General features: G+C 37.7%; 20 protein-coding genes, 1 long non-coding RNA gene and 3 other non-coding genes across 43 annotated transcripts in view; 11 read left to right on the forward strand and 13 right to left on the reverse strand.

The window, feature by feature from the left end:
• Positions 1 to 967: 967 nt before the first annotated feature.
• Positions 968 to 8,369, reverse strand: asb14b (ankyrin repeat and SOCS box containing 14b). Its single transcript, XM_073875136.1, has 10 exons — positions 8,216 to 8,369; positions 6,915 to 7,097; positions 6,761 to 6,813; positions 6,116 to 6,247; positions 5,875 to 6,037; positions 4,328 to 4,569; positions 2,369 to 2,546; positions 1,749 to 2,292; positions 1,491 to 1,644; positions 968 to 1,367 (listed from the first exon to the last, which is right to left on the reverse strand). Exons 2-10 carry the CDS (start codon positions 7,022 to 7,024, stop codon positions 1,189 to 1,191), a joined length of 1,755 nt encoding a protein of 584 aa, XP_073731237.1. The 5' UTR covers positions 7,025 to 7,097; positions 8,216 to 8,369; the 3' UTR covers positions 968 to 1,188.
• A 3,388-nt stretch (positions 8,370 to 11,757) lies between these two features.
• Positions 11,758 to 14,516, forward strand: LOC129430682 (uncharacterized). The gene is made up of 4 exons (XR_012372888.1): positions 11,758 to 11,824; positions 11,974 to 12,123; positions 12,391 to 12,483; positions 13,885 to 14,516. It is a non-coding gene; the product is annotated as an uncharacterized lncRNA (long non-coding RNA).
• Positions 14,517 to 14,916: 400 nt separating this feature from the next.
• dnah12 (dynein, axonemal, heavy chain 12) lies at positions 14,917 to 53,932 on the reverse strand. The gene is given in 75 exon segments (XM_055188111.2): positions 14,917 to 16,878; positions 16,973 to 17,040; positions 18,780 to 18,871; positions 18,946 to 19,083; positions 20,442 to 20,646; positions 22,473 to 22,576; positions 22,692 to 22,880; positions 22,952 to 23,185; positions 23,643 to 23,780; positions 23,855 to 23,995; positions 24,101 to 24,354; positions 24,772 to 24,922; positions 25,023 to 25,167; positions 25,268 to 25,426; positions 25,543 to 25,683; positions 25,778 to 25,950; positions 26,038 to 26,230; positions 27,615 to 27,807; positions 28,108 to 28,322; positions 28,400 to 28,545; positions 28,617 to 28,764; positions 28,846 to 29,087; positions 29,199 to 29,339; positions 29,424 to 29,513; positions 29,593 to 29,724; positions 30,941 to 31,117; positions 31,233 to 31,313; positions 31,485 to 31,647; positions 31,929 to 32,062; positions 32,251 to 32,445; positions 32,542 to 32,703; positions 32,783 to 32,975; positions 33,059 to 33,237; positions 33,322 to 33,621; positions 33,724 to 33,979; positions 34,059 to 34,225; positions 35,511 to 35,649; positions 35,781 to 35,932; positions 36,013 to 36,041; positions 36,044 to 36,200; positions 36,280 to 36,399; positions 36,536 to 36,724; positions 37,264 to 37,347; positions 37,425 to 37,565; positions 37,667 to 37,850; positions 37,973 to 38,082; positions 38,180 to 38,299; positions 38,377 to 38,622; positions 38,706 to 38,945; positions 39,969 to 40,121; positions 40,274 to 40,446; positions 41,679 to 41,835; positions 41,922 to 42,041; positions 42,118 to 42,400; positions 44,092 to 44,213; positions 44,371 to 44,565; positions 44,674 to 44,874; positions 44,975 to 45,160; positions 45,380 to 45,620; positions 45,734 to 45,927; positions 47,526 to 47,660; positions 48,057 to 48,182; positions 48,272 to 48,407; positions 48,495 to 48,673; positions 48,780 to 48,871; positions 48,997 to 49,150; positions 49,291 to 49,479; positions 51,197 to 51,392; positions 51,544 to 51,702; positions 51,810 to 51,879; positions 52,046 to 52,235; positions 52,357 to 52,383; positions 52,991 to 53,072; positions 53,439 to 53,655; positions 53,826 to 53,932. Coding segments are annotated over 74 exon segments (11,904 nt in total). The 5' UTR covers positions 53,639 to 53,655; positions 53,826 to 53,932; the 3' UTR covers positions 14,917 to 16,684.
• atp6ap1lb (ATPase H+ transporting accessory protein 1 like b) lies at positions 53,500 to 65,817 on the forward strand. Of its 2 annotated transcripts, none has more exons than XM_073875137.1 (7): positions 53,500 to 53,630; positions 58,994 to 59,034; positions 61,816 to 61,901; positions 62,086 to 62,327; positions 62,786 to 62,836; positions 62,936 to 63,179; positions 64,319 to 65,817. In XM_073875137.1, the coding sequence occupies exons 1-7, from the start codon at positions 53,626 to 53,628 to the stop codon at positions 64,553 to 64,555; spliced, it is 906 nt and encodes a 301-aa protein (XP_073731238.1). In that variant the 5' UTR covers positions 53,500 to 53,625; the 3' UTR covers positions 64,556 to 65,817. The 2 variants fall into 2 exon arrangements, with proteins under 2 accessions (XP_073731238.1, XP_055044098.1); XM_055188123.2 differs by lacking the exon at positions 53,500 to 53,630 and adding an exon at positions 56,435 to 56,665.
• Positions 65,818 to 69,542: 3,725 nt separating this feature from the next.
• Positions 69,543 to 80,903, forward strand: slmapb (sarcolemma associated protein b). Of its 3 annotated transcripts, none has more exons than XM_055187479.2 (10): positions 69,543 to 69,808; positions 70,150 to 70,213; positions 71,516 to 71,641; positions 73,254 to 73,328; positions 73,428 to 73,733; positions 74,266 to 74,461; positions 78,820 to 78,991; positions 79,197 to 79,331; positions 79,691 to 79,778; positions 80,155 to 80,903. In XM_055187479.2, exons 2-9 carry the CDS (start codon positions 70,162 to 70,164, stop codon positions 79,772 to 79,774), a joined length of 1,146 nt encoding a protein of 381 aa, XP_055043454.2. In that variant the 5' UTR covers positions 69,543 to 69,808; positions 70,150 to 70,161; the 3' UTR covers positions 79,775 to 79,778; positions 80,155 to 80,903. The 3 variants fall into 3 exon arrangements, with proteins under 3 accessions (XP_055043454.2, XP_055043453.2, XP_055043451.2); XM_055187478.2 differs by having other exon boundaries at positions 69,545 to 69,808; positions 70,123 to 70,213; XM_055187476.2 differs by lacking the exon at positions 79,691 to 79,778 and having other exon boundaries at positions 69,546 to 69,808; positions 70,123 to 70,213.
• A 5,042-nt stretch (positions 80,904 to 85,945) lies between these two features.
• Positions 85,946 to 90,400, forward strand: abhd6b (abhydrolase domain containing 6, acylglycerol lipase b). The gene is made up of 9 exons (XM_073875138.1): positions 85,946 to 86,928; positions 87,240 to 87,387; positions 87,703 to 87,859; positions 87,942 to 88,055; positions 88,168 to 88,300; positions 88,537 to 88,694; positions 88,780 to 88,834; positions 88,951 to 89,051; positions 89,136 to 90,400. Exons 2-9 carry the CDS (start codon positions 87,269 to 87,271, stop codon positions 89,316 to 89,318), a joined length of 1,020 nt encoding a protein of 339 aa, XP_073731239.1. The 5' UTR covers positions 85,946 to 86,928; positions 87,240 to 87,268; the 3' UTR covers positions 89,319 to 90,400.
• Positions 90,401 to 91,637: 1,237 nt separating this feature from the next.
• Positions 91,638 to 94,078, forward strand: kctd6b (potassium channel tetramerization domain containing 6b). Of its 2 annotated transcripts, none has more exons than XM_055187482.2 (3): positions 91,638 to 91,769; positions 92,268 to 92,355; positions 92,956 to 94,078. In XM_055187482.2, exons 2-3 carry the CDS (start codon positions 92,329 to 92,331, stop codon positions 93,640 to 93,642), a joined length of 714 nt encoding a protein of 237 aa, XP_055043457.1. In that variant the 5' UTR covers positions 91,638 to 91,769; positions 92,268 to 92,328; the 3' UTR covers positions 93,643 to 94,078. The 2 variants fall into 2 exon arrangements, with proteins under 2 accessions (XP_055043457.1, XP_055043456.1); XM_055187481.2 differs by having other exon boundaries at positions 91,667 to 91,814.
• Positions 94,079 to 94,747: 669 nt separating this feature from the next.
• uqcc5 (ubiquinol-cytochrome c reductase complex assembly factor 5) lies at positions 94,748 to 96,333 on the forward strand. Its single transcript, XM_055187489.2, has 2 exons — positions 94,748 to 95,057; positions 95,324 to 96,333. Exons 1-2 carry the CDS (start codon positions 94,904 to 94,906, stop codon positions 95,413 to 95,415), a joined length of 246 nt encoding a protein of 81 aa, XP_055043464.1. The 5' UTR covers positions 94,748 to 94,903; the 3' UTR covers positions 95,416 to 96,333.
• ognb (osteoglycin, paralog b) lies at positions 95,572 to 99,379 on the reverse strand. Its single transcript, XM_055187483.2, has 6 exons — positions 98,977 to 99,379; positions 97,411 to 97,507; positions 97,166 to 97,330; positions 96,360 to 96,562; positions 96,186 to 96,278; positions 95,572 to 96,093 (listed from the first exon to the last, which is right to left on the reverse strand). Exons 1-6 carry the CDS (start codon positions 99,259 to 99,261, stop codon positions 95,923 to 95,925), a joined length of 1,014 nt encoding a protein of 337 aa, XP_055043458.2. The 5' UTR covers positions 99,262 to 99,379; the 3' UTR covers positions 95,572 to 95,922.
• Positions 99,380 to 100,300: 921 nt separating this feature from the next.
• On the reverse strand, positions 100,301 to 101,893 carry LOC129430348 (uncharacterized). Its single transcript, XR_012372889.1, has 2 exons — positions 101,210 to 101,893; positions 100,301 to 100,923 (listed from the first exon to the last, which is right to left on the reverse strand). It is a non-coding gene; the product is annotated as an uncharacterized protein (transcript).
• Positions 101,894 to 102,020: 127 nt separating this feature from the next.
• Positions 102,021 to 107,865, forward strand: dnase1l1 (deoxyribonuclease I-like 1). Of its 2 annotated transcripts, none has more exons than XM_073875139.1 (9): positions 102,021 to 102,169; positions 103,337 to 103,537; positions 104,213 to 104,301; positions 104,407 to 104,496; positions 104,660 to 104,768; positions 104,856 to 104,972; positions 105,059 to 105,216; positions 106,902 to 106,998; positions 107,510 to 107,865. In XM_073875139.1, exons 2-9 carry the CDS (start codon positions 103,388 to 103,390, stop codon positions 107,651 to 107,653), a joined length of 954 nt encoding a protein of 317 aa, XP_073731240.1. In that variant the 5' UTR covers positions 102,021 to 102,169; positions 103,337 to 103,387; the 3' UTR covers positions 107,654 to 107,865. The 2 variants fall into 2 exon arrangements, with proteins under 2 accessions (XP_073731240.1, XP_073731241.1); XM_073875140.1 differs by having other exon boundaries at positions 102,082 to 102,163; positions 103,335 to 103,537.
• Positions 107,866 to 109,483: 1,618 nt separating this feature from the next.
• Positions 109,484 to 111,555, reverse strand: rpl10 (ribosomal protein L10). The gene is made up of 6 exons (XM_055187487.2): positions 111,453 to 111,555; positions 110,966 to 111,024; positions 110,530 to 110,637; positions 110,182 to 110,320; positions 109,796 to 109,958; positions 109,484 to 109,713 (listed from the first exon to the last, which is right to left on the reverse strand). The coding sequence occupies exons 1-6, from the start codon at positions 111,473 to 111,475 to the stop codon at positions 109,558 to 109,560; spliced, it is 648 nt and encodes a 215-aa protein (XP_055043462.1). The 5' UTR covers positions 111,476 to 111,555; the 3' UTR covers positions 109,484 to 109,557.
• On the reverse strand, positions 110,018 to 110,151 carry LOC129431554 (small nucleolar RNA SNORA70). Its single transcript, XR_008639878.1, has one exon. It is a non-coding gene; the product is annotated as a small nucleolar RNA SNORA70 (small nucleolar RNA).
• Positions 110,765 to 110,898, reverse strand: LOC129431553 (small nucleolar RNA SNORA70). The gene has a single exon (XR_008639877.2). It is a non-coding gene; the product is annotated as a small nucleolar RNA SNORA70 (small nucleolar RNA).
• Positions 111,556 to 130,071: 18,516 nt separating the features above from the next.
• On the forward strand, positions 130,072 to 167,060 carry flna (filamin A, alpha (actin binding protein 280)). Its single transcript, XM_073875141.1, has 47 exons — positions 130,072 to 130,267; positions 133,181 to 133,649; positions 144,656 to 144,909; positions 145,010 to 145,107; positions 145,922 to 146,069; positions 147,122 to 147,318; positions 147,424 to 147,586; positions 147,680 to 147,880; positions 148,785 to 148,922; positions 149,040 to 149,166; positions 149,347 to 149,483; positions 149,564 to 149,760; positions 150,516 to 150,629; positions 150,713 to 150,856; positions 150,951 to 151,074; positions 151,256 to 151,416; positions 151,490 to 151,580; positions 151,910 to 152,079; positions 152,194 to 152,311; positions 152,395 to 152,657; positions 152,864 to 153,182; positions 153,273 to 153,446; positions 153,528 to 153,690; positions 153,782 to 153,942; positions 154,025 to 154,192; positions 154,273 to 154,396; positions 154,663 to 154,819; positions 154,974 to 155,163; positions 155,629 to 155,652; positions 156,704 to 156,951; positions 158,333 to 158,419; positions 160,341 to 160,440; positions 160,518 to 160,658; positions 161,150 to 161,278; positions 161,384 to 161,557; positions 161,639 to 161,800; positions 161,885 to 162,088; positions 162,164 to 162,316; positions 162,408 to 162,530; positions 162,608 to 162,874; positions 162,951 to 163,088; positions 163,169 to 163,284; positions 163,928 to 164,060; positions 164,167 to 164,343; positions 164,427 to 164,645; positions 165,750 to 165,953; positions 166,049 to 167,060. The coding sequence occupies exons 2-47, from the start codon at positions 133,270 to 133,272 to the stop codon at positions 166,231 to 166,233; spliced, it is 7,665 nt and encodes a 2,554-aa protein (XP_073731242.1). The 5' UTR covers positions 130,072 to 130,267; positions 133,181 to 133,269; the 3' UTR covers positions 166,234 to 167,060.
• Positions 167,061 to 169,777: 2,717 nt separating this feature from the next.
• emd (emerin) lies at positions 169,778 to 174,500 on the forward strand. Of its 4 annotated transcripts, none has more exons than XM_055188779.2 (8): positions 169,778 to 169,889; positions 170,515 to 170,598; positions 170,692 to 170,787; positions 170,881 to 170,912; positions 171,012 to 171,049; positions 172,000 to 172,041; positions 173,400 to 173,453; positions 173,564 to 174,500. In XM_055188779.2, the coding sequence occupies exons 2-8, from the start codon at positions 170,517 to 170,519 to the stop codon at positions 173,784 to 173,786; spliced, it is 567 nt and encodes a 188-aa protein (XP_055044754.2). In that variant the 5' UTR covers positions 169,778 to 169,889; positions 170,515 to 170,516; the 3' UTR covers positions 173,787 to 174,500. The 4 variants fall into 4 exon arrangements, with proteins under 4 accessions (XP_055044754.2, XP_055044755.2, XP_055044756.2 ...); XM_055188780.2 differs by having other exon boundaries at positions 171,015 to 171,049; XM_055188781.2 differs by lacking the exon at positions 172,000 to 172,041.
• Positions 174,501 to 174,614: 114 nt separating this feature from the next.
• Positions 174,615 to 176,176, reverse strand: LOC129431255 (ninjurin-1). The gene is made up of 3 exons (XM_055189059.2): positions 175,958 to 176,176; positions 175,435 to 175,564; positions 174,615 to 175,043 (listed from the first exon to the last, which is right to left on the reverse strand). Exons 1-3 carry the CDS (start codon positions 176,148 to 176,150, stop codon positions 174,986 to 174,988), a joined length of 381 nt encoding a protein of 126 aa, XP_055045034.2. The 5' UTR covers positions 176,151 to 176,176; the 3' UTR covers positions 174,615 to 174,985.
• A 1,246-nt stretch (positions 176,177 to 177,422) lies between these two features.
• On the reverse strand, positions 177,423 to 183,567 carry haus7 (HAUS augmin-like complex, subunit 7). Of its 2 annotated transcripts, none has more exons than XM_055189272.2 (10): positions 183,425 to 183,567; positions 182,839 to 182,954; positions 182,358 to 182,419; positions 182,138 to 182,199; positions 180,366 to 180,448; positions 179,796 to 179,984; positions 179,459 to 179,543; positions 179,132 to 179,347; positions 178,907 to 179,018; positions 177,423 to 177,795 (listed from the first exon to the last, which is right to left on the reverse strand). In XM_055189272.2, exons 1-10 carry the CDS (start codon positions 183,506 to 183,508, stop codon positions 177,734 to 177,736), a joined length of 1,071 nt encoding a protein of 356 aa, XP_055045247.2. In that variant the 5' UTR covers positions 183,509 to 183,567; the 3' UTR covers positions 177,423 to 177,733. The 2 variants fall into 2 exon arrangements, with proteins under 2 accessions (XP_055045247.2, XP_055045245.2); XM_055189270.2 differs by having other exon boundaries at positions 179,459 to 179,570.
• A 2,762-nt stretch (positions 183,568 to 186,329) lies between these two features.
• atp2b3b (ATPase plasma membrane Ca2+ transporting 3b) lies at positions 186,330 to 250,204 on the reverse strand. 4 transcript variants are annotated; one of them, XM_073875143.1, is made up of 21 exons: positions 249,745 to 250,204; positions 240,154 to 240,809; positions 227,131 to 227,328; positions 226,467 to 226,724; positions 225,631 to 225,756; positions 221,306 to 221,431; positions 217,808 to 217,972; positions 217,422 to 217,636; positions 216,486 to 216,728; positions 216,104 to 216,345; positions 213,938 to 214,172; positions 212,461 to 212,640; positions 212,004 to 212,091; positions 211,691 to 211,797; positions 211,039 to 211,230; positions 210,239 to 210,452; positions 209,487 to 209,698; positions 209,171 to 209,278; positions 203,347 to 203,529; positions 199,542 to 199,628; positions 186,330 to 190,184 (listed from the first exon to the last, which is right to left on the reverse strand). In XM_073875143.1, exons 2-21 carry the CDS (start codon positions 240,380 to 240,382, stop codon positions 189,771 to 189,773), a joined length of 3,822 nt encoding a protein of 1,273 aa, XP_073731244.1. In that variant the 5' UTR covers positions 240,383 to 240,809; positions 249,745 to 250,204; the 3' UTR covers positions 186,330 to 189,770. The 4 variants fall into 4 exon arrangements, with proteins under 4 accessions (XP_073731244.1, XP_055045240.1, XP_055045243.1 ...); XM_055189268.2 differs by having other exon boundaries at positions 190,008 to 190,184; positions 199,475 to 199,628; positions 249,745 to 250,203; XM_073875142.1 differs by lacking the exon at positions 186,330 to 190,184 and adding an exon at positions 192,285 to 193,132 and having other exon boundaries at positions 199,475 to 199,628; positions 249,745 to 250,203.
• Positions 250,205 to 253,374: 3,170 nt separating this feature from the next.
• On the reverse strand, positions 253,375 to 258,318 carry ccnq (cyclin Q). Its single transcript, XM_055189275.2, has 5 exons — positions 257,983 to 258,318; positions 257,648 to 257,831; positions 257,418 to 257,550; positions 257,059 to 257,277; positions 253,375 to 254,153 (listed from the first exon to the last, which is right to left on the reverse strand). Exons 1-5 carry the CDS (start codon positions 258,086 to 258,088, stop codon positions 254,064 to 254,066), a joined length of 732 nt encoding a protein of 243 aa, XP_055045250.2. The 5' UTR covers positions 258,089 to 258,318; the 3' UTR covers positions 253,375 to 254,063.
• Positions 258,319 to 258,418: 100 nt separating this feature from the next.
• On the forward strand, positions 258,419 to 260,432 carry cfap126 (cilia and flagella associated protein 126). 2 transcript variants are annotated; one of them, XM_055189281.2, is made up of 5 exons: positions 258,419 to 258,598; positions 258,705 to 258,767; positions 259,419 to 259,514; positions 259,614 to 259,802; positions 259,890 to 260,432. In XM_055189281.2, the coding sequence occupies exons 1-5, from the start codon at positions 258,572 to 258,574 to the stop codon at positions 260,133 to 260,135; spliced, it is 621 nt and encodes a 206-aa protein (XP_055045256.2). In that variant the 5' UTR covers positions 258,419 to 258,571; the 3' UTR covers positions 260,136 to 260,432. The 2 variants fall into 2 exon arrangements, with proteins under 2 accessions (XP_055045256.2, XP_055045257.2); XM_055189282.2 differs by having other exon boundaries at positions 259,419 to 259,496.
• Positions 260,433 to 260,486: 54 nt separating this feature from the next.
• b4galt3 (UDP-Gal:betaGlcNAc beta 1,4- galactosyltransferase, polypeptide 3) lies at positions 260,487 to 270,668 on the reverse strand. Of its 2 annotated transcripts, none has more exons than XM_055189274.2 (8): positions 270,408 to 270,668; positions 270,041 to 270,125; positions 269,271 to 269,722; positions 268,668 to 268,873; positions 268,055 to 268,245; positions 264,821 to 264,943; positions 262,760 to 262,864; positions 260,487 to 262,673 (listed from the first exon to the last, which is right to left on the reverse strand). In XM_055189274.2, exons 3-8 carry the CDS (start codon positions 269,560 to 269,562, stop codon positions 262,349 to 262,351), a joined length of 1,242 nt encoding a protein of 413 aa, XP_055045249.2. In that variant the 5' UTR covers positions 269,563 to 269,722; positions 270,041 to 270,125; positions 270,408 to 270,668; the 3' UTR covers positions 260,487 to 262,348. The 2 variants fall into 2 exon arrangements, with proteins under 2 accessions (XP_055045249.2, XP_055045248.2); XM_055189273.2 differs by having other exon boundaries at positions 268,638 to 268,873; positions 270,408 to 270,663.
• A 500-nt stretch (positions 270,669 to 271,168) lies between these two features.
• LOC129431400 (uncharacterized) lies at positions 271,169 to 280,366 on the forward strand. 6 transcript variants are annotated; one of them, XM_073875144.1, is made up of 11 exons: positions 271,169 to 271,739; positions 272,416 to 272,509; positions 272,650 to 272,839; positions 272,944 to 275,964; positions 276,388 to 276,562; positions 277,165 to 277,241; positions 277,338 to 277,516; positions 278,341 to 278,404; positions 278,503 to 278,700; positions 278,793 to 278,964; positions 279,049 to 280,366. In XM_073875144.1, the coding sequence occupies exons 7-11, from the start codon at positions 277,442 to 277,444 to the stop codon at positions 279,224 to 279,226; spliced, it is 687 nt and encodes a 228-aa protein (XP_073731245.1). In that variant the 5' UTR covers positions 271,169 to 271,739; positions 272,416 to 272,509; positions 272,650 to 272,839; positions 272,944 to 275,964; positions 276,388 to 276,562; positions 277,165 to 277,241; positions 277,338 to 277,441; the 3' UTR covers positions 279,227 to 280,366. The 6 variants fall into 6 exon arrangements, 2 of the variants coding, with proteins under 2 accessions (XP_073731245.1, XP_073731246.1); XM_073875145.1 differs by lacking the exon at positions 278,341 to 278,404 and having other exon boundaries at positions 271,196 to 271,739; positions 278,452 to 278,700; XR_012372893.1 differs by lacking the exons at positions 278,341 to 278,404; positions 278,503 to 278,700; positions 278,793 to 278,964; positions 279,049 to 280,366 and having other exon boundaries at positions 271,223 to 271,739; positions 272,944 to 275,548; positions 275,802 to 275,964.
• A 1,026-nt stretch (positions 280,367 to 281,392) lies between these two features.
• The window catches only part of bgnb (biglycan b), a 24,437-nt gene continuing 20,391 nt past the window's right edge, over positions 281,393 to 285,438 (reverse strand). Inside the window, exons 4-8 of the mRNA XM_055187808.2 lie at positions 285,068 to 285,281; positions 284,832 to 284,942; positions 284,522 to 284,615; positions 282,514 to 282,652; positions 281,393 to 282,430 (exon numbers count right to left, since the gene is read on the reverse strand). Coding sequence (XP_055043783.2) covers positions 282,233 to 282,430; positions 282,514 to 282,652; positions 284,522 to 284,615; positions 284,832 to 284,942; positions 285,068 to 285,281 — 756 coding nt within the window. The 3' untranslated portion in view covers positions 281,393 to 282,232. The remainder of the gene's footprint in view (positions 282,431 to 282,513; positions 282,653 to 284,521; positions 284,616 to 284,831; positions 284,943 to 285,067; positions 285,282 to 285,438) is intronic.

The raw sequence follows: 285,438 nt of genomic DNA on the forward strand, positions 1-285,438 counted from the left end.
ATAATAGCAAGATTGTTCTAAAAATATGTTCTTAAAAAAATAATTTATTTAATTAGGACATAATTAAAAGTGTATTCTGTGATTTTTAGTTTTATTTATGGCAAACAAATCATTAAAACAAACTCCCTTTTTAATAATGTACATTTTTGTCATTAAATTTGTCTATAAACAAAAAGTAGACAAAATGGTAGTGTTATTAGTCAGAAGGATGAATGTTTTATGAACTTTTATAATAAAACTCACCCGAGTTCATCTACACTGGTCATTTGTGATCAACTCCCCCTAGTGGTGAATTGTCTAATTTTCGAAACGTTTCGAAACAGTTATGACGTAATGAAGCCTTGTTTGCTAAAATCACATGACTTTGGCCAGTTTGAAACAAGCTTCGACCTCAGCACGCAGTAACATCATCACTCCTGAATACTCCCCCCTCGCTCAAACAACCGCCAATATTACTGCGTGCTGAGGTTGAAGTGCTGCAAGCTAAGCTCTTCCGCCCTACAATATAGGTCTAATTTTTTATCCGCTAAAAAATGGTCACCTTTTATTTTATGACACCATATTTACTCGTTTAACTACTCATGTAACAGTCTTTAAATAGGGAAAACATGGAAGTGTTTGGTGGCTTCTAAATTCATCCCTGTTTGGATCCCAAGGAACGAATGGGGCTAGGCTAAATGCCAACACATTCACGATGCGCCGCACAAAGATCAAGTGCACGCCCTGCAAAAAGAGAGGCATGCATCCATTCGTCCAAGTTGAGGCAAGAACACAGCAAAACACTGAAAAACGGTGGTGTTTTCCTTCAAATGGCAAATGACACCCTATATAATTATACATTGTGTAAGGCACATAGTCACCTGGGTGGCTGGGGGATATAAACCCCCAATAATCAAAAATAGCCATTTTAAGACCCCCGAATATTTATACAACGATTAACTCCATGTTCAAACCAAAACTACACTCCTGTATTCTGTATACTTATTTATAAGTGAACAAGATATACAAATCTTCTATTTACGTCACATCATATATCTTTTTCAACACACTGTATCTGTACATGGAACAAAACCAATACTTTATAATGTTGTTTGGCCTTTTTCCAAATACCAAATGCAAATTATATCAAATAATAAATATCCATGAAGTTCTCAGCAGCTTGTAATGTATAGAAGTATCCATCTGATTTTACTCTTCCCCTGAAATACTTCCTCTACTGTAAATATCATACTCTTTATAGCGAATATAGTCTTTGAGACTGGCAGGTAAAGGAAGGAAACTGATAAAAACAGGAGCCCTCAGACGCAAGCGACCCAAACATTCACGGATCTTCAGTCTGCAGAGGTGCTTTAGGCTTCGTGCATTTTCTAAAGAGAACAGAGAACACTCAGATGTGTGCTATAAAAAAAGGCTAAACAATACCAAATGTGAGATCTAGTGGATCTCACTAAAGAAGTCAGTGTTTGAATATGATGTGACAAACGACTCACCTTGTATTTTACATATTTCCGCCCACTGTTGTTGGTCAACCAGAACGCTCTTCAGTTTGGAGCAGAGCGTCACATGATCAACATAATCCAGCATAATTCGCACTACTTGAGCTGAGATGTGCTTGAGCCAGTACACTGTGATCACCTCACAAAACTATATCATAAATCATAATTCATTTAGTGTAGGTAAATTTACCAAATGATCTCCTATACTGATCCATCATTATTTTTATGATATCAAGCAATAGAAGTACTTACCACTACATCCTTTATGACAGAGGCACTCCAGCCTTCATAGTCTGCAGGCACGTGCGAGGCCTGTCCATACGGACAGTCGAAGCACCGTCGCACGTCATAGCCGTTATTAAGCAGCATTCGCAGCATCACCTCATCCTTCAGTGCATACTGCAGGGCAGAAGGGAAGTGGGTGGTGTTGACCCGGGAGTAGTAATTTACGTTGGCACCGTAACGCAGCAGGGTGTTTATAAGTTCGTAGTTGCCCAGCCGCATGGCCACTTGCAGGCAGCTTATGGGGTCCTGATTTACCATGGCCCCGGCCTCCAGGAGCACCCGGGCAGATTGGACGTCGTTATTCGATACGGCAAAAAATAGCGTCGACCTGCGTTCATCATCGTAGTTTCTGCGCACTCTCGGGTGTAGCATGAAGTTAGGATCGAACCCTGAACTCAGGAGCAGCTCCAGACACTGCGGGTGACCTCCAGCAGCAGCGGAGTGTAAGGGGCTCATGCCACTTTCCTTAATTGCATCCTTTCTAGTCACCGGGATGAGTTGCTCCAGGGCTCTATTTACAAGACATAGAATCAGGGGTGTATCAATATCAAACACTGTATTGAACTCAATAGGGGTACATTACTCACAGCAGATGCCCACGGTAGGCCACACGGTGGATGGGGAGATGACCGGTGTTGGTTGGCATGTTGGGATCGGCTCCGTATTCCAGCAGCAGTGAAATGATGTCAGGGTTTCCAGAAGCGGCTGCGTCGAACAAAACTGATGCTGAAGTTGGAGAGTTGGGCTTGGACCAAACACTGGCACCTGGAAATTAATAAAAATATGATTAAAGCTCCATAATAAATAGTAGAGTCCAGTCTCATAATCTAATTACGACACTAGGAGCTTCAAGGTTTAATTTCACTTATTGATTTCAATCTTTGACATGGCCTTTACTCTGCCAATATTAAAGATATCAAGGTTATATTTTCACAAAATGTTTTTTTACATTATTTGGGAGGATTTTATGTAAAAAACGGTAAATCACAAAAAAAGGACTTTTAGCTGGGTTTTAGACTGGGACACATTTTATTATATTGTTAAACACCTGATCATTAAAGGTGCAGTGTGTAAATTTTAGCGGCACCTAGTGGTAAAGTTGCAAATTGCAACCAACAGCTCAGTCCACTGCCCAACCCTCGCTTTTAAAATGCATAAAGAAGCTACGATAGCCACCACCGGACAAACATTTCATCGTCGGAGACAACTTAGTTAAAAAGTTTGTCCGTTAAAGGAATATTCCATTGTCTTAAAAGAAAAATCCAGATAATTTACTCAACACCATGTCATCCAAAATGTTGATGTCTTTCTTTGTTCAGTTGAGGGGAAGATATGTTTTTTGGGGAAAGCATTGCGGGGTTTTTCTCATTTTAATGGACTTTGGTGGACACCAACACTTAACACTTAACTCAACACGTAACAGTTTTTTCAACAGAGTTTCAAAGGACTATAAACGATCCCAAACGAGGCATAAGGGTCTTATCTAGCAAAACGATTGTCATTTTTGACAATAAAAATAACAAATATACACTTTTAAACCACAACTTCTCGTCTAGATCCGGTCGTGATGCGCCAGCGTGACCCCACGCAATACATCATGACGTCAAGAGGTCACAGAGGACGAACGCGAAACTCCGCCCCAGTGTTTACAAGTGTGTTGAAAGAGGACCGTTCCTACATTGTTGTATGTCAACTGATACTAATTAACTCTTTCCCCGCCATTGACGAGATATCTCGTCAATCAAGAGAAAACGCTTCCCCGCCAATGACGAGTATTTCCGTCTTTCCGCAATACCGCTATTATCCACTAGGCGCTGGCTGGCAACTTTTTAAAAAAAACCGCTGGCGGTGAAAGAGTTAATGTCTTTGTGTCAGTTTATTGTTTACAACGGTCCGCAAATTTGCGTTTTATATATGTAACACGTGACCTCCCTACGTCACTACGCATTTACGTTAGGTCGGGCTGGACCGGACCTAGACGAAAAGTTGTGGTTTAAAAGAGTATATTTTTTATTTTTATTGTCAAAATGACAATCGTTTCACTAGATAAGACCCTTATGCCTCGTTTGGGATCGTTTATAGTCCTTTGAAACTCCGTTGAAAAAAACTGTTACATGTTGAGTTAAGTGTTAAGTGTTGGTGTCCATTAAAGTCCATTAAAATGAGAAAAATCCTGCAATGTTTTCCTCAAAAAACATAATTTCTTCTCGACTGAACAAAGAAAGACATCAACATTTTGGATTACATGGTGGTGAGTAAATTATCTGGATTTTTCTTTTAAGAAAATGGAATATTCCTTTAAGGGCTTCTGTAGAAACATGGTGGCACAAAATCGTGACTTCCATGTAAGGGGACCCTCGGTGTATGTAGATAAAAACGTCTCATTCTAAGGTTATAAAAACATAACGTTCAGGTCTTTATACACAACTGATAATATAGTTTTGTATATTATTTTGCACTTCTTTCAAGAGATCCTTCTAAAAATTACACACTGCACCTTTAAGACATACAGTATTTCTTTCCACAAACACACATGTAAAAATCACCTTTCTGAAGCAGAACCTCCACAACGTTAAGATGTCCAGCTTGTGCAGCAAGTCCTAAAGGTGTATGTTCACACGCGTCAATGGCGTTTGGATCGGCACCTGACTGTAGAAGCAGGTATGCGAAGTTATCTAAGCCAAGCACAGATGCTTCATGCAGAGCAGTTCTTTGGATGCTTCCCTTTTGGTCCACTTTGGCATTGTAGCGTAACAGAAGAAGAGCCAGGTCATATTGGTCATTCTTTACAGCTGTTTGCAAAAAATAAATAAATGAATTAATCATTTGCTTTAGCAGGATTCTTTGCCAAATGCAGTCTACCGTCTCACTGAGGTATATAGTAAATACTAAAGGATCACACTTAAAGGGATAGTTCACTAAAAAAAAAGAAAATTCTGTCATCATTTACTCACCTCCATGTTGACCTGTGTTAATTTTGTTGTTCTGCTGAACACAAAGATATTTTGAGCAATGTTTTCACCAAACTGTTTTTGAGCACCATTCACTTTTATAGTAGTATTTTTCCTTCTATGGAAGTCAATGGTGCTTCTGTTTCCTGCTTGATTACAATTATTTTCCTTTGTGTTCAACAGAACAAAGAAATTTATTCAGGTTTGTAACAACAACATAGGGGTGAGTAAATGACAGCATTTTCATTTTTGGGTGAACTATCCCTTTAAAGAGACACTCCACTTTTTTTGAAAATATGCTCATTTTCCAGCTCCCCTAGAGTTAAAATTTTTATTTTTACTATTTTGGAATCCATTCAGTCGATCTCCGAGTCTGGCGGTACCACTTTTAGCATAGCTTAGAATAATCAATTTAATCAAATTAGACCATTAGCATCGCGCTCAAAAATAACCAAAGAGTTTCGATATTTTTCCTCTTTAAAACTTAACTCTTGTGTAGTTACATCCCCTTGGTAATTTTCAATAGCAATGGACTATTTTCAGGCATTGCGTAATATCATTGCGCCTCCTGCAGCCATGTTACGGCAGCAAAGTCCTTGATTATTACCCGGAATGAGAGTATAGTTCCTAGCCATATCTGCCTAGAAAATTGCAACTTTTAATTTTCAGTCAGTCTTAGTACACGATGTAACTACAGAAGAATCAAGTTTTAAACAGGAAAAATATCAAAACTCTTTGTTATTTTTTAGCACGACACTAATGGTCTAATCAGATTCAATGGATTATGCTAAGCTATGCTAAAAGTGGTACCGCCAGACCCGAAGATCGGCTGAATGGATTCCAAAACGGTACAAATTAAATGTTTAACTATAGGGAAGCTGGAAAATTAGCCTATTTTCAAAAAAAGTGGAGTGTCCCTTTAATAAAGATGCATCATTGAATAAAGAGTTTCTTATATGTTTCTATATATGTTTCTTTTTACTATGGTACACAAAAGAAGATATTTTGAGAAATGTCTCAGTTGTTTTGTGCCCATACAATGAAAGTCAATACCCGTGTTGTAGGCATATCAATGTTCTTCAAAATGTCTACTTTTGTGTTTTGCAGATAAAAGTCATGCTGTCAAAATAGTCCTTTGCTTCACAGCTGCAATCAATGCAGAGTCCTCATCCTCATTTTTGCAGTTCGGGTCAGAGCCGTTTTGAAGCAGGAATGTGGCATTGTCTCTTTGGCCGTGCACAACGGCAAGAAACAACGGAGTCTCTCCTTTCAAAGTACGCCATTGGGGCGACCCCTGAGGAGAAGCTGAACATGAAATAATGAATTAATGAAATATCTTTTTAATTTAGTGAGGTAAACACAAAATAAAGATAATTCCTATACCTCCATATATGATCTCCAAAATGCTCCTCTTTTGTTGTATGGCGGCTTCATGCAAAGGGATCCAGCCCCTGCCGTCTGCATTAGACAGAGCCTCCTTACGCTGAACCATGATCTTCAGAGCATCCTCATTACCTGACATCACACATGGAAATTATTTTTTTTATACTTTTAATACACTGTGAATAAAGATGGTTAAACTAAATTAAGCAAGCTACCTGGTTGCCCTAAAAATTTAAAGCAACACTATGTAGTTTCCATGTAAAAATGACTTACAGCTCCCCCATGTGGTTGAAAAGCGCAACAGTGGCTGGTATCAGACACTCTTCTGCAGGCAGGGGGAGGGGCGGGGCTGTGTTTCCTACCCTCCACCGCCACTTTCAGAGTGTGCTTGTAGCAGCTAGGAGGCTGCTCAGGTTGCAGCAACAGTACAATTTGTCCATTTAAAAGTTGTTCTATTTCTAAAATAATTTTATAGACATTATTTAAAGGTAAAAAAACTTCATTGTGTTGCTTTAAAAATAAACTTTAGTTGACACAACAATTTTTCTCAAACTTTTTTGAGTCAACTAATATTTTACTAGCCTTAGTAAAGGCTATTTTAAGGCAATCAGGTAACTTACCAGTTCTGTATAGCAGTGTTCTTACCAGCCTGTATAGCCGTGAATATTTCCTCATGGTCTATGCAGTCTAATGGATCACTATAATGGACGTCAGAACGAAGTGTTTGATCATGTAGTTAACCACAGGGAAAGGCATATGGGTCAGTCCATGCATCAAATGGGATGGGGTGCAGCTGTACCTGGCAGTTGAATCAGCATGTTTGTTGTGCTCCAGTAAACTTTGTTCAATCATGTACTGAGTGGCCTCATCTTCATCCCAGTCATCCTCAGCATCATACACTTCCTCCATGCTCCTCTAATAAACTCTCCTCAGAAGGTAAAAATGTGCTTTTTATCTGCTACTTGGGTTCTTAAATGAAATAGTATTTTGGGGATTTGTCGAAAAAGTGCTTTAGCTTATTAATATCTTTTTTACTCAAAATATAACGCTTATTTATATTTCATACACTTTGAGATAAAAGGTACAAAAGGTGGTGCATAATAAAATAATATGTATCATTTTGGTACAGATATGTACAGTACTGCGCAAAAGTCAACACCACCAGACTTGTTGTTTTAGAAGTTTTAATGTCCATCCATATTTATTTTTCACTCTTTTATTAAGATACAAACAGAAAATACAGGAAATATGTATAAAAAAAAATTAATTTTCAGGACTAAATGTCTTCTTTAGGCATCGTCGCTGTTTAGTGTGACCTCTCTTGGCACTAAACACATCTTGAGGGTTTTTGAGCAGAATGAAGTAAAAAGACTCATTTCTTTCAAGTTAGAAATCAGGATTTAATTTTATTTATGTTTAAGAGATTCTGCAGTTTCCTGCTATTGCTCAAGTGGAAAGGGAGTTTACCCTAAAAACTTGACACATCAGTTTACATTTTTATACACTTTTTAATACTATATACACATTTTTTGTATTTTCTGGGTGTATTCTATTGAAGAGACTGAGCAACAATTATATATGATCACTATAACATTGCAAAAACAAACAATTCTAATTCTGGCATGGTGGCCTAAGACTTTAGCACAGTACTGTACCTTTGAGGTACAAATATGCACCTTTATTTTTTGAGGGACCAAAAATGGTTCTTCTAGCACCTTTATTTTGAGTGTATGGTGAAAAACAGTGCATGCTTGAAAGGTAATTTGACCACTTAGATTATTAAAAAGGTTCAAAATAATGGACTCTTTGTACATGGATTCAATAGTTTACATTAATTGTGTGTTGTTAAAGCTGAAAATATCTGCTATAGTTTCTATGGCACCGTTTTACAAGAGAATGCTCATGTAGTAAAACTAAAGCCTAAACAAAGCATTGAAAGACTAGATCATCAACATAGCCGGTTAAAAAATAAAGTCAAACGGTTAGCTCTGATATCTTAAACACATGCAGCACTGCATCTCATGCACAGTTCCAGGAATAGAAATCCATTTACATACAGTAGGCTACGCTTAAATAAATAAAACCCTCTACAGTATTTACCTTGAGGCAACAGGAAATGCTGTTGTTTTTGTGGCAGTTGTATCCGTACCGTGTTTTTGATCGCTTTACACTCACATGACTATTTATATCCATGCACAGTTAAAAATATGCACTCATGAGGCATGGGGCAACCAACCAACTCCTAGCATTGACCCACTGCATGACACTCCGTCCTGCAATACTACCCAACCGGACAGCTGACATGGGAATTAATGATCTTACCATGTTGTTGTCTTAGAAAAGAACATGCTGTATGCAAATGAAACATTTTTGTACTTTACTCTCCTTATTTGATCTATTGAAAGTCACAAATGACTTACTTTAGAAAAACAGAAGCAGTGCATTGATTAAATAAAAGCATTATCCAAGGATGTCATGTTTTCATTGTTAAAATGTTTTGTAGTACTGCTTTATATGCCGGGACAGCAATTAGAAAGCCAGTAGTACACTGATGGCTTGAAAATTGTAAACACTGTGACACTTTCAAAGCATTGAATAGCACTACATAAAAATACCTGCTCAACCAATCACACGAGTTTGCAGATGGTGGGAGTGTTCAGAAAAACCTGTTCAAAAAGTCTGTATAAAGAATTTTCAAATTGCAGAGATATTATTTTTAATGATAATGGTTCAAAGATGGAATATTATAAAGCCACATGTGAGAATAATGTAGTAAACACTCAAAAAAATGAACAAGGAAGGTTGTGGACTTTACATTATATATTTATATTCAGTTTACTTATAATAATTATATTTGTTGACTTGAAAAGTTTTTTTCTATTAAGGTCTACGTAATTATGTCTTATAACTTTACAAAATCCTAAGGCGTTGTCTAAACACAAACTATTTATGTTAACTTCAAAATTCTTACATCCAGAGGGTGGCAGTATAGTGCGACGCGAACTGCCATAACCTCAAATAAGAAGAAGAAGAGCATGACTTGCCAGACTACACATGCACAAAGATAATTCACTGCAATTCTCTAAACTTGCTTGACCCTTGCAAAGCTTTTCCTCGATTGGTTTTGACAGAACGTCTTACCTTTTCAACGGCTGGTAAAGGTAGGAGGATATTTGTTTTTCCACCAGTTTCGATCTTTTTGTTTTTAATAAGATATATTTTCTTTATATTTTTTATCTGTGGCTCGTTACATAAACTGCTTAAAGTCTTACAAAGTCAGTCATCTAATTTTTTTCAAGACATGAAGAAAAAAATCACAACCTTAATTTTAATTTGGTCTAACGTTAATTTGAAGCAGAAAAGTTAGACTGTTCTAACACAGTCTTAAGAACAAGTGGGATTTATCATAAGGATTACTTACTGATGTGCGTACGAACCACGTGCGCACGTTTGATAAATCCCGATTTTTTCTAGGGATGCACCGATACCACTTTTTCCATCTCCGATCCGATTCCGATACCCGAATTCTGAGTATCGGCCGATTCCGATACCTGCCGATCCGATACTACTATATTTTTCTTGAGCAATTTAAATTATACACAGACACACACACAGACACACACACACACACACACACACACACACACAGACACACACACACACACACACACACACACACACACACACACACACACACACACACACACACACAGACATACACTATATAAATGTCTAAATCTAGCATAATATAATTATATTATATATAATTATACTTTTAAATTAAAAACCAATAATTTAAAATAATTTACAAGTTACAAGAACATGAGTAATTATTAACCATGGCAGTGTTTAGGAGAACATAAAATAGGCACGTTTGATCAAATAAGTATGCTAAATATATTTTCCTTAATTGCGCAAAAAGTCACACAGTAAAAAAGCTTTAGTGTGCAGATGGTTATTTTGGGAATTATGCACTTAACCGGACCTTATATGCACATTTCGGGTGCAGAATTGATGCGCCTAAATCATATTGAGTGCGCATTCTGCGCAATACTGTGCAGCATTGATGCTCTAGAAGCGTCCTCACACTCGCATGGGAATCCTCGCTCCGCAATGGAAAGCTAAGTTCATAACTATTAAAACACAAAAAGATTTGATGCATCGTGTGCTCAGCACATACTGAATTGCATCCATCCAACAACTTACTGAGACTTTATAAAATCAGATCTTTAAAACAGCCTACAGTTATTGAGTGTTCGTGTGTTGAATGACGCGTTTCATCCGTCCGCTTCACCTGTGAATCCTCAGCACATAGTGAATTGCATCCATCCAACAGCTTACTGAGACTTTATGAAATCAGATCTTTAATAAAGCCTAACGTTACAGTTATTGTGTGTGTGCCTGTGTTGGATGACGCGTTTTTATCCGTCCGCTTCTCATCAGTGGATTAACTCAGTTTGCAAGTAAGTTATAGTTTTTCTGTGAACATGAATATTTTTAAATGTGCGTTTGTTCCTTCACATGAAGCTATTGAGTGTAAGATTACTTTGATTATAGTGCATAAAAACGTTTATGGTGCTTTTATAATACTTTGACGTTTTAATCGCTTGTCAGTGACAACCATGGGTAATGCGCAGTATCGGAATTGGATCGGTCCTGTTAGTCCGATATCCGATCCAGCAAAAAATGCCGGATCGGCCCCGATACCGATCCAGAATATCGGATCGGTGCATCCCTAATTTTTTCGTACTCACGCACATACTAAATTTCATTCGTAGGTAGAAATATAGAACATTTTCAAAGCAATGTTAATAAATGAGGCCCCTGAACTCAACGTTTTTGACTCTACTAAACCATAAAAATACACGGGGTGGTTTCCTGGACAGGGATTATCTAAAGCCAGGACTAGGATTTAATTGATAATATAACTAGTGTTAGTAACATACCTTACTAAAAACATTACTTGTGTCAATTTTGAGGCAAAACAAAGGGCACTGATGTATTTTAAGATATGTCAGTGCAAGTTGTTTTCAGTTTGGACAGCGCTTGCATATATTATTATTATTATATGATATGATATAGCCTAGAACTAGTCTAATCCCTGTCTGGGAAACCGACCCTATATGTTTTGCAGATATATTTAAGAAATATACGAAGTTAACATATTTGTTAATTTAAAAACACTGCTACAGACATTCTCATCTTGAAACTGCAATACTAAGTTCATCCATCTGACTAAAACTAAACTAAAATCTGCTGTCAAAATAAACAGTGGTTAATACAAATTGGTTTGAAACCCTTTTTACTTTAAAAATAACAAAGCATGATTATTTTATTGTTAATTCAATTTCACAACGTCTTTATTTTAATTTCTTTGTTTGTTTATCCTTTGCAATTTTCCAGGTCCTTAATAAAAGGTGTGTTTTGTGTTCCTGCCAAGGTGCTTCACTCATAATAGGTAAGATCTGCAATCTAAATACTGAAAAAAAGTAAATATTGTTTCTTGCGTGACCTTTTCATTTTGTCTTTCGGTTTGTATCCGGTTTGTTAAAGTATCAGTAGCAATTGATAATTTCAGTTTTTAAAAGATTATCGAATGTTTATTGAATTATTGAACAAGACTATTGAACAAGACCTTTGCTAGACGGGAGGTAGTCAGAGACCAACCCATGATAGACCAGATGGCCAGGACTGTTCACTGTGCCTGAGGTATAAACTGCTTCTTAAAACATCAATGAACAATGTTGTATAATGCATTAAATGACCATGTGAAGAATTAAAGAATACAGTAACACAGGGTCTTTCATTAAAATTGTAGTATACACCAATAACATTTTGTTTGTGGACATTATTCAAAGGTGGAAGCAGAATTTCTGCAGTTTACCACTGTTCCCCTCGTCACAAAATTTTTTGCACAACTTGACCACCACGCTGATCAGCTCATCAGATTGCTGAAGAGTGGATCTAAAGGAAGGCAAATTGACCTGATCTTTGCACCGACTGCACGGGTATAGTTTACTCTTTTGTAGAAAACATTAAGGAATAAGTACATTTTGTCTAGTTTGTGCTGTCATTTGTCTGAAACCAATAACATCTGGAAATGCACCTATATGTTTTTTTCAAAGATTTTTGAGATTTACATGATTTTTCCCCCATTTAAAAAAATGCTATTTCTTTTTTACACTACACACTATGGATAAATGGCCAGAATTTTGAGGAAACTGATATACTGATGTAATATGTGTAGTATATTGATGCTTTTTTTCCTGATTTAGAATGAAACCGCTCAAAAGAAGAGGTAGTGTCTCCTCACGGCACTTTGTATCTATCTAAATGAAAATCCGAGCAGTCTCTTCAAAGAGTATATGGTAGGTAATGCTAACAATTACTGCAGCAGTAACGGTGTTCTAGGGCTTTTAAGAATATCACATTATCCATTTAACATTGAGTGCGTTTTCATGCACAGAATAAGCAGATAAGTATAAAAAATCTGTTTATTATAGAAACCTGTTTTCTTGCATTAACATGCTATGCAGAAAACTGCTTTTACATTTGAAGATTCGTCAGGTTTCTCGCAGTCCATATTGTCACTGCCTAAAAGCTGACGGGAAATCTGTCTTAAAGGGATAGTTCGGCCAAAAATGATATTAAACCCATGATTTACTCCCCCCGAAGCCATCCGAGATGCATATGTCCATAATTTTTCAGACGATGACATTTTCAGTTATTTTAGAAAATGTTTTAGATCTTTCAGTTAATCAAATGTGAAGTTATAGGGTCCACGACCTTCAAGTCCAAAAAGTGTGCATCCATCCTTCACAAAATAAATCCAAACGGCTCCACGATGATAAACAAAGTCCTTCTGAGGGTAATCCGCGCAGTTTCGTTGTAGAAATATCCACATTTAAAACTTTATAAACCAAAATAACTTGCATCCGGTAATGCCGCCAAACTGTCATATCTCTTCTCATATCTACACTTGTAAATGTAACATGAGCTTTTATTTCCACAGTTTCTCTGTCAATTGCTTAAGTTGAGCGCAGACTTTTGTGTTACTTGGCGCTTTTTACGTGTGACGTTTATCTTTCACACGCGGAGACATGCACACGTGAACCAAACTGCGCGAAAGCTGGTTAAGGTGTTTACTTGCAATGCAAAATTGGGGTAATGAGCAAAAAAGTTACCTGTGCCGATCAGTTTTTGCTTGTGCAACTTATAAGCTTTTCCCTATAAAGAAAACCGTTTTATGCGTTTACATGCCCTGCTGAAAAACAGCATAGACCAGCATCATTCCCATGCTGGTTGGGTGCTGGTGGTCACCAGCATACCAGCACTAAAACACAACATATGCTGGTCTTGCTGGTATATCCAGCAGGGTGACCCCACATGTTATCAGTTTATTAAGCATAATCTGCGTAAGACTTTGCATGTAAACACACTCATTGTGGGATATGGCTTTTAGGAAAGGCAATTTTGGTCTAGACTAAATCATGTTTATGATCATTTAATCTTAAAATTTGTAAGAACTATAATCTTATAAAAGTAGAACTTATGGCAGAGCTTATAAAAGATGGCTTCAGATCATACAGGTGTACTAACTAAGGTGGCCAGCAAGTGTACAAATTGCGAGTAATCAGTTTGGATATAAAGTTAGTAATCAAGCACTATTTTTAAACATTTATTTAGAAAACTGCAATGCAAATGAGCTCTTTGGAATTTTATAATTGGCTGGTGACTTCATTGTTGTCCTTTTTTTGTGTGTTGGAAAGTATTCAGATGGCTGAGCTGCCCAGAGGGAGCTTGATGAACTTGTCTTTGGCATCTACAGCATTAATGCTGAGGGAGGTGATGCCACCAGCACTCCATTTGATGTTGGAATAGGAATTGAGGGTGTTGAAGTGCTTCATGACTTGGAAGACATAGCTTCTGCATGTGCATATGCAATGAACCTCAGCTATCCTCAGGAACTGAAAATGTTCTTTGAGGTGCTTCAGAAAATCTTCCTCCAGCTGGATGCTTCCAGACTCTCACCCAAGGTACAGATGCTTAAAAACAAACTTTATGAGTGAACCAACACTGAAAGTTTGGCGTTTTACATGAAGGACTGATTTGCACTTGAAACCCTTTAATTGAAAAACTTAAGCTTATAACACTTTTTTTTTTTTTTTTGTGAGGTGCACCACTGTTCAGGGTGACATGTTTCTTTGTCATGTAAAGCGTGTCAAGAATTTTTTTCACAGCATTAATGCTGAGGGAGGTCATGCTGCCACCACTCCAGTTTACAGTGTTAAAAAAGTGATAGAGAGTGTTGATGTGCATCACGACTTGAAAGTTCATTTACCTTTTTATATTTTATTGTGTGTGTGTGTGTGTGTGTGTGTGTGTGTGTGTGTGTGTGTGTGTGTGTGTGTGTGTGTGTGTGTAGCACACACCAGTGTTCTGGGTGACATGTTTCTCTGTCATGTATGTACTTAAAGCAACACTATGTAGTTTCCATGTAAAATGACTTACAGCTCCCCCATGTGGTTGAAAAGCGCAACAGTGCCTGGTATCAGACACTCTTCTGCAGGCAGGGGGGGGGGCGGGGCTGTGTGCTCTACCCTCCACCGCCACTTAGAGTGTGCTTTTAGCAGCTAGGAGGTTGCTCAGGTTGCAGCAACAGTACAATTTGTCCAGTTAAAAGTTGTTCCATCACTGAAATAATTTTAGAGACATTATTTAAATGTAAAAAAACTACATAGTGTTGCTTTAAACAATGAGTGAACCAACATTGAGCACTTAAAAGTTTGTGGCGTTTAACATAAAGGCCTGCTTTACACTTAAAACCATTTAATAGAAAAACACTTGACAGATTGTATTCTATTTATCTTTATTTGTCTGCAACTTCTAAACAAATTTTGTTAGTCTATAGAACATAACTGATTTTAGGTAATTGAACTTAAATGTCTTTTGTTGGGTGAAAATTAGTGATAATAGTTGGCTAAACTTAAAGAAATTACTTGTCCCTAAAACAACCCTATTACATTGAACAACCTTACAATATTTGTTTTCAACTTAATTAAATTATGTGGAACCTGTTGACAAGAAAAAATAAATTAAAGTCAACGTTTTATGAAGTAATTTGTCAATCATCGAGTTGACAGAGTAAAGCACGCCCCTTTTGATCCAGTGCTGAGGCGGCTTGCTGGTACTTAAGTAAGGCTGAACCCTGACCTCCCGCCGTCAACCTTTATGCTTGGGATAGGAGGTAAAGCTTCGTACCTCTTCAGAGCATCTGCCCCATGAGGTTTAAAAGCCTCCGATGAGGTGGGCATTTTGAATGACGACTGGAAGAAATTATTCAGATAGATATATTACACTGTGCGTCAAAATCGAGCCTATGTAGGCTCAATGTTTATGTTGGCACGCAAATGGGTAACAAACTCCGAGCCAAATATGTTTGTTCATACCAAAATAGGTTTTGACGAGTTGTTACAAACGAGGTTGCATTGTTACCTGTTCTCGTAGCTGTTAATTTGCTCTATATGACATCTGTTACCGCGAGAGAAATTTGCAGTTTTGCATTTTCTGAAAACACTTTGGTTTCCATAGAAGCACGTGGTATGAAATTCACTGTGACGCTTTCAAAGCATTGAATAGCACTACATAAAAGTACCTGCTCAACCAATCACACGAGTTTGCGGATGGTGGGAGTGTTCAGAAAAACATGTTCAAAAAGTCTGTATAAAGAATTTTCAAATTGCAGTGATATTATTGGTTCAAAGATGGAATATTATAAAGCCACATTTGAGAATAATGTAGTAAATGAAGTGCTTTGTCAATCATCCAGTTGACAGAGTAAAGTCACGCCCCTTTTGATCCAGTGCTGAGGCGGCTTGCTGGTAGGGAGCGTCATGCTGATGACAAAATTTGTTGAATGGCCGGTGGTGGACAGTGTCCCCTTTCGTTGTAGAGAGGACACTCATAGATGTTGTTGGGCTTTTCCACCTCTCTCTTGTCAACTAAAAACAGATTTGGAAAAAGCAGGGGACAACAAAAGTATGAAGATACTGATTTATTCCCTCACTTGGTTTGATCCAGATGATGGGAACTGCATCAAATAGAATTTTGGGATACTGTTCATCCAAAACTCCGCTGTAAGGAAGAATGGGTTTGAGACTTCCGGTTTGGCTAACTTGTGAAAGCAGTGTTGTCTCAAGCTCCCGTAGCAGTAATTTCGTAAACTACTGCTGCGGGAATTCTGGGAGGGAGCCATGGAGGTTGTTAACCTCGTCATCCAGATGCGCTAGTTTGTCACTAACACAATTTAAAGTCTTCCACAGATTACATTATAGTAAAGACAAACTATCAAAGCTCTTTCCAGACAAATTTGATGAGAAGTGTAGTATATGCTCCCAGACTCCATGCAATCTTACCCACATGTTTTGGGCATGGCCCAAGTTGTCTGAATTCTGGCGACTATTTTTTAAAACAATTTTGGATATATTAGGCATAATTGTAACTAAAAGCGGGGAACAACAAAAGACAGTGTCCCCTTACGTTCACTGGTCTTGTAGAGGAAGTGCTTTGTCAATCATCGAGTTGACAGAGTAAAGCCACGCCCCTTTTGATCCAGTGCTGAGGCGGCTTGCTGGTAGGGAGCGTCATGCTGATGACAAAATTTGTTGAATGGCCGGTGGTGGACAGTGTCCCCTTTCGTTCACTGGTCTTGTAGAGAGGACACTCATAGATGTTGTTGGGCTTTTCCACCTCCCTCTTATCAACTAAAAACAGATTTGGAAAAAGCAGGGAACAACAAAAGTATGAAGTGACAAAAATAAAAAGGAGGCTTAAAATGATACTGATTTATTCTCTCACTTGGTTTGATCCAGATGATGGGAACTGCATCAAATAGAATTTTGGGATACTGTTCAGCCAAAACTCCACTGTAGGGAAGAATGGGTTTAATGAAAAATCAATGGGTCAAAAATGTCAAAAGCTATTTCTAGGGATGTCCCGATCACATTTTTTGGGACCCCGATCCGAGTCATTAAATATTAAGTATCTGCCGATACCAAGTCCCGATCCGATACTTCAAGTATATCAAGGTTATTAAAATTAAATCCAGTATACACATACATTGAATATATATATATATGAATTTGGAAAAAATCCAAGTTGTTTTTTTAAGTTGATTTTATTGTAAACATTTTTTTATTATTATTTTAATAATTTGACTTAGTGCAGAATTAAAGTAGAACTTGTACAGTGTGCAAAACATGAACAACAGAAATCTTAATTGCACGTAAATGTTAAGTCACAACTTAACTTAAGCTGTTACTTTTGTTTAATATTTAACTTGAATATAAAAACTTATTAGAGTAGCAGCTTTACAGTAAAACCTAACAAAAATAAAATCACTTTTTTATGAAGGGCTCCATTTTTAAAGTGCTTTAGTTAAAACTGCTACAGGAGGTTTTCCTCCCTTTCATTAAATTATCTTCACTCTCACTTTGATGTGATATGTAGATTCTTCTTGAGAAAAAACAGCATCTCAACTGTGTTAGCAGACAGCCGGTTCCTCGTTTCCATCAATAACATTTGAGACTGCACTAAAGAGTCTCTCCCTGTCCACGCTTGTGCAGGGGGCACAGAGGAACTTAGCTGCAGTAGCCGCCAGGGAGGGAAACTGTGATACTTCATCGCCATCGTCTCTGTGATGCTGCGTTGAGAAAGTAGACCCTCGTGTACAGCAAGCTGAAGCGTGTGCGCGACGCAGCCCATGCTCGGTACCCCCATATCCTTCATAGCTTTTTTCATATTTCTGGCATTGTCTCGCAAAATTACATGGACCCGTTGCTTGTCTATTTCCCAAGTGCTTAGCATCTCCTCGATTGCCTGTTTTATATGTTCTGCTGTATGAGACCCGCGAAACTGACGACAATGCAATAATGCGCACTTTGAATCAAAATTTGTATCAATCCAGTGCGCAGTTAGGCTGAGCAATGACATCGGGCAAACATCAGAACTCCAGATGTCTGTGGTAAAGGCAATAGCAGTCACATCTGATAAAAGGCCTTGTAGGTTGTCACGAACTGTTTTATAAAGCTTTGGTATAGCGGTTTCTGATATGTAGTGTCGAGAGGGCAGCACGTACCGTGGCTCCACGGCGATAACCTGTGAATTCAACTAGTTTCTCTGTCACTTTTGCAGCCTTGTCGGACTCGAGAGGAAACTTCTCTCTCCTTTTGAAAGTCTCCTCCAGCGTGTTGTTTCAGGGCAGCCTTTGCCTGTGTTGCCTGAGAAAACTGGCTGTATTCCACCGAGTGTTTAAGTTTAAGGTGCCTTATCAAATTGGTAGTATTAAACGCAGCTCATTCAACACCGCCTCGCGAAACGCTCACATTGCAAATAGTACAAGTGGCTTTTGGACTGCTTTCATTTTCCACTTTAAAAATTTTCCACACTGCAGACATTTTTAAGATGCAGTACGATCAAGCGCGTGCTTTGTTTGCTTTGCGACACCTGTGTTACGTTACGTAAAGATCAATATTGCGATCGGATTTTGCCAGCCGATCTCGGTTTTCTAAAAATATGCTTGATCGGGCCCGATCCCGATACTAGAAATCGGATCGGGACATCCCTATAGCTATTTCATATTATTTTCAGTGAATTCTACACTTGCCTTTTTTTGTCCCAACGAGCTCCGTCCAGGAAGAGGCCATGAATGTAAACTCCATTTTCAGGAGGTGAGTCTGCAGTGTCAAACGGCAAAACCTAAAGTAATAAAAAGCTCCAATCAGCTCTTAATTTCTTCTTATATAAGTAAGAGTCTTGATGCACAAAGATACCTCATAATTAAAGCCAAGCAGGTCAATGGGGATTCTGTATTTCCTGGCATAGTTCTGCAAGGCACCTGTTATGAAAGCCTGAGTAAAGAAAAATCCAGACAACCAGAACACATCTGGCTTCTGTGTGTCGTACCAGTCCTGTAACAGCATAAGAAAAAGCAGGTAGACATTTTAATAAAGGTGAATATTTCTCCATTAGTAGCAACGCCAAAGAATATCCCAATCTGCCATTTAAGCTGTCCGCTGAGTCCTTTACATATCTGGGGGTAAAAGTGACCAAATCCTATTACAATTATTTAAAAGTAACATCACTCCCCTGTTGGAACAATGCAAACAGGATATTAAAAGATGGTCCATTTTGCCACTATCTCTCGTTATCGTTAATCAGTTTAAAAGATGTCTTGGTATTCAGAGTATTTCTATTCATTCACCATAAATACATAACCATCTTTTTCAACCATCGCTAATGGACAATGGCTTCAAAATTTGGTATGACAAGGGCATTCATAGTATTGAGGACCTGTATGTTAATGATACTTTTGCTAGCTTTAAACAATTATACAAAAAATTCGTTCTGACCAATAACCATTTTTGGCGATACTTGCAAGTTAGAGATTTTACTTGTAAAAACTTTGCTAACTTTCCAGCACTTCCCCCTCCTTCCTGTTTGGATTCCCTATTAAGGGTTAACAGGCTGAACAAGAGTAGAATATCATTTATTTATTCCCAAATCATGGATGGCTGCAACCTCTCCATTTCATGTATTCAAGAACAGTGTGAACATGATCTGGGGGCACAGCTATCTGATGAGGAGTGGGATATGGCCCTTACTAGAGTCAATTTTTCTTCCATATGTTCCAGACATTCTTTAATACAGTTTAAAGTGCTGCACAGGTTGCACTTCTCTAAAGCCAAATTCGCAAGAATATTTCCGAACGTAGACCCAGTATGCGATAGATGTAAACAGATGCCAGCTACTTCTTATCATATGTTTTGGTCCTGTCCGAAACTTGTTCCTTTCTGGTCATCCTTTTTTGAAGTCATCTCTAATGCTTATGATTATAATATCTCACCTTCTCTCTTGGTTGCTGTTTTTGGCTGTTTTTCTGATACAACGGGACCTGTTCCCCTCTGATAACCTATGTGAACAAATTACCTAGTCTAGAACTAGAACTGTGAGTGTATATACTTGCCCTCGTTCAATCCTATAGTAATAATTGTTAGGTGCACCTGTTGTGTTTGCTTTTTTTGTCTGTTGTCTATGATATGTCTGTCAGGTCCGTTTTGGGTTTGGTTTGTTTCTGTCTTTCGTTTTGTTGTGATTGTTTTTCTGTGGTTAATTTGTAATATAATGAATACAACTGTATATGTGTTATTTGGAAAATGTACAAATAAAGTGGTTAATTTTTTTTTAAAGATGTTCTGAAAACAATTTAATTTGAGAATATATTCATTATTGGTATTCTTTGAAGCCAAACACAGGCAAGGTCACTGACCTGCAGAAATTTAAGTCTGGCTAGGAAGTCAGTGACATAGCTGCCCAGTGGCTTGAGACTGGGATAGGAGCATTTTGCCCATTTCTCCGGTACTTTTCCCACCAGCAGACTGCCAGCCACAGCCTCCAGCTCTGTATCCATCACTACCAGACCCTTAATGGCCTTTATTAGATTCTGCAGACTCACACGTATAGTGCTGCTCAAACTGAGGGGACAGAACACAGAGAAAAGTGTAAAATATAATATAAAAACTATATGTGATCCAGTCTGTGAAAACCCAGCTTAAGTCATTTCTTCTTGATTTACTGTTTTCAACATTCTGTCAAAATATAACCTTGATATCTTTAATATTTACTAAGACCATGTCAAAGATTGAAATTGAAGTGAAATCAAACATTGATGCTCTTAATTTCCTAGTTACATTAGATTATGAGACTTTAGACTGGATTTCAGAGATAGGGTCAGAATATTTTTTCAGAATAACTTCAGACCTTAGTTTTTTTGCTCCTATTCACATTTTTGACCCTGGACCACAAAACCAGTCATAAAGGTCTTTTTTTATTGAGATCAACTGGAAGCTAAATAAATAAGCTTTGAAAAATCTAAATCGGCTTTAAAATTGTCTAAAAGAGGTCCTTAGCAACACACACTATTGATAAATATATATATTTATGGTAGGACATTTACAACCTATCTTCATGAAACATGATCTCTACTAAATATCCTAATATTTTTTGGCATAAAAAATCGAAAATTTTGACCCATACAATGTATTTTTGGCTATTAATGACTGTTTTTTTGGTCCAGGGTCACAAATGTGGATTGTATCTAAACTGAACTCCAAAACCAATGCCGCTCGTAATAAGGATCCAATTTTTTGTTTTTATTTAATTATATTAGCATAACAATTTGAATGAAAAGTATAGCAGAAATATTAACTACTTAAAATTTAAATGTCATTTAATATCTTTTCCAGTTCACTGGTAGATCCCCTAAAAATAGTGCAGAATTTTTTTTTTGTTCTTTGTTTTGATCCTTTTAATTTCTTATTGTTTTAGATGAAGATTTGATTTTAAAGAGACACTCCACTTTTTTAAATATGCAAATTTTTCAGCTCCCCTAGAGTTAAACATTTGATTTTTACCATTTTGGAATCCATTCAGCTGATCTTCGGGTCTGGCACTACAACCTTTAGCAAAGCTTAGCAAAATCCATTTAATCTGATTAGACCATTAGCAACTTTGCCGTCATAACATGGTTGCAGAAGGCGCTGTGATATTACACAGCGCCTGAAAGTAGTCCCCTTGGTAACTTTCAATAGCAGGGGACTATTTTCAGGCACTGCGTAATATTATTGCACCTCCTGCAGCCATGTTACAGCAGCAAAGTCCTTGATTATTACGCTGGAATGACAGTATAGTTCCTAGCAATATCTGCCTAGAAAATCACAAATTAAAATTTTCCATCGGTCTTAGTACAAGATGTAACTACAGAAGAGTCAAGTTTTAAAGGAACAGTATGTAGGATTGTGGCCAAAAGTGGTATTGCAATCACAAAACTTGTGGCTGAACCTGGTACTGCAATCACACAACTGGTGGCCAATACACAAAATGACAACATAAACATCAGTTGAGGGCTGCAACTCCACTTTTTAAATGACAATATCCTGGCCAGACCACTGTTGTCAGTGATATAAGTATTTGAAATGAATATAATTTCTTATTGTCTAGTGACATATAAGAGCCATTTTATGATTAATTGATATAAATTTCTTACATACTGTTCCTTTAAATAGGAAAAGTATCGAAACTCTTTGGATTATGCTAAGCTATGCTAAAAGTGGTACTGCCAGACCCAGAGATCGTCTGAATGGTTTCCAAAACAGTAAAAATTTAACGTGTAACTCTGGGGGAGCTGGAAAATGAGCATATTTTTTAAATAAAGTGGAGTGTCTCTTTAAATACCAGATCTCAGACTTCAGGAACCTAATATAAATATTCTCACAATCTGATCTGAATTTTAGGAACTCACTTGTTGTACCGCTGCATCTCCTGCACAAGTACCGTGTTCATGCTCTCATCATAACGTACAGGGAACTTAATGAGAGCAGACTCGATGTCGAAGTTACCTGGAAGCTAAAGCACATGACCCACAGCAGAATTGTAATAAATCACTGACACTTGCAAAATCGTATATCTTATAATACAAGCAATGAACCATTTAAAATGTAATTAATAATGAGCTAGTTACTTTAAACAGTATGTCATTAGCTATATCCAGTAGAGTACTATCTCCTCCAGAGCTGCCCCCTCCTTTTGATCCACCACCCTGAGTCAGGATCAGCGAATCGAACAGTATTTTAGTCTGTTGAAGATCTTTAGAGATGTCCACATTCTCATGCATACCAAACACTTCCGGATGCTGGTTAGACGGCAGGTTCTGTGGAGCATACACAATTCATTGCATTTACTTGTGTTAAAACTATAAATTTCTTGACAGTAAAGTCCTACCTTGATAAATTCCACATAGTCCTCATAGATTGATTTTGGAGGAGCGTAATAAATGCCGCTGGGGGAAAAGGAGTAGCGTTGGTTGTCGATTATATCTTTATTGTAAAAGTCAGCGAGGATTGTCATGAGCAGGCGACGATCCCAGTCATCTGTTACACGCCCTCCATAGTTACACTCTCCAGTCAGATACGTGATGGCCTCAAAAGGAACCTCTTCATATTCGTTCACAAAGAGCTGGGGCACAAAAAGATCAAACAGGATTAATAGGCTCGCATTTACTAATAATGCAATTCCTGCTTTAAAAATGCTATGGTCATGGGTTCGATGCCCAGAGTATACAAAAACTGATAAAATGCATAGCTTTGGAAAGTCGCTTTGAAAGTGTAAAATATACCTCTCACTTAAAATGTAATGACCAAATGACATACACATGTAGTATGCACATAAATTTGTTCAAACACATTCCGTGTTTTATAGGCAAGTACTTTCCATGTGGTTTGAGTTATTCAAATTTTGGAAAAAATTTAGGTGCAAAGTCAATAACAAGTCAGGATTTCTCTGAATACATTCACAAAGGTTCAAAGCACAAAATCAATAATGAAACTGTTCAAAATTGATGTTTTGTCTGATTTTTGTTCAAGCGCTTCCTGAGTGCTGTATGGTGTTATTGAATCCACACACAGTCCATTACCTGCAGTTGTCTGATGCTAATGCGCAAATCTGACTCGTTAAATCCATAAGGAATGTTCCATCCCAGTGGGCCAAACTTTTTCCTTTCCTGGACAAGAGCATGAAAAAAGCAAACCCCGTACAGCAGCTTCTCCCAGACCTTAACAACAAAAGTTAATGGTTATTTACTGCTACATCCGTAACATGAAAACCAAACAAATTGAGTCTACTCACAAGCTCTTTGTTAGGACATGCACTGAAGAACTCAGCGTCAGAGACTGGGTCAGACAGATAAGATTGCAACAGGTTTAACCTCAAGCCAGTAGGAGGCTCATTGGTCATCTTCACTCCATTCTGCAGGATGGTCACTGGAAACTGACAGAGCAAAGGGATCACCATCAATTCAAGGATATAATTTCTGATCACAGACAGGCTTTTATCTATTATTGTTTGTAAAATAAGGCTTTTCAAGAGTAGTACCATGGGTGAAGGGTAGCTGGTGAGCCAAAGACGAAATTCTGGATGGCATGATTCTGGGCTGAGGTCTTCACAGATCTTCTCCAGAGTGGACATCCAGGACACGGCCAAGTGACAGTTCTGCAAGCACACCCATGTGCCCTCCTTCATGGCTGAGCGGATCATCTTTACGGCTATGGGACCCTGACCCTGTCCCAGAGAGATGGATTTAAACTGGGAGCCTCCCATGTTTCTATCATTGGCAAATTTCAGCAAACCTGAAAAGAAAACAAGGTGTTTCAATTAAAAGACACATATAAACTTTTACAAGGTGTTTGGATATAAATGTGTGTTGGCAGTGTGTGAACACAACCACCCTAAAATAAAGAAAAAAAAACATTCAAATTTTTTTAATCCCATTAAACCAAGCAGTCTCATTAGACATGTGTTCTCTTGTTAATGTGATGTCACACTGATAAAGCCCCGCCCACAACCACTGACTGCCTGGTTAATTTTACCTAAAAGCTTTTCTAAATGTGTTATATTTTAAACAAAACTTTGCATAGAGAAAGAGGTGAAAAAGGCTTTAAGGTGACAAGATGCAGTAAAAAAAACACTATTGTTGACTCATTGCATTTTACCAGCCTACATTTCTGGCTTTAGAGGTGCGTAAATAAAGTGAAAAAAGCACTTACTAGCCATAGGGTCTGCTCCAGGTGACAGTATAAAAACCAGTGGAATAGTTGAGTTAGAGTCAACGTAGCTCTTGCTCAGATCAAATGGAGGAGGTTCAACAAATTTCTTTCCCAGTTGATCAGTTACAAATTTGCTGATTGCAGGCTCAATCTATAAAGAATAAAAATATTAGAAATTTACAAAATAACAATAATGGATTATTTGATGGATTATGATAAGCAAATGACATTTTAAACATGATGCTACTCACTTTATCAGGTCTAAGGCATCTGTAAATGATCATTCTCTGAAGATCATTCAGTTTATTACACCAGGGCTTTGGCAGAGCAATGTTGTATGGCTCCTTGCTATTATAAATAGGCAGGAAACTCTCATGACTCTTAATGAAACTCTCCCTATATTTAGGCAAGGGAAAAAGGAAAGTTATTATTGTATATTAACAATTACACAGGATTTGCCATTCAAAGATTCAGGCGATAGGGAGAGACTTCATACTTAAGGCCCTGTAGTCCAGGGAGATCACTGGCACGGCAGATCTCATCCCAACTCTTGTCTGGAAGCCAGCTTGGGTCAGGATTAGGGATGTTGTTTTGTAGTCCCACACCTCCCGTGAGCAGAAACATCAAGTCAGAGTACTCTATCTCCTTCCTAGCCCTTAATAAATGGGAGACCGTGTTATTATACACAGAAGGTATTCTATAACAGCTATGACTGAGACAACTGACAAGCAACAGGACACTTTTCGTAAAACTATATATGTTAAAACTTACAGCAGCAGGTTACAGCAAAGAAGAAAGGAAAAGAGGAGTTTGTCCTTCTCGAAGAGTGAACGGCACACATTGCAGTAGAGATTGTAGGTGAAGTGACCAATCAGGTATCTGAGCCTCTTCTCTAGAATCTTAGATTTGTTGCTGGAAACCAAACACACATGTACGTTAAGTGTAAATATTTGGTAAAACAGTAAACGCAGGGTTTTTAAACACATGTCCGTTACTTATTTCTCACCTGTCTTGTATAGAGTTGACATAGAGGTTGACAAACCAGTTAAGGGAGTATTGATACATAGGGTCAATGTTGGCCAGATCTGCAATACTGAAGAAGAGGATGGAGGAGTGCTTTGCAATGTCTCTGTAACCTTCCCTCGATTCAGCTATTTTAATCTCAGTCTTCTCCGCAATCTGAAAGTTCACAGAAGGGCACGGAGGTCAAACTAAACTTATTTTTTTAAATATTGTCATCTAAACTAGCTCTTCAAATCATTATACCTGCTGTTTCTTAGTGATCTCATTAGACATGATTTTGGCTGCATCAAGGATCTGGATAGCACTCTCATCCTCTAGGATGTTGCCCTCTGAGGACTGCAGAGTCTCCAGGATTTGGTCCTCAATTTCCTTAAGCTGTTTCTTATTGGCTGCGGACTGAAGGATCAGGGCGTTCCTCTTCTCCTCTAATTCAGGCCTGAAAAAAAGGCATAATGTGTCTTTTCCCCACTTAAGGTTGCTAAACAAAAACAACGGCCACAGCCAGATAGGTTTGGGTACGGTTCACATTTTAATTCGGGGCCTGTACTCAACGGTACCTTTTTTCAGTACTTTAATCTCTGTGTAATGACAAGAACAATTAGTTCTGTGAAAAAATAAGTCCAAACATTTTAACATTTTGCAATGAATTTTTTTAATGTTCATGTTTTTCAGGTTGGTCTCCAATTTTCTATAATTTTAGGTAAATAAAAAGCTAAATAAACTGTAAAATAATACTGCATAGTATTTACTGCATAATACAAATATAGATTAACTCTCTTATTATGTTACAAAAAGTTAATCAGTCAAGACAAGTGAATAATTTTTTATTTGTCAATTTTTTTTTATTTAAGTCGCAATGAAATTGAAAAATTGGAATATTGTGATATTATTTTTTACAAATGACTTATCTGTGAGCTTCGTTTTTTTTTTTATTCATGTGCCCTCATAATCTTTAATCAAAAACTAGTGCTGGGCAAAGATCAATCGCGATCAATCGCACACAAAACAAAAGTGACTTTCTGCACCATACACGTGCGTGTACTGTGTCCAATTACCGTGTACATTTAACCACACACACATTCATATATTCATTTCAGAATTGTTTTACTTATATATAATTTTTTAAAATGTATTTTTAATATAGAATATATAAAAATATAAATAAATATATATAAACATGTAAATGTTTCTTAAATACATACATGAATGTGTGTGTATTTATTTATACATAATAATTACACACAGCACATTCTCATATATTATGCCAAAAATCACTTTTATTTTGTATGCGATTAATCGCTATTAATCTTTGCCCAGCACTATCAAAAACGCAAAGACCCAAGTTCAAACCATCCAATCAGTTCTCGATGGATGAATTCCCTACATTTTTTTAATGTCAGAAGCCATTTCACTCGGATATAAGTCACCACGGGTAAAATAAGCCAATCGCTACTTCCGTTTCATGGCGACTTAACCATTAGAAACAGAGAGCATCATGTAGTGTCCCTTTAAGACTCCTCAACATAATTCAGTCAGTGCTATAAAAATGCCGGGTTCGGTACCCAACCCTACAGCTTGATGACATTCTTAAAGAGCATTTTTATAGACATTACCACTTCTGCATTTTGCATACTTCCGAATACAAACTACTATTACAACGCAGACCGATTGGCTTATCAAACAAAAATCGCAAGAATTATTCGATAGCATGCGATAGTTTGTTTGATACACTTGCGATAGTTTGATGTCATACGCCGATTAATCTGCGCAGTACCACATGAAATCAGATATGCACAGTTTGCAAGGGTGCATATTTTTACCTTTCTTTTGCGACCACAATGCCAAGCAACTGGTCTTCAAGACCCTCTGGAGTGATCATGAAGTTAAGCAGACAAACTTTGGTGGCCAACTCAGGCAAATAATGAGGATTCCTCAGCTTAGTGGTGATGTAAAAGCGGAAGTCATATGAGTACTCAATCACACTTTCGCCCAATCTGATACAGTCCACCCCACCTACAAAGAGGAAAATAGTCTGATTTTCAACATCTTAATTTACATTTACTAATCATTAAAACATTTAGGGGCGGATTCCGGACAAGGCTTATCCTAAAATGCATGTTTGAGCTGCTTTCATTTTTAAAAATTTGTCCCGTTTCATTTTAACATATTTCGTTGACATTGTTTTGTCTTAAGATGCATACCTGTAGTGTTTTTTGTTAATATTAAATGACCTAATATTAATAAGGCCTAGTCCTGGATTAACCTAAACCCTGTCCGGGAAACAGCCCTTAGACTTTCATTTATGTGGGATACCTTGTTTGAAAACTTGTTTGAGCAGAAGTGGCTCCAAGGATGGATCAAGCTCTTCTCCTACATTCTCCAGCAATAGTGGAGTACCAAACTGGATGCAGTTCTCAAGCGTTCTCATGTAATCTGTATCAGTTAGCTTAATCACACTCAAATTATTCTCCCGTTCAGAGTTTTTCACCCATTTGTTGGCCTGACCCTGTGGATCAATCATCAGAGGCCTGGCAAAAAAACAACAACAGAAGATCTTAGGCATTTTAAAATAAACAGACATTGTTGTTTTAGTCAGAACACTTACCATCTTCTGGAGTTGCTCACTATAACACCATTATCAATAGAGAAGCTGTCTGTGGGCAGGCCGGCGATATTCCAGGTCCTGATCTTGATCGGATCACCAAGTGTCTTACTCAGAGAGAAGTCATCAGAGGATGGGATCTTCTTGGACTGAGCAGAAAAATAACACTGAAGAAAAAACTCCATTTGGAAAGATTAAGTTTACCAGAGAAGATCAGTACCTTGCAGAGCATGGCCCACATTCTGGTACATTCATGGCGGAAACTGGCAGTAAAAGTTCCAAGGTAGGCAATAACTCCAGCAGATATTAGCACATCACCTGTCAGGTTATCATAGGTGCACTGAAGCTCATTGGCTGCCTGCAACCACCTGTGCAAAAATACAGGATCATCTAATATAGGAACATCTTTTAAACGCAACAACTTTTTTTTGTTTAGAGTAAATTGAAACCTTGATTTCTCTCCTCCTAAACCTCCAATAAGCTTCTCTGCTCTCTCCAGCTTGCGAGCACAGAGGTCCACTTGGTACTCCAGCTGAGCTTTTTCTTCAGTCTTCTCCTCAAAAGTCTTCTGCAGTGATGCCAGGCGATCCTCAACCTCCTTTAGCTCCGCCCTCTTCTGGTTCAACAGGGCCATGGTGGTGGCCAGTGACTCCTGGGCCACAATAAGGTTAGCCTTCTTAGGGGCCACCACCTGACAGTAGACAAAAAATGATGATTTTAAGTAAAATGAATTCTTTATAAAAATAAAAGACAACACATAACAGTAAATAATAGATTTTTTAACTTAAGTGAGTTTGCCCACCTTGGCAACTCTGTCATAAACCTCCATAGCTGTAATCCATTTGCAAAGCCCCTCGGCTGCAGAAGAGGCCTTGGCCACTTTATTGGGGTCAAAGTCCGGGTTGGTCATGTACTCACTACGGATTTTTGACATCACTTGAGGCTGTCACAAAACAACAGCATTAAAATACATCAGCCACAGTAACTGTAACAAACCTAAAAAGCCTAATTTCCCTATAGGACTCACAGGAATGTTGTCTTTGTCATATTCCTTTAGCTCTTTGAGGAAATTCATTTCCCCCAGCAGCTTCTTGCTTGGACCCCAGTAGTCAAGAATCTATATACAGATAACAAGCTGTCAGAAATCATTCAGATAATACAAGATCAAATTGTGCTTTCTGGATTTTGCTTATGACCTTCTGTCCGGTTCCTGCAGGATCATTGATTCTCTCTGGTCTGATGTCCTTCATCACACACACTGCTGCCATAACCAGCTTCACTCCTGACGGAGGGTTCTTCATTGTTTTTACAATCGCCACATCAGCTGGCTGAAATTACACATCAACCCACATGCTTCATAAACATCTTTAACCTTTATATAAGGTGTGTTTAAATTTTACACATAAAGTATTACTACAATCTGGGTCCTATTGGGTGTCCTGTATGTCATATTTCACCCCAAAAACAAGAGGAAAAAATAATATTACATATCATAAGGAAATCTGTCTAAACACAATGGTATTTTACATGAAAAATAAAAATAAATTGAATTTAGTTTAACATATACTACCATGATGTAAACTGCAGTACTTATCAAATAAGTGACACATCTTTTGGATTATTATGATTTGCAAAATATTTGTGACCCTAAACCACAAAAGTTTACCAGTCATAAGGGTAAATTTCTTTAAATTGAGAGTTATACATCATCTGAAAGCTAAATGAATAAGCTTTCCATTGATGTATAATTTGCTAAAATCAGTCAATATTTGGTGAGATTTAATAATCTGGAATCTAAGGTTGCAAACCCCCCCCCCGAAATATTAAGAAAATCGCCTTTAAAGTTATCCAAATTAAGTCCTTAGCAACACATATTATTAATGATAAATACATTTTTTATATATTCACAGTAGGAAATTTACAAATTTTGGCATTAATAAATCGATAATTTTGAGCCATGTAATGTATTGTTGGCTATTGCTACAAATATACCCGTGCGACTTATGACTGGTTTAGGTCAAATTTCAGAGATGCATTTTACAATAAAGTAGACCAAGGACAATTTAGATGCTTAAATGTCAATTGTAAAAAAAAGTTAATTCAATACAATTACAATGGTCATTTAAGGAAAACACCACTGTTTTTTAATATTTTACTATGTTCTTACCTCAACTTCAACAATTAATACATACCTATCTTTATTCAATGTGTGCACTTAATCTTTGTACAGTGTGTCGTGAATGTGTTAGCATTTAGCCTAGCCCCATTCATTCCTTAGGATCCAAGCAGGAATGAATTTAGAAGCCACTTCCATGTTTTCCCTATTTAAAGACTGTTACATGAAGAGTTACACAAGTAAGTATGGTGGCACTTAGTTTGCAGCACTCAACTTAGTTTGCAACACAATCACGACGCGCTGTACAAAGATTACGTGTACGCATTGAAAAAAGCTAGGTATGTATTAATTCGTCTAAGTTGAGATAAGAACATAGTAAAATATAGAAAAACTTTGATGTTTTCCTTTAAATTAATGTTTTTAGTGACCTTAAGTGTGTTCAGGGCAGACAGCGCAGCCTCAAGTGCAGGAATGGCCTCCGCCAAATCACTTTCACATTCGTTTTTCAAAGCCTGGGCTTCATTAGCTTTAAGAGTAGCTGCTTCCTCATCCACACGGACAAGCTTGCTTTTAGCCTCAACCTCCACTGACTCAACTTCTATTACCTACAGAAGAAAAAAATTGAACCAGATGCCCAAAAGATTACAAAATAACCAACAGAAACATAATAAATCACTAGTAGCACACATAAAGTGTGATAAGGACGTTTCTATTTCTTACTTTCATAATTTTGGTGTTGTCAATCTTAGCTTGCTCCAGTTTAGGCTGTAGATCTACAAGCTCCTTCTTCATTTCACCAACCTAGACCAGCATAAATACAAAATCAAACAATACAACCATTAACTTGAAAGGCTGAGGTTAAGAAAATACTGTTAATAATATTGAATAAAAATAAAGTTCATATTGTTTACACAATTGAGAGGACAATTATCACATTTATGTCTTTTTTAGCATTATTTCTAAGTATGTCACCTGAGATTCTGCAAATGCCAGTTTGTCCAGTCCATTAGTATATCTGTTTTTAGCATTCATGACTGCGTTTCGTTTTTGACTGAGAAGAAGTCTGAAGGCAGCTATAAGCTCCAAGTAAGAGGTAGGAGTCACATAGTTATGGCGACCCAACTCTGACAAAAACCTGCAAAAAATAAGTAAGATCGAGTTTTAGTAACAGCACTTTCAGAACAAATGGTTAAAAAATGGTCTCCAGCTATCACTGGTTACTAGACATGCCCCTAACTGCTGATTGGCTACAAGTGGGTTTTGTTACTCGGCCCGACTCCATTTTCCAAAGTGTTTTTTTTAATCATGCACCCCCGCCATTAAAGGCTAATGCCCAAGTGAGAGCTTGGGACCATTTTTTGACCATTTCTCTGATTGTGTGGTACCAGCATATTAGGTTTTATTGAAACATCATACTTGTGAGATAGGTTAATAGCAGAAGTATGGAAGGTCTTGCAGATGGGCACAACTTCCTGCCGCTCAAGATCACTTAGTTCCAATGTCTCCAAGAACTTATTAGCCACTCGCTCCAAAGCTTCCTCAGGCCATGGCTGTGGAGGTCAGAAACAGAGCTATAACTTCACTTTCAAATAAGGTTTTCTATTCGAAACTGATCAAATCAATTTGCATTTATATTTAGATGCTTTTATCCAAACCAATTTCAAATTACAAGCATTTATCATACAAAAGCCAAGATCCAGTAATGCGAGCATCTACTCCGTAACTTTATCAGTCTCACCTGAAACCAGTCTATGGTGCAGCAGTTAATGAGGGAGGGAAACTGTCTGAGGCGGTTTCTGAAGGCATCTCCTATTGGACTGAAGGCCACCACTACATGTAGGTTCTCTCTGCAGCGATTCACAAAATAAGCAAATAGAGCCAAAGGGCTGAACTCCAAATTTTTATCCCCAGCCTGAGCAATGGGCCGTACAGCCTGACGTAAAGAGACGAAAAGAGGTAAATACAATTAGCACATTTACAACATAATTCACTACACATTAAGCTTTGTGGTTTCTTTGAAGTATCTTACCTCCATGATTTCTTGCTTCTCATCCACAGCGAAGATGTTTGGTACCTCTCCTGTGTTTAAAATGCTGTCCACATCTTCTAAGAAAGCTTCGTCCTTTATCTGAGCATCGGTAAGCAGCAATACCATTTTCTGGCCTTGAACTCCAGCGTTCTTCATCAGCCTCTGGGCATCACAAAATCCAACAAGAGGTTAAAAAATAGGATTTAAAGTTTTGACAAACTGTTCCCGACCTATACAATACCTTCAGATCATCTCTCCATTCATTCATGCCATAGCTTTTGGAGATCTCAGGTTGAAACACAGTCATATTAGCCATAAAAGTTGCAAGTCTGGTGATGGATTGACGACCACTGCCCCCAACCCCAACCAGCAAAGCATTTCCCCCGGGTTGTTTTAACACACGACTGATCCTGGATAGATGCTCCAACACATAACTACATAAAACAAGGATGATAATTGAGGATTCTGCTGAAATGTAGTGTATTATCTTACATGCGATCAATATTTGAAGGGTTACCGGAATATGACTAAGTTCATGCGGTTCTTGTGGGTTTGGTTGTACTCTCCTAGACAGGCTTCCACAACCTCACTAAAGCGCTCCATTGAGGGAACCTCAGCATACAGTCGCTCATTTTCATCCACATCAGGGGTCATATAATCTCCAAATAAAAGGTTCCTCATGTTTTCCTCGCAAACCTGAGAAGATCAAAAGTGTATTCTCATTTTTCAAATGCATTACTTATATGACAAACTTTATTTGAGCCTTTATTTTTTACGTACAGGTTTGTTACCATCCCTTAGATGTTCAAAGACTGTGTCAAAGTTCTCCTTGAAGTGCTGTTTCACGAGATCTCTTATAAGAGCGAAGAGCCACGCCTGGTCCTTGTCGTCCACAAGGCGATCGTAAAAGACGCGATATAGTTCGTGCACAAAAAGACGAATCATTGTTCGCTTGTTCCCAAGCGATTCTTTCTTCAGCAGCAGGCAGCCCTGCACCACTCGTGAGAAATCTCTCAGGTTGAAAGTGTAATGAGACTTGGCGGGGGTAGGAAGAAGATTTTCTATGGCCTTTTTATAAACCTATTTCACATCACGACAACAAACAGAGAACATTAATAAAATCCGATTAGTGAAACAAACCAACAAACAGATATTACATTTTTTATGAAACAGACAACTCACGTCAAGTGTTGCAGTGACTATCTGATTCCCTAGCGTAAAGCAATCAGGTGGGAAATCATTGGTCCGGAGGTAAAAAGACACAACATTAGAGAAAATCCGAACCAGGGTCTCATCACTAAATGAATTGATGCTGCAGATGTTGAAATGGCGAAGGAACCGCGGAGTAACTGCATTCCTCCCACCACCAGGGGGACCCATTGCAGAGATCAGTTGTATGTCCATCAATGTGATTTTTGAGGTGTCCTTGAGGTCATACCTGGAACACAAACATGCTGTTTTAATAGCTAAACAGGCATCAAAGGATCAGTAAATGCTGTGGATTTTGTGCTCTTTACCAGTTTCCATGATCAAAATATTGACGAAGTAACTCGATTGGAGGTTGAGCACCAAACACCTCCTTTGCCGGCATATTCATGTCATCCACAAAAATGATGCATTTCTTTCCCATGGGAGGTCCATATACTCCCTTCCTCCTCTTGTCGAGTCTGGACATAATAATGTTCTACAAGATAAAATGAAGAGATGCTAGTTATGTGTTTCTTCTCTGTTGGTAGAGCATTGCATGAGTAATGCAAAGGTTGTGGGTTCAATTCCCAGGGAAAACACATACTGGTAAAATATGAGGAGCTTAGATGCAAAACACTCCAAGTGCGTCTGACATGTTTTCTTGTTATTGAGCATTTTTTATCAGGCTCTTATGTTCAGTAATTTCACTTTAATGCCAATGAATTGGTATTTAACAAATTTGACTCTGAATAATCAAACACAGTATCCTAACTACAAGCACGCGACACGCGATAAAAGGGTTTTTTAATGTTAATTTGAATTTTTGTCCTATAAAGCCACAACGCAATACCACGACGAGCAACAGTGAAATCTATTATAGAAATGATTCAATGCGATGTCGCTGCTGACAGCTCCACCAACGCAGAGATCTCATTCAATGAAAAGTTGTGTCAAAGATGTATCTCTGTAAGTGTTTGCACTCCCCAGCTGAAGTACAAGCATTTACTTACGTGTGTTGCCAGATCTTGTACATAAAAAACAGCGAACAAAAAAATAAACCGATATAAATCCAGAAGTTTTAACTGAAAGGCCAAAATATTAGGCCTGGCCCCTTTCTACTTTAATAAAAACAAAAACCTGATCGCCTCATGATTCCACAACGGTATGTAAGACCAAAAAAAGAAGTGGACATGGCAACACTGCAAGACAGTGCTCTGTGAAGCCACCTTACAAATGCGTACAACACACAAAGCCAAGACGGAGGTTTCTTAAAATTGCAAAACTGAAATCTCTAAGATAACGTTTGAGATAACGTAGGGACGAAATTCGCTCTGTAAAACAGTTTGTCGTTAAGGGCTACTGTAGAAACAAGATGTCGACTTTCATGTAAGGGGACCCGCCGTGTATGGAAAGTCATAAAAACAATCCAGTTCATTATGTAATGCCTTTATACACCACTAATAATATTGTTATGTATATTATATTGCTTTTCTGTCAAGAGATCCTTCTAAAAGTTACACAATGCACCTTTTAGTATTTCATGAACGTATAATACGTGGCAAGTGCATTTGGTCAATATTATTTTCAATTTTTTTGATGGAGGTATCATTTAGCGGCCTTTGCATCTGAGCTCTTCATACTCTATAAAACTGTACACCTTGACTGAATTGTAAGACAAGATAAAGCACATGCCAAATGCATTTATTTAAATGTAATTGCTTTTACAGTATCCATTACAGTAACTTACAGTGTTGTCAACGGATAGTTATCGGGTTCCTTACCTGGGTCTGATTGGCACTGGTGCGAGCTGAGAAGTTGACGAAGAAAGGAAGGTAAAGATCTTTGTCCAGATTGTTCATTAGTTTTTCTTTAACATAAACAGATTTGCCAGTGCCAGTGGGGCCAACAAGCAGAAGAGGCCTAAGTATACATAAAAAATTGATTGAATTTGAAAAAATACCAAATGATATCATGTGCATATTTTTGGGGAACTACATTAAATGATCAAGTTTAAAAGTCTATGTTGTAAAACATCCATCAAACATACTTACATCCCATACTGAATGCAGAGATCCATAAGGTAAGTGTAGCGCACAGTGTCAATTGTGGGGACAATGATATCTTGAACTTTGGTATTCTTGTCCCCTATTGTTACATTTCTGATCGACTCATTCCAGTGGACCCAACGTCCTTTTCCTTTAAACTTAATTGGAAAGTAAAATTGTATAATCTTCAGTAATCACTCTTTAACATCGACAGATTATTGTGCTACTGTACACCAACCTCGTAACTGTAATCATACACGAGACCTTCTCATCAAACAGACATTCCCATCTCGACACAGCAGGCGGTACTGGATGTTTTTCTGCTTTCCCTGAGACAATTTCCCTCAGAAACTGATCAAATCGACTTTGGCTGTCCGTATCACAGCAACCACCAACGGACCACACCAAAGCAAAGGCAAAAGCAGCCTGTGTAGTACACAAAAATCAAATGTTTCCAACTGAATTGTGATAAATTAATTCTTGTATCTTTTATACAAATATATACCATTATCCACGTGCGTATGTTTTTATTCCCTGGATCTTCATTTAAAGGCTCAGCCAGAAGTATTTCAAACAGCCGGGTGAGAGACACAACTGTGTTACTGTTGCTGGTGGGAATAACCTCCTGGAATACAAGATGGTTAGCCAATGAGCTCAGGCTAATGTGTAAATTGTAGTTGTAAGTGAAAGCAGACAAAATCTCAAACCGATCAAAGGTAATCAAATGTGTTTCAACATTAATGAAATAGAAATGCATTTACCCGACAGTGTTTTCGTAACAGGTTAAGTGCTGGAGGAAGCAGCCACTCAAAGAGCTGTTGCAGTAGCAAGGAATTATCTGGTGTCTGAAGGGGATCAGGAAGCGTTTTCATCCATGACTGAACCAGAGGACTCCATCCCAACTGAGACGGCTCCATGTAGATAATTCCACAGCGACTTACTGTGGCTGGCTATGTGAGCAAATCGGTCATTTTTAATATTCTATATTAAATAAAAGCTGGAAACAACTCAAGTTGAGTATTAAAGGGCACCTATTATGTAAAATCCACTTTTGTGTGTTAGCAGTGTGTTAACGCAACCACCCGTCAATAAAAAAATCCACCCTCTCATTTTTTAATCCTCATTAAACCAAAGCAGTCTCATTAAACATGCGTTTTGATTCTATGTTTTGTTAATTTGACATCACACTGATAAAGCCCCGCCCACGGTCACTGACTGACAGTCCTGCATTACCATAATTTCCATCCTCAGTGAGTTGCACGATGTCCACCATATGTCAATAGTGTGATACTTTAAATATTTTAACTAAAAGCACTCACTGTCTGTTACAGGTACAGACATTTTTGCTCCCACCCAAATTGGGGCATTTTGGACATGCTATAATAAATTATCTGTGGGGTATTTTGAGCTGAAACTTTAGAGACACATGAGACTTGCATCTTGTAAAAATGGGCATAATAGGTGTAAATAAATAGTAAGAATGACTCACAGAGGCTTGTGACAGATCCATGGCCTCAAAAATCAGACTCATTTGATTGGACATTTGGATAATCTCTCCACTCATGAGGCACAGCTAAAGAAACAAATGTATTATCAACTGTATATTTCCATTTAATACGTAAAAAAGTTCTTTCCAACAGTTTCGCTTGCCTTTTTGTTGTCATCCAGCACAGTGTTCATGCTCTCAATCCACAGTGTGTCTATGGGTCCATCAAACACCACCCACTTCCTGTCTGGGGTCTCACTTGAGGCGAATTCTCGAAAGGTGTTTGCCACAATCCCGTCAGTCCACTGATAAAACAAAAATAAATAAACACATTTATTTGGCACACAACAAATAAATAATCATTTACAGAATAGAAATCTGTCACATATAAAAGCAGAGATCTCACCTCGTGGGATACAGGGTCAAATTGCCCGAACAGCTGACCCATTGTAATAGATTTAGGGTTGACGGTTTGATACACAACTTTTGCTTCTTCATTATAGCCCCTTTCATGCATCAGACTTAAAGTGTCTGCGAGAACATGAAGAACTTTGGTTTTCCCTGCAAATGGTTCTCCGACAAGCATGAACCTATGGAATATAAGAACAGATTGTTTATACATTCATTCCTTCCAGCATGGATGTTGGTAAGGAAACCGTTAATATATCATGATTTTACATTATCTGCAGAAGGTGTGAAATCATAAACGTACCCGTGACGGACTATCATCATCTCATATGTCTGAATTATTTTGTCCATGAAAACCTTGACAGGCTGAACATTGTGATTTCTGCAGCACTCCTGAGCACATTCCAGGAACAGCTAGTAGATATAAACAAGGATATTAATGGAATTCCTCACGAGGAGGAATTTAAATGAAAAACTAAACAAATGTCAATTAGCACTGTAACTAGAATACCTTATAATCCGCCACAGGCAGAGAAATTCCTGGGAATAGATCACTGGTGATTCCATTGAAAAGAGGGATGTCATGAGAGAGAAACTTGGGCTCATTAACATCCTTAATAGACCGGAGGAGCTAAGAACAAGACGTAGATCATCTATGAGATATCAACCAATTTGTAATATAACAACTATGCCATTTAATTGACTTACAAGTATATCCTCGTTTTCATCCGGAAATTTAAGTTTGAGGTTCCCAGCAGCCACCAGCACTGCTTTAACTGCTCTCATGCCATAGTCATAATGAAACTGAGAAGACAGCTGCTCGGAGCACAGCCTGTAGGTCATCACAATTTTCACTGAGAGAGGTTTGGCGTTGAGGAAGCCATAAGAGTACAAGGAGATCTCAGCTATCAGTGCATAGTTGGGCACCATCATTGCCACGGTTCTAAATAAGACCTGAAGAATAGAAACATAATTAGTGTTGTGCTAATTAAATAATCATAACACAAATGCACGAGGTGAAGAAGTCACCACCTCACCTTGAGGTTATCAGGCAGTTCAGACCTGCCGGCATATCCAGGGTTCATGGTGATGGCCACAAAGCAGTTGGGGTTGAGGCGCAATTCTGTCCCTTCAAAGTCAAAATACTCAAGCCTCAACTCAATGGCTCTCTGAATACACAAGATCTGCTGAGCCACCACCGACAGCACTTCCAACTCGATCCGGTTAAATTCATCAAAGCATGCCCAGGCCCCAGAAGATGCCAGTCCCTTGAAGAACTATAAAATGGCAGTAAGAAAACTTTGACTTAAAGGAATAGTCTACTCATTTTCAATATTAAAATATGTTATTACCTTAACTAAGAACTGTTGAATCATCCCTCTTTCATCTGTGTGCGTGCACGTAAGCGCTGGAGCATGCTGAATCGCTTCGATAGCATTTAGCTTAGCCCCATTCATTCAATGGTACCATTTAGAGATAAAGTTAGAAGTGACCAAACACATCAACGTTTTTCCTATTTAAGACGAGTAGTTATACGAGCAAGTTTAGTGGTACAAAATTAAACGTAGCGCTTTTCTAAGCGGATTTAAAAGAGGAGCTACATTTTATGGCGTAATAGCACTTTTGGGAGTACTTCGACTCGCCTGAAAAGTCCGCTGCCCTTCTCCCTCTCATAATGGGAGAGGGAGGGTGTTACTGCGCCGATTCGAAGTACTCCCAAAAGTGCTATTACGTCATAAAATGTAGCTCCTCTTTTAAATCCGCTTAGAAAAGCGCTACGTTTTATTTTGTACCACCAAACTTGCTCGTATAACTACTCGTCTTAAATAGCAAAAACGTTGATGTGTTTGGTCACTTCTAACTTTATCTCTAAATGGTACCATTGAATGAATGGGGCTAAACTAAATGCTATCGAAGCGTCGCAGCGCGCTCCAGCGCTTACGTGCACGCACACAGATGATAGAGGGATGTATCAACAATTCTTAGTTAAGGTAATAAAATATTTTAATATTGAAAATGAGTAGACTATTCCTTTAAAAAGAGTCCTTATATAAAGTACATATCAAATGTTTATGAATACTAACATCTGCTTAAAACAGCTTATACTGGTTTAACATGGTTAGCTGGTGGTCTCCCAGCCTGGCCAAGTTGATTTGTTTAGTTGGCTTTTCAGCAGGTCAGACTGGAAGACCAGCTACACCACCTTAAACCAGCAAACCACTATAAAGTTTTTTCAGTAGTGTCTACATTAAAAAGTTATCTATTCGGTTATTTTTATATACACAAGGTCATCATCTCACCTTCCCCATGGCCAGAAAGTCCAGCCCATCAGAGCAGTTAAACACCACACACTGCACAGCGAGAGCTTTGGCCAGGTCTTTAGTGGTTTCGGTTTTACCTGTGCCAGCAGGACCCTCAGGAGCTCCTCCCAAATTCAAGTAAAATGCTCCGATCTGTGCAGAAATAACATTTCAAAACATAAAAATATTTATCTGTGACAAAAATTGGTTATTTTATTGTTAATCATTCAATTTATACATTTAACAGCTCAGTATTTTATATATTATAGCATAATAAACAGCATAAAATGAGTTATTTAATATACCAAAGTTCGGTAACATCTGTCTGTAAGGGGTGTAATGACCAGGCGAGGAGAGTTTCCCAGGTATTCATAAGCATACTTCACATCGCAGTTTATAATGCGCACACGGACGTTGTCGTTGGCCCAGTAGTAACGTAGTTGGGCAAGCCACTGGAAATCTGTCTCACTAGAAACTCCTAAATGGACAATAGGTAAAAGCACAGTTAGGTCCATTTAATATTGTCCATTAAATCTAAGGTTATTTTCTGCATCACTAGCATCAAAGAAAAGAAATGCAAATTCAATGACTGTGTTTAAAACAGGTCTCCTTCACAGGAATATTCCATTTTCTTAAAAAAAGAAAAATCCAGATAATTTACTCACCACCATGTCATCCAAAATGTTGATGTCTTTCTTTGTGCAGTCGAGAAGAAATTATGTTTTTTGAGGAAAACATTGCAGGATTTTTCTCATTTTAATGGACTTTAGTAGACACCAACAATTAACACTTAACTCAACACGTAACAGTTTTTTTTCAATGGAGTTTCAAAGAACTATAAACAATCCCAAACGAGGCATAAGGGTCTTATCTAGCAAAACGATTTTTATTTCTGACAAGAAAAATAACAAATATCCACTTTTAAAGCACAACTTCTCGTCTAGATCCGGTCATGATGCGCAAGCGTGACCCCACGCAATACATCATGACGTCAAAAGGGTAACAGAAGACGAACGCGAAACTCCGCCCCAGTGTTTACAAGTGTGTTGAAAAAGGACCGTTCCTACGTTGTTGTATGTCAACTGATACTAATTAATGTCTTTGTGTCAGTTTATTGTTTACAATGGTCCGCAAATGTGCGTTTTATATATGTAACACGTGACCTCGCTACGTTACTGCGCATTAACGTTAGGTCGCGCTGAACCGGATCTAGATGAGAAGTTGTGCTTTAAAAGTGGATATTTTTTATTGTCAAAAATGACAATCGTTTTGCTAGATAAGACCCTTATGCCTCGTTTGGGATCATTTATAGTCCTTTGAAACTTTGAAAAAAACTGTTAAGTGTTGAGTTAAGTGTTAATTGTTGGTGTCTATTAAAGTCCATTAAAATGAGACAAATCCTGCAATGTTTTCCTCAAAAAACATAATTTCTTCTCGACTGAACAAAGAAAGACATCAACATTTTGGATGACAATGTGGTGAGTTAAATTATCTGGATTTTTCTTTTAAGGAAATGGAATATTCCTTTAACACTCTTGTAGAAACACATAGTCCTGCCCCAAACTCAAGCACTATTGGTTAGGCCAATGTTACCAAGTTCTGAGGGGTTGAATGTGAAAAGGACAAGTGTTTGATAGTGCCACAATGAATGAACTACAGGAATATATACCATACTAATGCTATAATACAAATGAATCTGAGCATAAGAACCTTTCTCAATCATTTCCATGACAACATCTCTGGCATGCACATCTATAGTCACTAGAGCTCCCAGTGTGGTGCGTGTCTGTTTGGACAGCTTTCCTCTCACCAGCTCCACAATATCATTCAGTTGATTCTGTAGCTGATCATAGTAGTTCTTTAGACCCTGTGAATCAGATAGCATCAGCATCTCATGTACAGTACAGTACAGAAAAAGCATACAATCTGCTGATTCACGGAAGAGTTTCTCACATTAGCTCCACCTCTGATGGCCTCATGGACCTCCAGTGTCCAGTACATCTGAGAAGTACAAAGAACCACCTGGCCAGGCCACTCACGTACCCACTGACTCCTCTCAGTCTCTGGATAAGCCTGAACAAAACATCACATTATAAATACTTATATTTCTTACTAAAACAATAAGGGCTAAAGGGGACATCAGTCTCACCAGCCTGGAGCGATTGATCACATCTCTCACACTTTTCAACATTATGTCTTCCACCTGCACCAACCACTTTTCCACAGCTCCTCGCGCTTCAGATGTGGAGATGCGCTGGATGAGCTCTACGCGCTCCCCTTCACTGCTGTACATAGCTTGGATGTCCAGGGTAGGTAGGAAGTCTAATTTGGCGATCCCCTCAAAACATTTCTTAAGGTGGGGCTGTACTCGCAATGGATCTTTGGTTTCAGAGAGGATCTCCAGCATTTCATCATTTGACAGAAAGAAGAATCTACCAAGGGTAAAAATTATAAAATTATTATATACAATTCAGTGTTTCCCACAGGATTTTGAGAGACTGTGGTGGTGATGACGTCACCCGTTAATTAGCATATATGTGACGTCATCATGTCGTGTTGGCGTTTGATCTAGTGTTGGCACCTGAAATATGTTTCACTTCTACTCTTTGATCTGTATCTGTATTTGATCTGTATTATGTATCAAATTATATTTTAAGCCGAATTAAGCTGTTTTAAGCAGTGAAATAAAAATGTAAATGGGAATCATGAAAATTCTATTTGTGGGGGCCAGTGTTGATTCTGTGGTGGGCCACCACAAATAAATCAATGTATGGGAAACACTGCAATTTGTCTAAGTTAAGATAAGAACATAGTAAAATATTGAAAAACGTGGTGTTTTCCTTTAATCTAGGATGATTATATGTTGAAAACAGTTAATCACAAAAAATAACTTTAGCTTGGCCAAGGGCCATCCAAGAGTCCATATGACTGACACATAAAGCAACCAATAATATTTCGCATTGTGCCGTGTCATGTTTACGGGCATAGAGATGTCTTCACATAACAGACCAATGTGTGTAATGCATCATTCACAAACATCTCTAAAGTTTATAACAAAATGGCAAACACATGCAGGGTCACATTTATGAATGGCCCACAGTCTCTGCATTTTAAAGGAATATTCCATTTTCTTAAAAAAAATCCAGATAATTTACTCACCACCATGTCATCCAAAATGTTGATGTCTTTCTTTGTTCAGTCGAGAAGAAATTATGTTTTTTGAGGAAAACATTGCAGGACCTTTCTCATTTCAATGGACCCCAATAGAGCCCAACATTTAATACTCAACTCAACACTCAACAGTTTTTTTCGACAGAGTTTCAAAGGACTATAATTGATCCCAAACGAGGCATAAAGGTTCTTATCTAGAGAAACGATTGTCATTTTTGACAAGAAAAATAAAAAATATGCACTTTTAAACCACAACTTCTCGTCTAGATCCGGTCGTGATGCACCAGCGTGACCCCACGCAATACGTCATGATGTCAAGAGGTCACAGAAGACGAACGCGAAACTCCGCCCCAGTGTTTGTTTACAAGTGTTGAGAAAGAGGATCGTTCCTACATTGTTCTATGTGGAATGATACTAATTAATGTCTTTGTGTCAGTTTATTGTTTAAAATGGTCCGCAAATGTGCGTTTCATTATGTAACACGTGACCTCTCTACGTCACTATGCATTTACATTAGGTCACGCAGGAACGGACCTAGACAAGAAGTTGTGTTTTAAAAGTACATATTTTTTAATTTTCTTGTCAAAAATGACAATCGTTTGGCTAGATAAGACCCTTATGCCTCGTTTGGGATCGTTTATAGTCCTTTGAAACTGAAAAAAAAAACTGTTAAGTGTTCAGTTAAGTATTAAATGTTGGGCTCTATTTGTTGGGCTCTATTTAAGTCCATTAAAATGAGAAAAATCCTGCAATGTTTTCCTCAAAAAACATAATTTCTTCTCAACTGAACAAAGAAAGACATCAACATTTTGGATGACATGGTGTTGAGTAAATTATCTGGATTTTATTTTAAGAAAATGGAATATTCCTTTAAGCTAGAATAGGAAATATTTAGCAAAAAATGACACACTTCACCTTTAAACACACATATTTTGAATCAGAGATAAATTACCGTGGAAAAAACAATCTTTTCTTCTCAAGGTAAGCGTTCAGGCCTTTCATTATGTTTTCGAGAAGGAGGAAAGACTCTTGCAGTTTTTCAAACAAGCCAGGAAGAGAGGTTGCAGGTAAAATCTAGGCAAAATTGAGTTTTTATTGGCATTATTTTCCAAACACAAAATAAAACAGATCAATAAGCTTTACTCTATCACGTGTGCCAGTCTCATCTCTGTAACAAGGCTTTTTCTAAATCTGCAATTCTTAAAATGTTTGTATTTGGTATTTGTGGCACCTTTGGGTGTTTCACACAGTGTTTCATGACCTCCTTCCAGTGCTTGTTTACAGTTTGGAACAGACGACCCTCTTCAGGCATCTGCTTCATTATATCCTCGGAGCTGAAGATGGGCTCCAGGTACAGCCACTGATGTTGCACCTTCAGCCACTCGTCTATAGTATCTTGGATATGGATCAAACGCTCCTCCCAGGCCTGAGTATAACAAAGTATTTCTTCTTTATGAAACTCTTATAATCTTGGTCATAAGATCTTCAATGTTTCATAATGATATTGAATAATATGCATACAATCTCACAGTACCTTAATTTCTTTCTCAAAGGGCTTGATGAATGGAGAACCTCTCATTGTTTGAGTTTTCACAATCTGGTCGTCCAGCATGGTTTGGATCTCTTCCACAGATGAGAGGATAGACACCCCAGTGTCTCTGTAGGGATGATGATGGAATGACACAGAGTCCCAGACCTCAACCATAGTCTGCATGGCCCTCTCCAGAGCAAATTCCTGAATGTGTACAAAATGATGTCAGACACCTAGGTTTCATATTTAAAAATAATATCACAGTTTGACAAAATAATGTCAATTTGAAATCAAGTGTTCTTACTTTGCTGGCTCCTACACTGATGCCCTCAAATAGCTCCAGGTACGGAGTTAGGTTCTGTTTGAGGACCTTGCGCAGAGTTGTGCCTGAGTCAGGCGTCAAATCATAGCTCACAATTTCTGACATTTGCTCCCAGTGTCGAGGCCTGATGCCGGGATTGCACAGGATGGACACCATTGGAATGTACTCCTGATGATTAAAAATAAAAATCAGCAATAGATCCCCTAGTAAATACAATAATAAAAGAATAGTTTAGCCTAATATAATTCTGCAAACATGCTCTCTCGCTCATATACTTTGTATGATAATAAGCTGCAACAACATTTCCATTTGCGTTTCACAGAAGAAATTCTGAAACAACCTAAGCAAGGTACTAACCTGGTCTGTAGGATGGGGTGGAGAACTTACCTTAAACTCTTTGACTTGATCCAAAACACTGGAGCAAATAAGAATAGTGGCATCTTCCTGTTTTTCTTCCTCTTGTTCTTTGGGCCTCTTCTTCACTCCTGCTATTCTTTCTCTCTCCTGCTCAGCCTTCTTCTGTTTCTGCTGGAAGAACTTTAGCATCTTGTATATCTCTCTGAGGTATTCCTCAATCTCCTGCTCAATACTGTCACCATTCAAATCCAAGAAAGATCCATCCATCCATCTAAACTCGCAAGACAAAAACTGATTAAGTTTCTTCTTGGACAAAAAATACATTGAACATCATCCGTCTGATATTAAAGAAAGTGACTCTCAGTGACTGATGATTCCACATACCTCTTCTTTGTCCGCTGCCATTTCAAAACCACATTGAAGAGCTTCTGATAGGGTTCAATAGTTTCCTTCATAACCTCCAGCTCTGGGTAAGCAGTTTTGTCCCATTTGTATAGTTCTTCTTCTTTATTGATGAACGCAATTGATTCCTCAATATGCTGAATTATTTTCTGCACAGTTCTGACATCAGAAACATACTGGCAGGAAAAGAGAAAAGTTTACACAAAGCAAAATAAATTAGAGTCTTTCTGAAGTGTAACAACCGTTAAAATGTTCACCAATGTTCTTGTTGTTTACTCGTGCAAAAACACTAAAAAGAGATGCTAGGCACAAAAAACGCACATCATCCAGGTTTCTGTTTACCATAGCAAAAGTGGCAAAAGGACAAAAAAGCACCATAAATATAATTTAAAGAGATCAAAAATCTCATTCATGCTTCTGTTTCATTAAATAAGGTTTGACACCACTGGCCTGAGTGCTATTCATAGGCGATTGTAATGCTGCGTTTACACCAGCCGTGGTAGAGGCGTCAAGCGCGAGCGATTTCAATGTTAAATCAATGTGAAGATGCGTTGACACGCGTCTGAAGGTCTCGCGGTGCGAATGAGGTGTTTGGCGTGGCGCGGTAGACGCAATTCCCCCTCATCAATTGCGTGAATTGAGTGTATAGCGCGGGACGCGTGAATGGTGCTTTTTGTGCATTTTGCACACATTTTACGCAAATTTGCGGCTGATGCCCGAGTTGAAATATTTGAACTTTGGTGGATTTTCGTGCTGCGTTAACCAATCAAGAGCCTGCTTGCTGCTGTGGCGGAGTCACTCATTCAGCATGAAGGCTTGATATTGCCCGTGAGCAGAGCTATACGACACAAGTTCTTATTTCTGGAGACAGGAATAAAAAGGACCACGCTTGGAAGAGTGTCCGTGAGGACATTGGGCAACCTGGTAAGTTGTAAATACACATTTCACTTTTGAGTCATGTGACGTTTATCGACCCGTGCTGTTTATTTTCCCCCATAGTAAGATGACCAAATACAAACCTGTAACTCTCTCGATATAAATGCACAATCAACATCAGCTATCCTGCAAACAGACAACCGCATAGCACTTGCCCCTCCCACAAGAAGCAGATTTTGCTCTGAGGCGTGTCAAATGGTTGCTTTTTCCGCGCGTCTACTTCGCTCTAGACGTGCGAATGCAACTGTTCAAGCGGCAAACTAGGCGCGGTAGACGCGTTTTTGACCCCTGAAACGCGGTTGGTGTAAACGCAGCATTACACTTCAAGAAAGGTGGTTAGGGGGCAGGGGGGCTCTGCCCCCACCGACCAGAGCCAATTTGGATTTTGTCTGAGCTATTAATGAAATAGAAATACGAGAATTCATATTTTATTTGTCTAATCTTATTATTTTAAAGGTTAGACTGAGTAACTTAAGGCTAAATAGTTCATTAGAAAATAGTTAATAGAAAATAGTTCAATAATTCATTTAAACCATAATTAAAAACCATAAAGCCGCACTCTCTCGCTACTTTTAAAGCATGCAGTACCCTTTTTGACGGTAGGTGTCCCACCAAGCATAAACACGAAACTTCACATAGGGTGCCATGTTACATAACAGAAATCACCATCCAATTTGTGAAATTATATGAAAAATAGAGCTTGGAACAGCTTGGACACTTGAAACTTAAAGAATCCATGATAGTAAATACTAAAAAAATTCATTTTTGATTGAACAGTTTTTTTAACTGGACAGATAATTCAAGCCTGACATATAATTGATAATATTTTGTTATGTACCTGTTGCATCATATCGAGTTCAGAGCACTCAGCAAATTCGTCTATTCTGCGGCCTACTTTCTCCAATTCTAGCAATAGGTTCTCTCTTCGACCCAGAAGTTCTTGCTGACCTTTCTGCTTGGCGTCTTCCATCACCTGCAATATTAGATTGTGTAATGCAGTGGTTCTCAAACTTTTTCCGAATGAGGCCCCCCTTGTGTATGGTGCATTCCTTCGTGGCCCCCCCAAAGAAAATTTATGACAAAAACTGTTCTAAAATTTATTTTTTAATTAAACAAAACATTTTAAGTTATACAAAGTAGTGCTGTTGGTAAGTAGTCTTATTTTTATTAGGTTTAATTACACAGAATTCATGATTAATGAATGTATTTTAAATGCCATAAAACTGGGGCCCCCCAGGCACCATCTCGTGGCCCCCCTGGGGGCCCCGGACCCCAGTTTGAGAACCACTGGTGTAATGTACTAAAGAAAAGCTTATATTTTGTTTTATTATTTAATGTCCTTTAAAATCTCTAAATATGAAAAAATCACCTTGTCACTTTGTTCAAAAATCGTGTAAAGGTTTTCTGGCCAGAGCTGTACTGTGGCGTTCAATTCAAGATGCTCTGCATCAAAAAAATGAACATCCAACAAATAATTCAGCTTGTGTTGTGCTTCCTAGAAGAAGTATAAACAGTTATCATTTAAATTATTATTCGCAGAAGAACACAGAAATAAGCATGTGCATGTGATCCTGCGATACCCACTATTATCCTGTTGTTAAGCTCCTTTATTTCTTTGGTTTTTACATGGTCAATGTAAGCTATCATCGCTGTCATATCCTCCGTTGTCTCAGGGACTTTCACAGCCTTGTCTTTAATGATCTCAAACTCTTTACAGATCCTAGAAAATACAAAATCATGCTTAAACATACCACAGATCTAATAAAAGCGGTGGAAATATTGACAAAGGAACTCTAGCATATCTCACTGAAGACTGGATTGATGTAGCGAGTTGACAAGCTTCCCCACGAGAACTTCGCAAAGGGTGTCAGCTTTCTTTGTGAGGCCTTGCTTGAGCTCCTTACAGTCTAGTCGTACCATGTCAAAATGCATCAAAGAGGGAAGACCAGATATCTCCTGTGACAATGACCTAAAACGGTCCACTTGCTGAAATACAGCCAAAGGATAAAACAAACATGTAGCATAAAATAGATTATACACAGACACACTGCTATATAATGAATAAATGGCATAGATATATGAGCAGGTGTACCTTAGTGTACTCCTCAAAAGAATGCTCTTCTTTCATTAACATTTCCACTTGTTCCTGTGCGGTTCCATTGACTAACCAGTCATATGAATTAACTAAAAAAACATAAATTGAAAGAAACAAGTTTACTGTTCAGGTTTGTTTTTACCACTAACCATATTAGCAAGAGTAATAGTAATGTTTGCTTTATTCCCAATATTCATAAAGCTGAGATACTCACCATAGCTCTGGAAGTGTTTGGCAGGTCCTTCCAAGTTTTTCCTCACAGCTTTTCTAAGTGTGTTCTGTGCCCACATCTGAACATGATCTGGAAGCTTGGCATCCACGACAGGATCGTTGACCTCTTCTAGCCATGACTGGGCCGTCTGTACTTTCTATATAACAGGTTAGAGATATGTTTCTAACAAAGATAAGCATGTAGATTGTATCTGATTCATAGATTAGTTAGAATCTTATTAGAGTAACCCATATTTCAGGTGATTTAGAGTAATCATTCACTTGTCCATCATAATACCTGCATGGTATTGCTGATGAGGTTTAAAATTTCCAGCACAGCCTCCTCTAGATCATGAAAGCTGGGGTAAAAATCCATCTTTTCGTCATCAAATATCAAGTCCATCTTAAATAGCGGGAGCTTGCTGATATTAAGAGGATCAAATAGGCTGACAAATTCCACCACACTCCTCTCAATTAGTGTCTTCAGCTAGAAATAAAACAGAAAACCAAACCACATCAATTAGTTTTTTATTTATCCATAATCAATAAGAATACAGATAGCTTGTCAAAAGTCTTGTTAAAGGGACAATATGTAGGATTATACCACCAGAGGTTGCATTTTTACAACAATTATGCTGGGTACACACCAAAAGATAATCAGGCTGATTTTCAGCCAAATCCCCCCCTTCGAACTATGTCCCGATTATCTTTATGGTTCTGCAGATTATTTTATCAGATTTTCCCTTGGTGTGAGGTGTGTTTAGAGTGTCCGAACCTGATCGGAAGAACGTCGTAGCCGCCCTGATCGCAATTCAGATCAGAAATCCTGATCTGTGGGGGGAACCCCGAGGACAAATGTAGGCACGCCCTTGAGATTATCAAGTGAAACCAAACAATATCCAATCAGAAAGCGAGACGATGGAAGACGGAAGCAGTCATGGCGCAGCACAAAGTGAAGTTGATGCAAAGTGAACTTGTACAGACCATGTTCTTTACCTACACCCCCTTTCTTTTTTCCTCAAATTTTCTGTGAAAATCATTCCAAACACTATTATTGAAATTTCTTCCTGCATATCGTCAGCCATGCTTATTCTGAAGTCTCGCGAGATTTTGTGAGATTTCCTGCGTTCACAGTCGAGACTCTAGTTGAAAATCTGTTTGTGTGTGGTGTGCTGTCTTTGACACATCATGGCACACCACACATTATAGGAGCAAAACGGTTAAGATTTTTTATCCTCATGTTTGTGGTCTCACATTTTGAAAATCTTATGTTAAGGTGTAAAAACTTTTTTTTTGGTGTGTACCCAGCATAAATGACCTTATAAATGAGAGTGGAAATATAGGAGATGTTGTTTTCATCATCCAGAGACGTATGGGATTCACTAATCATGTTAATGGATGAGGAAATTATTATTATTATTTAAAATAAGATTTTCTCTGGATTTGCAAATCCTTGTGAACGTTTGAGATTATGTAAGTACATAACTGCATGAAATATATCACAATGTGCAAGTGGTTTTGGACATTTTATTACAAAAATCGTACATATTGTGGCTTTAAAGAATTCAGGTCATCAGTTACTGGGAATATGGTTCTTCAATTGTTTAAAATCGTCACTAGGACAAACACAATTATGAACGCCTTGTTGAAAGAGACGGGTGACACACAGCAACAGCCGCTGGCGGTGTGCACTTAGCAATTACAGTTACCTTAAAATGTATTATACTTAGGTTCTATGTCCACCAAGGCATTTAAACGTGGGTGACAAAAGTGCCAGTTGGTTGGTGTGGTATTTGTCACGCCCCTGCTTCACTTTGATTTGACGACTTAGTGAAAAGTGACATTAATGATCCCAGCGTTTTTTTTTTACAGTTTTCAACTCTCTGCGACTAGAACAAATGATCATAAAAAAAATGCAGTGCTTCCATATCATGTTTTTTCAAATCCTTTGGTGGACATGGGCCTTAAAGCAGGATTTCCGAACACATGGGCTACATTTATGGTGTTTTTGATAATTTTGGAGCTTGACAGCCTCTGGTCCCCATTCACTTTTATTGTATGGAAAAGAACCAAAACTGTGCAGAATGTCATTAGTCGTTGTTTTTACTCCAAGTTACTTTTTTGTAAAACTAAAAAGATATCACATTATGATATTATTAATACCAGCAAATCTGAAACATTATCAAAGATAAGACTCGATTTACCTGATTAGATATCAGTGTTGAGGCACAGTTGTGAAAGGAGTCAACCCTTCTGGGTTTCACCCTCTGCAGGGTGGCTTTGCTGGTGAGAAGGTGAATGACTTTGGGGAACCAGGATTTCATAAGCGCCTTCTCGACTCTCTCACACTCCACAGCCACTTTGTTGCTCAGGCTCTCACAGTCTACAGGCCCTGTAGACCTTTATGAAAGGTGTCAAGATGAGATTTAAACATATGGGCATTTAACACTGGTGATTATTTATTACTCCACCACTATCAGTTGTTATTCTACAGCATGGATTATCAAGGATTGTCTTTAAACATTATATAATTGTTAGAAACACACAGTACCTGCAGTTTGAGAGATCAATGAGGAGCAGATTGGAGAATGTGCTGTAACAAATATCGAGGACGCTTTTCATGCCTGGATGTAATATGTGTAGATTCTTCTTTATCTCCTTTCGACTCTGAACATAACTGTCATGCCATGGACAGGAGAAATCTAGAATCCTGACAAAGCAAAACCAAAATCTTATGTATTGCTCTGTTTGGTCATCACAAATTATTATAATTCGACAAATGTAATAAACCTTGTCTGTAGGAACCCACACACTTACTCTGCAGATGCATTACTTTCTTCAGCAAGATCTGCGTCTGGTGACCGTGGATCTTTTAGTGTAGTATTTACTATGAAAAACATTAATAACCACAAAATTGAAATTATTTAACTAAAGTTGAATACATTTTCATCACAATTTTTAAATAACGCGTCTGGAAAATGTCCCTTGTATTTAAAAGATTAAAAAGTATAATTTAAAAAAAAATAAGCAAACCCGGAGTGGTTTTGACTCACCTCTGTGCTTGATCATGACTCTGAGATAGCTCTCACTGACCTCCCTGCATATCTCTTCCAGTAGCTCTAGTTTGCCGGGTCCCTGGCGGAGCTGAGGGGATACTCGGGCCAACATGGCATCCAGCCACTTTTGTTGAAAGGGTGCGACAGGACTTCGCTCAACGCATTCTTTCAGACGTAAGTAGTTCATCTACAGGCGGAAAGTGGGAGGTGTAAAGATATAAAAAATATTAGTATGAGAGATGAAATATATATTTAACCATAATAAAAAAATAATAATTAAAGCTAAGGTAAAAACAGAAAAAACATACATATTGTTTCCTCTCTTCGCTGATCATCTACAAAAAAATATAAACTTCATTAACAAATACAGTTCGACATCCCATGTGTATATGACTTCCTTTCTTCAGTTGAACACAAAGTTATGTTTTATACAAATATGCGTTACTTTATGCACAAATATAGTTCCTAAAATGATCTGAAAAGGACATGAACCCATCCTAATAATAAGTCCAGTGGTTTAAACATGTTATTAATGAAAACATATTTACAGATGACACTTTAATCCCCTAATAGTAAAACCAAATCTATGGCCTTGACTTGAAATAGTCACAAGACACACGAGAACTTATAGGATTTAAAAAAGATTTTTTTTTAATAATAATTTTGCCAAATAAGTGCAAAATATGAAATGTTTTCTCTCACACACATATCGTTTCACTTTAAAACATATTTATTAACCCAATGGACTTGTTTAGATTATTTTGATGGATTTTTATTTATATGCCTTTTAAGAATAAAATAAAACATATTGTGTTTAAATGAAGAAAGAAATCTGTGTCCTTGATTAGGAGACATTTTTCATTATTTTGTGAATTATAGCTTAAAAATTAAATGCTGAGGTACTGTACAACCATGTAAAATGATCAAGTAAAGGTTTCATACTGTTGAGGGAAGCTCTGGTTCAGGGGATGAAACTGGTCCAGCATCCTTTGCCTTTTTGTAAGCTTTCATTGCCCTGTCAAATCTAATTACAGATATCACCATTACAGTGTGTCCTCTTTATAATACACAGCATGTTAATATGATATTTGAAGCAGAAACCACAGTGTTCAGCAGTATGGTGTGCTATTAGGCAATATCTTGTGACAAAGGCAAGACTCGCATTTATTAACCCAAATGTTTAGTTTCCTAAAAGTAGTGTAAACAGAATTATTTTAATTCTTTTTTTAAAAGTATTATTTATGCATTTTTCCACATAGGAAACAAAATAAATATTTGTAGTTGAAAACGCGGCATTTAAAGTGATAAATAACGTATACGTTACATGAAATAATAGAGAGTCAACAGAAATAATATCAACAATTAAACTTAAAAACAATAAAGTTCTCACATCATTCTTTGGATCTCTTGCTGTTGCACTTTGCTCCTCCTGTGGTGCAGGAGTTTTCTCCTCACGGTCTGTCTGTGCTCGGGAAGGCTAAACCCTGACCTCCCACCGTCGACCTCTATGCTTGGGATAGGAGGTAAAGCTTTGTACCTCTTCAGAGCATCCGCCCCATGAGGTTTAAAAGCCTCCGATGAGGTAGGCATTTTGAATGACGAGTCGACTGGAAGAAATTATTCGGTTAGATATATTACACTGTGCTTCAAAATCGAGCCTATGTAGGCTCAATGTTTATGTTGGCACGCAAATGGGTAACAAACTCCGAGCCAAATATGTTTGTTCATACCAAAAAAAGGTTTTGACGAGTTGTTACAAACGAGGTTGCATTGTTACCTGTTCTCGTAGCTGTTAATTTGCTCTATACGACATCTGTTAGCGCGAGAGAAATTTGCAGTTTTGCATTTTCCGTAAACACTTTGGTTTCCATAGAAGCGCGTGGTATTAAAGTCACTTGTTTGACTGTATTTATTGCCGCAAAAACCGACAGGCGGATGGCATCACAGTACCGCGAGAGCGATTCGACAGCAGACTCCTTCGTATGATTTCTCGAATAGCTCTCGCGGTATTTTGATGTCATCCGCTTGTCGGTTCTTGCGGCGTCACATGAAGTCGAACAAGCCTACTGCAAATCACTAAGAAAATACAAAATGTATTACTCATATAAAATAGACACACTTCATTTATTGTATTTGTTTCTTTAAGTACTTGATTTAATTTAAAAACATATTACTTGCATTGTATGGTCATTGTTTATTTGATAAAAAAAAAATGGGCAGAATGCTGTAGTATGCATTAGCAAAGTGTTGTATTTCCTTTAATATATTACAGTATGCTAAAATGTACTAAAAAGTGTAAAAATTATATTAGATGATGAGCTATAAGATGAGTAAATAAATGCAGGTGTGTACAGTATGAATGCTGTACACCACTAGGGGGAAGCAATTCACCAACAACGCTGTTTTGGGGCGTTCACGAGCCAATAAAAAACTTAATTGTTTCTATTACAAACAATATTATAAACCATATTATCTGTTTACCATTACCATTTTTTTCTTCTTTTTTTATTTATTTTTGTCCCCTAAGGGCAATTGATTTTACAGCAAGACCAGCACATAATAAGACAATTTGCAATGCATTTCATTTCATGTAGGGTGTTTTAGGTCTTATTCCAGTAGGATTTAATGGTGTTTTATTAGTTCCTAGATAACATGCCATCAATAGGATTCAACACATTACCTGTAGAGAGTAAAGACCCATACGGCAAAAAAATAAAAATAAATAAATAATAAATAAATATATATTTAAATATAATTTTTAATATATTTCAAAATAAAAAATGGCCAAAAAATATATGTACTGAAATATATTTTGAAATATATTTACAAAAATGTATTTTTCACCAATATATTTTTTGCCCATGTTTGTATTTTGAAATATTTTGTAAAAATAAATTTATTTTAAAGCATTTATATTTACGTTGCATTGGAAGAAAAACGTTGCATGTTACAAACCTCTAAATATTGAAAAGATTAAAATTAAATATATTTTTAACTGCAAAAATATACTTATAATTTTATATTTTACACATTATTATACATTTTATACTGATATTTTATAAATTTTATACTTTATATTTTGGCCAGGAAACATATATTTTTTGCCATATGGGTTGTAAAATAAGAAATGCATTTGTTGCCCCAAAATACATTTTGAAATATATGTTAATATATGAAGATTAAAACTACATATATTTTCAAATTCAAAAAATATATATTCAATTAAGCTTTACTTTCTACAAAATGTAGTTTGCATATATTTAAAACATATTTTTGGCCAAATATTTTTTTGCAATATGGGGACCTACAGAGGCCATTATAGTTGTCATAAAACTAAAATTCCCACTGTAACCATTAAATGCATTACAATTTATTTATCTATTGTTTTTTTAAATGGGTTGGATGAAGATCAGTTAAATGAATAGTCTTTCCAGTGCTATCATAATAGATCGTATACATCTTGTATTTAATAGTTTCCAATGTACCTGTATAAAAATAAACTTTTATTTTCAATTAAAAAACTGTAATCTTGTGAACTGTAAAGTAAACAATGATGTCACCCTATGCCCTCAACATTTTGTCCTCACTGCATTTCACAGACCAAAGTAAATGTTAAAACAGGTCTGTCTTATCCAATAAAGATTAGATTGACAGTTGTCACTTTGCTCTTCTATTACACCGTAAGCACATTTTAGACGGGCAAAATGACCCACTTGTCTTACATTTAGCGTTGCCATTTGTTTTTTAAATCTAAATAAGACTTTGTCTATAGACATGGTATGTTGGCTTCAGTTTAGTCTGTGTTTATAAAGGCACAAATCATTCATTCCTGCTTTTGTAATGTGTGCCAACCTGCTGAATGCCTCAACCAGACAACTGAACTAAATTATTCAAAACATCCAAATCTAAATCATCAAAGAATGCAACCATAAAATGTCAGTTGTGACAGTGCAAGATCACAGTCTACATTGTCAACATTTTTGTTTACCCACTGCTTTAAATTAATTTTGTGTGTTATGCAATGCACTACTGTATAAGGTCGGTGAAGCATTTGGGGTGTTTGTATTTGATCTCATTTATCAACGTCACTATATGTAAATCTAGCTCATGTCACCTCTTATTCTGCTTTGAAAACCCAACTTCAACTAAATTACAACCTTGCCAGATTTCAAGTGCTTATAAAACTGGGTTCGTTGGACAGGAGTTGAAACACATAAATCCTTTTGCTCCAGGCTGGCAAGCAGCTACTGTATGTTTGTATGTGAGAGGGAGTATGCAGAGGAGAAATAGAGATAGGGGAGGGGTAGAGGAGTGAGTGAGTGAGCAAGAGAGAGAGAGGGTGTGGAGAAAGGCTGCAAGAATGAAGCATGTGAGGCGAGTGACGCACGATTGTCTTCCCTCTGCGTCCTGATTGGCTGCCCGGGCTGCCCGTCACAGAGCTCAGGTTTTAGGGATGTGCTTTCAGAGCAGATTATGAAGCAGACCTCATCCCTGGCAGTCTCGTCAGATTGTCTCAATGGCTAAACACAAGCTTTTCCTGCTTTTTTCGTTGTTACTGTGTGTGTTTGTCTCTCTGTGTTTGCCCTTCGATCAAGTGCCTGCGATCCTGGACAGGAGGTAAGAGCTGCGCTTTCTGCTCTGGCATGAGGAGGGGGAATGGGCCAGTGATGCTGTGCAGCTGATGCACTGATGTCTCAGTCTATTACAGTGGGCAGAGACACCTAGAAATTGTGCTTTAATAAGATAATGTTTAAGATTGAATTTGGGGAACTCGTGAATTAATTTTCTACATGTGAGCTATAGATTTTGTATATCTTATTGTTTTGGTGCAGTTTTTCTTTTAAGTCTGAGACATTTAGACATGGCTGTGACAATGGGACAGCATGCAGAACACTTCCAGTGTTTTGTCTGTAGGAGTCAGTTTACTGATGCTGCTCCATTGTAAGAATGAGATAAAATGAGATTCCTATATGGGCATCTTTAAATATAGTGAATACAAAAGTATTGTTCACTTTTTCAGTGCCTATTTCTTTGCCAGAGCACATATGAAATAGAATAAACGCTTCGATGCATGTATTTATTTATGTATATGTGTGTCATTAGATTGGCTCAGTGTTGACATCTGATATCACTGTATGGAAAACTAGTTATGAGTAACTAGTTGTGAGGACGATGTTTCTTGTGCTGACCACACAAAATACAGTTCATTTTTAAAGTTTAAAATTCACAAATACATTACAAATGTATCTTACTCTATTTTATTATTCTAGCATATATTTTTGTATAGTAAATGTAAAAGTGGAATTTTTTCCATTCACAGTGTTTGTTTTAAGAACATCAGCAAACTTGCACATTTTAATGGATTTATTTATTTATTATATATTTTTTATTACTTTATGATAGATTTTGATGTTTGGATACAAAATGATTCGAAAATATTGCTTTTTTTATATTATCAAAAGTTATAATAACATTTCAAGAAGCAAGTGCAGTTACCTGTGTTTTATTACTTATCCATAAGAACGTTCAGTTCTGTAAACTGCAGTGATGGTAAACAGCCCATGCAACTAACCCTCCCTAAACAGATCTAAATCTTACAATTCGTTCTGTAAGGTATAAATGCAGCATTGCAGTCTGTTGAAACATTATGGCTCTGGCTAGTCCAGAAATGTATCTTAGGAGTAAAAAGGTTCGGTGGTTTACAACCCTTCTCAAGTTTCTCAGGCTCAGTACAAAAACAGACGCTCCAGAAAGGAAGCAAGTGGAAGTAAACCGAAGGCTGTAATCTCATTAAAGACGATTGCACAAATCTATTTATAAGAATTGTTGTGTTTTTAGAGTACTGTGTTGGTGTATCACAAATCTCTTATATCAAAACATTTAAATCTATAATCTATACTGTAAAAGAGATGACAGCAGTAATGCGTGAGCTCTGCTTTTCATTACACGAATGCTCATTTCATCACTAAGGCTACTGTGTCTGTCCAAAACCAATGACAGTAGCGCAGTCCCCAGCTGCTGACCTCGGTAAACTGGCATTAGAACAAAGGCGAGACTCATGCATTCACACACATGCACTCCTCAGCAGGGCTATGAAGACCAGATTTGCTTGGCTTTTATTTATTTTCCTAGCAGAGCTACCAAAAAGTGACGTGAGAAATGAAATGTTTATGGAGGTAGCTGTGAAAGGCTTTATATGTCCTTTTTGCATCTTTTCATGCCTACATTTGCCACCTCAATTGGATTACAGTGTTTTTGAGTCAAAACTGTATGTCCTCCAGATGGTGATGCAATGTTTATATTGCTAAAGAACTAAATGAACTTAAATGCTCCATGTGGTAATCTGTTTATTTTTCCTACGAGTCTGCATGTTGTGCTGAATTTTTTAATCTCTTCATCATAAAGCTTCAAGCATAGACAAATTACACACTACTGTATTTGCAGGGATGTGACTATAGCTGTATTCAAGAAGTATTAATGAAAGGGGTGAAGAAGAGCATTATGTCAGGCCCTCTGAATTTTTACCTGCTGTCTTGCCAGATAGGGCAACAACAGATTTCTAAAAAGGTTTATGGGATCGTCTGCCAAGCCTATTACCTTTGTGATTAGACATATAAACGGTTCATCTTAGGATAATCCTAAAGTTTTCAATGCGGTCACCGAGGGCCAAGAGACACGCAACTCAAAGTGCCATTAAAGCCGTTTTTACGGTCTTAACTTTGTTGATGGACTTGAGGTGCTAAGCACGTTTCAAGAATCATGACATTTGACTAAATGTCTTGTCTACTGAGACACTAATCTGGACTGAAGATGTCAGACGTGTGGTCATGCATCACTGCTGCATCAGCCTGAGTGGATCTATGGGAAATCTGTCTAAGACGTTAATAAGTAGGCCACGGTGTGACACAAAGAGTTCAACCCCTTATTTTGTTTTCTTTTACACAGCTCGGAGGTCCCACCATATCAAGCTGTGAGAATTAGAACAGGTCAGTATTTATTTTTGTACAATAGATTGTTTTTTTAGTTTTGCTTGCATTACTTTTTCTGATTTATATTTATTTCTGGCTTAATTGTAATATAATTTCATTTTCTTAAACAGTTCTTCTGCTCATGATTTGTGTAATTTCTCTTACCTGTGCATTATAGGATAAGATAATACTTTTGAGGACAGTTTACATGGTTTAGATTAATCCAGGACTAGGCCTTAGGAAAATAAAGTAGTTTTTACAAAAATACCTTACAAAAAACAATACTGGTGCACATCTTGAGACAAAACAATGGCACTGATAAGATATGTCAGTGTATGATGTTTTTAAATTAAGGCAGCTGAAACATCCATTTAGTCTGTAAAAAGTTGTGAGACTTTAGTCTTAGACTATGTAAGCCCTGTCTAGTAAACCAACCCTTCATGTTTAATTATTTTCATTGTTTAAGCCACAGCAATGCAGCAAGTACAAGTCAACAAAGAATTCAGTTTAGTCAGTGGAGAATAAGTTTTATACTTTTTACATACACAGCAAAGAATGACTTTCTTACTCAGTATTTTTGTCTCGTCTTCAGTTCAAATATCAAAAGATTCTTAAATCAAGAAGAGTTTTCTTTATGAGCAGAGTGACCTAAGAGAATAAGTCTGGTTTTTAGGCAAAAAGTTAATATGTGCTTAAAACAAGCAACAAATTCTGCCAATGGGGTAAGACATTTTTTATTTGATTTTTCTTTAATTAAGTGTTTAAGAAAAAAGTTATTCTTACCCCATTGGCAGATTTTTTTTGCTTGTTTTAAGCACAAATTAATTTATGTTTTTTTCTAAAAACAAAACTTATTTTCTTTGGTCATTTCATATAACACTACTGTCCCAATTCTTATGGATGGCACTGTATAAAACAAAATTGCTCTGTTTGCTGTCAAGACAAGAAATGTGTAAGATGAATATGAGGCAAAAGTACAGAATGTTAAAATTTATTAGCATTTGATTAGGTTTCAACACCTACATGCTTTACCAACAAAGAAAAACAACCTTTTATCCTCACTTATGTATGTGTTGTCACCAAATGCAAGACTTAAACTGAGGAAGCAATGGATCAAACTGACACATTTTCTGCACTCTAAAAATGGCTGGGTCATTTTTGACCTATAATTGGTAAATATTGGACAGAACACATGCTGGGTTAAAAATTCACCCAATTGCTGGGTTATTATACCCCATGGATGCATAATAACAACCCAACATTGGGTCATTTTTAACCCAGCACAGGGTCATTTTTAACCCAGCACGTGTTCTGTCCAATATTTGCCCATGTGGGTCGGGAGTAACCCAACCATTTTTAGAGTGTGCTTTTCATGTGTGAACAATTAATGCATCTGGACACAGTTTATCACTTAACACTCGTGAGACAATTGTATCAATATGCTCATATTTGATTATATTAGAAGTATTAAAATTCAAACGTGTTGCTCTGTTGAGTTGGTAAATTAAAGCAACACTATGTAGTTTCTATGTAAAAATGACTTACAGCTCCCCCATGTGGTTGAAAAGCACCTGGTATCAGACACTCTTCTGCAGGCAGGGGGAAGGGCGGGGCTGTGTGCTCTACCCTCCACCGCCACTTTCAGAGTGTGCTTGTAGCAGCTAGGAGGCTGCTCAGGTTGCAGCAACAGTACAATTTGTCCAGTTAAAAGTTGCTCTATCACTGAAATAATTTTAGAGACATTATTTAAAGGTAAAAAAAACTACATAGTGTTGCTTTAAAAAAGGGGAAAATAAAATGTGACATTCTGTACTTTTATCTCATATTCACCTTTTAAATGGATAGTTCACCCAAAAGTGAAAATTCTGTCATTATTTACTTACTCTTATGTTGTTACAAACCTGTATACATTTCTTTGTTTTGATAAACACCAAGGAAGCTATTTTTAGGAATGTTTGTAACCAAACCGTTCCTGAGCCATATTCACTTCCATAGTATTCTTTTTTCCTATTGTCCCAATACCTATGGAGTGAACTGTATTATGTATCCATAATACTTTCATGTCTACATCACTGGGTTATTTTCAACCCAGCGTTGGGTCAAAAAGGGACAAACTCAAATGTTGGCTTATATCAACCCAGAAAATGTTTATATTTGACCCAACAATAGGTTAAATCACAGTGACGGCCGTCATGTGTGTGGTTCATAATTTCAAAATATGTGTTCTGCGTGTCGAGATATCTTGTGTGCATCATGTGTCTTGTCAAAGTGGGAGCCTGCTGCGGGCGCGTCTAAAGGGTTTATGATAAAAGAGTTTGCCAGATACTCGCATAATCTAATGCGTAATCAGAGTTTACTGTTAAGGGAGTGTCTTGCATGTATTTTGTGAACGTGAGCATCTCTTTTATCATAAACGCTTTTGATGCGTGTGCAGTTGGCACTTGTTTTGACAAAACACGTAATGCACATGGTTCACATGAGTCAACAAACACATATTTTGAAAACACGAGCAACACACATGACACTCCAAACACATATTTTGAATTTGCACCCCTCGGAAGAGCACTCACGAGCCGCGACTGTTAAATTACAACATACGTGATGGGGTCGTCCTTTTTGACCCAATGATGGTCTGAAAATAACCCAGATTTTATTATCTTTTCTATTCTACCTTTTCTATAACACAAAAATAAATAAAAAACTATGTTTCTTGCATGTTCCTAAAAATAAAACAGTGAGTCACTGAAAACACATCATGCCATCACCCCTATTGTCCTACTTTAACATTTTGTGATGCAGAAAGAGAACAAGTTGAGAGTCCAAGTGCCTCACACGAGGAGAGCTATTCGCCTGCAGCTGAAAATCCACTCCGAAGAATACTGCAGGTATTGCATTTTCTCTGATAGTCAATGTGACCTTGGCTTCTATAAGCAACATCTCTTAATTCACCCAGCATCCTACAAGACTCATAACACAGGTTTAGATTTAGAAATGGTGTAAAAGGAGTAAAAAAAATCTTTTAGAAATATTTGCACATAAATAATGCACATGTCCTGTTATTATTTTTAGCCTTACGGGTGGCATCTGCATGCCCAGCCCAGAACCAAGCGGAAGTTACTTCAGTCTACCAGCTCGGGACCTTATTCCCCACTCACAGTGGCTTACAATGGAAAGATATGCATCCTTTTCAAAGCTAAGAGACTGGCTATTCGATACAGGAACAACACTTTCCTGGACCTCACAGAGAGAGTGTTTGGACCCAATGCACTAGTTGACACCAAAGGCTCCGTCTGTACCAAGGAGAAGGCCACGTATGTTTACGTAAAAACTTACATTTCAATTGTACAAGTATATTCAGTCTGTCAAATTCCAGCTAAAGTCTTTTTTTTACTGTTTTTAACATAAAATCATTCTGCACAATGTAAAGAACATTCTGTGAAAATATAATCTTGATATATTTAATATTGAAGTAGATAAGGCCACATCAAAGATTAAAATGAGAGAGAAATCAATGACAGAAATTAAACTTTGATGCTTTTTAATTTTATTATTGGATTATGAGCCATTAGCCTGAATTACACAGATGTAAAATTTTTATATTTATATAGATATTATTAATAATCATAGTGGCAAAAGCACATTTTTAAATACAAAAACATTTTAATTAACACTGGTTGTCAAATTTTGTGAAACATGTCTACAGTTAATGTGATGAACTGCTAAATATGAATAGATATTGTAATTGTGAATACTGATGACATTCTTCTAGGTTATCTTTGCGTTTGGGCGATGTGGAGGACATCAAGGGACTTATAATCAGGTGAACTCTCTTTCACTCTTCTTTACGCAAGCAAAATTTCACAGGCTGATAGTACCTGGTCAATAATTGAGTTATTTTTGTCTGTGTTCTGCGCTAAAGGCTTCAGATGTCCAACACGTTTTATGAATCGGTAAACCAAAACTGGTTCACTCTGGACAGCGTTCATATCCACTACAACTGGACTCACGAGGCCACGTTCAATGCAACAGAGGTCTATGCCCCCGCCACCTATTCTTACCACTGCCAGCATGTCAGCAGCTTACAGAAATATGACACCCTACTGGTGCCCAGCTCGCACACTGACAGCTCGGCAAACTGGCACATCACTTTCACTGATTTTCAGGTAGCTGCCATAAAACATGCTTTACTGTTCCTCTATCTCATTTGCGTTAACGGTTGTAGGTTCAATACCCAGAAAACACACGTACTGATGAAAATGTATTAACTTGAATGCACTGTAAGTCGCTTTGGATATGCATAAATGTAAATGTACTGTCAAGAGTTTTGATATTTCTAAAACACTGTACTTCTAGGTTTACATACATATTACTTTTAAAAGAGAAAAAATATCCCAGTACAGTATAATGTTTTGTTAAACCAGGTTGGTTTAGCTCACACAAAAACTCCAAAACCACTCTTAAACAAGACCAGACTAATCAGGTTGGGAGACCAGTTAAGACCAGTTTAGGATGTTGTTTTGCAGGGTGGACCGAAATGCCACCAGTTTGATACCACTTTAAAGGGACACTCCACTTTTTTTTAAAATAGGCTCATTTTTCAGCTTCCCTAGAGTTAAACATCTGAGTTTTACCGTTTTGAAATCCATTCAGGCAATCTCCGGGTCTGGCAGTACCACTTTTAGCATAGCTTAGCATAATCCATTGAATCTGATTAAACCATTAGCATCGCACTAAAATGTCCAAAGATTTTCTATATTTTTTTCTATATAAAACTTGACTCTTCTTGAAGCAATGATATTACGCAGCGCCCGAAAATAGTCCCCTTGGTAACTTTCAATAGCAGGGGACTATTTTCGGGCACTACGTAATATCATTGCTCCTCCTGCAGCTATGGTATGGCAGCAAAGTCCTTGATTATTACACCAGTTCCTCGCTACCTTTAAATTTCTGTTGTTCTTAGTACACGATGTAACTACAGAAGAGTCAAGTTTTAAATAGGAAAAATATCGAAACTCTTTGGTTAATTTTAGCGTGATGCTAATGGTCTAATCAGATTCAATGGATTATGGTAAGCTATGCTAAAAGTGGTACCACCAGACCCAGATATGAATGCAGCTGAATGCATTCCAAATGGTAACCTATGGTTTACCTCTAGGGGAGCTGGAAAATGAGCCTATTTTCAAAAAAAGTGGATAGTCCCGTTAAGCTGCATTGTCCAGCATTGACCTGCTCTACAATACAGTACACTGTCATAAAGAATTCGATTTTCAATCATCTTATTTACTGTGCGCTTTCTTTTCAGATCCAAGCCTTTAACGTCCAGTCCAACAAATTTGCTTCAGCTAGCGACTGTGCGACCTTCTTCACTCCAGCTATCTTAATGGGCCTGATCACCTCTCTGATTCTGCTGCTGGTGTTGGCCTACGCCCTGCACATGGTTGTCCATCTCAAGCACATTGACCGCTATGAAGAGCACAAGACCACCGTCTACTTCCCCCGCACCCCCGAAGCTGAGCTCCCGGACAAGAACAGCGTGTAACCGGTGTCACGCTGTTAAACCAGCTGCGGGTCAGTCTTGCAAAAAACTGGTGTGGACTAGCGACAGAAGGATTGCTATTTCTGATTCTGGTCTGCCGCATTGTCTTCTTGGTCTTTCTCCTGCCTGGTACTCTCAATGAACGTCTTAACGTGCTGTAACTTCTTACGGTGGATAGAATGAGGTCACCTGATGGTCAGGTCTTTAAACCCAGGCCGGATCCAAAACTGTGGCACATCACGGCTATCCAGGACCAGGACTGGGAAACCTATGGAATGAGGTTGTGAGATTGCCTTTTAATAGACCACCATTCTGGAGGACTTTTCAAAGCACTTCAATGGTTGGATACTGAAGTACTGTGGTTAGAAATATTGAATTGACTCAAAGATGACAGAAATGACTGTGGTCTGAATATGAAAGTCTTTTTTTACAGTACTTCAAAAATCACCATATCATTCATCTGTAATGGAGTTGTTGGAGTCTATGGGGATCTGCCAATTACTAGAACTGTTTTATGACTGCCAAAGTGGTGCAAAACTATTTGTGAGCCTTGTCGCATAACTGACAGTAATAATGTGAATACGAAAAGTACAACGCAAACCGTAAAGTGTACAGTGCTGAAAATTCTGCTGTATTAAATTGAAGTGTTCCAGGACTATTCGACGTAGATTCAAGAACTCGATAATTATACTCATTGGCTTAAAATGATCGTCTAGATATTCATATAGATCTGCTGTTTTAGTAATTACCAAACTTTCAGTATAATGCACCTTTGAAAGCTCTAAATATTAAAAAGCGCGTATAATATTTAGCAAGTAAAGAAACTTTTTTTAAGCTTCAGGAGTATGTGATATATTGCACAGAAAGTTTTTATATGAACTCATAATTGCTAGATCTATATACAGTCCCTTTTCAGGTGGAACATATTAGGATGGATAGATAAATTTAGCACCACTTGAGAATTTATAGTACAGACAGTATAGTGATGCTGAAAGAATGCTGTACAATTATTCATATAAATGTTAAATACCCTCAGTATCATAATCGGTATACTGTACCTCTGTATTTACAATAATAACATCAGTTACTCATTATCACAATAACCTGCAGCATGTCTAGAGAAAAAAACCTCTACCATGGCACGCTTGATACTGGAGGTAAATGTGTGTTTTCATTTGGATTGAATGATGATGGTGTTCACACTGAATTGCACAAGAAGGTTTCCTGAGTTAGTTGTCTGAACAATAAACAGTGTCAGATCAAAACAGTGTGTCCACACCTTTATATCTTTAAAAAGCAATAGTGATTGCATGCATTTGTTGTTGTTAGAGCCGGCCCAAGCCTTTATGGGGCCCTAGGCAGAGTTTTTTTGCGGGGGCCCCTTGGTGCCACCAATACGATTGATTGACTTGTATAATAATATATTATTATATTATATAATTACCACAATGGTTCACTGCTGACATTCATATAAAAAAACTAATAATAATTAAATTAAATATCAAAATGTCATTTCGTGTGCTCTTGGAGGCCCCCTGGTGGCTTGGGGGCCCTAAGCAATTGCTTAGTTCGCTTATGCCTTGGTCCGGCTCTGGATGTTGTAATGTTGTTGTATGAAAAGATTGGCCATATACATATTGATAAAACACAAGCTGGTCTCCAGACTGGTCAGGCTCCTCTATTAGCTGTTTATAGAGATATTTTGGGCACCTGTCAGTTCGTCAGGCTAAGAAACCAGCCGGTTGACCAGCAAAGTCTAGCTTGAAAACCTAAACCAACTAAAACCATCAAACCAGATTTAGCTATTTTTAAAATTGTGAAAACTAAACAACCGCTCCTTAGTAGGGGACACCGCTGTTGTTCTAACCCACTTCACAAGGACTGTCTGCTACAGCCTGGGCTATTGTGGTAAAAAGCAGCAAGTTCATTGTGTCTCCGATTATTTTCTGCCCTTTCTGCCATCTGTTCTCCTCTCACACTTCACAGCAGGAGCCTACGTCGCTGCCCTTTTACCGGGACAGTTTACCTGTTTGCCTTCGAATTTTACTCACACATACACCTATTCTCTGGGACTCTCATGGCACCGAGTGTTTTCCTGCAGGCTCTTAACAGTCTCAAAGCTGGCTTTAGTCTGGCTTTGTGATGCAGATTCAATGTCATGTCACTTTAAAGGGTCGGTCGTGGCATAGTGTTGCTAAATAATTTTTCTGTCATTCAATGTTAAGTTATTTACATTTTTTGACTGTTGTGCTATTATTTAAATGCAAGCATAGCTTTCGTCTTCATTTGTGCCAGACTGTTACATGAGTAGTTACACGAGTAAGTAAAACGTGTCGATTTTTTAAGAGGATAAAAATTAGAACTATATTGTATGGCGGAAGAGCACTTAGTTTGAAGCACTTCGATCTTCCAGTAACATCATTTGAAACACATAGATAAGCTACAGTAGCCGCCACCCGACAAACATGTCATCGTTGGAGACACCTTAGTAAAAAAACTGTCCGTCAAGGGCTTCTGTAGAAAAATGGCAGCATAAAAAGGCGACTTCCATGTAAGGGGACCCTCGGTGTAGATTAAAAGGTCTCGTTCTAAGGTAATAAACACATAACGGTTCATTATGAAAGGTCTTTATACACCCCTTATAATATAGTTTTGTATATTATTTTGCATTTCTGTCAAAAGATCCTACTAAAAATTACACACTGCAACTTTAATTAATCCCTGTTTGGATCCTAAAGAATGAATGGGGTTAGGCTAAATGCTAACACATTCACGTCGTGCTGTACAAAGATTAAGTGCACGCATTGAAAAAAGAAAGTTATGTATTCATTCGTCTAAGTTGAGGTAAGAACATAGTAAAATATTGAAAAATGGTGGTGTTTTCCTTTAAATTAAAATTCTGTCATCATTTACTCACCCTTTTGTTGTTCTAAACCTGTATGAGTATGATTTCAAGTAAGATTTCAAGGTCAAAATGAAATGAAGCCATATTCATCTAATCTGGATTTCATAGGGGCTTTAACTGTATCAGAGATAATACAAACTGAAGAAGCTGAGTAAGAAAGAAACAAAAAAGGAGTGAGACAGAGGAACATACTTCTAATATAAAAACACTGAATTATTTCAGAAGCGGAAATACGGAAGAAAAGCTTTGTTTCTGTTGTCATTGAATAAAAGCTCCAGATGCTTATGTTACATGGATTTATTAGCATGACTCATCCCTTTCAAGGATATATTGATGGGAAGCAGGGAACAAGGTCATTTTAAGCTGTGCGATCCTCTCCTCTGGTTATTGGGTCTGATGTTTCTATGTCTGAGCCACTGTCTATCTTGGTCAGCATTTACGTGGGAAGGATCTACTACAAATGAGACAGGTTTGCCCTGTCACCATGACAACAGGAAAGATCCATATAAATCATCACAAAACTATTTTTTAGCAAAGCAAAATCTCCCTTATAGATAAACAATAAAGGATTATACATCTTTCACATGTGATCACATGACAAACGTGGTTTCATGAAGAGACTTAAAAGGGACATATCACAACAATTTGACTTTTTCCATGTTTAAGTGCTGTACTTGTGTCCTCAGTGCTTCTATTGACCTAGAAAATGTGATAAAGAACAACCCAGTAACTGTTTTGGTAAACCATTCTCTGCAAGCATGAAAAAAAGGAATTGAAATTTGGCTCCCCTTGTGATGTCAAAAGGGGATAGTATCGCACCTTAATCTATCCAACCACGGCACTGCCATTTAGTGCAGAGACCAGCTTATTCGCATTTAAAGGGTCACAGCCAAAAACGGCACATTTTGCTCACACCTAAAAAGTTGCAATTTTAACATGATATAATAAACTTCAATAGAACTTCACATATGTACTCTGAGGACACCAAAATCCATGGCCCCTTAACTTTTTAAAGGGGACATTTCTCAAGACTTTTTTAAGATGTCAAATACAGCTCTGGTGTCCCCAGAGCGCATATGTGAAGTTTTTGCTCAAAATACCATATCAATAATTTATTATAGCATGTTAAAGTTGCCACTTTGTAGGTGTGTGCAAAAATGTCCCGTTTTGGGTGTGTCCTTTGGAATGCAAATGAGCTGATGAAATTCAAACACTGATCACAATGATGGTGGTTTGTTGCAATTAAAACTCAATTATGCTTTTCTCTGCACTGGATGGCAGTGCTGTGGTTGGGTGGTGCAGATTGAGGGGTGGTATTATTATAATAAGAGCTCTTTATGACATCATAAGGAGAACAAATTTCAACGACCTATTTTTTCACATGCTTGTAGAGAATGGTTTACCAAAACTAAGTTACTGGGTTGATCTTTTTCACATTTTCTAGGTTGATAAAAGCACTGGGGACCCAATCATAGCACTTAAACATGGAAAAAGTCAGATTTTCATGCCATGGCCCCTTTAAAAACGTCTTGTGAAATGTCCCCTTTAAAAAGTTAACGAATGGCTGTATGTGATGTCTGATGTGATATTAGCAAAATATACAATCCACAAAGATTTGCTCAGATAAATTAAGCGAACCACAATACTGCCCAGACTCTTATAAACCTACAACATGCTTACATGTAAATTAATGCATAAATGTTGGACTTTGGACAACTGGGTATTGTATTCATACAAAACATAATCTTGTTTTGTTTAGGCTATTAAGCATTTTCCTGTCAATGGCATCTAATAAATAACCTTCACAAACTTTTGAGCATTGTTGATTACTGATGTAATTACTGTCATCTTGACATTCAACTAATATTATAATTGATGAAAATGACAGTGCTTTGGTTGGCATTGGTACAAACACAAATTAACACTATTGTTAACTGTTTTTACATAACAGGCGCACTAACAAATAAAACAATGGGCCCGAGTGTATTGAGATACGCAGCTGCAGCCTCTTTTTATGCCTCAGGACTCTCGCATGCCCATGTGAGCAAACCGAGACCTTCAGACCATAACCAGCGGGGGTGTTACATGACAACGCATTAGTATATATTTTCAAAATAACAACGGATATTCCAGTCCAATGTTAATTAGCACGTTACGATTAAATTATTGTTTTACATCGGAACAGTTTTCTGTATTGTTCTCTTAACTAAACGTTCAGATTTTACCTTTATAGCGGTTGCTGATCTCCCTCCGCTTCAGAATGGATTATTCCAGTTCTCATCACCGGAGCGAATCAATCGTTAAGCAGAATCTGTTTCAGCACCGACTGAAGTGATATCACGAGTCTTCAGGTAACATCATTTGTTTTCAATGCTAAGACTGAGGTAAAGACGATAAGGTCTTCTTAATAACCAATACAGTGGAGTTACGATATATTACATAACTGGTATTACGTTATGTCTTTGTGACCAAAAAATTTGACGTTTCAAACGGAAAAATATGACAGGCAACTTCTTGTTAATCAATGTAACTTTAATCTCGATATGGTGATTAGCTAACATTAATTAGCAAGCTAAGCTAGCTCAGAATTAACATCACCTGCATCTTTTGCTCAGTATCAATGTCAATCTAATAAAATCAAGTAAATATAAGTGGTATTTTGCAGAACTATTTATTTTATCGACTGTCACAGTGGGGGAAAATTATGGAGGACCAGAAACTGGAAGATCCACTTAATAAAGTGTCTCTGATCAAAGGTAAAAACACACTACTTTTGTTTAAAGGAGTTTATGTAGTTGTTTGTCAAAGGTTTGAACTGATTTATTGTGCAAATAGACGTTTACATTAAAATGTGGTCATTGTATTTTTTTAACCAAATTATTTCAATAAAGTTTGAATTGATAGCTGTGTCCTGTCAGTAAAATTATTTGTGACTAACCTAACTAAACTTGACTGTATGTTGCTGCTCATAAGCTGTTGTAGTGCAGTAAAATAAACTCGTAACAAATATAATTTTGCTAAATTGAATCATGCACGGCAGAGTTTTGTCATTATTCATTGTTCGTTGAAATTTTGTAATATCATTGAGCCCTTGCTAACACTTTCAACACGTTCTTGCCTCCATTAGCTATATTGTCCATTTTCCTGTCTGCTTATCTGTCTTCCTCTTTGTCACTCTGTTTCTCTTTTTCACTTTTTCTCACTCACACACATTCACTTATAAATGAGGCCATAGCATTTCTGTGTGTCCCTGTGCTCTGTTGAGAGACTGCGTTTTGATGCAGCATGGCACGAAGAGTGTTCCCACATCAAGACCTCATGAAACCTTAATGCCTTCATCCTTAGATGCTTGTGTATGTTTGGCTTCAACATTTTGGGTGGCTGTTTTTCAGCTTAGTCATCCATGGCATGACATTCAAGGTTCAGTGGAAATACATTACTGATTGTGCTTAATATGGCCATTTATGGTGCACATCCTTGAGTTTATAAGATGAGGTCACACTTGATAAAATGCCCCAGATTTCAGCAACCCATATTTAGAAGAAAAGTAGCACATTTGCCTCCAAGTTAAATGTACAAGAGTGTTTGAATGAATCTACCATTAGTGCAATCAGTCTATTTATCTGACTGTAGACTGAAATGGTATTGGATAAAATTAGCACTTGAAGTCATTTAATAATATGACAGCTGTATAAATGCCTGGCCGTTCTTTTTGGAGCTGAGGATCCTGCCTGGTTAAAGCTATAATGATGATGACATGTTTTTAGGATAGATCTATTCTGAGTCGGGTTATTAATTCATGGAATAAGCCCATTTTCTTACCTCAAGGGAAATTATTCGTATTTAATTAACCTTTGGAGACGGGGTTTGAACTTTGCAGTCGGGAAGTTGAAATGCTACTGATGCTGATGCAGAGATGGGGACACTGATCGCCTATTAACTGTTGATGAAAGAGTGATTCTCTGATAGCACAGCCTCATAATGGTGTCTAATTATGCATGTAATGGTTCTCATCATTGGATGTCATCAGTGGTGAATGTGTCATCTTTTATTTCCAGATGAGCTGAGCAGGAGCACTGTAGAGGCCAGTGAGTCAGAGAAGATCATCCAGCGGCTGAACCAGGAACTGCAGGAGGCTCATGAGCAGGCCAACACGAGCAAACACAAGTGTGTCGAGCTCCAAGGTAAAGCCCATATAGATGATTCGCAATTTGATTTCATTTAGGTCAGATGGAACTAAGATATTGTAAAATGTAGCACTCTCACCTTTACTTGACACATATTTATATATATTTTAATTGATAGATTGGATACTTGGATTAAACCTGCGTGTACTTTAAAATTTAAGCCATTTAAATGCATGGCACTAGCAATGCTGAGGTCATAGGTTTAATTCCCATAATGCACTATGGCTGTGTCCGAAATAGCCCTGCTGTTGATAGTTTTCAGTCACGTGATTTAAATCACCTCTCAACAGAAAAATATTAAGAGATGAACACAAACTTCAAGTTTTTGGCCCAGTTCCGAATGTTATAGTCACTAAAACCGCCAGATTTCTACCAGACCTCCACTTTGGCAATGTTTACATCTATTTCGTGGAAAATTCCTCCTATAATATTAAAGGATTAGTCTATTTTCTTAAAAAAATCCAGATAATTTACTCACCACCGTGTCATCCAAAATTTTGATGTCTTTTTTTGTTCAGTCGAAAAGAAATTATGTTTTTTGAGGAAAACATTCCAGGATTTTTCTCACTTTAATGGCCCGTAACAGTTTTAGTGAAGTTTAAAATTGCAGTTTCAAAGGACTCTAAACGATCTCAAACGAGACATAAGGGTCTTATCTAGCGAAACGATTGTCATTTTTGACAAGAAAAATAAAAAATATGCACTTTTAAACAATAACTTATTGTATATTTCCAGTCATATGACGCGCCAGCGCGACCTCGCGCAATACGTCATCACGTCAAGAGGTCACAAAGGATGTATGCGAAACTACGCCCCAGTGTTTACAAGTTTGAAGAAAGAGGATCGTTCCGACGTTGTTGTATGTCGTCACAAATGTGCGTTTCATATATGTAACGTGACCTTTTCACTGCATTACGCAATTACGTGAGGTTGCGCTGGCGCGTCCCAGGACCAGAGATTGACGATTGAGTTGTGGTTTAAAAGTGCATATATTTTAGTTTTCTTGTCAAAAATGACAATCGTTTCGCTAGATAAGACCCTTATGCCTTTTTTGGGATCGTTTAGAGTCCCTTGAAACTGCAATTTTAAACTGCATTAAAACTGTTATGTGTTGGTGTCCATTAAAGTCCATAAAAATCCGAACAAAAACATAATTTCTTCTCGATTGAGCAAAGAAAGACATCAACATTTTGGATGACATGGTGGTGAGTAAATTATCTGTTTTTTTTTAAATGGACTAATCCTTTAATACTTTTATTTACCTATTCTCTACATTAGTTTACTAATATAGTCCATTTGAATAACATCATTCATTTATTATTAATTTCAGACATCAATACAATATGCCTGTCCCCTCAAATAGTGCACTATTAAGGGTATGTTGTGCTCCTGTATAGCACAGTGGTAGAGGAGACTTTATAACGACACAAAAGGTCATGGGTTCGAACCCAAGGAACACACAGACTTATAAAAATGTATACTTTGTCATGCACTGTATGTTGCTTTGGATAAAGCATCTGCAAATGCATACATGTAAATTAAAATGAAATGTTTTTAAATAGATGTTGTGCTCACCATGCCCCCTGTTGGCTAATGGTGTGCATTACAGGTTTCTTAGAAGAGGAGAAGAGAGCGAACAAGCACCAAGCAGAGGAGTCAGCAAAACAGATGAAGGTCTTACAGAGTAAGTGATGGAGGGTGTGTCTCATATTTAGCGTGTGCGTACTTTGCAAACATTTTATAATGACCAATGGTCTTTGTGTGTGTGTGCATGGGCATCCAGCTCAGCTCCAGAAGATGCAGGAAGAAATGGAGAACCTCAGGGATCAGAAGGAGAGTGAGGTATTCGGCATGCGACAGGAATTGCACGCAGCTCAGGAGGAAGTGCAGGTGTTGCGCCGGACTATGGAGAAAATGGCAGCCGAGCAAAAGCACGAGGTCGGCGCGCTGAAGGGGAACCTTGCAACGCTCACCTCCGAGCTGGAGAAATGGCAGTTGGCCGCCAACAAGTATGAATGGGAACTTGACAGTGTACAGGCCACTCACCAGCAGCTAAACCAGCAGAGAGACAAAGCTGCCAAACAACAAGGTACCTACAGCCCCAACTTACTGCTGATAGGCCTGCAATGTTTAGGCATAGATCTTACTTATACTTATTGAAGTTGATGTCCTGTAACCTTTAGTAGATCTTTTATGACACACAAACTTGATGTCTCATCATATTTTTGTCCAGTCAGATGCTCTCAAGGATGGTGATGTCACTCTCCTCAATACCACGTGCAACTGACTAGCAAAAAGCAAATCATGGTTTAGGGCTGTGACTTTACCAATGCTACACTAATGAAAGTGTGGTTAGTATGAAGTTAGTTTTGTACTTGTTATCTGTTATGCCACCTTACCAAATTCAGCCATATGGCGTCAATATGACCCCTATTCTTGACCTAATGAGTATGAATGAGAAGCATAATGGGTTTGTGGTAGTGCAGGTTACAAGTCAAGCCCCGGGTCCATAAAACAGCCACAGCAGTAACTTGACATACATGATTCACTTTTCTTACATCACGTTCACTGTTATGTAACTCAGTAGTGTTGTGAGTTATGTTATGTGCTGTATATATCAGCCAGTGAGTTGGAGGGTCTGCAGAAGGACTGTGAGAGCCTGCGGAGAGACTGTGCGTCCCTGAGATCAGAGAGAGATCAGCTGGCTGAAAAACAGCAGAAAGAGAAGATAAGCCTGCAGAATGAGAACAGCAGCCTGCGCTCGGAGAAAGAGCAGCTACTGAAGAAACAGCAGCAATTGGAGAAAGAGCTTGATAGGTTTATATTTCACTAAAGCAGATATATTGAAGGTGAAGTGTGTCATTTTTCATGCACAGAGGTGGAAAAAGTAATAAAATATTGTACTCAAGTAAAAGTAAAGTTACTTTAATAATATTTTACTTAAGTAAAAGTAAAGTTACTTGTCTAAAAATCTACTCAAGTAAAAGTAAAATAAGTCATTTTAACTTTACTCACAGTAAAAGTTACTTTTTTTTACAGCGGGGAGAGGTGGAGGATTCTAGTATAGTTCAAAAACGACAAGGGAATATACATCTCAAACTAGTTGTTTTTAATTGTAGGAACATCTTTACAATTAAAGTGCAATAACATGAAAAGCTTTTATAAAGTAAGAAACATTTATGGAATTGTTTAATGATTTTTACATGTGAGTTATGCACTTTTGAAGGTGGTCAGCAGCTAGCTTGTAAACAGTGCCGGGCAGTAGCTTCACTACAAGTAGCGAAGCTAGTAGTTTAACTACATTTTTCAGTAGCTTGGCGGTAGCTTAGCTGCTTTCTAAATCAAATAGCTTTTCAGTAGCTATACTCTTTTTTTGACCAAGTAGTGAGGTAGCTTCCACACAAGCTACAATTTTCCAAACATTTCTGAAGTCGTCCTGAATTTGAGAATAAGCGCGTCATTTGAATCGACACAGGACGTTGTTTGTTCCGTATTTTCGAGTTGTGCAGCCTTCATTCATACAAAACATTACCACTCGCATTCTGTGAAGACTCGTGCTCTACCTCTGACTGGGTTATGTCACCAAGCCAAGCTAATATAAAAACATGTAATAAATATTACAATTGAAACTATTAATAGAATGTGCTTTGGCGGGCACCTCACAGACTCTGTGCAGGCTACCTGCTGCCTGCGGGCCCACGTTGGAGACCCTTGTGTTAAGATATGTCAGGGCCAGGTGTTTTTGAATAAAGACAGCTCAAACATGCATTTTATTCTGGGAGTAGGATAAGTCCAGCAAACAGCCCCAAAATGTGAAGTACCTAGGCCTACATTATGCTTGTATTGCCTATAATTACCAAAATGATAAATTGAAACTGAATAAATAATTACATAATAAAAACTGGTTAAAAATAAAAAAGTAGCTTGGATGTAGCAAGCTACTATTGATGTAGCTTAGCTTGCTACATTTCCCAGGGGGGTAGCTTCAGTGTAGTGAAGCTTCATTTAATGTGAAGTAACTGGTAGCTTAGCTCACTACATTTTCCAAGTAGCTTGCCCAGCACTGCTTGTAAATACAATCACTATAGTAAGGTTGTAATTGATGTATTGCTGGTAACATACATTATTTTATTAAACTATATATAGTTTAAATGAGCATATAATGAGATGAGTGCCATGTCTATATATACATTTGACACGTTTATTATCTTCTTACTTCCCTGACCTGGGGACCTGATGACCTTTATTCCTCTCTCTCTCTCTCTCTCTCTCTCTCTCTCTCTCTCTCTCTCTCTAATGTGTAATGAACAGCGCAATCTCGAGGATGTTTTGAAGTTGTGTGTGACTTGACGCGAAGCTGATAGACTTCGGAAGATAATGCGCATGGTATTAAAAACGCGTCGTGCAATTTTGACTTAAGAGCATGAATCCTACCTTTTATAGAAATTAAACACTCGCTTCGCGTCAGTGGAAAGTGGTCGCTTAAATATGACCAGGGGTTTCTTTCATAAGATTTGAACTGAGGCGGGTCTGCATTAGCGCGCGCCTGTCTCGTCCGTCTCCATGGTTCTTTTTGCGCGTTCCCCCGGGCCCCGCCCATTTACATCCGTTGCGCGTCTTTATCACCTTGCTTTTTAAAATCTTTTTTTACTCAGTAACGGATATGATTTAATATGTAGCGAAGTACAATACTTTAAATAAAACATACTTAAGTAAAAGTAAAAGTACAGATTTTAAAAACTACTCAAAAAAGTAAAAATACACTAAAAAACTACTCAATTACAGTAACGTGAGTAAATGTAATTCGTTACTTTCCACCTCTGTTCATGCACCACCAGATTGAAAATTTAGACTTCTGAATAACTATTTATTGCCAAAGATTTATTTAGTGGAATTTTTCTTGGTGAGCTCATCCACAAAAGTGTGAAACATTTAAATACATTGAAATACATTGTTATATACATATACAACTGTATATTTCCGCACAGTTATAAGGAATGAAATACAGATGCAGAAGAGTTGAGTGGATGAACAATCCTACAATAAGTACTATTTAACTGTTTAACTTTTCTTTGTCGTGTTGGACACGCCCACTTCCTGGAGATGGCCACTTCCTGTCACCAACGGTCGCTGTCCCTCGTGGTGCCGGAGGTCGCCGGGCTTCTATTGAAATTAATGAGATCACATCTCTATGCTACTGCTGGTCACTCAAAGTCAGTCTATACAGGAAGTTAATCTTCTTACGAAGGCTTTGTGTAACAAAATACCGTTTACCCCCCTAAGCTAGGGGTTTTCAGACTTTTTTGTCAGTCAAACAATACATAAATAGTGTTGTTATTATTATTACCTTCATCTGGTAATTTTTGTTTTATTGGAACTTTTTTATCTTAAAGGGGACATTTCACAAGACTTTTTTAAAGATGTAAAATAAATATTTAGTGTCCCCGGAGTACATATTTGAAGTTCTAGCTCAAAATATCATATAGATAATTTATTATAGCATGTTAAAATTTCCACTTTGTAGGTGTGAGCCATTTTTGGGTGTGTCCTTTAACATGCAAATGAGCTGATCTCTGCACTAAATGGCAGTGCCATGGTTGGATGGTGCAGATTAAGGGCTGGTATTATCCCCATCTGACATCACAATGGGAGCCAAATTTCAATGACCTATTTTTTCACATGCTTGCAGAGAATAGGTTACCAAAACGAAGTTACTGGGTTGATCTGTTTCACATTTTCTAGGTTATTAAAGCACTGGGGACCCAATTATAGCACTTAAAGATGGAAACGTCATGATTTTCATGATATGTCCCCTTTAAAATGATTAATTTTTCATCTACTTGTGACCCCCCTGCAATTTTCTCGCAAACCACCAGGAACCAGTCTGGGAACCCTGCGCTAAGCCAATGTTATGCAATGGACTACAAAAGTTATATAATGTACAAAAAACGCTGAAAGTCGTCTGAGCCGATGGTGTAGTGGGCAGCGCACCGACATGTGGTGCTTTCGCACTTTCGGCGACCCGAGTTCGATTCCCGGCTCGTGGTAATTTGCCGATCCCGTACCCCTCTCTCCTGTCCTCTCCTCAATCACTCAAGGTTCCCATGGGTCCTTGAAATCCTTGAAAGTTTGTGAATCTGGGGGGGGATTCAAGGTCCTGGGAAGTTTTTGAAAATATACATACATAGATACAGGTCATTAAAGGGCTTAAATCTATTTTCTGGGAAAAAATCGTCTCCCTTGCCATACTTCCTGTGTCCCTGTAATGCCGTCTTTGGCAATATTTCAGATAGCGATATACTTCCTGGCTCCCACATCACCCTGTCTTTGTCGTTAAGCCTCACCATTGGTTGAATTTGATATACACATTCAGACGCACTTACCCTTGGAGTTGTCCCCAAAGCGTCACCGCAGTGACGCAGCACGAGTTCCCTCGAAAGGGAAATGTAACAATGTATCTTAAAAGGTAACACAATGTAACCTTGCTCTTACTTGAAATGTGTCCCACATTTAGTCCTTGAATTTGAGGGTATTGGACCTGGAAAGTCCTTAATACGTCCTAGAATTTGAAGTTGACTAAGGTGTGGGAACCCTGATCACTGTCAAAAAAAATCGCCAAAAAATAGCTTAAAAACAGCTGAAAGTCATTAATCCCCCAAAAAATGGGGTTCCTGTGTGTCTTGTGGTCAAACATCCTTCAAAAGTTTCCTATTGTGTTCCAATGAAAATAATAACAAAATTCAGGTTTGAACCATCATGAGGGCAATTTTTTTATGTTGTTCATTTAACTAGGAATGACTTAATATTTGATTTTGCACATTAAACTGGTAGGTGAAAGTATTTAAACTCATTTAAACTCAGTTCCGTTTAACCTCCTAAGACCTGAGATTTGGTTTGTCTTTTTTCAGATTTCTACCAGCTATTTTGGGGTTAGAAAGAACCAATAAATATAATAACTAAATATTTTTCATTGAACATGAAGCACTGTAATTTTCCATGTTTGTGTACAACAGGTCCCAGAATTAAATATTATGATGCAAACAACAACAACAAAATTGATGTCCATGTATGTGGACATCCAGGTCTTAGGAGGTTAAATAAAAGAGATGCTGTCATGGCAAAGATATGCTGTGATGATGTCATCTCAAACTAAACCTGCATCTGACTCTTCACAGCTTCAAAAAACAAAACGCAAGCCTAAGCAGCACAGTCACGACCCTGGAGAAGACGCAGACAGACTTAGAGAAACGTCTGAGAGCCCTGCAAGAGGAACACCAAAAAGACACCGGCCAGTTCAATAGCCAGCTGGAGCAAAGCAACAGCAGGATCAAGGAACTGCAGAAAGAGGTTATTCCCATAGTGCTTGAGAAAGAGAGCGGGAAAGTAGAGCCGACACTCATTAACAGTCACGTCACAAAAGAGCGTTGCACCTAAAAAAAGGAAGTTGCCCCTAGACACAGAAGTGTGTGTGTGTGTGTGTGTGTGTGTGTGTTACTGACTGGGTTTGGTGTCTTTTTGAAAGGTTTTGACTCTCTCTCTTTTTCTCTCTCAGTACGAGGACATCCAGGCAGAGCTGTCGGGCCTGAGGGAGAAGCATGAGAATGCAGAGGAGGAGAAACGTTCAATCAGTCTGGAGCTACAGCACAGCCAAGAGCGCCTCAGGCTACAGCAGGACAAAGAAAACCATGTGAGTGTCCACTTAATGCTAACGCTAAACAACAGGGGCACTGACAATAGGGACAGTTCAAGAGGAGAGTGCACAGATTGCATTGATTTTGCCCTTGAACTCAAAGTTGTAAGACAATGATGAACAATGCAATGTTTAGATTTTGTCAGATTGTGTAGATATTCAGACAGATGTGTAAATATAAGCCGTCCATGCCACCCCACGTGTGAGCAGGACAGGTAGTCAATTTGCGCTACACACTTAACCTCAAATAGTCGTGATGATTATGAACTTTTCAAGTCTGATGATAGCCCACACAAAGCACTCATTCACCATCCCAGATAATGTTCTCTGTAATATTCCTCCCTTCCCTCTTTTAGCTGTCTTTATTGCAGCCCATCCTAGCCGTAGCCATCGGCCTTGTCCTGGCTTTGCTGTATTGGTGCTTGGGCCCATTGTGGTAGAAAGGTACACAGTGCTCAATCTCATTCCTCAGCTTAAGCATCCATTGCCTTTAGATTTATGCATGAACGCTAAACAGTTTCTCTGCTTAAGCTATGAAACGCCATCATTCGTTTCCCTACTACTACAGGTCGGCATTGTATTTTAAGACGCACACTAACCAGGGTTACCTAACGAAAAAACTCAGTTTGTAGGTTGTAGTTTACCAGCGTACCGCTCTCTGTTCATTTCCTGTCGTCCATGTCCTCCTCTTACCTCTGTGTGGTGTCTGTGCTTATGGCTTTCGACCTCGTCTCGCCTCGTGCATCCCTGATTGTTAACGTGGACTTATTAAGTCATGCTGACAGATGATGTCATTACTGTGTCATGTTTGTTCTCGCAGGGTAAATGGATCAAGTGGATGCCTGTCGCCGCCACTGTAACTGTTGCTGTGACGTCGTATTTGCTTTTAAAGACCTCAAAATGATGAACCAGTAGCAAGCACCCATCGTGGTATACATACACACCTTTCTCATTGTACCCTTGTAGTCTGTGTGGTGTTACGGGTAACAAATGCAAATTGTTACTCAAATATTGAAGGCCTTAGAATATTAATAATTGTGCAAAATACCCTCATGTGCACCTATATTTTAAATGATAGATTCTGTATGCATAGCTTTTTTTGAAGTATCTGGTTAATACAGGTATTTTATTGAACACTGTTGCTTTGCTGAACAAACACTTGGTGAATTGCCTTATGAAACATAACCAGATAATAAAATGTTTATTCCTCCCTAAAAAAAATAAAAATAAAACGTTCCATGAGCTCATACCTGGAGTGTTGGAGTTTAACAGGTTACCCACCCCACTGCAATAATGCATTTATTATACGTCATGGCGCAGAAGTACAAAGCCATTAGTGATGATTAGAAATGCCTATGCACTGTGCTTTATGTGGTAAGGATTTACCATTCTGTATTAATGAGGATGTTGGTGATGATGATAATAATGCTGACTTAGGACATTAGAGCACTAATGTGTCCTGATAAAATCTATAATAGAGTGTTTAGGATTTATGTGTATTATTTGTACAGAGATTGAAAATATACCCAAATGCTTATTGAAATAAATAAAACTAAATCTCTAAAGATATTAGTATGTTTTTTGTTTTATAAATTGAATGCTTTTCATAACTGTAAACGAACAAGACTAAGATGTTGAAAAGTGCACAAATGGACTACTAATCAATAGTCCCATAACAGCGTTTGGCAGAAACGTACAACTAAATGCGCGCACATTTATAATGTTATGGAGCCCACATCAATGAGTCATCTCTCCTTTGTACCTCACGGGAAATAAGTTGTAGCATCACCAGAGATTAGGTTATCAGCAATGATGATCAGACCTTCATCTGGCTGCAAGTGGAACTCTGTTGAATTCCCCTGGCATCAGGATCTTGTTTCTGATCTCCGTTGTTTAAATAAATGCATTTTTCAAGCACAGATGTAATCATGCTCTGTTTAAAAACCGCTTGTAAGATCATAATTATGGGTCAGAGTGATGGTGTAGGGCACTCCCACCACCAGTAGAGCATTCACGTAGCTTTACGTTTTTACCCTCTCAAATTGCACTCCTTGGTTTGGTATAAATAGACTGCAGATCCAAAATAGCACTTATTTATGAACATCAGAGAAATGGAGGACTTGAGCAATAGTGTTGCTGCAGCAGAAATCATCCTAGTTGCTAATGCACAAGGGAAGAAGAAACAGAAGGATGCCTTCATGCACTTATGCAATGTGCACCTAAATTATGATCTCACGACTGGAGCTCCTAGGGCCAGTTGTTCAAAAAGTTTAATCTGGATCAAAATTATCCAGATTTGGAAATCCCATGTTTTGCTATCCAGGATCAGGTAAACCACCTCACTTTCGTCTTGGTTTTTCAAAGCAAAATAGGATTGGATCAACCTGATCCAGATTCACACTTTTTCAGATTAGCAAATGTGGATTACAATTGTTTTAAATGGGATCACATGTCAATGTTGACTATAAGCTATACAACAGGTCACTAAGTGTTTTACTTGAAGAGACAATAAAACACAACTTTCCCTTAATTTTTCTCTTAATTTATTTTAATTGAACATTGTCTGTTCTTCTGGCCCACAAAAAACAAACATAGTTTATACCCAAACACATGAATTTTAAGTCATAAAGAGGCTAAATGTCTGGTAGTTTACATTTGTAGAGATGCCGGTTGTTAAAACTACTTTTGACTGTTTGGTCTCTAATGATTGTGATTGTAATCAATATACTTTACAGTGCCCAATGACAGCTAAAGATTACTTTTCTTAAAATTAAATTATTTGCTATTGACTGCTCTATCAGGGATTTATATGGACTTTTTTCTTTCTTAATTGACTGGAACGTTTAAATGGTATAGCTCAATGTTATACTTTATCATTATAAGGATTTATCAAGAGCAACATTTCAACAAAAAATAATACATTTATAAATATTACATGTTAGAAATGTTGTATTGTAGACTCACTGTAGGTTTGTATGTTTTAGTAAAATCTTTTTAGAAGTTTAATTACACATTTGTTCCTGAAATCCACCCTTCTGATGGGATCAGTAATCCTACTTTTTGGGATCAAACAAATCACAATCTTGCTAAAAAGTTTTGAACAACACAAAGTGATGATTTGATCCAGATCAAAACCTAGATTGGATTTTGTGATCCAATCCAAATTCAGAATCCATTTTCTTGTTTTGAACAACCCATTTTGAAATTTTGATCTAATCCGATAGCCGAAATCCAAATGGATTACTTTTGAACAACTGGCCCCTAAACATTATAAAAGTATCACACAGCCCACCTTTAAGCAGCATTTAAGCTTCATTCACTAATTTACTTAATTTGTATATTTTTTGTCAAAAAACTAGATTTATTTTCTTAGGTCATTTTGCTTATCAAAAAAAGTGACGCAATCTCATTGATTTCAATGAAAGCTTGCCGACTTCCGGCTACACAAGCGACAGTAGCCGTTGGTGACTGGATGGGGCGTGTCCAGTCGCGCGACAAAGTTGAGAAATGTTCAACTTCCTGCAAATTATGAGCGGCGACTACCAATGAGAACGAAGCAGTGGAGTTCACGTCATCCGTCTCTCGTCAGTTACTGGAGTGGACGGTACTCATTTGTTTATGACAAACAGATATAGAAACGCCTCTTTTGAAAGAGACGAGCAAAGTCGCTATGCTACGTACACACCAAACGCGGGGCATCGCGTTACTGTGGGTTTACACCAGACGCGAGTTCAACGATTTGCTGCGAGTAGATTACATACAGGGTCAATGCAAGGGCGCGACTATACGCGTCCTCGCGTGGGGTGACGCGCATGACGTGATGTGGGCGGTGCGTTTGTTGCGAGAACACGTGCTATTTGCCTTAGACGCGTCCTCGCCCAAGTTGAAAATATTCAACTGGAGCGAAAAATTCGCATGACACGAAGTTAAACCCTGCGAGTAATCTAGAGTGAGTAATGCAATGCCCCACGTTTGGTGTGTACGTAGCATTACTCGTTCTAGATTACTCGCAGGACTTAACTGCGTTTCATGCAAATTTTTTGCTTGAGTTCAATATTTTCAGTTCGGGCGAAGATGCGTTTGAGGCGAATAGCTCATGTTTTCATGGCAAATGCGCAGCTCATATTGCGTCATTCGCATCGCCCTATGCGAGGACGCGTCTGATCACGTATTTGCATTGACTTTGTATGTCTACTCGTGCAAATCGTTGAACTCGCGTCTGGTGTGAACGTACAGTTATAATGTAAATGTACCTTTAGACATCTTAAGTTAAACTTTAGTGTTTTTGGATCGTGAGAAAGTCAAGTTTGGGTGAGCATGCTCCTTGTATAAACACTGTGTACTCTGATGTAGCTTTACTGATGGCATCTCTACCCCTCTTATCTCCAAACCGTCTCCAGTGAAAACAGTTCCTGAATTTGGGGAATCTCCAACTTTAGCCAGGACTGTATGGAAAGGCACTGGGTGCATAAGGGGATTGACTAGCTTGTGATAAACCAATAGCTTGTTTTGGTTGGATTGGTCCATGTTGGAACACAGAAGATCCATCCAAGCATGTTGTAGAAAGGGGATGTGATGGTTCCTGTCTCGTGAGGTTCTGGACTAGAATTATGCTGTACATGACATGTCATGATGAAAAAATTCAGAATAGTCCCTTTATGTGTCCCTATTACATCTAAAGAAAAACGTTTACCCTGACAAGACAAACTCCAATGTCTATCTTAAATAGACTGCTGTCGTTTATTCGCTGCTTCTGAAATCAGGTGGCAGGGAGGGGCCAGACTTGCCTGCCAAAGTTATGGTGGACCCAAAATTCTATAAAGGTGAGGTAAAAGTATCCCCACATTTTTGTCTTTTAACACAAAACCTAAAGTTAAGAGATTCTGTTTGCATTTTGCAAATGTAAAAATTGCTTAAATTTACTTTTTTTCCCACCAGACATTTGAAAAACAAAGTCTGGAGTAAATGGGAACATTAATTTAAAAACTTTTACTTATCATTTAACACTTTTTGTAACATAATTTAAAAAATTAGTCCTAAAAAACCTCATTACTGCAACAGTCAGAAAACATCAACACTGACATATTTTCAAAATGACATTACAAACCTGAAAGAACATAATTTGGAGAATCTGCACATGCATTTAAAATCAAAGTATTATGCTTCTATTAATTAAATTAACATTTAATAAGCATCTGTTGCGGTAATGATAATCAAAATGTCGTGTAAGCATTCTGACAAGACAATATTTCAAATTAACTGTTAAAAAAAATGATCTTACCTGGTAGCCATCTTGAAGTAACTGGTCCATGTGCTTGGTCACTCAAAATCAAACTTTATTAAAATTCTGTATGTGTGCTTAAACTGTTCTCAAAAAGTGTTGCGGAGGATGAGAACATCAGGCATGGACACATCATTTTCCTAATTTTTCTTCATTATTATTATACATGAATATTCAGTAAATATTTTTTCTGTCATCTAAAGTAGTCTAGCAAAACATCCATTTATTTTTTTCTTAATATTTTTGTGTTCATTTGATTCAATTACAACATAACGCATGTTCAAACACAGCCGGACACATTGCGGTAATGAGAATTTCAGCAGAAAATGAGATAAAATTTACAATTATACATTCTTATGTTGAAATCACACATTTTGCAAGGTACAACACAGTATTGTGTTAATTCTGATGCTTTTTAATGTTACTATATTACACATTTTAAAGCTAAAATCATTAGTGCCTTGGTGTTTCAATGGTTTCGTGAGAATCACCCGCCTAGTTTTAATCATATTTTCATGATTGGAAAAATCATACAACCAGTTTCACGACATTACAAACTGTTTTGACAGTAAAGATGGGACGTGTCCTGTGAACCACCTGACAACTAAATCTACAAATTCAGATATCCAAGTAATGGCATGCATGTCCAGGGTAGTAGCCCTTTCAATGGCAGAAATATTAGTGTGACAGAAAACTTTATAAGAATGCCAAAAACGTGCCATAAAAGTAGTCCACACAACTCGGTTCAGTTCAATAGACTTTTATTGTCACATATTGTGCAGGGCCTGTAAAGCTGGAGCATGGACTCTGTCTCAGTTCAGGGTCCTGGAAAATAGGCTTTATGCCCAGCTGCACTACTTCCTGAACTTCAGCCAGCTCCTTGTTTCCTGTCTGCCATTATTGGACAAACTGATTAATCCAGGTGTGCCTGACCTCAGTAGTCACAAACAAACTGATTAATCCAGGTGTGCCTGGATTAATCAGTTTGTCCAATAATGGCAGACAGGAAACAAGGAGCTGGCTGAAGTTCAGGAAGTAGTGCAGCTGGGCATAAAGCCTATTGAGCTTCACATTCAGCATCGGATGGTTCTTGCATTGTAACCTACACTGCTCAAGAGCCTGGTAAGACAACACCTTATATTGATTTATGTCTTTTTGAGGACACAAAATTTACTATTAGCCATTTTATTTACTATTCTTATTCTTTGTTCTATTTCTGGTTATTTTTTAGTTACGGTTTGCAAATACACTCTAAGGAATTAGTGCTAAATGGCACTAAAAGCTTGTAATCATAGGGGAACCATTTTTAATGCTATATAGCACTGTTTGTTTGCGTATATTTGAGATATGTTTAAATACGGTACAGTTAAAATCTCTGATATGTGTGGTTGTCAACAAAATAATGGACAAATTCTTGATAACAGGGTTGCAGATTGATAAATTTCTATTATGCCTGGAAGAACAACTTAATGTATGATGTTTGTTTGTGATTTGTGTGTTTTGCTCATAGATCATGATCAAAACAGTAACCGCTATGAGGAGCCGACTCAGCCAGAGATAGAGATAATGCATGTGACAGCACTGCTGAGACAGTTTTACTGTCTGATGCTAGTAAAGTTATCAGTCATGGCCCAGGTCTGACTCTGAGCAACGGCATTACAGGACAGAAAAACAATTTATGTAGACTTCAGCACAGCTGGTAAGCGTAGCTTGAAATTAGGTCCACAACGGGGGTGACACCTAGCTAGACTTGCACCTTAAGACCCATAATATTGTAATGCACTAACGTAAAATGAATGAGTATTATGAATTATACAGTCATTTTTGTTATGCAAGGTTTTACAAAATAGTAGGGATGCACAGATACAAAATTTCCATGCCGAACCGATATTCAATTACTTGGAATGACAGATACAGATAGTTTGGCTTTTTACTCACTCAAATTATGATGTTCTTTATGTGGCTTCAAATGTTAGCTAGAAGTATCTAAATGTTTGTGAAATATGAAACGAACAGTATAAAAAATATCTAAATCATGTGCCCTCTATTGTATTTATTACTCATGTATTTCATTAAGAGTAACATGACTGGTTTTCCATCTAAACTCATTGATTTATGAAAGTCACGTGATCACAGCGCACACACTGATTTCTCTGGATGCCATCTCAGTATTTACTAGGATAAGCAGACAGCTGCTATGGACTTTTAGATATAAGGACAAAAATTACACTAACCTGCTACAACTCCTGCAGTGGGATGTGACGTGAAGCTGCTCCCATTCATTTAATGATGCCCATATTGGAAAAAACTTATGTAAGTACTTAACTCTTGTAAATATGTTCAAAATTGCAGATGCATGTTCAAAATTATACAGTGCTGTGGTGAATGTGACACATTTTAATGCTAGGATATAAAAACAAATAGATGAAAATGTGCATATTTTAAGGTCATGGTCAGATATCTAGGTTACATGTATTGATTGGATACAAACATATTTGCCAAACCCTCCTCTACTTTAATTCGCTTTAAATCTGATGCAACCAATGTATAGTTTTCCAATACATCTCTCAAGTAATAAATGGCGTTTTCTGTTCAGATTGTATTATATTTGTTATGTTATTCAGCAGGTTTTTCACAATCAAAAAGCGTCATCATGGATATGGATATGGTGAATATGTTTGCCATTGCTGCAGGGACTCTTGCCATCCCTCTGCTTTTGTTCATGGCCTCATTTATGCTGTGGCCATCATCACTAATCAAATTCTATTATTGGTAAATACCTCTTATATATATAGCACATACTATACATACATACTAGTTGTTATCATTTATATTCATGTATGATTATCATTCTATACAGTTAAAAGGTCACATTATTAATTTATGGATTTTTGAAGTGCTATAACAAATTTCAGCAAAGGTCTGTTTAATCCTTTGTACAAAGGTCCAGTTTCTTACAGTAGATACACAAGATGCTCTTTGTTACATTCCCAAATCATGGTGAGATAACATGGATCATCAAGTTTAGATCATGTAAATGCATATATTATTAATTCATATATTTATCAACCTATTGTGTTTGTGGAGGTACTGGAGGAGAACATTAGGTTTGCAGATACGTTATGCTGACTGTGGAGGTTATCGCTTCTGTTACTCATGCAGAGGGAAACCAGGCCTCAGGCCCTCTATACTGATGCTACATGACTTTTCTGCTCACAAAGATATATGGCTCCAGATGGTGAAGGTATAATTTACAAATCTGTGTGTGTGAAGTTACAAAAATACCATTTATGTTACAAATACAACTTGTGTCTTTATCTGAACAGTATCTTCCTAAACATCTGCACCTGCTGTGCTTAGACATGCCAGGCCATGAAGGCACAACACGTACTAGCACGGATGACTATTCAATTCAGGGACAAGTCACAAGAATACGGCAGGTATTGGTTTGATGAATAGAAATATATGTTGTTTCTGTCGGAATAAGAAATCGGCATATATTTGTATTGGCAACATTTGTAAAAAAATCAAAGGTGTGAATTTTACTGTCAGTTTGTAGAGGCCATTCGACTAAACAGAAAACCATTCCACCTGGTGGGCATTTCAATGGGTGGGACGGTAGCAGGAGTGTATGCAGCCAGCTATCCATCGGATCTCTGCAGTATGACTCTCATCTGCCCGGCCGGTTAGTATTACATCTTTAAAACAAAATGTATTAATTAATTTAATGAACAGCTTATTAAGAAACGTATATTTTTTAATATTATCAAACAGGTCATTTTTTTATAATCCTTAAGGTTTTCATTTAAGGGTGAACTATGCCTTTAACATGAAGGTGTAGAAATAATAGTGAAAAAACTAACATTATATAACATTTACTCTTTATTTTCACTCCTGCGCTCCCACATTTTTCCTCCGAAGGTCTGAAGAACCACAACAAAAGCAAGTTTGACAGTCAAATGCTTGATGTGGAGCACAGCCAGTACATGCTGAACATTCCTCTTATTCCATCCAACCCAGAAGACATGGACGAGATGCTGAAACTCTGCTCTCATGTGCGATTCAGAGTCCCTCAACAGGTGACAAATGCATTGTTTTTTAGTCTCAAACACAGTTCAGACACATCGGCATGCACTATGTGTGACTATTACCTTTTGATTCCAGATTCTTCAAGGCCTGGTGGATGTAAGGACACCACACAATGACTTTTATCATGAGGGTCAGTATGATTATACTTATTGTGTAGTACTACTCATAATTATAAATATTGTTTGACATTCTCGGTTTTGCACACTTGTACCCACTTTGTCTAATATCTTTACTCTAAATTCTCAGTTTTCATGGCAATTATGGGTGAAAATTCAAGATATGCCTTGCATGAGCACATACAGCAAATAACTACCCCTTTGCAAATCATCTGGGGCAAACAGGATCAGGCATGTGTAAATGTACACTCTCACACACATACACAGAGTATATGATACATACCCCTCCTGGGCTGATTTGGGTTTTTTTTTTAGGTTGTGGATGTGTCTGGGGCAGCAGTGCTCAAAGAAGCTATCCCAGCCTCCCGTGTTGATTTGCTGGATAACTGTGGCCATTCTGTGGTGATGGAGCGACCACGCCAAACAGCCAAACTCATTTTAGATTTTATTATCTCCCAGCAGAGCCCAGCAAGTGCCAGCACAAAGAAGAAATCCTGAGATGTCTGCTATTTTATTATAGTTAAAGCTGAAGTGTGTAATTTCTTTGCCACTAGCAGTCAGAACTGCAGAAAAGAGCCAAAAGTTGTGGTAGTTGACATCGTAGATCAGTGGCGGCTGGTAATTTCTCTTCCAAGGGGCGTGAATTGTGTTGCTAGTCATTTAAAAATATGTTTTCGTATTTTGACAAGATGCATGTGCATCATGCATTTTGTCAAAATACGTGTCTGCTGCACAGACGTGGAAAAGGGTTTATGATAAAAGAGACGCTCACGTTCACAAAATACTCGTAAGACATTCACTTAACAGTAAACTCTGATTACGCATGAGATTAAGCGAGTATCTGGCAAATGCGAGCGTTACTTTTATCATAAACCCTTTAGAAGCATGTGCAGCAGGCACTTATTTTGACAATACACATGGTTCACATGGCACGCTGAACACATATTTTGACATGTCGAGCCACACACGACAGGCTAAATACATGTTGTGACGAGAAGTGACATGTTGTGAGAAGTCAATGGCCGACACTGCCGTAGATCAGTATTGTGATTTTTATGATATGCCTAACTACAGTATTGTTCAAACATTTAGGGTGATTGAAATGGTTCTCACAAACTTAACAATCTTTTCATCTAAAGGTATATAAATATTAGAAATAACTTTTGCTGACCGAAATATAAGTGTGCCAACATACTGTATTAATTTCTTTCATTAGAAAGCTAATGATGTATTTTAACAATATTTTTTAATGGATGACTTGGACCAAATAATGTAGAAAAAGCTGCCAATAAAAGCCTGTAATAGATGGAAATGTCTTTTATACTGTTTTAAAAGCATTTCACAGCGAGACCTCAAGAACCTGCTTGATATAATGCCAAAGTAAAACTTTACAAACTCTATAGTCACAGGGTGACTAGACTAAAGATATTAAAATATAACATATTGGGGCGGTTTCCCGGACAGGGATTAGACTAGTCCTAGACTAAAACATTTTTAAGAGCTGTCCAAACTAAAAACAACTTGCACTTACATATCTTAAAATACATCAGTGCCCTTTGTTTTGCCTCAAAATGCACACAGGAAATGTTTTTAGTAAGGCATGTTTGTTAAAACTAGTTATATTTCATAATTAAACTTAAGCCTAGTCCTGGATTGAACTAATCCCTGTCCGGGAAACTGACCCATTAAGTTTTTTGTTCCAAAATAAGATAACTCTTTGTCAAAACATGTTTATTATTATGTTTTCATTGTTTTATTGTGCTACTTAGCTGTATTTTTTTAGTTATGAAGGCTTAAATGAAAACAAACCAACTGGAGTTTGATTGTGCATTTCAATTAATATCAATCAAAAAACATTTTTTTTAAAAACTAAGTTTTCTCATTTTGGAACCAAACTTTTAATTTAATAATTTAGATTTTTATATATTTTTTGTTAATAATAATTCCTAATTTTAATGAGTTTATTATTCTTAAATGTAAAAGATGTTTGTGAACTTTTGTAATCTACAAAATTAGTGTTAAAGAAATCTATTAAACATTGTTACACTATAATAAACATATATAATGGCAACAAATAATGTTTATCAGCCTTGTGATGAGTCAATGAAACTGACCAACTACCCCCCCACCCAAGTACTTTGGTGGTATTACCACATTCATCTAACTTGTTTTTAAAAAGTAGCCTACTCTGTGTTTTGCACATGAAGTACACTTTGAAGCACACGCTTTTTGTTATCGCAGTGTTTTTATTTGTAGTGATGTTATATTTATGAGGGGATATTTTTAGTAACAACTGTTGAGCCTTTCTTGCGTTAAACAATTGAGTTTTACTGTTTTAGAATCCATTCAGCCGACCTCCAGGTCTGGCTGTACCACTTTTATCATAGCTTAGCATAATTCATTGAATCTGATTAGACAATTAGAATTGTGCTTTAAATAACCAAAGGGTTTTGATATTTTTCCTATTTAAAACTTGACTCTTCTGTAGTTACATTGTGGACTGACAGAAATTTAAAAGTTGCGATTTTCTAGGCAGATATGGCTAGGACCTATACTCTTATTCTGGCGTAATAATCAAGGACTTTGCTGTTGTAACATGGCTGCAGCAGGCGCAATGATATTATGACCGAAAATAGTCCCCTTCGTAACTTTCAAAAGCTGGGGACTATTTTTGGGTACTGTGTAACATCATTGCAGTAAAACTCATTTATTTAACTTTAGAGAATCAGGAAAATAAGCCTATTTTCAAAAAAAGTGGAGTTTTCCTTTAAATATGATTTATTTAGCTGTGTTTAAAAAACTCTCGCGTTACTTTGATGTCATACGCCGATTCATCTGCGCAGCGCCGCATGAAGTCAAACGCGTTCCTCACGTGACCCAATGCGGCTGTACTCTCTCGTCTCTCTGAGCAGCTAGTCCATCTGTAGCACAGCATCATCAAAACCAAAGGTCGGTGTTTTTTCCTTTAACGAAGACACTCAGCTGTGGATACAGGTAAAGATGTTGTTGTGTCAATCATCCATATTAGTATACGTTTTTAATAACGTCGCCGTTGCATTAGTAATAAGTTAGCAGGGAGCTTGCTGGTAGCTGGCTAGCAGCGCAGCGGCTACCTAAAAACGGCGTTAGCATGTTAATATTTAAAATATTAGATTTGACCAGATTATTTTAGGCATGATCTGGACTTATTTTGATGAAAACAGTATTGGTGTTACGGAAAGTCTGTTAACCATCACCTACCTTTGAGCTAGCAAGCTATTGGATAACTAATTAATTAGTTTGCTGGCAAATATTTATTGTGTTTTTTAATCATTGACTGTGTTTAATGTTTCTGTCATATAGGGATTGACGTAATATAGTTTCATTATCGTTTTAGCCTCATTGGTGCAGTTGATTTATATTTATTTGCATTAAATGTAATATGCAACGTTGCATTTTTCTTTGCAGGTTTTATCAAATATAATTTTCGTATTTCTGTGGGTCAGACCGGTCTACCTATCCTCATCAAATGGATAATGGGGACTGGGGGCATAGGGTATGTATATGGAGTAACATTTGAGTAATTGACACTGTGTATTTCTCTGAATTATTTTGTTTTGCTTAAAGGCGGGGTGCATGAACTGGAAAAACAAAAATTGGGCTGAGTACCAAAACACAATTGTAGCCAATCAAAAGTAAGGGGCATGTCTACTAAGTGACATCGTTGCCGAATTGTGTATGTGTGGGGTGGGTCTATCAAAAGAAGGTCCAGATTCTATTGGGGTAGGGGCATGTTTAATTGGGTGATTTCAAATATCAAAATTGGCTTTCAGAGATCATGCACCCCGCCTTTAAGTATACATCAGTTACATATTAATAATACATATGTTTCCATCCAAACCATTAATTATCAGCAGGGCTCAAACAAAGTTCACACCAATACTTCAGATATTTACTTTATCTACCAGTTTTCTCTGGTTTCACCTCAAAATAAAAAAAATATATATTTTACAAGGTACATTATATATTATAACGAATCAACCCATTGCCCATCCTTATTGGGCCCTGTTGAGTGTGTACCATTGTGATAATGTTTACATTTTAATTAGACCTTTACTTTATAAACTGTTTCTCTCTTTTATCCATCTCCTTTAAGTTGGCTCACCCAGTCACCTTAAATATTGGAGGTCACCTCTACACCACCTCTATCTCCACCCTTCAGCGTTACCCAGATTCCATGTTGGGTGCCATGTTCCGTGGTGACTTCCCCACCACACGGGACGCTCAGGGAAACTACTTCATAGATCGGGATGGGACACTTTTCCGCTACATATTAAACTTCCTACGCACTTCCGAGCTCACTCTCCCCGTCGACTTTACGGAGATAGACCTTTTGCGAAAAGAAGCTGACTTTTATCAGATTGAACCCTTAATCCAATGCCTCAATGACCCAAAGCCACTGTACCCACTGGACACTTTTGAACAGGTGGTGGAGTTGTCCAGCACGCGCAAGCTCTCCAAGTACTCAAACCCTGTCGCAGTTATCATTACGCAATTAACCATAACCACCAAGGTCCACTCACTGCTTGAGGGAATATCTAACAACTTCACCAAGTGGAACAAACACATGATGGACACCAGAGACTGCCAGGTGTCCTTCACTTTTGGACCGTGCGACCACCATCAAGAGGTGTCTTTAAGGGTCCACCTTATGGACTACATCAATAAACAGGGATTTACGATTCGAAACACGCGAGTGCATCACATGAGCGAACGTGCCAACGAAAACACAGTGGAGCATCACTGGACTTTCTGCAGACTAGCTTACAAAGTCGAGGATTGACCAAGTCATTGTGAGCTGTAAAAAAACATTTAAATGCTGTTGCTGCTGTATACTGTAGGAATTCAAATGACTCTTTTATGATGGGAAAATAAAGGGAATAAAATCATGATGGTATGCAGGAAACATCCCCAAAATTGGTTCAAAAATAGCAGCATAATATTATCCTAAATATGAATGCATTTGCAATGCATACACACAACTTGGACAAATGTATGAAACCATTACAGTCATGTAGAAAAACATAGAAGCTCCATACATTTCATTTTATCAGGTCAGAAGTTTGTCAAACGTTATGCGCTATGTGCAACATCCTGCTAATAGCGTGCATGTATTTCTAACACATTGTTAAAGTATTAAATGTCAACATGATGTACATGAAAATTAATTAAATTTATTTGTTGCACCATCCTCAAAAAAACAATGTCAACAAATGCCAGTTGTCAGTTTTTAACCAAATGAGTGAACGTCAGGGTGTTAAGCCCTATTTTTCCATAGATATGTATAAAGGCTAGATGTCTTACGGCAGAGTCTCTAACGTCATCACCTGGCGGCCATTTTACCACAGGCAGCTCGTTCACTCGTAGTACTGAGTTTAATGGTGCAGGTACATTTAAATGACCATAACTTGCTACATTTTCTACCAATTTTCAAAGTTTTGGTGTTTTACAAACGTTAGTAATGTGGTTATAATTCTGGATGCTTTAACATGTTTCATTAATTAAAGTATTAAGCATTGAAGTATGTAGTGTCATAGGTACATCTTGGATGTTTATAACAAACCAGACCGTTTGAAAGTCGGTAGAAAATTATGCAAGTTATGGTCCAGTACCTGCACCATTTAAACTCAATGCTATGAGTGAGCGAGCTGCCTGTGGTAAGATGGCCGCCAAATGCGGACGTTCCACTCAATTGGCCAGCAGCGCGGGCGAGACGTCTAGCCTTTTTACATATCTATAAATTTTTCCCCCTCTGACCCCATCTCAGACGTTAACTTTAAATCAATGAGTTTTGATGTTTGGGTGCAGCCCCTTCCATGTATTTGTTCCGTCTTTTAATTAGCTGTACGTCAGATTTAGAATCCTACCAGCAAACCAATGAGAGCGCAGGAGATGACGTTTACGCCGCCATGTTTTCCTGTTGTCATTGCATTGCACCACTAACATGTGTGCAAGATCAGTGTTGAAGGACATAACTGTTTATTTATCTTGTAGGATATTGTGAGCACGCGTATTGGTGGTGGTGAAAGTGCTTTGAAAGAAAGATGCTTAGAAAAAGTCGAAACCTAAAATATATATTAAGTCTCGTACCGGGAAAAAGACGATTTGGGACGTACCGGTTCCTGCCCTTGTTCTTTTGTATCGGGGGTGTTATGGAATGGATCATGATTAACGTGAGAATAGGAAGAGAAACATTTTGTAAGTAAAATACGTGAAATGTAATCGTTTTATATCCACGCTCATTTAAGCGTTTTGTGCGTTAGTTCTGCGTTGATTTTGCGCAGGCTTGTCACCATATCACTGGGCATTCACGCTTACGTTCATCCAAACAGCAATGTTTTACTTAACTTTATAAACATTTTAAATACAAACAACTATAATTTAAATATCTTTAATTTGTCCAAGATAAATGTATGAAAGATATTGCGTATGATGGGTGTAAAGTTATTTGTCTTGCTCAACAGATGACGTCTACAGAAGAAAGCAGTCTGAGAGGGAATACCAACAGAAAATAAGTGAGGGTCTGATTGTCCTCACAGAATCTGATGCCAAATGATAAACCAAGAAAAAGAGACTGAATGAAAAGTGACTTTTCAGCAAATGACTGTAAATGTAAATCATGAACATGATTGGAGGGAGCCAATCTGACATAATAAAATGTCTGTTATACTTGAAGATAAATAATCAAAAAGATGTATCTTCGGACAACAGATTGCAGAAACGTCTGCTGATGTCTATTTATTAACCAGAAATGATTTCAATAACACTTCTGTCTTGATTTCTAAATCTTTTTCTTGTTTTGGTTTTACGCAGTTTCTACAGTACATACTTGTAGTAATATATAACAAAACAATATATCAAAATGATTACACTTTCAAGTCAAGCAAACAGTTGTCATTGCATATATATGTGTCTCTTGCACAATATCTTAATACTTAAAGCACTCAAAATTCTGTATAAAAGCTGTGAAATCTTTGGGAACGTGCTGCTGTCTAACATCAAAACAATATGTCATAACATTGGTTAGTTTGACCATGAACATTAACGTTTTACATCCTGCTTATCACTTATAGTTTCCAATGGGTAGAGATCTCAGACAGATGAAGCTGTTGGGATACTGGGCCAGCATTATAGGGTTGCCATCAAGTCGAATCTCAATTATGTTGTGCCTAATATAAGCTGTGGTGTTTCCTCTGCAGAAAGTCTCATCGGTGACTGTTGTTATGTTGTTGTTCTGAAAAAAGACAAACAAAGAAATATCTGAATATGGATGTGCTAAATATTGTAGTATAAATAAGAACATGATGTACGCAGTACTGAACACACCTGTAGATGAACTACACGCAGGCTTTCAGGCAGGGGTGGAATGAAATCCAGCGCATTATCTCCAAGGTAAAGATAAGCCAACTTGTTGAGTTTCTGTTCCCAAAGATTGACATTATAAGAATCATTAAACCACTCATTTTATGCAAAATATTTCTGTTTTTTCTTTTATTTTACCTTGAAACTGTTTGCTTTTATTCCTTTGGTTTTGAGTAGATTATGATTGACATTGAGAGACATAAGTTTTGGCGGCAACATTGGCAGTTTGACCAGCTTGTTCTCAGCTAATGAAAGTTCCTCCAGTTGAGTGAGTTTCGAAAAGGCTCCATCCTCTATTTCTGAGATCAGATTGCCAGATAGGTCAATTCTTTTCAATGTTACTGTAAAGAAAACATGAAGACGTATTACACAAATGTGACCCTGCATGTGAAAACCCAGCTGAAGTCATATTATGATTCGAATTTTTTCCATAAAATCATCCTACAAAATAAGAACATGCTTTGAAAATTTAACCGTGATATATTTAATATTTACTGAGTAAGGTCATGTCAAAGATTACAATCAATCTGTGAAATCAAACTTTGATGCTCCTAATCTCATAATTATAAGGATTTTATCTTGAATTTCACAGACAGGGTCACAAATTTAAACATTTGGGGTGGTTTCGCAGACATGGGTTATCCTAGTCGCAGACTAAAATGCATGTTTGAGCTGCCTTACTTAAAAAAAACCTTGTACTGACAAGATGCACACCAGTATTATTTTTGTAAGGTGTTTGTCTTAATCCTAGTCATGAATTAATTGTCCATGAAACCAATACTGTTCTGCTTGTCTGGCTCAAAGCTTTTTTGCACCAAATGTCACATTTTAGTTTTTTGAAGACTTCAGGAAAATTTCACTCATCATTGCTTTCATTAAATCCAGACATTACACACTGTATTTGCTTTGGCCGCACTTAAAGCTGCTTTCCTAACGTTCCTCACCAATATCACCAAAGTCTTTGCCGGTTATTTTAGTGATTTTGTTGAAGCGTGCATAGAGGTAAGCAGTTTCCTTTGGCAGAGGTGGAACTGTTGTCATGTCTGGGGAAATATCCTCACAGTATACTGATCCAGTGAGACACACACACATCAAACAGGTAGGAAGTTCTGGAAAAGTAAATAAATAAGATCAAATACACGTCATCACAGAAAAGTTTTTATGCAACATCAGATTTAGAAAGAATTACCTTTATCATCTTTACTGTCTGCTCCTGGACTTTCAGCTTTTGGCCGGTCAGTTGTATCATCTAGATTTGCATAGTCTGGCGTAGGAATGACCTTTTTCTGTAGGATAACAGATGAAAAGATTTATGAACCAGTATTTGAAAACTTGGCTAAATTGATTTTTCTGATTTACTTTTGTGTACATTAAAGGGGACATATGAAAATCTGACTTTTTCCAATGTAAAGGGACACTCCACTTTTTTTTGAAAATATGCTCATTTTCCAGCTCCCCTAGAGTTAAACATTTGATTCTTACTGTTTTGGAATCCATTCAGCTGATCTCCGGGTCTGGCACTAGCACTTTTAGCATAGCTTAGCACAATCCATTGAATCTAAGTAGACCATTAGCATCAATAACCAAAGAGTTTAAATATTTTTCCAATTTAAAACTTGACTCTTCTGTAGTTACATTGTGTCATTGTGTACAAATCTGTCGGTCTTAGTACATGATGTAACTACAGAAGAGTCAAGTTTTAAATAGGAAAAAAATTGAAACTCTTTGGTTATTTTTTAGCGCAATGCTAATGATCTAACCAGATTCAATGGATTGTGCTAAGCTATGCTAAACGTGGTAGTAGCGCCAGACCCGGAGATCAGCTGAATGGATTCCAAAACAGTAAGAATCAAATGTTTAACTCTAGGGGAGCTGGAAAATGAGCATATTTTCAAAAAAAGTGGAATGTCCCTTTAAGTGCTATAATTGGGTCCTCTGTACTTCTATCAACCTAGAAAATGTGATGAAGAACAACCCAGTAACTTAGTTTTAGTTAACCATTCTCTGCAAGCATGAGAAAATAGCTAATTGAAATTTGGCTCCCCTTGTGATGTCAGAAGGGGATAATAACGCCCCTTAATCTGCACTATACAACCACGACACTGCCATTTAGTGCAGAGATCAGCTCATTTCCATTTTAAAGGACACACCCAAAAACATTTTTGCTCAATTTTAACATGCTATAATAAATTATCTATATTTTTTAGTTAAACGTCACATATGTACTCTGGAGACACCAAATATTTATTTTACATCTCAAAAAAAGTATTGTGAAATGTCCCCTTTAAATCATCCTATATAATGTAAAGAACATAAAACGTAAAATATAACCTTGATATCTTAAATATTGACTAAGGTCATGTCAAAGATTGAAATCAAACTCTGATGTTCCCAATCTCATAATTGTATTATAAATCTTAAAACTTGGATTTCACAGCGTCACATTTAAGCAGAACCAGATTATATCTTTTCACTGAAAATCATCATGGAACTGATTGACACTATTTTGCTTTTCGAAAAAATTCAGACAAAGACCTTCTCAGAAATTGCAGATAACTTGCACAGAACTTGGTGCTACTTTCCTGGATATGATCCCATTATGAATTTAACAGGTTTTCCATTGCATACCTCTCTTCATAATATCTGGCAGTTGAATTTTTAAAATACAAATCTTTAGAAAACATTAACATGCAAAATACAGTATAGGTCAAGCTTCAAAGAGAATCTTCTTATTACTTGCATATAACAAACATACCTTTGGTTTCCTTTGCTCCATGAAAGTGTTTTTCTCTAAGACTAATTCTTCATGATCCTCTCTGTTTTTAAGCACCACTTTATCATTTCTTGCCGTCTCACAAAACATCCATGTCACATTAAAGAAAAACAGCAGAATCCTCAGATACATCATCTTGTGAGGAGAAACGGTTGTCGCCCTTGACCACTGTGTGAAGTGGAAAGAGGGGCAGAGCAGTGTGGAAGAACAGACAAATCGAGAACTTTTAAGTGCTTCTCTGGGGTGAACCATTACAAAACAAGTCATGAAAGAAAGTGCATGGTCTTAACCCACTGTGTGCTGTTTAAATTTAAGTTCACCATATAACACAATAACCTTTCTATTTTTGAAATAAACTATAAGATTTTAAGTAGCATTTAACACAATGGCTGAATTCTTTCCACATGCACACGTTTGGAAATGTGCAGAATAAAAACAACTTGCAACTGACATATGAGGAAAAATATGAGACTTGTTTTTCTCTAGTAATTATGTAAATGTTTTTGTGACATTTTCAAGGAACATTGTGATTTGGAAAAATGTACGATGCTTGCCAGTTCAACGGGAAATTATTAGTTCAGGAATCTTGGACTGAGCATTTTAAACTTGCAAAAAAGCAATCCACGAAGGTAAGGTAATGCTCATGAAAACAGCAGATTATGAATACAGTCTCTTGTTTTTCTCTATATGGTCTCAAAAAGCTCTTTTTGTTAACAATGCAGCAATGCATTATTATTATAAGCAAAGCAATGCAGCTGTGTTTGTTTGATAGATATCAAGGGACAGATTGAAGGAAGAAAGAAAATTCCTTGTCCCTGTTTCTGATTAAGCCTAAGAGGAAATAAAATAATCTTTAATGGAAAATTTGTGACAAAGCACTGTGATATCGAACACCTAACTGTCAAACATTATTTGACTTGTTATATCCTCATCCTCTTTATTTTTCTCAACAGATTTAACAGAGGAAGCCATCGCCACATTGAATTCTACTTCAGAGTTCTTTTGGAGAGCTGCTTGTTATGACATCTTGAGATTGTCTCATTTTAAGACATATATTAAACCTAGGATCATAATCCAATGGGTGACATCTGTTCAGGCAATTTTTCCTAGTCCTCCCATCAAATCCTGTTGCTTTATCTGATGGGGAAATGGGAAAATATTACATATAAAAAAAAGGAAAAGCTAGAGAGGGAAACATTATTATTTTATGAAAGACATCTTTTCTGCAATGTCCGGATTGCCTGCAGCTATGCTGTACCAACCTGATGCATAACAAAGCGTGTGACCCTCTGAACAGATGTGAGTGAACCTTTCAAGCTTTTATTTCAAATGGACTTCTAGTTGAGCTATATACATGTCTGATAAATGTCATCCTTTAAGATAAATATCTATACAAGTGTCCATGTAGCTCAGCTAACATCAACCAGGGTATACATCAAAGAGGAAAAAAGTCAATACATTTAAAGCTTTTTGGGAGAAACTGTGCTAAAGAGAAATTTGGGAGTCCTAACAACAAGGTAAGTGAACATAGCACATATTTCTAATCAGTTACTCATTTAATGTTCTTTGCATTTACATAAAAGTGAGAGTTTCAGTATCTATTGCGTCCCTGTCGATTATATCGCCTGGTTTTCAGTTTCTTCCTCCTGCTGGATGATATATCTGCTGATGTGACACTTTTAGGACACTGCGGCTGGAACTTGTGGAGAACGCAAGTGGATCCGTCTTCACCGATTCGATAGGACACCTCGTATGGGTCCACCCACAGTGTCAGTTCTTTTGGGAGCAACGAGAAAAGCTGCTCTTGTCTAAGTCCAATAGCAATTCCTGCTTTGCCTATAAGTGGGTCCATTTTATGGTTGATTCGCAAACATCTGTAGCCAGAGCCTCTGAAGGGTGCATAAGGAAACCAGTGATGCTGATAGTGCTCTAAAAGACAGAAACACCAGGAGAACTGCTTAAGATGTGAACCTTTAAAGTAATCTTTAGATACTGAATATTCACTATTTCACAATATGCAGTAACATAATTATTTATTTTATAGTCAAAATTTTGAAGCTGTTATTGTAATGTATCCATTTAATTTGTTTGAAAGTAGCCTGTCCACAAAGTATGTTGGTAGCCAGACATAGGCTAATACAAAAAACTTTATGATCAATTAAAATGAATAAATTAATACAATTATTATTAATAATGAACACATGCGTTATCACACCTATTAAAAGATCACTAAGTGTTTGAGTGAAGAGATGCAGTTGATTTTCAGATAGAGAGCTTTTGACTCCCATTAAACTGCTGATGAATGAAGCAGCAGCTGACACTTCCGGTTTCATCTCTCAAGATGTTCTTTCTTTCATATGAGATCAACAGATGAATGCTGAAAGGCTACATAACAGGGCTTGGATTAAACAAATTAAGGTCATAAATACCCGTCACCAAACGTCACATACACGCAGAACTTTTTGACAGTTGTGACGTCATAGGAAGGAAAGAAAGAGCGCTTCTCTGGCGCCATCGCGTGTCACTTTGGCGATCAAGCGTTTTTAAATCCAATTTATAAAGTGTTTATAAAGCATACAATACAACACCGCACAACACAATTATTTTCTGTCGTACTTGAAAATAGCCGTTTTCCACATTTCTAAAGTAGAATTTAATAATATTGTTTGTCTCTCTAGTGCGTAAAAATAAACGATTTTTAAACAACCCTAATAGTTATTTCGAGTTTATTTATTTATTTTTATATTAAAATTGAATTTACTTAAAACTAATTAATTTCTTCTAAATCAATTTGACCTTTTTAGCTTATTGACTCTAAACATTTATCCTTTGGTTTGGTGCAGACCAGCTCTCGGTTCTTAGATTTGGCTTTATTAATTTAAAATGGAACTGGAAAGACCTGATAGACTACTACAGAGAAAGAAATCACCCAATGCATTATTCCGTTATTTTTGCATATGTATGGTGGTTTGTTGCAGGGAGTGGCAAGCTTTGTACTTGCACGTTACGTTAAGCTCCGCCCATATCCATATATGGCAATGCAGAGGGTGTGTCCTAAACCTTCCTGAGTAAAAAAAAACACAAGAGAGAAACACTTCTGTTGCGGAAAAGCAGAAGGAGAACATTGTTGGAGAACATTGTTGTTCAAATTAAAACACGACACATTTCAAACAAGGTAAGAAGATCTATTTTTTAGTTTTTCATACTTAGTGTGGAGTTAGATTGCGTTTGCTTGTTGTTATTCTCTTGGGTGCTGGGTTGCCCACACAGTACCGCTAAAATAAATTTGAAACATGGAAAAGTTATTTCTGGAAAACTTGTTGCAAGAAAGCTCTAGAAGCTCCAGTAACCTACAACCCATACAAACCATGTTTTTGGCAAGTTAACTATAGGATTGATTACTGGTAATAACAACATATGCTATTTACTTCTCAGTAGAAGCCACTAACATTTATTGCTGAAGTCACATCCTTTAATCATTAGGTGATAACTGTCTGATTGATCAGAGGTCTTACTTAAGTAACACTTAAATAATGAAAAGCAAAACATGATTAAATTGTCTGTAATAAAGCATGTTTTAAAACATTTATTCATTGTTAATTTTTGTTAAACTTTGCTAAACATAAAACTGTAAATATTTAAAAAATAAATTTAAAATTTAAAAAATATTTTTCTAAAAATGAGTTGTTCATAGTTGCAATTCAAACCACAATCATGGGTTTTTAAGTATCACTGTAGTCAGTTTCAGATCACTTTTGTGCAACAGTGATAGTTTTTTTAATTTAATATTTTGAATTAGCCTTTATTTTTATATTTTTAGTTTTTATGTTAATTTTTTAGTAACTTTGCTATAAGCGTTTGTTATTTTATTAGTTTTTTTAATTTTCATTTCAGAACTAATATTTTTTATTTAAGTTAACAAGTATTACAAGTATTTCAGCTAAAATTTAGGCCTATATTTTATTTAATTCCAATTAATATACATGTTTTATATTTTAATAAATTTTTGTTAATGATAATAAGCCTGTTATATATGTATGTATTTATATACGTTTTCATTTAATACAGCAAGCAACTTTGCGTTTAAAAAGACGTCTAATAGCCAAACACAGCCCAGATTAAAAATTAAAAAGTCCTCCAAGCTTAGCCCAAAAATAAATATATAAAACCAAACAGCTTGTAATCACTGTTGACTTTGCTTACATGAAGAAATATCATACTTTCGCAAAAATCCAAATTCAAGTTTATTTTGGTCTGTCGGATTCAGGACGGCGAAATGATGGCTATTGCATGCTGGGATATGTCTGCACATGGCTCATTTGAAGTTTCTATTGTCTTACAGATTAATGAAACTATAACCACAGACACCAGTCCTCCACTGTTCAGCTACAGAATGACAACAGATCTCAGACTTCTGCTTCTAACCATCTCCGTTCTGTCCGGCCCACTGAGCTGCTATGGATTCAAAATATGTGCCTTTAATGTCAAGAGTTTTGGAGAAAGTAAATCACTCAATTCCCAAATCATGGGTTCTCTAGCACGGGTATGGCTTTTATTTCCTTTAAAGGGACACTCCACTTTCTTTTAAAATAGGCTCATTTTCCAGCTCCCCTAGAGTTAAACATTTGATTTTTACCATTTTGGTATCCATTCAGCCGATCTCCGGGTGTGGCTGTACCACTTTTAGCATAGCTTAGCATAATCCATTGAATCTGATTAGACCATTAGCATCACGCTTAAAAATAACCCAAGAGTTTGGATATTTTTCCTATTTAAAACTTGACTCTTCTGTAGTTACATAATGTACTAAGATCGACAGAAAATTAAAAGTTGTTATTTTCTAGGCAGATACGGTTAGGACTATACTCTCATTCTGGCGTAATAATTAAGGACTTTGCTGATGTAACATGGCTGCAGCAAGCGTAGTGATATTACGCACTGCCCGAAAATAGTCCCCTTGGTTATTTTCAATAGCAGGGGACGATTTTCAAGTGCTGCGTAATATAATTGCGCCTGCGGCAGAGTATATGTGTATATCAGTGTATACTTTCAGTGTATATTAGAGTCAATGGATTATGCTAAGTTATGCTAAAAAGTGGTACCACCAGACCCAGGGATCAGCTGAATGGATTCCAAAACAGTAAAAATCAGAGTGTGCCTTTAAACCAAAAAAATATAAATTGCAAAAACATTAAGCCTTACATTTTATTTATTTCAGATTGTATCTCGTTGTGACATATGCTTGCTTCAGGAGGTCAGAGACCAGAAAAAGAACGCCATACCCCGCCTGATTGCTGCTGTCAACAGGTAAACTATTTGACTATATGCAAATACCAAAAAACCAAATCAGAGTGAAATTGTAACGTAAAATAAGAAATTCGATTTTAGACTGATATCATCTTACGTTTTCAGACTTGACAGGGATAATGATTATGCCTATGTTGCAAGTGGGCGTCTCGGGAGAACACCAACCTATCAGGAGCAATATGTTTTTGTTTACAGGTACACTTTTATGCATTTGGACGAGACATGGTGTTAACAAATATCAACACAGTAGATGTGCTGTATTGCCTGTATGACTGATACATACTAATACACTGATAAACACCAGATTTTTTTTTTATTTCAAACCTTACAAACTTATAATTTATTATTTCCCACAAAGGAAAAGCACAGCCAAGCTAAAGAATCAATATCAGTATCCAGATGCACAGAGAGGGGATGTAGATGCCTTCTCCAGAGAACCCTTTATAGTACATTTCGAAGCTCCTAAAACAAGTAAAAATGATAAAATACACATTTAATCTGATTAAAGCTATAGGTCATTGGTAAGCATAAATTTAATCTGTTGGGTCTTTTTTACAATGGCGAAGGACATTGTATTAATCCCTCAGCACACCACTCCATCAAACGCCACCAAAGAGATCGATGAGCTTTATGATGTTTTCATGGATATTAAAGAGCGATGGAAAATTGAGGTTTGATGGCAGATTTGCTGGACCATTACTGGCATACATTTGATATTAACCTTAACCCAGCTTTTTCATTACACTGCTTTTTATAGAAAGTGATGTTTCTTGGAGACTTCAATGCAGCTTGTGGATACGTAGCTAAGAAGAACCGTAAGAACATCAGACTCTATTCTGACCCATCCTTCATCTGGCTTATTAACGATAATGTGGACACAACAGTAAAAGAGTCGACCGATTGTGCATATGACAGGTAAAGTAACATCATGCCGTGTACAGCCGCATGCATATCCAAACTGCATAAAGGCAACCATTTTATCATTTAGCAGCTTTTATTCAAAGCTATTTATAAATAGTATATCTTTTTTATATTATATCAGTGGTCACCAATTCTTTACCTGGAGATCTACCCTCATGCATACTTTAGATCCAGCCCTGCTTCAGCACACCTGCCTCTAATTTTAGGTAGCCGTGAAAAGCTTGATTAGCAGGTTCAGGTGTGTTTCATTGGGGTTGGAGGTGAACTCTGCAGGAAAGTAGGGCTGCGTTCGAAATCACATACTGTGAATGTAAGTACTGAATTAGATGAAGTACCCACTCATCGACTGTTAGAATAGGTACAAAGCTGTCACTGGGGCAGTACCCTTTTAAAAGGTCCTCCTAATATGTACCATTTAGGTACAAATATGTGTCTTTGAACTGCCAATATTTACCTTTGAAGTACTAATATGCAATCTTTTGTGTTAAAATGTTTATCTTTTACTGTCCCTGTGACAACTTTTGTACCTTTATTTATGAGAGTGTACTATATAAATAATCTGTCTTCTTTGTTGAATATCTCCTCTCCTGATGGATCATGGGATAGCATAGCGTCCATCGATTGAACACTGGGGGATCTTGCCGGAAATAGTAGGCCATTCAGCTATTTTTCGCCTACTGTTTTTCAAATAGAGGGTATGCACGTGACACCACCTTTGGTGAAAGTGACTGCGGTTACGCCCACTGAGTGGCAAAAGACTGAGCGGCAGAATGAGTGTACAGTGTGAAATCAGCAAAAACACAGGAAAAACACATATAAATGGGAAACAGCTGTTGTGGGATAGACTGTACTAACAGATTAACAAGAATTTGGAGCTATCGTTTTACAGACTGCCAAAAAACACTGAAAGGAGAAGTAAATAGATCATTCATGCCAACCTCCACAGACCACAGGTGGGTTGATACATTGCTAGGGTCACTATCAAGCAGAGGTTTTACTTTCTACTTAAAAGTATTTTTTCAAGTATTTGTATTTTTCTGTGTTTTGCTTTGGAAAACATCCATTCCAAAGCATATTATTATAATTTTTACTATTTCATAAATAATACGTTTTTGTTTAACATTTAATATTTAAGTACATTAACATACTTTTACTCAAGTAAAAATACACAATTTTAATGTAATTAGGTATTAAATACATTTTAATATGCAATATTAAAGAATACACAGTATGATTATATGCAGTAGAATGTAGTGAAGTAAAAAAATTTCCCAAGACAAACACCGTAGTAACATACAGATGCTTGGAAAATGTAACTAATGTAACTATTAAAGTAAAGTAAAGTATTGTCCACCTCTGCTATCAAGGCCAACTAAATTCAATTTAAGCTGATAATAGTCAGTTTTGCTGGCATTTTGGCAGCAGCCGCTATGAAAACCAGCCATTTTGTTGAACGTTTGCCACTCAACATGGCGTGCTTCTGCGTGGTCACGTGGAAAAGTGATGTCAATGCATACCCTCTATAATATGAATTCGTACATACTACTCGCCTCACCTACTGCTTTTGGCATACTATATAGTATGGGAGTAGGTGGTTTTGGACGCAGCCTAGATCTCCAGGAACAGGGTTGGTGACCACTGTATTATATGTAATATTATTTTTGTGGCTTAATCAACAGGATTGTTGTGTATGGAGAGCCATTCCTTAGATTAATTGAACCATTGTCAGCACAACCTTTCAAGTTTTCCAAAGAATTTCATCTTACAGAGGCTCAGGTAAAAATACATATTCACACTCCAGTCAAAAAGATTTGTTGGTTCAACAAAAATTATTACTTGGGTTCCTTAAGATTTTGACTTAATTCAAGTTAAAAATATTAGTTGACTCAAAAAAAAGTAAACCAAATTGTTGTCAACTATTTTTAAGTTGAATGAACTCAAAATTTTAAGGCAAACAGGTAACTTACTTTTTTAACCAGTTTTAGCCAACTTTTTTTAACAATATGTATTTCTCAACTTTACAGTTTATAAACGGTGTTCATCACAATCTGTTGAATTAGATCAGATATATAGATGAAGACCTTTGTGTGTCCTGTTATACTTGTTCAGCCTGTCACATGGCATCGTTGTGCTTTTTTCTCTTTTAAAAAATTGTAAAAGAAACCTTATGATTGAAACAGACTTTAGGATTAAGAAATCAGTAGCTTGTAACAGGCAAGCCAAATTCATCTGGTAAAAATACTTTCCTGTTTGTGCATTACTTACTAAACTGTGGATTGTCTCTTAGGCTTTAGAGGTGAGTGATCACTACCCCATTGAAGTTACCCTGAAGACTCAGAAGTCACTGTTTCAATCGAGAAGCGGCAAAGCATCGTGTCCTCTGCCTGCAGCATTACTTCTCAACATTTTATTGCTACTGCAAGTATTATGAGTACAAACAAAGTGAAGATGAGTATTCATCTCACCCAGATAAGGTGAAGACTTGACATCGCTGTTACACAGCTGTTACGTACTTTTGACTTGAGCTTATACAAGTCCACAGCTCTATCTAAAAAATGTGGTGGATAGTGGTTGTGACTAAACATTGAGCCTTGTCTAATGAAATTTTTTAGAAATATGACAATCATTGATCAAGTGTGTATATATATATATATATATATATATATATATATATATATATATATATATATATATATATATATATATATATTTAATGATTATTATAAGTGCCTTTGTTGATTTTATTTTTATAATAAACATTCCTTGTCCTGTTTACCATCTCATTCATTTGATTTAATTCCAATTTACTCAAATAATTTCTATAGGTGTTTAATCAAATACACGGGCACACATACACACACACATATAAATCAATCCATAAGAAAAACTCTAATCACCCTTATTGCTTAAAAACTGAACCTGATGTGCATTTCAAACAGCACATCAGATAAATGTTACTCTACCTCCTGGTTTCACAGACAAGGCTTAAGGCTACTCCTAGACTAAAACACATGTTTGGGGTGTCTCAATTAAAAATAACTTGCACTGACAGACCTTAAAACATTCCTGTGCCATTGATCTGTCTCAAGATACATACCAGTAATGTCTTTTCTTAGGGATGTGTATAAAAGATACTTAAACACCTTCATTTACCTTAAGCTTAGTTCTGGCTTTAGCTAAGCCTTTTCTGTAAAACCAGGCTTTGCATGTGTTTAACTGTTTGCACAATAACTGGCATAAAACTCAAAGAAATGCTTAAAGTCGCGTGATAAAAGACCGGAAACGGTCTGGACGAGCATTGTGGTTTGATAAGACTAAAGTGAAGCACTTTGCCCTGAAGGCAAAACAATGTTTGACATGAACTAAACAGCGCAATGTCGAATACCAAAATTCTGTTAACAAGTTATGACAGGCATTGTTGTTGCATGATGCTAGTTTTCACACAAAAGAGCTGGAATGCTTGATGCACTTAGTTGCAAATGGATTGAACCAAATGCATGCAAAATCAGTTTACATTTTTATAAATTTAAGATGAAGATATGCTTAATTATTTACCATCCACCTTCACAGCATCATGTATCACATCCTTGTTTTGAGAAAATAATGCTCTTGAATTTTTACAGGGATAAAATGACCGAAAAATAAAATTCTGTCATCATTTACTCACCAACATGTTGTTCCAAACTTGTATTATTTCTTTGTTCTTCTGAATAAAATGGAATATATTTTGAAGAATGTAACAGTGTATCTGAGGGAACACTGCCTTCCATAGTAGAAAAAAAATAATACCATGGAAGTAAATGGTGCTCCAGATCTGCTTGGTTTAACATTTTTCAAAATATCTGTATTTTTAGAACAACTTGAGGGTGAATATATAAGTTTCACTTTTCTGTGAACTACTATCCCTAACATACTTGAATCCAATTCAATCCAATTTTTTGCTCAAATTTGGAAACATTGTAGGGAAGTGAAACAACATCTGAAGTATCTGATGTCTCAAACAAAACCATAACCACCACATTAAGTTTGTATATCACTTTTTTACTTGCAAGGTGCAACCACCATTCCTCTGTGCCAGTGCTCTTAAAATCATATCTTGAAATAACTCCCTATATCCATGTTTTCATTTTTTTTTATATTTCTATGGGTTTCATAGTTCCAATCCAATTACACCATATTTTCCTTCAGTTACCAACAACTGCAAAACTTTTTCCAACTGCATAAGAGACCGCAGTAACCTATGAGAAAAAAAGCACCAAGATTGTAAATCAGATGGACTTTATTTGACATCATTGGAGCCTTAATTCACACAGATGCATATACGGTCTGTGGTCCTTAGTTGGCGTAGATGGCCTTCCAGCGACTCAGAGGTCCACGGTTTGGGATGTACTTCACCCCACAACCATCAGGAATCACACGCTTCTCTGCCAGCATTTCATCAAAGTCAGTGGCATTGAACTTTGTGAATCCATACTTCTTGGAGATGTGGATCTAAAATGGAAATACAGAAAAATCTTTAATCTGCCAGTCCTGCTTTGAGTTTTTTAAACACAAACTAGCATCATATCCGTACCTTCTGACGGCCTGGGAACTTGAACTTGGCTCTCCTCAGAGCCTCGATCACGTGTTCCTTGTTACTGGCCTTTGTGCGCACAGACATGATCACCTGGCCAATGCGCACACGAGCCACTGTGCCCTGGGGCTTTCCGAAAGCACCACGCATTCCAGTCTGGAGCCTGCAGAAATGACCATGTGGGTTAACTTACAAAAACACAAACAAGTCTCATTAAAAATAAGTTGTATCAATGGTCCCTTAAAGGGCCTGGCACTGCCCAGCCAGGATCATACACAACCAAAGATTTACTGTCTGCAGCTTTTGCACACCAGAAAAGTACGAACAACATGACTGGTCGGCTTAATAAACTGCAGGTAAACATTACAAACCGAATGCAAGCTCACCTATCAGCTCCAGCACAGGATAACATTTTGTTGATGCGGATAACATGGAAGGGGTGCAGGCGCACACGGATGTGGAAACCATCTTTACCGCAGGTCTTCACCATGTACTTGTTAGCACAGATACGGGCAGCCTCGAGAGCTAAAGAACGAATGAGATTAGTGAAATATAAATTTGCATGAGTAAATGCATTGATAAACATTTGTGATTTTTGTATCTACTTTTGACTTTTCACTTTTTTACAGGGTTTTTACCATGATGCCACCATTGTCAATGCAAATATTGACAGAAATCAGTAGGGTGAAGGTTCAAAGTCCCATTCAAAAATTGGATGAAAACCCTCCTCTCACCTTCACTGGACAGCTGCTCATATTCATCAGACACCATGTGACCGCACAGAGGGAACTCATCCACCTTAGCCTTCTTCCTGCCCAAGTCGAAGATCCTGATCTTGGGATCTGTTTTTTAGGAGAAACACAGGAAAAATTAAACTCCTGACAATTTCACTGAAAATGTAAACATGCCCTATGTTCATAAAATACATCTCTGGAAGATCAAGCATCCAATAAGATGTAAAAGTAGAGGATCTGTCTCAATGGTCCCTTAAAGGGCCTGGCACTACCCAGCCAGGATCATACACAACCAAAGATTTACTGTCTGCAGCTTTTGCACACCAGAAAAGTACAGATGACAAGACCGGTCGGCTTAATAAACTGCAGGGAAAACTTTTGTTTAACTGGGAATTAGATATGAATGTAAATTATGAATATGAAATTGACTACTTACCAGGCACACCTCGACAGAAACGGGATTTGGGGTAAGGCTTGTTTTTACAATAGCGGTAGCTGCAAAAGATGGTTGACATATTTAGTGAAGACTCGGTATTAACCCTTACATTACAATGTTAAATCGCTCTTTCCATGCTAAATAACTTACATCTCACACTAACGTTTTAATCTAAACACAACTGTGTCTATAAAGTTTATTAAAGTACAATCTACTAGGCTTTCTGCAACTATAATTTGGCGTAAATGTTTTAACATCACCGCTAAACCGGGATGCTAAGTTGCTAGCTAACTTAAACATTTCACATTGTAAACTCCACAGGCACGTGCCAAAGCATAGAAAATTGAATATTTTGTATTTTATTAAAGGTCATATCGTGAAGTACTATGCACTCGTGTAGGATCAGTACACTGTCACACGGCACATGGTTAGCGGGCCCTGCCATTTTCAGTACGGTAGTTCTTAAAGCATCGAATTCATAACTTACCAACGGGCTGGACGGCGGCCCATGGTTGCGATCTGTAATATACACAATAAAAATAATTTTAAGAAGTGGAATGTGTGTATTTAAACGGGTTAATATTGTGATTTTTGAGAAATCGGGAGAGAGCGGCACAACGCGCTTCTACCACGCACTCACCTAATGGAGGAAAGGAAGAAAAATGTATTTCCGCTGCGTAATATGCGCCGAGTGCGATTACATCCGGTGTAGTCTACGTGAATTATTTATGCTTCGATTACAAAGCTGGGTTATGTTATATTTCTTTAAAGCAAAATAATAAATAGAACAATTTTTATTTAATTTAATAAAATCATGAGGTTTAGTGATTAAGGTTTATCCGTCAGTGTTCTTTTACACCAGAAGCGGAAGTGTAGTTTTTGAGCTCACTTATACTGCTGGGACTTGTAGTCCATATGAATGCGCTTTGGTTGGGTTGTGCAATATAACATGCAAAAAATGTCAAAATCATTTGTTCTCGATACTTTCACATTAGAACAACAATACATCGGCTCTCAATACATTTTTTTAAATTTTAGATTTGTTTAAGAACTGACAGATGTTTTTACTCTGTCTCAGAACCTTTTTTGTTATCTGCCAACTTCCCGTTTACTTTTTGCTATTTCTTTTGCTATCTTAACAAGATAAAAATATTATAAACCACTACTTTATATTATATGAAAATAATTCATATAAATGAATTCTGACGTAATTTCATAATTTTTTTTCATTATTTGGTAATATAATTTAATCATAATAAAGAAAAACAAAATTGTCTATTTAAAATACATGAAACGCTTGCTACATTAATTAGGATTAAAAGCCTACTGTTTATTGTTTACAATAAAACAGTCCTAAAGAACACACTTTTGAAGAAACAACAACCATAAAGGAAATCTACACATTAAATCACTGTCAGTCAGTCTTATTAGATGACACAAGAGGGCGACAAAGACCTACTTAATAAAATAGATCGGTCGTTCCATTAACTTCCAAAGGAAAGCGCTGTTGCTTTGAAATCATATTCTTCAAGGGCCTGATGTGGTACTGAAAACCCTACTCAACCCTCTTTATTTTTTGTAGGGTAATGACCTCATATCTCTGAACTGTGGATAATGAGGAACAAATGCTGGGGCCGGTCATTGTAACCCATAGAATCAAAAAAGTTTGTTTTTGGTCAATGTAGAAAATTACACAACATCACAAACATCTTGTTCCTGCCCTACCATTTGAAGGAAACGCAGGACTTGGTGGCATACTGTAGAGTTATCCATTATGCACAAGATCAATAGATGTAGATTAGATTGTGTTTCCACTTCAGGCCTTCAGACCTATTTTTAACAATTCATGAAAGCATCCAGCCTATCGGAGCTGAAGCCAAAGCTCTATAAACAATCTGAACATTTCACCTCAGCATATTCCTCTCTGCATTTCCTCAACTAACTGGGGCCAGTAAACATTCTTACCTTAGATGGGGTTGTGCACAAGTCAGGCTATGTGAAATTTGCCACCCTGTGCAGTTATTCATTTCTCAAAACACCTGTTTCAGTCTGTTTCAGTAAGTTACATTTGTATTGTAAGGGCCGACTTCAGGCATTGAAAACATATGTTACACAATGCAATTATAACGCAGGCATGTTTTCCATTTTTATTGTAGATGTTCAGATGTTTTTCACAAGGTAACCACTCTGGTTTAGATATAGCAATATGAAAATTGGTCCCTAACTGGTATAAAAAAAAATCTTGTTTTGCACCCTTTGTGTTTTTTTCAGTTGACCCAATTCAAGCAATTTTCTTTGTTTATAAATAAGTTCTTAGGGTTGACCGATGCCTTTAGTGGTTCAATTTATTTGCATATAAATATATACATATATAAGTAATAGTTGTGATTATGGCGATGGTCTTTACTTATGGTAAATTCACAGATACTATATAAAGGGTCTTGTTTCTTGTAAGAGAACCACAAACTAGGTGTTGGTCTTCAGTTACCACACCCAAAGCTTTCACACATCAGTTTGTAGAAGAGATGCACGGACTGACACAAGCAAGGCACAAGCGTTTACTCAAAAGAGCATGAGAATGGGTTTTCACATGCCATTGTGATTTGGCTTTGCACGGGTCCTGCGCAGTCTGCATGTGTAGTTATGCAACAGTGCTCTTGCGAATGCATGCACGTCTATGGTTTGAGTGCATACAGGTATCTGTGCTTTCAAATGTGGTGGGTGGAGAAGCATTTGAATATGGACAAAATTAGAAACATTTAAAAAACAGGATGGGAGGATAATAAAGAGGAATTAAAAATGATTTTAAACAAAAGGGAAACTACATTGGGTTGGGTCGGCGGTGGTCATCGTGTCTTTATATCATTGTGTAAAAGCAAATGAAGGCAAAATTGGATGTTAAGCCATTAAGTTGCTTGGGAAAGTCATCTTATTCTGACATCCATTGTAATATCTCTCTTTATTCAAAATAATTTGTGTTTACGTTGTGGTGGTTGATATGTCTTGAAGATATCCAGATACGATTTTTTAGTTACAATACAATTAAATGCAATACATTTTTACAAGAGAAAGTCTCTATGTTGTATTTTAGAGAAGAGAGAGGGTCTGGTTTATGTCAGGTGCGTAGTAACTCTTTCAAACCGTCCTCCAGAGAGCAAACCTATTTGATTTGACTTTATTTTGTTGTATAAATATATATATAATCTTATGTTGTGAGAAAAATAACGTTTAAGTCTAATGAATAAGTAACTTTCCGGTGCAACATTACAGTATGGTCATCTTGGTTTAGAGATATTTCAAGAATTCAAAGTCAAGGTCACTTATAGGGGCGTTTCCTGAACAGGGTTTAGACTAGGCCTTAGTTATATTTGGACATTTAAGTAGTTTTTATAAACAAAAAACAATACTGGTGTGTATCCTGAGACAAAACAATGATATATGTTAAGATATTATGTTAGATGTTTTTAAATTAAGGCAGATCAAACATGCATTTTAGTCGGATACTATAAGCCTTGTGCGGGAAACTGCCCCCCACTTGTTTAATACATTTGTGCTCAGATATGGTCAGACTGAGCTTGGAGAAAGACACAACTATGTTCATTAAATAAACCTCATTTCTTATCATCTCTTCATTTCCTGCATCAGTGTGTTGGCTAGATGAGATAGCTTGCAACACAGTTTACTAGCTTTAAAGGTAAACACCACAGTTTTTTTATATTTTACTATGTTTTTACCTCAACTTAGATGAATTAATACACACATCATTTTTTAATGCGTACACTTAATCTTTGTATAGCGCGTCATGAATGTGTTAGCATTTAGCCTAGCCCCATTCATTCCTATGGCTCCAAACAGGGATGAATTTAGAAGCCACCAAACACTTCCATGTTTTCCCTATTTGGAGACTGTTGCATGGGTGGTTGCACGAGTAGGTGTGGTGGCACAGAATAAAACGTGGCGATTTTTTTAAGCAGATAAAAAATGGGAACTATATTCTATGGCGGAAGAGCACTTAGTTTGCAGTACTTTGACCTCACTCAGTCGCAGTAACATCACACTCCCCCTCTCGCTCAAACTTCCGTCAATATTACTGCGCCCGAGGTCGAAGTGCTGCAAACTAAGTGCTCCTCCGCCATACAATATAGTTCTTAAAATTCCCCACGTTTTGTTTTACTTTGTGTCACCATACTTACTCGTGTAACTACTCATGTAACAGTCTGTATCCTCTTATAGAACGGCTGAAATTCCACAATTGGGCGTATTTGTTCCTCAGACGTTGCACAATAAACATAACATCCGAATATATTCATTATAAATCGTGAATGAAAAGTGAGATTTGAACGAATGTCCGTTAGTGAACTAATTGTATAAAGTATTTATATCGTAATTCGGTCAGAAACATCAAGATGAACAAATCGTTTTGGATTAAAAGGCTTGGATATTCCATTTCCTTGGACTTTTGGGGATTTATGAACAATTTGTTTTGGACAATTTCACCGAAGCGGATAAAGGGAAGATTTTGAAGGTAAGTAAATATCCTAAATTGGCGCCGCCCGGTTCAGGTAACTAACAAATAGATTACAGTTTTATGACTGCTATAAATCATATTATGCTTTGTGTGTGCGCTTAATGGAATCCCGAAAGTCTAAGCCTTTAAACGATGTGCCACATGACCGTATATTTTGAAGATTTAATGATTCAAAGTTACAATGAAGTTTATGCAGCCTCACGTGAAAGGGAGGGGGTGTGCCGTTTACAGCACAGTGATCCTTATTAGGTTAAATAGGGAAAACATGGAAGTGTTTGGTGGCTTCTAAATTCATCCCTGTTTGGATCCTAATGAATGGGGTTAGGCTAAATGCTAACACATTCACTACGCACTGTACAAAGATTAAGTGCATGCATTGAAAAAAGATAAGTATGTATTAATTAGTCTAAGCTGACGTAAGAATATAGTAAAATATTGAAAAACTGTGGTGTTTACCTTTAAAAATCAGACAAAATCTTATATTTCCAAGTGAAGTAGAAACATTAAATATAAAAAGGAATGCTATTTAAGCTTTTATAAAACAGAGTGCAAAATGTCTTTATAAAAGACTAGGGTTTAGATTAATCCAGGACTAGGCCTTAGTCATATTATGTAGTTTTTACAAACATACCTTACAAAAAACAATACAGCTGTGCATCTTGAGACAAAATAATGGCACTTATATACATATTTTAAGATATGTCAGTGCAAGATGTTTTTAAATTAAGACAGCATTTTAAACATGCATTTTAGTCTGGGACTAGGGTAAGCCCTGTTGGGAAACCGCCCAAATGTCTTAAAATTTAAAAAGTGTAATATACTATATTAATAAGGTTTTGAGGCATTGACTTTTCAATTCCTTTTTTTTTTTTTAAAGAGACAATCATATTGTTACCTTGGCAATGGAAAATTTGATGAGCTGGCACAGAGCACCATGGTATCACCTTAAACAGGAAGTGTAAACATAATCCGTCGCTATGGTGATGACCACTGGTTTGTAAATAACAAAAAGCCCACAGACACATTCTGTAATATGTCATAACGTTCTGTAGATATCACCAAATACTGAAGAATTCCCTGCACACCCCTAACTTCTTCTCTAAGTTTGCTGATGTGAAGAGAACTGCTCAACTTGTTAGTACAGGCTTAGACTTCAATGTCAACTACCACAGTCATGAGATCATACAATACCGGTGTCATTTAAAACACAGACAGTATAGAGAGTAAATACTGTATAGGCTATAGAGATGTTGACTGTATATATTTTATGTGTGTGCATGTCTTAAAGTGAAAGAAAGAATCAACGTATCACAATTACAGGGCGGTCCAGAGAGATCTGGGTTATCATTGTTAGTGCCTTGTTTGAGATATTCAGGAAATTGTGAAATTTGGAGCATTGATCCCAGTTGCACAATGACTTCACATGTCTTCCCTGAACTTTCTTGTGGTCAGTATTTCCTTAATAAGAAAGGTTTACTTTGTAGTAAGTATTTGTGAAGTTAAAACATAAAACTATTTGTTGCTATGATATCATTTTGCATATGGATTATTTTTAGACTTATAAACATTAAAACCACATACAACCAAAGAGATGTTTTGTTTTACTATCATGCTGAAAACATGCAATTATTTTTACAGGCATTTTTATTGGCCTAATGATATTTTCTAGCCCCCTTTTGCCCATAAGTTTAACCTGTTTTTCCTTTTTGAAGGAAATTGTTGAAAGTAACTGTAGGCGATTTTCACAATGTAGATAACATTTGGTGCCCACCGCCTCTGTTGACGGGAGGCAGACGGTCGTCTATGGGGCCCACATGTGGCATACCATATAAACAAACACTGTCAGGATTGCCATCTTTGACTCGGGGGTGACATCATTATTTATCTGTTTTAAACATCTGCTTTGGTTATTAAGTCCAGATGTATGTATAAAAAGGGTGTCCCTGCTTCATGCAGCTCATTATAGTGTGTGTACATGTGGTCTATAATGGGTTATGTTATTGTTGCCTCCAGCCATGATCTTGATTTATCATAATGAGATGAATTTTTAAAGCGCATCACAAACATGATTATTTGTTCAGATGTCATTTCCCACCTGTGCATATTAGCACGCATATCCTTTGCATTCCAGTGTCATTGTGTAAAGTATGGAGACTGTCTCTGTAGTCTTGCAATAAGTGAAACAGACAAGAATGAGAGAGATCCATCATTCATGGCTGCTATGTTCTTTTAGCCTCCTCCACATTCCTCTTCCCAAATAAGGATAAAGTCGCTGACAATTTCTCTCTTTGGCCTTTTCTTGCTTGTTCTTTTTCTTCTCTTTGTCACTATAGTATAGTGACAAAGAGAAGAAAAAGAACAAGCAAGAAAAGGCCAAAGAGACTATAGTGACTATACTTTTTCATTTTTAAGGACATCATTTTCTGAAATGCAGCAGCTGATGCTACTAAAGTCTTAGTAATACCAAACTTTGGTGTTCACCCCCCTTGTAATATTTCACTTATTGGTTACAATCTTTCACATGACCTTACTCAATTTTAAAGATATCAAGATTATATTTTCACATAATGTTCTTGATTTATGTACAAAATAGTAAATCACAAAAGAATGACTGATGTGTCACATTCATGAAATACATGGCATTATAAAGTAGCCTATACACTTAAAAAAGGCCAAACATGTGCATGTCTTAGTTCATTCATAGCATTCTGATTGCATGAACGTGAACACACATTGACTTATTTATATTGACTTAATACCGCCTTTAATTGGAAAATGATGTGCATGTAAACACGACCATTGTGGCCCATGTATATTTGTGTAGTGGCTGCAGCTGATGTTGTTGATGCTGTTTCTTATTAGGGGAGCGTGTGTGCAGCGAGGCATCACAAGGAGAATATTTTTGTTATTCCTCCGAGGGTTGGATGCGAAGTTCAGCATGTCGTGGCAAAGCAGTGAATACGGAGGGGGCTTCTGAGGTCCTAATCCTGGATTTGCAGGGCTACGCAGTTTGCTGAAGCCCTGCCAGAGTCTTGAAGTATAAATCTCTAGATGTATGTTATAGGGAGGAAGCTTTTCTCATCCACCAATTTTATTAGCTTTAAATAGCGTGACATTAAAATTAGAGGTCTACACACATTTTGAATATCTGTGTGTGTCGCAAATAGCCTTGATTCAGATTCACCATAGCTGTATCAACTAGTCAGACATTTTTAACCCTTTTTCCGGGAATACATTCCACTATTAGTCTGAGGATCCACAGCATGAAAAAGGCCATTAAAGGTGATACTCCAGTCAAATTTCAAAATTGCCCCATGATTTACTCACCCTTAAGTGATCCGAAACACATACGTCCATTATCTTTCAGACTAGCACATTTGGAGTTATTTTTGTAAATGTTCTTGCTCTACCAAGCTTTAAAATGGGATAAAACACTGATTAGGGAACAACTTCTGACTTTAAAGGTCCCATGTCACAAGACTTTTTTAAGATGTCAAATCTTTTGTGTCCACAGAGTATGTATGTGAAGTTCTAGCTCAAAATACCATATAGATAATTTATTATAGCATGTTAAAATTGCCACTTTGTAGGAGCGACCAATAATGTCCCGTTTTTGGATGTGTCCTTTAAAATGCAAATGAGCTGATATCTGCACTAAATGGCAGTGTCGTGGTTGGATAGTGCAGATTAAGGGGCGGTATTATCAATTTCTGACATCGCAAGGGAAGCCAAATTTCAATGACCAATATTTTTACATGTTTGCAAGGAATGGTTTACCAAAACTAAGTTACTGGGTTGATCATTTTCACATTTTATAGGTTGATAGAAGTACTGGGGACCCAGTTATAGCACTATAAAACTCAGATTTTCATGATATGTCCTCTTTAAACCCCAAAAAAGTGCATTCATCCTTCCCAGAAGTAATCCACATGGCTCCAATAGGTTAATAAAGCTCTTCTACAGTCAAAGATGCAGTTGTTACCGGAGGCTATTTATTACATTTTATAAAGTTTAAAATATGGATATTTTTCTGATACAATATCGCATTGATTACCCACAAAATACCTTTATTAACCCCTTGGAGCCGTCTCCTAAGAGTTTTTTTCAACCCCTAGGGAGTAAGCTGACATTAGCTTAACTTAGCACCCTCTTCTATACGTTACATTATAATTACATTCGCTAGTACAGTTTAATCTTAGCTGCTGTACTCTGCTGCTTATGTTGTCCACCAATTTTTCTGTGTTTTTTCCTGCATTTATTAATGTAAAGCTGCTTTGATACAATTAAACAACATTGTGAATGGGCGCTATATATAAAATTGAATTGAAATAGAATTGGATAAAACTGATTTCTGTTATAAGCTTGGAAAAGAAAGGACATTTACCAAAATAACTCCAAATGTGTTCGTCTGAAAGATGATGGATGTATGTACAGTGTTGCTTTTTGGCAGCCGTTTTAGTTTTAGTCTTTTGGACGAAAATGCTTTTTAGTTTTAGTCACATTTTAGTCACTTATAAACTAGATAGTTTTAGTCAAGTTTTAGTCGACGAAAACACAAAAAGGTTTTAGTTAAATTTTAGTCGATGAAAACGCAAAAAGGTTTTAGTCAAGTTTAAGTCAATTTTAGTAAAAAAGTAGTCTTTAACAAATTCATTTAGGTAAAAAAATGTGGTGTATTTAATACTATTAAAATGTTCATTAAGGTTGTCCCTCAGGGCTTACCGTTGTTTTAGTCGGTGTGCCTTCTGCGCATATCATAACCAAAAAGTTGAGCCTAATATACCCTCATGTTTAGTTTGTGTGTTACACTGAGACCTCGCTTATAAAGTTGAGAAACGCGTGCCTTGCATTGTTATTTAAATACACCACAAAAAGTATTGAAAATGGGCTTAGGTTTGACAAGTAGATACATGTAAAACCTTAAGCTTACCATGAAATGTGTCACAAGCCGATTGTCAAGTAAAACTAAATGTATATGATATGTTAACAGCGTGACTTGTTAGTTACCTTTAAAAATATTAGCGTGATGAGCCTTCAGGTGCCGCTTGAGGTTGGTGGTATTCTTCCCACCTAGTTTGTGGCCACATTTACCGTCGTCTCCCAATACGCATTCCGTTTTTCTTTCTGATGGATTATACTGAAAGTATGTCCATAAATCATCTTGTCGTTTCCGTTTATTGGCGTCACCGCCACGGTCCTTCGAACTCGCAGCGTTGCTGATACTTTTTAGCTAAAAACAGACAGATTTCACGCAAAATAGGCAAAAATGACATGCATTGTGAACGTCAGACTTATAATCATTTTCGTTCCGTCTCGTCTCGTCAACAAAAACGCGAAAGTGTCTCGTCATGTTTTCGTCACCTTAGAGACATTTTTAGCTAGTCATCGTCACATTAGCGTCATAAAAAAGGTGCGTCAACGAAATCATTCCGTTATCGTCATCTTTGACGAAAGAACACTGCGTATGTATCTCCGATTGCTTGAGGGTGAGTACAACATGGGGTCATTTTGATATTTGGCTGGAGTATCCCTTTAAATTTTGGAGTATCTCTTTAAATTCTTTAATAAAGCTGAAGTTGAGCATGAACAACCAAATTCCTTCACAGTTCAGCAGACATCAGGCCTCCTTCTTCATTGCAATTATCAGGCCCACCCAGCCCTACTTTGCTGGGGATCATCATTCTTTATGTCTGGGCAAATAAATGATGCAACTTGCAGTCTGCCAATCCAGCAGAAGGGAAATTTTACCGCTTCTGGTCATAATGTTTATACAGCTTTTATGTGATTTTGTGATTTTACGGCTTCTGAGGGGTGGCTCAATAATCTAAGTCCAAGAGTTGCTCATGATGAAGAGTTGTTTAGTTCACTGAAAGACCCCCCACCCTTTCTCTCTCTCTCTTTCTTTCTCTCTCTCTCTCTCTCTCTCTCTCTCTCTGCTTACCATATATGGCTGTGTTTGTGCTGAGAGAAAAAGTGTGTATCACTGTGTCCAGTTGTAACTGCACAATTTGTGTGACTTTGTCCTGAGCCTCTAAATATAAATCTGTAAATCAGTCTCAGTGGGTTTGCGGGTGCATTGACTTATTTAAGCAAATGTAGCGAATGAGAAAGGAAAAGCCGAAACGATCATTATGTCCGATTATTGACAGGAGAATCATCGGCTCAGATTCATTGTTTACCCAGTTGGCTAACCTTTTTAAGACATCATACGAACTTAGCCACTGATAAAATGAATGTAACACTATTTCACAACACAAGCAATTATTGGATTCCCTATTCGACCACACTCAGTTTACAACACTACATACAGAGAAAAACAAATGTACAAATCTGAGTTAACCAAATGCTGCCAGCTCATTGTTTTGTATGAAAACATCTGCATGAATTGTGATTTGAAATGCCCTGGAAGGCAGGGTGTGACGTAATGTGCGATTTGTCAAGCATGCTTGTCTATGCCTGTATCTGACAACATTCTTAATATGGTCAGACTTCCCACTTGTTGGAATGAGTAAGTGAGTCAAAGTGAGAGAGAGAGAGAGAGAGAGAGAGAGAGAAAACACAAGAAAAAGAGGTGTAATCAATGAGACTTAAAGAAGGACATTTTCAGTGTTTTGTAAACACACCCCTATTCATTATAACACAGTGTGATGCCTTTCATTTCCGATTCTCAGACTTCATCAGTACGGCTCTGCAGTTTATTGTATTACACTGACCCATGTGCCTACAAGCTCTCTGAGCGAGTCTTAACATCTCCCTTAGCAACTAAACAAACAGTACGAGTATGAATAATCACCGCACGCAGCTGATGTACACTCACTTCTAGAGAAAACTAAAAGGTGCATCAGTCTGTCTGGCTGGCACTAATGCATCAGTCTGTCTTTAGTGTATAATGTGAATATAATAGGCCATGCCCACTTTCTGTGACTACCCCATTTCACCATCATCATGTTCTTGTGTAAACTAAATTCTCCTCAGGGGTGAATATTCATTTGCATTTCATTCATCATTGCATTTCTTTTCACATCACTGGTGGATGAATAACAGCTGTCTGAAGGAGATATCCTGAGATAAGGTGGAGTTCCTGTAACTGCAATGATGAAATTGCAGCAGATTATGGGGCATCAGAGTACCAAAACAAAGCTGTAGATTGACTGCACAGAAACCCCCAGCCTATCATCAGATCCGAGGACTAAATTCTCCAAACAGGATAAACTGGAAGCCAATCGCTATTCTTTGGCAGTGATGCCTGGATGAAAATAATCAACGAAAACCACAACGTCCAAAAAATGAGCTGCAACATCCACAACACCTCAGAGCATTCCTTGTACAAGGTTGTAAGAGACTCTTTTCTACAAAAACAGGCTCAGGAAGGAGGCAATTGACCAATTCTCTAATGTTGTTTATTTCATGAACCTTTGGAAAAGACAATGTGCTCGACACATCTGGTCCTCCCCAGACTCACCATCAGGCAGTAGTTACATCAAGTTGCAGGTGCCCCAAAATAATGCCAAATTAGACCTACATGAACTAAAATGCAGCTTCAAGCTTGTTTATTCCTAGTCCAGACTTGTTTGCTCCAGTTTTTATTCAGGAAAGGAGGAGGCAAAAACATTATCATCATAACAATCAGGATTGGAAATGTTGTTCTTTTTTATTCACGGTAAAAGGTGAAACGTTTGATCAACTTAATGCTACGTACACACCAAACGCGTAGAATCACGTTACTCGCGGGGATTCAACTTTGTGTCATGCGAATTTTTCACTTGAGCTGAATATTTTCAATTTGCGCGAAGGCGCTTTTGATGGGGCTTTCACATAGGATGCGGTGTGTGCTATGACAGTGGTTTTCAAACTGGGGGCCGGGGCCGCGAGATGGTGCCAGGGGGGCCCCAGTTTTATAACATTTTATGAAATACATTAATTTACCTAAAAAAATAGGCTACTTACCAAAAGCACTACTTTTTTGTATAATTTTATGTTTTTTTTTATTAAAATGTTGAATTTTAGAACAGTTTTTTGTAATAAATTTTCTTTGGTGGGTCCGCAAAGAAATGCACCGTACACAAGGGGGGCCGCACGCTGAAAAAGTGCTATGAAACCCATTCATTTCAATGGCTTGCGCCGCAAAGGACGGTTTGTTGTTGCGTTGAGCAAAGCTTGCGCTCATGCTGCGGTCAAAGTACAAAATAGTTTAACTTTTGCGCTGCCCTCGGTGACGATTATCCGCACGGCCAATAGAAGCGCGGCCAACAGAAACGCGGCAATGGACGAAAAGCTTGCACTATGTGACGGAATTCCTGGAGCTTTATAATACAAGTTTACGCTCCTACAGAGACATCGGAGGGAAAGCTGTGTCATGGAAACACAATTCAAGTTGGCATGTCAGGTGTGTTTTAAGTCCGGTAGCTTGTTGTAGGTAGGCACTAGGCAGCTTAAGTTACGTGAAATGGAGACGGGCAACATAAGCGTCTGTATTCCTCATCTGCTATTTAACCCAAATATAAATACTGTAGTAATTTATAGTAAAGGTGGGAAAACAATCAAATGACTTAATGTTTAAAACTCCAACTGAACATTTTGAAAACTCTGCCTACTTTGGTATTGGCTGTGCTAAACCCAGCGGCGAGCGCAGCGCACACAGCGTCCTCTGTGAAACCCGCATCAGACGAATAGCGCGTGTTTTCGCGGCAATCGCGCAGCCCAAATCGCGTCATTCACATCGCCCCACGCGAGGACGCATCTGATGCATGCGTTTTTGCATTGTCTTTATATGCAATCTACTCTAAATGCAAATCGTTGAACTCGCGTGATGTGTATACCCACTTTAGGTTTTAAGGTGAATAAACTTAATCGTTTTAGGTGTTACCAACTGAAGTAAATTTTTAAGTTGAACCAGCTTTTTTTTACTTTTTACAGTGTAATATGATCATATAATTGATTTTTTGTTTAATTTTTTTTATACTCCGAACCCGGATGTCCTGCAGATGCCTTTCTACTTTTAAATCCAAAACAAGATAGCTTTATGTCAGGATGACACCCGGAGCTGCAAGGAATTTTAAGGAGAGGAACATGTCTTTATAAGTTGGGGGCTGTCCCCGACTGATGCATTGCATTAACACAGATCATGTGAAGAGAGAATACAGTTAAGTGTTTTTGCTCCTGTAGTTTGTTTTCCATATAGCTCAATGGTAGAGCATTGTGTTAGCAGTGCAAAAGGTCATGGGTTTGTTTGAACCTATGCTGATAAAAAATGTATACCTTGTAATGCATTGTATGTCGATTTGAATAAAAACATTTATTAAATGCATGGATGTAATGTTATAATTTTACTATATCTGGGATCAAAAGTGCACAGATTTAGAGTGTATGCTGTTGTATTTAAATTTTTTTTAACATGAATTCATTCATATTCTTGTACATTTGATATTTAAGTTAATACTTTTAGAGCTTGAAAATCTTTTGATTGTCGTTGACCAACTTCAATAAATTCTGCAAGCATTTCCCTAATAAAATTTGCCTGTAAAAGGAGTTTTGTGCTTTTTTATAGCGTTTTGGTGTTCATCAAAACAATCCAAATTGATCAGGATCTAATAGATTAATATTATACTGAACAACAAATACTGAAAGGTGCATTCCTGTGGCACCCGTTTCTTGGTCTCAGTTAAGAGTGTAGTAGACTCGTTTTGAACACACTTATCTGTGTGAAGAAAATAATTCTGAGAAAGAGCAAAAAAATATTTTTTACTTTATATTTGTAATACATTTGTGTCCTTTATCAACATTAATGTAAGTGATGCAGATCCTCTGAAATTCAGAAAAAACCCTCCTCTGTGAAGTCATATGTGATAGACAGATCAAAGTGTAAACTGGGCCATAGTGATTAAATGTGCAGTCTTGAATCTGCAGCTGTACCTTCTAGTTGACCTGTATTACACTGACCACAGTACTTTCCAGTGGATGACCAGTGCCAAGAATATCAATCCTATTCGATATAATGTTTCCTTATACTGTAACGCTCTGGTATTTCGGTGTGTGCACTTGAACCACATTGTGCCTGAGGGGCCATAATGACTTTCATGTATGACATTCAGTGAACCATAAAGCTGCTTTGGTTTCTGTGATATGCAGAGAGAAAAACACAGAAAAAAGAATCAGAGCTGGAGTTGATGTCACACATTACACACTATAGAGATTTAGACTCTGACTCACTCTGCTGTAATATCCTCTCAAACTGTTACAGATGGTACCAACTCTCTTAATGCTTTCAGACGTGTTTGATGTTGGTGTCTGTATTGTGTGTGTGTGTTCCTACATTAGGGTTCGCCAAGCTTAATAATTTAATGCCAGTAGGAGATCAATTGACTATCATTGCTGTTCTATGATCAACTCAAGATTAACTTGTAACATTTCACAAAATGTTTTTATTTATCAAAAGAATTATACGGGAAAACAAACAAATGTGCATTCAAATATGTGACCCTGCCGAAATCCAGGTCACATAATCTCAGCTATTATTCAGTTATTATGATTTCAATGTTTGACATGACCTTACTAATTCAATATTAAAGATATCAATTATATATTTCACAGTATGTTATTATATATTATGTATTAGTTAATGTAGAAGTCAATGCAAGTCCATTGAACCTACTTTTTAAAGTTTTGACTTGTGATTCAAACTTGACATAACTTAGAAAAACAAGTAACAAGTAAGTAAGTAAAGAATAATTGACGACGGGCTGTTGATTATAAGAAAATAATGCACACCCAAGGTGGTGCTCCGCTTCGCGTCGTGCCGTTACACAGGGGGTGCATTATTTTCGAATAATTCAAAGGACCAGAGTCAATTATTCCGCTTATACAACGATTACCAAAACCATTGCTCTGGTGCCTATTTTTAAGACATTTGACAAGTTAGGTGTGCGGTTTACAAAAAAAATAATCAACACCCACGGAACATTTCTCAGCCAATCAGAATAAAGCATTCAACAGCCCTGTGGTATAACATAAAAATATATGTTGATTTGATATCATTTTATACATTGTTCATATTTTAGGAGTTGTACAAAGTGAATCAAACAAATGCATGCGATTAATATAAAAATAAATACAATAAAACATCTCCCTAACCTCAACGTCACAGGGGCGAAAGCAAACCGTACGAATGGGGTTGTACGAATTAATATGAATTAGCCACCTTGTAAAATACATACAAATATTATGCTGTGTGCAAACCAAAAATGATCAGGCTGATTTTGGGCCAACTTCCCCCCTTCCGACAATCCTATGTCTAGTGATGGTCACTTTCGAAGCACTGCTTCATGAAGTTTCGAAACTTTTACGAATCTTTTGTTTCGAATCATTGGTTTCAAACTGGCCAAGTCACGTGATTTTAGCAAACGAGGATTCATTACGTCATAACTGTTTTGACGTTTTGAAAATATGATGATTTACCACTAGGGGGAGTTGTAAAAAGTGTAAACTTTTTGGACAGAACTGCTTTTAAACAATATTGACCAGCAGGTGTCGCCAGCGTGTGTGGTGTTTCAAACGCTTAGAAAAACTTAATCCATTTTCGAAGCAATTGGTTCAACTGCACAAAGTGAAGTTGATGCAAAGTGAACTTTTACAGACCATGTTCCCGCTGTCTCCATGACTTCACCCGAATCACTCCAAACACTATCGTTGAAATTTCTGCCTGCATATCATCCGCCATGCCTATTCTGAAGTCCCACGAGATTTTGCGAGATTTCCTGTGTTCACAGTCGTGACTCTATTTGAACATCTGTTCATCTGTGGTGTGCTGTCTTTGACACATAATGGCACACCACACACTATTGGAGCAAAACGGTTAAATCTAGGATTTTTTATCCTCATGTTTGGTCTATCACATTTTGAAAATCTTATAAGATGTAAAAAAATCTTTTGGTGTGTACCCAGCATTAGGCCTTCATTCTGCCAAAGCTATCCTCTTTGTTCTATCAGATATCACAGTTTAACAACAGGACCCTCTGCACACGCATTGTACTATCCATCCTTCCATAAAGAAACACGTTCCTGTGGAAAACATGCCATATCTGTCACCACAGCATCCTGTGCTGAAGAATTACACCCAAACGCAGATGGGTCATAACAGGTCTTACTCTGTCTTTCTGGCTCTTTTGCCCTCTGTAGTGTTATATATTTGTTTAAAGAACAAAAACATTCTCTTTAAAAAGCTTCTGTGCTGCTTTTATCTTGCTTTTCGTAAACATATAGACAGCTATTATTTAAAATAATTTGAATTATTTGAAAATAATGCACACCTGCGGTGTAACGGCACTCCGTTTCGTGCTACATTACCACCTTGGTGTGCATTATTTTCTTATAATTCAATGGCCCGTCATAAATTATTCCTTATGTAACTTTCCCCAAAACTGCTGACTAATAACCATTTAATTGCCATTACAGTGAAATTACTAAAGCTAAAAATAAGAGCTTATTTACAAGAAAAGATGTCAGATGCAATTAGAGGGTTTTGCATCTGAACTCTTCAATTGTCCTCATTTACTGCCAAGCACCCGTGCATGTCTAACCCTAGTTTAAGCCTGAATGTGAACCAAATGATTTCCTGTCTCATTCTTTCTCTGTAAACGTATATTTGAAAAATAAATTAGCTTTTTTTCTAAACCAATAAAACAAACAAAAATAGGAATGCAAAATAAAATATTTGTGGGATTACAATGAAAAAAATATGTAAGATGTACTTGTTCTTTTTATTGCCTTTTTTCAAAGGTCTTTACTTCCCCTTGATCTCTTTGCCTGGAACTGTACTAATTTTGTGTTTACTGTCCATAAAAACAGAGCATAATATTTTACTAGTACAAATAGACTATAGCCATGACAACATTTTTCATGAGGTAACCATATGTTGTATATTTATAAAGTGCATATGTATTTGTTTGTATAACAAGTTAAATTATAACAAGGTGCAGTGCTATATAGTTTACACAGTGTCCATTTGTCTGTGCATCTCCCTACCAAAACTATGTGCCTTCTCTTAAATTCCTTATTCAATCCAGTTTCTCCTTTTCAAATTATTCCACTAAACATATACACACATAAAATAACCAGACACTCTCAAGCATGTTAAACTGTAGGATGTTTTGTTGATTTTAATGCTCGTTTTAGCTACAACTGTAGGTGATTCCTGGTTTTTGTCATCTTGTTTTTCCATGTGGCTCTTCTCAGTTTCTCCACTATGTATCTCGCCATTTCTGAGTTATATTCAGAGCCGGATTGCAGCCAAAATATCCCTGCCTGTCTTGTCTTGATCTGTGTGGACTTAATCATACTCTGGGGAATGTAAGCAAAAGAAAACACACAATTTAAAACATTTGCACCAGCACCAAAAATTTTCACATTTTTACACCTCCACTCTTCATCTGTACAAATTGAATAAAGAGAACATTGCAAAGTTTAGGGTGATTAACAAACATTGAGTCTACACTTTATAAATTGTGTAAAGTACCGCAAAGTGTTTGCATGCCTGCATTAAAGAGGTTAGATTAGGAGATTAGATAAGGATAAGATGCACAAACCAGCAGGCCAATTTCACAACCAATGAAACAATTGCGTTTAACAAACAGCGCAGATATTTGCAGTTAGTAGAGCTTGTTTAGATGTATGTAAGATATAAAAAAAAGAAATGAGGAAAATTAATGTCAGCAGCATCAAACCCCATATGGAGCAAATGATACCTGGTCTCAGAGTGCTGGGTTTAGTTAAAGGTGTAGTGGGGGTAACATGATGTCATTCTGCCCTAAGGTTCTCTAAAAAATTGAGCTGTTACCGCTGGTCTCCTTTGTTTTCCTCTAAGGAATGAAGGACTGGGAATGTTTGCAGAAAAAGACATTTACTCTAGGGAGACTGGCTGTCTACAGCAAAGTTTATTGGTAACTAGAGAGTTATAGAGTCACATAGATAAGTCCATACAGACCAATAGAATCCAGCGAAAAGGTAAGTAACAGCAAACTTTAGCTCTATAATTATTAAAAATGACACTCTTATAGTTTTGGCTTTCTCAAGCAATCAATCATTATATTATCCAATCAGCTATTGTTCCCAAAAGAGCTAAAATAGGTATAAAAACAACACTTTGGAAATTATACCTCTCTCACACATGCAAAATTTAGGATGATCTCATCAGGAAACGGACCCTTATGACACATCTTACAATGTGCATTGGATGACATCCAGTATGCATATAGAGCAAGCTGTATTGTTAATGCATGAGACATCTTATTTCAATCCACTTTAAAAATGCAAAATTTAAGAATGTTATCCCCTCCAAATCTCTAACTAAAACTCGTGTGAAACATCTAGCTGAAGTTCTTTGCATCCCTCACAGTCAGATAGAGCAGATACAGGCACACTGAACAGAATGACATCATACCTTTAACATCTGAAGGCGCGGCCGCCGGTATTACGTCAGCATGAGACGCGCTCGCTCCAATAGACAAGTTACCCCCCTCTTTGATACTTTACCAATTAAGGTTCTAGCATTAAAGGCAGAGAGGACAGAGAAAGACAGAGAGGACCAAGGGCTGTCACCAGTGTGTTTTCTAGAGTTCAGCGAACAAGCATTCCCTCAAGGGAGACTTGTCCGGTTCGCTCCGGGAGGGTGGTACAGTACTGTGAGAGTTCTGCACAGTGATACAGTAAAGTTCACTCTCTAGTGTCACACGCAAACTTTAAAGGGATACAGGAGAGACAAGAATCCATTCAGCTATAAAGTAAGTTATACAATTTTGCGACTGAAATTTACAAGTCTGCGAGGCACGTTTTTGCTTGTATCGCATTTTTTTGGTTCTGTGAAAGCGCACTGTTAACTTTGTGCATGTTGCTATGGACAAAATACTTGTATTGAGTTTTGTGTGATCTTTCATTTAGGAAAGGGTTTTATAGTTGTATACATTCATCGAAATGTACAAGTTATGCGTAAAGAGTTTATGTATAGGTGTAGTAGCTCGTGCAGTGTAGTGTACCGTACAGTTGCTTTTACTATGCAAAGGCAAATTGTGTTGAATAGCTATGGTTATCCATATACTGTGTACATGTTAGTGCATTATGCACGACGTGTGAGGGCGTCCTGCATGGCATCACAAAGCTTTATAAACTGCAATCCGGGAATCACAGTTAAACAAACATTAAAAGTAGATTACATCAATAGCACAGGCTAAACTCTTTGGTAGATTTATGTCAAACAATCATATTTAATTATTAATAACGACGTTTAGTGCCTATAACAAAGCTGTTTACTGAAAGCTTTAAAATGTGTATGAATCTGTGTATGGATATGCTGTACAAAGGTATTGGCGCATCACTCCTGTAATCTAATTAAGGCCTCCGCACCAAATAAGGGAAAATATGGAAAAGGTCCGCTCCGCGTGCGCGCTCATCCTTTGATGTGGGAGTTGCGCGCGCCCCCCCACGTTCGAGGAGAAGCTTGCACAGAACATCGCGACCTCACCTGGGTGAGAGATTATCACAACAACCTGTGTGACTAATTTCAGTTCCTCAGTATTTGTTTATTATATTTACAACATTGGAATTATTTACAAAAAGAAAAATGGAAAAATATAAAACGCTGGTTTAGTTTCTCATTGTTCAGTATAACAGAAATAACAAAGCCACATCCTGTTAACATGATAATTTTTGCAAAAATACCCATCATGCAATTCTCCCCTCAGCGTGTGTAATCTGTGCCTTTCACTGGTGCAGAGATGATGCACAATAACCGTTTGCGGTCGACCGTCAAAATGTGGGTTTAAACTATTTGCATCGCGTGCCAACTTCACTGTTTTGACAATATACGCGTCCTCAGATGAACCCTACAATTCGGTGAATATGTTAAAGATTAACATCTCAGAAACGATTTATAACTGACAGGTCCTTTTTAACTGATTTAAAATATAAACAATGTGTATGCTAGTTCATCTGTTTAAAAGTGACTTGCTAATTGTCACTAGGTTCTAGGTAAACTAGGGTAAAGTCACTTTTAGTAAAAAAAAAATCACAGACAAATTCTGTTTATTTAACGTTAGTCAACTATCTGTACCGTAAACCCATTAGGTACTGGGGGGACTGCAATGCTTCATATTTCCTCTAGATGACGCCAAACTACAAGATGGGCTTAGACGTAACGGGCTGGAAATAAATGCCTGAATGTTTGGTCATCTTTTGTCCAACTTTTCTGAGGAACTGGTCTATTTACAGTTATTCTCCATTATGGGAATTAAATCACATGGGTCTTATAAAAAAAACAGGGCATTGGTGATGTTTGACCCCGCCTGTTAAAACCAGGGTAACAAGCATCAAAGTTTCATTTTAGCCAATAAGTTCACTTTGATTTCAATCTTACTCACTCAATATTAAACATATCAAGGTAATATTCTCACAGAGTATCTTTTACACTTTGTATGATGATTTTATGTAAAAAAAAAAAAAAACTTTCACAGGCATAAAAGTATAAATTAGTAGGACTGAGCATAATTAACCTAAATGCAGCTGATTGGTGTAGCTCAGCTCAGTGATTTTTTTTTTTTTTGGTTATGCTAAAACTGTAACGAAAACTTAAAGACCAAATCTAGCTTCAGAAAATTGAGTAAAACACTGAACAGGGCAAAAAAGAAAGTGAGTTAGCCAAAACTGAGTGGTTATGTAGATGCTTTATGGTTAGGGGGGTTTAGGGGGGGCATCAGTGGTTCATTACATGAAGGGCATTCCACAGATTCTCCTGGAGAGACAAATGCTGAAAAAATCTAAAGGGAAACATTCTTTTTAGATTGTGTCCTCACTTACTGTTTTGGCCCAGTTGCCTTATTTAGTAAAATGCTGGATAAATGCAAAACATGCCTTTGCTAAATTGGTCTGTTTTGTGACTTTCTCTTTCTAAATGGGTACAATTAGGATGGGAATTCTTCCAAAATGTTTTTAAGTACACATTAGGTATTTAAACACCTCTATAGAGACTTTTTAACTTATCTGAGCAGAAAGTTAATATAGACGCCTTATCTAACAATGTGAATATGACATACAGTGTGATTTTAATTTGCATGTATTAAAAAGATGCATAATATAAAATAACTTTAAAATGATTTTAGTAAATACTAAGTGGCTTATAATAAATCAGGTTTCTCAAACCTTATTGTGTTTCAAAGACTCTGCATCTGTTCCTGCGAGCACCGTATGTTTACCATGCTTAATGTGCTGTGAAATAACTGAAATAATGATGAATTATGACTAATGACTATGTCTTCTTGGAAGTACATGAAGAGGAAGTGTGGCATTAGGGAAGGGATGCCTGCACACTCCACCATAATACCAGTATTTAATTCTGTAATCTTTGGAGTCAAAAACTGTTTCATATTACACCCAGTATTGTGCAATATCAAAGCAGCTTTTGTGCTATCTGTCAGACAGTTTACAGATAAAACTGACTGAATGACAACGCACACTTTAATTCAGCTACTTTTTGTATAAAGGATTTATAGTGTCTAAGACGCCTTTGTGTTTATGGAAAAATGTCCAAGTATTTCAGTCAGGTAGTGATTATAAAAGAAACAATATAATTAAGTTACCACATCGGGATATATTTGAGTCTGATTTAGTAAAATACCCATTTCTCTTTATTGTACTTCTTTCAGAACTTTGGAAAGAAGAGCGCACAAATTTCTCCAGACTCCACCCAAAAACCGAGACAGCGAATTAGTGCGGGAGACCCGAGTCGATAAAAATGAGTCAACACCCACGCCTCAGCCAGTCGAGCGCCGCCGCTGCTGCTCCCCTATCCAACGCTTCTCTCGCCCAGGACAAGGACGCAGACATGCCCGCAACAGAGAAAGATCTCGCCGAGGACGCGCCATGGAAGAAGATCCAGCAAAACACATTCACGCGTTGGTGCAACGAGCATCTGAAATGTGTCAATAAGCGCATAGCGAACCTGCAGACTGACCTGAGCGATGGTCTCCGGCTTATCGCGCTTCTGGAGGTGCTCAGTCAGAAGAAGATGTTCCGCAAGTACAACCAGCGGCCCACGTTCAGACAAATGCAGCTGGAAAACGTCTCTGTGGCTTTGGAGTTCCTTGACAGGGAAAACATCAAACTGGTGTCTATAGACAGTAAGTGTGCTTTTTGAGTTCATTCCTTTTTGGACTTTTAAACTTTTCCTATGTATGAAAGTCACTGATTTAAGGAGTCCCTAACTTATAAAAAGTTTTGTGTGGGCGTTTTCCTCAGATGGATTTGTTTGTTTTTTCCCCCGTCTGCTGGATTCCCCAAATTAATATTGCCAACAAACAGGGCATGAAATTTTAGGCAGGCCATGAAATAACGGGAAAGAGTTGAAGTATGTTAATGAGGGCCTTGTTGGACACGAACTGATTTATTCACCGTTACATCATTGTTTAACGACTTAAGCTTCTGTTGTGTGGACGTTTGTAAACTGCTGCTGAGGACAGTGGTGAAAGATTTTGCTTTAGTTGCCTTGCAGTTGGTAATTTGATAAAGTTAGTAACCGCACTCCCTCCATGCAACTTTGTTAAAAGCCCAACCCTGTAACGCTTAACATCAGCTGCAGACTGTGTGGCGGATAGTTTTTAGTGACGTTTAAGTCTATATTAAGTGACATCTTGCTATTAAAGCACCAATAACACGTTTTCTACGAAAAGTTGATGCACCCGCAAGAGGAGGAGGGGGAGAATTGTTTCTCTTAATAGAAAAAAATACGTTCGGGTCCTTTGAGCGAGATTTTCATTTCGACGATGGTCGTTTGCTTTTGCCCGATATTATGCTTTACCTGTGTTTAGGCTATTGTTAAGTTACCTTTATAGCGGGGATGTTGCTTTTAGTAGGACACAATTGTACCTTGCTAATATCGATTTGTTAGGAGGACACGCCTTCCTCTAGCCTCTTTAACTGATGGGGACCACCGTTGAGTTAAAATGGCTGTTGTTTGTGATTTAAACGTCACACGTTAAACTTTGCTTGTGTTAGAGATGTACACACTGCAGATAATTAATTCAGTGCAAGTTTTGGCTGATTAATTGACTAAATTTAAGAAATAGAGCCCTGTTCTACTTCATGAAGAGCTGCGCATGCCTATCAGCGTATGACTACGAAGTATCGCGATAGCCGAGCCCCATTATACATGCTTTCGATTCGCTCTCGCGATACTTTGCAGTCATACGCAGATCGATATTTTAGTTCAAGAAAGCAGAGTGCCGTTTAAATAAGTGTTTCATTGTGTCCGTCTGATGTTAGGTTTAAAATGATAAAAAGCTGCTTTACATATGGTCCCCACTTTCAAGTTCACTCTATGCAGATTTATATGAATGAATCCCAAACGTTTTTTTATATAGCACAGTTTTAATACAACTCACGTTGTCCAAAGTGATTTACAGTCAGAAATTAAAAAAACCCTTTAAATTAAAATGTAAATAATTTTTTATGTATTTTGTTTTACAAGTCGCTTTTTCTTGTCAAATTCGTTTTTTTTTTACTTGTGTTGGTCTCTGTCTAGTTCGCTATAAAATCCAGATGTATCAATTTGTGTAAATACTTTATTGTACTACGTTAATGGTGCCCCTGTTTGTCTTTGTGTCAGGTATGTGCCAGAGTTTTGTCTCTAATGGTAAAGTTTCCCAATAAAGCCCAGAGGGTATGAATACACCTTTTTTTAGAAGTGTTGCAAGCCACAAAATATTTAGCGGCAATTGCTTTACACTCATATAGTTACTCATATAGAAACGCCTTCACCCTTACAGTTCCTAAAAGCTACCAGAGATAAAAAAAACAAGTTGTGCTGGACTCACTCATACATTACTCACACACGGATTTTGTCTGGTGCCTTACAGCAATCAATGAGGAATTTATTTACCATGCATATGAGTCAGTTGCATCCTGTACTGATGTAATTGATTTATTGGTTGCAAGGTCTGTGCTTGCCAGCCTTTGCCGTAAATGTTTAGTGCCTGAAACTCTCTTGTATTTGTGCTGATGCTCTGTCCAATGAGAACATTTACATGTATTAACACAAACAAAATTGCTGAAATATGTACCTGTGCTATGCACTCCTGTATGACTGTTTCTGCATGCAAGCTTAAAGGGGTGGTATGCATGTTTCTCTGTCAAGACAAGCCCCATATTTTACTTGTCTATACGGATATAAGGTTGCCTGATGTCATCAAAGGCAAAAGAGTGTGACAGACCCTTATCTGTTTCTTTATCTGGGTGGGGTTCATAACAACATGGAGCCACGAGACATTCTAATCCGTTTCTTCATCTGACATGTTCCTACCTAGAAATGGTCAGGATAGAACTTGAACTTAAAGGCCCGTTAATCATGTTTATGTGATGCTGCCCGGCAGATAAGTTGCAAAATAGCATTTAGGTGGGATGCTTTTAATGCCAAGTCAGAGTGGTATATCTGTATACACTTGTCAAAGTGAGCATAAAAATGTAATGATTGGTTCATAGCCTCAACATCCGTGTTGGAAACATTTTAGCTTTTGAATGTTTGGGTGGAACAAAACCATTCATTATAAAATCTATAGTTTTAAATCTTATTATTACAAGGAGAGGCATGTATTTATTCAGCAGGCTCATGGCGGATCATATGTGCCTATGCTTATCAGACCACTGGGGCTTCCTGAGGTTCCTTGTTTTGCTGGCAATGCCAGGATTTCCTGTCAATTTTCAGCCCTGTCTTAGACCGTAGCTCTGGAGTAATGGTGATCCTAAACAGGACTTCATCTGACTGAAGTTCAAGTTGAAATAAATTGCGTATTTGATCATGCTTGCATGATAGCAGGAAAGTAAACTCGATGTGTGCGTGATTGGTACGTTTACACCCATGCCCACAATGGAAAGCACCTCATGGCACGTCTCACAACCTCACCTCAAGGTGGTTTTACCCTTTATTTTTGTATCCTCAGTCTGTGCCATTTTTGTTGGTCGTACTTGAACGTCTAAGTTTCTGCATAAACGAAAGAATGAGGTGATTTTGCGCCTGTTGTGACTCAAATATGTTGCATTTTCCTGTAAAACCTTTTAAAGGTTTTTTTTAGGTCATTGGGATCTTGCTAGACAGCAGCTGCTTTAAACCACATGAAGACATCTGCCATGTCCTTAATGTTCTCCAAAAAGCCTTCTGAAGGATCTGAAAGAACCTTAAACCACAGCACAGACCAAGAGAAAGACATACACATGGTTAGGTGGACAGGTTTCATCTGCATGCAAAATGCTTGTAAGGCTGATGCAGAGGAATGATCTCCTTTTTTTCCCCAGACAAAGAATGTGAAATTCACTTTGACTTTGGGGGAAAAGTGGGTGTGTATGAGTTGGGGGTGGGGGGAGTTGGACTGCAAATAAAACCCCATTCACACTGCACGTTGATCCCAGAAAGGTTTTGTAAAATTGACATCATGCCTTCTGTTTGATGCAAACTCATCCTTGTTTCTGGAATCGTTCTCATAAAAAGTACCTAGTTACATGGCCGTAACATTTACGGAATGCGTTTTGTGTGAACAAAAGTCAGGAACAATGCCGTAAGGGGCGTGTCGTAGTGAGGATGTGCGTTTCATTGGAACAAGAAGTTAACATTTAGCTTGTTGACGCAAGGGGTTTTAAGTGCTGATCAACATGCACGACCAAAAATGAGATCAGGGAGCTCCTCACTATCCGCACTGAAATTGAGATTGTTACCCAGTATAATGGAACAGCACGCCATGCGCCAATTGATGATCAAATCTGAAAAATGCACACCTGGTTTCTCAAGAGAGAAATTGCAGATAATTAACAAACTTAAGATGCTGCAGAAAAACTCCAAGTGCACGATTGCAAACGCAATGCACGTCACATGTCTTTACAGGATCTTTATAGGATGTGTGTGTGTGAACGCACGCACCAATTCTGAGTTCCAATTTAAATGAACCAAATCCAACGATCCCAGGACAAATCCCAGACACGTTTACTGCGTATATTTTCCGTAATCAGATGGAAGTTCAAATGGGATCAGGCAAGGGTGGGGGTTTCCTAATGGATATAATTGCATGGCACCACAACAAGCCAAAGTATGCATCACTAAAACCTATGGCCTGAATGGTGATGTGTACAATTCCTTGGCAAATGTAGTTGAGATGGTAGGTGTGATTTAATCCCAGATGCGTTGAGAAAAACCTTCCCGTATCAGATTGGGAGCATTTCTCCATTTAACAAAGCATAGAGATGTATGTGCACAGTCATGATGGCAGAAATCCTAAAGATGAAAAGATCTGAATAAAGCCAAGTCTTGTGCGATCGAATCAAAATAAACTATACGCAGACCTCCTTTACTAAGAACCACAATACTCTGTATAAATCCAGAATTGAGAAATTTCCATCTCAAATTAGAGACCCAAACAGCTCGGATGTAATGAAAATCACATGTTTAACATGGACGAAAACTCTTCTCGTGGATGAGTGTGTGTGCTCTTGTTTGAGGTGAAGCTAATGTAACTGGGTTCTGTCCAACCGCAAAGCTGGATTGTCATTTGGCCTGGTTGTTCTGTCAATATAGGGTTTTACAAAAGTACTACCACAGCAGTTTTTACTCTTCTAGTCATTTTCTCGGCTCTCCAACTCAGTCATTCCCGCCTCCTCCTCCTCCTCCCTGCTGTAATCAGAAACCCCTGTACTGGGGAATGGGTGGCCAGCCAGGATCGAGTTTGCTTCTGCCCTTTTAAGGCTAAAAAAACCAAGGGGAACATTTCCAGAGAGAGAGAGAGCAGGAGAGACTGGGAGGAGGGAGGAAGAGCGAAAAGGAGGGAGGGACATTTGGAAGTCATAGAAAGTAAAAGAGGAAGTCTGCTTGTGGAGTTCATGCTCCTAAAATCATGTATTGATGTTCCCTATATTGAATGTCAAAGCCGGGATGGCTCTTTTTTGGCAGATTTCCGCCAGACTCTGGCACATGGTTTTCATTAAGACCCGCAACACAGCCGTTGTTTCATGCTTTTGCAGGTTCCTCAAACTGCAACTGTTGTGGATGAAGAAATACACCACATTTGGTAGCCCACAGTGAAGCCAGTTTGCATGCTTATCGCATTTATTAACTGTTAAACGGACATCTATCCAAAATGTAAAAGTGCAAGGAATTCACTCCTTGTTCTTACAAGATTAAATATTGGATGAGGCCAAAGGAGAGCGAAGGTCAATAACGTTGAGTTTTCTGTCTCCAGTTGCATTTGTGTATAGACGTCTCGACCACAGGGCCACATTCTATGATAAGACCTTTTTGGTATTTGGGCAATTTCCTCTTAATCCTCTATGGACGTGAAGCAAGCGATAAACCCTTGCTGCTATTTAGTTAATTCATAAAATTAACACCCCTCCATGTTTGGTGTGCCTTCAAACATCTGCAGTCTGTTATGTTGTTGGGCGTAATGCGTTCGGGTGGGCACTTTTCCCCTACTGTTTGTTCTCTTATCACCCACACTTTGTTTGCTGGATTCATGTTTTGGGAATTTGATGAGTGCTTGGAGCATAAATGTCCATAAAAGGAATAAGTGTGCTGTGTGTATGTTTCCTGGAGAGTGTGGTGGGAATGCTTTAGCAACACAACATTCCTGTCATGTTTCATATGTTTGCCATTGTGTGAAGTGCGTCACCAGGTCCGTGAAGCCCTCATCCCTACTGTACCCCAAAAACATTTCCTGAGGCCATCAACATAATCTGTGTAAACCAGTTTTTTTGCATCCTTTGTTTTTTTGGCCTTCTGTTTATACTGAAATGCTGTTTGTACGCTAATATCCAATAAATGCCAATACATTTAAAAACCAGTTTGCATGTTAAGATATTCCAAAGGGTTTTAGTCATGTGATGTAGTCATGTGATCTTTTAAACCAAACAATATGGCATCCCCATGTTGTACTTATCCATCCCAACCTATCCATATTAATGTAGCCAGAGATTGTCCTGAAACATTCACTTGCATTGTATTACTCAGTGGATTCCTGAATATCATAAGATACAGAATGGTGATGTTTTGTCTGTGAATGTGAACAATTGAATGGAAAAGCTGTATCAATCTGCTTTTATGTTATGTGCACCCCTACTGCTCAAAATATTCAAATATGAAATTAATGGCCTTGCGATTTCAAATGCGTAATAATAAACCAATACAAGACTATTGATGTATTAAAAGCAGCTAAACCCTACAGACACACATAGCATGCATATTTAGAGATTAACTATTGTTTGCCATCAGGTTTGCTGCCAAAATGATGACTGAAATTGTCTGCATGAGCCCTACCTTTCCTCACATATTTATAATGTCTGCCTCCAATTCCATTAACAAGCTGAAACATGTATCAAATGTAACTAGACCTTTCTTTGTTTTTTACGCTCTGTGTCCTCTTCATACTCTGAGCTGTTGTATTTTGATACTTTTGGTTTGGTAATAATTTTGCACATATACACTTCTCACCATCAATGTTTTAGTTAAAATGAAATGCTACAGGATGTCTCATAAAGGCTTCAGTAGAATCTACAGGATGTTCCACTTAAACCCTCCTTGAGGACTTTAAGGACTTCTTTTTCTTCTATAGGCAATTTCTAAAACTCCCATTTCCTTTTACTTCCAGCACTAACCATAATGGCATTTCTCTATGGGTTCATAAACTTCAATGTTATTGCCTTGTTGCCCAAAAACAGAGTTTTTGGTTTAAGAGAGAAAGAATCAGATTTAATAGCCCCTTCATCAGAAGCCAAGGTGAATTCCAGTAGACTCTGGGGGTTCGAGGTTTGTAAACCGCACTGGGAGACCAGCACAGGAGGAAAATGCAAATATATTATCTGACATGACAAAACAAGCCATGTTGGATACTTGGAAAGGGTCAGGAATGGGATAAAATGATTTATGTGAGATCTCATAATATACGATGCCTTTGTTTAAAGTCCATTTAAGTTTGTGTGGCGTTCTTTCTCTGATCTGAATTTTTCTACTCTGATGGTTTAGTAGGCTAATGTGTTTAAATGAAGTATGACATTAGAGAAACAAGCTGTATACAAAGACTGCTGTGTAGAAGAAACATGTTTATTTTTGCATTGCCAATCACGATACTTCCAAACAAGGTCAAAGACGGATCAGTTGGTCAGACCGACATTGCAAACAAGTGAAGGTGATACAAAAAATGTCCAAGCGCTGTTTTAAAAATATTTTTTTCACTAGTTACTACATCATTTTTAAAATCAGATGGTTTATAATTTGAGATACACGCATGTATATCGGCCAATGATCTGTTTCCGTCGATAAAAGCAATTTTTCACACTATTTTCTTGTTCTCTTTTGATTGACAGGATATATCGGCCATGATTCTTGCAATGATTTTGAGCTGTGTATAAAAAAATGTAAAGAAACATCACTAGTTTAATGTGCGATATCAATGGTCATTATGAATGAATGACATTCTGAAAATTTAATCTTCAGAATTTAGTAAATGCAAATAAATAAAACCACCAAACTATTGGTACTGGCAGAAATCGGTCTAAATATTTGGCTATTGGTATTTGTGGAAAATTTAAAGCTCACATAACATGCGCTGTTTCTGCATTTCTGATGTTAATTTGGAGTACCTATAGAGTAGTATTACATCCTTTATATCTCCGAGTCTTTAATTTAATCAGATTTATAAAAGAAAGATTAGCTTGACAGATTCTTTCCGATAACGTACAAAAAAATGAAAAAGAAGTTAATACCGCGGGAGGAGCGAGTACGAGTCATGCGACACTATATAACACTGTTTATCTTATGATTATTTTCATGTTCATGTCATTTATATAATATGCACTCACCTATTTCCAACATAAGACAGAAGTCTTACTTATCGCATGCAACTCATGACACGGTTGGGACTTTTCAATGAAGTCCAGCGCATCAAACACACACGCAAAACTTTTTTGTAATATAGCTACAAACGTTCAAATCCATTTATTTTGTTAAGGTAGATGATGCTGTTTTCTTCATAAAATCATCCTACATAATCTGAGGAACATTCTTGATATCTTTAATATTGACTAGGTCATGTCAAATGTTGAAATCAATGAATCAAATCAATCTTTGATGCTCCTAATCTTATAATTAGATTATGAAACTTCAGCCTGATTTTCATCGTTTCTCCTCCCCTTTTGTGGCCCACAATGTTAACTGCATCCTCAGTGGACATTGTTACAGTTAAAACAGGAAGTTGCAGGGCTCCACCCTGCCCCGGGGGCATGAATGTACTATCTGTGAATGATTATCTATTTTATCCTCAAACATCTTGATTATCTCATTTTCCCAGTTTGGTGAAAGCCTCTCTACTACATGCTAAAAACAACTTGAAAAGCTAAGGACTGGCAAATTATTTATTCTGCATACTTATTCTGTCTGTGCTGTTAATGAGTTGTTTCTTCGGTTTGTGACCCCAGGCTCCTCACACATAAGCTGGAAGGGCGTATGCTCTTGTTATAGCGTGAAATGGCACAGGAGAGGGGAAGTGTGAAAGTTTATTTAAGTGTAGAGGATCACATGCGTTAAGATCTTGATGTCAACATAGGGTGTGGAGTGACCACAGGAGATTGGTTTTATATTCAATAATTTCTTTTTGCTAGCTTTCAATAACCAATGCTGTCAGACTTCCCGCAAACAAGTGATAATCCCAGAAATGATCCTCAGAAAGGACCTTGCAAGTTCACTTGGCAGTTCAATAGACGGATGTCTCCTCTGATATTGCTATAATGCTGTGCACTTCAGACTTTTATTGCTGAATGATACAAGCATTCCAGTTAATGCAGGCTACTTTTAGTATGCAACATAATCCACTTTGTAAAGTGACTGAAAGATAAAATAACCAGTCAGTCAAATCGGGGGATTTGTTATGATTTTGATGATTGTCATTCCACACTTTGACTGCAAGTAATCTAGCACCAAGTGAATAGAAAATGTACAGCGTCTCTACTTTTTTTGTAATAAGGACTTAAACATTGCCATCAATGGCTGTAATTGTGAAAAAAGGAAAACTGTAAATTTTGCAAGTGCTCATGCCCATTCATAATCTTGCCACAGATTAAGGTCCTGTTTACATTAGAGCATTTGCGTTTTAAAATGGCATTAAATGAAAACGATCCTTGTTTATACTGGCATTTTAAAAAGCATCTTCATCCACACTATACACGACCATAAACGCATGAAACATGACCAATCACGTAACTGGGCATGCGCATAAAAATGTAAAAAAGTATTACTCTAATAATAGCTTACCTTTGCGCATTTATGCAGCCTACGGGTGTGCGATATTGACAAAAAATCATACCTGGATCCTTTGCCGGCAACTACAACAGACACTATTTTGAACCTATAAAAATGTGTTTGGGAAAGTCTTATATTGTTCTTCTAGTTCCCCCTACAACATATTTATATGATTAATAGGTTTATGTTGATGTTATAAACCAAACAAAAAGATCTTTATGATTTAAAAGAAGCATTCAAGTGAAAAGTACTAAACAGTAGCGAACTTGAAGCAAAAATAAACTAGCTAATAGACCAACTGTATAGTATTGTATACAAGTGTTTAATATCGGTATCGGCATCGGTATCGGCCAGAAGTTGTCTGTTTAAATCGGAATCGGTATCGGCCCAAAAAAATCCTATCGGTGCATCCCTAAACAGTAGCGAACTTGAAATGCAAACTTCAATCAAACATAATAAGAGGTGAAGTATAGCTTTAGCCTACAGAAATGCTTATTGCTTTAATGTAGGGAGTTCCTCTTCAGCCATTTCACGCTGTTATATTTATAATAGTTCATTGTTCGCAGTTCATATTTATGATCTTATAGTATAATTTGATAATTTTCGTACGAACTGACTGCATTCTTCAGAAAAACACCAAATATCTTATCTTCCCTTACTTGTCGCTTTTCAGTGCGTGTGTGTGTTCCCTCACACGCGTTCTCCGACAAAAAAGCGTGGCCGGCTAAAGTAGTGTGCGAGGTTCATGCACGTCCTCCGCTAGCAACACGGAAATAGCAAAAAGCACAATCGGCTAAACGAGCATTAAATATTAATATGATGATTTTATTGTTTTTATTAGTTTATATTCACAAAACTTATCAACAAAAAATCTATTAAAATTAAGAGACAAATTATATGAAACAAAATTCATTTTAAAGTAGCAAACAAAACTTAAATTAAACTCGAAAATAATGTCTGACATATTACAATTCTCCCTACATATTACAATTCTCCCTTCATATTGGCCTTTACAATGCCCTATATGGTGTTTAAAATTACAGTCTATTTTTTGTAATAAGCTAACTAAATTTAAACAAAACAAACAACATTACAACAATATTCAAACCCAACAATACTCAAACAGGAATATAAAACGGACATTATCTATAAGGATACATGTTAAAACAATCTGATATAGCGTTTATAATAGCTGGTTGATAGGTGTTTACTATTTTTGGCAAAACCTCCATTGCAAACCTCCATTTACCTGAATAAAAATAATTTTTACTTTGAAAATGATGCGCTGTCATGTTAACATCAGCTGTTCATTTAGATAAGACTCCGTCTACGTTCATTTACACTGCAGCGCAACCCCAGAGTTCTCAAACTAAAACTAAAAGGGTCTTCAGCGTTTACGAACGACTCCGTTTATGAGGGTTGAAAACGGTGGCGTAGTGTAAATGAAAGGCATAAACGTGGCAAAAGTAATGCGTTTTAAAAGGTAAACGCATTAATGTAAACATAGCCTAAACTTCTAAAGCAGTGCCTCATATGATTATGTATAAATGAATTTAAACACTACTTGATATGTGATGTTGTAGTTCACTTCTCCAAACACGTATTGAAATCCGATCTGTCCATTAGACCAAAATGCATTTCCAAAAATATTTCTCGTTTAAATCAAATTTCGAGCTGCTGCATATGAATGTGGTTTATAAAAATCAGATTTCATATTGATTTTTGCTTTTCAAACAACAAACTACTAAACTGCTTAGTCAGGAACCAAAAATCTGTTCAAAACCATTTATCTTAAACCATCCATAGTAATTGTTCGTTCTCTGTGTAAGCCTATTGTCTCTTCTCTTTGTGCCACAGACAGTAAGGCCATCGTGGATGGGAACCTGAAGCTGATCCTGGGTCTGATATGGACACTTATTCTGCATTATTCCATCTCCATGCCCATGTGGGACGAGGAGGAAGAGACGGAAGAAAGCAAGCAGAAGACGCCCAAGCAGAGGCTGCTCGGATGGATCCAGAACAAACTGCCCGAGCTGCCCATTACCAACTTCAGCCGGGACTGGCAGTCAGGGAAAGCCCTTGGTGCGCTGGTGGACAGTTGTGCTCCGGGTGAGTGATGGGTCTGAGAAAGTGGTCAAAGATTCTTTACATGGCCATTTTATTGCTGTGAATAAAGGATAAAGTTATGGTTTTCTGTTTTGATTTGCAGGTCTGTGTCCTGACTGGGATTCATGGGACCAGACAAAGCCTGTGGACAATGCCAGAGAGGCCATGCAGCAGGCTGATGACTGGCTTGGTGTTCCTCAGGTGCTTTTTTTAGTTTGCTCATTTTGTTTTTGCATTTTTATGATTTGAGTAACCGTTTTGAGCAACTAACCACTAAGCACATCACAGAATGAAATGTTACATACCTCATACCTTGTATAGGCAGGTTTCTAATTAAGCGTAAGAAGCAGCGTAGGTTTCGTGGTTTCATCATGACCCAAATTGGAGGGGAAACCGAGAAATCAAACTGCAAGAACAAACAATTTATGAAGTCTTCAGTGATTTGAATAAAATGGCCGACTCTGATCTGTCACGCCACTTTTCCATGTTCACCTTGGTGATACCTGTACAGATGCTACTTTACTATTTTACATCGTAGTTAACACTTTTAACTGTAAAATACCTTACATAACGTGTTTTCCTACGTTTAAAAAAGACAAGCCAAATAAGGAACAGAAAGTCAAATAGTTTTGCTGCCGTTTTATCAAAACCACTGGTGAGCTTTCTTAGTCACAACACGCGCTGATGGTGTGCCAATGTGGCATGTTGCGTGCCTCCAGTTGCGCGTGTGGTTGGGTGTTTCCGTCCTCAGGGGAGAAGTTACTATGATACAGTCTGTTTTCCTTTCAAGTGCGTTTTGCCACTCAAAATAAACCCTTTCGTTGCCATGCATACGCATGCACACTGCTTTCAGGTATACTGGTTGCTTGTTGCCCAATTTAAATTTATAACAGTTGCATGTTTTGGTTGATTTGGGTTCAATCCAATTATGTTACTTAACATTTTAATAAACCATATATTGAAAAATCTATATTGGGATGTCAGTGTCAAAATTACCTTCTTTTTTTTTCACCAGGTGATCACCCCTGAAGAAATTGTTGATCCCAATGTGGATGAGCACTCTGTTATGACTTACCTGTCCCAATTCCCCAAAGCCAAACTCAAGCCTGGTGCCCCCCTGCGGCCCAAACTCAACCCTAAAAAGGCCCGTGCATATGGACCAGGTAAAGCCAGCATTGTTTAAAGGATTAGTCCATTTTCTTAAAAAAAAATGCAGATTTGCTCACTACCATGTCATCCAGGATGTTGACGTCTTTCTTTGTTCAGTCGAGAAGAGATTTCTGTTTTTTGGGGAAAACATTCCAGGATTTTTCTCATTTTGATGGACCCCAACACTTAGCAGTTTTGATGCAGTTTAAAGTTGCAGTTTCAAAGGACTCTAAACGATCCCAAACGAGGCTTAAGGGTCATATCAGGCAAAACGATTGTCATTTTTGGCAAGAAAAATAAAAAATATGCACTTTTAAACCACAACTTCGTCTATCTCTGGTCCTGTGACGCGCCAGCGTGACCTCACGTAATTGCCCAATGCCGTGGAAAAGTCACGTGTTGCATATATGAAACGCACATTTGCGGATCATTTTAAACAATAAACTGACACAAAAACATTAATTAGTATCATTCGACATACAACAACGTCAGAACGGTCCTCTTTCTCCACACTTGTAAACACTGGGGCGTAGTTTTGCATACGTCATGCGTTACCTCTTGACGTGATGACGTCTTATGTGAGGTCGCGCTGGCACATTCAATGAACAGAGGAAGACGAGAGGATGTGGTTTGAAAGTGCATATTTTTATTTTTATTGACAAAAATGACAATCGTTTCGCTAGATAGGACCCATGTGCCTCGTTTGAGATTGTTTAGAGTCCTTTGAAACTGCATTTTTGAACGGCATTGAAACTGCTAAGTGTTGGGGTCCATTAAAATGGGAGAAATCCTGAAATGTTTTCCTCAAGGAACATAATTTCTTCTCGACTGAGCAAGGACAGACATCAACATTTTGGATGACATGGTGGTGAGTAAATTATCTGGATTTTTTTTAAGAAAATGGACTGATCCTTTAAAGTATTAGCTTAATGCTTTGGAAATATTAGTTATTATAAAGTGTTTTGAGGCAATTTGGAAACCCTTCTATGTAGTGCAAATGGTTGTGGGTTCAATCTTAGGGAACTCATACTGATCAAGTATAAATATAATTTTTCGTGCCATGCAGGTATTGAGCCCACAGGTAATGTTGTGATGAAGAAGGCTGTGTTCACTGTTGAGACCATCAGCGCTGGACAGGGTGAGGTATTGGTTTACGTGGAGGACCCAGCTGGCCACCGCGAGGAGGCAAAAGTGACGGCCAATAATGACAAGAACCGCACCTACTCAGTATTCTATGTACCAAAAGTCACTGGACAACACAAGGTACATTTTCAGTTCCCCTATTCCTTATGTGAAAACGAAACGTTTTGTTACATTGCTTTTGGCCTATTCAAGATTTTAATCTCTTACCTGTGTCTGATCCCATAGGTGACAGTGCTGTTCGCAGGGCAACACATCTCCAAGAGTCCGTTTGATGTGGATGTGGGAATGGCTCAGGGAGACTCCAGTAAGGTCACTGCCCAGGGTCCAGGCCTTGAGCCTGCAGGCAACATTGCCAACAAGTCCACGTACTTTGACGTCTACACAGCTGGTACTTGACCTTAATTTCGCATGCATAATACTAGTGACACTCTAGATTCATTAGTGAAATATGGTTGTATAATACTTTCTCTCGCTCTTTCAGGTGCAGGAGTAGGAGAGGTAGAGGTGGTCATTGTTGACCCCAGTGGAAAGAAGGACACTGTTGAATGCACTGTTGAGGATAAGGGCAACAGTAGTTACAGATGCACCTACAAGCCCACCCAAGAGGGCCAGCACACCATCTACATCACTTTTGCTGGGGGACAGATCTCAAAGAGCCCCTACACAGTCAACGTGGGAGAGGGTAAGAGGAATTTAAATGAGATTGGCATGAAAGGGGAAGTAGGTAAGAGAGGATTTATTTTAATGAGGCATGGATTCTGTAAAAATAGACTTTAAGATAAGCTTTAAGGTTTCTTTTATCTGTCCTTGCTACTTGTTCTTTTTCTGCATTGCTTTTTCTTGCTCTCATTTTCCTCAACTGTTTTTCTTTACTGCCAGTTGTGTCTCTCTTTTGAAGGACGGCTGTTATCTACATCCACTGGTATCTCTCCTTCCCTCTTGGGAGCTGCCTCCTTTTGGCTTTTGATGTCATTTCCTGTTTCCTTGGATTTGTGTTGGGTACCGGAACTGCTGCTTTACTGTCAATGTCCTTTTGTTTTCATGCTGTCCTCTGCATCTCGTCTTAGGAGTTATATAATGTGAAGGGTTTGGATTACATCATTTTGGCTTGCCGGTTGTATTTTTTCAACTGCCCATATAAGTGCTAATAGATGTTGCTTTCTTAAGATATACAGACTTTTTAGAGAATGTTATCCATGGCATAGAAAGCCAAGCTAAATTCCTGTAACTGGTTGATGTGTGAGTCCGTATTGTAATGGAACATTAAAAATAGCATTTTATTATCGGACGTTAGTGTTCCGTACAATCATTTTTCCACATGCACTTCCTCTTGTAAGGCTGTTTGGATCAAGACATGAGCAATGCTGTGTATCTCTCCCCAACATGCTTTGTGTTTTCCTGTCTGACTTTTGGAGAGCAGACTTGGTCATGGATTTAACACAGTCATTATCTGAAGTAGTAATTACCAGCATGTCACAGATGCTGTTGACAATTTAACTTGTCATACCATAAGCATTTCTTATAAATTAAATAGCAAGCAGCGGTTCAGTACAAATTGTGTTAACATGGTTGTTTCTTCTCACTAGCCTGTAATCCAAGCTTGTGTAAAGCTAAGGGCCGTGGTCTTCAACCTAAAGGTTTGAGAGTCAAGGAGACTGCAGAGTTCAAGGTTTACACCAAAGGGGCTGGAACTGGAGACCTGAAGGTCACCATCAAAGGACCCAGTAAGTGAACACCACAACGTAGCGTTATGAACTTCCTTACATTGCTGTGTGTGTTATTTTGTACATTATGCAGTGTTACTTCTAGTTTTATGAATACCTATTGTGTCTGTTATACAGAGGGTCTTGAAGAGCCCTGCAAGAAGAAGGATCTTGGAGATGGAGTGTACAGCTTTGACTATTACCCAACCACACCTGGAAATTACATCATTACAATCACATGGGGCGGACAGCACATACCACGCAGGTAAGATGACCCATAACCAATTTTTGTGTACATAGAGGGTGGGGGATAAAATGCTTAATGTCCTGTAGTTTGGCTGGTGCTAGGAACACCAAGATCATGGGATCGGGGGTTTGATTTCATACAAGATGATTTAAAAAAGCTGACACAAATACTTAAATGTTAAAAGTTTTTTTTTTTTAGTCCATTTGAGGTAAAGGTTGGTACTGAAGCAGGCCCACAGCAGGTAAGGGCATGGGGTCCAGGACTGGAGAGTGGTGTGGTGGGAAAGTCTGCTGACTTTGTGGTAGAAGCTGTTGGAGATGATGTGGGCACTTTGGGTAAGTTCTTACCATTTTTGCTTTGCATTCTGTTGTGTTGAGTAAAATACTTAAATCCACATTTACAATTCTCCAATCAGGTTTCTCAGTGGAGGGCCCCTCCCCGGCTAAAATCGAATGTGACGATAAGGGAGACGGCTCCTGTGATGTGCGGTACTGGCCCACAGAACCTGGCGAATATGCGGTTCATGTGCTCTGCAAGAACGAGGACATCCATCTCAGCCCATTCATGGCTGAAATCGTGTCAGCTCCAGGAAAAGATTTCTTTCCTGATAAGGTACCAGATCTGGCTTTCATTGCAGAAGAATCTCCATATTAAAGGAAAACACCAGTATTTTTTTATATTTTACTATGTTCTTACCTCAACTTAGACTAATTAATACACACCTATCTTTTTTCAATGCGTACACTTAATCTTTGTACAGTGCCTTGTGAATGTGTTAGCATTTAGCCGTTCCCCATTCATTCCTTAGGATCCAAACAGGGATGAATTGGATGCCACAAAACACTTCCATGTTTCCCTATTTAAAGACAGTAGTAGTTACACGGCAAGTATGGTGGCACAAAATAAAACGTGACGATTATTTAAAAAAAAAATGCGAACTACATTGTATCGCGGAAGAGCAATTAGTTTGCAGCACTAAAATATAACAATATAGTTAGCTTTTTTTTAAATAGCCACGTTTTATTTTGTGCCACCATACTTACTTGTGTAACTTTTCATGTAACAGTCTTTAAATAGGGAAACATGTAAGTGTTTGGTGGCTTTTAAATTCATCCGTTTGGATCCTAAGGAATGAATGGGGCTAGGCTAAATGCTAACACATTCACGACGCTCTGTACAAAGATTAAGTGCATGCATTAAAAAAAAAATAGGTATGTATTAATTCATTCCATTCAAGTTGAGGTAAGAACATAGTAAAATATTTTAAAACAGTGGTGTTTTCCTTCAATTCATATTGTATTGCTCAAAATTAGGTTGCTCTGTGTGTGTGTGTTTTGTGATTTCACATGTCTCTAATTTGTAATAAGGTAAAGGCTTATGGTCCGGGTCTGCAGGCAGCTGGCCTTGCAGTTGGTAAACCTGCTGAGTTCACTGTGGATGCCAAACAAGGTGGCAAAGCTCCACTGAAGATTCAAGCTCAGGTATGAATCTTCACTTAATCTACGAAAATAAAGGTTCATTGTGAATCAAACTCGCATCAAACTTGTGTCTTGTTTCTTTTCAGGATCGTGATGGAAATCCAGTGGATGTGCAGGTGACTGATAATGGTAATGGAACATACAGCTGCAGTTACACTCCTCGCAAGCCAGTCAAACACACTGTGATGGTGTCGTGGGGCGGAGTCAACATCCCAGAGAGCCCATTCAGGGTCTGTATTAATCCCAATTCTTGGAAAACATTTCTTAGCATTACTGTTTTGTAAGAAGTTAGCAAACAATGTGCTTTTCACTTTTGTTGAGTAAATGAACATCGGAGCAGGATGCCATCCCAACAAGGTGAAGGTATCAGGACCAGGGGTGGCCAAGACAGGCCTGAAAGCATACGAGCCCACATACTTTACCGTGGATTGTGCTGAGGCTGGACAGGGTAAGGGGTGGTGCACACAGAACTCATTTTTACAATTATTTTTGCTGCTTTTTAATTATTTTTATTAAACAAATTAGATGGACATCTTTGCCCATTAAAAGGCTCGCAAGACGTGTGACACCATAGTCACACTCACAATATCAACAGCATCTTAAACATTAGTGTTTAAAATCTTTTCTAGGAGACATCAGCATAGGCATCAAATGTGCTCCAGGAGTGGTGGGACCTGCCGAAGCTGACATTGATTTTGACATCATTAGAAATGACAACGACACATTCACTGTCAAATACATGCCCCCTGGAGCCGGCAGCTACACCATCATGGTGCTGTTTGCTGATCAGGTAACTGGAATCAGATGTGTGTTGTATAAATACGTGATGCAGCATTGTGTCTTATTTAAACTCTGTTTTGTAGGCCATTCCCTTGACGCCCATCAGAATCAAGGTTGATCCTTCTCATGATGCCAGCAAGGTTAAAGCAGAGGGACCTGGACTCAACCGCACAGGTGAGAGAAATCTATACACCTGACATGGCAACACGGGTATGGGGTGATGTACTGAGTTGTGGGCTATCGTGGATGCATTGCAGTGTTGTAGTCGAGTCCAACTCTAGTCCAAGTCAAAACCAAGTCCAGATCCAGCTTTTTATGCACTCAACAGTCGATCTCTGGTCTTGACTCGGGACTCAAGTTGGACTCGACTACAACACTGATTAATTGTATTAAGAACCTTTTTAATATGTATTTTTATTACTCTTCCTGATGGGAATATAAGGTTTATGTTCTGAGGGTTGGGATGTAGGAATGCGCTTTACTACTGTGCGCTTGTATTTTAGGTGTGGAGCTGAACAAACCAACTTACTTCACTGTGAACACAAAGGCTGCGGGCAAAGCAAAGCTTGACGCTCAGTACACAGGGCCAAACAAGGGAGAGGCGGTCCGTGACTTCGACATCGTCGACAATCATGATGGCACCCATACTGTAAAATACACACCCGTCCAGCAGGTGATTGTTTGAATTATATCCTGGTCTGATAATGTTTGAGAACTCTAAACAGATTTTTTCTATATTTGTATATAAATCTAACCAATGAGAATTGATGTTTATTTTTTACTTTAGGGTAATATGGGTTTGAATGTGACCTACGGTGGTGATCCCATTCCTAAGAGCCCATTTGCTGTATCTGTGGCTCCCTCTCTGGACCTCAGTAAAGTTAAAGTGGCTGGTCTTGGAAACAGTAAGTCATTACCTTCTCTTTCTTTGGGCAGCACCACACTTACTTTCACACAAAAATTAAAATTTTTCTTTGCTCTTGTTTAGCAATGGCAGTAGGAAAAGATCAAGATATTACGGTCAAGTCCAAAGGTGCAGGTGGTCAGGGCAAGGTTGCCGCAAAGGTCACTGGTCCATCTGGTAAATCTGTGCCTTGTAAAGTTGAACCAGGCCTGAGCCCAGAGACCAGCCAGGTCCGTTTCATCCCGAGAGATAAGGGGCCCTACGAAGTAGAACTGACATACGATGGAGTTCCTATTCCTGGCAGTCCATTCAATGTAGAAGCTATTGCGCCTGCTGACCCATCTCTGGTAAGATTTGCTTAACCTATGAACGTGGTTAAATGTTATTAACAAGATGATAAACAGGCATCAGGAAAACTCTTGCGCTGTTAATTTTGGAATTTATTCTATAAACTGCAATTGGGTTAATGTTCTTACTCAGCCATCTTGGCATCCGAGCCCCAGACTGGTTTTAGCAGTTAAACAAATGAAGTCTTTCATATCCTAATGTGTAGGTAAGATGTTCTGGACCAGGCCTGGAACGAGCCAAGGTTGGCGAGCCAGGGAAGTTTGTGGTTGACTGCACGAATGCTGGTCCTGCTGAGCTGACTATTGAGATCATTTCTGACAACGGGACGGAGGCAGAGGTTCACATTCAGGACAACGGAGATGGGACCTACACCATCACCTACATCCCTCTCTATCCTGGAGTGTACACTCTCACCATCCGCTATGGTAATCAAGATGTCCCGAACTTCCCATCCAGGCTCAATGTGGAGCCTGCTGTGGAAACCAGTGGTGTGAAAGTGTTTGGACCTGGAGTGGAAGGCAAAGGTAGTTTGATTTTTTTTAGTTTTTTTAGTTTTTTGGCCTTTTAAGGATTAAATACCTTGCATCTTGGTCACTTAATGTCCTTCACCGTAGGAGTTTTCCGGGAGGCCACAACAGATTTCACAGTGGATGCCAGAGCGCTTACAAAAACTGGGGGTAATCACATCAAGACATGCATCAACAATCCATCAGGCAACTGCACTGAAGCTCTGATCAATGACCTTGGAGATGGCACTTACAAAGTGGAGTACACACCTTATGAGGAGGGTAAGTGTTTACCAAATATCAAATCTACAAAATATCATGCCGCTTGAGTTTTACATTAATCCTCTGTGGCACGTTAAACAGGCATGCACAGTGTTGATGTCGCCTACGATGGCAGCCCGGTTCCCAAGAGCCCATTCCGTGTCCCCGTGACCGAGGGTTGTGACCCAGCACGTGTACGCGTACACGGTCCCGGACTTCAATCTGGGATCACCAACAAAGCAAACAAGTTTACAGTGGAGACGCGGTGAGAATGCCCAGCTTTCATTACAAGCTGTTCCATTTTAAAAATCAATCGCTGTTACCTCACGCTCATTTCTGTCTCCTTTATTATATAGTGGGGCTGGTACAGGTGGACTGGGCTTGGCTATGGAGGGACCTTCTGAAGCCAAAATGTCCTGCACTGACAACAAAGATGGCAGCTGTTGTGTTGAGTACGTTCCATATGAGCCTGGCACATACAACCTCAATGTCACCTACGGAGGTCAACCAATCACTGGTCGGTATTTTTTCCAGTTAAGATTTGCTTGCTTGTTTAAGAATGGCAGCACCTAAATGTTTGTTTTTGTTAAATTATACAGGAAGCCCATTCTCCGTTCCCGTTCACGATACAGTCGACGCCACTAAAGTAAAATGTCTTGGTCAGGGGCTTGGAAACAACGTGCGTGCCAATATCCCACAGGTCTTTTCTGTGGACGCAAGCAAAGCTGGGGTTGCTCCCCTGCAGGTCCGAGTGCAGGGACCCAAAGGTGAGCGTGCAATCCAGAAATAAAGCAAATGTTGTCAATTTTAGGCTTGTGGTGATTTTTACGGTTTTAATGTTGGATAGGTATCGTGGAGCCCGTTGAGGTGGTGGATAATGGTGACCAGACTCACACAGTCAGTTACGTTCCCACTCGGGAGGGACCGTATTCTATCAATGTCCTGTATGCTGATGAGGAGATCCCACACAGGTACTACCACTCTTCGATGTGATATAATAAATATGAGCAGCTATATTATGTTTTATATTATTTTAATGTACTTTAAAGAAATAAGCCAAGTCAGTAATTAAGACTAAACACTGCTACACGCAAATATTTAAGGCTGTGTGCCATTTTTGTTTTAGCTTTTCTCCAATAAAGGAGTGTATTGACTTTTAAAAAAAATGATGTCATTATAACCCTAGTGCATTCCTATACTTGCTCTCTCCCACACTCTTTTGTCTCCATTTATTCAGTCCTTATAAGGTGAAGGTTCTGCCCACTCATGATGCTAGTAAAGTTCGTTGCAGCGGCCCTGGTCTGAATACCACCGGCGTGCCTGCCAGTCTGCCTGTGGAGTTCACCATTGATGCCAAAGATGCAGGAGAGGGACTTTTGGCAGTCCAGATCACTGTAAGCAGATTCCTACCACTCTTTACAAACAAACACTTAACAGTTGCCACTATAACAGTAAATTCTATTAGGGCCTATTAGGTCTTGGGTCCATCAAACCTGTCAGATTAATAATTTATTGTGCAACTTATGCAGTATTGTTTTCGTTATATAGGACCCTGAAGGGAAGCCAAAGAAAGCAAACATTCGTGATAATCAGGATGGTACTTACCTTGTGTCTTACGTACCTGACATGACCGGCCGCTACACCATTCTCATCAAGTATGGCGGTGATGAGATCCCATACTCTCCATATCGCATCAGAGCTCTGCCCACAGGAGATGCCAGTAAATGCACGGTCACAGGTATGTACGGCTTAGGTCAGATCAGTCATATTCCTATGACCAGTCCTTATTGTACCATTTGGGTTAGTCATCGCAACCAAGTCTAGAGATCTATAATACAGAGACCACTGTACCAAAACATCTCCTCCTCTATGGCAGGAAACACAGTGAGGTCAGAATAATCCTGTGGTTTTGGGAGCCATTTGAAACTGAATGTTTGATGGCTCTCTAATGTAATCTTTGTGATCATTCAGCCACAGCCTAGTCTAATCTCAGCCTCAAAGAATTGTGTATAAAGTTTGTTCTTTGCGTGTACTTCCCAACTTCATCTCCCACCCAGATGCACCTCCTGTTGTGCAGCGCTGCTCACATTCCCATCACAATCACTCAGTTCCTCACTTCTGTTTTTTATTTCTTGCACACATTTGTTTGTATTTTGCCCTGATTGTTACTTTTTCACTTTTTCGCTCTGCGTCACCATCTCAGTTTCAATTGGAGGTCACGGTTTGGGTAAGCGCTTTGAATAATGCTATAGTGCTATAGTTATGCATGCATTATTTATTGGATTATGCATGCAGAATTGCACTGTACCTTACTGTCCGGTCCATTTCTATAGATGACTTGCAATTACAATAATGTAGTTCTGTTGTCTATCATCTTGTTAATATGTATTGTAAATATTTTATTAACTTTCTTCCGGTCCTTGATTTAATGGGTTTTGTTTGTAGGGGGACTAATCACTAACTTATAGGAACTTTAATATGCCTGTATGGTGGAATGCACCTTTTTCCCAGCTTGCATATTACTTATAACTCGTTTATACAATAAAATAAACGGACAAATAGTGATCTGGAAATGGAGGTAACAGACAAACAGGATAGTGGATCCTTTTTAGTCACTTTGTGTATGCAGCAAAAGTTTAGATTCTAAATAATGGATCCCACTTCTCCAAACCCATCTGTTGCCTTGATGCTCCAGATATTTTGTATGTAGTGCATGGTAGAATGTAACCGTGGAGGGATGGGTACTAAACTCCCTAATAACTAAACATCTGCCTGCTGTACCTTACTGTCCGGTCCATTTCTATAGATGACTTGCAATTACAATAATGTAGTTCTGTTGTCTATCATCTTGTTAATATGTATTGTAAATATTTTATTAACTTTCTTCCGGTCCTTGATTTAATGGGTTTTGTTTGTAGGGGGACTAATCACTAACTTATAGGAACTTTAATATGCCTGTATGGTGGAATGCACCTTTTTCCCAGCTTGCATATTACTTATAACTCGTTTATACAAATAGTGATCTGGAAATGGAGGTAACAGACAAACAGGATAGTGGATCCTTTTTAGTCACAGTCTCTTTGTGTATGCAGCATTAGTTTAGATTCTAAATAATGGATCCCACTTCTCCAAACCCATCTGTTGCCTTGATGCTCCAGATATTTTGTATGTAGTGCATGGTAGAATGTAACCGTGGAGGGATGGGTACTAAACTCCCTAATAACTAAACATCTGCCTGCACTTTGCAAGATACCAAACTGTTTGTGGTAACTCTGCAGGAGCCGGCGTTGGTCCAACCATTCAGATTGGAGAACAGACGGTCATTACTGTGGATGCAAAGGCTGCTGGGAAAGGCAAGGTCACTTGCACGGTCTGCACTCCAGATGGAGGAGAGGTGGATGTGGATGTAGTCGAGAATGCCGATGGCACGTTTGATATCTTCTACACGGCACCCCAGCCTGGGAAATATGTCATCTGTGTGCGCTTCGGTGGAGAGCATATTCCCAACAGCCCCTTCCAAGTCACGGTACATTTATATCATACAAATCCTTTATTTAAATAAAACGCTGATTATTCGCCTTAAACTGTGGATATAAACTCGCATATTAAAAGAGCAAGCTTTACATTTTATAGATGGCACCCTTGCCTGAATGACATCCAGTGTAGGTGCATAACTTTGCAAAGTATAAAATTTTATTTATTCTGTTGTATTCCTTTAATTTAACTTGGGTTTTGAGCCAGTGGGATGGTGTTAGTTCAGGGGTGCGTTTCCCAAAAGCAGCTATTGTCGCAAGTGCTGTGGTTCGCTACCAGTAGAGTTCAGTGGTAACAATGCTTTGGGAAACGCAGCCCTGATCAACATTTAAATGTGAACTTCTTTGGTTAGTCCAGATATTATTTCCTTAAGATTGCTTTCTGGTTGACCAGTTTTGAACTAGTTAGTGCTCACCACGATGAAAGGTCCACTCCATATTAATTTACTTCTAAAGTGTTTTAAAATGTTAACTCGCCTGATGTTTACACCAGTATTATAAGAATAGCGGCAGTGGCGGACGATTTATTTATTTATTTATTTTTTTTGAGGGTGCACGATGCGAAGTTTGTCACAACATGTATGTAGCCCGTCGTGTGTGTGTGTGTGTGGTTCATAATTTCAAAATATGTGTTCGGTGCGTCGAGTGAACCTATGTGCATCACGTGTCTTGTCAAAATAAGTGCCTGCTGCAGACGGGTCTAAAGGGTTTATGATAAAAGAGACGCTCGCGTTTGCCAGATGCTCGCATAATCAAAGTTTACTGTTAAGGGAGTGTCTTGCGTGTATTTTGTGAACCTGAGCATCTTTTTATCATGAACGGTTTTGATGCATGTGCAGCAGGCACTTATTTTGACGTGATGCACATGGTTCACATGACGCAACAAACACATATTTTGAAAACACGAGCAACACACATGACACTCCGAACACATATTTTGAATTTGCGCCCCTCAGAAGAGCAGTCACCAGCCGCCACTGATCACAATACTGTATTACCAGTGCAAATTTTGAGGAGAATAAATACTTTTTACTCTATAGTAAGCAATAAAATGTTAATCTGAAGTTTCAACTGAAGGGAATAGTTCATCCAAAAATGATGATGATGTACTTGAGGTTTCATGGTTACTTGTTTACACCATTTTATTGCACAATTGGTACAATATTGACAATTTACCATATTTTGTGTTTTAAAGTCTGCTAAATGACTAAATGTAAAGTCGTATGGCTTTGAAATGATGTGATTGTAAGTAAATTACAACTTTTTTTTTGAGTGAACTATCTTTTAAAAGCTGCTTCCCGGTTGGCCAGCTTTGAACCAAAATTGTTTTGTTATCCGAGGGATTTCATTTTTGATTCTGTTGCCCTGTCTCAGGCTTTGGAAGGTGAACTCCCTGAACAACTAATGCAGCAGACCCAGACCCGGCAGTACGCTTACGCGCCCAACATGGGCCAGCCATGGGTACTGACACACCCCTCTTTCCTCAAGTCTGCATTTCCCGCTCTGCTACTGAATCAAATCACAATCAGTCCTTGTCCCATGTCCACCCTTCTATTTGTCTCTTCTTGCAGGTTTAGGATGCATTTTATAATTATTAGTCACTTCCATTTTGAGTCATAGATTGACAGCCATTTTGAAAGCAGTAAATGTAGGATTCTACATTTGAACAAAATGGCTGGTTGATGCAGAGCTTGCACTGTGTTGGATATTGTTCATTTTTTTTGTGTTGTGTTGGCGTTTAGATGTGCGTTTGTGTGGTATGTCATTGTTGGTCATGTTGGCATTTTTTTGTTTGCTTCGCTTTTACTCCACCCCTTTCTCCAGATTAGCCAATCATTAACTGATTGTCATTCTCATTAGATTGTCATTCTGTCTCACAGTGTTGGTCATCGCATCACCAAGTGTCGTCGTCATCATCAGTGTTTTCACATTGTGTTTCCATCTCATTTTAGGGAGTTGTTGTCATGTCTGCTGTGTTTGTGCTTTTGATCTGTTCTTTCATTATATAATATTGCATTGTCCTGACATTGTCACTAACTTTTTTTTTTTAATTAGAGGCAGTATTTGCGCCCATGCCACACCAATGTTTTAAAAATGTATTGCTTTATGCTTTAACCACCACCTGGGTGATTCTCACGAAAACTCGGTTTTAAAAATGTCAAGCATGAAAATGTAAAAATTGCTTAAATTTACTTTTTTTCCCACCAGACATTGAAAAACAAAGTCTGGAGTAAATGGGAACATTAATTTAAAAACTTTTACTTATCATTGAACACTTTTTGTAACATAATTTAAAAAATTAGTCCTAAAAAATCTCATTACCGCAACAGTCAGAAAACATCAACACTGACATATTTTCAAAATGACATGACAAACCTGAAAGAACATAATTTGGAGATTCTGCACATGCATTTAAAATCAAAGTATTATGCTTCTATTAATTAAATTAACATTTAATAAGCATCTGTTGCGGTAATGATAATCAAAATGTCGTGTAAGCATTCTGACAAGACAATATTTCAAATTAGCTGTAAAAAAGGATCTTACCTAGTAGCCATCTTGAAGTAACTGGTCCATGTGCTTGGTCACTCAAAATCAAACTTTATTAAAATTCTGTATGTGTGCTTAAACTGTTCTCAAAAAGTGTTGCGGAGGATGAGAACATCAGGCATGGACACATCATTTTCCTAATTTTTCTTCATTATTATTATTATACATGAATATTCAGTAAATATTTTTTCTGTCATCTAAAGTAGTCTGTCATCTTAATATTTTTGTGTTAATTTGATTAAATTACAACATAACGCATGTTCAAACACAGCCGGACACATTGCGGTAATGAGAATTTCAGCAGAAAATGAGATAAAATTTACAATTATAAATTCTTATGTTGAAATCACACATTGTGCAAGGTAGAACACAGTATTGTGTTAATTCTGATGCTTTTTAATGTTACTATATTACACATTTTAAAGCTAAAATCATTAGTGCCGTGGTGTTTCAATGGTTTCGTGAGAATCACCCACCTAGAGTAGTTTATCACTTCGCTATGAATTTTAGTATTAGATATTTATATTAGCACCACATTTTCACATCACCTGTTTTTAAGACTGTTAATACAGATACACTAACTCACATTGTAAACACTACTTTTGGTAGTATAGTCCTAGTATTTGTCTTGACAAGTATTAGGATTAAAGCCAATAGTGGACATTTTTAAGTAGCTAGTCAAAAAACATACAAATGACACATTTCAACCTTAAGTTCAGAATTTATATATTTGGCTTTAGCTTTTTATGTTCAAATTGCCATTTTTAGTTCATAGTACTCATGAGTTCATTTGGGTCTGGGCCTCATCTACCTACCATCTATTCTTCCTCAGGCCACAGACCGGCCAATGGGCATGAACGGACTGGATGTAGCTGGACTGAGACCCTTTGACTTGGTCATTCCTTTCACCATCCAGAAGGGAGAGATAACAGGTAATCACTTGAAAATCTATAAATGTAAAATTATAGAAACCTCCACAGGACAGTTTCTGATAAACGCCTGATAACAGGGGATGTAAAAATGCCTTCTGGAAAAGTGGCCAAGCCGGAAATTATAGACAACAAGGACGGCACAGTCACAGTGAAATATGCTCCAATCGAGGCTGGGCTGCATGAGATGGATATCAAATATGATGGAATACACATCCCAGGTAAAATAGCTTGTGTACTTGCAGACATCCAGTTAAAAATTTTATGAAAATGGACATTACCATGCATATGATAGAGCGTAGAAATGCGTTAAGTGATTTTACTTTAAGGTGCAATGTGTAAATTTTAGCGGTCTCTTGACATAAATGTAATTTAATATACAAAGCTATATTATCAGTGGTGTATAAAGACCTTGCGTAATAAACCATTGTTTTTATTACCTGAAATAAGCAGTTTTTATCTACATACATGGCGTGTCCCCTTACATGGAAGTCGCCATTTTACGCCGCCATGTTTCCACAGTAGCCCTAAATGGACAAACATGTTTTGTCACCATGTTGTCTCAGATGACGACAAGTTTGTCATATGGCGGCTTCTCTATGCGCTTTAAAAGGGATGGGTGAGCCATTAGGTGCACCACTATAATCTACACAGTGCACCTTTAATGGCCTTAATAATAAATAAGTTAATACATTTTCTCTTGCTCTTATAGGAAGCCCTCTGCAGTTTTATGTGGATTACGTCAACAGTGGTCATGTGACAGCATTTGGTCCTGGATTAATTCACGGCATGGTCAACAAGCCTGCAGTATTCACAGTCAACACAAAAGATGCCGGAGAGGGTATAGATTTTGATCTTTGCTTCCATATTATAAGGTTTTATTATCCATTGAACACATTTAATGAATAATCCAGACTGAAAATGATTACAAAGTTTGTTAAATTAGGTGGTCTGTCTCTGGCCATCGAGGGACCATCAAAGGCCGACATCAGCTGCACTGATAACCAGGATGGTACCTGCACTGTGTCTTACCTGCCTGTTCTACCTGGAGATTACAACATCATTGTCAAGTACAATGACAAGCACATTCCTGGCAGCCCTTTTATGGCCAAAATCACAGGTGAATTGAAGCGTTCATATTTTGAAAAAAGCTTCTCTTTGGTTTTTGTTTGCTGTTATGTAATAATTTGTTGGTCCGCAGGTGATGACTCCATGCGCATGTCTCATCTGAAGGTGGGCTCCGCTGCTGATATCCCTCTGGACATTGGTGAGCTGGACCTCAGTCAGCTGACCGCATCTCTCACCACCCCATCTGGCCGAGAAGAGCCATGCCTACTCAAGATGCTCAGGAATGGGCATGTGGGTAAGTGTGACAATGAAAGAAAAGCAGCATTTGTATGAACAAAAAAGTCTGCCCTATTTATGACCTGCCACATCATCTTTCCAGGTATCTCATTTGTGCCCAAAGAAATTGGCGAGCACCTCGTTAACATAAAAAAAAATGGACGTCATATTCCCAGTAGCCCAATCTCTGTCATGATCAACCAATCAGAGATTGGCGATGCCAGCCGTGTGCGCGTTACTGGCCAGGGCCTGAGTGAAGCTCGTACATTTGAGCCTGCAGAATTCATCATCGACACCAGAGATGCTGGTAAGTGGAAATATGATCAAAAGAAAGTAAATTTCTGGCATATTTAAATGCTTAAATATGTTTTTTTATTGCTAGGATATGGAGGACTCAGTCTGTCCATTGAGGGACCCAGTAAGGTGGACATCAACACTGAAGATCAGGAAGATGGCACCTGTAAAGTCACATACTGCCCCACAGAGCCAGGAAATTACATCATTAACATCAAATTTGCCGACCAGCACGTTCCAGGTGTTTATTAGCAGTGAAATGCACTGTAGTTTATTCCTGGGTGAATAAGCTAGATGTTTAACTTGACTCGCGAATTACGTTTTTGTTCCAGGAAGTGCTTTCACTGTGAAAGTGACAGGAGAGGGTAGGATGAAGGAGAGCATCACTCGCAAACGAAGAGCTGCCTCCGTTGCCAATGTTGGCAGCCAGTGTGACCTAAGTCTGAAGATCCCTGGTAAGAAAAAACTAAGTCATTGTTTATGCTCCTCCCTACTTGTATATGCTCTTGAATCCCAAATGTTTGACCCATAGAGATCAGCATTGCTGACATGACCGCCCAGGTGACCAGCCCATCTGGCAAGGTGCACAAGGCTGAGATCATGGAGGGAGAAAACAACACGTACTGCATTCGCTTCGTTCCCACTGAAATGGGTGTGCACACAGTCAGCGTTAAGTATCAGGGCCAACATGTCCCAGGATCACCCTTCCAGTTTACAGTCGGCCCTCTTGGAGAAGGAGGTGCCCACAAGGTCCGTGCTGGAGGCCCTGGACTAGAAAGAGCAGAAGCTGGAGTACCAGGTAATGGGTTTGGTTTATTTGCTTGTACCCGCCAAGATTAGTTTTAGTGCCTAACTATGTTTACTTCCATGTGCAGCTGAGTTCAGCATTTGGACTCGTGAAGCTGGAGCTGGCGGTCTGTCCATTGCAGTGGAGGGACCCAGCAAGGCAGAAATTGCTTTTGAAGATCGCAAGGATGGATCCAGTGGTGTCTCTTACATTGTCCAGGAGCCTGGTCAGACCCTAATGATAATTTCTGAAAAAGTGTTCATCCTTGTGTTGAGTCATAAGCTGACTGTTCTTCATCTATTACAGGTGATTATGAAGTATCCATCAGGTTCAATGATGAGCACATCCCTGACAGTCCATTCGTGGTGCCGGTGGCCTCGCCTTCTGACGATGCTCGTCGTCTCACTGTTGCCAGTCTTCAGGTGAGGCTTCGAGAAACACAGACATTTGTCCGCCCAAAATAACTCTTGGTCCATCCTTGACACAGCAGCTGCAATAAACAAAAGCAGTACCATCTATTTGTTGTACCTCAAATGTAAAGTGCAGACAGGATAGGAGAGCACGGTAACTAACATACTACATGCACAGGTAAGGTAAATTTGTTGAATCACAATTGAATCACAAAATCTCAGATTTGCATACACCAGATATAGATGAGGTCATACTTTGCTGCTGCTGTGTGGAAGGACTGTGCTGGGGTTTCTGGGATATACTAAAGGACTGTTTGTATTTCTCGTGCCTCGTCCTAAAGGCTCCCAACAGTTCTTCCTCCTTTATGGGCGATAGGGATGAAAGCGATAGGCTAAAGGGTTAAAGAGGGCAAAAGAGGCTCATGTGTCTGTGCACTTTGACTTTGAACGTCTTCTCTTTGCGTACATGTGTGTGTATTGCTGGGGGGTTTTCTAGGCGTCTCTAAGCCTCTCTCTTTAACCCTGTTAGCCTGAAGGTAAGCTATTAAGCAGTATTGGGTGAAGGGCTTTGATGTCTTAAAGGCCAGTAAATGCTAAACGTAAGACTGCAAGTTTTCGACCTTGAGTTGAGAGTGGAAGTGTCATGTTAATGCAGGAGTCCGGACTGAAAGTCAACCAGCCAGCATCTTTTGCCGTGAGCCTAAATGGGGCGAAGGGAGTCATCGATGCCAAAGTTCACAGCCCATCCGGAGCCCTTGAAGAGTGCTGCGTCACAGAGATCGATGAAGGTAACCATGGAGACGGTGGTGTGCGAGATGAGGAATGATCCCACGACTTTTTTATTTTTTAGCCAGATGCTTCAAATCCAACCCCTCACCCTTTCTTCTCTCACAGATAAGTATGCTGTAAGGTTCATCCCCAGAGAGAATGGCCTCTACCTAATAGATGTGAAATTCAATGGTTCTCATATCCCTGGAAGTCCATTCAAGATCCGGGTTGGTGAGACGGGGCAGGCTGGAGACCCAGGAATGGTGTCTGCTTATGGAGCTGGTCTGGAAGGAGGCACCACTGGTAATTATTACTTTTACTTTTGGTGATGTGTCATTTTAAGGTAGTTTTTGTTCTGTGTAGTAATAAAACCACCTGATCTCCAGGATCTCCTTGTGAATTCACTGTGAACACAAGTTCAGCTGGCCCGGGTGCTTTAGCAGTGACAATTGACGGGCCTTCCAAGGTGAAGATGGACTGTCAGGAATGCCCTGAAGGCTACAAAGTCACCTACACACCTATGGCTCCTGGAAACTACCTAATTTCTATCAAATACGGTGGACCGTACCATATTGTTGGCAGTCCCTTCAAAGCTAAAATTACAGGTGAAGGAAATGCATCTTGTTTAAAGGATCAGTTCACATAAAACTAAAAAATATGAAAATCCAGTCATTTACAATTATATAGGATATAAATCTAGAATTTATCTAGAAAACTGTAAAGATCATTCTGTGAAAATATAACCTTGATATCTCTTAAATTGACAAAGTAAGGCCATGACAAAGCTTGAAATCAATGTGCAGGGTTTCCCGCAGAAAATGTGTTGGTTAAGGTGGTAGGGTTGGGTGGGGCAAAGGGAGGCGTGGGTGTACGCGTCATGCTGAAAATAAAAATATTTTTATTAAAAACACTCAAATAAAACTTAATTTTGAAGAAACTATGACAGAAAATGAACACCTATTAGATTATTAATTAATTAAATGTTGTTTTTAACATTATTTTATTATTATTATATATTTTTTTTACTTTATTTATTTATTTATTATTATTATTATTATTATTATTATTTTTTTTTTTATTTTATTTTTTATTTTATTATTATTTTTTATTTTATTACTATTATTTTTTATTTTATTATTATTATTATTATTATTATTATTATTATTATTATTATTATTATTATTATTATTATATTATTTTATTATATTATTATATTTTATTATATTACTATTATCTTTTTTTGGACGACCTAGTTAAGGCGGTATGGTTTCCCAGCTTAGGCGGGCCGCCCGAACTGCAAAGTGCTGCGGAAAACCCTGATGTGAAATCAATGATTGATATCAAACCTTGATTCTCCAGATCTCATAGATTCAATTCAATTCAATTCAATTTTATTTATATAGCGCTTTTCACAAGTGTTAATTGTTGCAAAGCAGCTTTACATGAGAAGATGTAGAGGAGAACACAGAAAATCAATAGATAATATAAGAAGTAGAGAAAGCGGTTAAACCGTACAAGCGAGCATATTAATAATGTAACGTATACTGTAAAGTGCTAAGTTAAGCCAAAGTTTGAGATTGAGACTTTAGCCTAAATTACATAGACTAGGTCAGAAATGTGGCACTTATGCACTTTGTTTTCATTTTCACCATTTAAACGTTGGTTTTAATGCATTAAAGCAAACCATTTTCATCAATTGAACTTTACAGGCTCTCGATTGGTCAATAGCCACAGCATGCATGAGACTTCATCGGTGATGGTTGACCCGGTTACCCGCAGTGTAACAACCACCCAGCAAGCAGCACCAGGATGGGCCAGCTCCGATGCTAGCCGTGTAGTCGCTAAGGGCCTTGGGCTTAACAAGGGATTTATAGGACAAAAGAACAATTTCAGTGTGGACTGTAGTAAAGCAGGTATGGGACAGAAATATATTGAGGTGCTTAGATGGTCAATTTAGTTTGCGTCGTGAAATTAACCGTACTGTTCGTTGTCTACTAAATCCCTACAGGGAGAAACATGCTCCTGGTTGGAGTAGATGGACCCAAAGTGCCCTGTGAGGAGATATTGGTGAAACACATGGGTAATCGCCTCTACAATGTGTCCTACCAGCTCAAAGAGAAAGGAGAGTACATACTGGTGGTGAAATGGGGAGATGAGCACATCCCTGGCAGCCCGTATCACATCACTGTCTAATCGCCCTTCAACAAAACCTCAACCACCATCCGAGGCTTCTGGCATAAATGATGAACACTGAAAACTTACTGTCATTCTCTTCTGTATGATCTTCTCATCCAGTATCTTCCTGCATCACTATTCAGCTTCAAATCTAGAGAGTGTTAAGCACCTTTTCACTATGCCAGTCACACTTGGATTTAAGGATCCTGGTGGCTTTTGCTCCTCGTGTAGGTTTACGCCTGTTTGTTACTCGTCTCTAACACCGTGTAGCTGCTACAATGTTATTGCCTGGTTTAGGAGACTGCTGTTAGCAGAATAGCTGTTAGCTAAGAGAAATTGCCGTGATTCATCGGCTTTGATCTTGACAGTTGGGTGAAGAGATGCTTAATAATGCTTAATGGTCTTCGTATCCATCACATAGACTGAATTTAACACTGATGGCAAAGCTCTGCGGGTTAAATCTTATCTCCTTAGTGTTTAATGGTTCCCTTTTCCATTAAATCTGCAGAGCTGCATGTCGCCCCAGTTTTACCATGCCGCTGTTTTATTTAAATGTCAGAATTGGAGGCCTTTTAAAATGAGGCTTGTGTGCGACGTAATGGTTTCGGAAACATCAAATGGACATTGCATGGTTATTGATGCTTGTTCTGTTGTGTTGTTGGTTATGAAAACGCACTTGGAAGTTTGACTAAACATCACTTATTTACTGTCACTTGCCGATTCTTTAGCTATGTGCTCAATTGTCTGTGTAATCCGTATTCAAGAATTTACAAAAATTGTCTAAAAAAAATTAAAGTGTGTCTGTTACGGTATTTTGATAAAACAATAAAGTTGTCTTAACTATTTTTCTGTTATTGTCTAAACTTGTCATTTTATTTTGACACTGTTACAGTAAGCAATGTGATGCAAATCTAGAATTAAGAAATGAATTTGTGTCTACTATATTGTATAAAGTATTACTGATGTTTAATTTAATTTACATAAGTACATTAAAGCAACACTAAAGAACTCTGGCTCTTTGCTCCCCCTACAGGTTAGAAGCGTAATTGTTCATTACCACTGTCGTAAATACTGCAGCATAGCTGGCTCTGATTGGATTGTAGGTCTGCCATAAAGCAAGTTTTTGTAGTTTTCACTCGAACTACAGGACCGCTACCCGACGGTTGGAAACTTCTTTAGTGCGGTTTTGGCCGATAGAGGGCTGCAAAGCGAATGTGAAAGTGCCATTCACCCTGTTTTGTGTGGATAAACCACTGAAACTTTTTTGGAAACGTTATTTTAAGGTAAAAAAACTCTTTGGTGTTACTTTAACTCTCAGTACACCCTTGTGAACCCGGATTGAGCCGTTAAAGATGTACTATGGGTATTTGGAGGCATCTAGTGGTTAGATTTTGAGTTGCAACCAACCAACCTCAATTTCGAAACGCAATGTGAAGCTACGGTAGCTGCTTACATAATGCTGCGTTCACACCAGCTGCGGTAGAGGCGTCAAGCGCGAGTGATTTCAATGATAAGCCAATGTAAAGACGCATTGATTGCGCGTCTAGAGGTCTTGCGGCACGAATGATGCATTTAGCGCGGCAGACGCGATTCCGCCTCATTCGTGCGTCTAGTGCAAATTGAGCGTTGCTGCGGGAAACGCATGAGTTGAAAAATTTGAACTTTGATGCAAATTTTCGCGTAAATGTCTCGATGACTAGAATTTCACGAGCGAATGAAGCGAGAAAACTACACGTGGTACACTCGAATTTGACGCCTCAAATGCGGCTGGTGTGAACCCACAGTAAGGACAAAACGCACTTTCTGTTTAGGGCTACTAATGAAACATGGCGGCAACGTCCATGTAAGGAGAGCTGGGGTGTAGGTAAATAAAACTGCTTATTTTAAGGTAACAAAAACAATACAGTTCATAATGTAAGGTATACACCACTGATAAAATGGTTATGTATATTATATCTCAGGAATAAGGCTACATCATTATTTTTGTTTTATTTACATCACATACCCAACAATTGTCGACTGAATAATGAGGTAAAAAATTGTCTTTTGTAAATTTACGTGAAACTTGATTGTGAACTGCCTCAGATAGCGCAGATAGTAATAAATGCTACACCATTTTTTAGCTTGGGTCCTACTCTAAAAAATTTGTCCATTCACAGCATTTTCTTGGTTGTGTGCATGAATAATCCCTTGCTATTTATTATGTGTGCAAAACAAAGTATTTTTATTAAAAAAATATTTTCACACCCTTCAGTAAAATAAGAATAACTTTGAATTCAACATGCTAAAGAGACCATTCTGTTTTAACAACCAGAACTGTCTGCAGTCTGCTAGAGCACACAGAGCCAGACTTATCCACTTTCAAAGACGGTGTTTACAAAAAATAAAATGTGTTGTTTCATCATATGAAAAACAACATGAATAACAATATTTGTCACAAACAGCAGCTTTTTATGGAACTTTAAAGGGTTTTCTATAATATGATATAAAAAATTTGCATTTATTCCACTGTATGTGGTTATGGGGACACTTCAAATGTCTTAGGTGGAAATTGAATACAAAAAGGGTATTATTCCTCCCTTCATAGAGAAAAAGTTATATACTTTTAAATACAGACTTTAAGAAAAAAACATCAACAAGCGCCTATTTATTTTTGTGTTTATTAGCAGACTGACAACCCATACAACCATGTTTAACAGTGTTTTATGTAATTTCAAATGGTTCCTGAAAAATGATATACCAAGCTTTTGTATGTACACCTCTGCATGTGGGTATGGGAAGCTTGTGAAATTGGGTAGGCCAAATCCCCAAAATAGCCTCTGTGCTTAAGAGGTTACATTTTTTTGCTGAAAAAAGTAAACAAAATAGGATGAAACGTTTTTGTTTGTTTGTTTGAAAGCATATGGTCTGTTCTTTTACTTGATATATTGTAACGTTATATTTATAAAAGAAATTTTTCGGTAAGGCATTTTTTAAAACTTGTGAAAATCACCAATAAAACCCTGGCAGGCAACTTTCTTAAAAAACGCTGGCGGGTAAATAGTTAATTAATCCAAATGTATGATCTACTGGTTTGTGTGCACTGCAAGTCTAAAATCAAGTCAACGCTTGTCGCTGAACGCAGCTGAGTCATTCATACCAACACACATCATCAATCAGTAAACACAGTCCAGGCTACGCCTTGCATTATAAATATGTGTAACTCTTTGAAAAAAAAAATCAACACATCAGCTGATCTTCCTTTGTATGCTAATATAAAAAAATCTGAGCAGAAAGTCAGTCAAAACGTGCAGAACCACGTTGTGGATTGACTATATTCACGCCAACTCCAGAACGAATAAGGATAGCTTTTTCTTGCCCACTGTCGCCCCCATGTGATAGTCAAGTGTACTACACATGTACGACCCCAAGAAAGGCACACTATTTATGCAAAACAATTTCTTTAATCATTTCTTAAATAATCTTATTTTAGAATATTAACAATTATAAAGTTTACTGTTATTGCTCATTTATCCGAAATTACTAAGGTGATCATCTGCTACACAGAATATAAATGACAACCAACTTGACGTAGGGGAGTGATGTTTGTTGCTCCACCTCATGGGTGCGACACGCCCCAGTTAACGTACAGCTTAGCGCCTTTTCTTCACATTCACTTCGTAAAAGCGTTAAAGGTAAATTATTACTCTTGTTTTTAAAAACTTAAATTTGTATATTTAGGCAAGAATGCATACTAAACTATTACTTATGTTATGCTATGGTTTCCATGTCTATTCTTAGCGCGCTGAAGGTGATCTGCTAACGTTACTAGTGCTAGCTCGAGAAACAAATATATTTCACTAAACGTAAACTGTTACAGCACGCTTTCCTCGATTATAAAAATGAACTTAACTTACTTTGGTGTCATTGAGGTTGCCTTTTTCTTCAGTGTTTTTTATATGATAATGAAGTTCTTTTGCTAGGCCTTTGCGTAAGATGCATTTTGGTCACAGTTCGTCGTTTATTTCCAGATGTTGCCATTTGCAAACGTGTCAGTGATATATAGGCACAGATGTTTTAGCAGCCTGAAACGGCGATTTAAATTATTTTTTTTGTGTATTATCATCCTGTTTATCTCATTGTTTTTGTTCGTTCAGACACATGCTTATGGGTTTCGTTTTTCACTTTACCTTTGATATAACTGTAGAGTTATCATTACCTCAACACTGTCATTACAAGGAAGTAAAATAACAACATATCTCTCTATTAAATGCAAATTGAGATTTTTATTATGATAAACCTTTCATCATTGCATTGCAGTCATGTCTTCACTAAGTGATAAGTCTGATAAGGAGATCGGCCAGCTGCTGGATGAATATGGGATCAAACATGGACCAATTGTGGGTATGTATATACCAGTATTAGTAAAAAAGTAATAGCAAAAGTTATCAGATGTGATGCGAAAGTATTTCTCATGATGGTTTATTTTGTTTGCAGATACCACACGAAAACTCTACGAGAAGAAACTGAAAGAGGCCATGAGCAAAAACACTAAACCATCCTCACCTGACAAGACATACTACAGAGAAGAACGTAAGTCTCACTAAACATCAAAATCAGAAGTCATCATCTGTATTTGGATTGTACAATTACTCTTAAAACAATGCAAATATTTTGTTTTTCTAGAGGAAGAAGTGGAATATGTCACCTATCTGCCCGTAAGTAGCAACTGAACACAATTTAAAGTGTAGGTAATGTGGTATACTAGTTTGTGTTTCAGCAGACATGACGTTTATTAATAAGATTTTTTTTTAAAGCAGCAACAATTTACTAGAGATGATGGATCTAGTGATGTGTGAGTACTTAATGTTATTTTACTGAAGATGTTTGGGGGACAGGTTCGGTGTTTTGCACTTGGAGCCCTGTTTTCGGATTGTTTGTGATGAAATAGAGCGGTTTTGACTGAAATTTCGACATATGTGGCTGCCCCGGGAGTTTTCGGGTGTTTGTTGTTTCGCCTCCCACCTCTATAGTGGCTGTGTGGGTGCACTGGAACAATCCTTCCTGAAGTGCATTGGACTTTCGTTTACAAAGACGTGAAACTCACCGAGTGGTCGGGGGTGTTCACTGATGTGCTCACACAAAGGTTGCTGCAAAGGATGCTTTCCAACAGGTGTTTTAGTATTCGTTGTAAACTTGTGGACCTATTTTTCCAAACGCCCATATATTCTTCCGCTGTGAGCTTGAATAATAGACACTCCAGCCCAGGTGGTGGCGATAATCCGCCTTTGCCAATTGCAAGAATACAAACGGGTTCCCGGCGCGGATTAATACCATACCGCCCAGCACATCTAATACAAGTCAATGGAGTTGGCAAAAACTACAATAAAACCTGTTGGAAAGCGTCTTTTGCAGTGATTTTTGTGTGAGCATGTCGGTGAACACCCCTGGCCGCTCGGTGAGTTTCACGTCTTTGTGGGTGAAGGTTTGATGCATTTTGGGAGGGATTGTTCCTGTGCACCTATGGACCCATTGTAGAGGTGGGAGGTGATACAGGAAGCGCCCGAGAATTCCGGGGCCAGCATCATGTGTCCAAATTTCGGTCGAAGCCGTTCTGTTTCATCGTGAACAATCTGCAAACAGGGCTTTAAGCGTAAAATACCAAACTTGTCCTTTAACAACAGCCTAAAATTATATTACAATTATCATTTGGTTTTAAAAACATGTCTTGTACACAATCACAAATTATATCCTATCCTTGTTGGATACCTATAGTAATTGTATATATTTTATGTCTTTTCCCAGTACACGAAGGTCAAAAGCTGGAGATTCGGACTTTACTCACGAGTGAGATTTATTCATCTCATTGTAATAGCTGTTCCAGACTGATCTCACGGAAATGTTATAGTCACAAAAAATTTGATTAATTTATTCATGTCCATGGCACGAAATTTAGCTTTTTTCGTGCCTTGAGGACAAATATATTTTTCGTGTCTTTCTCATGAATTTCTATAAATAGTTTTTTCGTGTACGTTGCACGACTTTCTTTTTCCGTTTTATTTTATGTATTGTTTTATCATTTTTTTTCATGTTTTCTTACCATTGTCGCTTGGGGTTAGAATCACTTTATTTTTTGACATCCTAACCCAAACCTGAACTCTAACCCCAACTTCAGGTGAGAATAGTTTTAAAAGCGGAAGAAAAACATGTAGAAACCAATACATAAAACTACATTCTAACCCCAATTGACAGTGAAACGGAAAAGGAAGTCGTGCAACGTACACGAAAAACTATTTATAGAAATTCGTGTGAGTGACACGTCAAAAATTAATCACATTTTTCGTGACTATAACACGACTTTCCGTGAGATCATGTTGAGCTGTTTGCACACAGTACACTGGGGCTGCTTTTCACATTTCAAAGTTATCATCATTGCTAACTTGGTATTAAAGCAACACTAAAGAGTTTTTTTTACCTTAAAATAACGTTTCCAAAAAAAGTTCATCCACTCGAAACAGGGTAAACGGCACTTGCACATTCGCTTTGCAGCCCTCTATCGGCAAAACCGCACTAAAGAAGTTTCCAACCGTTGGGTCGCGGTCCTGTAGTTCGAGTGAAAACTACAAAAACTTGCTTTACGGCAGACCTACAATCCTTTTAAGCCAGCTTTGCTGCAGTAGGCTAAATTATTTACGACAGTGGTAATGGACATTTCCGCTTCCAACCTGTAGGGGGAGCAAAGAGCAAAAACTCTTTAGTGTTGCTTTAAGTAACTTTAGGATTTGGATTTAACAGTAGTTTTAAAATAGCACTGCTTTCATGAATTCTGTACTTCAAACCAAAATGGCAATATCATTATCGTTTTTTAAGTCATGATAATGTTATAAGTCATGTTTTCAATGTAATACATTTGTACAGTACACTTTTTACAATTCTTTCCTACCCTGAGGAAAGTCAATAGAGTAAATGTGAAAGCAAGCCTTGGTCTCTCCTATTTACAGATAAAATGATTTAATTTTAAATAAGTTCTATATGTGACAGTGTCTGTAAAATCCATTAAAATATAATTATGCTATTTGGAGCATTAATTTCAATCTTTGGCCTTATTTAGTCAATGTTAAAGATATTAAGGTTATTTTTCACAGAATTAATATTATTGAATTACTTTGAATTCTTTCTAAGTACGTGCATTTGTTTCTCCCCAGTATAAGAAGATCACAGGCCACAAACTATAGAGATGATGTAGATTACACCCATGAGTGAGTTTTACTTTACTCTTTTTTCATAATCATGATATAATGACAAGTATTCTGACTGTTCCTGTAACAGCCTTGGAAAACAAACATAATCTGCTTTTATTATTTCCAAGGCCCATTATCAGCCAATCTCGAACATCCTACCAGACGACTTCTCGCCCAGGCCCATCGGTTTACAAAGCCAGCCAGAAAAGTGCCACTCCAGAGTCCAGCAAATCTGCCAGTGTGCCGGTTTGGCTTCGTGTCTTGGTTTTTCTTATCATTGCTGTATTTCTTTATTATGTGTACTCATCTATGGAGCCCGCAGAAGAAGGTCCATTTAAAACCATTGACTAGAAGAGATGTTTTAGATGAAAATGTAAGAATAACCAAAAACGTGGCCTAACAAAGAGGATTTTTTTATGTTGCTGTAGTTCATCCATGGATTGACATAATTCTGTAATTTAAAGTTTTTAAAAAAATATTTTGCACGTCTTTTATGTTACAATATGATAAAACCAAGAAAATGGCATGTTGTTTTTTTATTTGGATTTGTCCCAGTTTACGTTAAATGGTATTTCAGTGTTGATGCATGTTTTACATGCACTGTAAAAATTAATTGTTGCACATTTTTAAGTTTAATCAACTTGAATTTACAATTCATTTTAGCTTTCATGACTAGTGAGGGGTTGCTATAAATAAAAATAAAGTTGAAGTTATTTCAAGAATATTCTTATAATTTATAGCAACTCCTCGCTATGTAGTACGAGGTCATTTCTGTTCTACTTTAATGCTGTGTTTAGCACTGGTCTAAACTTCAGCAACAAAAGCTAAAGCACATTTTGTAGTGTATTGCTACTGCTTTATTCATTACCAAATTCATATAATAGCTAAGCCCTGAATGCCTTATTGCTCTCATTAAACTGTCACTTTATAAAAAATACATGTAAAGATTTTATACATCATCCTTAAATTGATAAACATACATATGCTTTTTAATCTTAATGTTTGTCCTGGAAAAGTGTAAAATATTTTGTATTAAGCAGCTTGAATAAACCTTTTTGAAAAAGATTGATTAAACGTGTTATTAAGAAGAGGTATAGCAAACACTAAAAAATACTGCATTACAAACTCTTTTAATGTTAAAATAAAATATATATTTTGTATTAAAAGTATACAAACATTGAGTTCAGCTATCTTAAAATATGCCAGTGTCATTTTCTTATCTCAAGATGCACACCAGTAATAGTTTTTTCTAAGGCATTTTTTTTTTCAATAAAATTCCTAATTTTACTAAGGCATAGTCCTGGCTTAAGATAAGCCTTGTCTGTGAAAACCAAGCTATTATCTCAGACATGCGGACTGCTGTCTTTACTAAAATTAAGAAAATTTCTGACATTCCATAAAATGATTCAAAAAAAAAAAACAACAACGGACAAAACTGTAATGAAAGTGTGTCATTTAAGTGGTTCAGTAAAGCCACTTAAAATAAAAAAATAAAAGACATGATATGCAATAAGTCACATGTGAGTAATTTAATATGCTGTTTGGACAACTTAAACATCAATAAAAGAGTTTGTCTGAGAAACTGAAGTATCAGCCATTATTGCCTGTCTGAAACGCAAGAAAAAGGAATTTAAAGTTAACCATAACAATATAGTCTAAGCATTAAACGAATCAAGACAAAAACTCATGATTCCAAAAAAAATAAAATATTTTTACTGTTAATTTCAACATTTATAATGCAATTTTAAAATCATGAACATGAAAAACAACAAACAACTGTATTTGAGTTAACTAACAATAAATGTTATGTTTGCAAATTACATAATGTTAATGAATTCGACCTTATTTAAAAGTGTCACCAGTTATTTTAAATGAATTTTATGAAAACGATACAGAAAACAAACCATTATGTGACACCTTTTCTGTTCCTATTGCTATAAATTGATAATAGAAGAATAAGATGAAATCTGTACAGTACATGAATTTTACTTTTCCTCACCTTCCAGTCTCAAATCCCAGCGCTGTGATGAAAATGTTGATGATAACAATAAAGAACACAATAACAGTGGCCGTGTTATTTATTTTGTTAAGCTTCGACTGTTTCCCAGCATCATTCAGGTCATACTTAACTGACAACAACAGAAAAGACATCAATTACATCACCGAAATGAAAAGCTGACATTAAAGGGATAGTTCATCCTAAAATAAAAATTGTCACCATCTACTCATCCTCATGCCGTTCTAAACCTGTATGAATTCTGATGAACACAAAAGAAGATATTTTGAGAAATGATGGTAAACACACAGCAGATAGTTACCATTGACATCCATAGTAGGAAAAAAAATATTGGAAGTATTGTGATTGAAAATGTTTTAAAAAATGATGGTTAGCACACAGTTGATGATACCCATTAAATTCCAACAAAGAAATGCATACAGGTTTAGAGGATGAGTAAATGATGACAGAATTTATATTTTAAGGTCAACTATCCCTTTAACAGATGTAATAAACATGAACTGACCAATGAAGACAAGCAGGACACCAACAATGATCTGCAGTGAGATGGAAAGTGAAATCAGGACAATGAGAGGGATATAAAAACAGTTATTGGGTCCTGCACGCAGGACTGTTTTTAGTTGAGATGAGTTTGCCATCAGAAGTGCCACATCCAACATACTCTGTGCTGCACTCTTTTTAATGGCATAATGATTCATATTAAAGGAACGGTGCTCTTTTCCTAAGTCAGGAGGAGCCTATAGGAAACAAACAATATATATGAAGTGTTAAAAATTTGTTTCAAATTCAAATAAAAGTGTTATTACTTACCTCCCATGATTGATCAAGAGCCTGATTTTCCATTGAGTGGGAGATGAAAGAAACAGGTGAGAGGTACACTGTCGAATGCTATTAACTATTTACTTATGAGTTGCACACATTGCAATAATTTTTCTCCTTAATTAGTGCAAAAAAGGCCCTCCCATCTGTCACTCCCATCAGAATGTGATTAAACTAGCCATTTATTCGTTTCATTTATTTTTAAAGGAATAGTTCCTCCATAATAACCTTCTTCTTTTAGCCAAACACAGTCAGAGCTATATTAAATATCCCGGCTCTTTTAAGCTTTATAACAGCATTGGATAATGCCCCATTTTTGAAACTCCAAAAAGTGCATCTATCCATAAAAACAATTCATCCATTTAAAAAATAAAAACAATCCATACAATTATTAAATGTCTTCTATTTTTGAAAAGAAACATGTACAGTACTTTGCAAAAGTCTTAGGCCACCACCACCAGACTTGTTGTTTTAGAAGTTTTAATGTCCATCCATATTTATTTTTCAATGTAAGATACAAACAGAAAATACAGGAAAAAAACTAAAGGACTAAATGTCTTCTTTAGGCATCATAGGTGTTAAGTGTGACCTCTTCTCTTGGCACTAAACACATCTTGAGTGTTTTTGAGCAGAATGAAGTTAAAAGACTAATTTCTTTAAAATCAGAAATTAGGATTTAAATTGATTTAGGTTTAAGAGATCCTGCAGTTTCCTGCTATTGCTCAAGGAAGAAGAGTTTATCCTAAAAACTTGACACATCAGTTTACATTTTAACACAGTTTTAATACTATATACACATTTCCTGTATTTTCTGGATGTATACTATTAAATAGATTGAGAAACAATTATATATGATCAATATAACATTGCAAAAACAACTAATCTAATTCTGGCATGGTGGCCCAAGACTTTTGCACAGTACTGTATATCTTGTGTGTTAAAGGCATGTTAAGGTCAGGATGACCTGACATCTAACACAATGATACAAAAACCATGGTCAACACCCTGTGTTTAATTTTTGTATTTAAATAATCCCATGATTGTTCCATACAGGTACATTAAAACAATTGTGTAATACTGGAGGTGCATATTTGTAAGTCAAATCACTTGTTAACAACTGTAAAATACATCAAACGGCATGAAACCATTAATAGAGAAAATGATGATTGTTTATTAGTGCTATTACAATTGTGTTGTATAAAGGGAATAAAAATGACAAATAATGCATCATCAGTATATGTCTACTGATGAATAACAATACACATGCTAGGTCAGATGACAGTTAATACTTCCTTATTTTGTGCATAGCAGAGTAGCTGTAAAAATACAAAGCATTACATTAAAACAGTCCTGGTCAGGCAAACAAAAGGCCTACAAACTCTTATTTTGCCAGCTCATGTCTGCTTTGCCACACAAATCTTTGTGCTAAAACAATAAGATAAGCATACAGACAACTCTTGAGTTATGATTGGTGAAGTGAGAGAAAAGTCACATATTTGTTCTTCAGCTCCTCCAACTGGTTGGCTGCAAAATATGAATTAAAATGTTATTTGATGCAAGATCTAAAACAAAACTAATAGCACAAATAACTGGCAAATTTAACATCTATTGTCTTATTTATTCATTGTTGGGTAAATGAAAAGAAGAGTAGGTCCATCAAACAGTAGGTTGTCTGGTTGGTTAGGATAGGATCATATTTAGCCGAGATACAACTATTTGAGAATCTGAGGATGCAAAAAAAATCTAAATATTGATAAAATTGCCTTTAAAGTTGCATCAAGTCATTAAAATAAAGTTTTGATAAATTTACGGTAGGAAGTTTCAAAATATCTTTATGGAACATGATTTAACTTATTGATTTTTGGCCTAACAGACAAATATATAGCTGTGCTGGTAAGAAGTATCTGACAAGAATGTTTGCATTACAGTTTACTATATTTTACTACATACTACATTTTAGATCCTATTTAAAAAGAACTAAGTTTTATTATGTTTCCTTTGAAATGTATTTTCTTTTCAAAGTCTAAAAAACAGGGTTCCCACACCTTAGTTAACTTCAAATTCAAGGACATTTCAAGGACTTTTCAGGTCTAATACCCTCAAATTCAAGGACTAAATCTGGGGACACATTTTTAGTGAGAGCGAGGTTACATCATGTTACCTTTTAAGATACATTGTTACAGTTCCCTTTCGAGGGAACTCGTGCTGCGTCACTGCGGTGACACTTTGGGGACGCCTCCAGGGGTAAGTGCGTCTGAATGTGTATATCAAATTCAACCAATGGTGACGCGGGAGCCAGGAAGTATCTCGCTATCTGAAATATTGCCAAAGACGGCGTTACAGGGACGCAGGAAGTATGGCAAGGGAGACGCAGGGCTCGTTCCCTTCTCAGGGAACAATAGTTACATACGTAACCCGAGACGTTTTCATGTGTCAAACACAACTATGCAAAAAAGCATTTTGGTATGAATCAACATTTGGATACAGAAGATATAAACATTTAAAGCAAACAGTTTAGCACGTGTGCTTAAAAAGTCTACTTTTATTCCCCCAGATTCACAAACTTTCAAGGATTTCAAGGACCCGTGGGAACCCCGAAAAAAAGATTTGCAGAAATGTGCAGCATTAAACTCACGCAGTGTGTGCTTTTCTCCTCTAGACCAGTACCGCTTTTCTGTCTGTAGCTCTTTCACTGTTTGTGTAAGTGACAATGAAGTTTCAGACAGCTGCTTAATAGCTGCAAGCTCCTATAGAATAAAAAACCATGTTAATTATTTACATGCAGCTTGCTCTAGATTTTTATGCACTGCTGGAAATAATAATACATAATTGTATAAACAGCAAGCTGTATAGGACCTACCATATTACAAGTGTGAAGGAGCTGATGTACAGACTGGAACACATGTGTGCTTGAACTGAGAGCAGGAGGGGCTTTCTGACAGTAACCTTTAAAGTCAGTGTTGTAGATGTGGCTGAAGGCAGTCATGAACTGCGACATATCAGATATGGCCACTTTCAATGCACAGGGAGACAGCGCAGCTGCAGAACCTGAGGGATGCGACTGCAGGAACTCACACTGCAGGAGAGATGTGATATGTTACTATGACACACAACTGGACGTGGTGCTGACGTTTCTAAAAAGAACAATCACAGCAATGAAGAGGAAGATGTTTGACGGTTCCTCTACCTCTTTTTGGAGCTCTTCTAATGTACTCTGCGTAGACTGCAGAAGTGCCAAGGCTTCAGTCAGGTCTTCTTCTTCTCCATGACTTCTAATGCGAGAATGTGAAGAATCAGTTCTTGAATAAATGAAAACAAACAGTAGCTTATGACAGTGGTTCTTAAATCTGGTTATTAACATACATTACATTAAAGGGCAAAATATAGACACCTTTTTAAAATTAAGGCATGACTAAATTTACTGGCCTACATCTTACACACACTATGAATAACTGCATTCATGTATAATTTTAAGCACGATCTGCATTCCAAATTTTCTCTACACCCACAGCACGCATACAGACCGGTTTCCGTTCGTCTTGTTTTGCGCCGAATGTGCTCGTATCAGATGTTCTCGGATGTGTGCGGACCAAGGATTGCAGGTTGGGTTCAGGACCAGGTCTAGGTCAGATGAGTGATCCTGAGACATCAGCAGCCCAAGAAGATCTTCATTCTTCACATGTTCATCTCCAGATGATAAGTTCTGCCTGTGCCTATCAACAACAAACAAAGCATGTCAAACACTCGGCTTAATTATTTTTTTAGGCCATAACGGGGGTCTGACTCAATGCTAACAAATATAGAGCAAATCACTTTGGAGAGTATTGAAAATGTCACTTACACCACTGCATAAGAGCCATGTTTGACAATAATACACTTTAAGCAAATCGTGGTCAATCTATACTTTTTTTCTGGGGTTCGAACCCATGATTTTTGCGTTGTAACACAATGCTCTACCAAATAATCTAAAGGGACAGTAAAGAAGCCACAAATTAAGCCTTTGAATGTAATTCTAAGGGTGATGCAAATTTATTTGATGTGTTTACTGTATATATGGGGTTAAGTGACTACACAGCAAAATAAGGCTCACATACCCAGAGGACATAGAAGAGTCAGCTTGAATAACCATGAGAAGCTGTTCCAGAAACACAAGCTGTCGTAAAGGTGGTGCAAGGCCCTGTAAGAGACACAATAGGAAAGATCACTTAAAACCTGCATAAGTGTTTAAACAAAATAGGCTTAATATGAATAATAATAATAATTGAGATCTTTAAAGGGACACTCCACTTTTTTTGAAAATATGCTCATTTTCCAGCTCTCCTATGGTTAAACATTTGATTTTTAAAGTTTTAGAATCCATTCAGCCGATCTCCGGGTCTGGTGGTAACACTTTTAGCATAGCTTAGCATAATCCATTGAATCTGATTAGACCATTAGCATCGTGCTAAAAAATACAGCATTTTTCGGTCGATAAGCCGCAGTTTTTTTCATAACTTGGCTGGTGCTGCATCTTACAGTCAGGTGCGCCTTGTAAGTCAGTATGAATTAATTTTATGAGGCAAGAGACAACATTACCGTATACAGCCGCGAGAGTCCACCATATGCTGCTTCTGTAATTATGTAATTCAATGGATTCAGTGATGCGGAATAACGAGTATGCGAACTTCACCCTAGTTGGCTTGTTCGGTTAATTTAGCCTATTCAACCTTCCAGGTAAGTTCTGTATGCTATGGTTTATCGTTTAAATAACTGATTATATTACTTTGTAAATTAATTTTCTAAATAAACAATACATATAGTCCACTGTGACTATATATATGTTATTTCGTCTTAATGACGCATTTTTGAATGATGTGGCTTATATTCCGGTGCGGTTTATAGTCCGGAAAGTATGGTAACCAAAGAGTTTTGATATTTTTCCTATTTAAATCTTGACTTTTCTGTAGTTCCATTGTGTATTAAGACCGAAAATTAAAAGATTATAAAAGATAATAAGATTTTCTATGCAGATATGGCTAGGAACTATACTTTCATTTTGGTGTTATAATCAAGGACTTTGCTGCCGTAACATGGCTGCAGCAGGCACACTGATATTACCCAGTGCCCGTCCCCTGCTATTGAAAGATACTAAGAGGACTATTTTTGGCTGCTGCGTAAATCATTGTGCCTCCTGCAGCCATGATACGGCAGCAAAGTCCTTGATTATTATGCCAGAATGAGAGTATAGTTCCTAGCCATATCGGCCTAGAAAATCGCAACTTCTTATTTTCCGTCAGTCTTAGTACACGATGTAACTACAGAAGAGTCAAGTTTTAAAAAGGAAAAATATCAAAACTCTTTCGTTTTTTTTAGCATGATGCTAATGGTCTAACCAGATATAGATTGTGCTAAGCTATGCTAAAAGTGGTAGCACCAGACCCGGAGATCAGCTGAATGGATTCCAAAACTGTAAAAATCAAATGTTTAACTCTAGGGAAGCTGGAAAATGAGTATTTAAAAAAAAGTGTCCTTTTAAAGTCGCCAGGAAGTAGCTGATTGTATTATTTTCCCCGTGGTGACGTATATCCAAGTGAAATGGCTTTTAGAAATGAAAAAAGGTAGGGCTGATCTTGAATTCGTTTATCGAGAACTGTCTGTATCGTTTGAAGTTGGGTCATGTTGCTGTAATCTTTTGCGTGACCCCGCCCACCTGCCATACCATATGACCGGAGATAGAGAGAGATTGTTTTGTTTGCGTTTTGATTAAAGATTATGAGGGCACATGAATTAAAAAAAATAATGAAGCTTAAAGATAAGTCTTATAAAAAAATTCCAAAACAAATGACAGTTTTTCATTTCAATTTCATTGCAACTTTAAACTACATACCTTTATTAAATCTTGATCATTAGCTTTACATAGCATCATTTCATGCCCAAACCGTGTGAATTCTGTGTTTGAGAAAGAAAAATCCAGCAGTTATGAATAATAATAACAGTAACAGAAGAAGAATCAGGTACAGGTTTTTCATTCTGTCCATTACAATTCGGTCTGCATAAAACCAACTTCATCCTGAGACTTGTATTATACGAAACAGTTGAAGGATTACCTTGAATTAATTCTTGAGTTGATTTAATTGACGAAAACTTCTCCGTTAGAGATGGACAAATGCTTTGTAAGAAACACAAACACAGAGACACAAGTAGCTCTTGTTAGTATATACTGTATAAAGTTAGTATAGCAATTCTAAAAACATTTGTCAGCGTTATCATCATGTAGAAGAACACGGTAGTATACTTAAACATAGCAAACTGTAGTAAATTTAACTGTTTATTATTACACGTTGTTAATGTGTACTAAAGTATTAGGTAGTATTAACTATAGTGAACTGATAAACCGTAATAAATACTGTAGTATACTTTAATGTTTACTATGGTAAGGTATAAAATCACTACAGTCCCTAGTAATTTGACAAGTTTACTGAGACAAATAAATACACTACAGTTTATCTTTATCTGGGTCGTCAGCCAGTGTGCATGTTTAGTTATGTTGTAGTAACGTAAAGAAACAATCCATCCACCAACATTCACCTTACGTAAATCCATTTCAATATATCAGTGCGATGTAATGAAGGTGTACACAGAAGATCCTGCATGCTGTCAGCCTCCCTCAGGTACAGCCCATCCACCAGAGGACATCCCAGACCCTGATTCAAAACAAATCATCCTGCTTGAGTCTCATCTAATAGTTGTAGGTAACACTTTGGTCTGGTATCTTGTACATACACGATTGAGCTGAGCGAAATCACCACTTTATAAATGATATTTAAGAAATCACAAATCAAGCCTTATATGAGAGATTGTGACTAAGTTAGCAATAATAGCTAGCAAAAGCTGTATCCGATTGATTATATGGAGGGATTATTAAACCTCTAAATAGTAATAATATTAATAATACACGAGTACAGTATTTGATATATAAAATACAAGTTGTTTTATTGCAGTTTTATACTACGAGCATTTCAAACCAGCTAACTATTAGCTAACGCCACCGCTGTTGACTAACTGACGGCAGCTATCAAACTTTACTAAACGTCATTTCGTGAAACGTCAGCAAACGATTTTATATCTTTAACATTGTGCGATGTGTGTCTATTAAGATGCAAAAGGGAACTACCTGAAGGGTGTTATAAACTTTTAGAGACAGCTGCTGCTCCTTTGAATTACCCGCCATGTTGTTGTCATTAGGGATCGACTGCATACAGTGCTGCGCAGACTGATCGACCTATGACATCAAAGTACCGCGAGAGCGATTCGAAAACCGATCGGTCTCGCAGCGGCTCCCAGTGGGCGAGAATATATTTACAGCTGAAAACTACACAAAAACTACATTTCATTTGATTACATCTACAGACGCATGTTAAAATGAGAAGGGTATACTATTTATTTTAAGAAGTAAAGATAACAAAATATACGGGTGCTCCCATAATAACTAGAATTTAGTGACGTTTAAAACAAGAAGCTCTCAATCTCTCACACACATTATATACATATGATATATTTACTATTGCTAAAAATCTTAAAAATCTACTATTGAAAAAAATCAGGCCTACATGATGTCTTCAACTAAAATAAGACATTCTTAATCGTCACTCTCCTCACACAAATGAAGATAAAGCCAAATATTTTAAATCACAAATACACAAAGGCTCACACTGAGAGCAATAGAGAGACAAAGAAAGACAAATACGGTTAGAGTCTATATTTACAGCTTAAATATATTTACAAATGTACATTTATTTAAGGCCGCTCTGTTCAGTAAAGGTATTTTATAAACAACAATAGGCAGTGAACATGACATTGAATCCTAGTCACTTGTTCCAACTTTAGTTCTTTGTTTTGTTCAGTGTTTTTTGTAAGTGTACAAATTTAACCAAAAACCTTTTTCGTGATGGGTTTTGGGGTAATTTGATCAGTATAGAAACATTGTTTGTTATATTTATAAAACATAAACCTTATTCTACAATGTTAATAATTATGTTTTAAGTTCAAAAACACAAAATAGAGCATATAGGGGTAAATGTTTGATACAATGTGCTTTTAAAGATAACAATACAGTCAGCTATGGTTAATTTATTATGCCTTTTATCAACTTTATAAATTAAACAGATCTTAAACTAAATATTTTCACATTTTACGAAGATTTTCAACATACAGTAAAGTACTTCTCCGTTTCATTAGGTCTTGTAAAAGATTTTGTCAGAAAATGGGCAACATGATGTGCAGGACTTTTAAATATTTGGGCACCTCTTATCTGTCAGCCAATATTTAATTGCACAACTGTACTAAGTAAGCCTCTTTTAAATTCATAACCATCATATGATTGTTTGCCTTTAGTAAAATGAGATGTTATGATTGACAGTTCTGTCCTAATGGTAACTTGAATTCAATTACATTTCCTCACATTTATTATAGAAACAATAATTAATGCTACTAAAGGAACCATTTAAAAATATTTTTTAGAGATTTGTAGTAGTAAAACAAAATTTGTAATGGCTGTAATACACAGCCTTGTTTTCTCAGGTCACTGAGAGCGTGTTTCTACTCATCCATTTATCCGTTTATTTCATCTCTGCCCAGTAGATGTTCTGGTCTTTCTTGTTTCACTCTCATCACTGTGTAAACAGATAACTATAGGGTGTAATGCAAGTTATTTAGTTATGTAAGAGATAACATACAGTCACCAGATCAATAAGATAATCATATTCTGTTATCTATAGGGTACAAAAATGCGGAAACTTTGCATTAAAATCTTTTTATGTAAAAATGAACCAATATTTGTGACCCTGCCTGTAAAAATCAGGCTAAAGTATCAAAATCAATATTAGTATGTTAACGATATGCAAAAGGTTCATACCCCAAAGTAAACAATGACGCGTTATCGTCTCCAACGTAAACCTCTTTTCTTGGACTACAACAAACACACGGATTGTAGGCAACAGTTTACTTCCTGGGATTGGTGATGTAGACAAGACCGACATTATCATAATTCCTCTCGCTTTGATTCACAAGCCTGTAAGTTAGCTCCTGTTAGCAACCGAATCTTTTAAACATGGTAAGGAGGGTCACATTCCGGCTGACTTCAGGCCAATCACAACATACAGATTAGATGGCCAATCAGGGACACAGCTTTTCAAATCTGTGCATTTCAGGAAGAGAGTGAAATCTGGAGTATAACAAAAATATACGGTATGTGGAAAATAATGTGTTTTTAACCATAAACAACACAAAATAACATTCTTTTTCAGCAATGAAATAGGTGCTTTTTAAAGTTTGATTTCGCTCATTCATTTCACATTGATTTCAATCTTTGACATAACCTTAGTCAATCAATATTAAAGATATCAGGATTATATTTTCACAGAATGTTCTTTACATTATGAAGAATGATTAAAAATGGCAAATCTCATAAAAAACCTTAGCTGGGTTTTCACAGGCAAAGTAACATTGAAAAAGATAATTTTGCAGTGCAGTGGTGGAACAGCCATGGCAAAAAATTTGTTTTATTTTGTTACACTGGACAATTATGTAATTATACTACAAATTTTTGTTTCAGGACTGGTTTAAATTTAATTGTTATGTTTTATTTATCAACACCCATATAATTCTCTGCTGATTTCATAGTGTTACATTACATTACTATGCAGTTAAAGGGTTAAAAAGTGCTTGCTTTTTCAATTCAAGCTAGGATTCTGGGTGTGTTTTATAAATATTACCAGACTTACATTTGTCATGCATTAGTCATGTGAAGCATGCAGTCAGGTTCTCAAACCAAAGTTTGTAACTTAGCTTGACATTCCCACACTGGACTATCAAAAATAGGACAGTGTTAGCCTACTGTACATATGCTTATAATATAAAATGATACATATTCATTGCAAGAATATCATGTTAATGATGGGAAAGTTTGGAAAATATTTCCTGTAAGGCAAAAATGAAGGCCTGCTGTAGCTGTCTTGTCGAACTGGTTTCTATCAGCCAAAGAAAAAAATCACAGAGACACAATGAAACACAACCACAGACACTGGTCAAAGTTATTATTGTAGAATACTTTGAGTAGATTTTTTATACAGACAAAAAGTGTTGACTTATTTTCCCATTAAATTCTTAGATTTCCATACATTTTAGTCTACAGTATACAGCAGTGTTCTTTCATCATAGATAGATACTTTTTTCTCTTAAGTAACAGGCAGGTAATTATTAATATATTTAAGAGTTTAATATTTTTTCTCTTTTTTGTCTTTTTTCCATTGTAGAGCAATAAGTGTATGTTCAGGAGAATGTGCAATTGTTTTTTCCATCAGTTAAAAGAGCACTGCTGGAAAAAGACAATATTAATTATAATAGTAGTAATAATAATAATAATAATGTACAAGCTGTTCAGTTTTAATTCTTTACAAAAAAGCAAAAGGAAAAAGAAAGAGACAATAAAGAGTAAAACAAAAAAATGTGCTTAAATCGTAAACAAAAGATGCACGTGTGCACATTTTGGCAAAATGACCATGGTGCAGTTGTACAATAATTTATAACTTTTATATTAAATATATTATATTATTTACTCTTTTCACATTACATTTTTTTCACCTTACCTTGCGTGAGTTCTCTACAACAGAATGTAACAAAATGAAGGCAGACAATGGAATTTGGAATTATCAGCTTTTTTAGTTATATAAATATATATGCGCATATATATATTTTTATCACTCTATCAGGATTTTGAATCTTGATAAAGCGGCTGACTGTTGTGGTGGAGCGGAGAGATACCATACATATGCCACTGTAATATATATATATATATATATATATATATATATAACCACTGTCTTGAGAGCTGAATGATTGGGGTATACGACTTAGATATAGTTTAGTTTCAAAATTATTTAAAGACAAGCATTGCTTGAGGCCTATTTTGGTAGTTAAGCTTTGCTGAGGATAAGATAAGGTAAAAGTTTATTGTGGTTTAGCTAGTTCTGTCCTCTCTGACCACCACTATGACCTGATGATTGGGTCTGTGCCTTTCAATGGGTTTAGTCTCTTAGACCTGCCAGCGCTCTCGGCATTGGAGACTCCACTGGAACTGCCTGATAGCCTGATAACCAATTGAACGGTGGGACACATTCATACAGATACAGTGCTGCTTTAAATGGGTGGACAGGTGTGACTTCTCCACCAGCTAGGTCATACAGGTATTGTTCAGCTACCGTGTTGTATTTGGACATACTATACATTCTTTGTAGCTCAGGCCAACCCATTTTAAGCAACATATGTCTACTAGCAGTCAGATTGGTGGTGTAACGCCGCTGCACCTCCAAGATCCTTGCCGCATGTTGTATCGAAAACCGGGCAGGGTAACAGGAGGAGAACATTATGGACAGTACCACATTATGACAGCACAGATGCGCTGGGCGGAGAAACGCGTGTCCACCAACTGCTTACAAGCTACAGTGAAGCATAAACAGACAGAAGTGAAGTCAAACAATGACAATGAGAAGCGCTATGATATTAACATGCTCTGCACAGACAAGACTGACCAATGCAATGACATGATCTAATGGCGCTCATGCTTGCATTTTCCGCTTTCAATATTCGCCAGTTTCTCAAAACTGGACAATCTAGAAAAGTAATTCTATACAGATAAAGGTTTTCTTTTTTGCGATCCCTATATACATGTCGTGAAGCGTATTTCACAGCTGTGGACAGGGCAGTCTGTTGCATAAGTGCCAGCCTCGTTCCCCAAATGATTGTATTACATTGTAATGCACTGGTTATAGCAATACGACCATGAAGGTACCAGTCCAGAAGATGGCTAGTGGGTGTAAAAAGAGGTAACCCCTGATCAGTGGAATGTCGATGGAATGTAACTGAATCCAACATACTGTAAATTGACATGGAGATGCATGTCATTACATAATAGAGATTATTATTCTGTGCCAGCAAATCCATCTCAAAGGTTCTCTCTGCTAACATGCAGACTAATAGTCCCACATTACCGTATGTTTATATGAACAGGTCACCATTTTGGTGTTTCCCCAAAACAGTGAACCCCGATTTTGTGCAAAAGTAATGCTTACCCCTCAAAGATTGTCCATTGGATCTTTGATATATATAACTATGGCATGGCAGTATACAGTAAGATGGATTTCCCTATCTTGGTTTATGCCCTCTGACCACAGTCTGCAGGTATTGAGTTCATACTATAGATATTATCACAATCTGATACAGTATGTGGAAAGCAATGCATGTGTGAGTATGAATGTATTTAAAGGGCCAGCAGGTATGTTTGTACTGAGCAAATATAATTATTGGAAAATGTTTAAAGGGTTGATGCATTCGTTGGTGTCATTTGCACAACATGAATTTTAATGGCTTAAATGTTAAAGAAAAAAAGACACCATTAAATGTTGAGTCTGGGCAAACCCACTATAATCGGGGGTCCAATATGTGTTTAGCAAATTTGAAATGCGTTAACAAGGCCATTTTGTCATTGCAAAGATGGGAAACCAACATAACTCCTTTTTCAACCATTGTTTAACATAAAAATGGGATTGCCCAAATCCTCCACCCTGTAGCATATTTTAAACAAGAACGTCTGAGTAAATGTTTAAAATATCAGCATTCGTGAGAATTAAAAAAGCAAAGCTACAAATTGGCCTCAAAAAATAAACTTAAGGAAAATATTTTTTTGTCGTAAAACAAAGATCAGTTTACAGAAATTACAATAGTGCTGCAACGGTTTTGCCTTTTTGTTAAAAGCAGACACAATATAATTGAATTATTCTAAGCATCGAATTTATATCGTCTTTGCTTTGTTAGTACTTCTTTTTTGTCGCTGTTTTACGTTTTAAGGACAGACACAACACGCACACAGACATACAGAGAGAGAGAGATAGAGACAGATAAGATAGATGAAAGAAAGAGATAATGCGAAACAAAACAAAAAGATGTTCGTGTTCACATAAATAAATAAATAAATAAAAATACATGTTTTAAAGCTAATCCATAAAGCATTCATCGCAAGTAACAAAAGTTGTACTCTGATGTGGCAATACTAATCCGAGCGCTCATGATTATGGTGGAAATGAAGTCAAATTATGACAACAATAGTAACATCAATATAACATAACATGAATTGACCCCTACTCAACTTGTAGGGTACGTATACACCTTTTCATTTGGAGAAGTCACCAGCACTAAATAATCTCTTGAAAGTCCGTCAGGTCTGGATTTCTCACCCACTTACATCCATCCAAAGGGACTACAGACATGCAGCAGACTGGCCTCCTCTCCACACAGTGAGAGGAAAGATACCTGTGAAGCTGTTGTTGAGACATGAGGATGGTGGTTGGTGTGGTGGCAAAAGGAAGTGATGTAATGTGATGGCCACTATCGTTTTCAACCCCCCACCAGCCCAATTCACAGGTCTCCGTCATCAAAGTTTATCCGATTCCCTGGAGCATAGTCACTCATAGAGATGTCTCCAGAGTAAGAAGAGGGTGGAGCTGTCGGGTAGGCGATGTCCTGTGGCCGTTCGAGTCTGTGGGAAGGTTCTGGTGGTAGCCACTCTCGATGGCGTTGTTGTTGCGGTTAGGCGTGGCGGGGAGGCTGTACTGGCGATAGGGGCGAGGCGGTGGGTGGGAACGTTGCGGTTGCTGAACCGGAGGAGGTGGAGGCTTTCGGAAGGCCGGATGCAAGTAGTGGTTGTGCTTCGACCACTCAGATTCGTCGTCAATGTCCGTGTCGTCGATAAGCGGTATGTTGTTAATGATGTCGTTGATGAGAAACTCGGGGTGCGCCATGAAGTTGTGGATGGAATTCCTGGACGCGGGTTTCTCCATTCCATCGTAAAGGGAGCTACGGAACGCTTTCACCACTCGCATCTACAGGTGGATAGAGAGTGTGAGGCACAGGAGGGTGGGGCAAGATGAAGAAACAAGAGATGTGGGGAAAGGAGGAGCAAAGACATCTCTTAGTACATGTGCAGTACAATAGACTTGAATTGCTGTATTACCTGTTCACAACATGCCTTAAAATGCACAGACAGCTCAAGATCAGGTTGCTGCAAATTTATATGCTCACTAAATGGGTTTGTCTAATTTGTTTCAATTTGGGAATTGAATTTGAGGTTTGGTTACTGATGCAGTGTGAAATTTCTGTGCAATAGTGGCACCTAACAAAGAGGACTTTCCATACATTCCACGTCTACCATTGTTTGGACAAACATTCTAGTTTTAACGGCACTGTGAATTCTACTTATTCACATCATGCACATATTTGGTTATGCAAAAACATTTGCAGTTTCCACAGATTGTTACATTTTATAACGATAGTGGCACAGAAATGACACACTACACCTTGTATCACATACTGTATATTCCAATAATAGTAACTACAGCTTTATACTATAACTGCACAACCAGATCTTAAGATTTTCTCAAAGAAGAAATATTGTAAACAAAATAAAACCAAATCTTAAAGCGCAGGAAATGGACCCAAGCTTTTAGTTCACATGTATCGCTCGCAAATAAAGATGATGGACATTCTCATAACAGAAAACACACCGGGCCTCAAACAGAGAGACAAATGGATGCAGAAAGCACCAAAAAAGGCAAACAAAACTTGCCATGTGTGTATTTTGACCGATTACTGCTTAAATGAAATAGAGAATAAGTAACAGAAATAGCGGTGCCTTGATACACACATAGACACACAGCCAATGGAAAGAACAGTGGGTTCGAATCTGCAACAACGTTCTGAGCAATACATCAAACTGAGGGCAATGATGAAAAGATGCATGACCGGGGTTCTGGATGGTGGGATGGAGGGAGGACACCACCGGTACCCACAGCCTGCAGTGATAGTCATGGAGTAGATATATGATGATTACTCATTGGTACAAGCAGCATTCAGGGGTGCAGTAAGGAAGAAATGGCACTGTGATCGTGATGTCATTATAGAGAGGCAACATGTGACATGAGCCAATAATGACAATTATTGTGAATGAGTTGGAAAATAGGTTGTGATGAGATACTGTAACTGAGGTGTGGTAAATCTTTTTTTATTCCAGTTTTGTAGTCTAATTTTATGGTTTTATTGAACTGGAAAAATAATATTATAAATCTGCCTGTTTTATTGGGAGTTTCTTCAACTATGAGCACATTTGTGGACTTTAAGAAAATAATATTTTAATTAGTGATTAAAGATTAATCGCGATTAATCGCATACAAAATTAAAGTGATTTTTTGCACAATACATGAGTGTGCGCTGCGTGCAACTACCATGTACACATAAATGCACACACATTCATGTATGCATTTAAGAAACATTTACATGTGTATATATATTTATTTACATTTTTAAATATTTTGTATTATATATTAACAATAAAAATAGATATATAAATAAAAATGTTCTGAAATGTATATATGTATGTGTGTGTTTAAATATACATAATAATTACACACAGTACAGACACATATATTAAGCAAAAATGTACTTTTATTATGCGATTAATCGCGATTAATCATTTCCCAGCACTAATTTTAATTTAATTTAACAAACATGTATCATAAACGTTTCCACTATCTCTCAGCATTTTGAGATTTTGAATATTTTTTATAGTATAATGGCATACTCACTAAATTTACAGCTAGCATTTTATGTATTCTAAATACACAAAGTTATTTTTTCATATTTTAAAAAAAATCCTTAATGAAAAAAATATACTAATTTTAATTTAAAGTAATGTAATGTAAAAAAAAAAACGTTACCGGGCGGGGTAAAATAGTTGGTCACCAAATAAAGACGGCGTATTTTAATCATTTTTGCTCAATTTATATATACATACAAATAAATATGTGGTTTAAAATTTGTCTTAATTAACAATTTAATTTTAATAATATATAACAATAATAATAATAATAATAATAATTAATTGTAAATTATAATTATAATAATTATAAATAATAATTTGTAAGTATACATAATAATCAATAAAGTAATTAATAATCAGTAAGTTCATATCTGAAAAGTAGATTAATAATAAATTAGGAAAAATCTGGGACATAAAAGGACCTGAAGTTAAAAAAACACCCAAACATGAACTATCTGCATTTGTACCCTTACAAAAATTAACCATGGTTTTATTGTGGTAAAAGTAACCATGTTTTTTCGGGTGTATTAATTACTATCATGTTTTTGAAAACCATAGTTGGCAAAACCATGGTTATTGTGTAGCTCCCATGGTTTTACTACAGTAACCATGTTTTTTTTATTTTAACTGTAGTAAAACCATGGTTAATTTTCGTAAGGGTATGTTGGCTAATATAGTATATGATAAATTGCTTCACACATTTAGATCACATAGATTGCCAGAGAAAAGTTTTATAAAAACATCATCTGGACGGATGATGATGACTTCTCAGAGTCTAAATTCACTTCCTGGCACTGAGCCATTGATTACATAACGCCAACTGGTGTGACAGAAAACCTTATCAAGCACCATCACTCTTACACGAGCCGAGCAGGCGCAATAATACAAAGTCACAGCGTTTCTGCTTTCTCCAAGTCACCTTATCAGCACAAATAGATCACACCTTCGTACAGTATCATATGCTTGAAATTATATGTTACTTTTTATTTGTAAGGACAACTACTCCGGATTACTGTTTAGATGACAGATTGAGTTGTGGATGTTTAGATGTGTGGAACAGCGTATTCAGTGAGAAAGTGCGAGAGAGAGTCAGTGTCGTTTGGCATGCAGCAGAGCGGACGAGTGCAGATGACAAAAAAAGAAAAGCAGAGGAGTGTTGATGAGATCAGCTTCAGTCTGGTAATGCAGAAGAAAGTAAAAGAAACACAGGAACCCATCAGAAATCACAATGCTCATTCCAGTGCAGCTGTCTCGTTCTTGTGTGTTACAAGCTCAAAGTAAACATTCGAATGCATGATGGGAAGCAGTCAGAATCATGCAGCTGTAGCACATATACACACGTGCACATCTCCCATGTGTATATACTTAGAAGTGAAGGGAGTACAATCCTTCGCTGTGGCTGCAGGCCGATGCAAACCCACCCCCCTCCCCCCGCCCACCCATTCCAACACTCACCCAGCAAAAGAAAAGAAGCTAAAATGACAAAGAACAAATTTACAGAGAGACAAAACAAACAAACAGGAAGGGACGGTCAAGCATTTGGTTAAGTGCTTATCTGTTTTTCCAAAGAGCCTGTTCGTTGCTTAGATAAAAATCGTTTTGTTTTTACTTTTGCTTCTTTCTATTTTTTGTTTTTGTTGCATGAATGCAGGTAAACGTTCGAGTATAGCGCCCACTTTTGGGAAACGTGTCTTTTCACAACTGATTGATGTTTGCTCTCGGGCTCTGGACGTTTGAATGCCAGATTACTGTATCCACGTTGTCCTTCAAAGAAAAAAGCTTGATGGAAAAACTCCTTTACTCAACAAATATTTCCCAAAGATGTCTGAAATAAAAATAGAGCAGAAAGACTTGAAGCAGACAAAGTGATAAAATGCAGGAAAGGAGAGGAAGTAGTTAACAAAGCAGAGAAAACATGGCATAGTGAAGTTTGATGTTTGTCTGAGAGGTTTATTAATCATGTGGATGAGAGATCGGTGGCCAAGATATTCATTACAACACTGTCGGAAACAAATACTCCAAAAATGGTCTGTTGCTGTCACTGGGACGGTACCCTTTCGAAAACTACACCTTTGCACTTAAAGAGTTCATATTAGTACCTAAGAGGTACATATCTAATGTATACAGCTGTACATAAATGGTAAATATTATTTTTAAAGGGTACAGCCCCAGTGACAGCTTGGGAGACAATTTTATTAATATGAATAAGTTTCCTTAAATGTGGTGTTTTAATCAAAAAAATTTAAAGCAGATATTTTATTTATTAAACTGAAAGCATTATAGGTTCAAAAAAATAATTTACATATCAACAATAATATAAACTGTTAAATATTTTATTTAAAAAAAATCTTAATTATTATTCTTGTATCTTAATATTAAGATATTTCTGAATTTTTTAGCGATGAGCTGTATAAATACTTTACCAAAAAAAATCAACTTTATCTGGTGGAAAGATTAACAGAGTGATATAAATATGATTATTTTTATCAGCGCTTAAATAAACCTCAAATGGACATTCTTGTTATGAGAATACAGTATATTTTCATCCGCCCTTAGCAGTGAACCATTACCATACAAGGCAAATTTTTTACCGGGCTGGACATATGAATATGCGTAGCAGTGCTGTCCCTCTTCACATCATGAACCCATTTCACCAAAACAAACTAGTAGATCTGTTTAACTATTTTTATGTGAGACAGATAAAAGAAAAATAATTGCATATTTTTGGAGAGCTGGAGTGAGTGATTGATCTAAATATAGCGTTTTCCTTATTAATAGCCTTTTGCCAAAAGGACAAGATACATTTGAAGTAAAAAAATATATATTTATGTAAACGTCAACATATTAACACGTAAGTGCTTTATTAAGTGCAAATTTTTAACATGAGGATAACGGAATGATGCTTCAACTGAAGTTAGCATTCATTCACAAATCAAAGGCATAACTAGAGAAGAACAACAAAAATTTAGAGATGTAAGTGTGGAGTAAAGTGGATAGTGACTGGAGCGAATGGGACATTTTTACATAAACCCACACACACACACGCACGCACGCACACAGAATGAATAAATGTGATGCGAAGTGCACAGATATGCATGATACACAACACAAACTGTCAGCCACAAATAAAAATGATATATGATGGTTAAAATCTTAACACGTCTACCCTGAAACAAAGAAAAATCAACAAACATGGAGAAATAGCGGTAAAGAATTTTACTTTAAAAATGCTGGGTTGTGTTCCACCCAAAGTTGGGTCAAAAATGGACAAACAGCCACTGGGTTAAATAAACCCAGAAAATTTTTATATTTGATTCACAATGGGCTAAAATAACCCAGCATTTTGTGTTGAAACAACCCAGCATATGTTAAAGTACTACTCAATGGGTTGGCTTTGTCCCATTTTCACTCAACGCTGGGTTAAAAATAACCCAGCATTCTTTTAAATTGTAGGTTCAAACAACTTAGAGGAATAGTTCATCCAAAAAAAAGATATGTTGTCATTTATCCACAGCCTGATGTTTATCTAAACCCCATGACATTCTTTTGCAGAATACAAAATAATTATTTATAGCATTCAAGCTGCTTTAGTCATTACCGTTAAAGGTAATTGTGATCATGGCTGTCAAGTAAAACGTTCAGGGCATCTGTTGAATGGCTTCAGAGCATTTGACACAATCTCATGGCAATTCGTAGCTATTTTACGAGGTGGCTAATTTGTATGATTTCCTTTGTTTGTTTCTGGGTTTAGAGGTGCGGTTAGGGCTTCATTATTCATTTTTTCTAATAATCGAGTGTTTTTGTATGACTCGTACAGATTCATCTTTGTTAGTCATCTTGTAAAATATTTATGAATTCCTGTGAAATTAGTATTTTGAATGCAGCACATGACTCATGTGGACTACTTTCATGCAGGTGCTCTCCAGGGCTGGACGACTTCAGTCACCATCCAATTCTACTGTATCTGATATATTGCCCTACATGAACTTGTGCAGTTTAAATATATAGTATATCAATACAGTGGGGAAAACAAGTATTTGACACATCAGCATTACCATCAGCAAGGGGATTTCTATGTGGGCTATTGACCCAAAACTTACACCAGATGCAGCCACCTAGCCAAATATTGAATTCATACAAAGAAATCAGAACATCCAAGCACACAAGCTGAGTCACAACAAACAAAGTGAAATGACACAGGGAATAAGTATTGAGAATGGATATTTCAGCAAGACAATGATCCCAAACACAAGGCCAAGGAAACAATGAAGTGGTCAGTCAATCACCTGACCTAAATTCCATAGAAAATCTATGGAGAGAACTGAAGATCAAAGTTCATAAAAGAGGCCCAAGGAACCTTCAAGATTTAAAGACCATTTGTGTGGAAGAATGGTACAGAATCACTCTTGAGCAATGCAAACGACTGGTCTATCCATACCAGAGGCGTCTAGAAGCTGTAATCACCAACAAAGGCTTTTCTACAAAGTATTTAATAAAGTGTGTTCAATACTTGGGTGATTCTCACGAAACCATTGAAACACCACGGCACTAATGATTTTAGCTTTAAAATGTGTAATATAGTAACATTAAAAAGCATCAGAATTAACACAATACTGTGTTCTACCTTGCACAATGTGTGATTACAACATAAGAATTTATAATTGTAAGTTTTATCTTATTTTCTGCTGAAATTCTCACTACCGCAATGTGTCCGGCTGTGTTTGAACATGCGTTACGTTGTAATTGAATCAAATTAACACAAAAATATTAAGAAAAAAAATAAATGGATGTTTTGCTAGACTACTTTAGATGACAGAAAAAATATTTACTGAATAATCATGTATAATAATAATGAAGAAAAATTAGGAAAATGATGTGTCCATGCCTGATGTTCTCATCCTCCGCAACACTTTTTGAGAACAGTTTAAGCACACATACAGAATTTTAATAAAGTTTGATTTTGAGTGACCAAGCACATGGACCAGTTACTTCAAGATGGCTACCAGGTAAGATCATTTTTTTACAGTTAATTTGAAATATTGTCTTGTCAGAATGCTTACACGACATTTTGATTATCATTACCGCAACAGATGCTTATTAAATGTTAATTTAATCAATAGAAGCATAATACTTTGATTTTAAATGCATGTGCAGAATCTCCAAATTATGTTCTTTCAGGTTTGTCATGTCATTTTGAAAATATGTCAGGGTTGATGTTTTCTGACTGTTGTGGTAATGAAATTTTTTAGGACTAATTTTTTAAATTATGTTACAAAAAGTAAATTAATGTTCCCATTTACTCCAGACTTTGTTTTTCAATGTTTGGTGGGAAAAAAGTAAATTTAAGCAATTTTTACATTTTCATGCTTGACATTTTTAAAACCAAGTTTTCGTGAGAATCACCCACTTATTCCCTGTGTCATTTCCCTTTATTTATTATGACTCAACTTGTATACTTAAATGTTCTGATTTCTTTGTATTGATGGCCACATCTGGTGGAAATTTTGTGTCAATAGGCCACTTAGAAATCCCCTTACTGATAAAAATGCTGATGTGTCAAATACTTATTTTCCCCCGCTGTATATCGGATTTATGCGTGGAATGACACAGAGCATTATGGACTTCCTTTTTTTTGAGAGCCTTTGTGCTCTTTGGAAAAAGTCATAATGGTTTGAAACAAGATTTTTTTTAGGTGAACTATCCCTTGTTAGATACACTGCCAGTAAGGATGATTTTAAACCAGGAACATTCCTTAAAAAAACTACATCTAGACATACTAAGGTTCTATGTTTACATCATTAAAAGATAATTTGTTAGTTAGGACTGTGAAGAGCACAGATGCCCACGGTGGAGAAAATAGGACACAGGAAACAACAGATTGAAGTCATGACAGTGAACCATGAAACAGAGAAAGAGGCTGTGAAAGTCTGTGGAAGGGAGTCATTGGCACAGAGACATTAGATGCTTTCACACATGATGAAGGGATTTAAGATGCATCATCTGAAAATAAGTAAAAATAAGAAAGGAGAATGAAAGAGAGAGACATAGAGAGAAGAACCGTATAGGGCTTTATACTCGAAGGTTTACCCCTGTGTAGGCCTCAACAGCCATAGCAGCACACAGTATCTACTGTATACTTACTGGAAAACCATTTGCTGTACGTTTTTAGTAAACCACGCTTGACAACAGACGTGTGTGCCATTTTCTCTCTGCATTCTCGTTGTGCACATGTGAACTAAATATTACCTGAACAGGTCAATACAGAAGCAAGTTATGCTTCTCACCAATTATATGTATAAAACAATCATTTTATAATTGTCCGAACTTGACTAAATACATTTCAGAGTTGAAGTGTGTGATTTTAAAAGAGACAACTACAAGTAAAAGCCTGGGTATACTTCACTTTTTAAGCGTACGTAAGGTACGTCAGTACAGTACACATGACGCAAATTTTGTCATCAGAAAAGTAAGCGCATACTGTACACGCACCACCAGATTTTTGTAACCCTGCATACTTTGTACAGGAGTATGTAGGCCAGAAGAAGTTTAGCAATTTGTCGCCATGCGCATGTATCGAACACCGGTATGCGCGTACGAATCAAATGAAGCATACTTGCGTTCAACTGTGCGGGTTTACTTACATACGGTACGCGTAAAAAACAAAGTATACTTGGTCCTTAAGCAATGACAAAACATTCAAAAGTTTGCTTGGGCACCCCACAACACAGCTATTAGCGTTAACTTTTAGGGTGGGGCATTTACTTTTCGACCAATGAAAGACAGGCGCACTGTTCAAGTGACCAAATCATTATTTTGCAAATGCTAATGCTAACAGAAAGCACACACTTCAGCTTTAAAGAAAGGATTATAATTGTTTTGTGCTATACACACCACACTGACGTTGTCAGGTAATCTGTTCACTTTTGAACAGAGATAACAGAGAGAATGGCTTATCGAGAAAAAAGGATTTGAGAACAAAACCAACGCCGTCAGACAACAAAGAAGAACCCAACGGCAAGAGAAAAGGCCCGACACAGCAAGACACCACGTAGAGATTGAGGCAAAGGAGTGGAGGGGGACACAAACAGCGGCCCACAGAGGATCAGTCAAAGCCAGACAGGCTGTCTTGCAAAGAGACACTCAACCACAAAGATATCACGACTACAAACAAAGAACAAGAGATAGAAAGTACAACCGCACACACGGTGTGTTTGTTAATGTTTGTTCGTGTTCTGAGATCCCTGCTGTGAAGACCAGCAAATGTTGGGATGGGATGCTGGTGTGCCAGGCTTCTAGTTTAAACAGCAAGGCCTCTATGGTTAACCAGCTATGCCAGACTTGTGCCGACCCAACCGTCAACCAACAAGGGCATTCATGCTAGTTTAAGTAAGTCTTATCAGCAGGGATGTTTATGTACATGGAGACACAATGTGCGTATTGTTTATAAGCAGTTAGTGATATTTAGTGTACTTGTTTGTGTGATGTCTGACACAGGTAGGGTAAAGCAGGAGAACTCACTCCCGGGAGCGCCGCTCGTATTGGCAGTGGAGAGAACTACATGAGTGGGGGTAGAAATATTGGTTACGTCATGGAGTTGGCTGAGCACTGAGGAGCGACGTCTCACTGCACCCTGAAACGAACCACTTCTCTTGAACGTACTCACTACCTCCATCTGCAGGAGAGAGAGAGAACCACATCATATACACACTCAGATGGAGAAAAAGAGAGAGAGAAAGAAAGAGGGAGCAGAGCGAGAAGAAAATAAACTTGTGATATAATTCACCTGGTAAGGGTTATCTTATCTTTACAAATACCACTAGTGTACTAAAGGGCACAGCTTTCAACAATAAAGGAACATTTCAGCCATTATTTACTCACTCAAACATCATTCCAAACACATATGCTGTTTTATAATATATCATGAAGCATAATTGTTTTTTACACAGTTTTTGCCATACAGCAATGGTTCATAGTGTTCATAATGTCAAGCCAAAAACAACTATATTTGAAGTAAAAACTGTCATGTGCAACATTTACATTCGAAGAGCTCAAATGCAAAACGCCACCTTCGTCAAAAATAAGATAATAATATTAACCGAATGCTCTCGGCACGTATCATATGTTCATCAAATTCTTTTACTTCAAATCCACTTAATTCTGGCCTCAGGTCATTTAGAAGCGCCGCTTTGTTGGCAGGATCCGTTAAGCACCAAGTAGACTTTTCAGCAGTCCTTAAAGTGCACAGAAGTCAAATGTAAAACAATCGTGGATCACATTCAAACTTGGGTCCCTTACTTGGACCTGAATACAACAAGAATGTGGCAGCCACATGGATCACGGCGATTTTGTCATAATTTGCAATGTTTCTAGTTGCATCCTTAGTGAATTTGCCCAAAAAAGCTTGCATGCACTTAGAGGGTTTTACAGCGAAAGCCAGTCAAATTTCCAAATCCAACTTTCGTTTTGTTGAAGAAATAAGAAGACAAGAAAAGTTGAAGAGAATTAAAGGAGAATTAATATGGCCATATTCATTTTTTAAGCTGAGAGCTCTAAAGTTTGTTTATAAATTAGCGTGTACTGGATTATGAGCATGCTTAGTTCAAAGGTATTTGGTATGATGGCATTTTTGGCATTTTTTCCACATCATACTCAAGGGTTGCCCTACCCTGGGATTGTTTGTTGTTTCTGGTTCTTACATGTAAATGCAATAGATGAGAGGATTTTTTATCTGAGTGGAATACAACAGGATCACATTTCGAATTTTGTTGTTTTAGCATTTTAGACCCATAAAGCTAATTTACAAGAAACATGTTGGATGCACTTAGAGGATTTTGCATCTACACTCTTCTCTTATTATAATATTTATTGATATTTTGCTCTATTTTCAAATTATCTAAATCCAAACGAAGCAAACTTCTAGTCTACGTCCACATCTAGATAAAAAATTATTTTTATTCGACATCTGTGTTAGAAGAACATCATGCTGCTTTGGAATGGCATGATGGTTGGTAAATAATGAGTAAATTTTAATTTTTTGGGTGAACTAGTTCTACAAAGGGACACTCCACTTTTTTTGAAAGTAAACAAATTTTCCAGCTCTCCTAGGGTTGAACATTTGATTTTTACAGTTTTGGAATCTTTTCAGCTGAACTTCAGGTCTGGCGCTAGCACTTTTAGCATAGCTTAGCATAATCCATTGAATCTGATTAGACCATTAGCATCGTGCAAAAAAATAACCAAAGAGCTTGGATATTTTTCTAATTAAAACTTGACTCTTCTGTAGTTACATCGTGTACTAAGACCAACAAAAAATTAAAAGTTGTGATTTTCTAGGCAGATATGGCTAGGACTACACTCTCATTCTTAATAATGAAGGACTTTGCTGCTGTAACATGGCTGCAGCAGGCATAGTGATATTACGCACTGCCCGAAAATAGTCCCCTGCCTTTGAAAGTTACTGCGTGATATCATTGCCATGTTACGGCAGCAATGTCCTTGATTATTACACCACAATGCGAGTATAATTCCTAGCCATATCGGCCTAGAAAATCGCAACTTTTAATTCTCTGTCGGTCTTAGTCTTAGTACAGGATGTAACTACAGAAGAGTTTTTAATAGGAAAAATATCCAAAATCTTTGTTTATTTTTAGTGTGATGCTAATGGATTATGCCAAGCCATGCCAAAAGTGGTACAGCCAGCCCCGGAGATCAGCCGAACGGACTCCAAAAAGGCAAAAATCTAAATGTTCAACTCCAGGGGAGCTGGAAAATGAGTATACTTTCAAAAAAGTGAAATGTCCCTTTAAGACTTGGTCTACATCCTGAAGTGTGTGATTTTTCAGCAAATAAGATCATAAGAAATGTGTTATGGTTAAAAAACTTTTCACAAATTTTGCTGAAATTACACACCAAAGAGATAACTTATTATCTCTTTTGCACAAATAATAAGATCGAATATAATTTGTTTAAAATGTTTTAATTGAAATTGGACCTTCATTGATAAAAGAAAATCCTAAATATTGCTTTGTAAACAAAGCTACCATAAAACACCTTTGCAACCACACCCTGCAAAATGTTTTCTGAAACACGCACATGGTATGAACCAATCCTACTCTACAGTATAAATTTCAACCCTTGACAGCAAGTTCAGCAGGCCAGACCAAAATGGCCAGTCATGTAAAAACATGCAATGATCCTGCACAACACATCATCTGTAATTAATCTGCAAACACTCTCAAAAACACAACGTAGAGATATGGAGATGTTCTTCAGTAGGGCCAAGCTGGATGAAAGCTTTGATCAGATTAAGCAGACTAATGATGCGCCGCTACCCGTTATAATGCGTGTCATGATTTGCTTACTCAGTGTTGAGCAGTAAGGCAATCAATTGAAACCTCGTAAGGACCTTTACAAGCACTTCACCAATCTATACGATTTAAAAAATATATCCTAATAATGTTCTATCATCCCATCATATCTCCTCACTGATGGCACATATTAGCAAAAACACCAAACGAGAGCATGTTATATTGTTAAACATGTAAGTGTTTGTGCATGTGGTTTTAAATGTGTGTTATAGATATCCTTTAAAGTTACAGGAACTATTATTGATTTGACCATAGAGCATCACAGCCCACCTTCTCTACTTCAAATAAAGTTCACTGTGATAGAGACATAGCAGAGGTCCAATCGGTTAACAAGAACCATAACTCAATGCAGTGATTCAACCATTCATTCATTCACTAAGACTATGTTACGTTTCCTTCAATATTTAACAGTAGGAAGCGGCATGTGCTCACAACTAGACTCTTACTTGATAAGTTACAGCTAGTATTTACCAACAGGGAAGTCGAAGGAAGAATAAATATTATTATAAGGTGCAGAAAATGTAATAAGTTTTGATACTAATACTAATGTGTCAAACATTGTTCAGATCCTCAACAAATGTTCCTTAGACTCTATAAGGTCATTCTCAAATCCCATACAGCCGGTCTGGGTGCGACAGAGGCAAATGAGTTACTAAGCAATAAACTGTGACTTTAAATGACTCGAGTTTCATGCCAGAGTTACAAACAGAGCTCTGAACATGTGACAGGGGAATGTTATAGATTCTTGTCGGGAAAATCTATACTCATTTAGCGAAGGGTCCCAACAGTGGGCAGCATAGAGATATAGAGAGGACAGACAAAAAGAGAAAGAAAGAGGCAAGGATGAGCTAATGTAGGTGACTTAGAGAAGGTCTAAAGAAGAGGAAGAAGGAAACAAAAGGAGAAGCAAAAGAACATTCTTTGAGGAGACTTAAGTTCTACTGTCTGTGGATATCATATCACTATTGCTAGTTTTACAAGTGGGATTGTAAGGTCAGAGATGAGGGGTCTCATGCACAGCACCTGAGTCTGGATACGGTTAAGGCCTCTGAACCAGAGGATCTGACCCCTGCGTAGTTCTCTCTCTGCATGGTCAATCTCTTCCTCATCCTCGGCCAGCTCATCTTCCGTCATCTCGTCTGTTCCCGGCCCATGGCCCGCCTCCTTCAGACACTTCAGGTGACTTGTGGGCACTGTAGCGATCACCTGAGATGAAGAGAGAGATTTTTTTAGAGGCAAGTGAGTGGTATGGGTCACTATACATCAAGAAACAAAATATGAAAAAGTGTTTCGAAAAAGATATCACAAACAAACCATTTCACCAAAGAAGGTTTGCTTGTTTAAAATTGAGAAGAAAAAAACATTTTGGCCATCAAACTTAGTGGAATATGTCCATAAATGGGGCCAGATTTACTAACAGCCATAATTTTGGCGTTAAAGACGGGGTGTGTGATTTTTGAAAAACGCTTTGGAAAAAGGAGTCGGGCCGACTACCAAAACACACTTGTAGCCAATCAGCAGTAAGGGGCGTGTCTAATAACCGACATCATTGCCTGGGTTGCGTATGTGTGGGGCAGGTCTATCAAAAGAAGGTCCAGATTCTATTGGGGTAGGGGCGTGTTTGTTTAGGTGATTTCAAATGTCAACATTGGTTTTCAGAGATCATGCACCCTGCCCTTAAATGACATTATTGCATATGCTTTTCTAGGAGTTTCCCTTCTAGATGCAAAATTTATGGGAGGAGACTATTAAATGACTCTAAAATTTACTAATGTTTGCGCGTGTAATTTTACTGGTAACGCCGTAAAAAAAACAATACCTTAAATCATTTTGTGCTTTAAGTGGCTGCAATTGTAGCTGATTGAAGGCTTGGCAGAGATCAGAGAGCTCGTGGTACAAGATCAGAGGATCATGTCCGTGGTGCTGAACTCAAGCGAATTACAGGCATTAAAGGGACAGTAAGTACGGTTTTAAGTGTTCTATTAATCAAAATCAATGTCTTTATTCATAAATATGTCCTCGTTGGTGTCAAATGACCTCTGCCAGTGATCTGACTTTTCTTTGAAAGCTTAGAATTTCTCCTCTTTATTTACATTGAAGGGGTAAGTCCAAGGAAACTTCCATGTCATTCCGCCGTATTGATAAACTATAATAGCAGAGAGGGACAAAAAGCACTAGCCTACCAACGCGTTTCCACAACGCGTTTTTGTTCAGAACACGTGAACCAGCTGAAACGGACAAGGAGATCAGTGAGTACATAACGGTTACCGTAGTTGCAACACGCATTTGGAAAACCGAGGCGCTAGAGAGCACTATTCGTTTGAATGCAAAATACAATTTCCCCACTAGATGGGGTAAATCCTACTTATTGTCCCTTTAAGATCACCCGCAACTCATCAGCTCTGCTTATTTCCGACCCTTAACTAATTTGCGCTGCTCTTAGTAGATTGCGTTGATCATTATGAAAATCAGCTGTGTTCATTTCTGCATTTTAAATAAATAACCCGCAGATACTTCCTTTAACGCTTTTTTGGAATTGCCCGATAATTTGTCACGTTTAGTAAATCTGGCCTTTAATGTGATAAAATACATCTACGAATCCTCTACAAGGAAACCTGTGTGTCCAAGTGTTCAAATACTCACAGTATTTTATACAATATAATGGTCGAAAATAAGATGTACATATAAACTGCTTCATTCCAATTCAAACATTATTTTTACTCAAAAAGCACCCTACTGAAAATAAAACAGCTAATCCAGCATAAGCTGGTGTAGCAAGCTGGTTTATAGCTGTGTTTTGGTCACTTTTTTAGATGGACTTAAGCTGGAAGAACAGCTGATCCACCAGCTTTGCCAGGCCAGGAGGACCATCTTAAACCAGCTACTGCCACCTTAAACCAGCTTATGCCGGTTTTAGCTGGGGTTTTTTAGTAGGGAAACAGAGAATGTGACACTAAGGGTACGTTTACATGACAACAGTGTTGTACAGAAAGGAAAAGTTTTTTCTTTATGTTTCTGAACAATAAGTACACATGACAATGCTGTCAAAAAGAGACGTATTTACATGGATCCATGAAGTCAACAATATACACTGTAGTACTTGTGCCCGGCCAGTAGATGGCGATGTTACTTTGTAAAGAAACACTTTAGACGCCTGCTGCGTGCATACACATTCTCCACCGAGCGATAAATAAAAAAAATCAAACCATAGAGTAGTCTGGTTTAGAAGGACGATGAGGTAGGTTTATTACTACAAGTGACCCTGGACTATGAACAGGAGAAATATTGTATACTTTGTTGGGGAAGCACTAATGCACAGGCATCATGCCCATTCAAACTGAGGGGGCATGTGCCCCCTTGTTTTGTTTTTTTGAGCCAAATGGATTTTGCATGCAACCTCAAAATCAAAGAAGTGTCCATTAATCTGTTATTTGTACAACTTTATAAATTCTGTGCTGCATCTTTGTCACTTTTCGGAGATTTTCGCCACGGCAGGCGCTGCGGACAGCGCACCCGCCGACATCATTAGCTTCTGAGCACGGTTATTTTATAGGATAATGCAGTTGGTAATGACAAAATTAAACCATAATTAAAACAATTAAAAATAAAACATGCCGTTTGAGATGTAAATATGATACCAATGTCATTATTCCGATTAAATAGTATTTGATATGAAAGTTAAGGGCTCGTTATAGTTGTGCGTAGGTCCTACTGCGTAGCCGCGACGGCGTAGGTTCCGCGTCGGTTTTCATTTATACTTTTGCGTTGTCCTCTGCGTCGATGTGCAAACACATGCGCAGACCGCTGGTTGGCAGTATCCACGTGTGTAACCACAAAAGCAGCGCGACCGTCAGAGAAGAAGAAGCTTGGCAAGTTAACCCACAAACGAAGAAGAAACAGCAACTTTTTGTGTATGATTTGAGAAGACCAGCAATGATGGAAGTAAATAAACTAGGGATGGGCATAATTAATCGACGATCGATAACTGATTGTTAAGAATTTCGTCGATCACGTTAATTTGTTATCAATTAATCTAATGCATTTTTTTTATCTAACTCCTGTTTCACAAATACTCCGTATGCAGTGCGTTTGCGTATGTGTGCGGCGAATCCGTCAAGCACCGTTGCAGTGCGCTGCTGACCGCTATTCTGCATATAAAACGTTCATGTGATTGACACTTTCTGTGAACACTTTTCCGCATAAACAATAGAACAAAGCATCATTTTTTTCACAAAACAAAATATTTTAGATATTATTTGACAGACTAGTAAGTGTGGATTAAGGATGTTTAAAATCTCTAGCCTGGTAATCAGGATCTGAATCGATCAAATCAGCAGTTTTGCAATGGTTTATTTATCTCCACATATATCATAAATAAAAATAAGCAGAGTAACTTTGCAAGTCTACCCTTCCACATTATATATTTCCTACTATGTATCTATATGATTTCCAAATAATAAACGAGAGTATTCAACGACAAAAAGCGTCTCATATGGAAATAAATCCTCACAATATTATTATTTCTCAAAACTTTATGACAAAAATAAGCAACTGTATTCCTACAGTTATTCGAAGATGCACACATTATTCCGCATATAATTTGAATATTATACAAAAGTATTCATATAACGGCACGTTTCATATGGCAAATAAATATCCTCACATTAACATAACAGCATAATGAAATGAATAAACAGACAATGAAACAGGATTGAAATATAAATTGTATTATTATTACCGGAAAAAAGAAATATTGCTAAAATAATCTCTGAGGTAAATGCGTCAAAAACGCTGTTACCCGCACAATAAGTCTAAATGAGCAATGACAGTGAAAAAAAAGCATTATTAGGCCATGTCTCAAAACTTTATATGACAAAAATATATTTAAAAGAAATGTATACTTACAGTTATTTAAAGATGCACACATTATTCCATATTACTCCCGTTTATGAGCACGTTTGTCTCTGGCCACGCTCTGTTATCTAATAGATTGACAGGTGCGCATCTCCGTCTTTCAAACATATATTATTTTGTAATTACTACCTTAGGAAAATTAGCCATGGTTTTATCATTGTGAAAATGTTTTTTTTTTTTGCAGATTAAAAACGATCTGTATTTCCGCAATTTTACTACAAATACCAAGGTTATGGTATATTGTGGAGTTGGAGACCATAGTAAATTTGTGTCTACTGTTGTTTTACAACAAATAAAAACTAAAAGACTATGTTAGTATAATTAAACAATGGTGAATGGGGCTCACAAAACGCACGCTGTTTCACACATACTCTGTATGCAGAATAAGCCAAGTAAGCGCTGAGGTAGCCTACCTGTGCATCCCGGTCATTCTCTTCGGAGCGGCTGTTTTCGGTGGCGGCAGGACTGACGGTCACCATAGGTTGCGGTCGCGTCTGACCCCAAAACATGCTTTCATTTCTTAAAAATAATCAGTAGACTGGTGCAGAAGTTTTATGCGAGTTACTAAAGTTAGTTATTTTTCACGAGGCTTTAAGTAGCCTAATTTGTTATAGCCTAATGTTAGGATGGCTAATATCTTGCACTTTCTTCTGGCTTGAATAATTTTGAGTTACATTTTGACAAAACCTTTCAGATCTAAGTATTATGTTTTTTGTTTAATTTAATGTTAAACATGAATCAGTTTTTTTATTTTGAAACTAATGAGGTCTCTGTTTAAGAACGCTGGCTCGCAGCTGCAGTTTCCGCTACTTTAGAGTGCCGCACATGCACGCACATATATGTTTGAAACATAGTTTAACTGTCTGCCACAAGTTGATCTTGTAATAAAGGTCTCATCGAGGAAAAACACGCTGTATATTTGTATTCATTGCATTTTTTTAGTATAAAAGTTAAATAACAAATTTTATTATAAAAATGTTAATGATTAATCGATAGTCGATCGTTAATTCTCCCGACGATCGACAAAGAAAACTTAATCAAATGCCCATCCCTAAAATAAACAGTGACTTTTGTTGCAGTTTGAGTTAAATCACTCCTCAACTTGGCTCATCTTTGTTTTCACCATCGCAAACGGAAATACCTATGACGCAGTTTTTTTTACCTGACGGGAGGGGTTCTGGTGGACCAATCACAGCGCTTGCGGTCCGCGTATAACTGACGCGCTGTTAAAATTTTTGCTACGCACAGGCTACGGATAGCCTACGCCGTAGAACTTACGCACGACTATAAATCGCCCTTTAGTCAACACTTTTATTTTGGAGGTTTTTGCATGAAAGCAGGGGTGTTCAGATTGTTAGAAATGTACGTGCCATGGAAAAGACTGAAAGCTCTATAATATTTCGTTGTATGTCTGTGTATGCACAAATTTCTGTGAGCTGTGCCCTCTTAAAAAAAATTGGTGCATGACGCCCCTGACTAATAAACAAACAGCACAAAGACAGTTTTGTAGGTCGCCATTGTTTTTTTGGTTTTATTCAAACATACCAATAGACTGAATTAAGACATGCGCATGACATCGCCGTTATTACAGATTTGCAATTACTGTATGTAGTTAACACGGAGACACACCAAGGCTTCCTTATCAAAAACTTGCACTTTGAAACCCATTCACAAATGTTTGAGCTGTCAGAATCCCAAAAGTCGTTGTCATGTAAAAGAACAGTCAAACCGCATAAAAAATGTCCTGTTTCGGTTGAAAAAGTTGTTGTGTAAACAGCCCCCAGTTGGAATCAACACTTCTGTATCAGTCAATCAGACACAGTCATGGGCTAGTGCTGATAATAATGTAAAAAAAAATAATATCTGAAAAAATCTTGATGGTTTTTAAATATGATAGTTCATAGTTTTCTTTCTAAATTGTGTTTTCTCCTACCTGTCCCCACAGCAGTTCTCCGACTCCCACGAAGAGACACCAAAGCCACTGCTCCATATTAAGAGGGGCACAGCTGAAGGGCTTCCCCCCAAACTGAACAATCACAATCTGCAAAGAGATCAACACTCTCTCACAGTCCAGAACTAAACACTGAGGTTTGCACATCTCTTACATTTTTATTCTTTACTACAAACAAGAACAGACAAAATCTGCATTTTATTCATATGTTCTGTAGAATATAGATGTTATTAACAGTTAAACAAACATGATCAAATTAGCCAAAAATGTTAACAATTCACCCTGTGGTATTTCTGACCTGCACTGCAAACGTTCCCAGAACAATGCTGCAGAAGATTGGATTTCCGAAGATGCCATCAAACACGTTCCTTTCTCCGTGGATCTTTCGAGCGTTGATCTCATTGAAGAGCTGCATTAGGACAAAGGTGTTGAAAATGATGGTGTAGTGTTCGGATGGCGGGGAGTGTAAGGGGGCGTTACGGCCGCTGTCGATGTTGAAGATTTTCTCTCCTTTGTTGGATGTAGGTAAGAAAGAACAATGTTAGAAACTGTGGCAGTTCTGAGCAGGTTTTATTCATGAATAATCGCTTATTTTGTTAATGATATGATGCATCATGCAGTGCTGCAATTTATAAACAAATGATTTTCTCTCCAGAATGTTCAGAATCTGATTACCATTTAAATAGAGTGACATCTTATTTTTTCGTCAGTATAAAATCATGTTTGTGATCAGATTTTTTAAATATATGGCCAGTTGCACAACCCACCAATAACATTAGGGCATCTAGCATTAGTAAAGCATACTGTTACCAGCATGGACCTGGCAACCTCCAGCAGTATACGTGTAATGCGGAGCCATCATCTAAATCTAAATCTGCTGTCAAACATAGCCAATTATATTTGTTATACATAAAATAAATAAACTGTTATATTTACAAAGGGGTCTCTGAGGTTGTTCATATTTGGGGGTCCTTGTCACAATCAAATTTTAAACCCCTAAATAACCCAAAAAAGCAACACATGTAATAATCGGCAAACTCTCTGTCTTACCGACGAACAGCAGGGTAAAGATAATGACCAGCTGATAGACTCCATGACCCAGGATGTTCTTCATCATAGTGAGGGAGATGAGAGGGTTGTTGCGGCCGTATGGTTTCCTCAGCAACAGAGCTTCAGTGGGTGGCTCAGTGGCCAAAGCCAAAGAGGCAAAAGTATCCATGATCAAATTGACCCATAACATCTGTACTGCTTTAAGTGGAGAGTCCTACACACAAACATGACAGAAGAGGATACTGTTAAACCCCAGCTCACCTAAAAATGGCAATCATTATGCAGCCTCATGTTTATCCAAAAACATTGTTGTTATTTTGTTTCAGGGAGTTAACTTTAATGAACCCTAATGTTTAAAATGACGTGAGGTAAGTAAATTATGAGCAATTTTTTGGGGCGCAAACTGTTCTAGTAGTACTACAGGAACATGTAGTACCATCAGTCTCCAGCAGGGGGCTCAGTGGCTGGTTTTGCCATGAGCTTGTGAGGTGCACTGCAGTTGCAATAACCTGCATGACACAAAACTACCACTGATCTCATTTTACATGACATTACAACCAGGGTCTAAAATGTACTTTTTGTCACACTGCCCAATAGTGGTTGTATCAAGGAAAAACACCTGCTGTAAATATTTTTTTGCATCCTTTTTGACTCAATCAAGTATTTTTGTGTATAAACAGCGAATGTAATGATGCCACTATCAGCATCTTTCAATAAATTAACATACATTCCGTTTATTTTAGTCATTTTTAATCCAGTGTACGATGAAGGCTTACAGTGATCGTGTGTGTGTGTGTTACCTGAGTGATACAGGCCCCAGTGAAGGCTACAATGACGGCCACAACGTTGACAGTGAGCTGAAACTGCAAAAACTTGGAGATGCTGTCATACACATTTCTCCCCCACATGACAGCCTTCACAATGCTGGAGAAGTTATCGTCGGTCAAGATGATGTCAGACGCTTCTTTAGCGACATCAGTTCCTGCTATACCCTGGAGACAGCGAGAGAGAAACCGATTTTAGCCCAAATCTGCAGAAGAATCGACAGTAGCTTAAACTGGTAGATGTGTTGTGAAACACTGAAACTAGTTTCTACTGTGTACTTTGCACTGCTTACTTCGTTTCAATCCATGGTTGGGTGAAATATTGACACCAACCTAACCATTAGGTTAAATTAATCTAGAAAATGCCCATATTTGACCGAACCATGGATTGAAACAATCCAGCATTTCAGACCAAAGACAATCTGGACATAGTTAGTGCTTCTCAGCTACGTTTTGTAATTATGCAGGCTTTTCACACCCATCAAAGCTCCTGTGCGATTTTAAACATAATATGAATGCAGCTTAATAAATCAATATTCATTTATCATCAGTATTCATCTGTAAACTACCTCTTGGATGGAAGGATGAATATATAAATAGATTAAATGAAAGTGTTTGTCCGACTCACCATCGCAAAGCCCACATCTGCCTTCTTGAGAGCCGGTCCGTCATTGGTCCCATCACCGGTTACGGCCACCACCTGTCTCTGCTCCAGCACAGTGCTGTCAATGATGCCTACACAATGACATCATCACTCAGCAAACAATTACCAGCTAGCGCATAACCTTGACCAATCATGAATCTGAATGTAACTACTGTCAACACAGAGTATGAATTCATCAGTCCGATAATTTCATTGATAGTCACAAGGTTTATTCATACGCCGAGAGGCAGGTGTGACAAGGTCTTGGTGCGATGAATGGACGAATGCTGCATCTCACCTTTTACAAGAGTGTGTTTATCTGTGGGGGAGGAACGTGCCAGGACTCTGAGCTTGGGCCAGATCTTATCAATCCTCTCCTGCTCGACCTATAACCCAAATACACAGATCACAAAAAAATTACAAACTGGTTTACGTTATAAGTACGCTCAAGACCATAGCTATAGTCTTATCTGACATACATAGCGTGACATCCATGGTTCAGGTCAATCTATAGTGGTTATGTTTTCAAGAAGGACTGTACTCTAAAGGCCGAAGTATGAAGTACGTACAGTGCACGTGAAGCAATTTTCATCATCAGGAGAGTGCACGCCGCATACCGTACACGCACTGCCAGATTTTTGAAACCCGCTTTTTTTCGCAACGTATTAAAAGTCTGTGTACACCTACGAGTCAAGGCTGTGCGGTCGACCATGCATGTACATGTGAAAACAGGCTATACTCCGGGCTTAACTCACCTCTCCTTTCTCATTCCTGATCCTTCGGTTAAACTCTTTGCCGTCCAGGCACAGAAAGTCATCTCCCGGTTGAATAATCCCGCACTTGGCAGCAATAGCGCGCGCTGTGTTTATATTGTCACCGGTGACCATTCGAACAGTGATGCCCGCCCTCTGACACTTGCGAATGGCCTCAGGAACCTGCAGATGGAGCAGATGCAACAGTGCTTAGTTAATGATGTGGATGTCTATTAAGAATCACTCCTATCAACAAGAACCGACACTATTCATATACAGTGAAATAAAATTGTACACCTCCACAAGGCTGAAAAGGGCTATGGGGAAACTGCCAAGCAGCTTGGTGAAAAAAGGTCCACTGTTGGAGCAATCATTCGAAAATGGAAAAAGCTAAACATGACTGTCAATCTCTCTCGGACCGGGGTCTTTATGCAAGATCTCACCTTGTGTGGTCTCAATGATCCTAGGAAAGGTGAGAAATCAGCCCAGAACTACACGGGAGGAGCTGGTCAATGACCTGAAAAGAGCTGGGACCACCGTTTCCAAGGTTACTGTTGGTAATACACTAAGACGTCATGGTTTGAAATCATGCACGGAAGGTTCCCCTGCTTAAACCAGCACATGTCCAGGCCCGTCTTAAGTTTGCCAATGACCATTTGGATGATCCAGAGAAGTCATGGGAGAAAGTCATGTGGTCAAATGAGACCAAAATATAACTTTTTGGTCATAATTCCACTAAACATGTTTGGAGATTAGAATGATGAGTACCATCCCAAGAACACCATCCCACCTGTGAAGCATGGGGGAGGTAGCATCATGCTTTGGGGGTGTTTTTCTGCACATGGGACAGGGCGACTGCACTGTATTAAGGAGAGGATGACCGGGGCCATGTATTGCAAGATTTTGGGGAACAACCTCCTTCCCTCAGTTAGAGCTTTGAAGATGGGTCGAGGCTTGGTCTTCCAACATGACAAAGACCCCAAGCACACAGCCAGGATAACCAAGGAGTAGCTCTGATCAAAGCATATCAAGGTTCTGGCATGGCCTAGCCAGTCCACAGACCTAAACCCAATAGAGAATCTTTGGAGGGATCTCAAACTCTGTGTTTCTCAGCGACAGGCCAGAAACCTGACTAATCTAGAGAAGATCTGTGTGGAGGAGTGGACCAAAATCCCTCCTGCAGTGTGTGCAAACCTAGTGAAAAACTACAAAAACTGTTTGACCTCTGTAATTGCAAACAAAGGCTACTTTACCAAATATTAACATTGATGTATCATACAAATAAATAGTAAAAAAAAATCATACATTGTGATTTCTGGATTTTTTATCTCTCACAGTGGACATGCACTTACAATGACAATTTCAGACCCCTCCATGATTTCTAAGTGTAGAACTTGCAAAATAGCAGGGTGTTCAAATACTTATTTTCATCGCTGTATATACTGTACATATCAAAGGGGAAGTGATATCAGTGACATACCTCAGGTCGAACAGGGTCCTCTATCCCAACAACAGTAATGCAAGTCAGATCGGTGACGATTTCAGCTTCATTATCCCATTCAGGCTCGGGGTCACAGGGAAGATCACGGTAAGCGATGCAAATGGTTCGCAGGCCTTCACACGCCATGGGCTCAATCACTTTTTTCACCATCTCATCTCGATCCCGTGGCCTGAAACTCCGAGCTTCACCATTGGTACCAAGTATGAAGGAACACCTGAAGCAGACGAGAAAGAAGGGGTCGTCACTAAAAAACAACTGAGATTAAAAACGGTAACAACAGCTGAAGCTTTTGAAACTCTATTTGCCTTTGATAAACCTGCATAGCTGGTCACCACAATATTTTTTGGTTGGCTTGCTTCCTGACTGTTCAACCATTCTTTGCTGTTACCATAGAAAAACATGGTACAAAACAACAACGCAGCTTTTATTCGGTCATGTTGACCTTACATGACAAATGACAGCTTCGAAATGACGTCTGTGACTAAGCCTGTGTGAGAGGCTGTGACAGTAAAAGCATTTTTAAATGTCGTGTGCAAATCAATGAAAAAAAGCATAAAATCAGCATCATCCAGCATGGTACTACAGACGTTTTAGAGAAAATAGTAATTATATGAAGCAGCACAACATGATGTACTATGTTTAAATATATCAAAGCATCATTTTGGACTCAAGATTCACGCAAGAGTTTTAGCGTAGTGAGCGTTGGTTGCCATGGGTACATTGCGCAGTGACTCTCCTGAAACGCGTGAGTTCAAGATTGCGTCGTTATGGGAAACTAGTTATTATAGTTTATAAATTTATAAATATGGATATTTTTCTTACAAAATAGCATCAATTACCCGTAAAAGACCTTATTAACCCCTTGGAGCCATGTAGATTACCTCTGTGGATGCCCTTTTTTGGGCTTCAAACTCAGAAGTTGTTCCCTGATCCCTGTTTTCTCCCAATTTAAAATTTGTAAGAGCAAGGACATTCACTAAATAAAGGGGCGTTTACATTATAACGATAACCATAAATAATATCGTTTTAAATTTGTTTATTTGTTTTATATTATAGAGAATAGCGGAGTTCACAACACAACTATAGCGATAACGATACAGTGAACGATATCATTGGGATCACTTTCTGAGCAATTTCTTTCCCACTTGGTGAACGATAAACCATTGACAGCCAATCAAATCTATTTGAACTTCAAGTGCATGCTCACTTTAAATGACAGTGAAGCTCATTGCTGAGGTCTATAACATTAAATTAACTCAGGTATCCAGCGCTGATGCAGTTGCTGTAAAATTGACTACGTAATGCTTTTTTTCTACTACATTACCTACGCCAAAAGGTAAGAGATTACACAAACGATTAAATTCACTTTTTAGAGTTACGCAAAATGCAGCATGTTAAGGACATCTGCTGGTTACGCGCTGTGGAAATGCAATACTAACAGCATATTTACATATTCAATGACATGTAAACAATTGGAAAAGTTTTTAATACAAGAAATATGCAATATTAAAAGCAAGTGATTTGCGCGATTGCCGTGAGCAAATTAGCATAAATGTATCGTTCGGTTATGTGGACGCTAATATAGTTATTGTTATAATGTGAACGACCCTTAACTCCAGATGTGTTCGTCTGAAAGTTGATGGACATATGTATCACAGATTGCTTGAGGGTGAGCAAATCATGGTGTAATTTTGATATTTGGCTGGAGTACGCTTTAAATGCGCTCTAAGCCAATCTGTGTGACGTCACTTGTTGTTGATGTTTGAACTGATTTCAAACAAACGGAGCGTATCTAACTCCTCCCCCTCCCTCTCCCTTCCGTGCTTTCATGAACGCGCCCAACCCCCACCCCCAAATCCTTCCTGTCGTTTATTGGCTGGAACACTTTGTTTTGTTTCATGGTGCTAGGTTTGGCCACTGTGTTGTTATTGCCGTTTGTGGAGCCTGGGCTGTCTACAGAGATCACGTTTTTTTACAGTTTGATCAGCAGTCAGGTAGCAAGCAGATAGTGAGGAGATGTTTGCTGTATATAACAAAAAAATTGTATGGTCTAAAACGCATGAATTCGCTTAAAGCACCTTTAAGCATTTGAAGCTTTATAAAGCACAAGGGTACAGTTCCCAGATCTTGTGTCGGTTTACTCACTTTTTTAGGAGGATCTCAGAAGCTCCTTTGCTGTAGAGGCGGAAGCTACCATCTGACATCTGCACCACGGTACTCATGGACTTGCGTACCGAGTTGAAAGTGTAGACTTTGTAGAGCTTCTCCTCTGGTATCTGCTCTCTCACAGGGCCATAATCTCTCTTCAGGTCCAGCAAAAAGCCCAGAAGACCGCACTCTGTCTTATTACCAACCTGCTTGGGAAAACCACCTTCCATATCTGGTGGCTGAAAGAGAAGATGAAAGAGTGTGGGAAAAAATTTTTTTTGGGGGGGGTATTTGTTTTCCCAATGTACAAGTGAATTGTTTATATGTAGGCGTATTGATGTGGGATCTGATGGATTTAATGTGGGATCTACTCTCTCACCAATATTTTGGAGGTGTAGGCGCAATTGATAGATATGGCGTTAACAATCATCTCCAGGGTGTTGGGGTTGATCTGGCTGGGGTCAGGGATCTCACGGAAGTGCTGGTCATTTACGAAGGCCTGCACTACAGTCATGCGGTTGGTGGTGAGGGTTCCGGTTTTGTCGGAGCAGATGGCGGTGGCATTGCCCATTGTCTCGCAGGCGTCCAAGTGCCGCACCAGGTTGTTGTCCTTCATCATTTTCTAAATAAGCAGTAGTAGAACGTTTGAAAAGTGAATAGTGCACCTCTTCTTCTTTTTAAGGCTGATTCACAATGGTCAAGCAAACAACATCTTCTAATAGTAAGTGGGTTTTTAAACACTGCTGACTCAACATTGTTTCAACTCATGGTTGGGTAAAATGTGACCCTGTCTGTGAAGACCCTGTTAAAGTCATTTTTTGTGATTAAATGTTTTCTACATAAAATTATCCTAAATAATGTAAAAAAAAAAATTTTTAACCATGATATTGTTATTATTACGTGAATAAGGCCAAAATCAAAAATTGAAATCAATGTGAAATTGGTGATTGAAATCAAACTGATTCTTTGGAGGTCATACATAGATTATGAGACCTTAAGATGGATTTCACAGAGAGGGTCAGATATATGGACAAACCTAACTGTTGGTTTAAATTAACCTAGAAACTGTCCACATTTGACCCAACCATGGGTTGAAACAACCCAGCAGTTTTTAGACACTATAGACACTTTTAGACAGAACTATTATTATTCATCTATGCCTAGGTAAATAGTTTTACACTCTATGGCACCTTTAAAATATTACATAAAACGAAAAAAAAAAAGGGGTGTAAATTTGCTTACATAATCTGTTCTACAATAAAATATATTTTGCTGAATTAACACGCACAAATACAGTGCACCTGGTCTGTCTCACCTTGACTGAGTAAGCTAGTGAGATGGTAACAGCGAGGGGAAGACCCTCAGGCACAGCCACCACCAGTACAGTCACCCCGATGATAAAAAATTTGACAAAGTACTGCACGAAAATAGGTGTGCACTCTGGCAACCAGCTCCGCCCCTGTACCACAAATGTCTCAATCACAAAGTACAAGACCAGGATGATAACCGTGATGGCCGACATCACCAGACCTAAAAACAAAACAGACTTGCGTAAATCCTGACGTACCGTTTTCTCTTTCTCATACTTTCTTTTTACATAGCGTGCCGAATGTAATGTTATTGCATAAAAGCTATAATATCACAGTGATGCAAATTATTTATCCTATCACCTCGTAATTGACCATGTGTGGTAGCACGCACCTGCTTTGCCAATCTGTACAGCCAGTTTTGTGAGTTTGCCCTGTAGTACAGACTTCTCCTTTTTGGGCACGTTGGCTTTTTTCTTCTCTCTCTCCTCTACTTCGCCACCCTCCGCACTCTTCAAAGGCTGCATCTCCATGGCAACAGCTCCATCCTGCTTTTTGGCTGGTGGGCGGGACATGAGTTAGCGTCACTACATATGGACAACAAATCTGTCGTGTCACAACTCAGAGGCATCGTGAAAGGCCTCCACCGTTAACATTCAAAGCTCTAAATACCTTTAAATCACACACTGAATATTTCACCTGTTTTCTCTTTCTGTTTATCAGCAATTTGTTTCTGTTTTTATGTCTCACAAGAAATTTCAGGAGAACCATGTAGGACAAGATTGATACTCAAATCAAATCTAACAGAGATCTCAGTTAAATCTTCTGAGGTATGAAAAACAGCAATACAGTTTTCCTCTAGAGAGACTCTAGAGAGACTCTACGACTCTACACACACACACACACACACACAACAAAGGAAAGCAGGACAAATGTGGACACACTCGTTAGCACATTTACCAAAGATGCACCATAAACAACAACATTAAGTCAGATCACAACAGTGTCACACTTCTCTAATTCCACAGAGTTTGCACTACTAAGCAAAATGTGTTTGCCACTTTTCCTTGGCATTGAACTATAGTTACTATGAACTAAACTCTTTTTTTGGCTGCATGGTTGCATAAAGAACCGTAAACATCAGAAATGGTCCATAAATGGTTCTTTGTTGTGCAAAAAGGTATTTTAGATTATGCAAATGTATGAAAGAAATGGTTCCTTAAAGAACCAAAAGATCTTTGGTTTTTTGAGGAACCAAAAGTGGTTCTACTATAGCAGTGGTTTTCAAACCCCAGGGGGGGCCGCGAGATGGTGCCAGGGAGGCCCCAGTTTTATGACATTTTATATTTCGGGGGGCCGCAAAAAAATGCACTGTACACAAGGGGGGCCGCACGCTGAAAAAGTTTGGGAACCACTGTAGCATTGCTGTGAAAAACCTTCTGCCAAACATTTTATATTTTGTTAAGTGTATGCTGTTGAACAACCATCTGAGTTACACTATAATATGTGGCTTACACAAAAGGTGTGTTGAAAACTCTTAAAAATAAGGGTGCTACACAATACCATAGAAGATACTTTTTTGGTTCCATAAAGAACCTTTAAAAGGACAATAAATTTTTTTGAAAATTATGCACATTTTCCAGCTCCCCTAGAGTTTTTTTACCGTTTTTGGGGGTAGCATAGCTTAGGTTAGCTTAATCCATTGAATCTAATTAGTCCATTAGCATCGCTCTCAAACGGACTTTGCTGCCGTACCATGGCTGCAGCAGGCGCAACCACATCATGCAGCGCCTGAAAGTAGTCCCCTTGGTAACTTTCAATAGCAGAGGACTATTTTCAGGCGCTCCATAATATCATTGCGCTTCTTGCAGCCATGTTACAACAGCAAAGTCTTTGATTATTACACCAGAATGAGAGTATAGTTCCTAGCCATAAAAAATCGCAACTTTTGTTTTTCCGTCAGTCTTAGTACATGATGTAACGTCAGAAGAGTCAAGTTTTAAATAGAACAATTTTGAGCTTGACGCTAATGGTATAATCTGATTCAATGGATTGTGCTAAACTATGCTTAAAGTGGTAGCGCCAGACCCGGAGATCAGCTAAATGGATTCCAAAACGGTAAAAATCAAATGTTTAACTCTAGAGGAGCTGGAAAATCAGCATAATTTCCAAAAAGTTGAGTGTCTCTTTGGCATCCAGAGAATCTTTCTGTTTGACAAAATGATCTCTGTGTTGGATACAGGTCCTTTATTGTATACAAAGGTAAGAAAGAAATAGTTCTTGGACTGAATGGTTCTTTGGGGAACCAAAAATGGTTCTTCTATGGCATTGTTGTCAAGAACCTTTAGCAGCACCTTTATTTTTAAGAGTGTAGTCAAGCTCTAAAGATTGTGTGTTTATACATGCTTATATTTCACTTTATTATCCTCCTATAGCAACAGCCTAGCTGAGCTGTGCAGAAAAAGTTTCCACAACATGAAATAAATTAACCCTTTATTCTCTCCATTCATCTACTCTGCTGTCCTTGTGATACCTTTATTCTTATTGGTCTCCACACCTGGTTCTGGCTGATTGCCTGTGTGAGAGAGAGATAGAGATAGAGAGAGAGAGAGAGAGAGAGAGAGAGAGAGAGAGAGAACAGGGGAATAAAAAGCAACAGACAAAGACAGAATGAGAGACAGAGCACATAGTGTAATTGATGGGGAAAATGGGAGCACACAAAACTATGGAGACAAATGCAAACATATGACACACAAATACAATTCACCACACCACAATTCTGCTGAGGAGTCGGCACCAATCTGTCTTTATACAGCTCTAAAAGTCCCTTTATCGTTATTGTGTTGTGTATTTATTGTGTATTGTTGTGTGCTATTCCAGTGGATAGTGGATTACATACCATTGGTGATGCTGCTCTGTTTGGCCATGGTAGTGGGTGAGTAACTACTCTCTTCTGATTGGATAATGAAACAAAGGGATAATAAGGGTCGGAACAGGGGAACCATGGGAAATTTAGAGGATTGGGCAGAAATTGAAGAAAAAAGGGAAACCAAAACAGTGGCAGTTATTTGGTAGGGGAAATTGATAGAAGAAAAAATTGCATGTAAGTTGTTATCATGAAACAAGAGGTGTGACTTGTTACATTTAATCTACAATAATTTTAACATTTGCTAACAATACTAGATGAAATGCAGAGTGCAAATTGTGTAAAGATGACTTGAAGTACCCGGATGAGGCTGTGTTATTTCAAGCGGTTGATATCTGGAAATAACAAACATCGGAATGTTCCCACTGGCCAATCAGAATCAAGCATTCCAGAGTGTTGTTTAATAAGTATGTAATATAAATGCAGGTGATGTCTGGATAACAGAAAATAATTGAATCATCTTTGTGAGGCAGCTCGGTGACTGATGACACATGTGAAGAGATTCACTGGGACAGTAACAAAACATGGCGCCACTTCATCCTTCATCCACCCACATCCAACCCTCTCTCTTTCTCTCTCTCTCTCTCATTCCCTTTCTCTGAATAATTAATCAGCCTCCTCCAGTATAACTCCTAATCCCATTCCTCTCTCTCTAGACTTCTCGCTAGGTTAAATCATCCATGACACGATCCATCCATGATATAAAGCTTACAGCAAAGCAGCTTGTATCTTACTGTACGTTCCTCTGACCATTCATAAACATTCCTTCAGGCTCCTCCGTTCATATCAAACCCATCTTAGTCTTACGTAAGGTTCTCCCACCCCATATCTTCATTCTCTACTGGTAGCACTGCTTTCAATGTGTCAGCGTGCATTTATTCTCAAGAGTCATCCTACATTCGATTCATCTTATTCTGTGATGTTGTGTGTTGGTTTTTCTTTGATGTTTTTCGTTTTCACACTTACCTTTCTTCTCCTTCTTCTCTTCTTCCCCTTCTCCAGCTCCCAGCAGAGTGAATATGATGCCAGTCTGAGAGTTGACTCCAACTGCAGTCACCAGCATCCTCCCTGAGCCCTCCATCACATGAGTACCTGAAAAAGAAAGAAAGATACACATGACATTACAAAAGAAACATCATTTTCTCTATTATTATTTTTGTCTTGGTTTCCATTAACTCTTTCTCCGCCACTGACAAATTATCTCATCAATTAAGAGAAAACATTTGCATAAAAAACGTGTTCCTGATGAGGTGTTATGTTAATCTTTAATACAACGATTATCCATTAGATGGCACTTACCCAATTTATAAAAAAACTGAAGCAAAAAAATTATTTACTAATTTTAAACTCTGTATGTTTTGATAATCTTTCTAAATCTGATCTCTAACAAAATTCCTTCACAAAAATGAAATTATTTTAGCTTTTTGCAAAAAAAAAAGTTTTAAGAAAAAATACCCATATTTAAGAGTTTATAAGTAGAGAAGAAAATACAGATAGGATGAAACTTTTTTTAAAGTATATTTATTACGGAGCCCCTAAGGGGGCATGGAGCAAAAATTAAATAAAGTTTAGTTCGCGTGCGCACGTGAAACTTTCGCGTGAGCACATGAAACTAAACGTTAGATTTTTTTACTCCAATGTCACCTTAGGGGCTCGGTAATTTATAGATTTGATATCACAGACAAAAACCTATACCAGCATCCTAAGTATTTGTCTGTTAAATGTAAATTCATTGCAAAGGTCAGGTGGTGCAACCAGAAAGTCAAAGGTCGCAACTGCTATACGGACTACCGGCACATCTGGGAACTTGACTGTAAATTTCGTCACCGCCCCTTTTTGGGGGATAAAAAAGCAGCCCCTCCATTGGCCTCCATTCAAAACAGCGGAACAAAAGCAACGTTTTTACACAGCCGGCAGGCGTAAATAACTTATGAAATCACTCAGATTAAACATGTCGAGTATTTATCTGTCCACCCTGCCTGCCATAGAGCCCGAAAGATAGATTAACACATTTAATTTGGTCAATATAAAAACATGTCTCTTTCATTCTCACAGCGTCAAATTTGTGTAACAACGCCATCCAGTGATTGCTGGAAATATGGCTAAGCCAGTTAGTTGTATGACTCGACGGAAAAGTGCACTCATTACTCTAAATATAAAGACATAATAAATGGGGATATTAAAAATATATATTTTTGTTCATGTTGTTCAATAAAAAAAACTTACATCCACTTTTTTATTTAAAAAAAATAGCTTTTTTATTTTTATTGACCCCATTTTTGTCATTGACCCCATTGTTAGTTCATGTTAGATATGCATTTACTAATGTAACAAATACAACCAAAATATTTAAACATGCTTTAAAAAATACATGTATTTGACTCGCAATTAAAGGGATAGTTCACTTTAAAATGAAATTCTGTCATCATTTACTCATCCTCATGTTGTTCTAAACCTGCATGAATTCCCTTCCTCTGATGAACACAAAAGAAGACATCTTGAGAAATGATGGTAAACACGCAGCAGATAGTGACCATTGACTTCCAAAGTAGGAGAAAAATATTTTGGAAGTATTGTGATGAATGATGAAGAAAATATTTTGATAAATGATGGTAAGCACACAGTTGACGGTACACATTAAATTCCATCATATTTTTTTTATTCCTACTAGGGACGTCAATGGTCACTTTCTGCTGTGTGTTTACCATCATTTATCAAAATATCTTCTTTTGTGTTCATCAGGAAAAATAAATTCATACAGGTTTAGAACAACATGAGGATGAGTAAATGATGACAGAATTTTCATTTTATCCCTTTAAAGATTTTAGCAACAGTGTACGAAAAGGCATAGTATAGCCAACACACACTCAGAGTCAGCAGCGAAGTATTACATATGATTTATGGCAAACAACAAAATCCCACAAACACAGACTAACTGGCCAGCTACAGTTCACCATTAGCATGACTAATAAAGACAAACAACCCTACATCATCTTCACAACAGTATTATTGGGATATGATTCAATAACTTCATCAGTAGAGCAGGACAGTGTCATAAAGAGAATGGAGTCATCATTTCACGTGTCTAAGAATAGCAGAGAGGAAGGGTGAGGGCATGCACCAGCGCTCGCAGCAGGAAACACACATCCACAGATCTAATTAACAACATCTGGATGCCACTGCAGCATCTCTGTTATTCTGACATACAGAACATGTGTGATCTGAGAGACATTTATCTGTTTGACGGACAGTTAAAGTCCACCAGTGTCGAGAACGCGAAACAGACTTTGACCAATCAAAACGAGAATGTTCTCTATATGTAGGCATCAACCTTTTAACAATTATATTATTTATATGTTTAAAGGAAAACACCACAGTTTTTCAATATTTAACTATGTTCTTACCTCAACTTAGATTAATTAATATATCTTATTTCAATGCGTGCACTTTTAATCTTTGTATAGCACTTCGTGAATGTGTTAGCATTTGGCCTGGCCCCATTCATTCCTTGGGATCCAAACAAAAGTTTTATTTTGTGCCACAATACTTACTCGTGTAACTACTCATGTAACAGTCTTTAAATAGGAAAAACATGGAAGTGTTTGGTGGCTTCTAAATTCATCCCTGTTTGGATCCTAAGAAATGAATGGGGCTAGGCTAAATGCTTAAACATTCAGGAGGTGCTGTACAAAGATTAAAAGTGCATGCATTGAAAAAAGATAGCAATGTATTAATTTTTTTAGGTAAAAACATAGTAAAATATTGAAAAACTGTGATGTTTTCCTTTAACACAAAGTTACTTTTATCATAAGACATTTTAAAGCTGCTTTAAGCAATTTTATAGACAGTTTTAGCAAACTCACACCTTCAAGCGCCCTCCAAAACTTTGACAACCAGATAAATGTACAAGGCACAATATTTTGGAATGGCAAGTAGCTTAAAATAGTATTTTATTATTGGTATAACTAGGCCAATAGTGCATCACGTACTGCGTATATAAGGTAACTTTTATACCATACTGTTACCAAACTGATTATTTGTTTTTTTCCTTAAAGTAATCTGCTGAAGATGGTGTGATCAGTTTCTATTGTCCCAATTCAAGGGCTGCAACCTTATAAGCATGAGACCTTAAAAGGTGAGCACTCTTTCAAGGTGAAAGCCTCAGAAGTTCGCAAAGAGAACTGAAATGAGACGGTCGAACCTTCGGAGGACCCATAATTGGCATCACCTGCTGCACGCGCCCACCGCGCCTCTCAGCAGGACACAACGGAGATGTTTCTGACTTATTAAAATAAATATGAAATCAGAAAAATATTAATTTATTTTAGAAAATATGACACGTTGATGTAGATTAAACCATTCAACAGTATATCAAATTAATCAACCTTAGAAATATATGCAACATAAAAAAATAATATTAACACGAAATATAACTTATAATACTAAAACAGTGACAAGAAATATGTTTTCTGATAAATACATTTTAATTGTTTATCTTAGAATATCCAGCCATTATATGCAGACGCGCAATGACTCTTGGGATATCCTCGGCTGTTAAGGATCCATTCCCTCTAAAATGAGGACGCATTTTGAGGCTTCATTCTAAGCATCCTTTCAATTAGGACGGGCTTACTAGCCTCAAGTCGCGCTGCTGTGACGCAATCAGTCTTAAAATACGTCCTTAGAAGGTCGCAGCCTTTGAATTGGGACACAGCCTGTGTGTTATCGTACAACTTTTTAAAATGTATTTTAATAATATGTTATTCTACACTGCAGCTGTCACTGGGGCAGTGCCCTAATAAGATCCAAGAGTTTATTTTTTATATGTACAGTAAACACTGTTGCACTATACAATGAAATTCTTACTCTCTAAAACCCCCAGAAGCCTAAAAATACGAAAATGAGGACACAACCAGAAAACTACACAGTACAAAATTACTCAATTGCAAATTGCATATGCAAGTGTAAATGTGATTAGGTACCAATACCTTTGAGGTATTAATATAAACTTCTGAAGTGCAACGGTTTACTTTTGAAAAGGTAAAACCCAGTGACCACTAGGGACCACTTTTGGACATTTTTTTCTGTGTAAGAAGCCAAAGCATTTTTATTCTTTTTAAATGTTAAAGCCTTCACATACAGTAGATCCTCTCCTGGTGCTAAGTTTCTGTATGAGGTGGCATTACATTGAGAAATGCAATTTAATGACATTTTAAATACTGCCTGCTGCAAATATTATTTTAGAAGTATGTACACTGCAGTGTCTTGAAGTGTGCAGCATGCATACTTACCAGAGAGAAGCATGGGGTCCTTGTCTGCCGACTTTCGAACATGATCTGATTCACCAGTCAAAGAGCTTTCGTCAATCTTCAGGTCATTCGCCTGAATCAGGATCCCATCGGCAGGTAGAAGGTCACCTGGCAAAAAAAATAAAAATGGGGACAAACTTGATGACAAAATAATACAAATATCATACGATCACTAGAGTATCACTGCATAAAATAAATGTGTTCGTTTTTAGTATTAATTTCCTGCATTAACATCTAAATAATCTTAAATCAAGATACATTTATTGATAAGCAATTAATAAGTTATTAAGTCTTGTTTTCTTAAAAAAATTGTGATTATTAAGTTTATTAAATTAATTGAAACTTGAATTAAAGAGATAAATAAAAATTTCGTCATCATTGTATATGCATTTTCTCACTCTCATGTTGTTACAAACTTGTATGAATTTCTTTGTTCTGATGAACACAAGAAAAATATTTTGAGTAATGTTTATAACCAAATGATCAGAAGCACCATTGACTTTCATAGTAGTAAAAGAATCCTATGGAAGTTAATGGAGCTTCTGATTTTCAGAAAATGTTATTTTGCTTCTTAAGTAGATTTATCAAATGTTTTTACATTTATATTTACAGTGATCCTTAATATCCCAAAAAGCATCCTAATTCTTCCAGTAATGCAATAACACACAAGGTACATTATCAACAAATGAGTTTCTGCAAATGTGAACAATATTCTAAAAATATCTCTGTGTTAATCCACACCTTCCTCACATGAGTTAAGCCTAATCTCAGCATTCATTTGATTTTCTGAGCTCAATAGGAACCCAACAGTAACTGACCGTATTTGACTTGGGCCATGTCCCCAACCACCATCTCAGCAACGGGGATCTGGATGACGTTGCCATTGCGCACTACGGCGAATCGCTGCTCCTGCTCAATGCGGCTCTGTAGCCCCCGAAACTGTTTCTCTTTACTCCAGTCGTTAAATGCGGTCACAAGCACCACACAGATGACGGACAGCAGGATGGCAGCGCCTTCGATCCACCCAGCTTCCGCCTCCCCCTCATCTTCGACTCCTCCTGACACATTTCCACAGGCTGTGATGGCAAAAGGTTATTATTACATGACCCTTCAAGATACCGTACTCGATTTGGCTGTACATTGTCCCTAACATCTACATACCTGCAGTGACATTAAGGTTACCATACAGCACTCATAACCTGATTGTATAATATAATAAATGTACTGTTTGTCTTAAGCACCGCTAGACTCCTCCCCCTTGTTTTCTCTTTTTCTGCATTCCTGCCTGACATCCTCTTTTCTCACTCCATTTTCTCACCTTCATTCTCACCTTTCTCCTCCCACACTCCCTTGATTCAGTTCTCTCTCTCTTTGCCCTCCCACTCTTTCCCTATCATTCCCTCTACCCACACCAGCCCTTTAAATCCCTTGCACCATTTTTTCACATTTACATTCCTTAACGTCTATCTGTCACTGTCTCACCCTCGCTCTCGTGTCCGGGTGGCTGATAGAAGGACAAGCCGAGAGAGATGATGGCTGCAATCTCCAGAATGATGAGAGTAACGTCTTGTAACGCCTCCCACACCAGCTGAAGGAAGGTCTTGGGCTTTTTGGGGGGTATAAAGTTTTGTCCGAATGCCTGTCTGCGCTTTTCCAGATCTGCTGGGTTATCCGACAATCCTGAAAGAAACATGAAAGAGTTAAACACTGACGTACAGTACATTCACCTACAGTAAAGGGTTTCAACTAGATTACACACCATGCATCATGTATCAAGTGGTCGTGGTTTGTCTGCTAGACGGCGTAACTACACAATCTGCACCTAAATGCATTTACTTTGATTCAGTGACTACTGTACAGATATTATTATTTTTATTATCTCAAACGTAATATTTCAATCCAATCCAATATTGTGGAAATACATCTAAACATTTAGCTGTTCTGCTTTTTTGAGTTTCATGGGATAAAGTAGATACACTGCACATTTTCATGTCATTCCACACATGCATTGAATGTGCATACTGCGCACACTATATACTGCAAGTTTAGCAAGACTAGCATGTTAACAGCCATTAGTGCAAGCGATATTTCTTTGGTGGCCATTTAAAATAGTAAAATCCCCAAATCAATTTATTCGCAAGGCCAAATGTTATTATTTATTTATTTTTTACATAAAATTATCTTACAAAATGAGCATTCGGTGAAAATATAACCTTCACATCTTTAGTATTGACTAAGGAATGTCAAAGATTGATATCAACGTGATTATGCAGCTAATTCATATGAATTAGTACGAAGTTAAACGTTCAAAAATGTCCCTAATCCCAACGTTACAGGGGCAAAGGCAAATCATACAAAAATGTACGGTTGTGGTCGCCATGCACCAATTGTTTTCTCACAGAAATTTGTGCATACACAGACATACAACTAAATATTATAGAGCTTTCAGTCTTTTCCATGGCAATTGCATTTCTAACAATTTGAACACCCCTGCTTTCATGTAAAAACCTCCAAAATAAACGTGTTGACTAACTTTCATATCAAATGCTATTTAATCAGAATAATGACATATTGGTATCATATTTACTTCTCAAACGGCATGTTTTATTTTTAAGTTTTAATAAATTACTTGTTTAATTGTGTCATTAATGCATTTTGCACAACAACTGCATTATCCTATTAAATTAATGTAATTTTAAATCCATTAAGTATATAAACAACGAAAATGACATAAGTTATAGCCACGTGATTGGTTTTAATGTTCAATAATAATTTTAAAAATGTGTATTAAAATTAATTGAGCAACGCATTATTGCATCAAATTTTACCTCATGTGAACATGTGTGATTCCGCGCCCCTGTGAACTCTGGCGAACTTTGGCGTTGCACCAAGATGAATACTAATACAACGTCGAGACTGTCACATTTTAAACCATACATTTTCTACACAGAGGAGGTTAACTGCACATTACCGTACTGGGTTTTGGAAATGTTGTGAGCGTTTCTTACACGTTTTAATTCCTCAGATAGCAAAATGCAGCAGCACCAGCAAAGAGCCCGTGAGCGCGCTTATGACGTCTGCGACTGCGCTGTCTGCAGCGCCTGCCGCGGCGAAAATCTCCGAAAAGTGACAAGGATGCAGGACAGAATGTATAATATTGTGCATATTAAACAGATTAAAAGACAAATAACAGATTAATGGACGCTTCTTTGATTTTGAGGTTGCATGCAAAATCCATTTGGCTAAAAAAAACAAGGGGGCACGTACCCCCTCATTTTGAATAGGCATGATCTGGTGTCTGGTCATATGAATTAATTCGAATAAGCCACCTTTTAAAAGACGTATAAATTGCTTTGAGATAGCCTTGGATTATGAGACTATAGCCAGGATTTCAAAAACAGGGTTTTGAATTATTATTATTTATATAACAAATATTTTATTATATTACAGCTTGCAGGGCTTTTACAAGCATAATATTATAATTAATCCCTACACACTGCCTTTTAAGAAACTGCAGAGCTCATGAAAAGATGCCAGATTAAAAACTGTGTCCTTTTGAGGGGTTCTGCTCTAAAAATTGAGACTAATAAAAAATGCTAACAAATAGCTTTCTCCAAGTATTTTAGACCTTTTGTCCTGCTTTTTTAGATTTTTAAATACTGAAAAAAAAATGTATTAATGAATTGCTTTTAAAAGTGCTTTCAAAGTGAGGCTTTTGTGTTCGCCAAATGCAATTTGGCTTATGACGCAATCTAGATTTTACCACTATGTAGCTCTTCTGTAATGTACAGTATTTTGGCAAGAAGCATTTTGGGACTCTTTGTGTTGTGAATCAAAGGCATGTGAGTGAAGAAGCTATAATGTCATGTCTGTGAAAAACTATTTTCCACACAAGGTGCCACAACTTCGCACACACAAGCTTTAAATACACAATTGATCTAAATGACACCTTTAATAGTGCAGTCGCTCTTTCCCTCTCCTATTATCACCCAACATTTAAATAACTCTAACAGCTAAAGGAGTTTAGCCATCTCATAGACAGATAAGACAGTTTCAGTGAGGGTCACTAAGACATTAATTAAGTGATTTCACAATATATAATGCGTACAACTGATGATATATAACAGTATACTAACACAAACTTTTTTTGTTGAATGAGATTAAATGAACTGGCAAATTTTCCCTGAAACTTAAAGTAAGTTATATTAATTTATCGGTTGTATTAAATGAATATTGGGACTTTTATTCTAAAATTTAGCACAACAGTGCCATTGCTTTTATAATATTGCTTATCATTATGCTACAAACTAGGGGAATAAGAAAATATTAATACATGTGAGTACTGTGATATCTTGTGTGGCAATACCACACTGGTTATAAAAAGCAATATCGATATATACAGTACTGTGCAAAAGTCTTAGGCCACCATGGCAGAATTAGATTTGTTGTTTTTGCAATGTAGTGATCATATATAACTGTTTCTCAGTCTCTTTAATATAATACATCCAGAAAATACAGGAAATGTGCATATAGTATTAAAAACTATATAAAAATGTAAACTGATGTGTCAAGGTTTTAAGGTAAACTCCCCTTCCACTTGAGCAATAGCAGGAAACTGCAGAATCTCTTAAACCTAAATAAAATTAAATCCTAATTTCTAATTTTAAAGAAATTAGTCTTTTAACTTTATTCTGCTCAAAAACGCTCAGAATGTTTTTAGTGCCAAAGAGAGGTCACACTAAACACCGACGATGCCTAAAGAAGACATTTAGTCCTGAAAATTAAATATATATATATATTATTATTTAATTAATTTATAATTTTTTACATATTTCCTGTATTTTCTGTTTGTATCTTAATAAAATAGATAGAAAAATAAATATGAATAGACATTAAAACTTCTAAAACAACAAGTCTGGTGGTGGTGGCCTAAGACTTTTGCACAGTACTGTGTATACATATGTATGTATATGTATATATATATGACCTATAGTAAATACTTGTATAAAGTATGCTGATTGAAAATAATGAATTGCACGTTTCAAATAAAGCTGCTATAAGAGACGAAGACCAAGGGTTATAGATCTGACGATATAAAGGCATGATGACACACACTGCATTTAATGTTACCCCATCCATCCATGTCTTTCAATGTTTCTGAGTCTTTCTCTAACTGTCTCTTTCACTCTTTCATAGATTTGTGCAGTTTCCATGGCGATGAAGACATCAAGCACAAATCGTGCCGTTTCTCAACTTCCTGTCTTCAGGCACCTTTTCGCCCAGCTACAGATGATGTCATTGATTCAGTGCTGTCCGCGCTCGCCTCATAATAGATTTTTGATTGGTCTGCCGTTGAAGCTGGATTTTGCAGCGAGTTCTTTCAAAGCCGGAGAGAAGATTCATGATGTTTTTACTCCAAGTCAAAAGAGACGCTCAGAGCGAGCTGTAACCGAGCTCAGCTGAATAAGGCACTATTGATGTCAGGCTATGAGTGTGCATGTGTATCATGGACGGATGAGGACAAGATAAAGCGGACATGTAGGAATGTACAGTATGGACTGCCATGTATGACTCGGCTGAGTCAGAGCGTCACACAGACTATGCCGGTAGCACCTGAGGGTTTTACACAGAAGATCATTCCATACTGGCACACAGAACGAAACTTTACTATTAACATTACTAAGTGCACGATTATACAACACTCCAGATAACAAGTGGATATGAAAATTAATGAAAGATCAAGTGGGAGAGAGACAGAAAGGGGGTGACAAAAAGTGGATACTGTACTTTTCCCTAAGTTTACAGCATCTATACTATGCATATTAACTGCATGCATGGAATATTTATATAAAATGATGTATTTTACAACAGAGTTGGTAAAACATTGTGTTGGCAACACAAAAGGTCATGGGTTCAATTCCTAAGGGACACACCTATTTCTAAAATGAATATCTTATAATGCACTGTCACTTTGGATAAAAGCATCTGCCAAATGCATAAATGTACAACCGAGCTCGAAACTAAACTAACACATAAATTTTTTTTAAAAGTAGTTAGTAAGCTAGCATTACATTATGAATATACAACCCATCAATGGTGCTGCAAGTGGAAAAACTCATGCCACCTGAGGAAGGGGTTAAAATAAAACTGCTGACTAGCCGTACCGCATCTCTTCGCTTAAAAGATTCTTTTGCTTTCCAAACACCCCCCTCCACCACCACTCACTCTCCGTCTTCATCTCCCCTTGGTGCGTCCTTGACAATGCGGCAAGCTGCACTACAATTCCTTCTCTCCCCCATTCATTCTTTACCTCTCTCTCTCTCTCTTATTCTCTCTCTTTCTCCACCCTTCAATTCCACCCCCACTGCTCTGAGATCTTAATGTCCTATTGCAGCAGGTATCTGTGTATGTTCAGCCTGATAGATTGATACGTACACGCCTTGCGCTGAAAATAGTGTTTACAGCAGCAGGGCTGAGATACGAGGAATCTGCGAGGCGCTCACAGCTCTCACACTGAACACGTTGCTGGAGAAGGAGATGCATTAATGGACCTCCATTTTCATGGCCTCATCTTCACAGTGTCAGCCTTATTCACTGTCACATCTCATCTCCACCCCCTCTGATTTCTTCTCCTCTCCCTTGCGTCTGCTTTGTCATGACCATGTAACAGAATTAGTTCAGCTTCCACTTGTACTTAGAGAAAAACTCCACATGTTGTTTAAGTATTTGCGGCACCTTTCAGCAACCACGTTCCCGATGACAGATATTATTTATTATCTCCATACATTAAAGTCTTTTAAACTGTAACTTTGGTAGAGTAAAAAAGCTAATTAGTTTACAGATTATCTTTGAGGGCAACATTCAAAAGGCATTAGCCATCCAAATATTTAAAGGGATAGTTCACCCAAAAATGAAAGTAATGTCACTAATGACTCACCCTCATGTCGTTCCAAACACTTAAGACCTCCGTTCATCTTCGGAACACACGTTTTAAGAGGTTTTATATTTATTCCGAGAGCTTGTTGACCCTTCATTGAAAATCTACATACGGTATACTGTCTATGTCCAGAAAGGTAATAAAAACATTATCAAAGTAGTCCATGTGACATCAGTGGGTCAGTTAGAATTTGTTGAAGCATCAAAAATAAATTTTGGTCCAAAAATAACAAAAATTGTGACTTTATTTAGTGACGCGGATGACGTACGACGTGGCTGACGTGTTATCTGGTGCGCCGCAGCAGTTTTTTTTTTGTGTGCCAGAGGTTCGTTTACAGTCTGAGGGAGACGCGCACTGTAAGTTTGAAAAAAAAACTTTGCAAACATGTCTGAGGATAACATGCCAGCCGCGTCACTGCAGTCACGTGACTTTAGTCTCGTGCATGCGATTCACAACAGAACTGAAAGAGAAGACAAACTTAAACTGTGTTCCGAAGATGAATGGGGGTCTTCCGAGTTTGGAACGACATGAGGGCTGAGTTATTAATGACATTATTTTCCCTTTAAGGTACATGTACTACAAATGCCATTTTATGTGTACATGTGTAGTACTGTTTTCGCAACTTACAGTTTTGTAGTTTACACAAAGACAATAACAGTATCACTGTCAAAAATTTGTAAAAAGTTTGCATGCTTTACGTCAATATGCTGTTGTCATTTAAATTAATAGGTTTTCGGGTTTTTTGTTGAAAACCGTGTTGTGGAAATCCAATTTTCAGTACAGAATAGTTTTTGTCATTGAAGAAACCATAGTATTTTACTATAGTAAACTGTATTAATATTTCACAACAACCATTATACGTCATCAATTTCAGAACGCGAAATATAATTGTGGCCACCATAGGTTAAAATAAGTAACATGTTTTTATCTATCAATGAATTTTAGTAGTTAAAGGCAAATATAAAGTATTAAAGCCTTCATAGTTGTATCTTTTAAGATAACCCTGTGTGTTCAAAATTTACTTAAAATCATACTGTACATATTTGAACCCTGGGTTAATGTTCATATTTTCATATTTGTCAAATTAACAGCCATGATCGGATTAAAAAGTGCCGCCAAACTGATTAAATAAAAACAGCCAATAAAAACAAATAAGCGTTTGTCTGGCACTTCAGCATCAGTGACAAAACAGGTTGCCAAGTAATCCTTTTTAGCTGTTTTAAGTCTCCTATAAGAAATTTTTTACTCTATTACAAGGCTTGTCTGTCATATTTAAAGAGCACCTATTGTCCAATTAACGTTTTTACATTTCCTTTGGTGTGTAAGTGTGTATTAGTACAGTGTTTCCCCACCAGGGGGCCTCAGCAGATTTCCAAGGGGGCCCCAAGATAACTAAAAACTATAAAAAAAATGGACAAAATAAGCATAAAAAAGCTAAAACAAGCAAAAATCAAGATGTTTCTTATTTTTCATTTTAGTAGCGAATATACATCTGTAGTCATTCCAAGTTCTGTTTATTTAATTTAATGTGGAAAAAATTAAGCGAGTGGGGGGCCTTCAAATATTGTTGTGGGCAACTAGGGGGCCTTGAAGTGAAAAAGTTTGGGAACCAATGTATTAGTACATGTTAACGATATGCAAAAGGTTCATACTCCAAATTAAACCATGACGCAAGTTATCGTCTTCAACGTAAATCTCTTTTCTTGGACTACAACAAACACACGGATTGTAGGAAACAGTTTACTTCCTGGGATTAGTGATGTGGAGAAGAAAGAATTCCTCCCACTTCGGACTCACAGCCCGTAAGTTAACTCCTGTTAGCATTGCATTGAGCGCGAATCTTTTAAACATGGTAAGGAGCGTCATATTTCCGGCTGACGTCAGAGGTATTCAGACCAATCACAACGTACAGATTAGCTGGCCAATCAGGGACACGGAGCTTTTCAAATCCGTGCGTTTCAGGAAGAGAGTGAACCATAAACCATTTTTTAACCATAAACCACGCAAACACATTGCATTATACCAAATACACAAAATAACATTGTTTTTAGCAATGAAATAGGTGCTCTTTAACCATATTTTTCAATTTCTCTCAAATGACGAAACAATGCACAGTTTGTAGCGTGCACACATATTGTGCTATGAGGTATGCTGTTTCTGATTGGCCTTCTCGTTCTGATTTGGCAGCGCTTACCCTGCTTCAGAGCAGGGTTTTTTATAACCCCTGGTAAAATGCGGTGGTAACCTTGCTTCAGCAGTGTGAAAAGCCCATTAGAGAATGAATTAATTTAAAAGGCACATAAACTGTAACTGACACTGCTTGAACAGTGAATGTCCTGAGCAATTTGGGATCATACTGATTCAGGCCACATCCACACGAAGTTAGAGCTTTCCCTATCCGACCTTATTTTTTGCTAGATAAACACGGCATCATCTCAAGAAGTATCTGCGTAGACACAAAACCACTGAAACAGATTCAAATCTATGTAGTTTACATGCCAGACCACTATGTGGCGCTGTAATTCTGCCACAGAGATACACAAAAAACTGAGAATACGACTTGGAGCATGTGCATAAACCTTGGTAATCATTTGTTACTCATTGTAGTAGCAATGGAGCAGAAGATTTTGCTTTAGTAAAGCTAATAGGCTCACTACCTTCTGCAACACGAACACAAGCATGTAGTCTGCCATTTTTGTTGTCGTGTCTGACTTGGGTCAAGGAAAAAAAAAGACTTGGGTCGAGGGCGGCGCAGGGTGATGACATCATTGTATCATAAAATATGATTCAGATTTATACACTCTGGGACCCTTTTTAATCTCCCAAAATGCCGGATTTGTCCGAATAAAACGCAGAAACGGTATGGTAAATGCGTCTCCGTGTGGATGGCCCATGTACTTTTAAGTCAGATTAAATGCCAGCTGTGCACCACACATTTTTCTTTAGTTACATTATTAAACAAATGTCAAAAGTCACAAAGTACATCAGTTAAACACAAATTCATCTTCCTCCAGGCAAACCTACTTCTCTTGAACAGGGCCATACAATATACTTTAAAAACAAAGATCATTTTGCACTTTCATCCATCCATGTCCACTTTCACTTAGTTTTCATTTTAGGCCTGAAACAAACACTACACAAGTGTGTAAAAGTTTCCAGCTAGGCAGGCTTGATTTCATGCGTCATTGCATTCTGAAAAATGTCAGAAACAATTCATAACTCATCACAGGTATGAGCTGCAGTCTCAGCATTACCGCTGTAGTGGAACTGTAGGAGGTATCAGCATAACCTGTCACAGCAGCACGAAAATTAAAGTTAGCTAAACTACAACTTGTCAATGATGACACTTCCAGTTTAATGGTTACTTGAAACCTGAGGTTTGCTAACACTGTAATACCAGTAGCCTGTTAAAGACCCACTGTAATGCATTTAAATGCACAACTTTATTTGATGCGTTGCTGAAATTTCCAAACAAACAGGAAGCTAGGGCAAGGCATCTGGTGGCTCCTCCCATTTTAAAATAGCCAATAGTGTTTAGTCTATTTCAGAGCCTGGCATCTGATAAAAGCTGAAGCAATGTTGCAGATGTACGATAATGATCGTATTTGTACCATAATTTTTACCTCTGTACAATGTCAATAATTTAAAAAAAATCCCATAATGTACGATAATTTTGTGACACCTCAAATGGTCATTTCAATCAAAGCGCTATACTTATTGATCTATTTGTTGATCCTACATCTACCATCATAATTGTGAGGAGAATGCAAATGCATGTAACGCATGATTCTATCTCTTGGTTTTGGCTAGAAGGGATACAGCTATGGCCTAAATCTCGCAAGATTTTGGGTTTAAAGTTAGGTTTGGGGTAGGATTAGGATAAAAACAGCGCTCATTCGGCAAATTTTCATGTGATTTCGGCAGTTGCTGTTTTCCTTCTTGCCACAACTCCATCTCTTTTTACGTTATGTATTCTCAGCCAATCATTGTTGAGAATGACTCTCTTCTTCTTTTTCCAGTTGTTTTGACTCTCCGACACTTAAGGGAACACTTAGGGGCGGTTTCCCGGACCAGGATTAGCTTAATCCAGGACTAGGCCTTAGTTTAATTAGGAAATATAACTAGTTTTAAACAACATGCCTTACTAAAAACATTACCTGTGTGCATCTTGAAGTAATACAAAGGGCCCTGATGTATTTTAAGATCTGTAAGTGAAAGTTGTTTTCAGTTTGGAGAGCTCTTAAAAGTGTTTAAGTCTAGGACTAGTCTAATCCCTGTCCGGGAAACCGCCCCTTAGTCATTTATCTACTGGGACAATCAAAAGTTGTTTGTCTAGATAAAATAGCTGTATTCTGCACATTTGACTTATGTACAATAATTTTCTTCCAAATACTATAATTTTGAGGTTCTGGTACGATACTTGGACATTTCCAATCTGGCAACACTGAGCTGAAGTACAGAATCATGTCATAAAAATCATTGATCATTCTATACTTTTTTTATACAAAAGTAAGAGACTAGGTTTTGAATGCTTATATTTTCCAAATGCAAATGTTGTCAATGAGTGCGTTTATACGCCGATTATGCATAATAAACGGATAATGTGTGAGATCATGCAAAACGCGAAAATGGTTTTCTTTTATCGGGGAAAGCCCATAAGCGGCGTAAGCAAAAACCGATCGGCACAGGTAGTTTTTTTGCTCATTACCCCGATTCGTGTTCGTGTAAACAATTTAACCAGCTTTCTCGCTGTTTTGTTCATCTGCACATGTCTCTGAATGTAAAAGATAAACGTCACAAGCAGAAGTATGCGTAAAGTAACAAATAAAAGTCTGCACTAATGCACATGGCAGAGAAACTGTGAAAAAAGGTCAAGTTTCTGCAGAAGAGATACAACAGTACAGCTTAAAGAGCACCTATTGTCCGATTCACGTTTTTACATATCCTGTGGTGTGTAGGTGTGTATTAGTACATGTTAACAATATGCAAAAGGTACAAACCCCAAAGTAAACGATGATGCGAGTTATCGTCTTCAACGTAAATCTCTTTTCTTGTACTACAACAAAAACACCGATTTGTAGGCAACAGTTTACTTTCTACTAGTAAAGACCGACATTATCATAATTCCTGCTGCTTCCGACTCAGCCCGTAAGTTAACTTCTGTAAGTATTGCACTGTGACCAAATCTTTCAAACATGGTGAGGAGCGTCACATTTCTGGCTGACTTCAGAGGCATTCAGACCAATCACAACATGAGAGCTTTTTTAAATATCGTCGCTGTCCGATGAAACTCACGTATGTTCATTTTGCCGATTTTAAGATTTTTCGACAGATTGAATGTCCAGGTTCATTTCCATATACAGTATGCGTCACATACCTAAATAGCCAATGAAAACTTGTGAAATCATGTCATCTGATTTTCACGTACCCGTTTGGTGTCAAAGCTGTCAATCACGCCGCATATCTTTCGCCTGTGAAGCATCTCGCCGGTCTCGTAAAGTTTAATCGAACCTCAGCACTGGATATAGCCGAATAAACATGACAATGACTTTCCTTCATCGAGGTAAACGTTTCCCCCGGACGCCAGACTAAGATCTAGGAGTTACTTAATTACGGTAGGACTGTGCAAACAAAGTATCTGTCTAGCATTGGTGATATTTACGCTGGGGATTTCCCCACCACTTTTTGAAAGCATTTGGTTAAAATGTTCTGAAAAATCAAGCGATGCTTAAGACTGGTTTTGTGGTCCAGGGTCACATATGTTGTGTTGTATGCTTATGGTGTGTTTTCTTGTACATATGTAATGAAATTCATTGTAATCATTTATTAAACGCGCTGCTGTTTTCTACGGTATGGTGCTTTGGCATTGTTCGGTTGAGCTGGTGTTGCAGGGACTGTTACATGTGTGATGTGTGCATTCGACATTGTTGAGGGTTTATAAATTTATGCTGAGTATTTTCTTGTTGTTGACTGGCCTACGCTATGCCCATTTTTGATGCGCGTTATTCAATATTTTTCCCGTCCTGCAGTATGTTTTTTCTGATCTTTTGTCCCCACCACTTTTCAACACAAACTGACGCCCCTGTTGTGTAGCATTACCATGTCAGTGTGTTGATTCATTGTCCCTTAATGGTTTGCAAGAGACATTTAATACACTTATAATTAATATTAAATAAAGTAAGCGTATTTAACCAAGACGTAGGCTATTTAATAAACTGAGCGTATTCATCTGTCAATACGAAACGCGACTTTGGCCATTCTAATTAATGATCGGAAGAACGCGTATCGATCAAAGTTACTGTAAAATATGCACGCATGTCCATTTAAACTCAATTTTGGTCAAATGTGGATTATATCATGACACTGGCAAGAATATGGTTACATGTAAATATGCCGTACCAAGTATGACAACGCTACATTCAACTGCTTTTGATATACGGTGTTTTTTTCACTTTCTGAAAAGTTACCGTTTTGGACATACGTGAGTTTCATCAGGCAGCGACGATATGCACGTTTAAGGAAGAGAGTGAAATCTGGAGCTACAAAAATGTATGGTAAGTGGAACATAATGTGTTTTTTAACCATAAATCACGCAAACGCATTGTATAATACCAAATACACAAAATAACGTTGTTTTTTAGCAATAAAATAGGTGCACTTTAAGACAGATTTTCCACCAACTTTTTGAATGATTAGTTGTACTATAGGTGGTGATGTCACTACCTGCGAGAAACCTGACAAATCTCCAAATCTCATGTAAACGCAGTTTTCTGCATAGCCGGATTATTGATTTACATGTAAATGGATGAATACCAGTTTCTATAATAAGCAGATTTTTGATAGTTATCCGCTTATTCTGTGCATGTAAAGCACGCTAGTTATTCTTATGGCAAATATATTGCTAAAAAAAACTTTTATTTTGATGTCATGGGTGCTTTAATTATGCACAATGGAATCAACATCGGCCAAGCATTCAGGCCTGCATTTTCGTAATTTCTTTGAGTGCATTGCACTACACTTCTAAAAATACTCACAATCAATAAAATTCAATTTGACTGTTATGGAGTTTATCTGTTTCTCGTGACTGAGCCTCATTTTCTGCCGCTATCTGAATTTGTATCTAGAGCCATCACTGTGTCATTACAGCAACGCATTCAATTACGACTCTGAAGAGAATGGATAGATATGCCAAGATTTGTGACGGTTCCAAAGACCTTTAGAGTGACTGATGCTAGTGAGTGAATCTCTCCAACACTGTTTACCCACTAACCCCTCTCTCTACACCCACCTCACCACCGACAGCGCCGTCGCCTAGCAACCCAACACGACGCGTGCACCCAGAGTGGGAAGTTGGCCGAGTGAGACAGAGAAAGAGGTGGTGGACAAGTAGTGTGAGAGAGTAATAAAGGGAGAGAGAATGAAAGAAAGAATGATAGGACAGTCTTTGGGGTTATATGAATAATAAGATCTGATTTAAACCCTAACACTTATACATTACTGTACTCTATCTCTCTCTCTCTCTCTCTCAGAATTGAATGAAGCAAGAAGAGCATATAAAGGACTCTCACCATCACTGGTGGAAGACTTGAGTCTCTGGCACAGGCCCTCTACATCTCCAAAGCTTTCCTGAATTTTCTGCATGGCCTCTGGTCCTCTCAGCTCCATCAGGGTTCGGAGCTCATCCAACGTCACCCCAAAGTCACCAGCATGGTTGGCTTCTGCGCTTCCACCTGCCCGTTTGGGGTAAAACTCCACCGCACTGTTAGCCATCTCTCCCATGGTTGCTGTTGTAGACATCTTGGCCCTTTAAGGTGTTCAATCTACAATACTTGATGTAGATTTAACCGTGTCTATACAGCTTCCCTCGTCCAGATCTTCAGATCTCCGTATTTCTGGCAATACTTGACTCTCGTTTTTTGGTTTTGGTTTGTCTCCTCCACTCCTCTCCCACCCCAGTAGTGGCTCTTAGTTTTCTAACTCTCCATCGGTGGAGGGAAGTCGAACAACAGCACTTTGTGTATTTTGAGAAATCCACTCTCTACCCTTTCACCCCAAGGGTCAACAGAACGAGGGATCTGGACGCTTCCAATCCATCTGGACACGCGGAACGACAAAGCGATAGGAGAGGACAAAATTGAGAAGGTCGAGCAGAATATTTTGCAGATATGGGGTGTCGATGCGTTAAAATTCAAAGGGTGCAGGATGTGGGGATTGGTGAGGAAGCCTGCAGAGACAGAAAGAAGAAAAGCATTACAGTCTTCAAAGTGCTGGTGTGGGCAGCACATTGAATTGCAGAGTACAGTAGGCATTCCTTTGGAGACAGAATTAATGTATATCTCCTAGATGCATTCAAGCACACTAGGTACAAAGTCTCTTTTCTTATTTTAACTGAGCATGACCCTTTTCTTACTCTCATTAATGAGGTGTAACATTGGTCTTCCATATAATAATTATACTAAACAGGTACGTCCATCTTAAGCACAAAGTCTAAAATCTCTGGGCATACGGTGAGGTATACAGTATGAGGAACGTGTGATCTCGCAGATGGTGATGAATGCATATAGCATGTACTGTATCTTTCAGTGATCCAGACCACTGCATTGGCCCATAGTTGCCATGGAAACCCACAGATGCCTCTGACTCCCACAAAGCTTCTTCGGCCTCGCTATACCCCGACACGTACACACTTTGTTCTTATTCACACTGTTTTACAAACACACTAACAGTTTCCCATCCGTCATTTTGGTTCTCTTATCATCTCTTGGCATCAGTTTCTCAGTGTCTCACTATCACAAAGTCTCTAATGCTAAGAAAGCAGCATATATCGCTCTCTGAAACATACTCATTAACCTCATCAACCTTAAACCAGATGAGCTGTTTTAAGAAAGGAAGGTACTGCACAATTGATAGAGGATCAGGTGTCATACAGGCCCATGCAGAATTGGAGATTTTTGCATTTTCTGCTCTGATTCTGGGGGAAATTCTCAGACTTGTGTGGAATGGATGTAAAAGATTTTGTTTTAAAAAAAATGCTATGATTTCCATGAAACACCAAAGAAGCCATCTAGAAAAATGAAGTAATGAAATCTGACCAATTATACAAATAATTTACATGATTAGTCAAAAAAAATGTGCATTTTATTAATGACCTCATTTACTCCATGTTTAATTATTGCAACTTTTAACTTTGTTTTTTGGTTTAAATAAATAAAATTTCATATTTGTAGGTCTCCGTAAAGCTTTGGCAAACAAACAAACATTCACGTGCAAAAGTGGATCTATGCAGTCCCTCAGAAACAAACCGCTTAACCATGTAGTTATGTTTCATGTGCAAGAGGCAGATGGCCTGGAGATTATGCTGAATATTCATATTGATCCATGTTTTCTCAAACCTTTCAACAATTTACTGAGCTTTCCCAGGTCTGCCTGGCCAAGACAGCCCTGACTGATGCTACCCAACCCAATCTTCTAAAGTTAAAAGGGAGAGACAGTGGGCCTTAGCATTACATAAATTGTTCAGTGCCTTATGTAATGTGTCTAAGTACCCAAAAGAAAAGTGCTCACTCTCACACCCACTCACAGGCGAACACACACCACATACTACCCCCTTAAGCAGGATGGAACATAAACCCATATTTAAACATTAGGACCACAATGTATCCACAACATGAGCTACAAAACAATGCAGGAAATGACATTGCTGATGACTACATCGGGAACACAACATAAAAATGGTCTGCTGCACGTAAAGGAAAGAGAAAAAAATAAGCAAGCAAGGGTTGATGAATCAGTGCGCTGCTCACTTCGTTCTGACTACAGAGACTCACAGGCACAGACTGAACAGAACGCAGAGCCTCAATGCATAGTTCAACATTAGAGTCTGAACACAGAATCTGAACTCAGAGTCTCAACGCAGAGTCTCAACACAGTCTCAATGCAGAGTCTGGACACAGAATCTGAACACAGAGTCTCAATGCAGAGTCTCAACACAGTCTCAATGCAGAGTCTGAACACAGAGTCTCAACGCAGAGTCTCAATGCAGAGTCTCAACGCAGAGTCTGAACACAGAATAATCTGAACACAGAGTCTCAACTTAGAGTCTCAACGCAGAGTCTCAACGCAGTCTCTCAACACAGAATAATCTGAACACAGAGTCTTAACGCAGAGTCTCAACACAGTCTCAATGCAGAGTCTGAATACAGAATCTGAACGCAGAGTCTCAACACAGTCTCAATGCAGAGTCTGAATACAGAGTCTGAATACAGAATCTGAACACAGAGTCTCAACTCAGAGTCTCAACGCAGAGTCTCAACGCAGAGTCTCAACACAGAATAATCTGAACGCAGAGTCTCAACACAGTCTCAATGCAGAGTCTGAATACAGAATCTGAACGCAGAGTCTCAACGCAGAGTCTCAAAACAGTCTCAAAGCAGAGTCTGAATACAGAATTTGAACTCAGAGTCTCAACACAGTCTCAATGCAGAGTCTCAATGCAGAGTCTCAATGCAGAGTCTCAACGCAGAGTCTCAACGCAGAGTCTCAACGCAGAATAATCTGAACAAAGAGTCTCAACGCAGAGTCTCAACACAGTCTCAATGCAGAGTCTGAATACAGAATCTGAACTCAGAGTCTCAACACAGTCTCAACGCAGAGTCTCAACGCAGAGTCTCAACACAGAATAATCTGAACACAGAGTCTCAATGCCGAGTCTCAATGCAGAGTCTCAACACAGAATCTGAACCCAGAATCTGAACCCAGAGTCTCAACACAGAGTCTCAACACAGAGTCTCAACACAGAGTCTCATTGCAGAGTCTAAACGCAAAATCTCAACACAGTCTCAACGCAGAGTCGCAATGCAGAGTCTCCACACAAAGTCTCAACACAGAGTTTGAACACAGAAATCTGAAGTCAGAGTCTAAACGCAAAGTCTCAACACAGTCTCAACACAGAATCTGAACACAGAGTCTCAAACACAAAGTCTCAAAGCAGAATCTAAACTCAGAGTCTCAATGCAGAGTCTCCATAAAGTGTCAAGATAGAGTCTGAACACAGAATCTCAACTCAGAATCTCAACACAGTCTGAACACAGAGTCTGAACATAAAGTGTGAAAAAAGAGTCTGAAGTCAGAATCTGAATACAGAGTTTGAAGTAGTTCATCCACCCGTTTGTTCACTAATGTCTCTCTTGCTTTGAATGTTTATTGGTTGATTTTGCACATAGTACCACATACAGTATAAGACCAATCACTGATTATTTTATATATAATCAGGTTAATTACATGTATCATTATTTGCTGAGAAAAGCCCACAAATTAAAATGCTTTCTTGAAAGAAGATTATTGTAGCAGACATGACAAAAAGTGTCTTTACGGGTCTAAGCTTGTTTGTTTTGTTTGTTATTATTTAATATAAGCCTAACACTGGCCTACAGTCCACATCAAGCAATCCAATCAAGGTTTTCAATTGCAGGGCGTTCCTGCAAACTCCCGAAACAAGTCTGTGGTACTTCAAGCTTACAGAAATTTGCATTACTGTTCAAGGGCACGACTGATTGCATTTATTGTATATACTGTCACTTTAAGAATGCACTGTTAGTGGATTACACACCCAAGACTTACACTAGCTGTTACACTCGTCTACAGACACATTACAGTACATGGTGTTGTGATAATCAAGTGATCTAAATACTTGTTTAACTACTCATGACAGTTTTGAAAAAAATATATTTGCTCAACACATCCCTAATTAAAACAGATATGAACACCAGTCGAAAGGGACTATTGCGGGTGAGGCAGATTAAAATAGCCCTCAAGAAAAGAAGATTAAAAAGCGTGCACTGAATCTGAACAGACATCAAATCTCTTAACAAATTAAAATCCTAAAGCTAATTCACTAGTTACTTAAGTCAGGAAAAACATTTCCTCTGTTCTGCTTCTAAAAATAAAAACAAAGAGTAATGTTGCTCTGATGTGAACAGACAGACATCACTTGAGTTATTTTTGTACAAAGACAAATGCAACTACACTTTACAGGATTATTTATCAAGTCGCCAACCGGTATTTCGTTTTTTCCTCTCTACTGCTTTTTAGAACAAAAAGAAACTTTAATTTCCCATGAACTCTTTGCTCATGGTGAGTCTCATAACAAGGATAAATACAGCACAAAGGTCTGCAGACTCTGCTGATGATTAAACACAGTGATGGTAATGAATGTACTGTCATACCAATGGAAGAGAAAATTGTTTTATTAAACTGATGGACTACAGCGTAGCTGACATATTCACCTTCTGGAATATGAAATAAACTAATAATTATAACTAAACAGCACACAATCTCTGCACACACACACACAAAAACAACACCAACCAAAAAGTTTTAAAAAATGCCATATTTGGACACATTTTTACGCTCATTCTTTCACATACTTCTACTACGTGACACTTACAAGCACACATTAGTTGTATCTACATTTGCTGTTGCAGGTCTAAAATATTTGATTAACAAAAACAAGTTAAAATTGGCTAAAACCCATATCCTTGTACTAATATTAATATGGCACTCACTATACTACTATATTAATCTATATAATATCATCTATACCGCGGCAGTATTTAAGCGATAACAGTGGTCTTTTTAAGAAGCCATCTGTTATATATGTCTATGTTTTGCTTTTACGTATGTAGTAGTTGTTGATTTCTTAACTGTTTGTGATTTCGAAGATGCAGCATACATTATGCCCAAGAAAATTTACTAAAGTGACAATAAATCGTATCGTTTATTGTATCATATACTGTATATTATCGATATACTGTTAAGCAAGATATAACTGGTTATATGATCTCATGTCCCCCATTTTTAGGCATTAATGTAATTGGACTCTTCTCTAAGAGTTTCAGTGTTGCAAAAAAATGATAGATCATCCCTTTCATTTTGGAGTCTGAGTCTGGATGTGATCATTCATTGGGTTCATTTCTCATATTGTTACAGGTTTTGGACGCTTGGATAACTGTAACGGTTTTAAACTCTTTAACAAATAAAGAGCAGAGAGAGACAAAAGTGTTGCTGTCAGTCCGTGAACGTGATTTTACTAGGATGTGATCCTGGATCTGGAATATTTATTATTATGAATAAATATAATATAGGGAAAAGCGGCCCAAAGTAATGCTTTTTTCATTCAAAAAATATTTAAGTTAGATTAATCATATTTTTACACAACACACACATCTCTGCTATAAATGAACACTTTAAGTTTGTTTGTGGGACCTGCTGTTATCGTATAATTACACCGAAAGTGACAGGAGTGCAAACGTTACAACATACCACATAGGTGGGGTTAATTGTAACAAACCGAGGGTTTGTTGTAACACCTGCTAGAAATTTTTGTTAAAATAATTCAATATAATTTTTCTGTCTATAAACTAAAGGTGGATATTGTTTATATATGAAGAGTTTGGTTTCAAAATGCGATAAACGCCATTTAAAAATAATGAGTTACCGCCAAAATCAGTATCGTATCAGTCCTCCTTCTCTGCAGAATGCAATAAATCCGCTCATCAAATCACAGCGCACCATTCCACACATTGTAAACAATAACGGTGGCGCTTTGAATGCACACGGAATACTAGATTTCCTCATCTATTTTGTACTTTGTGATCAACAAAATAAATAAATAAATAAATAAATAATACTTTGATGGCATTGATAAACCTGTCACGCTAACACATTGACCCCAGAGGATCTTATGAAAAACTTTCTTATTTTACTCGAAGCCAACGAAAATCGAGCAGGACCAAAACATTTTACAGCCGATCGCTGTCCAAAAAAGTTCAGCGACGACGTCCCGAGGATGACAGCAGCATGCAGTGTTCTTAATTTGACAAAGTAAGTGTTTTGATTAATGCCATTAATGTTTATTTTTTTATCAGTGTATACCACTAGTCAACTAAATGAATATAACATGGCAAAGATGAATGCATGTTTATATATTGATTCAATAGATTTATAGCATTTTGTGGAAAAAAGAATCAGTTTTTATAATAAATCTTTGAAAATCAAAATATGGATTTGAATTTTTTATGTTTTTATAACCTAAAGATGCTATGTGAAAGTTTGTTACAGAAAAGAGTGTTTTTCATCTCGTCACTTTCTTGGTATAGAAAACAGGTTTTTACCCAAATTAGTCAAAATGGATTTATTGGGTTTTGGAACCAAACTCTTCATATCTGCCTATAATAGATAGATACCCACACATTCATCCATCCATGATCCTTCATCTAACCATCCTTGTATTAAGCATAAATGCATATAAATAGATTTTTTTAAAGGGCTGCACAATTAAGACAAAAATCTGAATAGTCAGTTATTTCCCCTGATATTGTATTACCAGTTGTCATTTTGATTCATGCTGTTTTCATTTCATTATCATTGTACCTGAGGCTTAATTGCAACACTGTGTTACAACTAACCCCGCTGTGTAAAAAAAAATCAATCCCACCTATCAGTTAGGAGTTGCTGAAATGTTTCAAAATGGTGTTATGTTTTAGGTATAACAAGAAAGTGATTAAAATAATCCACACACTCTATTATCCTCAATCTTACTTTTTGTCCATTTATTCATTGCTCTTTTGTTTTTACCTCTCCCCTTCCACCTTTACCGCAGTGTCCTGTATACATTAAACTGGTTACAGACTTTCGATGCGAGATGTGGACTGCATTGGCGTAAGAGCCTGTAGGAAGTAACCTAAGCTCATTGCTCATTGAATATAAATACCTGTCATGGACCAGGCAATTCTGTAATGTTGCCTTGGCATGTTTGAAGTTGACTGAATGAGCGAGGATGAGATATTTGTTCTATTTAAGTGTTGCAAAGAGACAGGAGTCATTTTTATCTGATGGAGATGAAATGTAACCTCCATCCCATGGACAATTTGTATTCACCAGGCCTTGATCTATTTACACAATATCTAACACAGCATCAGGCCTGCCATTCAGCATGCTTTAAAACTGTTTTTTTATGCACGCTTACCGATTCTGTAGGTATTTTTAGTGACCTCCTATCATCGCTGGATGTCACAATTGTTCTTCTGTGGTATTTAGGTTTATCTTAATATTCCAGCTGCTCAATATCTTTCTCGTTATTTTTTTTTCTATTCGATCAACCATGTAATAATTCTCACAAGATATCTCACCAGCCCAGTCAAACACATTTATGTATAAGAGTCATTGATTTATAAGCATAGTCTGTAGCTGATTGTAAAAAGATGAGTTTCGAAGAGTGTGATTCATTTTCTGTGGCACTGAATTTGTTATTTATATATATATACACACGCATAATAATATGTAAGTCGTACAAATGAATGCAGCAGTTTTGTCTATACATCTTCTAGGTCAATTTTCTTCATCTTTGCACAACGGCATTTAAAATAGGACAACCTGGACAAAGAACTGGAGCACCAGCAAGTTTTAAACTACTTTTAGTAAAATAAATAAATAAATGAACAACTTAATAAATAAAAAACAAATATAAAGTTATGAAACAGATAAAAGCAAAAATAATCTTAATTTGGGCTTGTTTAATTTTTTTTTAACTATAAATATATTAAATGGTGTAGAGACATAAGTGACAACTGAATTGAGATTTCAGCATGACCCACGAACTACAGCATTACTCAGCATTCTGGTAAACACCAAAGCATACACGTGGGAACATTTAAACATACCTATAGATATACATATGAAAGGATGTAACCACATATTGTGTATTGAGGACAGTGGTGTAGTGCAGGGTATACGCAGATAGCGTTACACACTTCTTTATTTGATGGTATGCGGTATACCCACTTATATTAAAAAAAAATTATTGGAGGATAAATTAAGAGTAGCCTATACCCACTTCTCCAAGCACAACTACACCACTGATTAAGGAGACCAAATAATTTAAAAAATCACCTGGTCAACCACTAATAGGACAGCTCGCCAAGATGTCTTTGTTACAGTCCTGCATGTATAAATAAATAAAAATGCATGCAGAAAGTGATTTAACCAAACAAACATGTAACAGCATTTAGAGAGCTGGTTTATTGATTTTTTCCTCCAATCAAACGTGAATTAAATGCTAATGTAACCATAAATTTGTACGAGAGTTCAAATTAATCAGCATAGTGGTTTTTAAGTCAAGTAAAAGTGAATTGCACTAAAATTATGTAAACCCCCAGAACTGGGATCGTGACGGTCACATGTAAATAGCCAATCAGAATCGAGTATAGATTTACCAACTCATTATGGTCACCGGTCTGTCTGAGCCATGCGAGACTACAACCACCCCTCCTCTACTCGTCCCACACCCAGCATACTCGTGCACCTTGCAGTAGAGGGAAAAAAGGTCCCTGTTCCCACTAAAAATTAAAAGTGGAGCATCCTTAAGCATTTCAGGCAGTGAACTTCACAAATACTGTAAGGGATGCTGGTCAGGTGCGTCTCCAGCCACAGCGCGCTTTCCTAAACAAAATGACCTTTACTGGTCACCTTCACGGGGCGTCTGGATACGCAAAACCCATGTGATAGTAGCCTGCTCGCAAACTAAACGCATCTCTGTGTTTCATAAGTGTCTTGAAATGTTAATTGGACGAATAGCGCGGGTTTCCTGCTTGTGAGAGGATGGTGCGCCACTCGCATCCGGCACAAGCGCAATGCCCCATCCGCAAGGTGACCAGTGTGGTTACCAGTAGCTATATGAGCTCCCCACTCGTCGATCCGTATAAAAACAACATGCTGTTTAAACATAAGCTGTACAATAAAGAATATCCATATATTTCCTCAAAAATTTTAAAACAAAATAAGAGTGCATACATTGAAGAAAATATGAACACTCAAATGTAGCACACAGGCGCAACTAAACAGGTAAATAAAGCTCATCATTGAAGAAAAAGCATAGACGACGTTTTTGTGAATAATCATATTCATATGAGCTTCAATGCAGTAGTTTTAACGTGCTTGACAGCTATCACTAATCATATGGAAAAAATAGCTAAACATATGCAGGGGCAAATTATCAATTAAACAGATAACGACTGTGTAATGATAACTATTCCTAAAGAAAGGGATTGAGGATTCCTAATTTTTCCTTATAATTGGCATTGGTGTAAATACGAGACACTCACCAGGCCATGCTCCAAGGACATTGCCGCGGTTCGCTGGAAAGGAAAAAATCCTGGATGCGCTTCAGGGAGATACAGATGAGCGACTGCATTCACTCAGTAGCTGTTATCGTGTCGTCCTTTATCACACAGGTGTTCAGCGGCGCATTTACCACGGACGAAGATCATGCATCCTAAAATAGTGCAGTTGCTGCCTGGTTAGATGGAGGATCCGCAGAGGAAAAATTTGGAGAACATCGTTTTAAGAGGACTGTCCCGACCAATGCCAAAACGTATTTTGTTCGCGGACGGTTCAGACGCTTATTCTTTAAAGTGAAAATCAAACGGGTGATAAAACGAGGTGATTTGGATTTTATATGCGATGTGTGATGAGTGCGCCCTCGCTGAGCTGCGCGCTGAGGACCGTGGACGCAGCATCCGCGCGGGCTGCTATGCGCGCAGTTGGAGAGGAGAAGGAGGGGGGAGACTCTCTCTCTCTCACTCTCTTTCACTCTCCCTCTCTCTCCCCAGCCTCCGCTTCATCGCTCAAATCCCTCCCACTCTGCTCCGTTACAGTGTGCTCACGTCAGCTCACACACACGTGCCACATGTACCGAGCTCAAACCCAGAACAGATCGGTATCCTTGTATGTACCTAATTGACTGTGAAATTTTGGGGCACAGGGGCAAACCTTCCTATGGGATGCAGGAGGCGCAGAGCATCCCCTGACAGAACGCAACCCTACGTTCCCCATGAAGGTCATGCGTAGTAAATGTGCAGAATTTGCACGCACAGATGTTAATTATGTTATAACACATGCATTATGTATGAGCCCTCTAAACCAGATGCAAACTCCAGGCTTTTTAATTTTTAAGCGATAACCCAATACGTAAACAGGTTGATAAAGTTGGGAGAACAAACGTTATAAGTTGTGGAGTCTAAAACAAAAACGACAGGTTTTATATCTTGCCGAGCCAAATCTGGATTGTAATCCTCTCCGTGTCACCGATAAGTCTTCCTTTCCCATTGTTTTCGATTCATAAATTCAGACGCTCCATCCCACCCACGCAGGTGTAATCTTCTGCCTGTCTCCAAGCATACAGGCCTCAAATCTAATAGCCCTAATGCAGGAGGCCTTTCAGACCAGCGAGGAAAAGCTTTTATGTTCTGACTCAAGTGTGCCTCTCCTGAGCAGCCTTCATATGCAAACACACACACACATACAAGCTCACGCAAGCGCTAAATTCTCCTCACCAGATGTTCTTGTACACAAAAGCGCATTGGAAATACCAAGACTTACATCTGTTTTTTAACCATTGTTAGTTTGCACCTCAAGCAAAAAGCCACGTGGATTTACCACTGCACATTAATCTACACTCCAATGCAACTACAACCTGGCATGCAAAAGAACATACATGCAGTTTAATTTTACTGCACGTTCATCAACACTACTGTTTCTAACACGCCGCCTGCTTACACTGAAATATTTGTAAGGCACGTCCGGTAGAGTAAAGGGAAAGTTTCAGATGAGTCGTTGTATCTATAATTCAGAGGTGAGGGTTTAGGAGATGGCTTTTCCTCTGGGAGCTGCTGTGCATTAGCCCTGCAGGTAGTGCAGGAGCTGTGAGCCCAGCATTGCAGCCCAAGCCGAAAGAAGTAGTCTCGCTGTCATTCAAAACGCAATCCGCCCAATCATGTGTTACATCTTGCCGGTTTACTGGGGAACTCCATCCACAAGCTATCCGAGTGAGACCGTTCCATGTCTATGAACTTCAACCCACATCTCCAAAACATAGTTACTTTCCTACAAATTGTGTTGCATCCAACTGCTCTCTATTCGGTGATGAAGATTAGATTAAAACCGACCACCATTTTTGTAGCTATTTTAGGGAGGTGGCTGAGCAGAAAGATTCGGCTTGGACCCATGGACACAAGCCTTGTAAGGCTATTGTAGCCTAGCCTGTCTCTACTTATTTTTTAAAGGTAGCCGATTTATAGGGCTGGGTATCCATTTAGATGTTCCAGGTCGATTCAATTTCGATTCGCAAGCTATCAAATCGATTCAATTTTCGATTCCGATTCTCGGGTTGGTTTTTATACTTGATTCTTGATTCAACTCAATGAATATAAATTTAATACAAATACTATATTAATAAAAAATAACAGTGAACAGAAGTTTACAAGTGGGTAATTAATAAAAAGAAATTAAAAGCCACAACACTAACCATGTCGTCTTGCTTGCGAAATCTAAAATGCTTCCATACCTCTTACTTTTTATGTGAAGGTAGCATCAACGTCGATGAACCCCCTAAAACCACCATTTTAAGCACTAAATGAAAGAATGACAGGCTTCTTGATAACATCGCTTGATAACAATTTGATTAACGTTAATCTTACAATCAATGTTGGCAGGAAAAAAATTGGGGGGAAAAAGATTCTGCTCTGAGAATTGATTCTGAATCGACCACGTTTTTAAAAAAAAGGATTAATCGAAAAATCAAATGTTTTGCCCAGCCCTACCGATTTAGCTACCCTGTCTTTTAATTCGTCATTGTTCTGTAATCACAAACGTATACATTACAACACTTTTATTTAGCTTTTCTTAAACACCCACTGAACTGAACATCAATAGTTCGCCTCCTTGCGAGCTGATTGATTTGGCTGCAGTCCAAAAGCTGTCTTGTATCAGGAACAGAAAAACACTTTATATCTTTGGTCTGCAAAGGATACTGCAGTACCTCCAAGTTTTCACTAATACTGATACAGGAGGCAGATGTATCCCAAAGGGTGGATTTGGTGCAGAAATTGATAATAGGAGAAGAGTTGAAATGTATATTATGAGACGAATCACCACCTATAATGTCCTAAAGCAGCTAGCTTGTTCTTTATATGGTTCAGAAAAATCTCAGAGGGTGGGACAGATTGAAAGTCAGGAGAAATGTAAAACGAGGAAGGTTTGAGGTGCAATCAATCCCATCCTTCCTATTCCCAGCACTGTGTCCCATAGTGAGGGCCATGCTGATGTTTTATTGATGGAAGAGAATCCGGCTGCACATGTACTCTCTCCATTATTCATGATGCCCAGCATTAGGGCCTGCGTGCTGAGAGATGTGTGTGTGTGTGTTTGTGTGTACATACGTGAATGTGTGTTTGTGCGCGTTAAGAGGAAAAGTGAAACAGGAATGTTTAGATTTTTTTTATCCCCAAATGACTCACAGCCAAAGCACTGCACTATACTGTGAATAGCAAAATTGTACTTTTAACACAATTTATGCAAATACATCCTCAAAAATGTACAGATTAAAAACTATGCACATGCATTCATTTAGGACAGATTGTAATGTGCACTGAAATGAATTTTATGCAAAAAAAATCCCAAAATGCCTGTCAATCTATAAGGGAAACAGCTGCTTAACGTGTTAGCAATGATTTAGTAAATAATGACCGAATTAGTACATTTTCCCAAACGCAATTATTTGACGTGCCGAGGTTGACAGGTGTGCTATAATGGAGTCTCACATTTGTATGTTTCAAAGGCTTCCTTCACAATAGCAGTTTCCATAGTAACTTATTAAGATCCACTCGAGAGCCATGTCCTGACATAACTACATACAGGAATTTGATGTGATGTAGAACATCATTGATAAAAACGGCTTTAGTAAAAAAACATTATTCATTAAAAATTACCATTTTGAATACAGAGTCCTTTTATCTGTTAATGTCTACATGAGGCAACGGTGAGTTTACAGTCCCGAGACAAGATGATGATGATGATGTCTACTACAATTGTGATACTTTGCATCATGCCATACATTAATACTGCCTTTTAGACAATCCTATTGGTATCTGTATGAAAAGTAATTAAACTATAAAAGATCAAAGCAATGGCACATATCCGGTTGCATGTCAGCTCAAAGGACAGATTGGCACTTCTTTTGTTTCATTCTACCTTCATCCAGCTAATGTTATTTCACTTCCTCTCTTTAGGGGGAAAATAGCACAATGTAGGAAGAAAGTAGGTCGGTAGCTGGGAAATGATTGATGTGGTGTGGCTAAATTCTGTTGTTTTTTCACACTGCCACGCTCCCACATCCAAACCTTATTCTTATCTTAATTCTCCTCATCATTCTTCACAGTCATTCCTGGAAAGCTTTTCTACACCTTCACGCTCTGTGATGTAATTAGAGCTCATTGGGTTATATCACAACATCAGGAGATGGCAGATCCAGCTTGTGTTAAACCATCGTCATAGACCTCAGGCGGTTACAGTCTCTGTGGAATATGGACAGTGGGAAGTGTCGGCTGCCACGCCAGAGTTTTAATACCTGTTTATTTATTTGCTCTCAAGTACACTTGGCCTCCATGTCATAGAGCTGAAGTAATTCATTCATGATGGTCTCAATTGCATCCTTGGTGATGTCTGCACAAAACACCTGCAGAAAAATGAAACGGCATTAATGCAATTATTATTTGAACTAACCCTTTAACTAGCATAACATAATTTCAGTCATGGTTAATTTATTCTATTCTATTCTATTCTATTCTATTCTATTCTATTCTATTCTATTCTATTCTATTCTATTCTATTCTATTCTATTCTATTCTATTCAAAGTGAAAGAAAGGTGATGCCAGCCTAAAGCAGACTGTGGAGCACAGTGCATTTAATGAATTTTATAATAGTACTAAAAGCCTGTTAGTCTCAGACTCAGACTGCCCACCCACAGACTGCTCACAGTCCACTCACTAACAGACTGAGGCATATTAAACCTGTCTAAAATGACTACTTCCAATCTGAGTGGCTGGCTTTATGCATTATCTAGGAATAGGGAAACAAACTTCTCATTAGTCACATTCTGGTAGGTAGACAATGATGCAATAAGAGCTTTTGAGGAAAAGCTCGTGAATAAATTTGCCTAAGACTGCAAGGTCAGCAGCATTAAATCTTTAAAAAAATAGCTTTGTTTTAGGCAAAGTCTTTTAGGGAAGTCATGTCAATAGTTTCTTAAGCTCAAATTGCATAAAAAATTGAATTTTTTTCAGCTACTGAGCATGCGCACAGGTTGGCAAGCACCTTACACAACTCTGCATAGAGCTCTTCTCCCAGTGAACCATCAGTTTTTATTGACTGATGATTGGTTCTTTTAACTGGAAGGTGGTACTTCCGTCGCCAGAGCGGCCACATTGTCCCACTAGCAGTGCTCAATCTTGTAAAATTAAATATCTTTAAGTTAAGCAAGATAAACAGGTATTACCATGCATGTAGAAAAAAATCACTATTATTTAAGTTACCATGAAAATGAAATGAAAAAACATATTTTTTTATGGAATATTGTAGTGTTTTTATAAATGACTTAGTTGTGCATTTCATTATTGGACCTTATAATCAAAAACATTAACCTCCTCCCATTCTTGAAAGCGCAAGGGCAGGGCTATCAGAGACTTGTTTGTGCCCAGAAAAAGATCTCAGCGATTAGCATATAGCAACTTCCAAAGATCCAATAAATTCTGGATGGATGAAATCAAGTCCCGCCTTACTTTTTCATTCGGATATGTCACCATACAGAAAAGACGACAACTGCTAAGTCCGTTTTATGGTGAATTTAAAGTCAATACACATTTTGGGGGCGGTTGCCAGCACAGGACTTTTCTAGTCACAAACTAAAATGCATGTTTGAGCTGCTTTAATTTCAAAACACCTTGTACTGACATATCTTAACATATATTAGTGCCATTGTTTTGTTTCAAGATGCACAGCAGGATTGTTTTTTGTAAGGTTTATTTGTAAAAACTGCTTATATGTCCAAATATAACTTAGGCCTAGTCCTGGATTGATCTAAACCCCTTTTCGAGAAACTGCCCCTTTGTGCTATTTATATATGATGTTAGTACAATTGGTTTCAATCACTGTCATTACATTTTTTTAATATTTTATTATTGTGCAGGGTTTCCCGCAGCACTTTGCAGTTCGGGCGGCCCGCCTAAGCTGAGAAACCCTACCGCCTTAACTAGGTAGTCCAAAAAATATATATAATAATTTGCTGCACAAAAGGCCGTCAAGTTAATCTCGGAAAATAGCGGGGACGCGCTTCACACCGCAAGCGGGATACGCGCCACACGACCGAAATGAGAGAAAGTCGTGGTCCGTCACTGTCTGGAGGATAGTCATTTGATAAACGCGTGTCCATGAGAACTGTAAGTGGACTTATGTTTTGGGTTTATTTAAAATTGTATTAGTCTATAGTTCTTGCAAATTTAAAGTAAGTTAGCTGGTGATTTTGTTGTTTGAGCAACCTGCTAGCTAGGTTGCACGTGCCTGTTCATTCGATATAATTGTTGAGCGCTCTTGCTCACGTTATTTATGTGCATTATTTACATGCTACAGTAGTTACACTCCTTTAAGATAATGTAATTAATTGTGGGAAATAATCCGTTTTACAATATTCACGCTATCTATCATCGTTCGCCAGACGTTCTACAACATCATCTTCAGTTTGTGTTTATTACCCTTTAGTTTCATTTCATCACACAGCTATTCCCGATAGAGATATCTGTTAAAAACAAGTAATTAAATTATAATCTAGTATGTGTTCATTTTCTGTTATAGTTTCTTCAAAATTAAGTTTTATTTGAGTGTTTTTAATAAAATATTTTCATTTTCATCATGACGCCCCTTTGATTGCCCCGCCCCCCGACCTCCTACCATCTTAACTACCAAATTTTCTGCAAGAAATCCTGTTGTGGTATAAACTATCTCAGATAGATCCATTCCAGCATATAACAAAATGTGTGATGTCACATTTCTGTCTTTTCTTCAATGTTCAGTCGAAGCCATTTATTTACAAAAAAAATTATATTATCTTAAGTTTTCTATTTACAGAAATTAATCTGTTTGGCACAGGTATATTTTTGGCATTTTGCATTTTACCACACACCTTTAAACTCTTTTTAAGATCACTGTTTACATTTCAGTCATGTATTTTAAAACGTTTGACCGGTACTGTATGCGAGTTCCTTAAAATTATGAAACGCTTCTTGGTTTTACATTTTTAAAACTATTATTGGGGGTGTCACCAGGGGAACACAACTTGGAGGACAATACTATCTCTCTCAGACCAAGCGGAGACCATTAAGTGCCACTATTGCCATGGGAACAACTTTCAGGAATCTAAAGGTTACGGCATTTGTGGCTCTGCTGATGCCTTAATTTGGCCCTGGAACCATTGAGAACCAAAGCAGTCAACATTCACTCTCAGTGACTCAATGCAGACACAGCATTACCATTATCAAATGCCAGGACAATTTATATTGTTCTTCACATGAAACCTCGAAAAGCTTACCTGCCACCATTCTAGCTCGCCCCTGGGAAGCTGCACTCCATACGTCTGGAGAGCAAGATAGAGGCAGGTGATGGCGAGGTGTTGAGGCTTATGTCGGAAGCACACAGAACCGTGATAACTGTCTTTTAACATAGCCAAGGCCGTTTCAGCAATTGGGGTTCGGGACCAAGCGTGGCGATTCAACAGACTCTTTACAGAGAGCAGAAAGTGCAGCAGGTACTGGGAAGACAAAAAGCAGAAGGAAAAAATACATTCATGTCTGCTCTAAAGAGTAAGTTTCATTCAGGTTGGGAATAGCTTACAAAACTTAAAAGCTAAATCACTTGTAAAAATCAGTCATGCTTTAGAGCCATCATTACCTTGTGTGGATGCTCGAAGGTCACTTGAAAGTTAAGCTGTCGTAGGATGAGCAGCTCACACTGTACTATACTGTCCCTCAACTCCCAAAACTTCCCATCCAGTTCCAGTGGATCACTTTCCGGATGAAAATGCCTGAAACACGGATTGAAAGATGTTAAATTGAGAAATGGGTGCTACTGCATGTTTAAAAAAAAAAGGCAAAAATGCAATACGTTTTTACTTAATATACCTGTGACAGACATTGATGATGTCTCTTGTTCTGAGATGTTGCTCCTCTACTTTGCCTGCGAGGTAGATTGCAGACATGGCCACCAGGTAAGGTTCATAGACCTGCAGGCTTGCAGACTTGAAGAACTTGTGATACAGCACACATGCTGTAGCCATGGGCACAGACCTCATGCCCAACTTTACCCCTATTAAATATATGAAAAGACATCAGATGCGTTTAACAAACAAGTTTAAACATAGTTTTATATCACGATAAGACAGGAAAGTGAGCAAGCATGCAGACATAACATTGCAAATCGGACAGGGATATAAATAGATCAGAAATATTGCAGGTACCTGTTTCCATAATAAAGCGGCAGACTTTAAAGTGTATTTTTGACTCATTTTCAGTAAACCTGCGGTCTCTTGTCTCATTGTTAGCTCCAGATGTTGACGCTTGCATGTCAACCCTACCATAAAAACGCTGTAAGACTAAACGCTTAAACTTATAAAGCACTGTTGTCTTTAATGCTGTAACAATTACAAAGTGTACCAATCAATTTATATTGTTTGTATTTATTTATAAGACTAAGTTTGCCTAATCAAATCGTTTGTAGTTGCAGACGTTCAGAATTCAGATGATTCTTCCTCGGTAACCTGCATGGTGGTATGACGCAGTGCTTGAATGATCCACAGCGCCCTCTGCGTACGGGAAGACCGCTTCGCCATAAAACAGAACAATTATTTAAATAAATAATAAAACCAATTATTGTTAATAAAACAATCAGTTCATAACTAAATATTATTTACATAAGAAGTGTTAAATCATGACTTCGACGAGTGACAATTTTTAAGCGACATCATTCAGCAAACTTTAAATGCGAACGTGCCGTTTTCCCTCAGGTTGCTAGGAGACCACTGCCAACAACAAATTCAAGCAGATAACATGTCGACTAGCTTCTCTGCAAACCAGGTACATAAATTCTCTTTTCGTTCCGGTAATATTGATTTAATTTTTCATTACTGAATAACCTATTTTATTTAACATGTTTACAATTGTGTATTATTTGTGTATGCAGTATGAACGCGCCTTTAAGTCGCAAAAGCTTCAGAACTGGACCATTCCAAAAGAGTTTAAAGAGGTAACGTTAAAGTAACAAGTCTCTACTTTTCTAATACATTTGTTTGTTTATAAAACACACCAATTTTGGCTTAATGCAGCTGTTGGACAAATATATAAAATACAATAAATAAAAATAACTGCTAACTTATATATTTAAAACACCAGTTCATATAGGAACTATACATATTTAGGCTAAAATAAACCCTCTATCTAACTTATTTATGTTGTTCATCTTTTTAGCTCCTTAGACAAAATATTAAAGGGATAGTTCACCCAAAAATGAAAATTTTGTAATTATTTACTCACTCTCGTGTTGTTACAAACCTGTATACATTTCTTTGTTCTGATGAACATGGAAGATATTTTGAGGAATGTTTTTAACCAAACCGTTCGTAGACCCCATTCACTTCCATAGAAAAAAGAATACCGTGGAAATGAATAGGGCTCACCAACTCCTTAAAAATACCTTCATTTGTGTTCCTCAGAACAAAGAAATGTAAACAGGTTTGTAACAACACGAGAGTAAGTAAATTATGACAGAATTTTCATTTTTGAATGAACTATCCCTTTAAATTTGTAGGTACTTTGGATAAAGGTGTCTGCTAAATTAAAATATTGCATAGCCTACTGTATGCATGTTGTTGATGTATATACTTTCTTATTACTTAAGAGACCATCGGCAGCAGAGGGCTACACTACATTTATAGCTACAGACCGTGGCCACCTTCTACCTGGTTTGAAAACAAAGGTTTGCATTCATTTTTGTGTGAGTTTCATAGAATTTACTTATCAACCTTAAACAACACACAGTGCACAGTTTACAAAAACAATAATATTTGTTCAACACACTTTATTTAATTGTCAGCGTGGAAGTGCATGGCCATCATTTCAGGGCACGTGGGACTTACCACGCCATATTCCCCCCGTTTATATAAACCCCACTGCCCGCTCACAAGAGGGCCAGGATCGACTCAAGAGGACCTGGGGAAAGACTAAATCCATCACAAGTCAGGCTCCTGAGGACCTTGGTGGGAGTAGAGCCTCTCAAAATGTGGTGGGCTTTTAGTATCATTCACTTATGGGTACATATTGTCATTTTGTACCACTGGTGGTTAAATAATCCTAATTTATATTCTTATAGGAAAACACAAATGTGAACCAGCCTGCTGAAGAGTCAAACATGATTCAAAGCAACTCAGACCAAGGAAAACCAGAGATGCTGACAGAGCAACCAAGGCCAAACTCACAGAACAACCAACCCCAATCTAGACCAACAAGCCAGTCTGGTCAACAAGTCCGGTCTGAAGAGGTAAACCTAGCCTGCTCTAGACCAGCAAGTCAACACCCAACACACTCCAGACCGGCCAGTCGACACAGCCAAGTTTAAACTAACAAACCAGTACAGCAGGCCAGCATTAAATAATTGTATTTTCAAAATTTAACTTTACAGATATTATTTTTGTGCTTCTGTTCATTTACAGCTGTACTCAGTTTTTCCATTTCTACTTTATGACATTGTTTGTGCGTGCGTGTGTGTCTGAACACATTAACTAAATTGTTTCAATGAAGATAAGAGCTGAGCAGTTTTACTAAATAGCTTTAGTAATGAAATCTACTCAGATAAAATGCTGCCAGGGTGCAGGGTCAAGTATCACCAGAAAATAAACCCATTTCACTTTCATAATGCCTTAATATCTGTATTTTAATCATATTTTTAAGCGATGAGAACAACATCAGATATTTTCAATATCCTTTATTTGCTCTAATAATTGAATGCACTGTAGTCTCACTAGAACACAGAATAAGCTTGATTCACTAGTTATCGGTTTTTAATACTAACAAAACTTAAGAGTAGGTCCTATATGTTATTCACAAAATTAAAAAAGTAACTTATTTCACTCTCTGTTGATAAACATACAATAAAACAGGTATGTGATCACAACGTTTCAAAGTTCTCCTCAATGCGTTTATTCACAACTGCACCATATCTGTGGCACAAAAGCTTCAAACTGGGGTTCTGTGATGAGTAACCTTCAGCAACATTATGCAATCTTAACATACATATAAAATCAACAGTCATCATAGTCAAACGTATACACATTCAAAACATAACCAAACATGTTGTGGCAGTAAACAAACACCTTAATCCTAAAATCCTTAACTATTTCGTACTATAGCAGTATAGCATATCTGATAGAAAACTATGTATTAAATATATACTTTATGTACTGTATACAGGAGTTTTAAAAGTATGTTAGAAGGTACAAGATTTTCCTGCCACATGCAACATTTTAATTTACTCACTGTAAACAACTATAGCAGTAAATAATATACATCCATCACATACATTTTTGTAATAAAATGCGTAAGGAAAATACAGTACTATTGTCATGTAATTTAATGATAGTCTGACTCTTAATACTAAGAACAGCGTAAAAAAAATCAGAACACATAAAATAATGATCTATTTATGAAAATGTATGTCCAGGTGTAAAATATGTCGTCCATACAGTCCTGGGTGAATTTTAAATTATTTTTCAATAGATTGTCTCTGTATGCCTTTCCACAGAAACCACATTAAAGCATGTTTAGACTATTATTTACACCAAATTATAAAAAAATCTGTTCGTTGGTAATACTGTATGAGTGTTTGTAAAATGTCAATGACATTAAAATATTTCATAGAAGCTATTAATGTGTTATGCAGCATCCATCACCTGAACCAATAAGCTGTTTAATGTTTATAATATAAAACCATCACCTAATGCCTCACACTCTAAATGTAAAGCATGATCTCTATTTAACAGAAATATATCTATATGCATATGTATTACATATGTAATGTATAGAATAGTAATCTATAAGGTTTATAAATATTTACTCCATATGATTTGCTATCCCAATGATTGTCTACAACCAAAATTTACTCCAACAAAGGCACCACACAATACCTAAAATAATGTCGTACACTATCATAATAAATAAAGTATCTCAGCAGCTTGAAAAAAAGAAACCAGTGCTCACTATTGAAGATCAAACCTTTCTAATTTCTAAGTTTATACAGTACAACCATAAATAGACCACAGTGATACAAGTCTGCTCAAGCAATAAATCACAAAGCAGCATGTGCTGATAAAAGAGATTAAAAATAGATCTGAAATACACATTAAACTCTTATTATTTGTAAATAAATAACAGTGATGTAAACATATTTTAACTGAGTTATGGCAGGTTGATAAGACATTAGTGGAAGGGCACGAAAAGGCACAGAAAAACAGACCCACGGAGTGGGGTGAAGAGCAGCAGCTGGCAGCAGATTGGCTCGAAAAATATACGGGTCTTGTACTGTTCACTACAATGATAGGTCACTGCTGAGACCGTTTGCAGCTCCACCCATTATAATAAAACTCCTACAGCAGAGATCTTCAGCGAATGCTTGCGGATTTGGGCAAATGTCACCAATATCAGTATTTAAAAAAACACATTCAGAGGGTGGCCGAACAGCGTCTATTGGCGTTTAAACAGAGCAAACTTCAATCCACTCTCTGTTATCAACTCACCCCGTGTAGTCTTTGTGGTAACGACTATAGATGATCAATATCATCCTGCTTCTGCTTTCTGTTTCACAGCAGCTTTTTGACCAACATTTGAACTTTCATTATTGGCCTTTAAGTGTTTGGGTTCTACTGTTGTAGCTTCAGTGACCACGCTCTCGTTTTTAGTCTTTGTCTTATTGGTTGGAGCAGGTTGGTGGGGCTTTAACTTTGGGATTTGAGTCTTTCCAGAGGGATGGCGTGGATCCTCCCCAATGTTCACAGACAAATTTGTGTACAATGGCTCCAACTCTTTAGACAGGAGTTTGTAGGTCAGTGTATTCAATCCATCCGATCGCCAATTCAGCCTCGTGCGCTTTAGCAAGTCAAACCTACGAGAATGGATATGAATGGACTTCATAAACAAGCTGGATATACGCAGAGATGGTCAAAAACAGAAATGGTCATGTGACATCACCTTCTAGGGTTCTGCTCATTACCCTGATCTCCTTTATGTCTGATCATCTTATAATGACCAATAGCCAAAGGAGGCCGCATGATCTTCATCCCAGAAAGGCGCACTCTGAAGAAAAACCACAGGGCAAGTAGAAATAGTAACATAAAGACAAACATACAGAAGCAATATTCTAAGAATTATCACTAGGGCTGCAAAACGATTAATCACGACTAATTGTTTGCAGAATGAATGTTTTTGTTTACATCATATACTATGTGTGTGTACTGTGTATAATAATTATGTATATATAAATACACACAGATATATATTTTTAATAAATATCTACATGTGTATATACAGTGTTATATTTATATATAATTTAAATTATATTTAATTATAAATACTTAATATTTAAATAGATGACCCAATAACTCAAACCACATTTATGTTACATTTAGCATTATGTAATGCTGCCGCCCACTTATCTGTCAATCAAACAATGTTATGTGCAAATTTTAATTAAAAGTATTCTTTATTTACTTTAACCTCTCCAATTCACACCTAATATTGAAAATGAAGCAATGCATATTTGGTTTACATTTGAGTTACCCTAACATTCAAAACATTAATTTTGGGGTGGGATTAAAATTTAGAAAGGGGACGCATACAACACAAGCTTGTTAACAGCAGGTTTAAATGAACGTCCCGTCTGAGCACCTGTGATCATATCATCTGACATATTAAAGGGACACTCCAAATATACTCATTTTCCAGCTCCCCTAGAGTTAAGCATTTGATTCCCACCTCCTTGTAATCCATTCAGCCGATCTCCGGGTCGGGCGGTACCACTTTTAGCATAGCTCAGCACAGCTCACTGAATCTGATCAGACCACCAGCATCGCGCCAAAAAACAACCAAAGAGTTTTGATATTTATCCTATTTAATCAAGGACTTTGCTGCCGTAACATGGCTGCAGGAGGGGCAATGATATTAGGCAGCACTTCGTAATATCATATCAACTACAGAAGAGTCAAGTTTTCAATAGGAAAAACATCGAAACTCTGGTTGTTTTTTTAGCGCGATGCTAATGGTCCAACCAGATTCAATGCACCATGCTACGCCATGCCAAAAGTGGTAAAAGATCGGCTGAATGGATCCCAAAACGGCAAAAATCAAATGTTCAACTCCAGGGGTGCTGAAAAATGAGCATATTTTCAAAAAAAGTGGAGTGTCCCTTTAATACCAGGTCTACACTTCACACATTTTAAGCAGGTTCATCTAAGGCTGTACTAGAGTCTAATACAGGATGTAAATTTGGTTCTGGTCTCTGGTTCATCTGTGTCATCCGGGTGAGGCACAGCCAGTTAATCTTATTCCAATTTGGTTCTTCACAAGAATATTCCCAGTTCCCAATTAGATTTTTAGAATCCTGTAATACTTTATTGTTCTTCTCCACAAAAAAAAAATATTTTGGTTTCAGACTTGATCTGAAAACTTGCTCATAGTGCACTGAACTGTATACTAATTCTAAACAACATACTGTAAAATACAAATAAACATTCATGCATTAAGAGGTCCACAGCCTTGTCAAATAAGTTCAGCGGGCCAGTGTGAGCATTAGAGACCATGACAAAGACACAGAGGAAAGAACCAACCACAGGGAAAGTGCGTCTTAAATCTTAAACGCTATAAATAAACCACTAAACCTGACTCACTCTGGATTCAAGGCTTCAACACTTTTTACATCCTCTATAGTACACTAAGTTTCTAATTATCGCAGCAATAAAATTACTTGGAATTTATAATCAAATCCAAATCAAACTGAAAGCTAAACTGTCTGAAGCCTCAAGTCCAAAGTGGTGATTCATGCATGTACTTACTGATCCCTCCTGTGGCTATGCGGAGGAGGGCATGAGGAATAGATGGATGTAATGAAAATGAGACAAACGCGAATGTGAACTGCAAAAAGAAAGATGAAGGACAGCCGACGGACATGCGACACAAGTGCGATTTTGATACAGACGTTCCAGTTATGCACAAACGTCTCATGAGTGTCAATCAGTGTGTATTTTAAAATCTCACCGAGCTGCAATGTCATCATCTTCTCCACCCCAGCCCCAGTATTGGTTGGGGAAGCCGTTCATTTTGAGGTACTGCTCTGGGGTTACGGCTGAAACACCTCCGAAGTATTGCGAGTATGGAAGTCTGCAGGAGAGAGGAAATAACTTCCTTCATCAATCATTCCTGCTGAAGTGTCACAGCATCCCCTGCAATTTAATGCCTGTCTGTACCTGTGCATAACATCATTACAGAAATTTCTAGAGGTGGATGGAAGACCCGGCGCCCTTATCAAGTTACCAAGAATAGTGATAAACTTGAGTCCTGATCATTTTGTTGATGGCTGTGTTGGGAAAAGAATACTACAGCCACATACCGGTTTCTGGAGTATACAGTAGTATGCATATGGAACAACCACATGACCTTTACATTTGACAAAATTTGCACAATACAGAGCTTACTGTGCCAAAATAACCAAAACCAGTATTGATTGCAATTTTTCTTAGCTATTTTTTGACCAGGGTGTCAAAATTTGCCACGCTTAAAGGAAAACACCACAGTTTTTAGAATATTTTACTATGTTCTTACCTCAACTTAGACGATTTAATACATACTTATCTTAATTCAATGCGTACACTTAATCTTTGTACAGCGTGTTGTGAATGTCTTAGCATTTAGCCTAGCCCAATTCATTCTTTAGGATCCAAACAGGGATAAATTTAAAAGCCATCAAACACTTCTATGTTTTCCCTATTTAAAGACTGTTACATGAGTAGTTACACGAGTAAGTATGGTGGCACAAAATAAAACGTGGCAATTTTTAAACAGATAAAAAATGAGAACTCTATTGTATGGCGGAAGAGCACTTAGTTTGCAGCACTTTGACCTCGGCCGCAGAAATATTGATGAAAGTTTGAGCAAAAGGGGGAGTAGTCAGGAGTGATGGTGTTACTGCAGGCCGAGGTCAAAGTGGTGCAAACTAAGTGCTCTTCTACCATACAATATAGTTCTCATATTTGATCTGCTTAAAAATCACGTTTTATTTTGTGCCACCATACTTAATACTCATGTAACAGTCTTTAAATAGGGAAAACATGGAAGTGTTTGATGGCTTCTAAATTCATCCCTGTTTGGATCCTAAGGAATGAATGGGGCTAGGCTAAATGCTAACACATTCACCACACGCTGTACAAAAATTGAGTGCACACATTGAAAAAAGATAGGTATGTATTAATTTGTCTAAGTTGGGGTAAGAACATAGTAAAATATTGAAAAACTGTGCAGTTTTCCTTTAAGCCTGGAGTATAGCCTGGAGTGTGCTATACGTGCACGGTCAAAGGCATAATTTATTTGACTGGTACGTGTACACAGATGTTCAACACATGCACATTGCAACAAAATGCAATGAATCTCCTGGGCTACATATTCATGTACCGCATGCGCAACCTAAGTGTAAAAGTATGCTCGTTTACAAAAATCCAGCAGTGCACGTACAGTGAAAACATACTATTCTGATGACGAAACTTGCATCACACGCATTTTGTTCACACTCTTGGGTATGAATATAAATGAGACTATACCTTTAGCTTTACAGAACTTATTAAATTATAAATAAAATATAAATCTAACCAAGGACTAACTCATGGCGTCTAAATGCTTTACAGGCGTCAGTGAATATATCATAGAGAGTTCCTGATGTCAGCCTTGGAGGCCTGAATATATATGAGTTGTTTTCTCTGCAATTTTGTCTTTTCCAGCAAATGTTTATATCTGGGTGGACACTGTGACTGCAGACTATAGACTAAAGACTACGTGACCTGAGATGTAAAGACCTGAATGTCATTTTAAGAGACCAGACCCATGAACTACAATGTTTACCTGTGTCAGCTCGGATAATGAAGCAGAGACATTAATGAATTGATTGTACCATGCATGAAGAGGAAGAGGTTTTTGTGTCTATTATTTACCAGAGAAAATCAAGTCTTTTTATTTATTAAAGGGATAGTTCACCCAAAAATTAAAATTTGTCTCCTCCTCATGTTGTTACAAACCTGTATATGAGATATTTTGAGGAATGTTTGAAACCAAACCAATTAGAAGCCCCATTGACTTTCATAGTAGGAAAAAAGAATACTATGAAAGTAAATAGGGCTCATGATCGCTTTGGGTGCAAACTTTCCTCAAAATATCTTATGTTGTGCTCATCAGAACAAAGAAATGTACCGGTATGCAGGTTTGTAACAACATAAGGGTGAGTAAATAATGACAGAATTTTTATATTTAAAGAAAAACACCACAGTTTTTCAGTATTTTACTATGTTTTACCTCAACTTAGACTCATTAATACATACCTGTCTTTGTTCAATGCGTGCACTTGGTTTTTGTGCGGCGCGTCGTCAATGTGTTGGCATTTGGCGTAGCCCCATTCATTCCTTAGGATCCAAACAGGGATGAATTTGGAAGCCACCAAACACTTCCATGTTTTCCCTGTTTGAGGACTGTTACATGAGTGGTTACACAAGTAGGTGGCACAAAGTAAAGTTTGGCGATTTTTTTTTTAAGTGGATAAAAAATGAGAACTATATTGTATGGCAGAGAAGCACTTAGTTTGCAGCATTTTGACCTCGGGCGTTTCGACCCCGGGCATGTCTTTGGACTGTGGGAAGGAAACTGGAGTAACCGGAGTAAACCCATGCTTACACAGGGAAAACATGCAAAACCTTCCAACCCAATTGAGATTCGAACCCAGGATCTTTTTGCTGTGAAGCAACAGTGCTAACCACTGAGGCAGTATTATCCAGGGCATTTACAGTATACAGTACATAACCTTTGCACTGCTCAACCAATTGAGCTACAGGAACAGTACTCAACATTTGACTTTAAAGGAACAGTATGTAGGATTGTGGCCAAAACTGGTACTGCAATCACAAAACTTGTGGCTAAAGCTGGTATTGCAATCACATAACTGGTGGCCAATACACAACATGACAACATAAACATCAGTTGAGGGCTGCAACTCCACTTTTTAAATGACAATATCCTGGCCGGACCACTGTCAGTGATATAAGTATTTGAAATGAAAATGATTTCTTAATGTTTAGTGACATATCAGGGCCATTTTATGATTAATTGATATAAAATTTCTTACATACGGTTCCTTTAAACTATAGTGTTTATACTACATACATGCAAGTGAAATTGGTCCAGATGAGGTAACCTATAAACCAATACAAAATGTGGTAATAATGGGTCGGGTACCTGTATCGGAATTTGTCCATGGCCACTGACAGATGTGTTGGGTACTGCGAGTGGCAAGTATAGGTATTGTGGTCATTTTCAGGCAGCAGATCTACATCATGAAGGAAAATACAACTCCAGTCCTCCTCTTTCAGTGCCTCGTGCACACCCACGTTCAGCAACTTTGCTCGGTTAAATGTAGAATTCCCAGACTGAAAACACAAACAGTAAAAATTAAAGCCTAACATGGCCTGACAATAACCTATGATGCACACTACAAAGCCAAATATATGGACACACCCATTATTTCCAAGCAGCAAATAACAGGGAAACTAAATCTGAATGTTACATCAACAACATTTCTGGGAACACAAAGCCTAGACTTGAATTTTGTTGGAACAAATTAGAAAGTTGACTGCCTTACTAAACTAAAGCTTTAATTTATGAATAGGAGCAAATCCTCACACCCACTTTGCAACTTCTAGTAAAGCTGGTATAGGAGCAAAGGGTGGTATTACTTGCTTTGTGGTGCTCATTTACAAATATTTCCTCTACTAGGATTTACAAAACATGCACCCAGTCAACATATCAGCAAACAAGAGACCTGGTGCACAATGTAAATGCCGTAGTGGACCTGCTGCCGCTGCAGAAAGGGGTGCAGATGGTAGAGAAGAGCACGAAGGTGGGTCTGGCGGTTCCGGTAGGGGACCACGATGGCCGTGTGGTGCCGCGGCTCACAGTCTGGTGGGCGGTAATGACCCCCTAATGTCACCAAGGGGTTCTTCTCTTTTATCTCCTCCAGGGAGGGAAGTGAGGAGAGGTGGACTGAAATAGGACCCACTGCAGACAGCAGGAAAAGAGCACATGTGCACTTACAGCATAGATGTTTTTTAATGTTGTTTATGTCTATGCTGTTTCTGAAATGCTTTATGACAAACAATGTAAATGTTCATTCGCTAACAACACCTGAGTATTATCTCCTTTGAACAGCCAATTACAAAAGACGGTAAATGTTTGTCCCAGTAAGTCTGAGCTGGTTAATTTGCATATTCATGAGTCCACAAATTACCTACAATGATCATGCTTAACTATCAAAACATACACAAATTTGGTTTCGGCAGGTGCATTTGAAATCCACTTGCTTCTAAAATCTGAAAAAGGTTATTTCAGGTTTAAATTCTAAATTCAATGCTTAATTGTAAACAGATCTAAAAATGGGAATATATGTACAGTATACCCAAGAATGGAGAGGGCAGTGCGCATTCTCTGAGCTGCTGTTCTGGTCCACTTGGTCCTGGATGGTGGAGCAGCAGTGAGCTGAGGTTGGTGTAGACGTCATGTGGTCGTGAGTAGTCGAACTCGGGCTCAGTGGAGTGAACCAAAACAGACACTAGGCCCCGAAAACCTCCCAGAGAGAAGTAGAGGACAAATGCAAATTGGAAGCCTACCAACAGAGCCAGAGTGCATGGAGAATCCAGTGCTCGACCACAACACATCATTATGACATCTGACACAGAGAGGCAGTGCATGTGAGAGAGGAAGGGAGGTTAGGAAAGAAACAGGGATGGAGAAGGGAGAGATAAGGGAAGAGATGACGTGATAAGGGAGCAAGAGGCATCAGGTGGAGGAATAGCGGGGGTGATTCGGAGAAATACAGGAGTTGAACATCTACGGCATGAGCGGATGTCACTGGAAACAGAGGAACAGAAAAATCAATAGTGACAGATCCATCATATCTAACTACAAAGGGAAACTTTAATGCACCAGTGTGCTCAGTATTAAAGGGATAGTTCAGCCAAAAATACAAATTCTGTCATCATTTATTCACTTTCTTTACTTTGATACTTTGAGAAATCTTTATGCTTTTGGTGGCTGTCAATAGTTTATGTTGTTTAGTTCCCCTTAAAATATTTTCTTACAGGTTTGCAATGACATGAGAATGATTTTTCTTTTTTGTGTATACTATCTCTTTAAAACCACCAGTGATAAAAGATACCACCACTCTACCTGTAGTCTTGAACAACATAGGGGGAACCATGAGTTTAAGAGACCACTGTTCTCCTCATTTTCCCAATAACAAACCATCGTGCACCTTGAGATCAAAAACAAGCAGAGCAAATCTAGACTCATTTGAATGCGCGCGATTACATTTATTTAGTGCAAACATGCATATCTAATTCAAATCACTGAAGCATCAACGACAATCGTAAATACACCACAACCAGATAATAATAATCGTAATAATAATAATAATAATAACAATTACCTCATAATAATAATAATAACAACAACCATGCAATACGTTTTAACACGTTTAAACATCAATATTCTGATGAATTAGAGAAGCTCAGGTCAAGCGTTGCCTTTGACTCACCCGGAACACAGCGTCGCATCAAATCAAGCCTCGGGCTCCAGGCACAGTCAATAACCAGGCCTTTTATTCAATATTCATTACACGACTGTCAACATTTATTTTTCAACGATGCTCTCGCAAGACTGTGTCAGTAGCCTGTTGTCGCGCTGTGCGCAGTCCTGAAACGCGTCCTCCGCGCAGACGCTCGTGCCAGATACCCACACACAGGGCACGCGACTCTGTAGAATAAAAGCCCCTTCGATTACTACACAGTTCACTGTGAATCCCGAAATTGTTTACGTCGTTTTCTAAAGTACATATGGAAAAGGGGACATATCGGGCATTCAGGTTAATTGCTTTATTATTATTATTATTATTATTATTATTATTATTAAAAAGTGAATATGGGGTCTGTGAAATCGTTTCTGTTCATACAACAAATTTAATCGAATCTGTATTTACAGAGAACATTTTTTGTCATAGTAGTACAGCATGTTCTATTGGCTAACACCACAGAAATTTTGTATTAAATGTAAAAATATATTATACTTATTATTTGAACTATCATGGTACTGAATAAACAGCGTAGGCTACGGTGTTTTGTTATTTTGATAAAATAAGGATTTTTATAAATTACGCATTAAAATGATTTTTTGTAGTCAAAAAGTAGTAAAAGTGCCCGTATTATGAAAAACTCGCTTTTTCTGGGTGTTTGGGTGTTCTTTTGTGTCTCTGATGATGCCTCCACACGCATAAAAAATCCATCCATGCTGTTTTGAGCGTGATACACATAGATATGTATATAAAGGCCTTTATATACATATCTATGGTGATACAGGTTTCTGATACAGCCTCCCCCTACTGGACGCTTGAGGAACAACAGGGGCGTAAAACTGTCAGGGGCGTTGTAGATCTACAGGCTCCAGGTCTGCAGCCTCCCCCTACTCTTCAAATCCAGCGCCGTTGTGACGTAACTAGCCGTGTCATCACATTCCTTTTGAATATTTCCGCCCACCACCTCACTACCCAGGTCTCCACCCACCAGGTAGCTAGCTAGTCACTTGCTGATTTAACATGGCTCACGGAAACTGTTCTGTTGTTGGCTGTAAAGTGTTGTCCACATCACTCCATCGTGTACCAGCCGCAGAGGACAGAAGAGCGGCATGGATAGAATTCATTTATGATGGCAACGTCCCTGCTACAGTTGGGAAAAAAATGTTGGTGTGTACTAGCCACTTTGAGCCTGGTTGTTTCTCCAACTTAGGTCAGTACAACGCAGGATTAGCCAAGAAATTACACCTAAATGAGGACGCGATTCCAACATTGCGTGGAATACCTGCATACGAGGGACATGTAAGTAGTTATATACAATGTATTTCGTACATGAGGGTGAACTAGTGTGTGTGTTTTAGAGAACGAGGTGGCTAACCGCTATGCTAGTTAGTTTGCAGCGTTGTTTCTCCTGCAAAGCCAGTGACCATCTACCGTACTTTTCGAAAGTTATAAAAATATTTAACTGTTTTATTTCACAAATCTACATGAACTTACTTACTAAGTAATAGTGTTTTGCCAAACTAAACAAGACCGGGCGGAAATAATGCGTTGTATGTTTGCATTGTTCAGGGCAAAACGAATGTATTGTTGACTCTTACGAAAATTAACCATGGTTTTATTGTGGTAAAAGTGTAGTAGCCATGTATTTTTGGTGTATTGATTACTATCAGCAATATCATGGCTTTACTACACTAACCATGGTTTAACTAACTTTTGTCAAAACCATTTTTATTTTGTGGTTACTGTGGTTTTACTACAGTAACCAAATTTTTTTGATTTTACTGTAGTAAAACCCTGGTTAATTTTCGTAAGGGGAGACTGCTACATCACATCAGAATACACTCGAAACTAATCATTATATGTAATGAGTTTCTTCTCCTGGAATATATTTATTATTGATACTTTTTAGCTTGATTTGTCAGTTGGCATAATAAATAAAGTTGATGGCATTTCTCTTTTTTTTATATATATATAGGCCAGAGACATTGGCTGTCAGACCGAGCCCGCTGAACAATGGAGTGTTGGCACACAACTGTCATCTAGGACTCTTTTACATTACAAAAGTAGAGGTTTGTAGTTTTATAGATTGCAAAATAGCTTTTGATCAAGTGTTACAGTTGGCTTACTGCTTGGATTTATACTGACAGTACTGTGATATTTTACTCCTAAGAATGCCCTTTTTTTCATATAAAATATAACTTTATTACAGCTGTCCAGGCTACTGTGTCCTGCAAGGTGATTGGCACATCCACTGATCCCTTCATAGCCCCACTTCCTTCTCTAAGCTCAACACACATAAAGAAGGAGGAGGAAGAGGACCCTTTAGAGGGGAGCTCAATTACTGTTTCCCATGACCCTGCAAACTCAGCCTCAACTTTGACAGAGACAACAGTCATGTCGTGAGTTACAGAAATGTCTTTGTCTAAATGTATATAATAATGTTTCAGTTGGTTTGCTGATTTTGTGAAAGTATTGCTGAAATAGTTTTCCCTTCCATCTACAGAGATGCTGCATCCACTTCTACACAGGAAATCAGAAAGTATATTGTGTATGATTCCTGTCTGATGGAGCTGTTTGAGGTGTGTGCTACATGCAAGCGGGCATGCCTGCACTGTAAAAAACCCAATAAATGAAATGTTGGACAGGCAAAAATATATAAGTTAAACAAATTTTCTTGTTTGGGTTTAGTTAAGAAGACACATTATTTTAAGTCTACATAAATCTGTGTTTAAAACATTAAATGAATGATTATTTTCAAATCCAGTCAACATTCAGAATGGCTAGTGTTGACTGAACTGATTAAGACAAATCTGGTAAATGGACTTGCTATGTTTCCTGACAACAACATGCTCATAATATTACTGTTATTTGGTCACAAAATGTAATTGTAAGAGTTGTTCAGGCGTGAATGTATGTGCTTTAAGTTTAAATATACAACAGTTCTTTCTGGTTCTCGAATCTGATTGGCTAAGAGCTATGCAATATTGTGCTGATAACGGCACTGTAACCGCTTCACCTTTCGTATTATTCCGCCACCTAGTGAATGGAGGTCCTAAGCAGGCTCATCTCTGAATGGAAAAACACAGACGCCCTGTTTTGAATCACTCTCCATGTGTCTCATTAGTTTACTAGCTCATTAATCAGTCTGTGAATCCCCAATCGGAAGTTATTATTCCGTCAAAGATCAGCGCTCTTGGATGTTACGTTAAAGTTAATGGGAGAAATGTCTTGTCACATCGTGTGGACGATTAACACTTGGAAAGAGGAATATAAACAGCTATATCTCTTATCAGAACGCAAAAACACCATGGAACTGCAGGTAAGCACCGCAGCTTTTAAATGTGGACATGGATCATTTACTTTATCGTGACGTGACTATTAAAACATTTTATGAGATATCGCCACTGATATATTTATAAGCAGCATGCAAAAACATCTCTCTGACACTTATAAAAAAAACGTTTTATATAGTACTGACAAGAACAAAGTTTAATAATAATAATCGAGTGCTCGTATCACGTTAAGAATAAATAAGAAAGCAATAGTAACGTTATACCTGTATAGTTTTATTAACTTTTACCTCGCGCCAAAACAATAACAACACAAAAGACACTAAATATGAATAAAAAAACAAGTAATAGTTTGATCATGACACCAAATACTGCAGATTTGATCTCATTTCGACGATCATAAACAAACAAGGCCAACATGAGAGCCAGGGAATCCCTGTCAGAGGTGTAGCCCAGAGAGGGCATTGGTCAGCGGGGCGAGTGAACACTGACGTCCGCTCATGCTTTGGTTCTCATTCGTACCGAATCTCACTAAGCAAACGTTCAAACAGGCGCTATCTTTACTAATCGACTGCAGATTTAAATATAATATACATTCTCGACTGAACTAATCTTAAAACTACACTTTGTGACCAAGAAACGGTAATATAAAGTAACGGCTTTTCCGTCCATTGAGTTGTTATGAGATTCAAAGCAGCTGAAAGTGTTACCTGTCATTCTGGCCGCCCTCAAATCCGTGGCGGAAGAAGTAGTTCTCAAACAAAGAGACTTTTAAAATAACTCCGTTGTTGTTTTCTAGTTTTCGTTTTTCAAACGTGTGCTGTAGAACTGTTGTATAAAAGCAATATCGCTCTCGGAGTCGTGTGATATAGCTCTATATCATCACGGCTGTACGGCCTTGTGCCTCTGGCCTAATCACAGCCGTGATGATATAGAGCTATATCACACTCCTACTTGAGCGATATTGCTTAAATATGCGGTCCGTTAATAAAGATAGCGTCTATTTAAAAATGTGCTCGGACACTTTCGGACGGAGAAGAGCTCGAGAGAATAACCGGCGCTTAAGCGCTCACACGCCGCCTTGGCAAGCCCATCAAAAATCGACTGCTGGCTCTGATATCTCTGTGGCGTTTAAACATGTGATTTAATTCATTTTAATTTCTTATACTTAATAATAAAAGGGTTATGTTTTAAATCATATTTTAGGATTGAGCTTAATTGATATCGCTGTTGAATGATATTTCATATCTTTCACATTTCTTATAACCGGACTGCGTCCTGCCTGCGAATTTGAACCTTAGAGCTGAAGGAGTGGTTGAAGAAATAGACCCAGTATCATAACAATCTTAAATAAAACTTCTAAATATACCCGTGCGTGTCCTGCGCGCGCTCGCGTGTGTGCATGTATGTATGTGCGTGCGTGTGTGTGTTTTGAATTTAAAATGTCTTAACTCGGAAGGATCCAAGTATATATCGCTGCAGCCCGGAGACTGCAGGTTGGAGGACCTTATGCCGCAAGTGGGAGGAGCTTATGCCCCAAGTAGGAGGGATTTCAGAAATGTGCAAGTAGGAGGAGTTTACGCTTCAAATGAGACGGTGGTGAATCCTCTGGAAGTTTGTACAGCCCACTTGCGGCTAAAGCTCCACCCACTTGCTGCTAACCCACCCCTTTGCAGCTGGCTCCGACCTCCGTTTATACCCCTTTCCAAGGATCTGGGTCAAGTCATCTCATCTGAGATCAATCCGCACGTAACAGCCGGAATCACTTACTTATTCACACGAAACAAGTCATCAGCCGTTTCCTCAAGTTCACGTCAGGTAAGTGGTTGTAATTAAATGTTAATTTTTAAATATATTAATCGGCAAAGACGCAAATACTTGACGTTTTTGTAATGATATTTTTGTAAAGATATATAAAGGTGTGTTATGTTATGTGTCCGAAGTAAAGTGGAGCTATTTTATTTAAGATAGCCTGGATAATAGGGTTGGTTTACCGTCAAGCTTTATTATATTAAACATGTATTTATATATATGTGTGTGTGTGTTTATATTCCTGTGTTTATCAAACCAGAGCGGTGATGATGTGAGAGGCAGACCAGAGGGATACATGGCGAGACTCTCTCCTCTTGTATGGGCTGAAGAAAGTCTCCTAAATGGGCCTGCAGATGTTCTGACTGACTTTGGAGTGCTTTTTGGACTGTTTTATGCCCTCTATTTAGAGAAGACTTAATTCTGTATGTTCAGTCTGTATGATAAGTGAATTAAAAGCTTTTGTTTTATGTGACTGAAGTTAATTATTTTGTTAACAACACCAGCATAAATTATTTGATAAATAATTAAAAAATGTTATTAAAAAATCCCAAATAATAAATATTAATTGAAGTAACACATAAAACATTGAGTAAATACTTAAATTTTAATTGACAGATTCTTTTTTGTAAGTTTTTAAAGATTCAGCTGATTAAAACATTTTAGTTGAATGAACTATAAAGCTAGTTGAGCAAACATACTTTTTTATATTTGAGTCAAGTTTGGGCCAACTAAAAAAACAACAATCCAGGTAACACTTAGGAGACAGAAATTGAGTGAATGTAAAATTTCTGTGGAACTAGTTACTAAAAGATAATTCATTGAGCCAACAATTTATTTTTTTACAGTGTGGTAAAAACCAAAAGGCTTGGGACATTTTTATCAGTAGATCAGCTTTGGAACCACTGTGAGTATTCACGCAGTTGGAAAAGCCAGCCTCTTCTGGATAATACACCAGCTGGGAACATACAACTTTCTGCTGCAGTGTACATCAGTGAGGCCTTGTTCTTCAAAGTTCAAAGGGTAAATGAAGAATGACTTAAGTAATAGCTTGCTCCATTACTGTATATGGCATATGTTTAATGTCATAAAAAACTGTTGTCATTTTTGTGTGCAATTAGTTGTTCAAGGCAATGCGTCTGCAGAGGTTTCTATAGACGGTTTCAGCAGTAACAACATAAACAAGGGCCGTCGTGGTCCGCACGTAACTTCCGGTAAACTCCGCTAAAAATAAATAACAACAAAGTTCTTTAAACGTAGTTTATTTATATAACAAGCAAAAACAACAACACATAGATTACATAGGAAACCAAAACATTTGTTATGTCCCACGAGGCATTTGTTCAAGAGATCAGTTTAGCAACTAGGCAGACCATTAAAAAAACAAAACCGGAAGTAAAGTTCGGATCCAGACGTGTATTGCGTCAGCGCACGTGTGTCCTATGAAACCGTCTATATGACACGTTCTGTCGTCATGTCAGAATGTTTGTGGAACCAGCTATTGTTCACACCTGGAAACGTTCACAGGAGGTTATGCTGCAGCAGCTCAGCCAAGATGATTGTAAAGGATAGACCATTATAAAGACCACATACATCATTACAAAATTGTTACAATGTTTTCACAGGGCACTGTGCAAAATATGGCAGCTATACCATAATGGACCTCAACACCAACACTATTGTGGATCTCCAGTTGGTTCAGGTGGGCAGGATACATAAAATTTTATTGTTTTTGTGTTATACATTTTGCCAGTGCTACACATTTTAAATATGGATCCATACTTGTGTTTTTTCACAGAGCAATGAGGTTGGTGGGAGCTCATACATGGAGAAAGAGAGCCTGAAGAGGAGCTTGTCATTGTCACGTGCACGAGATGGAAACATCGATTGCATCGTGACCGAATGCCACTCACAGATCCAAAAATTCCTGAGGGAGGAAAGCGTCACACAATTCTACGATGTCTGGCACATGGAGAGGTACATTTTTTTTGCTTTCAAGTGAGGGTTAAAGGACAAGTTCGGAATTTTACACTTAAAATGTGGACATATGATGCTGGCCCGAGAATTTTCGGGTGTTTCTTGTATCACCTCCCACCTCTATAATGGGTTTATAGGTGCACACGAACAATCCTTCCTTAAATGCATTAAACTTTTGTTTACAAAGACGTGAAACTCACCGAGTGGTCAGGTGTGTTCACTGATATGCTCACACAAAAATCGCTGCAAAAGACAAATTCCAACAGGTTTTATGGTAGTTTTTGCCAACTCCATTGAGTTGTATTAGATGTGCTGTGATGTACGGTATTACTCCGCGCCGGGAACTTTGTTTCTAATCTTGCAATTGGCAAAGGCGGATTATCGCCACCAACTGGGCTGGAGTGTTTATTATCCAAGCTCTCAACGGAAGAATGTACGGGTGTGAGGCGTGTGGACCTATTTTTCCAAAAGTTTACAAAGAATGCTAAAACACCTGTTGGAAAGCATCGTTTGCAGCTATTTTTATGTGAGCATGTCACTGAACACCCCTGACCACTCGGCGAGTTTCACGTCTTTGTAAACAAATGTTTAATGCATTTTAGGAAGGATTGTTCCAGTGTACCTATACACCCATTGTAGAGGTGGGAGGTGAAATAACAAATACCCGAAAATTCTCAGGGCAGCCGCATATGTCGAAATTTCAGTCAAAACCGTTCTATTTCATCATAAACAATCTGAAAACAGGGCTTTAAGTGTAAAATAACGATAGTCCTTTAATTGCATAAATATTTGCTGAATGTATTGGTGGCCTTTTTTACATACAGAAAACACCTTGTAGGCCTATACCTAGTGTAGTTGTACACATGAAGCTTCATGGCAAGACATTCATATTGTGCTAACTTCTGAAGAAAATTAATATTTATTGTTATTTTCAGGGCTTTCAAAGAAAGTGGACAAAATAAGCAAGAAAAAGGACTGTCAAAAACTAAAGCGGTGGATATCGGCAATCAGAAACCACATGTACTGGACCGCTGCATCATCCAAAACCGGGCCGGAGAGAGTGGCTAAATGGACCTCCCTCCTGAACCATGTTCGGGATGTTCATGCGCATGATGACCCCATCTTCCCAAAATGCCTCCATACAATTCAAAAAACAAGGAACAAGAGTAAACGGCTCTCAGCAGGTTAGTTTCATTCATCTGGTTTGGTTATATTTATTAGCTGCAAATATGGTCATTACCAATAATATGTTGTATTTTCTGTTTTTATCTTGCAGGAACTCCTGCATTATACAACCTACAAAAGGAGCTGACCAAAAAGACTGTGCTGAAGGACACCGCAAAACTCAGTCCCCACTACCAGACGTCCTCTTTGGAGTCATTCCATAGCGTCATCCTACTGTTCGCTCCCAAAAACGTGGTATATTCATATCTAGGAATGCTGTGCAGGTAAATTTAACTGTTTACTTTTTGAGAACATTTACCAATTTCTTGTAGCTATTTTCACATTTTGTTTTCTTTTTACTGCATAAGACTTTACCTGGCTGCACTGCATTATAATGAGAATGCTGATCGAGGACAAGCCACCACATCATCAGGGGATCCTCGTTTTAAACTGAGCTTTCCAAAATCCAGGAAGGGAGAGTGCAGAGCCAGACCAGTGAAGACGGAGGCAACATTCCGTAATTTTATTTTTTTCTCAATCAAATAAACATTTACAAATAATGCTACATTACTGTCCACACAATAAATAAAATATAAATTGGTCATTATGCATCATCTCTGAAAATACAATTAGGAACATGAAAATGCACACAATATTAAAACTTTCAATACCTGAGAAAATACAGTGCAAAATGTCAAAATATGAACAGTTGTGGAACAGCGTAGTAACCATGCTGATGACTTGATGGACCTGATCATGGAGAAAGTCTTTGTCGACCCATCATCATATAGAGACGAGATCCTGAATATAAACATCCCGCCGGACCTGTCTTCACAATATGAGCATCCAGACATGGATGAAGTCATCGCCACGTACGTCTCCAGAATCAATTGAGAGGCGGTAGTTTGAAGCCTCCATATGTTCCCTGGGAGTCTGCAAACTCCCGTCGGATCCGAAGTACCACACATGAAGGGATCACTACCCTTATCTTCCAACCAAGGAAGCCCCAGCACCAGCTCACAAAGCTTCTATAGGCTAGAAACCTGTAACAACTGAGAAAAATGTACATTGGTAATCAACAGGTTCTATAATGTCTGTGTTTGCATTTATGTAATATGGATTCTGTGAATCCTTCAACACTGTATTTATGTTAAATGGCAGCAGTCAATAAATGTTTATTGTATGTAAAGTGTTTCATGTGAGTTTATGTATATTATATTTATAGTTAAGAGTATTTGCATTTGGAAATACTAGGCTATATCCTAAAGACATGATCGAAAATAATGGAATTGGCTGACTATATTTATGTTATTACATATAAAACTTACTGTTCTATACCCCGTAGCCGTAAAGGACCGTAGTCAGCTCTGTAAATGTTACATGCATTCTGAAGTCAGAACACATTTAGGCAAACAGGTTCAAAACCTGGATGATCTATCATACATGTTGGCCTTTCTTCCAGCTGCTGTAGGCGTCTTGTAACCTATTTTGCATAACATAAGGTAAGTATCTTCAGTGGGATGTTGTCTGCAACCATATGTAACAAACATGTATGAATAACAGTGTATGAAAGGTAATGTTACCTGTTGCACCTCCTGGCAGCATATGTTCTCAGGCTCTGATAACATTTTTCCACAATTTCCACATGTGTATTTTACGAGTATTGTTTCTTTATACCGCAAGTTTTTTTTTAATGAAATTGTGTCTATACATCCAGTCAAGGGTGCAAGTTTGATTTTGACATTGGTGGGAAAAGAAATAAAATTGTCTTCAGAGCCGCATTGTTACAAAGGTTTATCGCATTTCCTTGAACAATAGTTAAAATAGTATTTTTGTTATCATAATCTTATTAAGGTAACAGACCCAAAACAACAAATACAATAATTATATTTTTTATTATTATTTTTGGTTAATTTTAACTTTTTTGTGATGCCAGTAAAAATTCTGGCATGGAAAGTTAAAAAACAGAACCAAAAAATTTCCTCCAGATCTGGTTTATTCTAAATAAAATAAGTAATATGTAAAAAACATACAGACATCAGTGGTTATATGTAGGCTACATATAGATTCATTGTTTGGTCGAAATTATTGCTAGGGACAATTCGGTGTTCCCTGGATATTGGTAGGGACATGTCCCTAGCGTCCCTACCCAAATAAACGCCTTTACATCCAGTGATCAAACGCTGAGTGCTGCTCCATTTTGCATCTTGTCGCGGTAGGTACATTTATTATGAAAAATGTAAAAAAAAAATGTGAACATCATACTGCCATAGTTTAAATAATATGTAATCATATAATCCGTTAAAAAAGTAACAGTAGTCTGATTACGAGTATTTTAAAATGTAGTTTAATCCAATTACAAGTACTTGATTTTTGGAATCTGATAACGTAATCCAGATTACATGTAATTTGTTACTACCTAGCTCTGTGTGTTTACTATGCAAATACATCTGCATGACAATTTGAAACTTAGCAACAAACGAAAAGTTGACGTTTTGTGAACAATACAATTCCAGTTTATTTATTATAAGTTATGTGTGAATACAAATTCATTAACTTTTAAATAAATAATTTCCAATGTAATTTCTCACTGGAAACGTGGTTTATCATTGAAAAACCCCAAAATACTGTGTTTACCATTTAATCAAAATTTTTTTGTAGTTTTTAACCAAAAACACTGCAGAAGTTTTACTCCACAGAAACCCATCAAACTCGTGTTAACTCAAGTTTTATTAGTCACAGCTTTCACACCATGATGTAATTCCACTTCTGCTCCTGATGTCAAGCCATATAGATTATTTATTGGAACATGCGGCAGTGTAGGACACATTGTGCATATATATGCATACAGAGTCACTGCCAAATTCAGCAGAAAAACAAGAAAAAAAACCCACAAACAAAAGATTTGGAATAAACTGTGCAAAATAATAATACATTACAATCTTTTTTTGAATCAGCCTCACACCCAATAGGGCTGGGTAAGGACATGAGACATTTGATTGACTGAATCATAAAGCGCCAACTGTATAACGTGAATAAAACATTTCCACATTGCCACAAAAAAGAGAAAAAGAGGAATGAAAGATGACACAGATATGCAACTATTAAGCACGGCAGGTGAATTTAAAATCTAGTGTACTGTAGATTCAACCTTTCCATTTAAACAGTACATCCAAGCTTCACTATTAAGGAAAAAACATAAATATATAAAATAATAACAATATAATAGCACATATCAATAATAGTACTATAAAAGTGTTGATCTAACAAATAGCCCTTAAACTGATAATACATTGGCAAGACTTTTCTTTGAAACCATTATTCTGATTTTGGAAATAGAGACAGAATGTCCCAGCTGCCTCTATTTCTTTGAGAGAAATACTATTTGAACTTGTTTTTTACTTATTTCTATATTCTCTGAAATTGTCCTTTGACCTCACAAAAACATCCTAACATACACTGCAGAAACAATCTGAAATTGCCCCATTCATCCTCCTGTCTGTTTTGCTTCATTTCCAGCATTATTTGTTTCTCCTTCATTGCTATCATCATTTATTTCCTATAGTTTCCAAACTGAATGGCCAATCGGTCACTAACACAGCGGAAGGTAGCAGGCTGCACCTCCCAGTAGTTAACTGGGTTACCATAGAGACTGATGCCATTATAGAAGCTTCTCTTAATGCCAAAACCTCGAGGACAGAAGTCATCTATGTCCACTTGGCTGATGTTGTTGGAATGAAGGTAGACCACCTAAAAAAAGCATAGATCAGTGGTGTACATGTGTGATCATCAGCATGATACTGCACACAAACTGTGTCCTGAGTATCCCTCACCTGAAGGTACTTCATCTCAGGCAGACCCTTTGGGACTTTGCTCAGGCGGTTGTTTTCCAAATGCAGCTCCCTCAGATTTGGGACATATGATAGACTCCCATTCTCAATCATGCGGATGTGGTTGTAACCCAAACCCAACCTGGCAAATGAGGACAAGCGCAACAATAAGCAACAGACAATAGATGGAAAGCAAATACTGCGGCAGACACCTAGTGAGGTGGAAACACAATAGACTGAATTTACTGAATAGGCAACGGGTCGACTGCAGCCGCATAGCGGACGCCCTACTTAACAAATGCAGCATATGCAGGAATTTTTAATAGGACTGTTTATGTGAATATTTAGAGTGAAATAATGTAAGATGAGACAGCTATTATGTTTAAATGGATGCATTATGTGTGTTGGAATCAAACCCATGATCTTTTGCACTGCTAATGCAGTTCTCTACCAACTAAGCTACAGGAACCCAGTTATGCTAAAAATATTATATGAAAATACGGTCTGTCGTTTTAACCAAAGTGTAAAGTATTCCATAATCCCCCAGTAAAATACACTCACCTAAAGGATTATTAGGAACACCTGTTCAATTTCTCCTTAATGCAATTATCTAATCAACCAATCACATGGCAGTTGCTTCAGTGCATTTAGGGGTGTGGTCCTGGTCAAGACAATCTCCTGAACTCCAAACTGAATGTCAGAATGGGAAAGAAAGGTGATTTAAGCAATTTTGAGTGTGGCATGGTTGTTGGTGCCAGACGGGCGGTCTGAGTATTTCACAATCTGCTCAGTTACTGGGATTTTCATGCACAACCATTTCTAGGGTTTACAAAGAATGGTGTGAAAAGGGAAAAACATCCAGCATGCGGCAGTCCTGTTGGCGAAAATGTCTTGTTGATGCTAGAGGTCAGAGGAGAATGGGCCGACTGATTCAAGCTGATAGAAGAGCAACTTTGACTGAAATAACCACTCGTTACAACCGAGGTATGCAGCAAAGCATTTGTGAAGCCACAACACGCACAACCTTGAGGCGGGTGGGCTACAACAGCAGAAGAGCCCACCGGGTACCACTCATCTCCACTATGAGCTCACCAAAATTGGACAGTTGAAGACTGGAAGTATTGATTTCTGTTGAGATATTCAGATGGTAGAGTCCGAATTTGGCGTAAACAGAATGAGAACATGGATCCATCATGCCTTATTACCACTGTGCAGGCTGGTGGTGGTGGTGTAATGGTGTGGGGGGTGTTTTCTTGACACACTTTAGGCCCGTTAGTGCCAATTGGGCATTGTTTAAATGCCACGGCCTACCTGAGCATTGTTTCTTACCATGTCCATCCCTTTATGACCACCATGTACTCGTCCTCTGATGGCTACTTCCAACAGGATAATGCACTATGTCACAAAGCTTGAATCATTTCAAACTGGTTTCTTGAACATGACAATGAGTTCACTGTACTAAAATGGCCCCCACAGTCACCAGATCTCAACCCAATAGAGCATCTTTGGGATGTGGTGGAACGGGAGCTTCGTGCCCTGGATGTGCATCCCACAAATCTACAACTGCAAGATGCTATCCTATCAATATGGGCCAACATTTCAAAAGAATGCCTGCAGCACCTTGTTGAATCAATGCCACATAGAATTAAGGCAGTTCTGAAGGCGAAAGGGGGTCAAACACAGTATTAGTGTGGTGTTCCTAATAATCCTTTAGGTGAGTGTAGATTAATTGTAGATTTTTAGGGAGATGATCGATAATTTCTGTTTTGTACAATAAGCATATTTATGATTATTATTATTAATAATAAATTATTATAATTATGTTTGTTTAATCATTTTGTCTTTGTAATGTACAAGCTAAACTCATGATACGCACAAGTCATAGTTATTCAAATACCCATGTATTTAAGTTTTCAGACACCAGGTGGTGCTGTTGCCTCAAAGAGATGGAAAATAAAATGCACAATGAGGACTAGAGTCAATAAGGTCCAGAGGCACAAGGTAACCCAACCTATACAGGTGTTTATAGCGCTTCATGTCCTCTAGTTCGATGGCTTGGATCTGGTTATTGTCCAAATGAAGCTCATGAAGACTTTCAGGAAGATCTAGGAGATGGAAAATGTATAAATTATTATGTAACATAACCTCTAAAAATCTTTCAAATAATACAAATAGTGATTTATTGCTGAAGACATCCCTAAAGCTCATTCAAGTAAGAAATTGTAAAAGATAATCAAATCAAGGACAAATTTAAGGTTCTTATTTAAAAATAATATGCACCTGTCATTTGACACCCACAAGTTTTTATTAAAATGAATCACCTTTAGGTATTCCAGTAAGTTTGGCCTCAGATACGCGCAGGTAGTTGAGTGTTAGCCCTTTAAACGCCCCAGGCTCGAAGCCACTGTTCTGAATAGGGTTCCCGCCCATCTCTATAAGAAGACCAACATCAGACAGAATATCCCATCACAAAAACCAGCAGGCTCCATCTAAAAAAGGAAATGGTTTGGTCAGGCTGTAACCTCTGTACCACATAATGGCAAGAGTGCATACAAACCAATGCAGTTCATGCTGCCCAGACCAGAGAACGTTCCCTTTTCAACCTTCTTAATACGGTTGTCATGAATGCGCAGCTCCACCAGGGATGGGGGCAGGTTTTGGGGTACCACTGTCAGGAGGTTATGAGAAAAATAAAGCTTTTTTAAGCGTAGGAGGGGTGTGAAGCTTCTTGGGTGGACTTTGGAGATCATGTTGTTGACCAGTGACAGGGCCTGGGGAGAAAAGGTGAGAGGTTTTTGTTAAAAAAAAAAAACTTATTTATAAATGATGGTATTAATAAACTAATAATTTGTTATTTTTTAGTTTCTTTCTTACATAGACCATGTTAAATATTTTGATTGGTTGGGACAGACTACATAAATATTGAGA

Source organism: Misgurnus anguillicaudatus, chromosome 13 (assembly GCF_027580225.2).
Source record: "Misgurnus anguillicaudatus chromosome 13, ASM2758022v2, whole genome shotgun sequence".
In the NCBI taxonomy this organism is placed as follows: Eukaryota; Metazoa; Chordata; class Actinopteri; order Cypriniformes; family Cobitidae; genus Misgurnus; species Misgurnus anguillicaudatus.

What these genes read in the sequence shown, in the direction of transcription:
- ccnq (XM_055189275.2), bottom strand. Translation starts at nt 258,088, where the DNA reads ATGCAAGCGTCAACATCTGGAGCTAACAATGAGACAAGAGACCGCAGG. An exon ending in CCTTCGAGCATCCACACAAG is followed by an intron (nt 257,278 to 257,417) that starts GTAATGATGGCT and finishes TTGTCTTCCCAG; the next exon opens with TACCTGCTGCACTTTCTGCT. An exon ending in GCGAGCTAGAATGGTGGCAG is followed by an intron (nt 254,154 to 257,058) that starts GTAAGCTTTTCG and finishes ATTTTTCTGCAG; the next exon opens with GTGTTTTGTGCAGACATCAC.
- abhd6b (XM_073875138.1), top strand. Translation starts at nt 87,269, where the DNA reads ATGGATATGGATATGGTGAATATGTTTGCCATTGCTGCAGGGACTCTT. An exon ending in TATGGCTCCAGATGGTGAAG is followed by an intron (nt 87,860 to 87,941) that starts GTATAATTTACA and finishes TTATCTGAACAG; the next exon opens with TATCTTCCTAAACATCTGCA. An exon ending in GATTCAGAGTCCCTCAACAG is followed by an intron (nt 88,695 to 88,779) that starts GTGACAAATGCA and finishes TTTTGATTCCAG; the next exon opens with ATTCTTCAAGGCCTGGTGGA.
- rpl10 (XM_055187487.2), bottom strand. Translation starts at nt 111,475, where the DNA reads ATGGGCCGCCGTCCAGCCCGTTG. An exon ending in GGCCGCCGTCCAGCCCGTTG is followed by an intron (nt 111,025 to 111,452) that starts GTAAGTTATGAA and finishes CATCTTTTGCAG; the next exon opens with CTACCGCTATTGTAAAAACA. An exon ending in TTTCTGTCGAGGTGTGCCTG is followed by an intron (nt 110,638 to 110,965) that starts GTAAGTAGTCAA and finishes CCTAAAAAACAG; the next exon opens with ATCCCAAGATCAGGATCTTC.
- flna (XM_073875141.1), top strand. Translation starts at nt 133,270, where the DNA reads ATGAGTCAACACCCACGCCTCAGCCAGTCGAGCGCCGCCGCTGCTGCT. An exon ending in ACTGGCTTGGTGTTCCTCAG is followed by an intron (nt 145,108 to 145,921) that starts GTGCTTTTTTTA and finishes TTTTTTCACCAG; the next exon opens with GTGATCACCCCTGAAGAAAT. An exon ending in TGATGGAATACACATCCCAG is followed by an intron (nt 160,659 to 161,149) that starts GTAAAATAGCTT and finishes TTGCTCTTATAG; the next exon opens with GAAGCCCTCTGCAGTTTTAT.
- ognb (XM_055187483.2), bottom strand. Translation starts at nt 99,261, where the DNA reads ATGACTTGTTTTGTAATGGTTCACCCCAGAGAAGCACTTAAAAGTTCT. An exon ending in TAAAAGCAAACAGTTTCAAG is followed by an intron (nt 96,279 to 96,359) that starts GTAAAATAAAAG and finishes CTTTGGGAACAG; the next exon opens with AAACTCAACAAGTTGGCTTA. An exon ending in TGCGTGTAGTTCATCTACAG is followed by an intron (nt 96,094 to 96,185) that starts GTGTGTTCAGTA and finishes GTCTTTTTTCAG; the next exon opens with AACAACAACATAACAACAGT.
- kctd6b (XM_055187482.2), top strand. Translation starts at nt 92,329, where the DNA reads ATGGATAATGGGGACTGGGGGCATAGG. An exon ending in ATGGGGACTGGGGGCATAGG is followed by an intron (nt 92,356 to 92,955) that starts GTATGTATATGG and finishes ATCTCCTTTAAG; the next exon opens with TTGGCTCACCCAGTCACCTT.
- asb14b (XM_073875136.1), bottom strand. Translation starts at nt 7,024, where the DNA reads ATGGAGGAAGTGTATGATGCTGAGGATGACTGGGATGAAGATGAGGCC. An exon ending in ATTCACGGCTATACAGGCTG is followed by an intron (nt 6,248 to 6,760) that starts GTAAGAACACTG and finishes GTGTGATGTCAG; the next exon opens with GTAATGAGGATGCTCTGAAG. An exon ending in TTTGGAGATCATATATGGAG is followed by an intron (nt 6,038 to 6,115) that starts GTATAGGAATTA and finishes TTTCATGTTCAG; the next exon opens with CTTCTCCTCAGGGGTCGCCC.
- slmapb (XM_055187479.2), top strand. Translation starts at nt 70,162, where the DNA reads ATGGAGGACCAGAAACTGGAAGATCCACTTAATAAAGTGTCTCTGATC. An exon ending in TAAAGTGTCTCTGATCAAAG is followed by an intron (nt 70,214 to 71,515) that starts GTAAAAACACAC and finishes TTTTATTTCCAG; the next exon opens with ATGAGCTGAGCAGGAGCACT. An exon ending in TCAAGGAACTGCAGAAAGAG is followed by an intron (nt 78,992 to 79,196) that starts GTTATTCCCATA and finishes TTTCTCTCTCAG; the next exon opens with TACGAGGACATCCAGGCAGA.
- LOC129431255 (XM_055189059.2), bottom strand. Translation starts at nt 176,150, where the DNA reads ATGAATCATTATGCCATTAAAAAGAGTGCAGCACAGAGTATGTTGGAT. An exon ending in TGTCCTGCTTGTCTTCATTG is followed by an intron (nt 175,565 to 175,957) that starts GTCAGTTCATGT and finishes TGTTGTTGTCAG; the next exon opens with TTAAGTATGACCTGAATGAT. An exon ending in CTGGGATTTGAGACTGGAAG is followed by an intron (nt 175,044 to 175,434) that starts GTGAGGAAAAGT and finishes CTTGCGTTTCAG; the next exon opens with ACAGGCAATAATGGCTGATA.
- dnase1l1 (XM_073875139.1), top strand. Translation starts at nt 103,388, where the DNA reads ATGACAACAGATCTCAGACTTCTGCTTCTAACCATCTCCGTTCTGTCC. An exon ending in CTGATTGCTGCTGTCAACAG is followed by an intron (nt 104,302 to 104,406) that starts GTAAACTATTTG and finishes TTACGTTTTCAG; the next exon opens with ACTTGACAGGGATAATGATT. An exon ending in ACCGATTGTGCATATGACAG is followed by an intron (nt 105,217 to 106,901) that starts GTAAAGTAACAT and finishes CTTAATCAACAG; the next exon opens with GATTGTTGTGTATGGAGAGC.
- uqcc5 (XM_055187489.2), top strand. Translation starts at nt 94,904, where the DNA reads ATGCTTAGAAAAAGTCGAAACCTAAAATATATATTAAGTCTCGTACCG. An exon ending in AATAGGAAGAGAAACATTTT is followed by an intron (nt 95,058 to 95,323) that starts GTAAGTAAAATA and finishes CTTGCTCAACAG; the next exon opens with ATGACGTCTACAGAAGAAAG.
- haus7 (XM_055189270.2), bottom strand. Translation starts at nt 183,508, where the DNA reads ATGCAGTCGATCCCTAATGACAACAACATGGCGGGTAATTCAAAGGAG. An exon ending in AAGTTTATAACACCCTTCAG is followed by an intron (nt 182,955 to 183,424) that starts GTAGTTCCCTTT and finishes GTTTTGAATCAG; the next exon opens with GGTCTGGGATGTCCTCTGGT. An exon ending in AACTCAAGAATTAATTCAAG is followed by an intron (nt 182,200 to 182,357) that starts GTAATCCTTCAA and finishes TCTCAAACACAG; the next exon opens with AATTCACACGGTTTGGGCAT.
- LOC129431400 (XM_073875144.1), top strand. Translation starts at nt 277,442, where the DNA reads ATGCCACTCACAGATCCAAAAATTCCTGAGGGAGGAAAGCGTCACACA. An exon ending in GAGTAAACGGCTCTCAGCAG is followed by an intron (nt 278,701 to 278,792) that starts GTTAGTTTCATT and finishes TTTATCTTGCAG; the next exon opens with GAACTCCTGCATTATACAAC. An exon ending in TATCTAGGAATGCTGTGCAG is followed by an intron (nt 278,965 to 279,048) that starts GTAAATTTAACT and finishes TTACTGCATAAG; the next exon opens with ACTTTACCTGGCTGCACTGC.
- atp6ap1lb (XM_055188123.2), top strand. Translation starts at nt 56,565, where the DNA reads ATGGCTAAACACAAGCTTTTCCTGCTTTTTTCGTTGTTACTGTGTGTG. An exon ending in AGCTGTGAGAATTAGAACAG is followed by an intron (nt 59,035 to 61,815) that starts GTCAGTATTTAT and finishes TTTGTGATGCAG; the next exon opens with AAAGAGAACAAGTTGAGAGT. An exon ending in TCACTTTCACTGATTTTCAG is followed by an intron (nt 63,180 to 64,318) that starts GTAGCTGCCATA and finishes CTTTCTTTTCAG; the next exon opens with ATCCAAGCCTTTAACGTCCA.
- atp2b3b (XM_073875143.1), bottom strand. Translation starts at nt 240,382, where the DNA reads ATGTCTACAACAGCAACCATGGGAGAGATGGCTAACAGTGCGGTGGAG. An exon ending in CTTTACCCTGCTGTTCGTCG is followed by an intron (nt 209,699 to 210,238) that starts GTAAGACAGAGA and finishes CATCCAACAAAG; the next exon opens with GAGAGAAAATCTTCAACATC. An exon ending in TGGGAACGTTTGCAGTGCAG is followed by an intron (nt 209,279 to 209,486) that starts GTCAGAAATACC and finishes ATCTCTTTGCAG; the next exon opens with ATTGTGATTGTTCAGTTTGG.
- emd (XM_055188779.2), top strand. Translation starts at nt 170,517, where the DNA reads ATGTCTTCACTAAGTGATAAGTCTGATAAGGAGATCGGCCAGCTGCTG. An exon ending in CAAACATGGACCAATTGTGG is followed by an intron (nt 170,599 to 170,691) that starts GTATGTATATAC and finishes TTTTGTTTGCAG; the next exon opens with ATACCACACGAAAACTCTAC. An exon ending in GATGATGGATCTAGTGATGT is followed by an intron (nt 171,050 to 171,999) that starts GTGAGTACTTAA and finishes GTCTTTTCCCAG; the next exon opens with TACACGAAGGTCAAAAGCTG.
- b4galt3 (XM_055189273.2), bottom strand. Translation starts at nt 269,562, where the DNA reads ATGCACTGCCTCTCTGTGTCAGATGTCATAATGATGTGTTGTGGTCGA. An exon ending in ACTGCCCTCTCCATTCTTGG is followed by an intron (nt 268,874 to 269,270) that starts GTATACTGTACA and finishes TGCTGTCTGCAG; the next exon opens with TGGGTCCTATTTCAGTCCAC. An exon ending in GCATTTACATTGTGCACCAG is followed by an intron (nt 268,246 to 268,637) that starts GTCTCTTGTTTG and finishes TTGTGTTTTCAG; the next exon opens with TCTGGGAATTCTACATTTAA.
- cfap126 (XM_055189281.2), top strand. Translation starts at nt 258,572, where the DNA reads ATGTCGACTAGCTTCTCTGCAAACCAG. An exon ending in CTAGCTTCTCTGCAAACCAG is followed by an intron (nt 258,599 to 258,704) that starts GTACATAAATTC and finishes TTGTGTATGCAG; the next exon opens with TATGAACGCGCCTTTAAGTC. An exon ending in GTAGAGCCTCTCAAAATGTG is followed by an intron (nt 259,803 to 259,889) that starts GTGGGCTTTTAG and finishes ATATTCTTATAG; the next exon opens with GAAAACACAAATGTGAACCA.